The sequence below is a fragment of the Maniola jurtina genome, chromosome 18, assembly GCF_905333055.1.
Source record: "Maniola jurtina chromosome 18, ilManJurt1.1, whole genome shotgun sequence".
In the NCBI taxonomy this organism is placed as follows: Eukaryota; Metazoa; Arthropoda; class Insecta; order Lepidoptera; family Nymphalidae; genus Maniola; species Maniola jurtina.
This window is the reverse complement of record NC_060046.1, coordinates 5,868,315-6,112,107: the sequence shown is the minus strand read 5'-3', so window position 1 is coordinate 6,112,107 and position 243,793 is coordinate 5,868,315. Positions and strand designations below refer to the sequence as shown.

General features: G+C 35.8%; 3 protein-coding genes across 4 annotated transcripts; 2 read left to right on the top strand and 1 right to left on the bottom strand.

Annotated features, from left to right (window-relative positions):
• Nucleotides 1–253: 253 nt before the first annotated feature.
• On the bottom strand, nucleotides 254–168,776 carry LOC123874430 (elongation factor-like GTPase 1). Its single transcript, XM_045919756.1, has 11 exons — nucleotides 168,270–168,776; nucleotides 167,141–167,380; nucleotides 166,524–166,704; nucleotides 165,069–165,951; nucleotides 164,917–164,990; nucleotides 164,080–164,235; nucleotides 163,436–163,553; nucleotides 162,407–163,125; nucleotides 161,960–162,073; nucleotides 2,056–2,240; nucleotides 254–1,595 (listed from the first exon to the last, which is right to left on the bottom strand). The coding sequence occupies exons 1-11, from the start codon at nucleotides 168,615–168,617 to the stop codon at nucleotides 1,407–1,409; spliced, it is 3,207 nt and encodes a 1,068-aa protein (XP_045775712.1). The 5' UTR covers nucleotides 168,618–168,776; the 3' UTR covers nucleotides 254–1,406.
• Nucleotides 20,356–48,664, top strand: LOC123874435 (protein giant-lens). The gene is made up of 4 exons (XM_045919763.1): nucleotides 20,356–20,653; nucleotides 42,818–42,942; nucleotides 44,699–44,966; nucleotides 45,406–48,664. The coding sequence occupies exons 1-4, from the start codon at nucleotides 20,465–20,467 to the stop codon at nucleotides 45,652–45,654; spliced, it is 831 nt and encodes a 276-aa protein (XP_045775719.1). The 5' UTR covers nucleotides 20,356–20,464; the 3' UTR covers nucleotides 45,655–48,664.
• LOC123874433 (protein esc1) lies at nucleotides 60,881–178,389 on the top strand. 2 transcript variants are annotated; one of them, XR_006797916.1, is made up of 7 exons: nucleotides 60,881–61,690; nucleotides 156,745–156,855; nucleotides 157,438–157,578; nucleotides 158,167–158,329; nucleotides 159,008–159,106; nucleotides 160,377–161,015; nucleotides 178,379–178,389. XR_006797916.1 is itself a non-coding variant. In XM_045919761.1 (6 exons), the coding sequence occupies exons 1-6, from the start codon at nucleotides 60,881–60,883 to the stop codon at nucleotides 160,625–160,627; spliced, it is 1,575 nt and encodes a 524-aa protein (XP_045775717.1). In that variant the 3' UTR covers nucleotides 160,628–161,569. The 2 variants fall into 2 exon arrangements, 1 of the variants encoding a protein (XP_045775717.1); XM_045919761.1 differs by lacking the exon at nucleotides 178,379–178,389 and having other exon boundaries at nucleotides 160,377–161,569.
• Nucleotides 178,390–243,793: the final 65,404 nt, after the last annotated feature.

Genomic DNA, 243,793 nt, shown 5'->3' with positions numbered 1-243,793 from the left:
AGTGACGGAAAACTAAAATCCCACTTTAGTTCCCAGTACTGCAATGGGAGCAGAGTTTATAGAACTTCTAAGTTTTCAATGCTCTCACTGGGAGCTGGAATAGAATCACAATGAATTAAGCTGGAAATATATCAGTGACCGGTGGTAATCCACCATTATCATACACCAATACACTCATGGTACTCTCCTAGCGCCTGAGGAAACTTGTGTTGTATTTTCTAAGAAAAGGTAAACAAGAAATAAAACGTCAGGGTTTGTAACTATATAATTTAATATTTAAACAAAATACAAGCCAACAAGATGGTGATCTCAAGTATTTCAAGTTTATCGCACTTTGAATTACTTACCTGTTTGATCTATTTTTGAATGTATAAGTAGTTACTTATTATTTAATATTTATGTTTATAAGTAGGTACATAGGTAATTTTACGGCTAAAAGTAAGAAATACGAACATCGACTAAAATAAGTTATTTGCAATATCTAAATTATTCAACTTATAAGAGAACTTATAGGTTTCAGATTTTCTGAATGTCAACGCACGTAACGACTCGAAATAATATCTATTTCTGTAAATAAATTGAGGCATTGCGTGAAGGGTATATACACGAACGTACGCACCAACGTAATCTCCTACGTCAGAACAAAGTTATTAGGTCTATTTTGGCCTTAAGTAGTTTATAACTTTGTTTTTGAAGACAGTCTATCCCGAAGGCCTGAATACTTTGTAAAACGCGAGATACCGATGCCGCTAAGACTTTGAAATAGTTTTATCACGTAAAATTCGAGACCTCTTCATTTATACATTATCAAGATTGAGGTCATTAAATAGCAGTTTTCAATAAAAATCTTATTTGAACTCATAATCAGGCCTGTGTTGAAAACATTTCGGAATTGACGTCCCAAAAAGTTGTTGCGAGGAAATGATTTGAATATCATAGAAGTTCATTTCAATTATTCAGGACCCTTATTTTTTGTTTAAAGACTTGGTGTTGATGATACTTCTGAACAATAGTTCAACATTTTTCAATAATTCATCTCCAACAACAATAGTTCATCTCAGCTGATTGAAAAAACGCTTTTTTCAATCAGCTGAGCGTCTTTTCTTTAGCAGCTTAGGCTTTTATAAGATGCACGGAGGTGGTTCGGGTATCCGGATGATTTAATCATTTCATAGCTGCTTCTCCTTTACAACACCCTTCGTTTTCGGTAGGGCCGATGCGCACTGCGGGCTAGTCGTTAGCGCCTAACTTACTTGGCGACTGAAAGTATACTTAGGTAGATATACGGTATAGGGTAGGTGGACGCAGAGTCGATAGTGCGAAATGAGGTCATCATAGCTGCAAGAGAGCCGATAGTCTCCAACGTGCGCCCACGCCTTTGTGCTGAAATTCACAACCATCGATGACTATTTTTTCTTAGACAATGTCCTCTGCTTTTCGCCATGCTGCACTAGTTGTTTGTCCGTGGACAAGCCCTTCCTTGTTCTGACGGCGTCCATGTACGCCTTGGCTCTGTTCACGCCGTCCCATTTCTCACCCCAGTGCAGGTATTCCTCTTCTGTTCGTGGTCTCCAAAATGGATCGATATCGATTACCTGTAAAAATTAATAAGTCCTTTTAGATTGATCTTTAAAAGGAAATAAGTTGCTTCGATAGTGTATTAGCACATACAGGTATAATGTTGCCTTTACTAGCACGTTGTTTAAGCAACACGCAAACTTATTTCTAGTTAATTTATTTATTGTACGTCATAACTTAGAGAAAACTTGTATTTTGTCAATAATTTTTGAGGTATGAAAGGTTTAGATTCAAAACAGAGATTATAGCTCGTAGCTATTCATAGCTCGGGTATGCAATCAAATAGCCGCCCTGTAATCATTGATTGCAATCATGTCCATCAAAACTGCATTTTCTTTTTGTACCTTTTGCGCGCCGCGCTATGCCGTCGCTCATAGGAAGGGCACACTGGTTAACTGACTGGCTAAACGCTTATTGAGGCACTTTGAAGTGCTTTAGAAAAGCACATGCACGATTAAAAATGAAAGTATTACGTACCTCCCAATGACTGAACATCATCTGCGGAGCTGCGAGGCCGGACGTGTGCGTGCGCAGCTCGAGTGCGAACTTGAAGCTCTCCGCGACGGGCATCAGCGCGCGGACGCGGAACGACGCAGACCCGCTCTGCAGGTCGCTGCCGACCACCCGCCCGCCTCGCTTGCCCAGGGCTGCATACAGTTTACCTGAAAAAAAAAACCAAAAGTTTTACCTTTGATGGAGACATTTCTATACGGGAATTTAAGCCTAGGTAGCGAGTTAGGTAAATATCGAGCCTCGATAGCTCAACGGTTGAGGAGCGGTTGAGTTTTTCTGTCGCTTGGTATATTTTAATGTTGTAGTACATTTATATTTATGAACTCAGAATTTTCTCTTCTTTCATTTGGCATCCTACTCGATACAAAAGCAAAAAAAATATATTTTGGTTTTTTTTTTAAATAAAATGTAGCCTATGTCACCCGGACCTTTACGACGAATCGATTGACAAAATCATCAAATGATTGATTCATCAAAATCGGCCCAGTAGTATAGGTGCTACGGTCGAACACACAGAATCTGGATACAAACATACATACATAGACTGCTAAAATCATAACCCTTCCTTTTGGCTTCGGTGCAGTCGGGTAAAAAGGGCAGCTTAACAATAGGAAATATTCATTCTTTCAAAATGATCTATGTGGATGGAATGTGATCCGATGACCTAGCGTAGATGATCTGTAAAGTCATCGAATAAATGGTGACCTAATCTAGAACATTGATTACACGTAGTTGAGGTGACTTCATTTTAATCACTGACATTACTGATGTCATAATAATCTAGATTAAACTAGGTCTTTACCTATGTTTTAAATTAGGGGAATAGTCATGATTTAGTGACATATCGCTGGAATTGTGCTGAACGAGCCGAGCCATGTCTAAGAACCAACGAGTGTTGATCTTTAGTTGGCTTTCATGTGGTAGTTTTATCACACACGATAGTCTTTATTATAATCGGTTCGCTCAGAACAATAATTTACTTGGTCACAAGTCTTTATCTGAATTAGCTGACCACCTGTCTCATCTTCACTCGGGTGTTTCTGAAGATCTTTTTAGTGCCTGTCTACATTATAGGCAAAACCTGCATACATAAGTCTTCCATGTAATTCCATGTAATGTAAATTCTCAAGTTTCTAGATCCAGCGGTTTGATATGCCAGTCAGTCAGACATCATTTTATCTTTTTATTATTTGTAGAAGATTGTTTCACTAATGCGCCAGAAAATTCGTCAAATTGACTCAATAGTAGTTAAACACTAGCTACATATCGTAACAACGAGTTACGAGGTGTGTTATAAAGCATGTTTCCTGCCTTATTCTAAACGCATATTTAGTCGGAATCGCCAAAGTTCATTGGCTGAAACTGTACGCCGCACGGGTATCGAATATCGCATCACGATAACTTTACAAGAAGGAAACACGAAAAAAAACAAAGTCCATGAAAAAAGTTCGCCTCGTGATGCGATAACTTGACAAAATATTTAGTGAGCAGCCGCGTAGAAACATTCCTTGGCTTTTTAAAGAGATTCGTCGTGGCCATTTTAAGATGAAAGGGGGTCTTCCGGTCACGGGCGTGCATCCGGTCGAACTCATCACGTCCGCTGACACGCAGAGAGGCTCGGGAGAAGATTGTTTGACAAACAAATCAAGGGCTTTTGAGTTAGATTTGTGCTGATAAGACATGTAAGGGGCAGAGCAGAAGTTAAAGCAGATAAAAATGTCATACAAGCTCCCATATTAAGCGAACGTTTTGAGGTTTTTTTTAAACTTAAAGATTTGGCTGCAATCAGACCTGCTTGCAAATGATGATGCAGCCTAAGATGAAGCGTGCTTGCCTAGAAGTAGCCTATTCATTCTTGACTTAAACCCCCATTACCCATATTAAAAGTGGATTAACCCCTTGTATCCATATTAAAAGTGGATAGAAGTTGCTGATTTGACTAGTATGCTACATCCCTATAACTGTCGATTTCAATTAGGTAAATGATCTAGAGATTAAAATATTTATCAAAACAACCGGTTGTATATAAGAAACAGGCTATAAGGTGTAGTGTAGAGTTACAATCTCGTTCGTAGTTTAGGCACGCGTGCTTGTGGCGACTATAAAAACAAATGATTTCGGCTGGTAGCAATTTGTGAAGAATGTGTTACTAATCTTTAAAGAAGGGAATACACTGATACAACTTTCTAGTCATAATATGTATAAAAATTAAAAATTGTTACACGATTTGGCTTAGTTAACTGAAGTTGAAAAAACAAAACAAAATTTAAAAACTGCGCTAAATCTTTTATCATTAAAAATGTGCTACTAGAAATATCGAGGGTACTTAAATAGAAAATATCAGATGTATTATAGACGCAGGCGTTATTTTGCGGAAGTCCATGATATACAAGGAACCAAAAGCTTAATTTGCTATAATCCGCCAAATCAACGAAATCTGTATGGTACGCAGCACCACAAATTCCAACATCACTCGACGCGCGATTCGCCCCGACACCGGAGCATCCTCAGGAGATGTAGACCTTACAATGTAAAGTCCAACTCTAAAAATCAGCTCTTAACCGAGTGGCTGGTTTGATTAAGGAACGCATTCGGTAAAAGCGATTTTCTTTTCATAAAGTGTAGTCTAAGCCTAAATATAAAACAAAAAACTTTTTTCAAAATTAGTGTGGCGCTGTAGGACGCTGACGTAAGCGTTGCTGCAATTCGAGCCAAAGACGATTTCCTGTGGTTTCGTTGGTAAATAATAATTATAATTATTTATTGTATGAACTATTAAGGCTGCAGAGATGATCGCAGTTTTTAATGGCCTCGAGAAAGTTATAGTAAGTTTCCGATTACTATTCTTTAACTTTAACTTAACTTAACTTAGGTAAAGATTACCTTTACTTAGGTAAAGTTTTAAAATAAAAGGACAAAATCTATTTTGAGTCTTCATGTATGATGATTTGGTAAAAAATAAATAATGGTAAATGGTATTTGGTAAAAAAACAAATTTGATAAAAGAAAAAGTAGATCTTGAGCTACCAGAGGGAAATACATTTTCAGGATTTTAGTTATTGTTGCTGTAATACATGTAACTTGTTGTAAGTAAGGTAGGTATATATCAATAAGCTCTCAGCGACTCGACTTTTGTGATGGTGAGACGGATGTGTCCGGAACAGCAAGCCTAGTCCGTTATCAGCGGACAAGGACATATAGGTCACCCGGAACGCCTCAACGTCCTGCTCAAACATGGCTGTAATTAGTTATCTAACCAATTAGCAAACATACCTGAAAACGACCACCAAAGAAATTGTAACTTTACCTATAAACATAGCCGTAGCCCGGGGGGGGAGGGGGGGGGGGGGGGGTGGGGGGGCCCAAAACCCTCCCGAAATCCCAGACAAAGAGGTTGATCCCAGACGAAGACTAGTTCTCTTTTTTGTAAATATACAAAAAAAAACTGCGCCCGCTTCGCTCGCGCTTTTCTATTGTGTTCGTTGTTGCCCGCAACGTTGTTCGCGTTGATTTGGGTTTTATAAAACCCCGTGGGAACTGGTGCAATAGTAGAGCGAATATAGGTAGTCATTTCTTAAGCAAGAGATGGCGGATAAGATTTTCAGTTAGGTCACTTTTTAGGGTAACGTGGTCTGCGAGAATCTTAAATAACGATGAGTTGAATCTGGAACCTTTACTTGCGAAAGTATCTAATAAAGGTATAACCGTACAGTAGGTACAACTAAGTCTATTAAAAAAAATATAGGTATCACTTTTCCGTGGTTTAATTATAATAAGTATACGATTACCTATTGTAAATTGCAGTATATTACTATCAGCGAAATGTAACCCTTTTCCGGTAGGTACACCTATACCTACCTAGTTTATTTTCACTTACGTAATTTCTGCACGCGCGATTTCATCGTGCCAGGATATTAGTAATTTAATATTACACAGATTTACTATCACGGAAAATGAAACTGTTATGGCACAGGTTTAGGTATCTAGGAGTTGTTAGGCTTCCAGTAGCTAATAGAAACTTAGCAAATTTTATTAATAACATTACATACAATTACCTATATCCCAGACCCCAATCCATCTTTTAAAGACTGTTTCTTATTTTACTTTGCTCACATTCACATGAGCGAATTTTTTGAGCGGGCTCTACTTAATCTTTTAAGTTTTTTTTTATTTACTATAGGCAAGCGCTTAACCACAATCACACCAGATGGAAAGTGATGATGTGGTCTAAGATGGGACGCGTTTACCTAAAAGGTGCGTAGGTGGAAGTAGATAATATGAGAAGGTTAATAAACATTTTGTAGATCGCTTATAGATACTTATATTTTATAGTTTACCTCAAACAGTACAATACTGATATTTTATAAGTAATTTCATATGCAACTCAAAGATTAATGAATAATACATGATTTTGTGTGTAGGCGATATAAATGTAATACCATATAATAATTCTTAGGTAATATTATGTATGTGCTAATTTCATTCAGAAAATATACCTAGTACACTGTAATTAGCTCTGTAATTTATTATTTAGATATAAATGATATCCGTAGCTCTATTAGGTAACTAGGTAGGTAGCTAAAACTTTATACTCACTACTAGCTGATGCCCGTGGCTTCGTCCGCGTGGATTTAGGTTTTTCAAAATCCCGTGGGAACTTTGTTTTTCCGGGATAAAAAGTAGCCTATGTGCTAATCCAGGATATTATCTATCTCCATTTCAAATTTCAGCCAAATCTGTTCTGTGGTTTTTGTGTGAAAGAGTAACAAACATACACATTGCACACACACATACATACACACAAACTTTCGCCTTTATAATATTAGTGTGAAGTGTGATTAGGATAGGAGAAGCAAAATAGATAGCTATAAAAACAAATTCATCCTACGTCAAAGAAACATGTCGGTCTACAGTCCACTATTTATGCGACCTTCGGCTACTGGAATCGATTTACTGTGACGAGGATCAAATAATGTACGAACGTACCGCAAACATCCGTCGGCTGAGAAAAACATCTTATAATAAGCTTAGGAGCTCCGGCTGCTCGTAACGGACCGGCGAATCAATGCGACGAACGCGGAAGTATAACACAATTTAATGAAAATGCCGTACGATCGATATTTTCTATCGATGCGTTACAGTTTCTGAGGTACCGAGGTGGAAATGAGGCTAAAGCTCACTGTTTTGAGGAGAAAAGTATTTGCCTTGAAAAGGCGCTTCATAGCGATAATGCCGCCTAAAGTCCATTTTTTTTTCGCTGTTAAGTTCTTTGTAGTGGATAGTACAATAATACCTAATATTTTCATTTACTAGCTTGTAAAGTTATAGTAAATGAAAGCCTACGACATCCGCGTTTTAGATATTTTAAATGCCATAGGAATAGGTACTTTGTTTCCCCGGACAAAAACTACTTCTACGTCTAAATCACTCCTAGGATAGTTTTATATCTACCTGTCTGTTAAGTTTAATAAAATAAAAGCGATCCAATCAATTGCCGCATATCAATTCAAGGTTAAATATAGATTCTAGCAGCTAACCTAGAAAACGGCAAAAACTTGTACCAAAGCGACGATGCGGCGACAATTCCAGAAATATTTTCAGCTGAATGGGCCGAGATGAGGTGTTATTATCGAATCTCGTCGAGATCGGATTTCGTTTTTATGTTATTCGTTATCGTGACGGGAAACGATCGACGGGAAGGGAGAAAAACGTAATAGCTGCTTTTTGCCGTCGCTTCGCCGGTGACAAATTGCGCGCAATCCAAGTTTCCGATTTGACGGAATCAACCTGTTGACTTGACGCTGAGTTTTTCACATGATTTTTACACTATTTCACCGATCACCATAGGATCACCATAGAACACCTACGTGTCTAAAATCAAATACAGAGATTAAACTTTATTTCAAACTTGGATGCACTTACCCCTGCAAATCCGTTTATTAGGTATTACAGATATAATCGTGAAGAAATTTTTGAAACAAGGAGAATTAGGTAATTACGTATTAAAGAAAATTTCAAGCAAATGTAAGTAAGTAGGTACTTAAACAATAATATCTAAGCTTAGCTTTTCATATATTTTACAAAACACAATAATTGACGGTGCGGTTCGTAATAACGGCGAACAAAATTTTTACGACGTCAAATTCAAAACTGCCACGTAGATGAAAACAGTTGACATAATATGAGGCTGTGCTCAGAGTAACGACTTTTAACTTGACAGTAATTACCTACCACCTGTAAAACAGTTCTTTTATTCCCAAGTTCTGTTTTTTTATACATTCCTTCAACTTTCTTCTTGCCCGGGCTTCCCCTATCTAAGCGATGCATTCTTAACTCCCTAACCTACGGCCCTGCAAGGATCTGTATACCTGTATACTGTATACCTGTATACCTGTATACTGTATACCTGTATATCTGGATCTGTATCTGTATACCTACATGTACCTAGGCATAGTAAGTATTTGACAATAATATGTATTGCTCTTTTGAAAAGGCACCGCCTACTTATCTTAGCGACCTTTATAGCTTAAAGCTCAGCCAACTTAAGTACCTAGGTACTTAAGTAACATTGAAGGCATTTCTTCAAATCAATTTCATGCACTCTATTTATTTCACGTTATTTATAGGTCACCCATTGAATTTATTTTTAGAAAGAAGATAATCGTCTGAATCCACGAGGCTTGCAGTGGAATCTGTTTATGATTGGCGGTGATTATTGTTGGATAGTCTATTTCGGGTTGTCAATGTCGTCCCGCCTTGGAGGCTTTGGAGGTCGCACGTGGGTGACGGGGATCCTTGCACGTGGATCATACGACCACTGTGTCATGTGACTTCTGAAATTTAGGGATTCGTTTATTTATGTTTTACGTTTTGTTTTTATAAAGTTTACGCGATAGAAATTGAGATTGCATTTGGTAGGTAAACACAGACTATCACAAGTGTAAATTAAAAATTTATAACACCCCCGACAAGTCAAGGTTACAGTAACTAGTCCAAAGTATCTGAGTTTTCCAAAACATCATTTTCAAATAAATAATCATGTATCTAGGCAACGTCGATCTTGACAGCTTGACATTTGTCAATTGACATAATATTATGAACCTAACGGTTATCTAACCTTCTTTTCTACAAGAAAACTAGAAAAGAGCTGATAACTTTTAAACGGCTGAACCAATTTTTTTGGATTATGGCTAAGAACACTCTCGATTAAGTCACCTTTCAAACAAAAAAAGTAAATTAAAATCGGTTCATTCGTTTAGGCGCTACGATGCCACAGACAGATACACAGATACACAGATACTCAGATACACACGTCAAACTTATAACACCCCTCTTTTTGGGTCGGGGGTTAAAAAGGGGTGCTATCACTCGATATATCGGGATACGAGTCATCTCAAAAAGTTCAGAACAGAATAGTTTTGATCAATAGAAAGAGGGGTTTTGAAAAAAAAACTTAAGGGAACATGCACCTACGGTTTACGTACCTACGAAAGCAGATCAACTCAGTTTTATTAACACTAGACGATGCCCACGACTTCGCCCGTGAGAACTTTTAATATTCCGGGATGAAAAGTAACCATCTTTTCTACAGTCGTTAAACAGTTGAGCCGTGAAGAGATTACAGATAAATAAACACACTCGCAGATTTTATAGTATTAAATAAATAATATTATGCAGTAGGTATGTAGTTTTATAACTTTTTACTAAGTTTATTTACATATTAGGTATAGGTAGGTATATTTAACATACCTAGGTAGTGGTAGCTGCTTATTGGATAAGTACATGAATAAAAATTATAATATTTTTAAACGAACTTAAATTACTAAAATCATATTAGGTGACAGACTCTAAAACTTGGTTTTTAATAATAATCAATAAAAAGTACCGTAAACGTAGATTTATATTAGTTATGTTAATTACCAACACATTCAAATAAAGTTCATATGTTAAGTGATCGCTTCACCCTAAGTTCATAAATTTTGAGGACGTCCATAAGGATTGTGAATGTGGGAAACGACATGAATGGTTGAAAATTGACTGAATTTCAAGCGTGGCACCGCAGACTTACGATTAGCCAGCTACAAACAAGGAGGTAGTTTTTTAAATTCCTATACAAGTTAGCCTTTGACTGCGTTCTCACCTGATGGTAAGTGAATATACAGTCTAAGATGGTAGCGGGCTAACCTGGTAGAGGTATGGCAGTTTCATTAGTCTATAACCCTGGTCGGGTATTCTAATTAGGTACTATCTATTCTAAATTGCTTGGCTTTGCCGGTAAGGTGGTAACTAGCCACGGCCGTAGCCTACTACTACACCATACCAGAGACTCCCCCCGCAGGGAACTCTCACATATATGTACTCGTAAGACTACAGCGCTCATCACTTCGACAGGGAGGTCAAACAAGGAGTATAAATAATAATTTTTTTGTATATTTTATAATTTCGTACTAATTTTTTTATAAAATATAGGTACAATTACTAGTTGATGCTGCGGCTATGGATTTAGGTTTAAAGTTTAAACAAACACGTGGGAACTCCTTGGTTTTTCGGAATAAAAGGTAGCCTATGTCACTTTCCAAGTCTATAAACCACCCACCCACCATAACCCATGCAATCAATCACGCCGATTGACACTGGTCTGATCTGGTGGGAGACTTCGGCCGTGGTTAGTTATCACCCTACAGGCAAGCTTTGCCGCTAAGCGATTTCGCGTTCCGGTACGATACTGCGTAGAACCCGATCTACGGGTTTAATGAAACTTCCATACCCCTGCAAGTTAGCCCGCTTACATCGTAAATCGCATCATCACTTACCACCAAAAGAAAACGCAGTCTAGAGCTAACTTGTATAAAAATTAAAAAAAAATGTCTAGTGTCTACGCCATTGCTTACACGTGGCATCCTTACACGCTCCTATCGGTAAAGGATCTTATTGCTCTTTTATATCTCTGGCTTCCGCATTACGTGATACGTCGTTACATTTCACGTGGCATGAGGCCTTTACTTTCATAGAATACTTATGATCCTTTTGATATACTTAATTGATCATTTTCTTAATGACAAAGTTGCATGGAAGGAATCGGCTTTGCATTCAGCTGCCTACAAGATAGTAAGTATAATGATTTGTTACATTGATATAGCTACTGTATAATTGTAAAAGCTTACCTTTTGAAAACAATAGCTAACTTATTTCAGTAGGTAGACATGGAGTAGTCTTACCATAGAAGCCTTTAGGATTATTGAATTTAGTTTTAATTTTTTTTTAATTTAGTGGGCTTATGTTTTGTATCTAATTACTTCACAGAGTGGAAACGCAGTTTTCATACAAGAGACACATATGATAAGAAAGCTTGGGAATGAGGCTTTATTCTAATAGGTTTAAGGGATTTTGTGAAGTGGTGATAGTAAAACTAAAAAGAATACCCGGCTGAGTTTATTGTAGGCTCTTCTCAGACTGGGCGCGTTTGGAACCCTCGTAGCTTTAGTTTTAAGTTTACGTAATGAATTTATCACCATTACCTCACAAATTCAACAATTGACAATCTAAAAGTGGGTATGGTGGGTATAGCTACCACATATAGGTACCTAAGGGAAAATTCCCTGATCTGTGGTACCTACCTACTTACTACTTTGAATAGTACCATTATATATTCTGTGTTAATGCTTTGAATTTGAGTTTAGAACTAAAAAATATAATTAACGTATTCATATCTAGTACCTATCTAGTATCTACAGAATAAAAATTATTTATCTATCAGCGCGAAGGAAGAGTGGATATTGCGCTTTTTGAGATAGGTAAGCGCTTTTAAATAAATACCTGCAGGCTTTGAGGGATACACTTTGTTGAAGTGATTTACCTACATAAAATCACATTGCAAAAGAACCAATATATGGAGGTTTTAAGAGACTGCTTTTTACTTAACTATTTTTTTACTACTAAATAAAAATTGCCAAAGGATGTTATGAATATTTAAAAAGGTATAAAAGTCGTGTTAATGTTAAAATCATTAGTTAGGCCTTTTTTAATGCCGAGGGTTAATATTTTAAATGTAAATTAGCTCATAACTATAATCATAAAAAGTTATGTTCTATTGTAATTAATTACAACGGAAGGGCGCTTCTCCACTGAATACATAGTTGTAAGGTTCGTGCAAAGTTAATAAAAATACATAAGTCTGTAGTCTGTACACTTTTCTTTTTTTATGAATTCAGGTTTTTATGAATCCCGTGGGAATTCTTTGATTTTCCGGGATAAAAAATAGCCTATGTCACTTTCCAGGCCTTTAACTATACCCGTGCAATAAACGTCAATCTTTTGCTCCGTTGCGACGTGATTGAAGGACAAACCAATGAAACAACATACTAACACACTTTCGCATTTATAATAAGTAGGTACCTATCTATTGATAGTGATGGGTAGTGATAGGTCAGTCAAATCACCTTCGTATCTACCTACGTACCCAGGTTGTGCTTTATGCAGATCCAAACATTCTTTGATACAAAACAAGTTTATAATATGTAGAGTATATCCTTACTTATATGAGGACACTGGATACTGTGGTGGCACGCTTTCGTTTAGGCCTATGCCTAGCAACGGACGCAAATAAGCTGATGACTGATAGATCCATAATATCCATAATCCATAATAATAATATTATAAATGCGAAAGTGAGTCTGTCTGTCTGTCTGTCTGCGTCTGTCTGCTACGTTTGCACGGCCCAACCGCTGAACCGATTTTAATGAAATTTGGTACAGCCTTGGAATACATTCCGGGGAAGGACATAGGCTACTTTTCATCCCGGAAAATCAAAGAATTCCTACGGGATTTAAAAGACCGAAATCCACGCGGGCGAAGCCGCGGGCATCCGGCATCCAAGCATATTTAGTTGGTGATAATTTATTATTGTTTAAAATAGTTAAATGATCGACACAAAAGTATAAAGAGGCATTGGCAAACCGCGTAGAAGTCACTAGATCATTATTTAGGAGCTTGTCTGTCGCGTGCGCTTGGTGATTTAATTTTAGTTGAAGTTTTAACGAGCTATTAAGAAGTTTCGTTACCGACTAGGTAGGTACAAATGAGCCTAGTTTTCGTCATTAGCAAACATAGTATCATCGCGTGTCGGCCAGGCGTGGTACATCAAGATGACGTCAGAGAAAGTTCACGATTAGCCATAAAATATGACTTAATGTTTAAGCCTTTATTTATAGGATTAGGTAAACCATAAGGTCGCAATGGAGTTCTATTCGAATTGTGAAGTTGATTTAACGATTTCAGTAGCTACCCACTGGATATGCGTGCGAGTGACGTCAGCCGCCATTAAATTGACAAGTTTTTGTGGTTGCTGAAAATTCTTTGCATGCTCCGGTTCACTTCCTATCAACAAACTAATCCTAGCTAATTCACTCTGCTTTCGCACAAGTGGTTTACTTATTTATTACTAGAGGATACCCGCGACTTCGTCCGCGTAAATGTAGGTTTTTGAAGATCCCGTGGGAACTGTTTGGTTTTCCGGGATAAAAAGTTGTCTATGTCAGTAACATGGACGCAAGCTACCTCGGTACCAAATTTCATACAAATCCGTTGAGCGGATGGGTCTGTAGGAATGCCGCGGGAACTCTTTGATTTTTCGGGATAAAAAGTAGCTTATGCCCGTCCCCGGGATATACTCGTAAGCTAACTCTGTGCCAAATTTCGTCAGAATTGGTTAAACTGTTGGGCCGTGTGAAAAGGTAGCAGACAGACACACTTTCGCATTTATATTATTAAGTATGGATGACGTGCAGTTGTATAGCTATCTCACAGGGCAAATATAGGTTATATATTATAGCACCTATATTTTCCTCGTATAAATTCTACCATAACTTATTTAACTTTTTTAAAGTTATGAGCGATTACTTGGACAAACGAGAACTGCGCTATTGTTTTAAATACGATTCAGAGATTATATATGTATAGGTACATCTTTGTCATTGGATCTACAAAGAGCTCGAAAATACTATGAGTTTTATCATCACAAAATGATACTAAACAAAAAATAAAGAATTCCGACAAGTGAACTTGTTTGAAAAAAAAAACGAACGAAAAAAAGAAAATCTTAACTCTAAATCGATAAAATTTTATGGGCATAAAATTAATGGAGGAAGACGACTCCTAATCTATCGATTATCACTTTGGGCCAAACAAGAATAATAAAGATAGAACTTTTATTATCTGCGCCGGACCTATCTCCGAAACCTCACTCACCGGATATCTCACTTCCAAGTAAAGAACAAAACAAGCTTAATACCATGGAATAAGGGCATTCACAAAGGCGTCCGAGTGCGCGTGCCGATGGTTTAGCTCATGGCTTCTCAAAGTGTTGGAATCCCTCTGGATTCCAACACTATATCCATCAACACCATATATCGTAGAATAACGTAAACTTGGTTCCAAGTATGATTCATTGATGTTGTTCTAATAGACGCACACCCACTACTGGTTTCTTGTAAGGATCGCCACACGATTTTGTGCTGCATGTGTCCAGCGGCGATTCACTTGAGATCATCTGTCCACCCAATGGAGCGTCTCTCAATACGGCGCTTTCCTATGCAGGGAAGTCCTTTACATGAGTTCACAAGGAAGGCAGTCTTCAGAGCGGAATGGAGACGCATAATTGAGCGTGCTATATCACTGCAGTGATGACCACAACCGCTCTGCCAAAAGCCTATTGGCAGAGAAGAAGACGATGCCAAGCTACTTTCAAACTCATCCGAAATATCTGCCATTCTGATTTCAGTCTAATATCTACCTAGTCTATATTTAGGTACTAAACAATTACAATGAAATCATGAAACACTTATAAAACAGAAAGGGCAATCAATCGTGAAAGAAAATGCACTGTCCACTGAAATATTGCAATCAAATTTCACATACCCTGCAATATTAGATCTGGAAGGTACTTTCGGCATATTTTTCTTCCTATATCTATGGAAGGAAAAATGCTTTCATCTTGTAATTTAACATCTACATTGTACACAATTTTTTTAGTTGCGGCACTACAACCAATCTTACTTCTATACTGATATGATAAAAGAGGTAAAGTTTTTAAGTTTGGTATAGGAAGTAATCTCTGGAACTACTGAACCGATTTTGAAAATTCTTTAATAATATTAATAATATTAATTTATTTAGTATAATATTTTTTAGATGTACATACATACATATCCACAAAGAATTATTTATATTAATTTTATTTTCAAAAAAAATCCAGATCTCTGAGAAAATAATAAGTTACCCGTGGGAACCCGGAGCGGGTCGCTAGTAACAAACAAATAAGTTAGTCTTCCTTTCACTTTGAGAAGCTTTGGGTTAGACTATTTCTCACCTGATGGGGTTTAAAAAAACGCTGACCACTTGAGTTTCAAGTACCCCATTGTTTAACCCACCGTCCGGACAATGCTCTCGATTTTGTGAGCTCTTCCTTTATCTACCCTTGTTCAATCCATCGGTCCATTGAGGATCCCTTTTAAAGTGACTTCATATGCATAAACACGCATGGCACTTGAGAACTTTTTATAGAACCTTATTTGGTTTAATAATAAATACTTCTTGCAATCCAACAAGATAAAAATAATCTATTTTAATTAATGTTCGAGTTCCAATTTCCAGCAAACAACAAGACAGAAAACCATCTACTGTACCTAGTGCTCTGCAAAGTAAACTCAGTGATAGCCACCGAGGTAGGTAGGTTCTACATTTCTGCTTCACTGGGTGATATTAAAATATTTTTCATAGAAAGCCTTCAATGGACTAAAAAATGAGCCCGATGGCTATCATTCAGTATTAGACACTAAACTAGCCAATCACCCCGGGTAGGTATTCGATCTCGTAAATTGTGATCAGCTAGAAGATACCCACCTACCAATTATTGGCGTCACTCAGAAAAGCAGGTATTATTTAAATATTTTTATCGAATTATTGGAATGTCCTCTCCAAAACCAACACAAAAAAACACAAGTTTAATGTGTAAGGTTATCCGAGAGTTTTAATCTAAACAAACTAATGCCAAAATAAATAATTTAATTAGAGCGTGATTGCTATCACAACATCTAATTATTCAGTTTACAATCCAAATACCGAAAATATGCGATATCGCTCCGAATCTCAGAAGGAGACTGAACTAAAACCTTCGAAACACCCGTATTTAAGCAAGTTCAATCTTGTTGGCCTCCTAGCAACAGATTGTATGACATCGAATGAGCCAAATATCGATTTTATCAAACTACCTGCATTAGGTAAATTAATAATTTTATATTATTTTTGACAACTCAAATCAATTTTTAAAAATAACCTTACAGTTCGGCCGTCCTGAATTTAACACGTCCTCGTGTTTCTAATCAATCTTGTCATGTCAGTCGCGGGCTTCCTTGCCCTAAGTCAAATCGAAATCATGGGCTATCCTGCCCTCCGTCAAATCATTAAAACCTACCCTTGAACTGCCGAACTCTCAGTTTTAATATCAAGTCAACAATAAATCCAAATGACTAACTTCTCATTCGATGTATACAAAATCTGAACCACTCATTGCAAATTACTTTCCAATTTACAAAAGACTAAATTATTTAAAAAAAAACTAAAAATTTTAATCACCAAATCAAACTCAATAAAAATTTTAATCAAATGTGGGTTGTTTACAAAAAGATACCAAAGCGAAATTAAGACAACGTGAGACACATCCCACTTCTGAATTATTGGCGTCACTCAGAAAAGCAGGTATTATTTAAATATTTTTATCGAATTATTGGAATGTCCTCTCCAAAACCAACACAAAAAAACACAAGTTTAATGTGTAAGGTTATCCGAGAGTTTTAATCTAAACAAACTAATGCCAAAATAAATAATTTAATTAGAGCGTGATTGCTATCACAACATCTAATTATTCAGTTCACAATCCAAATACCGAAAATATGCGATATCGCTCCGAATCTCAGAAGGAGACTGAACTAAAACCTTCGAAACACCCGTATTTAAGCAAGTTCAATCTTGTTGGCCTCCTAGCAACAGATTGTATGACATCGAATGAGCCAAATATCGATTTTATCAAACTACCTGCATTAGGTAAATTAATAATTTTATATTATTTTTGACAACTCAAATCAATTTTTAAAAATAACCTTACACAATGCATATACTTCTGTGTTAGCTTTTATACAAAAAGTATGTTAGAATGCTGATAGGTAAATACGAGGGGGTACTAGGCACTAGGCAAGGTATGAATCGCGGTTGATATTCAATTACAATGCAAAACCTGTACGCAAGCTATTTATAAGTCAAAGAAATACATTTATGCATTTATAAAAATACTCATTAGGAATTTGAATAAAATAAACAATCAATTATGTTAATCGCATAACCACATATACCCCACTTCACATTCAATAGTTTTATATCTACCTAAGTCATTCATGAATAGATAGATATCTACTGTTGGTAGGTTCAGTACCTGCCTACATTGAGTGGGTAATTACTAATTTCTAATTTGGTAGTAGGTACTATAGGACTTTAGGTTTATCAAATAAGTACCTACCTACCTAAGTATAATAAGTAAATAGACAGTGACATAGTGGTAAGCGTTGTTGTCTCACGTGGGAAATAGATTCGATACCCGGCTGAAGTAGGGGCAGTTTGGGAATTTATAATTTCTAAATTCCCTTTGGTTCGGTCCGGTGAGAGGCTTCGGGCGTGGCTAGTTAGTTTTTTTTTGGCACAGCCTGCATTGGTAAGCTGGCATTCAAGTTCTAGAAGTTATACCTATCTAATACCTACTTCTTGTATAATTCTTGTACTTGTTGTAACTTAGAAACTGACACGTAAACTTCCGCTTAGAAAGGTTTTTGAAAATTCAACCCCTAAGAGGATAAAATAGGGATTTGAAAGTGTTGTCCACGCGAACAAAGTCGCGGAGCATAAGCTACTGCTAGTCTGCAATATAGGTTAATTGTTATGTATAACCAATACAATATTATGCTGTTTCAACACTATAATAGTATAATTATTACATAATATAACTATAGGCGACTGCCTGTCATACTATGCTACAATACATCAATCGCAATGAACAATTTTGTCAAAACTAAAAATCCCGAACGAAATGAGAGCCTTCGCGTTCTTGTAGAAAAAAAAACATGTAACCACGTGCCACGGCACATACATTCCCATACATACAAGTATAACCGACACGTATACCTGTAGGTACATATAGTACTATGGCGACTGTCCACTCATTCATAAGAAGCGGTTCATTCATGCGAGCGCGCGGACAGTGAATGGGAGCGAGCGAGATAGAAGATAGCATAAGGTCGCGTTACAAGTCAACAATATTATTTCCAATTCCCACACAGCGAAGCGATCGTTTTTAGAATAGGATCACAATATGTGATTCTGCTGAGCAAATTGACCAAGTGGTCAAATTGAATAAATATGCGAATTTATATGGATGTAGATACATAGATATAAAGATAGAAAACTTTATTGCACACAAAACATGAAACAACCAAGACAAAACAAAGAAATTAAAAATCTATATCTTACTTGACCCGCTCCGGTATCATGTAGGTGAATTTTCTGAAAATCCTTTCTTTATGGGGGTCTACGTTATAATTATTATTAGTATGTAAGTAGGTTAAACCTATCAAGTTTCTAGACTCAATGGTTTGAACTAATGTTTTGCCTTTTAAATATTAAGAAGCTTGCAATTATATTATGTTATTACGTTTTTATACTTTTTACATTACTTTTTCTTTTAATTTCCGCAGGGACCACAAGCGCTTGATGGTGCCTTCGGACGGGTCGACCTACCGTATTGGAACTTAAAGTCAATTCCATTGAACGTTGGACGGCTTGAGACTCGTTCCACGAAGCGTTTTGAAACAATAATTGTTGGTTGTTTGTAAAACTTACGTTAAGGTGAAGAGGGATTATCGTAGTTCATTGTTTTTTGAAGTAGGTCTGTAATAACAAAGGCTTTTTCCGGTTTCTTTACGTTGCATACGTGTAAAGAATGGTAGGTAGGTATAAGCTTTTGATATAAACTTTGAGTTATTCAACTAATCTTTATGTCAGATCAAGCGCATTTACAAAATCCACTCGAAACAAGACCGATGGGGATGATTAACTTTATTAAAATACGTCCATTAGAACTCGAGCTACCTAGATGGCAAACCCTAATATAAATTATTTTAAATAACGCGGTGAAAATTTATATAATTTATAAAAAAATACTAAAAAAACAATGAAGTACAGTAAGTTTAAGTTAGAATCAATATAAACGTATCTTTATACCCAAGCAACAAGATTGTGTAAAAAAACATCGTCGGTAGGAAGTCAACCCGAGCGCGACTCAATATTCTTGATACTTGTAAGGTTCCAATACCATTCATTGAATCTCATTGAAGACTAATAAAATATTTTATTTATGAAAGTATTTCAAGATGAGATATCACTAAGCATTACGTGATTTGCCAATTTTGAAAAGGGTATTTCGGGTTTACTTATAAGTATCCAAGAAGTATGCCTACATCTGAAAATATGCACAACATTTACAAATATATGAAAATAATAAAAAATTAATATGTGAGAATAACTTCATTTATTATTTAAGATTTCAATATGTAAGCAGTGTCTTAGTATCTTAGATTATATTGTTTTTATACTCAGGATCCTTTGCATACGTGACGTGTTATAAAAAAGGTTCATGTACTCGTACTATACTTACTTTTTAAAGTGAAAGTTTGTTTGTTGTTACACTGTACACAGAGCTTCCTAGCTTTAAAATTACCTTTTTAACAACTCACAATGTTATAAGCTAATCCAGCCAATAAAAGTTTTAAATACAAATTATTTCTTGTACAATGGTACGGCACCCTTCACGTCCGAGTCCGACTCGCACTTGGCGGGTTTTTAATACTCGGTAGTTATAGGTATGATGTCTCGGAAAATAAAGCTGGAAGCCCTGTTTTTCGGGCCCTATTTTGCACAGAAAGTTTTGTTATTAAAACTAATTTAAGTCAATATACGTTACGTAATTTTTGTCACGTTTATCTTATATTTGTTGTTGGGCCAAATAAAATGAAAAAGTTATCTTTAAGTTATGGTTAGTTATATTTCGATGGAATATAAAAAGCTTGAAAGTATCAAACCGTGTTGGTCGTCGTCGGAGGTGGTTTTACCGGGCGCGTAGGCCAAGTGGTACCTGCCTCGGCGCGCCCGCCGCCAGTCCGAGCCCGTTCGACCCGCAAACTACTCGTACACGACACGACAGCCGAACAGAGCCTTCGATAACACAAGTGTGACAACTTGACGACTCCCGATACCTCGATAGCTGACAGTGATCATGCAAGTGCTCACCACGGTACTGTTCGCGTGCGTGCTCGCGGCCGTGCGCGCCGTCATCCGGACCCCGCTCGAAGCGTTCCGGCCTTCCGGAGAGATCCACATCCGAAGGCCGGACAAGCTGCCACTTCTCCCGCACAGACGCTCCAACACGCCCAAAAGTGGACTCAAGGTCCTATACCAAACTGGAGTGAGTATTCACAAGCTTTTATCCTACCCTGTTTTGTAACTGTAACTCACTATTCAAAATTCGTGTCGTATAACTTTAAAGTTTAAACCATTTAACCTGACTACAGGTTAACCATATTGTCAGGACATTTATAGAAAACTTAAATTGTTATAAATTTTATGCTCCTAACTATAATTTATTAAATAAGATTAAAAATAAAATAACTTTAACAGCTTACAAAGTAAGGTATATTGAAACTCCCGAATCAAAACAAAATTCATATCGCCCATAAACTAGCTTCTTTAGAGCTTTCGCGTTTTGTATTACTTACAAGATATCGAAATATCACTTGGAACTTCGTTTTGCAACCCTCTTGTGACCTAATTATGAACGTGTTGATTGCGAAATTGGTATTATTCACAGGCCTATAACGGTCTTTTATTGATTAATAGCACTTAATTCGCCTTAACGGATGCAGAGCTTTCCGTAAAACCTACTTGTTAATCTGGTAAAATATGGTTCATAATAATTTTAATAAGCGGTTTCGAAATCGCCGGAAAGCCTCGTAAGCTTATCCACCACGGTTTAATTTACTCGTATTTATGTAGGTAAGTACCGCTTGCGAAATATCGGGCGACAATTTCTAGTAGGTATCAAGTTAAAATACTAGAAGGTGAGTATATCCTACCGCGAGATACATGAATTCATACATACCTACTTGTTGATATTATAAATGCGAAAATGACTCTGTTTGACTGTTAGCTTTTCAGGACCCATCCGTTTAACCGATTTTGATGTTTGGTAGGCACAGAGTTTCTTTGCCTATTGGACGACCGTATTATGTTAATTTCGATCCCACGTGGGTTTTAAAGCCCCACCCATTTGAACGATTTTTCGGATACAAAAAGCTTGCGTTGTGGACACTGACATAGGCTACATTTTATCCCGAAAAATCGAAGACTTCCCATGGGATTTTTAAAAGACCTTAATCCACGCGGACAAAGTCGCGGGCATTATCTTGAGTTCAATATATCTACAGTATAAATAACAGTAGAGGCCATGAAAGCAAAGCCGTGGACAAAATTTAATAATAACAACTTGACCCTGTCGGACTAGGGAATTGTATTTATTTACCTATTGTGTATTTCAAGTAAAGCTACTATTACTAAAAATATTCTTTCTGTTACATACATAATATTTGAATGTCCTATATATTACCTTTTCATATCGAGGTAGGTATGTATAAATTACCTTGAAATGAATTTGAAGTAAGTATATAATTGAATTCTATGAAGAATTAGAAGCGCATGGGAAACATTTTATTGGCGCAAAAGTTAGGTGCCTCGATGAATAATAAAACATAGGCAAGAAGGTATACTTATAATCTTATCTAAATTAAAGGTTGGAACTTCCAACCTTTGATTTAGATAGGAGTAAGGCGATATTGGATATAAGATACACTTCCAACTTGGAACTATATCTAATATCCAATATCGTGGAAACAAGTAGGTAAGAATGCAATAAGCATCCATGCTATGAACTATTGCTAGCTTTCAAAAAACCTAAAAAAATGATGAAGAATTTAGACAATAAATGACATAACTATAAACCTACTCCAGGTCAAGTTCCAGTTATATACCAGTCCATCACTTTATTAAGATCTAATAAAGACAGGAAAGACCATTGTCCACAAGACATTAGCCAACTGGCCAAGATACCCAACTCATTCCTACTTATTTCTCATGATTATTCGATGATTCTAATTAGTAGTACGTGGGCCCATACATAATCTCATAAGGCATTACAATCATAAGTCGTGACAAACGACACGAAGTAAGAGCCATTGAAATAAAAGAATTTGTATGAGTCTCAGGTCAAATTTAATATAGAATTCCGCTTAATCGTTTTGCAACTTCGATTCTTGTAAAACGGTGTTCGCAGAAGAAGGGAATTTAATTAATTATTATAAATCAGATATGTTTTTGATGGGCAAGTACTTACTAGTACGCGTAGGCAAGTTGACTATCAATAAACTATAAGTACCTAGGTATCTACTGCACTGATAGAATACGTATAAATACTCGTATTCCTAAATCTACCACAACTATGGATAATTATTGACATCATGAACAGAACTTAGGTATCAGCTCACAAGCACAAAAGGAGCTTTTCTGACTTCAAAATTTATAGTGCGTACCGGGTACCTTCAAGTCAAGAGTGAATAGGCATCTTCTAGGCAAGCGCGCTTCATCTTAGGCTGAATCATCACTTGAGGCAGGCTCTGATTGCAGCCAAGTCCTAGGCTATAAATTAAACAAAAATTTAAATCATGTCCTAAAATTGTACGTAGAATAGAAACATTAAACTAACAACTTTATTTTTAAAGTTTATCTATGTAAGAACAAAGGTAATAAAAATAGTTTATATTCGTCAACGTCCTACTAGGAACACATTCTTCAGTGACCTCTCGGAATTCTCAGGAATGTGGAGGAAATATTTGAAATTTCTCCCATCCGAGCCTTTTCCTGGATCATCCGACCACATGCTCTATGACGATCATGCAAACGCACGAGATATTAGTCATGTGTTTGTAAGTGCTTCTACGAAGGGAACCACCCGGCAATTAGCCCAATTAACACAAAAAAAATTACCGACATACGAACGCAGTGACTAATATCACATCCAGCAGGAAACGAACCGGAAAATTTAAAAACGATCGCACCTACATTCCGAATAAAAATACCATCAAAATAACTGCACATCACAACATAACCTGCCACTGATTTCCTCAGTGAAACTAATATCGACAGTAATTACATATGAGATAAATAAAAAATTCAAGTCACGGATGTCAAGTTTTGTAAGTCATATTTCTAAAACAACGTTAATCATATTATTATGCCTAATTTCAAAGTCGATTCAAGAAGATAATCGTCCCGACCTAGGCTCTGTGAGCTCTGTGCAAACGACAATAGATTCTGTTGGTTGCGTTACGCACGTTTTAAAATGATTCGTAAGATGTATGTGTTAAAAGTGGAAATGCGGGTTTGTTTTGAATGTTTTAAAATGCGTAATTTGAATGCCGTAGCGGTGCACGGCTGCGTAGGTGAATGCGTAACACTGGTAGCGGCAGGTGTTCATTCACTCATTCTTATCTTGACAGCTTCGATGACTTACGGTCGAGGCTTCGTCCCGGCGGAGTGTGTGCTATTTGCTTGAAAAAATACCTTTTTTTCTCTTTTTTTTTATGTCACTGGCTTTAAGCTCATTTGTAACGGTAACCGTCTTTTCGGTCGTACGTCTTAAGGAATGGAATTTAAAAGTTATCTTGTCGTTTATCCATTATTCTTTTATGCAAGAATATAATCTTGACAGATACGAGAAAGTCTAAGTAGGTATTTTTTTCGATTAATAAAAAAATTGGTATTGGCAGTAGGTATGCAACTTTTAGCTTAATCAATTTTTCAACAGTTAAATATTAACATTTTAGGATATTATGATAATGAAAGGTTGACTACCTTACATAATCTACCTAATCCAGTCACTGTAAAGAGAACCAATTCAATTAGGTGTTAAAATCAAATGAGAACGATAAATCGAAATGAAAGAATGATTCGTATTTACCTAATAAGTGAGAAACCAAACATAATTGCCAAAAATATTTAATTTAGAAGTCAGTGTTTCTAGATTCACCTGGGATAGAGATCATGCTAGGTCGCCGGATAAAGTTAAAACTGTTGACAATATAAAAAAAGACACATGAGTAAGTGACCGCAGACATGACCAGTCAAGAGTAAATTAAGGAAGGACATTGTAACAATGGTTGACGAAATACAACAATCCTCGCTCAAGTGCCGGCAGTGGTTGAAAACGAAAAGAATGGGCAAGCCGAAGACCGACAAATAAACAAAAGAAGCGCCCCTGAATGACTAAACCGCAGGAGGGCGCTGGTCAATGATCACCCTAAACAACTCTATAGGTATACTGAGAACAATTCGATCTTATTACATGTATTCAAAAGTCAGAAGGAAGTAGATACATCTGAAAAGGTGTCAATTGCATTATTCATACTGTTTGATCTTAATTTAAGGAAACTGGTATTTAATTTGACTCTTCTTGTAAATCTCATCCCATACATTTACTTCGTTTTTGATCGCCAGCTGAACTGGTAGGCAAACCGAAGACCGACAAATAAACAAAAGAAGCTCTCCTGAATGACTTAACCGCAGGAGAGTGCAGGTCAGTGATCACTCTAAAGACCTATATAGGTGTACTGAGAACAATTTGATCTTATTACATGTATTCAAAAGTCAAAAAAGAGTAGGTATTACATCTGAAAAGGTGTCAAAAGCTTCATCATACTGTTTGTATCAATATCGGAGGTCATAAAATATGACCATAATGTTTAGGATCATGGTCATTCGATAATCAGCTGATTGTTCATACTTACTGGAATTAAAGAAATCATAAATATCGAGATTTATTTTCCTTTACATACAAAATAAAGTTATACAATATGATTTTCTATATCGAAAAATATGCTGACCATTTAAATCATAGTCACAAGTGTAAATTAAAAATTTATAACACCCCCGACGATCCAAAGTATCTGAGTTTTCCAAAACATCATTTTCAAATAAATAATTATGTATTTAGGCAACGTCCATCTTGACAGCTTGACATTTGTCTATTGACATAATATTATGAACCTAACGGTTATCTAACCTTCTTTTCTACAAGAAAACTAGAAAAGAGCTGATAACTCTTAAACGGCTGAACCAATTTTTTTAGATTATAGCTAAGAACACTCTCGATCAAGCCACCTTTCAAACAAAAAAAACTAAATTAAAATCGGTTCATTCGTTTAGGCGCTACGATGCCACAGACAGATACACAGATACACAGACACACAGATACACAGATACACACGTCAAACTTATAACACCCCTCTTTTTGGGTCGGGGGTTAAAAATAATGTTCTATTACACAATCGAATGAAGTGACCTAAATTCCTCAAGTGCCCAGTCATATCTTACATAATTTATGTTTGATGCAAAGTGATTATCAAAACGGATAAAGTAATAAACGAGCTGTCAGCATCTCACTACAATGTCACCGGTGACAGACTGAATAGGATAATGTATGTGAGGATCACGATTGATTGCCTGCGATTTGGGCACAGCTTGTCTAAACCCAGGTTATATTTAGCCTAACGGGACCTAGGTACAATGACATGCTATTTTCTTATAACCCATATAGAGCGTAGATGTAGAATGTAGATGTATGTAATAAAGTTAAAGAATTTGTAGATCGTCCATTTTAAAAAACTACACAGAAGGATTTTTATTCGATCACATTAAGGAAGAAAACTATGTAGGTTGTCCGACCGAAAACGATTTTTCAAAAATCGAAATCGCTATCAAACACTATGTGATAAAAAGGTCTTTAGCTACTAACTATAAAATATGTAAAAAAAACATACTATATGGAATGCTATTATCTCATACATAGCCAAATTATGAGAGAACATCATAGATGTTATCAAGCATTCAACGGAAATCGAGAGCGGAGGGATTGTGGTGGTGCCAAGGGCAATCCATCATTATGGTTTAGTAATATTAATTTTATCAAACAGCGACCTCAAACGGAGGTTCGACGATTTGTCAGCAAACTGACATCAATGAATATTTTGAAGACGCCTTTTAGTGATCGCAATTATTGTTATAGTGCGTTTCATTGAATAAGTAGTACCTATGGCGTTGTTGGCTCCCCTGTCTGTTGGGTGGTCATTGGCACCATATTGGCATGAGAAGACGCAGATTTTTGTTTATTTTCATTTGATTTTCATTTCATTCATTCAGGAAAATCAAATGAAAACAAACAAAATCTACGTCTTATGCAAATATGGTGCCAATGACCACCCAACAGACAGGGGAACCAACATAACGCCATAGGTACTATTCGATGAAACGCACTATACCAATTGTTTAATATTATAAGTTTTAATCATTGAGCCCGTGTGATTTTTAAACTACATTTGACAGCATACAGACAAAAACATTAATATGTAAAACATGTTTACAGAAAGGAATCAAACTCCGTTTACATGGGAAGCACTTCAAATACACTCCTCTTACTAGGCGATCAGCTTGAAATGGTAAATTGATAGGAACACAACGGATATAATTACGAAGCAGCAGTTTTCCTACGTTTAATTAATCGTTGCGTTAAAGAAATCTTCATTTCCATTTCCAAGCGCCTCTTAGATATCCGATAGGAAGGTACGTGTAAGAAATGGAGACGGATGTAACGGGAGTTACATGCAACTACATTGACCGGATTCGTAGCGAAATTACGAAAAAAATAATCATTATTAACTAGAGGATGCCCGTGGCTTCACCCGCGTGGATTTCGATTTTTTAAATCCCGTAGGAACTTTTGAATTTCTGGGATATAAAGCAGCCTATGTCCTTCCCCGGGATGTATCCCAAGTCTGTACCAAATTTTATTAAAATCGGTTCAGTGTTTGTGGCGTAAAAACATAGCAGACAGATAGAGAGACAGACAGAAAGACAGACAGACAGACACACTTTCACATTTATAAATTATAGTATGGATTTAAAACCTTGCTGATGGTTTGTAGCAAAGTGGAGTAACAAAATAAAGCTTAATGTAATTGGGGGAGGAATCAAAATCCAAATGATAGAAGATTTAAATTAACCGTCATGTCTAACACAAGCTTACACGCTTGCTGACTGGAAGAGAAGAAGAATAAGTATAGTATATCTCAGGGTAAATAATATATTATCTTTTAAATGAGGGAGGAAATATGAAAAATATTGTTTAAAACTTATAGATTGAATTAGCAATCCTTGGGAAATACAAGGATTGCTAATTCAGACAATTTTCGAAAGAAGGAGAATGACCAAGAATTTTTTTGTACAGAGTAGAACATTACCACAATATGGTTTAGCTGTAATAGGTACCTATTTAGTCCCACTAATATTATAAATGCGAAAGTGTGCTTGTCCTTCAATTTCCTTCAATTAAGTCGACAGAGCAACGGATCGGACAGAGTTTTTTGCATGGATGTAGATCTAAGAGTTTAAGACTATACCCTCGAAATTTATTAAAAGCCTAAATTCACGCAAACGAAGCCGAGGGTAAAATAGTGACTATTTATATAAAACAGAAAATATGCTTATTTTGCGACAATCAAAATGCCTCTAAACAATGATTGTGCACAAAACGTTCCAAGAAACATTATTTTAACTCTACGGCGAAAATAAAGCAAACCTTTAGGCACCTTCACGATTTCATAGCCATCAAACACTGACAGATCCGATTGAAGCAATAAAATGGGTATGTAATGAGATAATTAAGCGTAAGGCTCCGCTAGTGACTTTTTCTTGTCAAATCATCGTCAATACTTTTTTGTCTTGCAATGTTCCTGCACACACTTGCTGCAATGACGAAACACAAATCGATTTTAAAATGGATTATAATTTAAGATAAAAAATATTATCTAAGACAATATGGTTAATTCTTATGCTTATTTTTTGGCTCAGGTTGTGTCTGTATTTCTTTACTGAACTAAAATGACAAGTTTAAATTAATTGCTATCTTTTTCACAACACTCACTGCGGAAAAGGGAAACACTGTGATTTAAATCTGTCAATTCAGTGAAGTTTGGTTTGGAGATAGTGTAGTGGAATTATTAGTTGCAATGCCATTTTAGTTTTATGATTACAAGACAACCCGCCACTTATAGGGGCTTCTTTCATGTTTTTCCATTCATGGTTCGTCCATTCTTCTTCCTCCAGACCTTATCCCATGCTACGTGGGGTCGGCACAAGATGTCTTTCTCTTCCACTCTCTTCTGTCGTCCATCAACGTATCATTTACCCCTTTTATACGCATATCCTTTTTCACGCAATCCATCCACCTTTTCTTTGGTCGTCCTCTTGTGTTTTTCCTTCCACATGCTTCATGGTTCATCAATTGTGATCATAAAATAAGGTATACCGACATTTTGTGGGGGGTTACGTCGTTAGTGTGCGCTTAAACTAACACTTCTCCACGGTTGGGTCGGGCAAATAGCGTGACTCGAGACACGAGTCACAGAGTGAATGTAAAAAGTGACCTCGAGAGGGAATCTCGGCAACAACGTCACTGGTAAAGGCGGGACTACAATGCTTGGAATGCTGTCCGAATTCACCGATCAAACGTTTATTATTATACGATAGTAGAGTTTTGAAATGTTATGAACTGTGGTTTTGTTTTGCTTTTGTTTTGCTATGTTCTATTATTTACAACTAGAGGATGCCCTCGGCTTCATACGCGTGGATTTAGGTTTTAAAAAATTAGGTTTGATTTTCCGGGACAAAAAGTCTGTTACAGGGACGCAAGCTACCTCGGTACCTTTCATATAAATCGGTTAAGCGGATGGTTATTAAGGAATCCCGTGGGAACTCTTTGATTTTCCGTGAAAAAAAGTAGCCTATGTCCGTCCCCGGGATATAAACTAACTCTGTACCAAATTTCGTCAGAATTGGTTATACTTTTGGGCCGTGTAAAGCTAGCAGACAGACAGACATACAGACGAACACACTTTCGCATTTATAATACTTACTAATAAATATTTATAATATTAGTATGGAAGTATGGATGTTATATTACATTTATTATCCACCATTGATAAATAGTGTGGCTGTAGATTTATCTGTGCGCACTTACACTTACAGTACAACCCTTAATCCAGTGGTCGAATGAGAACGTTTTTAGGCAGGTCAAAAGCAATCTATAGTTAATACCTAAAGATTCAGATTTTAACACTGCTCCAATTTTTATAGAAATCGGCTCACAATCCATTAGAACCTACATACATACATAGAACATACATTTGGATCTGAACATACAAAACTTAATCAAAAAAAATAATACGACAGCCCTGCCAAAAAACGAACTACAAGCAAATCCTAAATTTGAAAATGGCGCCATATTGCTTTTTTTCAAAATAATTATAGCCAGTGTCATTCGGGATGATGTAAGGATTCTAACGATACATCAAAATCTGTTCAGGCATTTAGAAGTTATGATGGAATAAAGAAACTCACATACATGAAGCCTGAAAATATTACACTCTTTTTTGGGCAATCATGTAACAAGCTATACATTTTCAAAAGATTTTCACATAATATTTTGCCCTATCATTGAAAGTAGCTCAGAGTCGTTAACTACTTCGAAATCACCAAAAGCTTTGATTTATGTTTTATCACTAAAGTTTAATCAAAAACTTAAATGGAACCTTTATGGACGTAGCATTAGAGTTGTAGAAAAAGGACCAATAAGAGCATCCGGAGAGTCAAAGCTGCACCTGCGTTACGCGACAAAAAAACTAAACACGATGCACCTCTTATTTCTTTATTTCTCCAAAGCCTTTTAATAATAAACGGATTTACTCAGTTATCTAGAAGTGACCTTTTTTTAAAAAGAGGATATTGCGTGGGTCGGTTGTTTTTCGGTAGCTGACTTTTTTATTGTAGACTGAAGCTTTAATCTGTAGGGGCATAAACCAATATCTATTGCTACCAATTATTGAAAAAAAAAACTAGTAAGGTATGTACATTGTACCTACTTGTTAAATGTTAAAATTTTCAAATAACCTGACTGCGGTTTCCACTGCATCAGGTCTGGTGTTTATTAAGTGGAATTATGTAATTGAAGATTTTTAAAATTTGAAAATGGCATCGTACAGCGATCATAACTTTCACATATGATTTTTTTTCTCAAAATTGAAGCCAGTGCCACTTGGGAAGATGTAAAGATTTTTAACAATATCCCATATATTTTTTGTTCAGGAATTTTAGAAGTTATGGTGGAATAAAGAAACTCAAATAGGTACATACTACATAGACCCTGAAAACATTACACTCCTTTTTTCGGGCAGTCGTGATAAAATAAGCAAGTCTTTCGTGGCAAACCTGCGGTATGATTCACTAAATCAGTGTTCAACGATGAAAGATAACCACCGAGCTCCATTTATTATTAATTCATTGAAGGTTTTCTACAAAAAATCATTTTATTATCACCCAGTGAAGCAGCAATGAGAACCAACCATCGTCACATGAGCTGGTTGGCCGTTGTTATATAGTTGAACACTGAGTTAGCGTTAATCAGCATGCTGTTGTGTTTCCAAAAGTGTACCTACATACGTAGCTAGATATATTACAAACAATATGGAATAATAATAGGTATAATTTGTCTCACAAAAAATAAAAATAAGAATGTTGCGTACTTGTACGTCGTTTCTCATAACCGTTCCCATTATCTATCCCTATATTTCAATATGAAAGCCCGCTGAACGGAGCATCTCCGTGTCTTCTTCATTGTGGGGCATCCGGACGTATTCAAGACGCACGTGTCCCTTTGAGATGCCCCCAGTTCCAAGATGCTCGAGTGTTCAGAGGGGATTGTCAATGAGAGCTTGATTCTTTGAAAGTGGATCGGGGTAATACAGATTGTATGAACCGTGTTTTGATAGAATTAATATGTCTACTAGCTTTTAAGCCTGGTTCTACGCGTGAATATTGGTACTAGGTATTATGATGTTTCTTCTGACCGAATTTCAGTGACGACGGTCAATCTATACGGAGACCAGCCAACGACGCAGGAGATTGTTATAGTGCTCAAGTCAGCTGTGCGCAAACACAGGCCCTACTTCACAACCTACTCTCTTTTCTCAATACGAATGGTATTTCGTAGACTCAAAAGCACGTGTAAAAAGCACGTATTACCTCTATTCCTTTCAACACACCTAGTTTCTTCTTTCACCAAAGTTTGCCAGGTGGAGATTGCTCTGTTGCATACTGTTTATAGTATTTAGTTTTTTTGTTTTTGTCTTGATTATTTCAAGTTTTGTGTGCAATAAAGTTTTCTATCTATCTATTCCTCATTCATAGAAATGTTATAAATGCAAAAGTGTGTCTCTCGGTCTGCTAGGTTTTAATGTTTCATCCTTGTAAGCAATTTTGATGAAATTTGGTACAAAATTACATCCTGGGGATGGACATGGGTTATTTTTATCCTGAAAAATCAAAGAGTTCCCACTGGATTTTTATAAATCTAAATCCACACAGACAAAATTAACGACATCAGCTAGTATTGTAAAACCTACCTACTTATTACATACGCGCATGATAATCTCTACATAGCATTTCACCGTCGGATGAGAAACCAACAAAATATACGTACATTTCAATTTTAGTCGCATCTTAGAATACCTAGATATTCTAGTATTACAATTACCTAGCAAGCCTTAGGTGATCTTATTGCGTAGCGATTTCTTCCAGACAACCTTCGGGTTATGAATAGAAGATATCAATTTTTCCGTAGTTTACTTACCAACACGTGTAACTTTTTTTTTAACTTGCAACTTGCAAAATTGATTGAGAGAAGTTTATTTATTTATTTATTCATAATGTATACCTACTGTCCTTACAGGGAGTCGTGCGTACTCTAAGCTAGCTTATATTTACTAAAAAATATTTATTAAACGCGCGTTAAGTTATTGCGCGCTCCCATGCGTTTTCCACACAAAAGTTTGATTGTCATTTGAATAATATACCAATAAAATTCAATGAAATATTGTAACAATTTCCGTATAAATATCCAATTTTAAAGTTATACGGGTTTAAAGATTTGTATTGTAAATCCTTGAGCCCGTGTCGTTTTTATTAAACTAACGGATCTGCAACCACCGACAAAATAATAGCTCCCAGAACGTGTCTACAAAATTTCATTGAGTTTAATTAGTTACGTATTCAAATGAGAGCTAAACTACATCTGTTTGGAGCGCGCTACGAATAAACTCCTCTTAACTAGCTCACTTACCCCGGTTTTACATATTATGTTGACTTACCTAACTATGCTTCAGACACAATATACGTATGTATGTATTATACATCTAACTTTCCTTATAAATCCTATTCTTCATCCTAATCTTTATTCTAAATCCACTAAGAAGTTTAGAAGTTCCAAGAAAACCTTGGTTTATTAGATAAAAAGCCTAATTTTTCTTTCTATTTTCAATCTCGTAGTTAATAGAATTTTTAAATGATTATTATCTATTCAAAAATACTATAAGGCTTTACTATAAGACAGTATAGTGAGAATATAATAATATAGTAGCTTAGTGAATGTATGTTATTGTTTACATAATAATACCATAAGTGTCGTTAGACACATGTCTGACAATGGAGCCATATATGGCGACTCTATAAAGCTACATTCACACTATATGTCTATACTAGTTCTCTCTTACGAAATCTTCCTAAACTTCGGCTAATAACATAAATCTATGCAGCCTTAAGAGCTTTTGACCTATTCGAAATAGTGAAAAGTGTAAAGTTTCAGCTAAACCTAAATTAGTTAGATAACGTCTTGCACCTCTTGCTAAGATAAACCATTTATTTTAAATTTCGATTTGAATCAACGAACTTAAAATAAACTTTACCAGTAATTCATTAAGTTAATTACCTATATACTAAGCGTCCTAATTTAAGACTGATTTTGACTTAAAGCCTCTGAAAAATACACTTAAACATGTGTCTACTTGTACCTATCAATTTCTCATTCTAATTCGTGTAAGTTGTGATGATGTGAACTGAGCTTTAGCGTGCGCGTGCGCAATGCATTCGGTGTTGCTTCCGGCCGCGTTGATGTCTTTTAGAGCACTACTGAATGCCTTATACGGCTACGGCCTACGATCGCATGGGCGGACTCAACGCGTACATTTGTATTGTGTTCCATGACAATAACAAACTAGTATTTTTGAACTAATATACATATTATGCCTGTGACTTTGTACTAATTTTTTAAGGTTCCATAATACACAAGGAAACATAGATAAACTATTAGAGTTATAAGATACAAATTTACAACATATAGAAACCTATTACGGGCTACCTACACAAGGTATTTTTTTAATTTTGAAAAAATAAATTTTCAAAGTAAGTAGTAGTTTCATGAGGTATGTAAATACATACCTCATGAGTATGAAAATGTGAATCGAAAAAAACAGTTTATTCCTTCGAGTGATACAAGTAGAAGAAAATAATCATTCGGTGTAGGAATTTCTAAGAACCTATAATTCTTTTATTCGTGTATGCGTATATTTTATACCTAATAAGTACAAATCTACGAATCATCCTTGCTTGTAGATAATATTTATCAATTAAGAGGTTTATAAGGCTAATATGGTTTGTATGGTTTGTGCCAGTGAGTTGTTTTTTTTACGAATTCTTGAAATCTATTGAACGAACTTGTTTGTCCTTCTGTTAAGGAACCCAGGTAAACATTCATTAAATAATGTTTTTAATGCAAAACCAAGTATCAGTAAGTAACTTCATAAATTGTAATATTATGCAGATCACTCACTTGCCGGGTTATTTATATTTCACTATAACATACACTATATTTACGTCGATTCCTGTAGAAAATTATCATTTATCGATCAAGAGATTCATAAGGCTAATAATAGTCCGTATTCCTATGCTAAAGTTATGCACGTTTGAAACCATATTATTAATATCTGAAGCAAGATTCATCTGCGGGTCAGTAAATAATACCTTTAAGGCGAATCATTGATATTTATATTTCAACCGCACGATTAAACAAAGTTTTAGGTCTGCCTAAGAAAAAACAAGCGAACTGTAAGCATAACCATCTTACAAATATTGTAAAGAAAGACTGCGCATTTTATGAGTTTGTGTGTGTGTGGTACTCTACGCCCTACAGAACCACCATCCTATTTGAAAAAAATCCTCCTCCATTTGAAACGTACGTACCTACATTATTCCAGATGGATATAAGCTAAGTATGTTGTTCAACATAGGCGAAGTCGGGGCAGGCTACTAGTATTTAACATAACCATAACTAGTGGTTGCTCAAGACTTCATCGTGAAATGTTCTAAATGATGGTGACCGCATTAATCTTTAACTGAAACATTAGAAGTTTTAAGCGAATGTACACGGACAAATGCAGATTTCAACTTCTAATAATCCGCTTATTTTCATTCAAAATCCGCAAAAATGAATTTTCTCACAAATTTTTCTAAAATGTTTTTTAATACGTCCTACTACCTACTAAAATCACACAAAGTAAATTATTATCAGGTAGCCAACCTGATTCGCCTTAGGAGAAAAAAAATGAGCGGTCTGTATAATCAAATAAACAACAAGACCTTTTAAAACTAATCATGCCATTATAATTAAATATAGGTCTCGGCAAATTTCACACTACTTTGTCTCGAGTGAAGGACCATTTCCTTTGCAATCATTTAATAAGCAACTTCAGAGACCTGTTTTTTTAATACAGCATACTGCATAATACATTTACCGCGATCACAATATAGTAATACTAGCGACCCGCCCCCGCTTCACACAGGTGCAATAAAACTAAACAAAAAGGATATACTATTAAACCACCAACAGATCAATCAATTATATCAAACGAGATCAATTCAGGTAAAGGTATACAAGTGAAGGTTACTGTAACTAGGAAAGAGTTGATAACTTTCAAACGGCTGAACCAATTTTCTTGGATTATCGCTAACAATACTCTCGATCAAGCCACCTTCCAAACAAAAACAAACTAAATTAAAATCGGTTCATTAGTTTAGGAGCTACGATGCCACAGACAGATACACAGATACACGTCACGTCAAACTTATAACACCCCTCTTTTTGGGTCGGGGGTTCCTACTACGCAGGTCTTTTCTCAAAATGAGAAAGGTTTGGTCCATAGTCCACCACGCTGGAGTACTTTATTAAAAATTTATATTTAACTGGCTTTGAAAACTCTTAGGCAGGTAGGTATAGGTCTACTCACGAAAATAGATATACCTACTAGACAGTTTGTTCTCTATTTTGACTCAACCAAGATATGAATCAGTCATTTTCCGTCATAAGACTGGTCCATTCACAGCACTATGCCTTCAAGGCATTCAAAGAGGATGTACACTAATTTGAAGAAAAAAAACACAAAACAAAAGGCTCACTTTTAAACGGGACGGATGTCGAACGTCGAAAGCCTGTAACTAATTACATTTGTAATAAATAATTTTTGGCCGCTGGCGATGCGTTATTAGGCGGATTAGTAATTTGGTTTTAGCTACCTGTGTTCCCGCTTAAAACAGTTTGACCACACTCGATTTTACACCTTAAGACTTGTAATTAAGATCTAAAACTATTTAAATGTATTTAAGATTGAGGCTTCCGTTCAACGCCCAAAGCCATCCCAAAGACGTGTAGTGTAATTAAGAGGGACTAATTGGAATACTGTAATTTATTGGGAAATACAATTTTGTTTGAGCTGTGATGGAGTGGTTGTTTATAACAATCGCAGGTTTTAATAACGGTCAAGCGCATGCGGCTTTAAATCTGCGGAAAAACTTAAAAGCTTAAGACTCGAATTGAAATTTTCTCAGCAGAATTCCAAAATTCTTCCCAAATTGGTGTCTTGAATTAAGTTTAGCGCTGAAGTCTTCTTTGACAAAGTTGGCTATGGTAGAAGAATATAAGAATTTTCAATACGGCTCTTCTAAGATTACATTTTTCAATCCACAAAATGAACTAAAACTTGGATTATTACGAGTAGGGAGCAATCACAAGATCACTGTCTTTAGTTCTTCTGTAGAGTAAGTATAGGAAGGAGAATGTGCTACCAGAAGCAAGCAGATAATAAGGTTGAAGTTTTTTGGAACTATTATCACCCAACTCGTGTTAGATACCTAAGCCGTGTTAGATGAAACTACCATTCCCTTCAAACTTATCTGTAGGTAATTCAAGAATAGACCCCATAGTTCTATGTCATTGTACCTGCCTACAGGTGTTTAGAACCATGAGGCTCCCAGAGCTTCTTTTTATCCGAAGCCCAAAAGGAGGCTTAGGCTGTTACTATACTTATGTTTGTATTTATGTCCATTGCTATTTACGCTCGTAACTATTTAACTGCTTAACCGATTTTGATATATGATACGTCATTACGCATTAGATTCGTCTTGATGGTGCAATTCGCAAATGTAGCAAGGTAGGTAGATACATAAAAAAAATCAAAATGGTGGATTTTATGCGCTTTAATGTGCGGACTGAAAAAGATGTAGTGCAATCACAGTAAAGGTTGAAAACTTTTAAATTACATACTTGGAAATTCTTAGTATAGGTACGTTGAATGCAAATTAGGTTCAAGGAAACGAAGGACGCCAGTCGCCATGTGGCAAGGACGCACCTGGAATATCATAATGGGTGTTTTTATAAAGGAAGCAATAAAGAAATATCTATGTGTATCTATTCAATGGTATTCTTCACACGGTCTGATATTGTAATCGAGACCATAAGGGAAATGACTACCTTACTTCTCTCGTCTCCTAGAAAATATGGTCAAACTTTCAAAGATTAAACTAATTATTATATGAAAAAGAATGCTGTAACTGCTGATGAAGTAAACCAGCATGCAGTCCTATTGCAACCGATAAGTGTTCACACTTAAAAGTAATGAAATGATAGCGATATCATCTTAAAGTTAAGTCCATTTAATTTATTCTGAATGGTGATACAAATTACCTTGCATTCAACCAGTAATATAACTTACGTAAGATCGATTGCATACAATTTGAGCCTACGTAAAAAGTTAAAAGAACTAGCAGAGGCGTGTGCCCACTTCTAAGGGCTAGGCGTACTTGGAAGGTTGTGGAAGGTCGTTCGGGCAGAGATTATTTCATTAGAGTGGGCGCGGCGAGCCACCTGTTCACACCGGATGCCCTCCCCGCGACCCGCCAACTGCCTTCTCAAGAGGAACATGAGTATCTTCATTAACATCACTTTCGAAATTAAACTCTCTTCCATCACATGAAAGATCATTTTCAAGTAAGCCTTTTCCACAAAGATAACTTTAAACACCAAAGATTTGATACCAAGATTAGTCCTGGGGCGAAATCGGCTGTTGCATTTTATTATCTGTAATGACGAAGGTAAGGACGAAACTACAAGAGGCCTAATCAAATTTCAGCTTTACAAAAAGATGAAATGACACGTCCCCTAAAACCGTCGGCCCCAGGCGTCAGTCTTGGACTTTCGAAAAATCATATCCAGGGCCGTAGCCAGACTGTTTAGGTATACTGACAGGCTGCAAGCCGAATTTTTTGAGCCAATGATTTTATTTAATTACTTATTTGTAGGAGTTATTATACAAAAGTGATCACATTGCATTTTTTATTTAAGTAATCACATAAAATACTACTACTTACGAGTAGTATTAATCTTGTACAAAATCATACAAATGTTTGCTTCTGATTGAGACGGAAAATTTTCATTTTGATTAATGTTTTTTAGTGTCGCGAATTTCTAATGAACAATAAAAAGCATGTACCTATATGCCAAAGATTTCAATTTTTTAAGTATATATACTTAAAAAAGTTACAAGTTCAGGCTAGCAAACAGGTCAGGCTCAAATACAGAGCAGGCTCAGCCTACTGTGGTGCACCCCCGCCTTCGGCCCTGGTCATTTACGATCATCATTAAAGACCTGGTCATTTTTGGTCATCTACCAAGTCTAACCTAAAAGCGATTTTCTGTCGGTAAAAAACCCTATAATTTATATGGAAGTTGTCATGCCTATGCGCATGCAGTCGCCGCAAACCGGCGACTTTCATATTTTAGATTCTAACTGTCGCTATCGACAGAGTTGCAAGGCGACTAGTCGTCCGTGCGTAATGGGTCTAAGGAGTTGCGTGAAAATTGCTTTTATCAATGCAAAACGGCAGAGACTCACGCGATTCCAATTTTCGGAGCTGAACGTAGTGTCATTAAGTACCGCAAATTTTATTAATTTGAATAACTATTATTTTTAAATTTTGTATTCGAAAATAAAACTAGATACGTATTTAGAAATTTTCTACTGCATAATATATAAAATACTTATACGCTTTAGATCACTAAACTTTGACCCCTAACAACCGTTCTAAATATCTAACTATTAAATAACTATAACATTAGTTAATATTAATATGAATACAAAGGATGTTTTAAATACTTAGCTTTTAATAAAAAAATAACTTTTTAATTTCATTAGGTTGTTTCTTTAATATTCAGTACGGATAGAAGATTTTATCGGTTTTATTACCGGCGTAATGTATTCAATATCACGCGTCAAAATTGCAACAATGACATTAAAGTTCAGGGTAGGGTTTGTTCCCGGGAATTCTCGTCCCGGGAATTCCCGGGAAATCGGTCGGTCTCGTACCCGGGAAATTCAGCTCGAGAAAAGTCGAGACATCGAGAAGTTTAAATAAACATTTTTACGCTTAGCTTTCTTTGTAAATGCGAGGCGGCAGCGGCATCCTTTGACAGCACGGCTCGTGTCTGTCGGTATCCTTTGTTTTTGCCGACAAACGCAAGCGCGACGCGGCCCCAGTTGTATTTTGTTCATTCGTGTTTCAACTCCCGCCGTGTTCGGATCGGTCGGATCATAAACCCAGCATAGTGAGTGTATTTACTATTTAGTGACGCACGAGTAATAGAATCGCAGAACAAACAGGTAAGTATTGTTATTATTTATTTAAATAGTTCAAGTGTTTGTTTTGTTTTGTAAGTACTTTTGTATTACCAAAATAATATTTTTGTTTAAAATGAATAGGTATGTTAAAGAAATAAAACTTTTGTTTTTAATCAAATAAGAGAATTGTTAGTGCATTAATATTTACCGATTTCATTAATTGCATTTGTATTGCAGATGTTGTAATAATCCCACAAAAGCCTAAAGTTCTAAACTAAACACATAATATTAAGACGTTGTTTTATGGCAATTTATCTACTACAAATAACACAAAACGTATCCAACTAATCCTACCAAACGTAGTATACAAAAGGACACAGCTATTTTTTCATCATCATCATCAGCCTAACCTAACCACATCAACCCCCTGCTGGGCATAGGCCTCCCCACTGTTGCGTCAGCTATTTTGTAGGTACTAAACTAAAATACTTACTAATTCTTGAACTGTTTGTTATAGATTTTACAACTAATGAACCAAAATAGAAACTTCCAAAGTTTGGAAATATTTCAAGAAAAATAAGGACGCCTCAAATGCGCAATGTCTAAAATGTCCTAAAACCATAGCCTGTAAAGGATCAAACACAAGCGGACTAGTGAGGCATTTAGCTCATGTACACAAAATTGATGTAAGATCCACCGAGGTTCAAATGGACACAGAAGAAGCATCTACCAGTTCGTCTAGTTCCGGGGTGACGGCACCAAAAAAATTAAGAAGTGATTTTGAAACTATGCACGTACAGCAAACACTGAAATTTGACGTTCAACCCAGAAAATCGTTAGGTGAAATTTTAGCTAAACTTTCAGCCCAAGATGGTTTTACTATAAGAGGCATTACTAAAAGTGAATTTATCCGTGAATCACTTGCTGCCAAGGGGTATAAACTTCCAAAGACCCAAACCGAAGTTATGAACCTAATATTGAAGTTTTATGATGAAAAGGAGAAAGAGATGATAAAAGAGCTTTCTCAGCTTTGCACATCAGGAAACCGGCTAAGTGTGACAATTGACGAGTGGACGAGCATACGAAACAGACGATATTTTAGCGTCTGTGTTCATACAGCAGAGGCAAAAGTTTACAATTTGGGGCTAGTTTACATACCCGGAAAATGCGGTGCCGCAGAGGTTAGAGAAATAGTAGAGGAGCGAGTAGAGGAGCGGAGGAGAGGAGAAGAAGTATGATTGTTTTTAGTTAGCAATTTTGTTTTGAGCTGATTTTTTATTGAGAACTTGTTTTTTTTGTTAAAAATTATGTTGATTTTTTTCATGTAAAATAAACACAGTTAAATTAAAGACTCTTTTTATTAATTAAACAAAAATTTAGACGTATTTTATTTTTTCTCGACAACCCGAGAAGACCCGAGAAATCAGGCTCGAGAAGTCTCGACACCCGAGAACTAAAAAACCTCGAGAAATCGGAAACCCTAGTTCAGGGTTGCCTCATTGAAAATACTGTTACAACTTGTAAAAAAAACTTTCCTTAGATAATTCGGAACCAAGTTTGGAAGAGCTTTGAAAAAACTGCTTCAAAGTAAGTCAACAATCCATACAATATTGTGTATACAGGTCCATGCGAGATTATTTTTTGTTTTGCTACACAAAAGGGCTATATCCGGCTTTTGAAAGATCCGTCCGAGGCCGTTTCCGCGAAATACATCGCAATACACAAGAAACGGGAAGTATATCCGGAACAACGAAAAAAATGTTTTTACGCTTCTAATTCTAATAGGGCTGTCGGGTATCCTAATGTTTATGGAAATTTGTTTTAACATAATAAGACTTGATCTAATGTTTATGTAAATTTAACATAATTGCTTGATTCATATTTAAATAATACGGCCATAACTATAGTAATAATTACTGTAACTAAAGAATACTCGCTAAGTTATATTTTTTGTTTTAATTTAACTGGCAGCATATTCTTCTCCTATTTATACCTAATAGCGCAAAGCAAGATTTCAAATAAGTATAGAAATGCGGCTTCAACAAACATTTTTCTTAGGAATGTGTTATGACTATTATGTGTTTTATAATGTGTTAGATATGATAATTATGTAAATAACAGTAGGAAGGTGGGTATGATTAAAATCAGCGATGCTAATGAACTTCTGTTTGTAGGTATTAAATATTTAGCGTAGAATGTCCGGCAGAACTAGGCTTGAGATGTGTTCGCGAAGAAAAAATGTTCCCACAGCTAACAGGTTGCCGAATGGCATGTCTTCCGGGCGGAAGTAAGCCGACCGATGCGATGGTCCTTTAGCCACAAAAAAAAAAGAGAATGGATTCGTAGCTGCACATGTCCCTACCTACATACATTGTTAGCCTCAACAATCATTATGATTAACATCTTTCGGACGTCGTTATAATGATCTCCCGTAATCCACTTCTGTTTTCTTCCTTCACAAAGGGCGGCAGGTGCGAACCGCTGTCGACAAACACATTTCGAATTTCCCACGATGTATACACAAGATGTTTCTGAAATGGTCGGTTGTAATTCTCGCCGTGCAAAATTTTACTTGCACGGATTCGTCAATCTTTCAATGCAAAACACCTGCACCTGTATTACGAAACACGTAATTGATAGATAGCACTGCGATTGTCGCAATTGGCCTTTATGGTAACTGTGCAGAATAGTCGGCCAGTAATAAAGAGATTGCAATCATGGCATTGATTGTATCAATGTTTTGTGATATAGCTGCTGATTGATGCGAGTTGAATTTTCAATGCACAAATCAATTTAATATGCAAGCTAATATTAGGAAGTTCCAGGTACAAAAAAACCATTGCATTGTTTGGCCACGCGATAGCAATAACGTGTCAAGTACAAGGATGTTATGTCATGATGTCACATTGTTATCGACACCGAGGAAATATACTCTGACATTTTAATGCAAAGTGATTTTGTTGAACAAAAGATGATTAAAAATTTACAAAATGAAAACCAACATGACGAAATAAGTAGTTACATCAAGAGGCGCATTTAAAAAAAAAGTTAATTAACTCTCAAGGTGATTGGTTAACTTGTACAAATATTGAGAAAAAAAATATTTGAAGGCTATTTTATTGAATTTTTGAGAATAAGAACCAAAACGTGTTAAAACGGCGTTGTAAATACCAAGGATTAAAATAACAACCGTCGAATTGGCAGCTACAGATTAATCCAATGCATTATCAAATTATTAGGAACTAGATGATGCCCGCGACTTCGTACGCGTGGATTTAGGGTTTTAGAAACACCGTGGGAACTTTTTGATTATCCGGGATAAAAAGTAGCGTAAGCTCGTACAACCCGAGGATGCAAGCTCTTTTTCTAGGCTAGACCAAATTTCGTCAGAATTGGTTAAACAAATGGGGCGTGAAAAGCTAGTAGACAAACAGACACACTTTCGCATTTATAATATTAGTAAATAGGTATCCTAAGTATGGATGTATTATACCAGTTATAATATTTATTTATCCGTCCCGTAAATAACCCCACATCGCATTGTAGTGGGTACAGCGGAAGGGATATTTGGTTATTATGATTGCATGAATGTGACTGATTGTTTATACAATGTATACAATTTTTAATTCCAGGTATCAGAGGAGGACTTGCCAGATTGCAGGGCGAGGCAGGTGTGCAGTAAGGTGGACCTTTACGACTCCACGCAGCCCTGGATAGAGAGGAAGTGTCGTTGTTTGGGACATAGGCCTTGTTCTAGGTAAGATAAATACCCACTGTTTTTACATTCATATGTTTTAAAGCTTTCAATGATTTAGGTGACGTTCAGAAATTCTGCTAGGATAAACCTAAATAACCAAAGTCTTGCAGCTGGGATAACCAACAAATTATTATTAGCTGTGCGGCAGATGAAACATTTATGCAATAAGGATTTTACATTATGCGCGTTACGAAACATGAAGGTATTCTGGCATTTTCCCGAAGGTTACTATCCATATAAACAGTTTGTGCATATTGAACAATAACACGTAGGAGTAGCATCCTTAGGTAGCAAGGTCTTATTGCCACGTGGGCAGACAACGGTGTGATATCAAAACAATTTGTTTAGCTGTTTAATTTGCATTTACCGGTGTGTTTTTTATTACTTAAAATAGCTTAAATAGTTCAGGTTCTTTACTTTAGCACTTATCCCAGTTTCCTCGATAAAATAATTTTAACTCATGGCTTTTGGCATCAATCAGGTAGGTAGGTGATACCATTAATTTGGTGTTCTTGCATGTGTTTTGGCTTGACTTAGTTGACGCTTGATCCAATCGGTGATTCGAATAATAATTGTCTTGCAAACTGACATCTCTGATCCCGGTCACGATTAAGATCCATGAGGAAGCCTCATACAAATTGAACAATAAACTTGGTGCCATAGTCTGCATTGCAGTGAAAATCTTGCATTTTATGGGAGTTATTTTAAAACAAGTTTAATCATTTGTTTTTCAATTAGAAAAAACAGTAGCATGCAAAATTTTCTTTATGTACTTTAGTACTAAATCCATTTTAGAGTGAAATGTGAAGTAACATTACAATAAAATACTAAAGGCACATTTAAACGCACTATGAAAATATGGAGACTATAAAAACAACAGTGCCTACGCACCGATTTGCCATATTTAGTCTGTGTAGAAGCTACTGTAAAGTGCTTAACTTTATCTACTGTTTAATAAATGCTTGCCTACTTAACTAAATTATTTTATTGCCGACCAACAGGATTGTTTGTAGATGCCATATTCGGAACTATACCTACCAACCTACCTAGTGCTACTTAGATCAACATTGTAGCGCAAAAACAATATGAAATACTAATAGGTGTACGTTTGGCAGTTAGTTTCCTTTAATGGAAAGAGTGAGATAGACAAAGACATGGATTTACATTTACATCGCTGGAGATAGTCAATAAGTGTCGGTTGGTATCTGGTATCGTGGGATTGGGTTTAATAGGTATAAAATTAATGACGCTGTTATTGCATAGACACTACGATGATGATATTTGATAGAATCACGAATATCGATTGTCACGATTAGTACCTCTGTTGTACCTCCACTATTATTCGTTAGTTTACTCGTATTTTAGGGTTCATCATACTTAACTTCTTCAGCCCTTGGTAGACCTACAAAGCTTGGTCAAAAGAAATTTCTTATCTTTTGACGAGAAATAATAAGATCACTATTGAACTTGACTTTTTTTAAATTATATTTGTACAAACTTAATACGTACTACATGTTACAAACTGATAATTAAATTAGGTGGACAAGAATGAAGGATCTCTGATAGAAATTTTTTCCAGCTTTTCTCGGAAATGAGTCAGGTGAAATTACAATAAGACTACGGTACAAAGAAACAATAATTCTACACCATGGTCCAAAAGATTAAAATAGGGCCAGTGGTACTGCTCTATGAGCCTATTTTTAAGTGAATTTAATTAAGTAACTTGTACCAATGAAAGCAATGTTTTTTATTCCAGTGATCTAGCGGACGACGACAACCACACGCTAGCGGACAAAACGACGCTGTACAAAACCTGCGAACCCGTGAAGAGGTTACCCAAATGCCGCTACTTCAAGGACGCGGCATGGATCATCTACTCCTTCCCCGATAGCAACGCGACGCAGCAGATCGTCAACTGCCACTGCCCCAAGCAATCCGTCACGTATTTGCTGAGGAAGTTACCGTACACGACACCTAGCGGCGAACCAGGCAACCAGTACCAGTTCGGGTGCTCGCCGCAAAGCGTAAGTTTGCTGTTAGTTTGTAGTTCAATTGAGTGCTGCTTGGTGGCGCTGTAACACAACTTGTAAAGAAAAATATTATTTTTCAAGTAAACTTTTGATCTGTTTTAAATGTAGATATTTCTAATTTATTTTTGAATTTGAAGTGAATTTTAATTTTCTATGATTGACCAAGCAATTGACTACAAGGTGGTTCATGTCTTTTGTTTTATATGTTTGGAATCAATCAACATTAATTAAATATTTCCTCTGTTCCGCTGTAATTTTGGTAAAAATAGATTTACTTAACAATTTTGAGTAGGTAGGTGTTAAACAGAATACGAATTCATTTACGGTATTATAATAATTCTGATTGAATTTTGTTTTTGTTTCTTGTTTATATAATTATTATTATCTTACTTTCAATTTTTTTTTGTTAAAATATTTTTTCTTCTTATTACAGAGGTTACGGTGTTCCCGAAAAGAACCATGCAAGCTTTTCAGCGCCAGGCGTCGTCACGAGCAAATAGACGAGGTGAACGCTAGCACCATCTGCCAATGCCCAAGGGACCACACCTGCCCTAAGCACCATACAGAACCAGGAGTACTACCAGGGGTCACCTATGTAGCTGAGGACATCCGTACGTACCACGGCTACTGCATGCCCGAACCTCCACCCGAAACCTACAGATTTGTAGGCGATAAAGACTGAGACTTCAAAGAATTTACCCTATTATGTGATCGCTTCAATTGTACCCAGAGTGTACAGGCGGCTTTCGAAGATTAGGCAGCTTTTATGATTTGCTCATTAGACATTACCTGTTTAGTACAAAAATTAATAATTATATTAGGACTTCCAAAATAAACTATGTAATTCATCCTTTAAAGGCTTAAACAACGACAACTGCGCGGCAGGATGTCATACCGAATGCGCGCGTACGAGTATGTACGCGTGTACGATTTGTAATACAAGGAACTGTATAAATAGCACGCCACATTGCAGCACTCTGCTACTAGATGTGTTACGCAGTGTGATTGCCTTCACACATTTTCTTGTAATACAGTGTGCTTAGTATGAGATTTTATAGCTCAGAGGCTCACCAACGTAAATAGAATTTGAGCATCGAAACTTTAGAGCCACAGTACAATAGATTTTAAATGCCTTGTTTTAACATTCAAGCTTATCCATACTCCAAATGGATTGTCAAATTAAAATTGGTGGTACGACGTAAAATCTCATACTAAGCAGACAACTTCTTACTATTAGTCGAACACGTTTCGTCGCGCATTGCGTGTTTTTCAGGCTTAATATAGTGCAACCAAGTCGCGAGCTAGACTGTGGAAAAATATTTTTAAGTAGGATTTTGAGGTACTGAGTGATAGTGTTTTTTTTATGTAGAATCAACGCTTTTAATTTGTGATTCGTTTTTTGATTCGTTTTGTATTATGACATAGACTTTTTTTTACTTTTATACCAATCCAAGCTGCATTTGACAAAGTTGATATACGAATAAAAAGCGTTGAAGTTAATTACTTGTATATATTTTGCAATGTAACGCTTGCTAATGCCCTGGTTTTCTAGGATAGCGGTTGCTTTATGCCGGCATCTACATCTGAGAGGTAGTATCTTGACAGTCGCTTCACGGTGTCAAAAATAGCTCTTTGACAGCCAAATTAATAATTATTAATAAATTAACCAATCCATAGTCTGTCGGTGAATTACTTAGCAACGTTGTTATTTGTCAAAAAATGTGGGATCTTTCATGACAAATAACAACGTTGGTAAGTAATTCAGCGAGAGATTACAGATAGATCGAATTTGTCAGAAACCACGCAAAATGTTTCTATTAAACCATTTTGTTTTAATAGAAACATTTCGGAAGAGATCATTCGATGCTATATTATTAAGACGTCTATTAGACGATAGGATCTGCATCAGCTGTTAATATTAACTTAATCATAACTGAGGGTTGAACAAAACTTCCAGATATTTGTCATGCAATTTCATGCAAACATTCGTATGACGGCAGGTTATCCGTCAGTCATGGCATGGACTGTGGCAAAACTGACAACAAAACAGCAGTTGGAACTGCAAATAGAGCCTAAGGTTGCCTTTTCACTGAAACGGAACGGAGCGGAGCGGACATGCATTTGGCAGATCAATCAGATTATTCATGAAAGACATGTTAATTTTATTACGCCATCAGTGTGTAATCTAATTGCTTTACTAAATACATTTCTGCTTTCACGTTCAATAGACAGGCACCTTTAGTCGACAGCTATGTAACGGTTCTGCTATCCTATAAAACTAGAGTTTAACATATTGTTTCTGTTATATTTGTAAATAATAATATTAGTGTTAAGTATCATTCCAAACGTTAGTTTAAATTATTATATTATTTTTCATATTTTAAATATTTACTTGCCATACTTGCGTAGTTGTTGCGTTTTTATTTGTCAAAGTATTTTTTTAAACGAAGCTTTTGTTCAGTATGTCTTCCATTCCAGTTAAGAGGGCAGTCATAATGTCATTGTTTTGTTTTTATTTATGATTGTGTAATTGTTATACGATAATGAATTGGTCGGAAGCCATATACCTACCTATAGATAAAACTTAAAGTATTTTAGGATAAGTTATTTTTGAAACCGTACTGCTTGCTTATTTGATTGAAGAAAACACGCTTTTTGCGATTTGATAAGTGTCGATGCCAATTTTTCTAGAATACAGATTAGACTAGATAAGCAACTGAAGTATTTTTTTTTTATTAATGGTGAGATGAGTAGCATCCCGACGAATGTGGTGTATGGCCTAATTTACTATACTTAAAAAAGTGGCTGTGACATACGGCAGACAGACAGACAGACATGACGAATCTATAAGGGTTCCGTTTTTTGCAATTTGGCTACCGAACCCTAAAAAGGACTGACCGAATGGCAAAGTTGAGATTTTCCATGTTCTGTAAGGTTTTCTCTACAAGCAGATCCCCACCGAAGCAGGGGCGGGTCATATTATAGTAAGTGAATAAATAAGATCACTACATACCCTATTATAATGAAAATGAAAATGAAAAAATATTAAAATCACCCGTCGTCGCACTTAATTTGCGTTTTTACGGGTTAATCCTAGAAAATACTTCACGGAATTTCATACGGTTTTCACTAATAAATAGAGGCATTATTTAAGTAGATTATTATGAAAGTAGACTATAATTTATGGACATTTTCCGAAAATACTTTTTATTTTATTTTATTCAGATACAAGTTAGCCCTTGACTGCAATCTCATCTGCACTACTTATGCTACCGGTATGATGATAAATTGTAGGTTAATTAAGTCGGGAAAAATCGTCACCCGTGCAAAACCGTGGCGGATCACTAGTTGTCAATAAATCATTTTATGTTGAGATAATAAGTGTTGCTAGTTAGCTTATTTAGTCGATATTTGTATTCTTCTTGATTACAAAGATAAAAATCTTATCTGTAAGTATGGAACTGAATTTTGTTAGTAAGATTTTACGTACGAAAAACTTACAGTACCTACTTACGATCGTATAGAGAAGCTTAAAGAATGGCACAAGTCATATTATCTGTACATGTATGTAAATATGAGAAATGTTGATGTTTGTAAAATCATACCGATGTAACGTCTTCCTTATTTGTTTCGTGTATAGCTATTACATAAGTTAAATTATTGACAGAAAACGAATAAATGTTTCAAAATTGTTCAAATTTTTATTTTAAACTACCTTATACCAGATATTTTAGAAAATACCAAGTTTGATTTGTAAGTGTAGTTGCTCCTATAGTCGTACCTACTCACGTTCTTAATCGACGTAAGCCCGATTAGTTTCAAGCCCATCCAGGGTCCTTTTTTCACAGCGACTCAGCTCAGGAGGGGCTCAGCTAGCAACGGGACGTCAACTAAGCACATAAGTACAGCCGGGAGTATCTATATTCACAATGCAACTCACTCACGATAGTTTTAACAAGTTTGATTTGTGAAAAAAAAACTTTTCACGAGATTTTCTTAGCGACTGTTGAACAGTTGATACTTTTATTCTAATCGGGCTTAGTATGTTAGCAAATTTTTTATGATGTGTCCAACAGTAAAGTCTTGAGGAAATTGCTCATGTTTTAAATTTTCCCCACCGGGAATAGAATCCTTTTCTTAACAAGTGTAAATTAAAAATTTATAACACCCCCGACAAGTGAAGGTTAAAGTAACTACAAAAGAACCGATAACTTTCAAACGGCTGAACCGATTTTCTTGGATTATATCTAAGAACACTCTCGATCAAGCCACCTTTCAAACAAAAAACTGAATTAAAATCGGTTCATTAGTTTAGGAGCTACGATGCCACAGACAGATACACAGGTACACACGTCAAACTTATAACACCGCCCTTTTTGGGTGGGGGGTTAAAAACATAATTAATTATATTGAATTTTCGCTTTGTTAAAAGAATTTTAATTCCATTTCTTCTCAGGAATTTCTTAAACAGCAGTAGGTGTCAAATTCCACACTAGCGACTCAATTGAACATATAAGTTGGTGGTACTGCCTACACCGACGTTCAACGCCTACTGAGAACTGATATTTCCTTCAGAATTCGTTTACATATCACCCGAACGAACAGTTTGGTTTAGCTCTAGGTCAGCTCCCACGGGTGGAAAGGTTAGAATAAATCTTAAGCGGAGAGCAGAAGTTCGAGGCAATAAACAACGAGGCTTCTCGTATTGCATTCCCATTCCCATAGGAAAAGTAATGCGAACAGTAACGTACTGACCACAAGCTTGAGGTTAAAGTGTAGAATACGAAACTAGAGCAATGGAAAATTGGTACAGAATTTATAGTGGAATTATTATATTCTTTTGTCTATTTTATACGTTAAAATACTAATATTTTTAATCTTTATCGATTTTCGATATTATACGTAGGAGCATCTAGTTGGCTATCTCAAGGTTCTAAAGTGGCGACCTCGCACCGGGAAGAGCGAGCAGGGAGATTCTCAAATACAGTCCGACAAGGCTCTTTTGGCACTCGAGTGAGGGCGCAGTTGTCGCTTTATGCCGACAAAGCGAACTATCAACAAGTGCACTTCTCTAGATGGCAGCTTTAGTTCCGATTTTGGCCACGCGCCAAAAGAGCCTTGTCGGACTGTAAGTGGGCAGACGACATCAAACAAGTCGCAGGGAGACGTTGGATTTAGACGGCGCAAGATCTTGGCGTGCGGAAGTCTCTACAAGAGACCTATCCCAGCAATCTATCGGCTGACAATAATTATGATAATCTAAGTTGCATAAGTTGATAAGCAGTTGACTGCTATCTCACTTGATGGTGGATGTAGTCATAGACAGAAGCGCACTTACCGGAGTCCTTAGGTATTCGTCATCGTTCAAGTGGAATTATACTTCAGTAAAGACATAGTTTCCTAGTGTGAGTAGCACTGCCTTCTATTTAGATGTAAAATGAATGAAATAAGGTTTTTAAAACTGAGCAGGAAACAAGCTATGCTAATAGAGTGTTAGGTCTCGTTAATTTTATGAAATTCTAGTTTAAAAACAACTTTTGTTAAGGGTTTGTAACTTTTTATCTAGGCTTTTATTACAGAATATGTCGAGAGGATGCACTATGCATAATATGTGTTAGGTGCCTAGTACACGTTAGCCCAACACACTCGGCGAATGCATTCGAATTTCAAACATGTCCAGTACACATACAAACTTACAAAGCCATTTAGCGTACACGTGGTGCATACATCGCTAGTTGTTTTGTCGACTGGTGTGCGTTTTGATAGACACTTTGAAGGATTTGGCGCAATTTGATAACACCGTTTAATTGGGGATCATTGGTGCATATGAATTATGAATGCAGCGCATACACGTAACATCAAACGCAGAAGTCGAATATTATGCGTTTAGCGTAGTCAGCGTATATTATGCATTGACTTTATAGACACTAAGGAACCTCTACCTTTACAAGTTGGCCGATACTCGCCAGACGCGTTGGTCCAACGTGAACGGGAAGCTTTATGATTCGCAATAATCGAATCAATTGCGTTGTGCTAACGCGGCCCTGCCTCTCGCGGTATCGACCGTGGCGAATCACAAATAACGTGACAAATGGCAGAAAAACTACACGGTTCCCGTTAATTCCTAGCGACAATGATTATTATGGGGGCACGAAAAAAATGCCTTTTCAGAACATAATCATATTTCTGAGCGGCGAAGACGAAGATTGTGCTAATTTGTCACTGCAATAAAGGTTCCTTTCAAGTGTTTTGTATAAGGACTCGTACAATGGTACGCGCGCATTTAGTATGTTTTCAGTCGTACCAGGTTGCTTACCACTGCGTTTTCTGTGGGTCTCAATTAGCCTTTACACATTATACAGATGATTGATTGAGTTTATTTAAACTTATATTATTCTTGTCTAATTTTTTGTGACACAGTGACATCTATTGTATCTAAAACAAATTAAAAAGGAATCTTACAGATTTTGAGTAGATTGTTTTACTGGGTCACACTAAGGTTACAAGTCCGTTAACAGTTGATACTTTTTGTAATACTTTTCAATCTATAATTTATTTTTATCACATAGGTCTGAAAAGGTAGTGCATTACATATAATACCTTTACCTTTCTTACATATAATAATAGCATATACAAAAATGCAACAATAATGTGCATGATCACTTACACAGTGTTTATAACAGGACTTATAAAGTGTTTACTAATTAATTACTGAAGTGACAGACTGCAGGCTCGTTGATGTTTTTAATAACGCGGGTCGCCAATAAGACTGTTTGCTTGGCTTTTGTTTTATATTCACAGGGACCTCAACCCTACCCGGGTGTCCGTAACAAGCGGTACCGTTAGGACACCACGATTGTTGGATTCGAGTGGTAATCATCACCATAATTTCAATAATTCGTGATTTTCGCGTCAGTTTGATGAAAAGTCTCATCTTAGCTAAAATCAACCTTATTCCTGATAGAATAACGCTCAGAACTAAATTAGCGATTGTAACATTTTGCAACTTTGTCCATTTCAAAATAGTAATTCACAGGAAGTCGACAAAAACGTAGAGCAAACCTTCACAGAACTTCGTTTATTTATGAATCCGAGAAATGCACGGATACAAAGTAAGAAACTGGAAAATGATGAGCACAAAGCGAATTGTGGCTGTGCTATCTCATGGAGACCTCTTTTTTAGGACATCTTAATGATATAGGTACAAGGTTAACATCTAAGTGCAACATTAAAAAAAAGAATGGCGCAATTAGGCAGTTCGTCTAGTTCAGTGAATCATTTTTGTAAAAGACGCCAAGATGAACAGCTATCATAGTAGAAGCAGCATTGAACCAAATAATTGGTTAAGAGAGAGCAGGTATACGTAGATACTTATCCGAATTAAATAAAGCTTTTGGAAAGTATCATTATCGAGCTTATTTGCATTGTAGTTACAGCTAGCAAATTGATCAAGTAAATGTCTTACAGTCATCGCAATATACATGGATGCTTTTATCAAGTTAAAGACGAATGGAATGTTGTTTTACTTAGCAATGAAAATCGAATTGATATAATGCTTCACTTCATGAAGGTAAATGATTGTGAATGTAATTTCGATTGCAATTTGCTTGTTCATCTTCTATTATTTGTAGCAAATGCCGTCTTTATTTTAATTCTATAGGATCGTTACTTGCCTCGTTTTGTGACTATGGTATTAGAGGATAAGGATTTGAAACAGGGCTACTTTTACTTTCCTAGTAATTTTTACATTTTAGCTCATTAAAATCACTCCTATGTAAATTTAATAATCTAATCTGTACAAGTAAATGTAATATTTAAAACTATTGAGCCTTACATTATAATAATTAATATCTTCGCGAAAAAACGTGTAAGTTGCAAAATCATAATACAAACTTATCTATCTTTCAGCGCGCGATGAGATTGTGGTTTTTACAAAGTAGGTAATCTTATGAAACACTAATGGCGCGACCACCCGGGAATCAATTTAGTTATTACAAGTTACCTAAAGTGCACATAAATTGGATTCCTTTTTTAGATATGACAGTAATCTTTATGTTCTAGCAATGCACGATCGTAACAAAAAAAAATCGATCAACCCAAAAAAAGATTGTTTATAAGTTTAAGTGAGATATTTAGGAGAGGTACAACTAGAGCTACTGGGGCTTATTTGCTATATGACATTAAAATTGTAACGTTGGCGTAACTTTGAGCTTACAGGCTCTAGTGCTATTTTCAACTTAACGTTACGAATAACTTAAATCTAGTAAAGAGATGTCATATAATGACGTTACCTCGAAAGTTACTGAAAGTTAATCTCCATCATGACTGACATTTCAGAGCTTATTATTCTGTTGTTTAGGTTAATAAACGACACACTATTCTGCCAAATTATTATGAAGATGTCAATCTACATAAAATTCTTCCAAGTCCAAGAAAACTTTAGGGCTCTAGGCAAATGTTATTTAGGACATTAAGTTTGTCAAAGTTAGTAGGCGCTAGTATATCGAAGTATTGACTAGTCTAGACATACGTAGGAGCAACAGAGCTTCGGGCATTGAACATTAAGTATTGTAAACAGCAGGCTCAAGAATTCAGTGATATTAGCACAAATACGTATGTGGTAAGCGTTTTAGTAAACGTTTCACGTAGATTCTGTTTTGTATGCACTCGGTAACAACTCTTTCCTGCTCTCACTTGCATTTGGCCGACATAATCGACCTTGAAAGTGGTCTTATACGATGAATAGCGTATCGAGATCCTTTTAGTCGTTCTGCTTTTATAATGCAAAAGGCTATAACTTTCATTGTTATATAGATCACAGAATCTGTAGTGGAAAATATAACGCTTTGGAAATACTACTTCGCTTACGATATTAGGTAAGTTTAGAGAATACTATATATCCCGTAGGCACCCCTTTGATTTTCCAAGACAAAAAGTAGCCTATGTGACTCTTAGCATTTCTAATTATACCCATGAAAAATCACGTATCCGAAGCTCCGTTGCGGCATGATTACAGCGCAAACCAACAAACAAACACACTTTCGCATTATAATATGGGTAGAGTTTATTTAAAGGAAACCGGCCAAGTGCGTGTCAGACTCGCGCACTGAGGGTTCCGTACTCGGGTATTTTTCCAACATTTTGCACGATAAATCAAAAACTATTACGCATAAAAATAAATAAAAATCTGTTTTAGAATGTACAGGTAAAGCCCTTTCGTATTATGATACCCCACTTGGTATAGTTATCTTACTTTCAAAATTAAAACAAATTTTAATTTTGTTTTTAAATGATGTAACCACAAATCAGGGTTTTCAGATTTATTCCTGTACTTGTGCTATAAGCACGATCTACGTATCTGCCAAACTTCATGATTCTAGGTCAACGGGAAGTACCCTATAGGTTTCTTGACAAACAGACAGACAGACAACAAAGTGATCCTATAAGGGTTCCGTTTTTCGTTTTGAGGTACGGAACCCTAAAAATGAAGTAGGTGTATGTGAAGCTTCATCAAGACTATTTGCATTCACCTTTTTATATTTGCTAAATGAAGTACGACGTTCAAACTTCAACACCTTTGCTTTCTACAACTAATTAAGTTATTGATTAGGCATCTCTTTCAATCTAGCGCGTAACATGTTACACATCACCACATTAGCTTAATCAAGATTGACATCAAGAGTAAACCTGGCGTCAATAAAAAAAAAACTATAAGATATTCGAATTAAAGAAAGCAAATTCTCTTTCGAGTTCGGTTTCATTGAAGCGCAGTGTACCTTCCTAACCATAGACTACTCCTACGAGAAGTGCCAAAAGTATATCTTAGGTTAGGTTTGGTATGCAAACTGCGTTCCTGTGTCGTCTCGTCATGACGCAGACGGCCCCGCTGGGTTTTAGTGGGTATTCTGGTTGCCAGCGAGTCCCACATACCCCCCCGGAAGCAGCGTGGTATCTGCTCTGCTTCCGGGAGGGATGCGTAAAAGCATTTCGCAGCTATAAAAAAAAGGTAAGCTCAAGCCACTTCTCTTCTATACTAATATTATAAAGAGGAAACCTTTGTATTTTTGTATGTTTGTATTGAATAGGCTCAAAAACTACTGGACCGATTTCAAAATTTCTTTTACCATTACTTAGAGGGATTCTTCCGAATCCGTATAGGCTATATTTTATCCCGGAAAATAGAAAAAATAAATGTCCACCCGTGCGAAGCCGGGGCGGGTCGCTAGTATGAATGTAGTATGAATAAGTATACGAAAATAAACTGACTGTTAGAAACTTTGCCGTTACATTCTACGAGTAGTCCCTTCAACGCCCACGCTCGCTTCAAGTCGTTTACGAGGAGCACAATCAATTACCATCTGATCCTATTTTAATCTTGAATACTTTATAGGGCTTTTAGCACAAGGTTTCTTTTTGTATTTTTTATGATTCGAGAGTTCGCGAGACTTTCGTAAATTGTATAGGAGCGTCGGATAACTAATAGCTGAGATTTGATAGAAACCTTAACACCTTAACCTTTTTCTATTCTTATAAATTGATACAAGTATTTTTGGTTTTGCACTTAAGCTAAAGGTCTGAATAAAGGGCATTAGATTTAAAGAAAAGTCCGTGGGAAAATCTTAAATATATTATAACAAGTGTAAATTAAATATTTATAACACCCCCGACAAGTGAAGGTTACAGTAACTAGAAAAGAGCTGATAACTTTCAAACGGCTGAACCGATTTTCTTGAATTCTAGCTAAGAACACTCTTGATCAAGCCACCTTTCAAACAAAAAAAAACTAAATTAAAATAGGTTCATTAGTTTAGGAGCTACGATGCCGCACACAGTTACACAAATACACCCATCAAACTTGTAACACCCCTTTTTTTTTAGGTCGGGGGTTAATAAATGAAGTTCTTTCATTATAATCATTTATACTGCATTAAGGATAAATCCTTTCCATAGAATGTTGATGATTTCCCGGTTGATTTGCCTCGGTCGGAGTTTTTCCTGGATCACACGCGTCACCGACGGAACTTATCATTACGCTATTGAGCGATAATTACGTAATATCTTTGTTTGTGAGTAAAAGAAACACGGAGATGAGGAGTAAAAGTGTTGCCGTCTGTTCGCACCATTATCCCGTCGCCATTATTAAGTCCTGTTACTTCTGAACCGTGTTACCTGGAGTATCACATGCGAAACTGGATACGGGCCTAATGGATATATAATCAGCTAAGTCATTAAACGCGGATATATAGGTGCGATATTTTATATCCACTGAATCGAACAAATCGTACGCAACAGTTATGCTTTTAAATACCTACGCAAATGCCGTTGTGTACTACAAAGGTATAATGCCTATTTACCCGTAGGTTCTTGACGCATCGTACTTATTTACTGTCTAAGGTAAAGTTAACTGCAATCTTCTTTTTGGGGTTCCGTACGGAACCCTTATAGGATCACTTTGTTGTCTGTCTGTCTGTCCGTCTGTCTGTCCGTCGTGTCTGTCAAGAAACCTATAGGGTACCTCCCGTCGACCTAGAATCATGAAATTTGGCAGGCAGGTAGGTATTATAGCACAAGTACAGGAATAAATCTGAAAACCGCGAATTTGTGTTTAAATCATTAAAAAAAAAATTAAAATGTGTTTCAATTTTCGAAATAAGATAACTATACCAAGTGGGGTATCATATGAAAGGGCTTTATCTGTACATCGTAAAACAGATTTTATTTTTATGTATAATAGTTTTTGATTTATCGTGCAAAATGTTAGAAAAAATACCCGAGTACGGAACCCTCAGTGCGCGAGTCTGACTCGCATTTGTTTAGGTCATACAGTAGTGTGAACTGTGTTTACAGATAGCTTGATGTCGAGTGATTACCAGCGCCTATTAACATTTGCAGCACAAGAGGAACCGTTAATGTGTTGCCGACCTTTCAGAAATTTGGTGATCCGATTCTTTGAATAAACCCCATGTTGAAATCTAGTGGGAGCACCGCACAACAGACTAACCTCTCAAAGTACGGAACCCAATTCAGTGGCGAAGAAGATGAAGTTTCAGCGCATAACTGACGCTATAAATCAACCACAGATATAAGAAAATATGATTCAATCGAAAGGTCGCAATTCGTTTCTCATGCAAATCAGTATAGAGTAAGATATAAATCCTTAATGGTATACAATCGGTTCCATATCAAGTTATGCGAAATGATGTTACTGCTGTAGATAGTCAATAAATTTAAATCTATTGTCAGATGCTTTCCACTTGGGATGTTAGGAATAGATAGATCGTACCTACGCATTTCGTGACAGTATCAACTATTCATTCAGTCGATTTGGTAGCGCCGGTTGATCTCTACATTCACGTCTTTTTTTTCAAGACATTTTCGTCTCTAACCGATCTTAGGAAAAGCAGCATCTCAATTTACTACGTTATCTTCGATGAAAAATATTCTATATCGATGGAGTATTTTTAAAGTTTCTATAGGTTCATTGATTTGAAAACTATTTTTCTATATTATTAACCCCCGATCCAAAAAGAGGGGTGTTATAAGTTTGATGTGTACCTATATGTGTATCTGCGTATCTGTCTGTGGCATCGTAGCTCCTAAACTAATGAACCGATTTTAATTTAGTTTTTTTTTTTGTTTGAAAGGTGGCTTGATCGAGAGTGTTCTTAGCTATAATACAAGAAAATCGGTTCAGCCGTTTGAAAGTTATCAGCTATTTTCTAGTTACTGTAGCCTTCACTTGTCGGGGGTGTTATAAATTTTTAATTTACACTTGTTAAACTTAATTTAGTAAATATTTTAAAACTCTCTTGTTTATTTCGATGCCAATTATTTACAAGAATAAACTGAAAGTGTATTATTGTCAACCTTCAAACGAGTAATGGTATAGAAGATAGGTATAGATCAAGGTATAGATACATACCATCTACTAACTAAAAGGTTAACTAATGGATTTTTAGTGCAATACAATAAGTTTCAATCGGATCTAGTTACTTAATGGAACAGAAAGTATGAAACACAAGTCATTAAAGCTTTACCGACTGGCAAAAAAATCTACCTACCTGTTTAGCTTTCAAATATCGTGATAATTGACTTTGGCTTTGTAAAATTGACGAAGTGATTTCTCACACTTTTCCTCTAACACTTGTAGGCATTATGAAAAATAGAATTTCTCTGCACGAATTTACTATGAAAATAACAGTCAAGTTGAACCTAGCCCAATAATTTTAATGGCACAATCCAGACAAAAAATTCTGTGCCTACCAGAGACAGCAGCTGGCCAAGCAGTAGCTTTATGGAGACGCTGTCTCATTCTGTCCTGAGGAGAGAAATCCCGAACGAATTGATCAATTCTTTGCTGCGATGAAAGGAGCTGCTATTTTTTTTGCCAAGTTACGTTAGATCTTTATCTACAAATCTGTGCTGCCTGCTAACTTTTCGCGGCCCATCTATTTAACTAATTTTGACGTTTGGTACAGAGATCGAATACCAGGGACAACATAAACACGGAGACAGGTCCCGGAAAATCAGAGAGTTCCCACGGGAACCTATAGGTAAATCAACGTGGATGAAGTGGCAGACATCAATTATTTGGACAACATAGAGATAGCTTGCATCCTGAAGACGAATATATGTTAATTCGGAAAATCAAGGAATTCCCAGGGGACTTTTAAAACCCTTATATCCACACGGGCGAAGTCTAGTTGTTATACCTACTTATTATATTTTAATGAGTTAAACGTATCTAAGGCTCGATTTTACATTCGTTAAAAAACTTTTGTCATCGTCACATTTTTAAATATGACGTTTTGACAGATTTTCTATATAAAAATTGTCAAACCTCAAAATATGTATTCTTCAGATAAAAGTTATTTGACGATTGATAAATCAGCCTTAAGTCGCATAAACTTTCAGTTTTCTTGCTTATTTCGATTTCTAGTTTGCCTATTGAATTATTATTATTCGTATTTATAGGATAGATTTACTCACTGATCGATGTAATCAATTTTGAACACTGAATGTACATCATTTCTTAAGTAGAACTAGAGTGTATTAGAATTTCCTCTGAATATCTACTTATGCATCATAATTTGTAACCGTGGAATCACTCGAATTATTCGCTTAACCAACTCAGTCATTACCTAGATGTTCTGTCACAGCCACGAGATACAACGTACGGGTAAGTATAAAGTTTTTACAAAATTGGCCATTACGCATTTGAGTACACTTACGGTTTGCTTCATTATGACTTTATTATTGACACCCGTTAGACTGCCCGGGTCGCAGATTCAATTTCCTTTAATAACTAAGTAAATAATAGCATATATTTAGAGCTGCGATGCCCTGGAGCGATAATTAACTACGACCGAATCTTCTGCTAGAGAAATCATCGTTAACTGACCAATTTAAAAATGACCTGCATTGACTGAATCGGTAATAGAATACTGGTGTGGGATTAATATTGTTCGTCGTTTGTCTTTTCGATTTCTTCACAAGTCTGATAACTAGCAGAATCGAGAGCTTAAGGAACAAATTAAGAGCCGGAAGCATAATAAGAAAAGGTTGTCTAAGAAAATTCGGTGAAAAGTCATGATTGACGCGCCTATCTTATCTTAGATATATTTTAGACAACAACAATTTGTTAGCATCCAATATTTTAATTTAGTTTGAATATCCAATATATTAGTTTAGCTGAAATTAACAAAATATTTTTTACGTTTTATATCTTTAAAAATATCACTTGTCTTGAAATTTTTGATATTTTTCAGACTTCCGGGACGATGTATCGATACATATTATGTATCATGTAACATTGCTATACTATTAAACTTTTATATTTAGAATATAAATTAATAAAAAATGTAGAGAAAGTGAAAAATCTTTAAGGAGAGAAAACGAAATGTATCACAGTGAAATCTTAAAACAGTATTGTTTGATACAATTTTGGGCATAATATGCAATAAATTCGCCGAAGAGAAAACAGAAATGAGATCATCATGCCAGATCTCTACCTAAGAAATAGTACCTACCTAGGCTACGTTCATGTAAGATCAGCGGGAATAAACCTAAATGGAACATAAATATAATTTTTTTTTTAATAAATGTATCTAATTCATGAGGTTTCAAAGAAAATCTAAATATAAATGCATAATCATACGAGTTAAGGTATCTATTTCAAAGTAGGCACTCTTAACACTTCGATAAAGATAAAGCTGCCGGAATCCGTGTTAATATAAATATAAAGGTTATAATAAATAGAGCGTGCAGAAGTGATCATCACGGCTTGCGGTGCTGTTTAATTTTCTCTCAATTTTAAGCTTCAGACGTGTTTTGGGACTCATCGTAAGCAATTTATCTATGCCTATATTTGAATAGCGGTTAATGTTGCAAAATAATTGTAAAATAGTGGTGATGAATTATTGTCCGTGATAAAAAAACTGTACATTAGATCAACAACCCTTGTATATGTAATAATAAATCGGCGGCTGAAAAGTCTTATTGAGTGTTACAAAGCTAGATTACTATGCATGGCGTCTTGGTATATTTAACTTTTATAAATAGGTATGTTAACCACGTAAGATTGGCTAATCATCGCTTATTAACAATAAATTATCTTCATAAATGAAAGTTCACTGGATATTCATAATATTATACACATTGGATACTATGATGCATACATTAGTAGCTGAGCTGCATAATATGCAGTTAAAATCACGTTCTAGCGAACCTCAAGCCTTTTCAAATTTATACGGCCGCATAGCTACAACTTTCCTCGCGCATATTATATCCCTGCAGGCTGCATCTGCATCTCGACCCTACGGCTTCGAGTGGATGAACGGTGGTGGGCCTGTGATCGCGTGCGCAGTCCCGCTCCGATCGTCACAGCGGCCGCACGCGCACGCCGCGCCATGACTCGCACACTGTTCGCTCTTTTAGCGCTCGCCGCCCTCGCACTAGCCTCCGCCGAATCGCCGCGACCCCGTCTCATCGACTTCAACCCCTGGTCCTGGCTACCCAACAACCGCAACAAATCCCCGTCCATCATGGACTACTTCTTTCCCCCATCCAGAACCCCTAAACAGTCCAACCTAGACCCACCCGCTGACCGACAACCCCCTACCCTACAGACGACATTAGACGACAACCCAACGTTGACAACCCTCCAAGAACGCGAACGTCCCACCACATTAGCCCGAAAATCCCATAACAAAATTAAAACCACCCCCGCAGTCCGACCAACCGCGTCTACACCCCCTAAAACGAAAAAATCGACCCACAAAATTGTAGCCACTGACACGACCATTGAAGCTAAATCAACTCAAACATCAAAAACAGAATCATTGCCGCCGACTACGAATATCGTAACCACTACGGTTAAACCGCCGAAGCGCTACACTATAAGGCCAGTGCGGACTACGGAGACTCCAACCGTACAGGATACAGAATCTACAATCAATACTAATAGCGACAGTACAGAGACTGTGGCAGGAATCGATACTTCAGGCACGACAGCTGATGTTACAAAGGATACTGCTCAAACGTTGACCACTGTTATTGAGACACGGCCTACCGATGGCACAGCTAGCACGGGAGAAGAGTCTACGACGCTGACAGATAGCACCGTGACGGAGCCGGCGGACAGCCGCGAGGGATATCTGCCATTGCGAGACAAACCACAGGAAAATCACGTCAAGATCAACGAGCAGACGAACAAAGAGGTCAGTAATCTGGTAGATTATCGAGCATCACTTTAATTCCGTTACAGTCTAGTAGGCAAAATATTTCCGTTTTCACCGGCAGATGCAGTTTAACCGTTCCTAAAATCTGTCGATTTTGAAAAGTAATTTAAGCAAGCACTTAGCATGAACAACTTGCTTTTTTAACCATATGCGTAAGTGTAACAGTGCGTGAACAGAGTTCATCCATTGTGCTCGTAGAGAAAGGTTGCATTAATCGATCCGAATTCCCACATTTACATTGCAAATTGTTGATGTGCATATTTATTAAATGTTAAAACGTGTTAGTTCCGACCAATGAAGTGGATATAATTGCAATTTGTTATTAGCCAAACGATTAATTTTTAATTAATTATTATTATTCATGATTAAAAGTTGTTTTTTTTTTTAAAACTATTTTGAGTTCTATAATAGCAGACTTGTTTCTTTTATGTAATTTAATATGGAATTTCCTATTCCAGTAAAAAAGCTAATGACTTCAAGAAGTTGATGAGTAATTACTCATTTCTTTTTACTTTAAAAAAAATCATTTACACCGTATCTAAAATTAATAAAAACTCATTGAAGTGTCGAATACAATTTATCATGCATAGTCTATTATTATTAAACAATACAAAAACTTCAATAGAATAGAATCCATTATATTGTGTGAAAAAAAGGAAGCAAGGGCCGAGTAAAATACAACATTCAGTCGTTAAGCCACTGCCTACTTTGTGCAAACACCATGCAGCGCTACAAGAAAAATTAATTTCACAGCTTGAAGGGAAAACTAAATTCATTCGATGTTTTTGTCTGTATACAATTATTTATATACAAGAGATGGCAATGATGTAAAACATGTGTTATACCATAACCAAGATTATGTTCAGTTAACACGCTATCCCGATGACTGACAAAAATGTTGGAATCGTATTTTTATCACAGTACTACCTTGGCTAGACCATACAACTAGGTCCAACCCTGCCATCAAAAAATTTTTGATGGCTGGGTTGGACAATGTTTGCAAAATTAAATCAGGTCTTCTCATCGTCAATACCACAATGGCTGAAGTCAAAAATCTTTAATATTGGAATCGTATTTTTATCATAGTACTACCTTGGCAAGACCATACAGCTAGGTCCAACCCAGCCATCAAAAAAATTTTGATGGCTGGGTTGGACAACGTTTGCAAAATTAAATCAGGTCTTCTCATCGTCAATACCACAATGGCTGAAGTCGAAAATCTTTAATGAGTGTGTCCTTCCCGTCCTCACTTATGGCACTGAAACGTGGACAAGGGGACATAAAACTTTATAGTCGCTCAGCGAGCTCTAAAAAAGCTGATGGATTGACGATATGTAGAGGGTGGCGAGAACTAACTGGATTAAAAAGGTTGAAAATTGGGTGTGCCAGCGCTCTTTGGGAAATGTGTATGTTCGGCAGAGGACGTCCGCTGGCTGAAATGATGATGATGTATTAACTATGAACTAACTAATAAAATAGTGTAAGATTACTAGACATGAAAAACATAAAAGAATTCGTAAGTAATTATTCAAATTCTAACATGCATGATTCGTCATCAACCTGCGTAGGTCTTTACAATAATATAGGTAGGTTACCACACAAGCACACACAATTCTCCGCTTTTCTATCCAGACAGAAAATTGTTTGAGTTCCTTTCAATACATAAACTAAACTGCCATTATCTGCCGTAGCCTAATCATCCCTAGACATGCAATACCTTAGCTTTCATTTATTTTATGAAAGAAAATCGGTCAAGTGCGAGCCGGATTCGCACACGAAGGGTTCCGTACAATAAGTAACACTTTTTAATTTTTATGGTGGCTATTTTGAAATTATTATTTTTATTGTTATCGCGTCAACAGGATACACTTTCTGTGAAAATTTCAACTTTCTCCCTATCAGGGTTCACGCGATATAGCCCGCTGCGCTGACGGACGGACAGTCGGACGGACGGACGGATAGCGGAGGCTTAGTAATAGGCGGTAATAGGGTCCCGTTGGCACCCTTCTGATACGGAACCCTAGACACCAGTTATCTTATTTATTTTAATCTAAGATTTAATACTTGGCATGACTGAAGATTAAAGTGAATGAAATCGTGTCGGATCCATTATTCTAATTTGTAATTTTCTTAAAGCGTGTTAATTACAATCAAGAAATGACCCGCTTGACTTGAATGACTTTTCTCAATTCGGAAAGTTCAGATTAAGCCGGTGGAAATTATGCAAAAAGAGTCTAATCACGTAGAAGGCGGTACTTTCTTCTCATTAGTTACTTGCGGTCACAAATGTGGTGCCCGCGAAACTTAGACTGAAAAAAAATATCGTTACTTTAGGTATAAGAACTGTATTAACACTTTCTATTCTATGGCAATTTAGCAAATGCCTACAACTTCCATATTAAAGATGCAATAAAATATATAGCAATTTTTTTATCTTTTTTTTCGTAAGTCTTTATAATTATACTTATCTATATATATAATATATACTATCAGCGGTTATCCATTTTTAACCCCCGACTTAAAAAGAGGGGTGTTATAAGTTTGACGTGTGTATCTGTGTATCTGCCTGTGGCATCGTAGCGCCTAAACGAATGAACCGATTTTAATTTAGTATTTTTTTTGTTTTAATGACATATTTTTCGTAGTAAGTACCTCTATATTTCAATTAATATGTGTTCAAATCTTATCAAAATAAGTCAATATCTAAGTTCAAATATTATTTTGAATCGTCAAAACACCTATTACGAATAGTTAAGGGACATAATCGTAACTTGAAATAAGTAATACTCTAACCACTAGAACGAAAATAGATCTGCATACCTATTAACTTAAGGAGGTATTATTTGTAGATGCTATAAACTTCGCAGGTGCTTGCTGTCAGATTGTTATACGAGGTAGGTAATTAGTTACCGATCTTTTTTTAAACCATGCTTTTTCTATGCCCTATAGCGTGTGTTTATACTATGTATGATAATTTTTAAGATAACTTCATCAAAATAGATTAAATATGTTGTGTAACTCAGTTACATCAATGAACCAACCCTATTGTTTTCGATGATACAAAAAGTCATCCCGCAAGTACGAGTAGTGCTAACACAAGTGTAAATTAAAAATTCATAACACCCCCGACAAGTGAAGGTTACAGTAACTTGAAAAGAGCTGATAACTTTCAAACGGCTGAACCGATTTTCTTGGATTATAGCTAAGAACACTCTCGATTAAGCCACATTTCAAACAAAAAAACTAAATTAAAATCGGTTCATTCGTTTAGGAGCTGTGATGCCACAGACAGATACACAGATACACACGTCAAACTTATAACACCCCTCTTTTTGGGTCGGGGGTTAACAAAATGAATCGTAACAATATAATCTTACGATTTGCTGAAGCCGAATCTAATACTAATCGTGGCTAATTAATCAGTACGCATTATAGGTAGAAAGCAGATAGCCGTATCTATCTAACGATTGGAAGAGAAAGGGGTATAGTACCTACCTTAGGTACAATCCGAGAACTAGGTTAGAATAGTCGTAAACAGAAACTATAGTGGAAAGTATTCAAGTAAAATAATACCACTATTGTTAGATGCGAGTTAATACAGCGATGCTTCCCAATAACAAGAATATGCTTGACGAAGCATATTGTGGAGATAGGGCGTAATGACCAAGAATTGTATTATGTTCTTTGCAAAAGTTTAGTTTAATAATAAATCACACTTCACACTATCACACTATCACATCACACTAATATTATAAAGGCGAAAGTTTGTGTGTATGTGTATGTAATACTAGACGGTTTTGGCTGTCATTTGGAACGGAGACAGATCCTGGATTATCCTGGATCAGCACATAGGCTACTTTTTATCCGAGAAAATCAAAGAGTTCCCACGGGATTTCGAAAAACCTAAATCCACGCGGGCAAAGTCACGGACATCGGCTAGTTTCAAATATTTTATTTTATTGAAAAGGTACACAAAACAGGTAAAATATTCAAAAACTAATACAAACGAGCAATTCAACAGGCCTGTCATCTACCGCTATATAACCACAGGAACCAAAGTAGAGTTGCCGGCTTTTGAAGAATTCGTATGTGCGTCTGTTTGTGATAAGCTGCTACATCAAGCAAGCACTGATGTAGATTAACAAATAATCAAAGTTTGTTTATGAGACTACAGATCTTATTTTTCTTTATTTTTAACCCCCGACACAAAAAGAGGGGTGTTATAAGTTTGATGTGTGTATCTATGTATCTGTCTGTGGCATCGTAGCTCCTAAACTAATAAACCGATTTTAATTTAGTTTTTTTTGTTTGAAAGGTGGCTCGATCGAGAGTGTTCTTAGCTATAATCCAAGAAAATCGGTTCAGCTGTTTGAAAGTTATCAGCTCTTTTGTAGTTACTGTAACCTTCACTGGTCGGGGGTGTTATAAATTTTTAATTTACACTTGTATAATTAAACGAATGAATGTTGGGTATATTTTGAACCTCCTGAACAATCGAAATCATGACTTCCGCTTGACCAACTTATAAACAGCAATAGGTTCAGAGTGCTTAATCAAATAAAGAAAAAGATTAAAGAATGTTAATAAGTACAAGTAGAACTGTAATGCTATTATTGTACTCAGATTATATAACTTATCAATTTACTATTTAATTTGATTCTCACACCCAACCAATTGGCTTTTATTTGGCTGATACACTTTTTCTTTATCAGTTCGAGTGACTATTGGGTAAGTCTATGAAACAAATAATTGATTAATCTCAAATCTGACAAAGATCTGTAATATAATATTATGAAGCTTTTTTAACGATGAAAGTGGAGTGCAACTCTACGCGAATTTATATTTCGTAACAATTTTAATGCTACAATTAATTTACAATTCACTTTCATTTCAGATTATGCTAAGATAATAAGGTTATAAAATAAAAACAACTCATTCAATTAAAGTTGTTTCGAAAATTGCTTCAGTTAACAACACATCTGATTGGAGTTAAACGTATTAATCTGTTTACGGATGAGTTAATTGTTTGAATAAATTAAAAATTATAACTAATAAACTTTATCGTGTTGAGTTTTTATTACACTTTTTACCAATTATTCAAAGGGTGTGCAATGTAATTAGGTACATGTTACGAATGACGTGGGAACTGCAAAAACAAGTTGTAGTTGTAATTATCTCTTCATTAAGTCTTATAAAGAAGTTACCGGTAAAGTTTAACCACCAATAAAAAGCAAAGTGGGTTGCACAAGTCGCATTCATACCTACCTTCATGATTGATGCTAAAGGTAAAATTAAGTTCCAAATCCTGACTTTTAAGTCTAAGTTCTAACCCTTTTGGCTGTGTTTTTGGTCAAACTTCACTAGTGCGTTTTTAACTTACGTTAGAGGCTTGCACCAGCTTAACTACCCAAACGTAGATCTGTGGGTATATCTTATGTTCGCTGGTTATAGCGTATACACCAAACCCTGTGGTGTACTTGCATCCTCCCTATGATTGTGACGCATACGGAACACGCGCAATTTTTGTAGGCGAAAAAAGCGTACCAGTGTAGTTAGACCACTTTTTATTTAACTGACCGTCGAAGTTTAACGGTATACGCAACGTAACTTTGACTGCTCGTCATGCAAATGGCTTTGTCTGAGTTCTTGCAAAACTTGATTCCGTAACATTTCTTTCATCAGCATCAACTCATAGGAAATCTGTATCATTACAAACGACACGCAAAGCAACAGAAACGAGAAATGCATTGCTGCAATGCTCTAATCATCTCAAATCACACGCATTCGCATGTAGATATGATAGAGGCAGGTTTCCGTGTGATGTGGTAATTTGTGCATCACTGTGCGACGACCGACATTGACTCTTCAATTCAAGGCCACCGCTATTGCAATCATTGGATAATATCACTCAGAGACTGTGAGCTCATACGTTCGTTAAACTTTTTATCCCCAACCTATAGATTATTATTGACTAGCCGATGCCCGCGACTTCGTCCGCGTGGATGAAGGTTTTTAAAACGTGTTTTATTTTCCGGGATAAAAGTTACCCTTGTCACTCTTCGGATCTGAAGCTAAACCTAAGTTTGTAACTTTGGATTAGAAATGACGTAGTGATGTTTCATTTCGTCCGTCAAAAGCCAAACTTTGGCTTTATCGTCTGGAGTGTGCGGATGTGGCTATCGAAACCAAACTTAATCTTCGCACGACTTGCATAAGTTTACCGCTGTTTGATTAAAGGTAGAAACATAGGAAAGCTTTGACCTAATCTTAGCAGTTTAGACATGTCGTATGAAGTATACGTGAGTAGATGGTGATGGGGCAGAGCCCAGTTATAAAGCTGTCAGTGACGCTAGTGGCCACCCGTCTCTTTGCAACATGTAACAGACACCCCCGACAAGTGAAGGTTACAGTAACTAGAAAAGAGCTGATAACTTTCAAACGGCTGAACCGATTTTCTTGGATTATAGCTAAGAACACTCTCGATCAAGCCACCTTTCAAACAAAAAAAAAACAAAATTAAAATCGGTTCATTAGTTTAGGAGCTACGATGCCACAGACAGATACACAGATACACACGTTGAACTTATAACACCCCTCTTTTTGGGTCGGGGGTTAAAAATGTATGTAAATAAATGACATAGATAACAATTTAGTTCCATGAACTTCAACTCTCCATCTACGACAGGCGCACTATTTATGCAGACTTGTCAGCTAAGTGTAAAGCTATCAGCGGTACTAGAAGTCAGCTGTCTACTAGCAACACAGACATAACAGACAGCCAAATGTATATACACGACATTGAAAACAGTTTAGCTCATTTGTCAACTCAACGAGTAGGTTGGTTTGGTATATCTCCGATCGGTCTAGGCTCTAGCTGTATGTATCACCCTCTTGACAGAATCAGCTATAAAATAGCTTCGATGTGTTCCCGCTGTGAGCCTAGGTGCCAGTTTTACGGTATGTGTCGTACATACTTGTTTATCAATGATCACTGGTCTGTGAAGTGTTTGCGGTTCTCTATATTTTGTCTTCGTTATCGCTGACAATAAATACTAGTCGATTATGATCAGGCAATAGGTTGATAGGTTATAAACAAGTAAATGTCTCCGATGGCAATAAAGAACCATGATCAAACACTTTGCTATGCCGTAAAGTTTGTTGTAAGTACCTATCTTCAAAATATAAAATACAGAAATATGTTTCAGATTAAACGTTATTCTTGTTGGAATATTACAAAGAACGATAAAATTACGATTTTAATAAATAAACTAATTATATTTAAAAAAATGGGTGAAATATTAATCTAATTTGATAGGCTTTAAACTTTACAAAACACATTACTACACTATAACTTTAAAAAATCTAAGAAGGATACGTGAGCATCATTAAAAAATATGACACGGACAATTCCCCGAGACTCAACAAACATGCATTTAATACGCTCGATCTATTAGGCTACAGGAGTTCAGAGTCCCGTTAAGTTAAAATTCTAATAATTTGTTATGGCACTTTACCGCATGGATGAAATATATGCCCTAAAGCTGAACGGTGCGGGAGACCTCTTACCTATACCATATATGATAATAAACAGTTATCCGGGCTCTGGAAAAGGATAGGCAGGTTAGTTTATGCAGAGATAACGTTTCTTGTACTTTTTCATCTCCGTTGCATAATAGAGGCTAACCACATATCCGTTACGATGACGGTAAACATCAGAAATGCATTATAATAAGTAACCACATTGTTAAGATATTAAAGATGGTTTCATGCGTAAATACTCATATTACAACTATAGCTTATGACCGGGACTTCATCCGCGTGGACTACGCAAATTTTAAACCCCTATTTTACCCCCTTAGGGGTTACAAAACTCCTTTCTTAGTGGATGTCTACGTCATAATAGCTATCTGCATGCTTTTCAGCCCGATCCATCTTTAGTAGTTTGAGCTGTGCCTTGATAGATTAGTCAGTCAATCAGTCAGCTTTTCCTTTTATACGAGTAGATTCAGAAGATACGGATTGCACAAAAAGGAGTCTATTCTATATAGTCTAATCTAAAAAAAGCGTTTTCTAAATGCTTAAGACAATATTACTTAATATTATCAATGCAAAAAGTGCGTCTCTCCGTCTGTTACCTTTTAGCAGCTCAGTCGTTAAAGCGCTTTGATGAAAGGCACAAAGATAGCTTGCAGGAATGAATGAATGAATATATGTACTTTTATTGTACATCACAAAATTAATACTAATAATTAGACAAGTGTAAATTAAAAATTTGTAACACCCCCGACAAGTGAAGGTTACAGTAACTAAAAAAGAGCTGATAACTTTCAAACGGCTGAACCAATTTTCTTGGATTATAGCTAAGAACACCTTCGATCAAGCCACCTTTCAAACAAAAAAAAAAACTAAATTAAAATCAGTTCACTAGTTTAGGAGCTACGATGCCACAGACAGATACACACGTCAAACTTATAACACCCCTCTTTTTGGGTCGGGGGTAAAAAAACACATACAAAGCAAGACAAAATTTGGGCAGGTACAATTTGACAGCCTTATCACTACCTAGCGATCTCTTCCAGGCAACCAAAATGGCGCAAAGAACATAGCTCTAGAATCTAGATGTTCGAGGTAGGTGGTGCAAGTAACTATATAGATTAATCCCGGAGACGGAAAAATAGGTACATATACATAAACTATAATTTTCACGCCGAAAAATCAATTAATTTCCACGGGATTTCCAAAACCTAAATCCAAGCGGACTAAGTAGGAGCATCATTCAGTACAATTTTATTTAAGAAATGCTTTTATACTCGTATATATAAGCGAATAAAGAAAATCTCTTGCAGGAATCAGCCGCAATGTTTCTTCAAAGCGTTCCACTTGTGCATTTTGAGGTCAGATTTCCATGGAATAGTAAATATAAGTATTAGCATGACAATAGTCATTGATAACGATGTGCCAAAGGCTCTCCATTATGTATTCACGGGCACCGGCTAGAATATTCTTAGACCTCTTGTATGGTACACTGAAACAACAAATAATAACGAATCCATTCACTTTATATTGAACTACAAAGCACATAAATTGATTCTCTGCGGTGGATATCAATTGTATCAATAATATTTATTGTACGAAAAAACGCTGACTCACCAAAACACATAAGCAATCGACGAAAGCGAAACCAACGGGTTAATTGTGGAAAGTGTACGGAATCAATTGCGTTTGTATCAATATGTATTGTGTACGTAAACAATATATGGAAACGGTAGTAGGTAATTTTATTAACTTAACGCCAGTTTTGCTTTTTAGGGGTCCGTGACCGAACGGAACCCTACTATCAAGGCTGAGATCTATAGAGCACACTTGGACTTTACTCAGACTTGTTTCAGTTAAAAAGAGACAGATTTATATCATCGATATAACGCTGTCTCGTTTTAACAGTGTCTTAAGTCAGAGCTAAGTCAAAGTGCACTCTTAGATATCAGCCTTAGTCTCCGCTGTCCATTCACCCGTCTGTCTGTTTGTCAGCTGGCTATATCCTATGAACCATAATAGATAGGGAGTTGAAATTTTCAAAGTGTATATTTCTATTGGCGTTTTAATAACAAATTTAAAATTGCTACCGTGTGAAGTAAAGAAAAATTAAAAAGTATGACTCTCACTTGACTGGTTTTCCAATTTTGCATTGTTCTACAAATATGGAAAAATTGTTACTTTTTAGGTAAATATTTAGGTATGCGGAAAACTTAACTGCTAGTGGTCGTACTTTACTGATTTGAATGCAATGTTGTCGTTCCGTGATACCATTATGTCAATCATCAAATTTATAATTCACATTCCGCGAGTCGTTTAATTCACTTCCACTAACACACCTTTTTGTCGTCTTCAACGCTTCAATAATCATAATCTGCAACTTCGTTAACATCCGATATGCCGATAGTTAAGATTGAATTATTAAAAGTATGTGTGAATGATTTATAATGAATACCTTGCTTGCATCTGATATCTCTTAATAATTAGCTTAGTGAATTAACGCGCAGTTAGTTTCAATGATAGATGATTATAATGCGAAGTATGAAGAGCTGTGTTATTTTATTGAAATAGTTGAACATATTTTCTTGCACGCATTTTTATATATTTAGACCGCTTTAGACTTAGGTTCCTTATATCTTGCCTTGTTTTTCAAGAAGCAGAAAAAAATTGACAAAAGAGCATACCGAGAAGGTCAAGAAAATCAAGCCCAGCTTTTAGTTTTTCTTCTTCTTTTACAACTTATTTGTGATAAGTATCAACTTGTTAAATAATTCCGTTCGTTCCGTTAAATAAGTGTGGTTTAAAAAAAATACGAATAGTAAAAATACAACACATACATAGCAATACATAGTTTACAGCTCCTATAATATAATTATGGTCTCTTAAATGCGTAGCGCTAAGAAGATGACTTGTTAGTGCAAGGTAGACTTTTGGATCCACGTGTATTTCAAGTAGATATACATCTTCATGAACTGTTAAATACATTTTTTAAGTAACAGAAATATAAGCCAATGTCCTGGTTCTTAGTTCTTGATAAGGCACGTCCTGTGCAATTAATTTTATCTTTTCAACGGAATCTGTTGCTTATGGCAGTAGAAAGTATAGAAGTATGTTAATTGACTGGGTTGCGTTGTTAGAAATCATTTTCACTCTCGGTATATCGCGAAAAATACTGCTACTTATGTATCTGGAGCAACGGGTAGACTGGGCAAACGTGGCTTATGAAGAGGTGGTATAATCATCAGTAGATTGTATATTTGATCGATTAATTTATTGCAAATTGGAGAATTTATTGCAAGTTGACAAAAGTTATCAATTTATACATCAAATAGTAGGTATGGCAAGAAATTTATGATTGACTCCAAATCTTGCATCTTTTTATGTACCTTATATACTTATAAGCCATTAGAGACTCTTCACTTAAATCTTCCTCTATTGACGGTTAATCACAAAAGATTTTAGGTGAAAGTTTGAATTATCTAGTCACAAGCCAATTTCGTATACTACATCTTTGACCTCACAATCAGTCTCGTCTCTTTTTATAAAAAAAGTTCCGTCATTTACGATGACTATGCTAAATTCTTTAACAAAGTGCGATAACTAACAATGTCTGTACTTACCACTACAATGGCTTACTGAACTTAAAAATATTTATCTCATTGAAGCTCTGTATCTATGATACCCATAGATATGTAATGATACCTATAGTTTTGTTAAAAATACGCTTCGTCAAGATTTATGCTGATCTTGTGCGAATTCAAAAGAGATAAGCACCACTCGCAATGGCACTTACGTAGCTCCGAAAATAGATTCTTTTATTCCACACTAGCGTATCAAAAGGGTTCATTTCTTTTGTCCAAATGGTTTGGCATTATTATCATCATATTAGCCTGTGGGCGTTTATGTTGGTCATATTGTCCTTCCTTAATCAGTGCTATTACACTTGGTCTTTATTCCTTCATTAATCCTTCATTAATTACATCGTAGGTTACTTTAAGATTTGTTTGAAATTATATTTCTTGTCCACAAATTGTAAAAGCATCACTACATTGTATTAGGCCTCGTTAAATATTGCAAGGTCATGCTGTCAGTTGCCAGTACATTAAGAATTTTGGCACGTCTACTCTACGTTTATTTTAGCAGATCACTTATTTAGAATGTATTTTCGGGGTGCGATTTCATGAGCTTCAAAAATGAATACGAATACAACTTAAAAGCAAAAAGCACTAGAGTAGCTATTACTTAAAAGCAAATATTTACTCGAGGAGTACTTTGAATATTTAGTAGATTCTTAGTGAGAAGATTTAGCTTTAGCCGAAATCAAATACAAAATCTTTAGAAGTTCACCCAAAGCTAGATACATGGTAAGAGGCTGAAAGAACAACCGTTTCGTATCTTGAATTCCTGAGATTAGTAAAATGAATTGTAAATGTTAACAGGGTACTTTAATCCCATACTGTTGTAGAATGGGTTGGATATATTCATCGTTTTTGCTATTTCAGTAACATACAATAGGCATTACTTACCAGACGCCTCGTCTCCTCTACTTAAAGCTACTTAAGTTTAAAAACAAAGAAAACCACCAACCCATCACGCATCGGCAAATGGCTTACCTGCAACAATAAATTCAATGTTAAGTATGTTATTACGTGAGTCGGAAAGGATACAAAAGAACAAGTTTATATTATAGCATCTTCGCATTAAGTATGCATACGTAATGTTTTGATAACATTGTTAGTTAGGCTTCGAGCGAAAGTTTACTGGTATACCTGACCTCTCTTCATTAAAATATGATCGAAAGTGAAATCAAATGAGCGTTGAAATGATTTTGATCGCCGCATAATAACATATGTTTTGGCATTGCTCTATGCCGTTAAATCTAATTTTAGGTACGTGATTTGAAAAATTAGAAAGAGGTAAGCGCAAGTTATAGTGATTCCGTAGGATATTGTGAAGTTATATTGCATGGTAAAGATTTTATAGACCTAATATTTCTTAGGCTTTTGGTTTAATGATTTGGAAACAAGGGACAAATACGGAGATAATGTCGCTAAGTCTGTTGTACCTACCTACACAACTTTAAAACTAATCTAAAATGAAACGACTAACTGTATTCATAACGCTTCCGAAAGAGAATAGCACTAGATTAAGGCTATCCTTGCCAACGATCCCCCGTCGATTTCCTACGTATGATATTATTGTTCTTATCTCTATCTGCCCTGGTTCGTGCATTCTCGGTTCCTAGATCGGTACATTTGTGATAACCAAATTTCAAATTGCTGTGATTGGCTGAATTTACCATGTTCTTGCTGCGACAGTGAGTTTGAGCCACTAGCGGAACAATGTTAGCCGGTCAGAAATGATTGCAATTAGTCAACCTGTTTGACGTCCGTGTTCTGTTTTCGATTACAAAAAAGAAAAAATTGTTGTTGCAATCATCAATTTTAGCAAATAGTGAAAGAGAGTCGGCCAATCAGAGGTCACAACTACCGTCACACTTTCTGTCACACTATGGCAGTAGGCATGCCGAGTAATGAAAACAATTTTTCATTCTGTCTAGGTCGAAGTAGGGTTGCCACCTGGCTCTTTTTGATTTACAGGCTACCACCATCAAAAATACGGGGTTTAGATTTGAAGAAATTTGAAAATTTGAAGTATTTGAAGAAATAGGCGGTGGTTCTCTCTGAAATGCATGGAAAGCCTATTTAGATATTTCAGTTTATTTGTAAGTTTTGTATTTTTTCTCTGTATGTTGCCGTGTCTTGATTGGTGAACTGTGTTTGCAATGTGGTTTGAAATAAAAGATTTATTTATTTAAATAGCTTTTAAAAACTCTTAGTGTTGTAAAGCAAAATGTTATACATTTCATGCATACAATCTTCTCATTTCAACTTAAAATTACATTTAATTTGTAATTCCACCTTCACAGTATCAATACTATGGCCGTAGCCAGGAATCGATTGCGGGAGAGGTTTTATTAGGGCCGGAACTGAATCCTGTCATGAGGAAAAAAACATTCGCTCAACTTTATGGGCTAATTACCTGGTTAGTGGAATTTCGCCTTTCAATTTGACAGTGAGATAAAATACAACAATAAAAAAGCGCGAGCGCAGTGAGCGTAAGTGTTTTTGGTTCAATACAGAAAAAATTAAAGTGAAAGGGAAACGAGTTTAGCCATAGCAAGATTTTATTTTTAAAGCTTCCTATCCATACTAATATTACGAATACGACAGTATATCTATTTGCCTATCTATTTGTTACCCTTTCACGGCCCATCTTCTTTACCAAAATTTTGGTACTTACTATTCAGAGGTAACTTGCATCCCAGACATTTTTTTTAGGCGGCTTTTTAGCCCGGAAAATCCCCCACGGAATTTTTAAAAATCTAAATTCATGCAAACGAAATTGCGGGGTTTACACCAAGTAATAGAAATTCAAAGCGCGAGTGATGTGAGCGCGAAATGTTTGATATATTTCCAAAAAAAAATTGGTAAGCAAATGCAAGAAATAGTGTAAGTATTATTTTAGGCTTAGGTTTTTGACGGCTTCCCAGGCGCAGTCGCCATTTCAAAATTTCTGGTCTGGTGGGAGGCTTCGGTCATGGCTAGTTATATGGTTAGTATGGCCCTAACGGCCAAGAAATTAGACTGCATCATCACTTACCACTAGAAAAGATTAAAGTCACGGGCTAACTTGTATAAAAAAAGGCTTACATCCTCAAACCAAGCCCCGCCGCCTTGGCTACGACCATGATCAATATCGAGTGGGTTTTGGCTACGCATTGCCGCAAAAGGAAAATATTCTTTCTACTGGACATAACGTCAGTGTTTGATTTCGCCAGCCAGCTCCTGCTGAATTTGTAAAAAACCGGCCAAGTGCGAGTCAGACCCACGCACCGAGGGTTCCGTATTCGGGTATTTTTTCCGACATTTTACTCGAGAAATCAAAAACTGTTATGCATTAAAAAAATATGCATAAAAATAAATAAAAATCTGTTTTAGAATGAACAGGTAAAGCCCTTTCATATGATAACCCACTTGATATATGTAGTTATCTTACTTTGAAAATTGAAAATACTAATATTTGTTCATGAACACATGACAGACGGATAGAAGGACAAATGGACAGGCGGACAGACGGAAAGACTGACAGACTGACAGACAACGAAGTGATCCTATAAGAGTTCTTTTTTGCTTTTGAGTTACGGAACCCTAAAAATATTTAGTTTTATTTGCCCCGTATTTTATTTTCATAATTACAGGTTTCTGTATCCTGAAATACGGGGTAACCAGTAAAATACGGGGCCTCTGGCAACCCTATTCGGAAAACACTGTCACATTCAAGTTAATGTCAAATATTTTGTTTTCAATTACAGAAAGCTGCATCAATCATTATTACAATATTTTCTTTGTTGTGATTGGCTGAATTTTTGAGTTTCAGCCAATAAACAGACTGTTTGCCAATTAAACGTCATAACAATATAAATGCCAGAAAGTTTAACCAAATAAAACAAACTTAATGAGAACCTAGTGAGAATGCAAACGGCACACAATTTATAATACATATTATGTTAGTCGTATATAATAGATATTATAGTAGTCGTTCACTTTGGTAATAGTCAGATTGTCATCAGTAAAATTGATATTGGTCGATGTATCGTAAATTATTGTTTCGGTGACAAATATTTTTATTATCTATTTATCTTTGAACAGAATGGAATAGAATAAAATGGAATGGAATACAATGATAAATTTTTATTCCTGTAAACTTTTAGGTAAACTTCAAAGTGTTTTTGGATGGTCAGAAAAATTTACCACTGGTTCGGAATGCCGTTCCTACGTTTTCTAGGGTTTCGTACCTCAAAATGAAAAACGGAACTCTTATAGGATCACTTTGTTGTCTATCTCTCTGTCTGTCGTGTGTGTCAAGAAAACCTCTAGGGTACTTCCCGTTGACTCAAAACCATGAAATTTGGCAGGTAACCTATATATTTTTATTGTATGGCAGCGCGCGGTTTTAAATTATAAATTGCACGTCCTGTCCTTTTCTGTAATACATTTTTTTCTCAATATCTACCGCTTTATCTCATAGCAAGAGTCCGTAAGACATAATACAGTGAAAATAGGCAAAATATACAATTTTTGCAGTTTCCACGTCAGTACCTGTCGAATTTTTCTAACAGTGTAACCAGCAGAGCTGAGTTTACCATCAAGTGTTGATATGTGGGTGTTCCATAGAAGCTTTGCATCTAACATTATACCGAGAAACACGGGGTTCTCCTTTATTTTCAACATATGATTATTTATCAATGAATTTATGTCATTTAAGGTCCTGGTATTGGGCAGTGTGAATTATTACATTTGGAAGTAAATTGTTAGCAATAAATCAGAGAGTGACCTGTGATATGGCATTACATATAGTATACATTGTCAAAAATTATAATATTAAAGCTGTGCGTATTGCGTGAGGAATAGGTTGCAAGAGAGTTGCAACTTGCAGGGTTTGATGCATGCGCTATTGCCAGCAAACATGAGACATATTTTTATCTACAGGCAACGTCTGAGTAGGTAACGCATACGTCTAACGCAAGTTGAAATGTACCAGTGTATTTAGTTAGACCTATCGACAAGTTTGGAGTTGGGTGCAGTCTAAATGTGGCCCGTGTGTTTAGACTGTCAGTTTCTGTCAGTTTCACATGTCGTCCCCCGCACTTCACCACCCCGCTTGCACAAATCGAGACAGCACGAAATTTTCAAGATTTCTGGGTGTAATTTCTGGTTTTCGTAGTTCCCACATAATTATAACAATATAAAATATATAACGATAATTTTTTTACTACATAATATTCATTAAATTTTCTAGGTCTGTGGTTTTTCCAAATTTCATTAAATTGCTTCGTTGTCTAGAAAAACGAGCACAAAGTTGGGCCTTTTTTTAAAGAAAAATACAAATCTTTGAGCCCCTGTAATTTTAAAACTACATATTTTTAGAAAAATCTAAAACACCACAGACACAGATATTAGTTTCTAGACTATGTCTGCAAAATTTCATGGACTTTGGTTGCTTAATATTCAAATGAAATGGGAACTACGATTGTATGGAGTAAGTGACGGAGACAGCCCTGTTAAGACCTGCCAATTTGATTTAGTTGAGAAATTGTGTATCACAGGATTAACTACAATAATGAAGATTCTCTATTCACGTAGGTTACGATTACAATTGGAAACTAAACCAACAAAAAATCGTGCTAGTTTACCTAGTTTTCTAGCTTCTTTGAGCATTTTTTTAATATGCAAAATTTAGGATAAAAACCTGTTCAAACAGGATCAAGTTTTAGCCGTTTTAGCTATGGATACGGAATCTCAAAAACGAATCAAGGTTTCGTAATCGGAAGTCGATCGCCATTGTGTGGCATGCATTTGGAATTCATCTGTATACAAATTACACGCGAAGTGTTGAAAGTGCTCACATCACGACCGGAGTGTAATTAAAATTCCGTTAGTAACAACATAACAAGAGTTTCGACTAATCTCGCGATAATCTTAAATGAATATCAAATTAAATTAGAGGTGGCGCTCACTCCTTGAATTATTAACCTTTTATAACAAAAATTGCAATCTATTTTGGACTTTACACAAGTTTAAAAATTCTATTAAAATTATGCTCCTGAAAAAAGCATATTATACAATCTAAGATTATGTAAATGATAAAAGCGTGTGGACCTGACCTGCAGCTCTTTCCAGCAATGCGCGGGACTGCAATTATTTTTATACATGACATAATATTGTATACCAAATCTTTGAAAAGAGCAGCCTCCGAGTTTCTTGCTGGTACTTCTGAGTAGGAAAGACTTTTTGAACCAGCGGTAGATGCCGACGATTCCAAACGATTCCAAAGCACTTGTAAAACTTTAATTTAATATATTTTTTTTAATTAATTAATTTAATTTATCTAACATTTATAAAACATTGTATACGCATTTATAACCTTAAGCTCCAGGGCATATATCTGCAGACTATGCCAGTAGTCTGTCAAGACTCCGATGCACATAATCTGCTATTGCCCCACTCTAATGCATAAATGTAGCATCCATCTAGGGAAACATTGTACACCCTGAGGAAGCCACTCTAATTCAAATCAGGAATGTTCTGCTGTATCTGGCGGCAACGAGTATTGACAAGGAACTGCAAGTAGTTTCAAGCACAATGGGTCGGAGACGGTCGAAGTACAGGGAACCCAATAATCTGCATAGCCCAAAGAACAAGAACTATAAACGTTAACACGCAATTTGCATAGTGTTTACTGTGTAAACATAGTTATTCATAGTCAACAAATTGAACAAGTGGATTAAAATTATAACAATGATGATGATGGGAAAAGAAATGTTAATTTTAATTGTCTTTTAGATGTAAAAACCAACAGGTTCATGTACCAAGGCACTCAATTATTCATTGCTGAGTGCTGAGTTTATTTGAAGTCTATTTAGTTCACCATTATTTCGAAAATATTTTCGCTTATTTAGAAAATCTTGTAACAGGAAGGAACAAGAATTAGCACTCTTAATAACGGTTTCATGCCCTACCATATGTACCGTACGTAATACTGGTAACATATCAAATATAGGTCAAAATAATAATAACCAGATCCTGGACAAGTGGCGATAAGATTGAAAACGCTAAGTCGTAGATTTATGCTATCAATCACTGCAATAATCTGTTATGAGATAACATAATGTGTCAGCTTTACATCCGCTAAATTGAATATCACGAAACACATTAACATCGTATTAGTCCACTGTTAAGATCTATATCTTAACTGTATGAAGGGCGCACCTTCATACTTTACCGTTAAGAAATAATATGACCCTTATTCAAAGGGTATAAAGTTCACTTTTATCACTCTATCTGCACTGTAGTCCCGATAATAATTAGTCTGGAGTAGATAGATAGGTACTAAGAATCTATAGGGAGGGTATTATTAAACGAAGTATTAAATTTAATGCAATATAACGGCACTTGCTAGATTTCTTGCAAGGAGGTGGGCGAATATGATCGTTTGGATTTAAGTGATAAAATAGGACCATTAACAACCATTAACGCATTGAATTGAAATAGGCACCTACTGCAATAAGCTTTAAAAGCTTTATAATTTTATAACACCTCTAGTTACTATTATATTTCTCATTTATGAGGGTCCTTTTACACATTCACATCCACATTGTGGCAGGAGTGCTCTTGGCCGTGACTTTCCAGATCTTTTCGCATACAGTTCACTAAGAGAACGCAGTTAAGTGGGGTCTCTCCGTCACTCGCTTCATACAAACGTAGTTCCAATTTCATTTGAATATTAAGCAACCAAAGCTCATGAAATTTTGCAGGCGTTTTAAAATTGGAACTACGATTGTATGGAGCAAGTGACGGAGAGAGCCCTGTTAAGAGTAAACCTGTCATCGACAAAAAATAAAATGACCAGTTTATGTATAAATCTGTAAAATATAAAAATTACAGTCTTGTAAACAAGTCACTTTCTTCTTTGCCGCAAAAATCACAAGCTTTAAAAGCAAGATAAACATCGGATTAAACGATTTCGAAAGCGTAGCGGGCGTGTTTGTAAACAGGACATCATGTCGAATATATCATATATCATATATTCGTACGTGCAAAAATGTTTCAAATGTCCCCTTTTACCGTTATCGGCAAAGTTACAACGTTAATGTTTTAACGTAACAGTAAAAGAGCTTAAATCTGATTAACCACAAACTAAGTAGAAAATGCAATTTAAAACTTTCGCAAAAATAATGGCACTGAAAATAATTTTAATATTGACTTTCTAGAACTCTTGCAGGACGATTAAATATATTTTCTGTTATCAAATTAACTGTTTTATAACGATTAGCCTTTTTTATTACTTAATTTAAAAAAATACATACATTACACTGATTTACAATTTTTTTTAATGATGCCACTTTTTGGCAACCCCATTATACTCTTGCCAAAAAGTTACAGCATTTAAAACTATAACTAAATCAGTAACTACAGTACTACTGCAACTGGCCCTGACAGACCGAAATAGAATAGTCAATATTTAAGACAAATGAAGACCATACAAACCATAAATTCTTAAGAGGGCTCTCTCCGTCACTCGTTTCCACTCGTTTCATACAATCGTAGTTTCAATTTCATTTGAATACTAAGCAACCTAAGTCCATGAAATTTTGCAGACATATTCTAGAAACTAATATCTATGTCTGTGGTTTTCCAGATTTCTGTTAAAATATTCGGTTTCAAAGTTACGCGGTCTTAAAATTTTCATACAAATCTTGGAGCCCCTGTAATTTTAAAACTACATATTTTTAGAAAAATCTAAAACACCACAGACACAGATATTAGTTTCTAGAATATGTCTGCAAAATTTCATGGACTTTGGTTGCTTAATATTCAAATGAAATTGGAACTACGATTGTATGAAACGAGTGGAAATGAGTGACGGAGAGAGCCCTGTTAAGTCTAGGTGACAAAATCTAAAGCACAGTTAACACCATAGCGATAATAGGACACTATGTCACTTAAATGAACGGTATTGAACAATCGATTAGAAAAACGGATAGGTACTTCAAAACATTTGCTACAGTAAAACAGATTATTCTATGTAGGTTTAAACATTTACCTAAACCAAGATCAGAGAGTTAGAAAAAGGTGTAAGTAAAAAAGTGTCTCATTTAAAAAACCTGTTATAACGAACAAGTTTATTAAAAAGTGTGCCGATTACGATATTATTACTGTTTGCACTCAAAAGTGTATCATCTGGCCTACCGTTGCGCAGTTTTCAACGGAATCATGTTCAATAAAGCACTATGCCAACTAGCGGTTACATTTTTTAAATATTGTTGTTAAATCCACGATTTTTTGTCAATGTTAAGCCAAAAATTAGTCACGATTTAAAGATGTTTTATTTCTATCTTATTGAACTTTGGATATTTGAAATCAGGCTGTGTTTTCGTAGTCACGCATAGCAAATAGACATGTTACACTTAGAAAGGAAGAGTTTGAACTAGGATCACGTACGCAGATAAAAAAATAAGATCACTTTTCGTTTCAAAGCTATAATGATAGCATCGGAGATCAATAGCTCGATCTTGTGCAACAAAAAGTTGATTGTAGGTATGTACTTAATCGGATGGATCGCCTCTCACTGACTGGCTAACTGTTCGTACCTGGCCATATTACCGGAGGTGGAATGAGTTGCTGTTATTGCGATTTTCTTATGTATTGGACGTATATGTCTAACGAGAATAATATGAACACGAGTAAGCGGCACGGATATGTACATATACGTAATTGCTGCAGTTGAAGAATTTAAGTTTCAATAGAATAGGAGCCTATGATCATCCGTTGCTAAGAAACGCCATTAACAGTATTCGGAGCATGCGAACGTGGGAAGGAGTCGTTCGAAAGCCATTTATAATTAAAATCTAAAGTGAGTGCGGAGTGAGAACAGATTGTCGATTATATTTCTTGGATTTTCTTTTAACCGCAAAATTAAGATTACAAGAGATCGCGGTAAAAACGATCCGAGGACCACTGTGACTCTAGATGTAATCTCGTATACGTGACGACTGTTCTTGTTTGCGTTGCGGTTAAAAAGTTGCGGTCGAAAGTTTTACCCCACATTGGACACGCATACGTATTACTTGACGGACAATTTCCCTGGTCTGCCGTAGGTCAAACTTTATCGATGTCACCGTGCTGCAATACGGAATGAATGCTAAGTTTGCCCGCAAATTCCAGCCCGTGTATGCTCTTCACGCTCCAAGCGAAATTTGCGCGTCACTGAGACGTGAAATCACGGTACTAAGACTACTAACAGTCTTATTATTATCTGTGAAGACGAAAACAAACATTACTAACAAGGTTTATGGGAGGTAACGTTACGGAACACAAACTTTACTTAACGGAATAATATAAGGCTCGTCTTGACGGGGGCACTGCCGTGCCCCCTGATCGAACAAGTGCAAAAGGTAATTAAGAGTTAATAATAAATTAGAGATTTTACCAATATAACATATTAGATTTCTTTTGTAATAGATAAAATATATATTTATTATATATTATATATATTTATTATTTATTATATATAGATAGATTTTGTAATAGATTGTTTTGTAAAGAAATAGATATGTTACATACGTCTCTAAAGTGAAGACAACACTACGACACTTGAACCACATTTGTTAAATTTTACACAAACAGATTAAATAAGAAAACTAGAAAAGAGCTGATAACTTTCAAACGGCTGAACCGATTTCCTTGGATTATAGCTAAGAACACTCTCGATCAAGCCACCTTTCAAACAAAAAACACTAAATTAAAATCGGTTCATTCGTTTAGGAGCTACGATGCCACAGACAAATACACAGATACACACGTCAAACTTATAACACCCCTCTTTTTGGGTCGTGGGTTAAAAATTACTTTTAATTCACAGTGGCAGTCAAAATCACGAATTTTATCTTTAAACATGAATAATATATATGATGAATTAAAAAAATGTAAGAACCATAACATGTAGGCTGTTACATATCTAAGATACAATCTTATGAACATGATGCACTTCAAGCTACTTACTTATATCAAGCATCTGTTTGTCACATCTCTGATAAACGACATCAAATCACGGGATTCAAGGAAATGCTCTCTAGTCTCTGCATACTCGTACATCGCATCTCTCATATGCTTATTAAGGAATTATGCGTTTCGATCAATCTTATCAAAAAGGAATCTCACAGGAAATATTTACGATGCCACATTAAAGTGCATATTACTTTCTCGTATTTTTTATTTTATATCTTAAACCACTTTCACGTTTTGAATATTTGGTCAAGCTGCGTGCAAACTCAATCTTATTTCTTGTAAACAAAATTTAATTTTCCGGTTAGTGAAATGCAGATTTATATTTCGATTTAGACCATTTTAAATTTTATATAATTATGTAATATTTAAAACTTTCATCATGGTTGGCACTTTAAACGTTAAAATATTAATAGGTTTGTTCTAAAGCAGCGGTCGGCAACCTTTTCGAAACAAATAAAAAATACACGTACCACGCACAATATAAAATGGCCGCACTTTTTACGTTACCGATGTTATATTTTTGTGTACCGATCGATATCGATTACAACTAAAATTCAAAAACACAAATATTAACTTTTACATGTTACCTACCAGTTTAGTTATAAAAAATGATTACTTATTTGTTGAGCCTATGGTGCTGAAACGTGGACACTGACAAATGGCCTTGTTCACAAATTCAAAGTTGCTCAGCGAGCTATGGAGAGGGCTATGTTAGGAGTTTCCCTGAGGGATAAGATCCGAATGAGGAGATCCGCAGGAGAACCAAGGTCACTGACATAGGCCAAACTATTAGCAAGCTGAAGTGGCAGTGGGCAGGCCATGCCTGTCGTAGAGGCGATGGCCGTTGGAGCCGGAAAGTCCTTGAGTGGAGACCGCGTTTAAGCAAACGTAGGGTGGGACGCCCTCCAGCACGATGGACCGACGATATGAAGCGGCTGGCGGGAAGTGGCTGGATGAGGAAGGCTGAGGACCGGGTGTGGTGGCGCTCTATAGGGAAGGCCTATGTCCAACAGTGGACGTCCACAGGCTGATGATGATGATGATATTTGTTGAGCCTCAATAGCTCAACCGGTAAAGGAGTGGACTGAAAAACCGAAAGGTCGACGGTTCAAACCCCGCCCGTTGCACTATTGTCGTACCTACTCCTAGCACAAGCCTGACGCTTAGTTTGAGAGGAAAAAAGGGGAACATTAGTCATTTAACATGGCTAATATTCTTTTTTTTTTTTTTTAAAAAAAAAGAAAGAAAGGGCAATCCTCTTGCCTTTGTTGAACCGTGGCCTAGGGGTCAAGGCGTCCGGGCGCGATTCAAAGGCAGACGCAGATTCGAATGCGGGTTCCGCATATTTGATATGTGTTTAAAAAATAATTAGAAATTTCCTAGAAGTGTAGGTAAAACACTAGGTATCATAAAAACTATAAATACGTTACTGAAATCACACAAGTGTAAATTAAAAAATAACACCCCCGATAAGTGAAGGTTACAGTAACTAGAAAAGAGCTGATAACTTTCAAACGGCTGAACCGATTTTGTTGGATTATAGCTAAGAACACTCTCGATCAAGGCACCTTTCAAACGAAAAATCTAAATTAAAATCGGTTCATTAGTTTAGGAGCTACGATGCCACAGACATACATACACATACATAGATACACATGTCAAACTTATAAAACCCCTCTTTTTGGATCAGGGGTTAAAAATAAAATAAAAATTCCTGCACAGCTAAGATTCCACGTGCCGCTACATCATTATAACAACCCTTTTTTGTTGCACTAAAGTGAAAACTGTGCCTAGATCATTTGCATTCGCTTTGTACGTCATCTAATGGATTATGGAAGGAAACTTTCAAGGTTGAATGTTCCCTAAAATAAGGCCAAGTGCCTACCAACTTGGACGTTGGTATTGTGAAAGGTGTTGTGAATTTTCACACTGGTTCGAGATGACATATATAATAAACGACAAACGTGTTTTATGTATTACGAATTTGATTTATAACCCAGCACATATCTATTGTCTATTCAGTTGTCTTAACTAAATGGATAGTCTTGAAGCAGATCTTTATTAGTACAAAGCATTGTAAAAAGGGCAGCACTACTTTTAGATCTATATTACAGTTCTGCCGATCAGCTTGGCTAGTCGACTGATCGGCAAAACTCATAGTACGACCATCTCTAATTAGAATTCCATGTTTGGAGTTTGATACACCTAAACTACTCATGCTGAGAGATCTCTGTACCTATAACGAAATTGGTTTTTACCATCATATTTAAAACACACGAAGTTCATCAATGTTTCTGAATACTACAATACCCTTTAGTCTATGACTTTGTAAATATGCAGAGCTATAATAGTCCTTAGTTTTCTTTGAATGGTGCAAAACGCTACAAACCTTCTGGTAAGTGTGAAATTCATCAGTTCTTCTGTTCCAAAGCGTCATTTATCTCTAACAAAAGGCGGCTCGTCCGCAAATATGAAAGGCGTTGTCTCACTGGATGTATTTACGCTTTATGTTGCAAGAGGAGTAAAAAGTACTATAATCGTCTCTACTGTCGGCGCCAGACTTAACTTCAAACCTCTATAATGCCTGGATTACACAATGACAGTGACTGGTTCCAGTGACTGGAAATTTCGTTGCCAGTCACTAGGTCTATGTAGAAGCATCGACCCATTAATCAGTTTGCTGACTATTTTTGACTACTATTGAAAAATAGAAAGAGTGGCTAGACTAGCAAGTCAGCTGGACTGATTAGCTAGTCTAGCCCCCGAGCCAAAAAAAAAAACGAAATCAAAATTTATTTATTTCATGTACAGAACAACTAATATCTCTTATACTAACTCTTATTCTGCGACTCTACAACCGCCGGTTTTGAATGCAGATTGCAATTGCGACGTCGGTACTGGAGAGGGTTGAAATTAGTATCCACTCGAGTCTAGTAGCAAGTAAGCGTTTGACTCGGTTACTGCCATCGTGTGATTCAGGTATAAAGCTCTACATGGTGGTCATCATGACATGTGACTTACTAGCCCACCAATAGGACCTTACCAGAGTTCGTTAATGGGTGAAAGTTACAATTTTGTAAACTCACTATTCGGTCAGACGGAAGAACGACCTTTAATGCATTTGATGTAAGCTCGCCACTGAACAATAAATAACAAAAGAAACAGATATTGAAATAGTCTTTTCATAGACCTTAATGAGTCGCTTGAAGCATAAAATCTATCGCACACTAGAGCGTGTCGCAAGAATCGCACGCGTTATATGCATTTTTTTATCTATCTAAAATATGCCACGGTATTAACTTATTTATCACCACTATAATATCATTTTACAAATCTAACAACTCTGACCATCAAAAGGTGTACAATCGAACCTATTTTGAATAAATGATTTTGAGTTTATGCCAATGACGTCAGTAATACGAGTCAACTGAAGCGGACGCACCGAATAAGACGAACGCGATTCGGTGCGGTGGACTTGTTCCACTGATGTCATTAGAATTTTCAGTAGGTACCGAAAAATGCATAAGTTCTGGCGGTATTGGTTTTAATCTGTAATAATTGACTTATGAGTATGTAGAAGTAGTTGATCAAACAATGTTTTGTTAAAATGGAACTCTAGAGACATGGCATCTACGATATATCGGTTACGAGTACATTTCAGTACTCAAAATCGACATAGCGTTGCGGTCGGTGCGTGTGGCTTTTACTGTAATCTGCAAACAGCTTCACTTGTAAGTCCCACATGGGTTATTAGGCACCGTCAGTAGCTTTGTATAAGTCCAAAGTGGCAGCCACCGGCCACAAAAGTCACTTTCACATCTTCACGAGTACCTTTAAGCTGTCAATAAAACACATTCACCGAATGTGATAATAACAGACTAATATGTCATTATTCGTCGTTTACTATTCGTCCAATTCATTATAAATAATTGAAATTGAAATTTCATTTTTTCCATTTGACTCTTACGTTTAGTGCAGTTGTATTGTTCGATGATTGTGTAACAATTCACGAGAGATTTACTGCAAGTAACTTACAGTTTAACTTTTTTAGAATTGAAAGTGAAATGGACGTACAGAGCCCGCATAGATTGTACATACATTTTTGCTGTAATCAGGTGCTTTATAAAGTGGATTGCACATAATACACCATTTCCACCGCAAATAATACATGAAAATGCGGACGACATCATCAGGACTTCCGCACGAGCTAAATAAACGCGGTGGACTTTATAACATTTCATTGGCGCGTGCGCAATACGTTTGCATTTTCAGTGCTGAACAAGTGTAAATTAAAAATTTGTAACACCCCCGACAAGTGAAGGTTACAGTAACTAGAAAAGACCTGATGACTTTGAAACGGCTGAACAGATTTTCTTGGATTATAGCTAAGAACACTCTCGATCAAGCCACCTTTCAAAGAAAAAAACTAAATAAAAATTTACGGACAGATACACAGATACACACGTCAAACTTATAACACCCCTCTTTTTGGGTCGGGGGTTAAAAATGCATTGCTGCGTAGTCTGTTGAATTTAGTAAAATGTTTTCTGTAGGAACTAGGAAACCACCCGTTTCAGTCTGGGCTTTAGCATAGGTAAGGTCGGCAACAAAGCCATCCATAGTCCATAGTCGCTTACACTGGCGGATGCAAAGCTGTGTCGTTGTTTGTACCTATTAGGAAAAGAGTCATGTAAATCATTCGCACGTAGGTATACAACAAACAATCACGTTGGTTGATCAACGTTGACCAAACCTGGTAATCTGCCATCTCATTAAGCCCTTACTTTATCGATAGAGCATCGTATAGCGCCTCAACTCATTAATACCGGTCATTCTAGCTACTAAGTAATGATAATTACTAACCTACAGCACAAAGTGCTATGCCTACGGTAGAAAATTATTGTAACCTATGTGCCCTTATAAGTACTAACTTCGATGTCATGCTTAACTAGGCAAAATTAATAAGCAATCGTTGCGTACAAAAACTGATTGCTTATCATAATTCTTAGTTAGTCATTATATATTAAAGATATTAATACAACGATAATCAAAGCTTGGTTTGAGTTAACTAATATAAAAGGGTCCTTACCTCATATTAAGAACACTCTTAATCATTTTTTAACATCGACAAAAAAATAGTTGCAAAGGTGTGGGCTGTGGCAGTTTATTTTATACTAGTCATTCTGATAGTCCACGGCGTCTTGAAGAGTTAACAGGGCTCTCTCCGTCACTTACTCCATACAATCGTAGTTCCAATTTCATTTGAATATTAAGCAACCTAAGTCCACGTTTTGCAGACATATTCTAGAAACTAATATCTGTGCCTGTAGTGTTTTAGATTTTTCTAAAAATATGTAGTTTTAAAATTACAGGGGCTCAAAGATTTGTATGTGAATTTTTAAGACCGCGTAACTTTGAAACCGAATATTTTAACGGAAATCTGGAAAACCACAGGCCCAGAACGCTTCTACAAAATTTCATTGAGTATGATTGGTTAGTATTCCAATGAGAGACGAACTACGTTTGTATGGAGCGAGTGACGGAGAGACCCCTCTTAAAAAGCCTAAACTGGTTTAATTCCTAATGGAAAAATGCTACAAAAACAACTAGAAGTAGTTGTCACGCCAAATGTGTTTATGTTACTTGGTTTTCGAAAAAAATGCAGTAATTCTAGTTCGAAAGTGTCACGCTAACTGTTGTGGTTATTAACAGGTAACAAGACAAATTCCTTATTGTATTGAGGATGAAAAACCGCAAATCTATGGCGGCATTTAGATCGAAAGCTATGACACTGCGAAATGCATTTTACGCACCTCCGTGTAATCGAGTACAGTCAGCCCCACATATACGTAGGCATATTAGTTATTATAACATTTTACCAGCATGCAACTTGAATAGAAAATTTTACCAGAAATGTATAAATAAAACTTTTGTTGTCTACCTTTCGTTTGTACTACCCTGTAAAGTTGAGCAATAGTTTTTAGCATTAATTCTTTTATTATCGTTTCTGCAGTTATTTTTATAAAACAAAAGTATGTAATTTATGAATTTCAGTTTATTTAAAAGTTAAAACAATAAAAAAATAATTCTTTATTTGGGCTTAGAACAACAAACTGTGATCACGAAATAGAGATGATGCCTTTTTGCCTATTATTGATAAATTTAAATTTTATAAATAAATAGACGATATCCACGACTTCGTCCGCTTAAATTTAGGTTTATAAAAAATCCCGTGGGAACTCTTTGATTTTCCGGGATAAAAAGTAGCCTTGCGCGGAATGTAAGCTAACTCTGTACCAAACATCGAAATCGGTTAAACTGTTAGGTCGTGAAAAGCAAGGAGACGGACAGACAGACAGACAGCCTTAAGCATTTATAATATTAGTATGGATAGCAAAATTATTTCAAATTGTAATGACATCTGACGCGGACTGTACCTCATATTCCGTTACCTTAAATTTCAAACCATACAATAGAGGTATTGAGAACTATCAATGTACAATTGGGACTAATATTTTTATTTTAGCGAAGGGCCCTGGATCACGTGGCAGCATTCACTTGACCGGAAACTCGTTGAATTTTAAATTGAAATACAGAAAAAACTTAAAGAGTTGGTTATAAGCACTTCACAGTTACATTTTATGAGATTAACTGTTAAAATTTTATAATTTAAGATGCAGGTGAAACAGACAGAGATATTAATATTTACAGTTTAGAAATGCTCAGCAAGCTAACTCAGCAGCTACATGAATCAATTTCTACATAGTGAGGGCGTTGCAAAATTATACTTTTTACGTTTCCTTACCTCAAGAGGAACCCTTATAGGATCACTTCGTTGTCTGTCTGTCGTGTCTGTCAAAAAACTTATAGGGTACTTATCATTGACCTAGAATCATGAAATTCGGTAGGTAGCTTGGTCTTATAGCACAAGTAGGTAAAGGGAAAAATTTGAAAACCGTGAATTGGTAGTTCCATCACGCCGATGGTTGAAGGTTTTTGGATCGTAAGGAAAGACAGACAAACAGGCATCGAAGCGATCCTATAAGGTTGTTTTTCCATTCTTCTTCTTCTATTTCGTTCTTTTGAGGTACGGAACCCTAAAAAATAGAGTTAATTTAAGGAAGCTCTCGTAGGGAATCAATTTAGCGTACAAATCCAAACAACTATGTCAGGAGGTTATAGCAATGCAAGCGAGCCCATCGCAACGTCCGTTACTCGCGGTTCACGCCGCGCCGTGAGATTATTCAAACCAATCACGGAGACCGGCGACTTTTCATCTCGACCTTATATGGATGTAACTGCGGGGAAAATAGTTATTGTATGGTACGCGGCGACATTACCCATCCGCTGTAACAAGCACTTCCACTATTATAATGACATGGAGATATTCGAGACGTGTATGTATTTAGAGAAAGATTGCCTCGAAGCTGAGGATGATATAGCGTAATGGTTTTCTTTGGTTGCTTATTTTTGCATTCAAATGACGCTCTACGTATGAATTGCATCACATCGTGCAATACTTGTTTTTTCTTTTTTTTTATCAAACTGCGGAAGGGTTTTGCAGTTTCACAGTATATGTATCACACTAATATTATAAAGGCGCGTGTGTGTGTGTGTATGTTTGTTACTACTTCACGCAAAAACTACTATACGGAATTGGCTGAAATTTGGAATGGAGATAGATATAATATCCTGGATTAGCACATAGGCGGGAGAGTTTTGCATTTTAACAGTATATGTATGTGTGAATAATTGCTGGCCGTTTTATCATCTGTTCACTTATTATTGCCAAACTACTTATTAGATTTTGTTAAATTAGGCGTCATTCGTGCTTTGTTTTAGCCTTCCGTATGTTACAGGCTATATTACAACGTCATTACAAGTCCAGTATGATGAGAAATACGCATAAAGCAAATCAAATTATTAAGAGACTAGCTGTGCCCGCGACTTCGTTCGCGTGGAATAGTGACTTTTCGCGCTTTATATAGCCACGGACGCTCAAGCGCGAGGCGCCGTGATTCTTTAAATTGACATAACTTTTTTATTTATGAACCGATTGACATGAAATAAACACTAAATCCTAAGTGAAGCTTACTACAATATATTAGTGAAAACCGTATCTAAATCGAATAAGCCGTTTCTGATATTAGCGTGCACAAACACACAGACAAACAGACAAACAGACAAACAGACAAAAAAATAATTAATTACAATTTCGGGTTCGGCATCGATATAATAACAACCCCTGCTACCTTTTTTTTATATATTTCTATTGTACAGACACCACTTTTCTACAATTTTATTATATGTATAGATAGTCGAGTTTTACATATAGAGTTTTTCAAGTGTGAATTACGTCATATCATGCAAAGCTTATATTAGTTCCGATTTATGTCTTTTTTATTGGTTTCGAAGAAATGAAGGCGTAGAGACATGTCAGTATTTAGATATGGGGAAGATTGATTACACGCTTTGTCCGATTTGGCACACTTTTAAATGCCTTTGCGTAAGAGTTGCGTAAAAACTGTGAAATTAAGGTTTTGATTGCTTTCTCTTTAATAAATCGATATAATGGTGAATCTGAAAAGGTTATATATGCAATAAATTTATTCTTATTCTTATTTTATTGACATTAAGTCATTAATTGTACCGCTTGTTGAGGTGCATATGTAAAAGAAGAGAGATCTGTCTGATCTGTCGTGGACGATTTTTACTTTATTGCGCAAGCGATTATTTCTGCTTGCTTCTGGATCAAAATCGTAGTTGGATGGATATTGAATAGAAGTAGGCACGTGTTATTTTGCGGAGTTAATAAGCAAGTTTATTTGGTTCTAGAAGATTATTGTATTAAGTTCCTTGTGCTAAATATGATGACAAAATGCTTAACAATTTCACTGAAATCTCTAACTCATCACTATTGAAACGCACATAACTATATGTATTACATTGATACACTCATTGTAGGTAATCATTTAGTAGGAAAACACGGTATCCTAGTTTGCAGCACTCATCGAAAATCAATTGATGTCACGCAATACGCATGATATGCGAGTCGAATCCGACATGTTGGACTCGGTCAGCGTTTACGACCTACGTAACTTGGACAGCCATAGCTAAAGCGTCCATGTTCTTTGAGTGATCTAAATATATAAAAGGGAAAGATGACTGACTGACTGATCTAACGCACAGCTCAAACTAGTGGAAGGATCGGGCTGAATTTGTCATGTAAGTAGATCAGCTAAGAAAGCATTTTTCAAAATTCAACCTCTAAAGGGGTAAAATAGGGGTTTGACAGTCGTGTAGTCCACGCGGGTGACTTGCATGCAAAAACTAGTTCTTTATGTGCAAGTATAGAGGATACAACAATATTTATCTTAAGAATATGCTTTATACAGTCATTTTTTAATCGAGCATATTTGTTTTCCTTGGTTGTTTGATTATATTGATTTGATTGTCTTCTGAAACAGAGGTAGTTCTATAAGAAGTTCTAAAAGAAGGCTCCAAACTCCTACAGATGTTTGTTAACATAGCTTACCGGAAATAAAGAATTTTGAATTTTGAATATTCTATGAAACTTAAATGTAAATATTGCATTTTTATGGTAAGATTTGAGAGAGAAGCAAAACTACGCGAAACACTTGATTTACCTAGATAAATGCTCTATGATGATTGATTGTATGATTTTTGAGATAAATCGATCAAAATAATAATTAATTAAGCAGGAAATGCAGTCTAAGAAAATTAATTTTCTTCGCTATTAAAGCCGATATCAGATGGCATGTTGCGGTGCATTTACATTAACAAGATTCTGACGAGAGGCGGATACAAGATTTGCTTATATATCCCGCGATAAAGATATTAGTAGGTGAGATTATAACGGCAACCGAGAGGTGAGGACATCAACCATCCGTGTCGGAAACTCTGAGATGTAGCGAAGACTATGAGCGCCATATTTCACTAAAATAACCACGACACCATTGCCAGAAGCATTTGGGAACAGTTTGCCGTTTATAAAAGCTGCTGGCTAGTTTCGAAGTTTAGTTTAAACCCCACACATAAGTGCCCTAGTTTGCTGACTAAACGGATTTTCAAAAAACTATAAAAATAATTTAATGATATATTCATTACTATTGTACTAGACGAAAGAGTTGCAAAGTCTGAATGCAATGGTGATGATTGGTTTGCTTATTCTTTCAAAGATGTTTATCAGGTTTTCTCCATGAGACCATCCAAAGGTACTTATACTTTTTACAGTTCAGAATTATACGTTATTAATTATACATAAAATCTGCGTACATACATAGAAAAAAAGAGAGAACCTCCTCCTTTTTGGAAGTTGGTCAAAAATAAAAAAATATACGCGTCGACTTGAGAATTTCTTCTTTTTTAGACCAGTGACCGTTTTGACTACGTATTTTTGCAGCGTTGAGTAGCATCGAGGATGTTAACATCGCCTAGAGTCCTAGTGAGATATGGCTCTAAAGAATCTAGTAATCCCTCAGAGATTTGTGGTTTATGCTATGAGAGGAATACAAACGCTAATAGCGGAGCCATTCCCATTGAAAATTCAAAGCTAACCACAGCCACTTCGCCGCGGAGCCAATCTATTCTCCATGCTTCCTGCGAGTACGCCACTAACATTGTTATCAGTATTAGGCACTTTGAATCTAATTAGGGTTAGATTTTACAAAGCTATTTCGTATAAATTACTTTAGGCGCCAGTCTCACAGGAAATGGTTTAAAGTCCCAAGTCCAGAGTTAACGACATGTTGAAAATCCACTAAGTGGACAGACGCATCAAAACGAGTCACAAGAAGCCGCTGGATCCAGGCGGCGCAGGACCTTGACATTTGGAAGCACCTAAAAGAGACCAATGTCCAGCGGTGGACATATATCGATTGATAATGATGATGATGATGATAAACGTTAAAAATATGCTTATTTGAAAGTCGCGGTCAACTCCTTCTATGATTAGGATTCATATTATTACTTAAATATGGAATGCAGTGAATGTGGAACTTGGAACTTTGGATTCAGAACTCTAGTATTGACTGTGGAATTGTCATCTCTATAAACTACTTTATTAATAGTACAAGAAATAACTTTCACGTGCTAGAAACTATTTACTATATTTTGCTTTTTATATTTCAGAATTAAATGTATGAGGAATTCCTAATACACGTAATCCAATAAAAAATAAAAACAAGCATCAATAAATCATGTTACCAAAATGACTATTCAAGAGGTTAAAACAAAATTTCAATAAAAATATTGTTTCAAAAAGTATAGAATATCACGACTAATGTGAAGATAATAATGTAGCTGTAAGCAATTAGCAATGTAAGTGAGGTGTAAAGATAGAGGCACAAAATATACAGTCTCAGCTCGACAAACACTTGTTAATCGTAGCAAATTGATGGCATATTTGCTACGCAATAACTGGGGCTTGCAAACATCAACCATCACGGAAGGTGAGACATTATAGCGTGAGAGACGGTTGCAACTTGCAAGGATGCATTACACTAAGTTATAGGCAAGAATATATATTTCGCTATGATGATTTAGTTAACTTTAATTGCTGGCAGAAATTTTCGGAGAAATTTAATCTATTCTAATGTCTATTCTATTCTATTTGTTAGTATGTTAATCGTTGTGTGTGCAATCTAAATACGATACATTAAATGCTAAAATGTTTGTTGATTATTTCCGTTTTGGAAGTCTGAACTCTAACTTATATGAAAGTAAAAAAAAAATCGGAACTATAACTGAGACTGACTAGAATGATTGTTACTTAAATACGCACAAGTGTAAATTAAAAATTTATAACACCCCCGACAAGTGAAGGTTACAGTAATAACTAGAAAAGAGCTTATAACTTTCAAACAGCTGAACCGATTTTTTTGGATTATAGCTAAGAACACTTTCGATCAAGCCACTTTTCAAACAATAAAAACTAAATTAAAATTGGTTCATTAGTTTAGGAGCTACGATGCCACAGACAGATACACAGATTCACAAGTAAAACTTATAACACCCCTCTTTTTAGGTCGGAGGTTAGTAAAATAATGATCGAAATTAAAGATATGTATGTATTTCATTTCGATTATGAATATTATAACTAAGACTTAACTATTGTTACACAATACTTTGCAAAACATTAATTTAGAAGAGACCACGCAAGACGTGAGATAGGCATGTTAGTCTCTTCCGGTAATATTTGTTTTTATTTGATTCGAAATATTAGTGCCGGCTCTAGGACTACCATAAACTAGTATCGCACGGCATTTGTCTCAATAGAGTAGAGCGGTTTCTAACAATACATAGTGAGATGTTTAGAAAAACTTTTTAACACACTCGTAATAAGAAAGTTGCTACAAAAAGTCATAAAAATTTCAGATATTAATACCGACCGATTAATACCACACAAGCTTTACGTTTTAATTGGAGGGGAAAGGGGATTATTAGTCATGATTAGCATGGCTAATATTCTTTAAAAAAAAACCCGACCAAAAGCACCTTATTCATAAACTTGTAGCATAGACAATGAAGGTGCAATCAAAATCGAATGCAAAATCCCACAACTCCACGACACAGAAGTTGAAGGCCCAATATACTTACTATTTAACTTTTTATCCAATCTTGATTCAAAGTTTTTGCGGCAAAGAATTATGAGAATGTTTGAATAATTGTTACTGCCCTCGAATTTGCATATGTTGTTCCGTGTTTACAAGACACATTACGTGAATATTCAATAATACGTGGGAAAATAATCGGAAAATAACGGGATTTCGAGAGTTATTTTCGAACAATGGCCAAGCGTTGAATCATTAATGTGATTGCATAATATGATATGTATGAAACATACTCGTATCAAGGAAACATTTTCTACATTGTATAAGTACAATAAAAAGGAAGAGAAAACCTGCACTTAGTGCAGGTTTGTACAATGACTGCATAAATTCGAATTCCGTACTAATCAGCACCTCGGACAGCTTAGAACACTGCCCTTGTAAACTGGAAGGCTATTGCCTGGTATACTGCGTCCGACAGTTATCATAGCGGATATATCATTCCATCCGCGTAGGAGTAAGCACGTATACAAATTATGAAACCAACTCCTTTCATTTGTGTTTCAACTCAACTTTGATAAATAAATGAAAAGCTGATCAACGCATTTCAGTCTGGGGGTGTAAATGTTTATGGGTCGTGGTAATCATTTAACATCGGTGGTGGTAAAGTAACATATCATTAAGTGGCACATGCTGTCCTACATTAAGGTGGAAGCGACGGGCGAAGGGTCCAGTTTAAGAAATTAGCTCTAGTATCGACTATTCTCACAAATTAGTCGATACTAGAGCCAATTTCTTAAACTGGACCTTTTCAAGTAAAGATTTTTATATTAACCTGTGAGGCTGATACTGCCATTGTCGCAATTATGCCATAAGCCTACGTTGTCGTATTAGTTTACAAATTGCAAAAAACCAAATTAAATTTGAATTTCGCGGACAGGCCCGTCTCATGCCCCTTAAATAAATAAATTAATTACATTTCAATTTCATCAGGTGGACACCTGTTGTTTTGCCGCTATCTATATAAAATTAATATTAACGTTCGTTTTTTTTTAAATTAAAATGCAGTAAAAAACTTAAAAAAAAAAACATTTATTGCAGTGACGTAAGCAGCAATATGCCAAATGCATATCAAAGAAAACCCAATACTTTCTCTGTTGAGAAGAAACTTGAGAGCCGAGACCAAGGGTTACTCGGCGGATACTCAATACATGTAGACCGTGAAGCAAGAGCAGTCGACAAAACGACGAGTCACGCCTAACTAAGCCACGCAATATTGAAAACATAAGAAAATAAACTAAACAAGAGTCTTTTGACAAGTTCTGCATCGTTAAGATGATGATTTTATGCTAGTTATAGTGTAACCAAAAACCTGAATATTATATTGAACATGTTGGTTTGTAACTTCTAAAAAGTATTGATAGATGCTCAGCAATTATTTATAGCTCTCATCTAACTTAGGCATCAATTCCACATTCAACTGTCTAAAACTCATTATTAATAACAATTTCACTTTAGGTACTCTATGCGATTGCCTTGATTTTTTAACCCCCGACCCAAAAAGTGGGGTGTTATAAGTTTGACGTGTGTATCTGTGTATTTTAATTTATTTTTTTGTTTGAAAGGTGGCTTGATCGAGAGTGTTCTTAGCTATAATCGAAGAAAATTGGTTTAGCCGTTTGAAAGTTATCAGCTCTTTTCTAGTTTTCTTATATAGAGGTTTTTGTGTCGGGGGTTTTTTTTAATTTTGAGTTTTATATACACAGTTTATTTGAAAATCGCCACATTTTTTTTACCGAGAGGCAGAATTTCAAAGTTGTAAAGGAGCCACAAGATAAGTCTTGTGGAAACAACAAAATGAAAACGATATGAAAGTAAATCGACTGTAATATATTCAGAAAGTAAAAGATGAGGATTGCAAATTGCGAGAGAACAATATTGGCAGATACTAGATACTATCAGTGACTGCAAAGTATATGCGAGCTACCTTAACTAATTCATAAGACTACTTGTTGAATGTAGGTTACCGGATTGATAATTCACATCCGATGGAGATTTGACCAGATGGTTTCTTTTAAAAGATTTAGCTAGATAGTGAAGAAAGGTGAGAAAAAATTATGATCTTGTGATTAGCTTCGTGTTTTTATTCCGAAGGTGTGGATAATAAATTCCTTGAATATCTCTCGGTTTAGAGGTTTTTTCTGCATTGCGGTTAGTATTTGCATTAAATTGTTATCAGCTGAAATGAGTTCAAGTTTTTTACGAAAATTCAATATTTGATAGAATAAGAAAATAGATTACTAGAAAAAAATTACTCGAATAAGCCTCTAAGTAAAATCACGATAGTATACGGTGTTAATTTGTTTAGTTACTAATATTTTGGAAAATGTGGAGCATAGATTGACTACAGAAACCACCAGTGATTTTATTGAATTATAACGAAAATCATAATTTTTGGTACCAACAAATAACAGAACGGAACATACCACTTCTAACGGTGGATTAGATGTTTTTTTGAATTGCCAACACTAACTCTTTAGAGGTGAGAATGTTCAAGTTATATGCTGTTATCTAGGATCTATACTTTCAATGGTTCCGATGTGGAAAATCTAAGCTTGAATCAAGAACACAGATCTTTGTTCTCACAGCACAATTCTCGGAAGATAATTACCGGAGTTTTGTTCTTTTAAAACGTGGTCTATCTAGTTTAAATCCATTTAAAAAAGGCTTTTCTAAATACCTACTGGTTTCTTTTTTTTGTTTTTTTTTTTGCTTAAGTTTTTTAAGTTTAGGTAAATTTATACTCACGTTTAAATACAGTAGATATCACAACCCATTCGACATCGTCATCATCTCGATCGATATACGTCTGAGAATGCCTGTAAGGTCACTTACAGGCATTTTCAGACTCCACGGTGTATTGCTTAGATATAATCACGTTGTTAGAGGTCCACACATCAACACTAGAGTACTTTCCGGTTTGGGGACACCACTATAGCTTGAAACACTTAATACCTAGATATTCTAATTCTAAGCTTTTAGATTTTTTTGACTATGTCCTTTTAGTATTTTATTCTGATAACTTTAGATAACACAGATTACTTAGGTATGCGGATTTAATTTACCGTTACCTCTATAAATGTCACTCACGTCCTAGTTTCAAACAATCAAAATAATCGGCCAATAGCTCCATATTGCAGATAATAATTTTTGTCGGTATATAAATTTACATAATCACTTTGATGAAAATTTGATAGCGGATACCCAGCCCCTGCTACTACGCTAAAAAAAGAATGCGCCTAATGCATTACTTTAGTGGTCTAAAACCATCTTCGCATTGTTGCCTTTCTAACGAAACCGGTTTGGGGCATATCGGTTGGATATTTTCAAAGTCCATAACGGACATAGGCAGACACTTTTTGTGTTGTATAACGTTAGGGTATTATAATTATTATACCTAAATGGAGAATAGTACAAATCAAGTCGTAACACGAGTCATAAAGAAGATATTAACTTTAACGAAGCCAGAAGCTATAGGTAAAGTCATAAGATTTATATGATTACTATGCCAATCTATTACCCGTATCATAGAATTGCCCAAAGGAATGCGATGATGATACCCTGTCATCTACATGTATAAAGGTAATTTCATCTGCAACTGCAAGAAAGCGCGGCGGGCGGTGATGCAGTGTTCCATTGACCCACAATGGCCGACCCACATGCTATGCCAGACTAGCTATTAACCTGCGACTTCTGCCATGTTACGTGACCTTTAATTATACACGACGGTGTGATAATAATAATAAGTAGAGTGCTTTAGTTTAATTGTGTACGTTTTATTAGTGTTATAATACTGGAGATTAAAAATATAAACCGATACTTTGAATCACCTCGGAGTTTGTCCGACTATCTGTGTCTTTCAGATGTAAACTATTAAACCTGAAAAGCAGTTATTTATAGAAACCTAAGTGTTTTTTACACACATGGCACTTTCCGAGCTTGAAAAATGAGTAGTTATCTTTTTAATTGATGATGTTTTGGGTGCAATTGTTTGTATGTTTGTGCTTTTAAACCGACTTTTAAAGGAGGAGGTTCTCAATTTGTCGGATTTTTTAAATTTTAATTTAAGCACCATGGACTAATTTTCATATCCTTACGTTTCTAAATAATTTTTAATTACATAATCCACTGTTTAACCGACAGGATTCGACCCTGCGTCTCCATGCCCGGAGTGCCTTTGAACACTAGGCCATATGTTTCAATTAAATTCAGCCATTTTAAATGTAAAATTCCGCGTTTTGGATCTTATTAGCAGTTTACCCTAAGAAAAGCAAGACTTTTAACAAGTTTGACGCAATAAAAGTAGGCATAGTGTTTGTTCCATGTTTGTGCCTCTTTGTTTGAAGCACCGTGTGAATGGTTTTTTAAGTGATTTATTGTGATCGAACTATTTCCAAGATCTTATTTTCAACACTAATTGTGTAGCGTTTCCCGGCCTTTATCTAAGTGGTCTGTTGCTCTTTTGTTTTTATTTGCATTTTTATATGTATTATAAATTCGAAAACGTGTCTATATGTAACCTTTTCGCGGCCCATCGATTTTAACGTTTGGTTCAGAGATTATGAGATAACGTTTGGTTTGTATCCCGGGGAAGGACATAGGAATTCAAAGAGTACAACCACGAGATTTTTAAAGAACCATTTGTTTAGCCATATTGGTACAGAGATAGTTTGTAACCCGAAGGCAATTTTTATCCCGGAAAATCAAAGAGTTCTTACGAGATTTTTAAGAAACCATACTCCACGCGGACGAAGTCTTACTTACTAGTAAATTCTATTATTTAGATTTTGGTAGGTGGATTCTTATTTCACTGATTTACACTTGATACAAAATATGTATTATTTTGCGACTGTAATGTATAAATACCTTTACATATTACGACAGCGCTAAATGCCAATGAACGACGAGCTCTGGTAATATGTTATTAAAGGATTGAAAATAGTAAAATGAATGTCATAGTAAAATTAAAAACCAAAAGCTGGTTTGCAAGCTCCTGATATACTGGTCTATATAGCATATTCTGATATGCTATAATAAATCATAGTTAGATGTGAATAGAGTTTATGTTGGTATGAAGTTATGTTAATTTTATCTATAGCACATTGGAGCGGGTTGAAGGGTTCACTGTACTAGGCACTTCTATGGCGTTCTCACAATCCTCTGTAATAGTGCATTTAAACGCAATCAGTTTTAGCAAAGACCATAATAGTTGGTAGTTCCCTTTAGAATTTGAAACTATTGACAGGAGAAATACCATTTGGTATTTAGATGCCTCGTTTTATCTCTTTTCTGAGGGTCATAATACCTTTCCATTAATCATATTTAGGGGTTTTCCTAAGAAGATATTGCGGTGAGCTCCCAGATCCTTCCGCACATAATCCAATAGTTAGATAGAAAGCACCATTTCTCTCAGAAAATGGCAAATGGGAATAAATAGATTAGATAGTATCTGTTAAATAGTTGAAAAACTCGTTTAGTTAAAAATAGTTTATACACTTTATATCTACTCTATTCAGGATTACAGGCTTCAGCGTACTTTTTGTAGTCTTGGATCCAATCAATGAGATATCTTTATAATGCTTCATCAGTCGAGGCATTTAGATAATGTATCATTCTTATAATCTCATATTACGTAAAGCGCTTTCTAGCGCAAAATCATTAAAGTTTTATTCATTTCGATTTCATTCTAACAGTGACATTTGAAATGATATTTATTGATGGTAATTAACAGCGGTAATATGATTGGGAGTTAATACAACCTATTGTGGAGATATTCGCTAACAAATAAAGACATTCGAAACGAGTAAAGAGTTGTTACTCTGTAAAATTACTCGCACGCAAGAGCCATGTTGGTATTTTCAAATGACCGGCCGTCTGCCGTCTACTTAGAAAAACCTGCCTCTTAGGTCAGGAATCACTAGTTGTCTGTGAAATAGTTTATAACCTCTTCGTAGACCAATGCAGTTTTAGCACCACATAACTATTTATAACATTTCACGATGTTGGAACATTTAAATATGTAAATCATTTTCATATTTAGTCAAAAATTGTTGGGGCGAGTCCATCTGTACCTAATGAGGTTAGTTTTGTTGTAAGTACACAATCTCTTAATTAATGCTTACTTATATTATTCATATAATTAGCTTATTCTCGCGACTTCGATCCGCGTGGGCTACACAAATTTCAAACCACTATTTTATCCCCTTAGCTTGAATATTGAAATATCCTTTCTTAGGTTTCTTTACGTTAAAGAAACCTAAGAAAGGTTAGTATTAGTACCTATAGCTTCATGCCGAATTTTAGCCCAATCTATCCAGTAGTTTGAGCTGTGCATTGATAGATCAGTCAATCAGTGAGTCAGATTTTCTTTTCATATACCTATTTAGATTCTAAATCTAGTGCTATCCGTTTCAACAGACTGCATTATGAAAGGCATATTAACATACATTTAGACCTGACATTTTAGTTAAGATATTGTGTACGGCAGAATTAGCGTTTAAAGATTTAAGCCGATGTTAATTTACCAAGACAACTATTTAGAAATCCCCTAGTATACCTTAAAAACAAACTTTTTCTCACAAACGTAATTGATGGTGAATGAACAACTGAATTGTGGTTAGAAAAGTAAAAGAAAGAAAATGGACTGAGTGATCAATTAGCCACCATTATAAATCGATTTGTCAATTTCTGCGGACATCTTCGAAGAAAGTGAAGAGTGTGGAATCCATTGTGGCCCTCCCTCAAAACATTAACGACTTAGCAGATTATGAAAACTTTCGATGTTACAATCTTTACTTTTCTATTGATACGTAAAACGTTGCGTAGGTGAATGCTATGCGATAAAAGAAACTATACTAATACTATTCTGTAAACTAAGAACTTTTTACTTTATAAAATCATATTTTCATTTTATGTGACCTAGAGATTTTATACCTATATAGGGAACTAAACTTGTAGTTTACACTGACTGCGAGTAAAGGGCTTTTGCTACTTTACCATTACCTCATCCTTAACTTAATTTAGTTGTGAATAAAAAAAAGATTAGGGGTAAGTCCGCACTGCGAGAATTGACATCATGATTTTTCTCGCAAGAATTCTGTGATTATGAAGGTAAATTAAGTACGTGCGACATTATACAATTACCATATGTCATAGAATTCTGTGTAAAAGATCGCGCGGCACACAATGTGGGCTTACACTAACAGGAGCATCCCTCATACAAACGAAGTCTGATTCTTATGAAGATCTGTAAATCTTTGAGCCCCTGTAATTTTCAAACTACTACATCATATTTTACAGAAATCTCACAAGCCACGAAACATTAGTTTCTAGAGGATGTCTGCGAAATTCCATTGACTTTGTTTGGTTAATACATAAGATCCAAACTTCGTTGGGCATGCCCCTTGTAAACGAAGCTTGATTCTATCGGTAGCGCTCGAGAGAAACTTCTCTTGAGCACTTAATAGAGCTCTACGAAAACCCTTTCGATACAGATCGGATTGTTTTCTGCCTCATTACATAAACCGTTACTCCTGTCTGGCAACTGGTAGTGCGTGAAGGCGTTAGTGCAAATATAATTATTATTGATGCTTCTGAGCATTGTATAGTCTGTGAAATTGAATCGGCTTTCATGCGTACGACCTCGATAAATGATCATTACTGTGATGACGTGCTATGATTATAAGTGGCCATGACAGGAGGAATGGTAATGACGTTTAAAGTAATAGCCAACGATAATAAGCTCTTGATATGATATCTATAACTAATTTATGATTTATGGCTTTATTTTGTCTATCTATTGTGACGGGTGAGAAATTGACAGCTGCACAGTGTTAGAATTATTATAATGCAAATGCGTTCCAGTGTTATTTATCATCGTGAAAGTGTGGTTTGTAGAAATCGGTGTAGGTATTAATAGTGATTGGGTATTTATAATGCACTACACTATATAAGTGACTTCGGACATCTAAATGTTTACTCACTATTAGTAAACACTGTTATGTCCGAACTCATACACTTTAAGCACCTACCAATTGCGACTAATGTTTTTAGGACTTTGTCTGTCTTTGCTCATAATATATTACTCGGTTTCGAGTCTTTGCCAAATTAACAGTCTGAGGCTCTGAACCCTAGTCTAAATTTTTAAGAGGAGTTCATTCGTAGCGCGCTCCAAACAAACGAAGTTTGGTACTCATTTGAATATTAACCAATCAAAATCAATGTAATTTCGTTTTCGAAAAAAATATCTGTGTCTGTGGTTATGCAGATTTCTGTATAAATGTGTAGTCTAAGATTAAAAGAGCTCAAAGATTTCCATACAAATCTTTAGTACCTAGAAAAGCTACGTTAGGTACGTAAGGTCTCTACAATGCTTTATAAGAATTATTTATATAGAAACCAATAAAAGTTCAACAGTGGTAAAACATTTGCGCTTTTATATGGAAAAATTGCGCGCTCACGATCTTCGAACATAGTTCAGATACGAAATTATAGGTGAAATCGTATAAATCGCTATACGCCGACCACGTTTCGTTACTTATTGTTGCGATGTAAAAAGCCTTTACGATTTTATGTTGCCCTTTCTCTGTTACTTTCTATTTTACCTTTTGCGGAGTAGATCTTTAAAGCTGAATCATCACCGTAGCTACTATTTATTTTAAGTAAATATATATTTAATTTATTCGTGTAAACATCGACCTATACTTACTTAGATAGCACTTAACACATTTTATTGTTTATTTTTTCTTCATAAGCATCTAGGTGTGCTTTTATATGTATGTATGTATCTATGTATGTATGTATGTATGTATGTACGTATGTATGCATTTATGTATGTAGTTAAACACGTTACCTCATCATCAACCTGTCACTGGCTCAATATTGAAGACGTATCTCCTCTCAGAATGAGAACGGTTTGACCATAGTCTACCACGCTGACCAAGCGAGCATTTGCAGACTTCACACACCTTTGAGAACATTATGGAGAACTTTCAAACATGCAAGTTTCCTCTCGATGTTCAAGTTATATTCAATTGCAAATAACTTCAGAAAGTTGTCCAGGATCGAACCCCGGACCTCTCTACTAGAAGGTAACCACTAAACTACCACCACTCGTAACCTCACTAAATTTTTTAAATGATTTATAATAATAATTGTCATTTTTAACCCCCGACCCAAAAAGAGGGGTGTTATAAGTTTGACGTGTGTATCTGTGTGTCTGTGTATCTGTGTATCTGTCTGTGGGACCGTAGCGCCTAAACGAATGAACCGATTTTAATTTAGTTTTTTTTGTTTGAAAGGTGGCTTGATCGAGAGTGTTCTTAGCTATAATCCAAAAAAAAATGGTTCAGCCGTTTAAAAGTTATCAGTTCTTTTCTAGTTTTCTTGTAGAAAAGAAGGTTAGATGGTTCATAATATTATTATGTCAATTGACAAATGTCAAGCTATCAAGATCGACGTTGCCTTGATACATAATTATTAATTTGAAAATTATGTTTTGGAAAACTCAGACACTTTGGATCGTAGGCGCGGAATAGTCCAAGAAAATCGGTTCAGCCGTTTGAAAGTTATCAGCTCTTTTCTAGTTATTGTAACCTTCACTTGTCGGGGGTGTTATAAATTTTTAATTTACACTTGTTAATCAATACTATTTTCCATATTTATTTTGCAAAATTCTCACGCGTTACTCGCCTTTGATATACGTTGAGATCCTAATCTAGCTAAAATGCTTAAGATAATAATGCAGTAATTAAGTGAATATAAAATGATCATAAAAATCATACAAAAACCCATAAAAGCACGTGAGATTTAAACGGTACTCTGCAAATTGCAGGCTGTTAAAGTAATGCAATACTTACAAGTTTAATATGTGTCTAATAGCATAATTTACTGTACACCTGTGACCTTCGCCTTACTTTGGTCTGTTTCTAGGATTGTTGTAATATTTTGAACGAACTCAATTGAAGTGACATAATTTAATTAAGTAGGTACAGAGTGGGTAAGCATGTCGATTAGTGCAGATTATGACTTTTTTACAACGAATATTGGGTCAGTGAGACGAGGCAAAATATGTTTGGCGTGGAGAGAAAAATTATATGGACTTAAAGATTAGTAAGTTCTTTAAGCCCGTGTAACTTTGAAATTACACATTTTTACAGAAATCTAGATAACTACAGGAACAGATATAAATTTGTAGAACGTGTCTACATTGAGTTTGATTAATCAAATGAGAACCAAACTACGTTAGTATGGAGAGCGCTGGGCAGTACGCTAGGGAAACTTCTTTTAAGTGCTCTTTGCGTTTTACGATCATAACAAAATCTAATGGTATATTTGTTTATGATGATGTTTAAGAGTCCTTCTGCTTTTACGAGCGATTGTGCAAAGGTTCTTATGTTAACATCAAAGTGCAAAAGGATGGGAACAATAATTTTACTGCTTGCGAAAAAAAGTTCGAGTATAGGTTCAAAGCAGTCATTAAACAAACCACAAAGTTCACTATGGGAACCTCAGAGGCAATATGAAGATACACAGAATTTCTATGGAATTCCTAGACATAATTCCTAACAAATGTACTTAAAGGGCAAGAGTGAGATGCTAGTGGGTTCTATCATGAACCATCACGTTATAAATTCCCGTTATAAGCAAAACTACTAAACATCAATAAAATAAAACAAATTATACGTGTATACATAAATATATAAATAAGTACTTGTAATATATGTATAAATATTACATACCTTGAGATGGGTGATCGACTAATGGTTAAGACGTTCGGTCTCTTATTCGGGAGGTTGGAAGTTCGATGCCGGTACTAAATACCACTTGCTTTAACGCGAGGAAAACTGCATGCCTATTTGCATGCATGCATGTTTTTCATACTGTTCTTGAAGGCATTTGAAATCCGCACTTGGCGGCTTGGTAGACTATGTCAAACCTTTCTCATTCTGAGAGGAGAACCGTGCTTAGTAGTGGACCGGTGATGGGTTGATTATGACGATGATAAAGTTTTAATCCATACTTTAATACTATAAATGCGAAAGTGTGTACCTGTCTGTCTGTCTGTCTGCTACCTTTTCACGGCCCAACAGTTTAACCGATTCTGACGAAATTTGGTACAGGGTTAGCTTATATCCCGGCTACTTTTTATCCCGGAAAATCAAAGATTTTCCACGGGATTCCTAAAAACCCATCCGCTTAACCGATTTGTATGAAATTCGGTACCGAGGTAGCTTGCGTCCCTGTTGACAAAGGCATTTTATCCCGGAAAATCAATCAGTTCCCATGGGAACTTTAAAAACCTAAATCCACGCGGACGAAGTCGCGGGCATCCTCTAGTTTATAAATATTACGTACGTAACTACTAATGCTGTTTTCCCCCCGTTTCCAAAGTACCGTAAAATTCTGGAAGGCTTAAGTAAATGCGGAATGTTGGAGCTTAAATTTTTAGCATAAAAATAAAACTGTAATTTGCAACCGTCGGAAATCTAGTCCGAATTCTTTCGCGTCGTGTTTGTCAAGCTGTACGAACTACGGAGGGTTTTATTTTGTGGCCGAGAATACTTTAAACGTAAACACACGTACGCCTACGTGCTACGCGGTCACTCTATTAGAGAACTTTAGAAAGCAAATATGCCCTTTTCTCAGCAATAATTTGGTCTTGGCATGGTGTAACCATTTGGGATGGTGTTATAGAGATTAAAGTTACCTATCTATATTGAAATTGTTTTTATGTTAATACTTGCTGTTGCCCGCGACTTCGTCCGCGTAAATTTCGATTTTTTGAAATTCCGTGAAAATTTTTCGATTTTCCAGGACAAAAAGTAGCCTATGTCTGCTTTCGCGAGCTATATCTGTATCGAACGGGTGATATCCGCGATTTTTTCGGTGGATTTATGTTTACAAAATCCCGACTGAACTTCGACTCTATGACTAGGTACATTAACAAGTAACTAGAAAAGAGCTGATAACTTTCAAACGGCTGAACCGATTTTCTTGGATTATAGCCAAGAACACTCTCGATCAAGCCACCTTTCAAACAAAAAAAAACTAAATTAAAATCGGTTCATTAGTTTAGGAGCTACGATGCCACAGACAGATACACACGTCAAACTATAACACCCCTCTTTTTGGGTCGGGGGTTAGAAAGCGAAGGTTTTGTTTTGACGGTGTTACGCTAAAGCTCCGTCAAGTTTCTTCAATTTGATCTTTATATTTTCGGAAATGGAGCACAGCTATCTCCTGCTTTTGGAACAAGTTATCCTTTGAGAAATTCCGTGTTTGAATTGCTCGCGATCAGTGTAATAGGTAAACAGAAGAGTTTCAAAGAAGGTACATAACAAGTATCCAATCCTATTAGGTAGTTAAATAGAAATCAAAGTAACTAAGTAACTGAAGAGGGATTAATGTTGGCTAGTTTTATTTTATTTATCAACTGACATTGAATAATCATGAAACAAAAAGAAAACTAATGATTGATCCTTTAATCCCCTGGCCAAGCTCGATATAAAAGCAACAATTTTTTACGCCTATTAAGCGAAATTGACACAGACCGCTGATCCCTTTAATAAGATCCCATTAAAATTATTACTCCATAGAACTAGTACATGAGATTTCTAATAATAAATTAAGCCCTGCAGTGTTATCTGATTGGTCTGTCTGTAATTTAATTAAGCTGTACCTGACGATGGTATCTCGTCGAACTTTATATAGACAGCTGTAAGATAGCACAGTGAGTAAAGAGGGGAAAAGCTACATTGTTTACTTACACGAACTCTGGAGGTGTTGCTGAGAAAAAGTTCTTTTAAATTGATATGTTTGAGGAATCCCAAGGAATTCACGGCATGCCTTTGTTTTTGTTAAATTCGATTGTTATGCTTTCTGTGTGGTGATTTTAATAAGGCGGAATATTTTATAGTTTACACCTGTACCATTTTTAATTCCATTACAAGTTAGCCTTTGAGTGCAATCTCATCTGGTGGTAAGTGGTGATGCAGTCTAAGATGAAAGGGGCCTAATTTGCAAGGGGTATGGCAGTTTTTTTAAACGTTAGGTACCTACGCGTTATTGGTATCTACATGCCTTCGTAACAGCTAAATAGTTCTCGGCAGGGCTTTGCCGGTAGGGTGGTAACTAGACATGACCGTATAGCCTCCCATCAGACCACTCCTAAATAAACCTGTATAACTAATTTGAAGATACGAGCTTTAATCAATTCCCAGCACTGTAACTATGAGCAGCTAGGGAGGTAAAAAAGTAGTTATTTAATATGTATAGCGCGTAATCTAAAGCTATTTATCGCCAGGCCATTATAAAATACCTAATAACAATTAATAGTCTAGAAAAAAACGCAAAATTATCGCAAAGTTACAATTTTATAATGTGAAAGACGCGCCACATATAGCGAGCAAAAACTTGAAAGATCTCATATAATGTTATAATAGGAAAAATAAAACAGGATATAAATAGAAACACACTTTTATAAAGCAATAAAACCTGAAGCTACATGCTTCAATAAAAATAACATGTTATCAATTAATTATCATCATTCTATGAAAGATTATTTTTGAAAAATGTGTTTAAACGAATTTATAAAATACCTATATTATTATTTGGTATTATTTTGTCAGATTCAAGAATTCGTAAAATTGTCTAAGTCGTTAACATTTGGAAGGGCTCAAGTCCTGAAATCACACTAATATTATAAAGGAGAAAGTTTGTATGTGTATGTGTGTGTGTGTGTGTGTATGTGTGTGTGTGTGTGTGTGTGTGTGTGTGTGTGTGTGTATGTTTGTTACTCCTTCACGCAAAAACTACTGGACGGATTGGGCTGAAATTTAGAATGGAGATAGATTATACCCTGGATTAGCACATAGGCTACTTTTTATCCCGGAAAATCAAAAACCTACATCCACGCGAACGAAGTCGCGGGTATCAGCTAGTATGTAATAAGTGCCCCGCGTGCTCTAATCACTAGACAGCAGACTATTTCAAGTCTTAAACATTTCAACGTGGCTCGTGCTTACAGCTTTGTTTCTCTAATGTTTAGTTACTACTAAACATTAGAGAAACAAAGTTACTATTAGCGCTGCAAAACAAAATTGGCTGCCTCACTAGACATGGTCAAAGGAAACAGGGGCGTAGATCGGTCGTAATGGAGGGGACAGATTTTCTCATGGCCAGTTAATGGCAGTTGTAGATTGCACGGAACTATCAATTTTGTTAAAAATAAACATTTCTTTAGCGATGCGGAAGCTACGCGCCGCGTTATTCCAGGCGTATTAGACGGCCGCAATCATAAGCAACAGAGCAATTTTCTAGCCCCATGTACCTATTTCGTGTAAAGATACTGCGGAAGTATCCATAGGCCGTACTATGGTGATTTTTCGTAAAACAAAGGTATCTTTATTGGTTTCTTCTATCTAACGCAACACATCTAAATGTACAGTAAACTTTTTATACATCGCACAGTATTGTTCATCTGATCTTTGAAAAGAGCAACCGCCGAGTTTCTTTCTAGTTTTTTTAAAGTAGGAAGGGCATTCCGATTGTTGAATTCATTTGACGATTCAATAGGGCTAGTGAAAGTATATTTGAATAAAAAAATCTTTTTATTTCTATAAAAAATGTAGCTTGTTTAGCTAAAGACCATTATTGAAGGAAAAATACAGTTTTTGTTTGTGTTTTTCAATTGCTGTAGAACTTATAAAAAGATTACGTAAGATGGGTGTTTATTGGAAAGAGAAAATAATGTATCGTTTTATTGACTACCTTTTTAGTGTCATGACCTTAATCTGTTACTACAGCCAGCATATTGTGGGATTCTGCCTATTTAAAGTTATGACCACAGAATTTTAGAAGGCAATAGAAATGGTATCTACTGTCTTTAATATCGGGACACCGTATCACTGATGTTGCGATTAATTACAAAAATAATTCGAAAGAATTCATCTATAGCATCCAAGGTAACTGACCTTTAACATTTGAATGTAGTGTTACATATTGTTACAGTTTGAGCATTGATACAGTCAGTACAGCGCAAGCTCCTCGTTATATTTTTAGCAGCTAGCATCATAACCTGTACACGTTCTTTTACACGTTTACACGTCCGAATGTTACGGTACGATACAATTTTAAGTCAGCCGCCATCTTTACGCTATGCAAATACTATATCTGTACGCACTCTGATATTTCACTACACATCTCACGCTCCTTTTACACTTCTATATTTGCCCATGAATTCTGTGATTAAAACTTACAACTTGATGCCGAAACTAATAAGCATAATTTAGTAGGTACTCTTGGTTGTAAAACGTCCAATTTATTGTTGAAACTTATTTCTAAAATGCATTTTATGCCTATATTTTTGCCTATAATTTTACTTAGGTAGTAATGGGCGTTGGGTTATTAAACGATTGTATTTATTATGAGAAAGTAGTATTTTATTTGCAATCTTTGCCAAGTATTAAGGAAAAGCTTAGCCACAGATAATTATCAATTAATAACAGAATAGTAGTTAGCGTCATGAACGAAACGAAATGAAATTAAATTTAGTTTTTATAGCTGAACCTGCTTAGAGTTTAAAGATTGGTCGTGATAATGTCTTCTGTATTTTTAATGGGAAATGTAACGCGAATTTTAACAATATCTGCTTTGTTCTCTTTTTTGTCGGATAGAAGCAGGTGATGTTTAAGAGTTACTTTGCAGGTCCATGATACACAAATAATTATGCAATTGTGCAATTGTTTATTTTATTTATCGTTACTTCTTACTTCTTAACAAGTGTTAATTAAAAATTTATAACACCCCCGACAAGTGAAGGTTACAGTAATAACTAGAAAAGAGCCGATAACTTTCAAACGGCTGAACCGATTTTCTTGGATTATAGCTAAGAACTAAGGTTTTCTCTACAAGCAGATCCCCACCGAAGCAGGGGCGGGTCATGTAGTAAGTAAATAATGAAATAAGATCACTACATGCCTAATATGAAATATTAACAAGCCACCTTTCAAACAAAAAATAACTAAATTAAAATCGGTTCATTAGTTTAGGAGCTACAATGCCACAGACAGATACACAGATACACACGTCAAACTTATAACACCCCTCTTTTTGTGTCGGGGGTTAAAAAGTTTAGCAAGGACGAAGTGGACATCATCTAGTTAGTATACATATAACTGAACATACTCCTGTACTTCAACTGTACACATATTTTGAATCGCAAAATCGTGACAATGGTAGATATTTTGCATCTAAGTATGTATTACACTTACGTAATATCTAGAATTAAATAACCATTTCCAATATTAATAGATCGCGGAACTACTCCATTAGAATACAAACTGTCGTTAGCTATTCTAACAACGTAACAATGGGCATCCTTAGTAAATAACAATAATTTGCATCCATTACTTCCTGTGGGAATGTAGCTCATGTAGGTATATGTTTAGTTAAATATAGGAGGAAATGTTTTCTTTTCAATGGATGAAGTTTTGAAGTATTATGTGACTACGGTTACACTTAATACATAGTCTAACCTTTAAATTAGGTAAGGTTCAATAGCGCTCAACGCTTTAGCAAGCACTAGGCAGACGTCTCAAAAATCTCCTAAAATACGATTTAGGTACATACTTCTAATTCTTAAATTAGTTTTTTGAAGCCTTGAAAAAGATCAAAATTTCTCAAATATTACGATAAATCACCTTTAATTCACGCTTCTTCAAACAAAACGGCACGTTTTCCGGAAATTATAAATTCTCAACTGGTCCAATTGACAAAAGTTGGCACGATCTGACGATAGGTGAGTTAATTCATCATTATTAAATTTGAAAAGTCTTAAAATATCCAAGAAGAATTTATTTGTTTTAACGCAACACACGCGCAACTTTATTCTTAAAAAACCTTCGAGCACTAATTATCACAAGAATAATTGTAATATTCCTTCATCTATCCATAGCTAATAAAGAACTCTAGATACAAAACCAGTCAAGCAAAAACAGATTGTAATTCTTTATCATAAATACTAATGTTCAATAAACTACATTGACATACCACAATCTACAGCCTATTGTAGGTCTATCTAGCGTTTGTACGTAAATCTGGACAATCTGTGATTTACTTGGTATCGCTCAACTTGTTACGCACGATTGATTATTACGCACGTTATGTACCGAGACCAGTTCTGAGTATCAAGATCTTGAGCGCGCGGATGAGATAACAGGTATCATGGAGCTCTATTAATAAAATTATTATACGAAATTATAGTACTGGTCACCGTTCATCCGTTGACGTTACATAAAACCTATATATCTCCAGTTTAGATCTTCGAAAAGCTTCGGTTGAGTAATATGGTCATGCACCAAACAGGGCGCATTAAAGAAAGGCATCTATTAAATTTATAGGATTAACGACCGCCGCTAAAGCAATAAAAGCAAAATTACAGAGAAAATCCAAATTGCTTTATAGCAGAAAACGCTAAAATACTTTCTAACAATAAGTAAGTACCGCCAAGATATACTGAACATTATTGAGCTTTCAATGAGAGAAATTCCAAGGAAAGAGCGCTCAGGGATGCTAAAGTAAAACGATACTAAATATCTTTAGAATACTTCGTTGTATGAACAATTTACATGGACAGCGAGGATGCAAGTAAAATACGAGTACAAATTCTGCAACATTTATAATGGCTATAAATCTATTTGCGAAGCTTAAGCGCGCTATAGGATCGAGGATCGATCTTTAAAGAATGGAGAATGTACACAAAAATGGAATAATGTTTTACAATCACGAGCTCGGCTCAAAAGCGTGTCACATAGTTTCCAAAGAGTTTACAGTTGTTATACAATATATAAACACGATCAACATTTAACATAGAGGAGAACAATACCTTGAACAAAAAAGTGTCTAACTAAATGAGTGTCACGGCGAACATTATGACAGAGACCCAGACTCATTAACGGGATAAGCTTTATGAGCTCATTCCAGAGCGACTAACAGATATACGGCTTCAATGAGTTGAAAGCAAAAAGCTAAATGGCCGAGCTAGCTCCGCTGATGCACATTGCCTTTTACTTAATAGGCTGGGTATAAATTTTCTGATGGAAACCTTTTGACTAAAATTAGGTACCCGTATATTCAAAGTTTTTTACTCGTATTAGATGTTATATTATTCAGGCAAGGGAATAAAATAGGAGCATTTGCTGCCTGTTCCCAGCGCTGCAGGCCAATTACGTACCGTCAGTGTATTCATTACACGGGAGATGGCGAGTTAAATGTGAAGGTATACCTGGTACTTTGTGAGCGTGACGTACGATCGGTTCCGCCTTATCGGACCATCGGACCCTGTACTCCGCACGTGCCTTTGCATACTTAGATGAAGCAGCGTCGATAGTTGATATCGAAAAGTATATTGCTGCACGCACTATACCGCAAGGAAAGATATCAAACGGAATGCACTGACTTGTGGCAGATATGTATCTATCTTTATTCGCCAAGTTGCCATTCTAAATATTCGATGCTTGATGTAAGTAAATAAAATTTAAAGATGTAGGGTATTGAAAATTTTATAGTAAAATATAGGTATAATTTGAAATGTGGAGTGGATCTGTAGGTTTTAGCGACAACTTTATGGGGAAGGAATATTAGTCACTATATTTTCTTAAAACTTGCTCCAGCATAAGCCATAAAGTAGATTTCTCAAGAATATCAATGAATTATAGTCTTACTGGACCATTTGTGAACCAAAGTGCAACGTTACCTTATCTTCTCTCCCACGCATTGAACTGCTAATGTGGTGGAATTGTTTTCAAATGAAGCAGTGTTTATTCATTTTATTTATTGTAATGATAGGTATTAGAGGGTGGTGTGGCATTTAATAAAACGTGATAAAAATTATTGATATCTGAAAAAGTGGCTAAAGTTTGAAAATCCGAGTTTGCTCACCTTTTTCTACTCTATTGTAAGACTTGTAGCCTAGCAAAATTAGACCGATTTTTTAATTTTTGACGTGACGGTTTTTGTTTAGGAAACGTTTTTATTTTTTAGTTAGGAAAATACGATTGAAAAATGAGCCCCTAGAGTAATAAGTTGAATACCTGGAACCTGCTGGGACGCAGAAAAAGAAAGACAGGCATTTGTAGTGCTATTTTCGCCGGCATCCAACAATGAAAAAAGGTTAAAAATGTTGTACATGTCCTCTTGATAAAACACTAGCAGAGCGTAACATTCTGGAGCTACGTCATTAATTTTCACGCCGTATTCGATGCTCGTTAGGCTCTTTCTGAGGTAGCGCAACAAATCCGTCGAGGACAGTTTACATGGCAATCCGCAACCCGAGCCACGGTAGGTGCAAGTATTATACACATAGGCGTACCTATCGAGTTTCAAAATCACGACTGAGCCTACAACGCCCATATAAATCTAGCTGCCAATGACGGCCGTAATTACTTATTGGAAGACATGAAGATGGAAGCTCAGTAACCCGTTCACAAGACTTTTTCAAGTTCAAGCGGGCAGGGAGCAGACAGCTTACAGCTAGTACGTTATATGATCTGCCAATACGTTCAAGTATTAAAGGAATTTATTGGAAGGATTATTGAGGGCGCCTCGGGCCTTCAAAAGGCTATGGGCGCCCGTGGTCACTAACATGGTTACCACGAAGTGTTGCTGGCAATGGGATCACGTTTATAGAAGTTATACGAGTACTTTTTGATACGAGTTTTTGTTAATGAATAGTATAGTTATGCCTGGATTGGTGAGAAAATATGAACTTAATCACATCTGATATTTACCTAAACGTTTATAAACAGCTTATTAACTCATGTTAACTTAAAAAATTTCACCAAAGCTTCAAGTACAGACTTCAGTGCAGATTGAATTTTTTCATAACACAGTACAAAACACAGTTTAGGGACGAGTGGTCTGGCTATGACAAGGCATATTAATCGAGTCAATTCGGTAACTGGATGGATGACCGACTTTGAAAGTCCGAATTTGGACCTTTTCGTTGCCTCCATTCCTTAGAGAATACGTTAAACTGTCGGTCCTGGTTACCATCACTAACACATCTGACAATTAGTTGATAACTGTAAAAACGAGAGTTGAAACCGTGTTCTCTTAGTTGTATTTTATGCGGAAGGATCTGGGAACCCGCCGCAATACTATACCAAGAAAACCCCTACCGTTATGTGATTAATGCAAAGGGTCAAGACGATAAGCAATGAGGAATACGACGCAGAGAGGTACAACACAGTGGCAGCACTACTGTCAGTACTGTTGGTATTCATTCGAGCCACTTAACCCAATGTTTACATTCGAACAACTGAAGAGGAACTGTTGGCGGTAACATTGTATAAAACGACACTAACAAGAGCACCATCATGCAAGTGCTCATAAATGTCAAGTGTGTGCTTGCTTCGAGACGTCGCTTCGGATGAGTGGGCCCAGATAGCGTACCGTGAATGCAACACGTCACGACTATGGTGCGCCACACGAACCACAATAGGACGACGCTTTGAATTTTACATGGTGGCCCTTCGTCGTAGCTATAATTGGAATTTAATTTAATGACTCAACTGTATGCAGTTTTACTTATTTATGACTTCATAAATTGCTAGTAAGAATCTTAGGTTCGTTTTTTTTTTTTTTGAAAAATTATAACATTAATGCTTGACACATTTTCATTTCAACTTGATAAACTTGAAAACCAAATCAATGCAGGAAACACAAGTGTAAATTAAAAATTTATAACACCCTCGACAAGTGAAGGTTACAGTAACTAGAAAAGAGCTGATAACTTTCAAACGGCTGAACCGATTTTTTTTGGATTATAGCTAAGAACACTCTCGATCAAGTCACCTTTCAAACAAAAAAACTAAATTAAAATCGGTTTATTAGTTTAGGAGCTACGATGCCACAGACAGATACACAGATACACAGGTCAAACTTATAACACCCCTCTTTTTGGGTCGGGGGATAACTAAATACAATTGCAAGCATTACTAAATACACCTTCATTTCGCCTCGTACACTTAAAGCAGCCATTCTTTGCAGCTAAGGAATAGAAATTTCCAATAATATAAGTTGACTTCGTAACGTTAAGTGTTAAGAGTAAAAGAGAATTAGCCGTTACTAAATTATATGAATTACAAAACACAATAAGACAATGACAGGTCGTAACTAGGTATAATTAAATATTTTGCATACACCAGCTGCATATTCATATTATGTATTATGTTGAGAATAGATCTAAAGGGTGTAATTAGAATGGTAGCAAAAACGAAGACTGGTGATAGTACTGATTAGTACATACTGATGATTACTGATAAGGTACTTACCACAAAAAACGCGAAGAAAGTATTTAAAAAAAACCTGTGTTTTTTTTAAATTTTGCGATTACAAACAAAACATTTGACTAAAGCTAGAGGTCAACGAACGTTGCGTAGTTAGGTGGCGTGGGGTCTGGTGCTATATATTGCGGGTTTGAAAAATACTAAATCACTAAAACTACAAGTATAAGGCAAATGATTATTGGTATTGAATTGTGTTTAGGTAGTATAATAAAAGCACTATGTTTTTGCTAACTTTCTAGTTAGACTCTGTATAGAAGGCTAATTGAACATAATAACGCAATAAGAACTCGAGTCCAGATATTTTACAACATGCTATTAGTAAATAATTATAATTATAAGCGGACAGTTAATTTTTAGGGTTCTGTACCCTACCCGAATTGTGTCAACGGGACCCTATTATTAAGCCTCCGCTGTCCGTCCGACCGTTCATTAATTGTTTATTTATCAGCGGGCTGTATCTCGTAAACCGTAATAAGCAGGGAGATGAAATTATCACAGAAGTTATTGCCGCTATAACAACAAATTATAATAAAAATTTCAAAATAGCCGCCATAAAAATTAAAAAAAACAAAAAGTGTTATTTCTTGTAAGATGGTACGGAACCCTTCGTGTGTGAGTCCGACTCGCACTAGGCAAAATTTTTATTATTATTGTTTCATACGTAGTTTTATGTGTACGAACGCCCCTACAATAAAATAAATCTCTTAATTTGGATCCAATTAAAATGTATTTAGCTAAAGATTATTTTACTTTACTACATTATATAACAGACTTATTATATTCATGAACTAGTGTTTTGCTCGGTGCGCGAGCTGCTAAAGCAGCTCGCGTGACGTGGGTATGTTAACTTTATTATATTTAGTAACCCAATTTATTTATTAAGATACACAATTCACCACAAAAACCCACAAAACGACACCCATATCAATTTTTTTCTTAAAAAATGCATGTCCGCCATCTTGGATTTCAAAATAAATGTCGTTATCATAATCAGTACGCTAGAAAACTCTGAAAACGACATCCATATCATTTTTTGTAAAAACGGGGTAGTTGAGGTTAATAAAGTAGGGTGCGTGGGTGCGCGGACCACTAAAGTGGTCCGCGAGCATGCAGAGTTTGTTCCACCGAGTAGACCTTTGGACCCTGATTATCTTTTGCCAAGAAACCACTCTTCCATCTTTTATAGCCTCCGAGATAGCGAAACGACGAAATTTGTACGGCGGCCATCTTGTTTTTCCAAAATTTTCCGCTTTTTTTATTAATCGTTTACTACTTTCTTCAAAGGTTGTGAGTTTTAACAAAATCGGTTGGAAAACAAAAGAGTTGCAAAAATCACGTCGGTCGCCATCTTGTTTTTCTGAAATGTCATAATTTTTCCCTACTCGCCTCCCCCACCCGAACACATCTCCCGAACATCATTGTATCGTTTATTGTTTCTTTCTAGGAGAATAAAACATAAAATATTCGCCATACAAAATGTATGGAAAAATAAATTCCGCCATTTTGAATTTTTTTTCTATTCATCGAGTAGACCTTTGGATCCTGATCCTCTTTTGCCGAGAAACCGCACCTCCATCTTTTATACCCTCCGAGCTGGACGCCGGCGAAATTTGTATGGCGGCCATCTTTTCTTCGCCATTTTGAATTTTTTTTCAGCTTTTTGGCAATTGGATGACGTCATGAATGACATTTGGTCGAGCACCCCCCACCTATCTTCAATACCTTGAGCGGACCCTTCACCCGTCTCCGACATCCTCGATCATCAGCTATTTCCAAATTTTTCCTCGATTTTTTTTTTGTTTTCTATACGAAACCATCAGTGGAAAAAAAAAATTTCATACAAAATTTTACAGGAGGAGTTTTTGGGGAGAATCTCGAAAATCTCCCCAAATGTGGCAACACTGTTTACATATTTCGATACTGCTGGTTGAGTCACACAATCGATTGATATATGTCGACTTTCCAAAATGTTGCCAACTGCCTCAAAAACGTGGTCAAAATTTCGAAAAATAAAAAAAAATACAAAATGGCCGCCAACTCGTTTCACAGAAAGATTTTACACGGTTTCATAATTTTCCTATTAACTACAGGATATACCGCGCCCGATGACGTTTCAATCTTTCCTCTCGCTCGCACCCACGCGAAAGGGGATACCGTGAAAAAGACCGTGTCGAAAATCACTTTTACTTTGATAAATTCCAGTGTTGCCAGTCTCCGGCAACAAAAATACCCAAATGTCATTTGTACGAGCAAAACACGTAATCGCTCATACTCGGATTTTTCAAAAAGCCCGTATTTCGATTTTTTACAATTTCCCGAAAATCTTGAAATTTCCCCAAAAAATGGGGTAATTTTTTTCCTCCAATCTATACCTCGAGCCTATACGTACAACCGCTTGATAGAAGCCGAATCGCTCCGATGTTGTCAACTTTGAGATATTTAACTTTTAAAATTGCGTTTTTTCGTACCTCGAACAAAACGGCCGCCATGACAGCCGCCATCTTGAATTTTTTAAAACCACTCCCGTTCTGTCAAAATACAGGATAGTCGTGGGAGAAACCAAGAAAAATAATTATCCTCGATTACCCCGTTTCGGATCTGTGGCGCCGCGGTTCGGGGTCGAAAAATGAAAATTTTGAAAACGCTACGGCTCGGCCGCCATCTTGTTTTTCCAATTTTTTCCACATTTTCTGTTATTCATTTACTACTTTCTTCAAAGTTTGCAAAATTCAACAAAATCGGTTGGAAAACAACGGAGCTGCAAAAATCACATCGGCCGCCATCTTGTTTTTCTGAAATGTCATAATTTTTCCCCAGAGGGTTCCCGAATCCGAACACATCTCCCCTACATCACTATATCATTTTCCTTCTCTTTCTAGGAGAACAATTATGTCAATGAGTGAGTGAGTCAGTGGTAATCGAGCTATATATAGTATAACTAGTGTTTTGCTCGGTGCGCGAGCTGCTAAAGCAGCTCACGTGACGTGGTTATGTTAACTTTATTATATTTAACCAAATTTATTTATTCACCACAAAAACCCACAAAACGACACCCATATCAATTTTTTTCTTAAAAAGAGCATGTCCGCCATCTTGGATTTCAAAATAAATGTCGTTATCAAAATCAGCACCCTGGAAAACTCTGAAAACGACATCCATATCATTTTTTGTAAAAACGGGGTAGCTGAGGTTAATAAAGTAGGGTGCGTGGGTGCGCGGACCACTAAAGTGGTCCGCGAGCATGCAGAGTTTGTTTCACCGAGTAGACCTTCGGACCCTGATCATCTTTTGCCAAGAAACCACTCTTCCATCTTTTATAGCCTCCGAGATAAACACCGACGAAATTTGTACGGCGGCCATCTTGTTTTTCCAAAATTTTCCACTTTTTCTATTAATCGTTTACTACATTCTTTAAAGATTGCGAGTTTCAACGAAATCGGTGGGAAAACAAAAGAGTTGCAAAAATCACGTCGGTCGCCATCTTGTTTTTCTGAAATGTCATAATTTTTCCCTACTCGCCTCCCCCACCCGAACACATCTCCCCTACATTATCGTATCGTTATCCGTCTCTTTCTAGGAGAATGAGGCATTCAATATTCGCCATACAAAATGTATGGAAAAATAAATTCCGCCATTTTGATTTTTTTTTCTATTCATCGAGTAAACCTTTGGATCCTGATCCTCTTTTGCCAAGAAACCGCACCTCCATCTTTTATACCCTCCGAGCTGGACGCCGGCGAAATTTGTATGGCGGCCATCTTTTCTTCGCCATTTTGAATTTTTTTTCAGCTTTTTGGCAATTGGATGATGTCATGAATGACATTTGGTCGAGCACCCCCCACCTATCTTCAATACCTTGAGCGGACCCTTCACCCGTCTCCGACATCCTCGATCAGCAGCTATTTCCAAATTTTTCCTCGATTTTTTTTTTGTTTTCTATACGAAACCATCAGTGGAAAAAAAAATTTCATACAAAATTTTACAGGAGGAGTTTTTGGGGAGAATCTCGAAAATCTCCCCAAATGTGGCAACACTGTTTACATATTTCGATACTGCTGGTTGAGTCACACAATCGATTCATACATACTGACTTTCCAAAATGTTGCCAACTGCCTCAAAAACGTGGTCAAAATTTCGAAAAATAAAAAAAAATACAAAATGGCCGTCAACTCGTTTCACAGAAAGATTTTACACGGTTTCATAATTTTCCTATTAACTACAGGATATACCGCGCCCGATGACGTTTCAATCTTTCCTCTCACTCGCACCCACACGAAAGGGGATACCGTGAAAAAGACCGTGTCGAAAATCACTTTTACTTTGATAAATTCCAGTGTTGCCAGTCTCCGGTGACAAAAATACCCAAATATCATTTGTACGAGCAAAACACGTAATCGCTCATACTCGGATTTTGCTAAAAGTGCGTATTTCGATTTTTTACAATTTCCCGAAAATCTTGAAATTTCCCTAAAAGTGGGGTAATTTTTTTCCTCCAATCTATACCCCGAGTCTATACGTACAATCGCTTCATAGAAACCGAATCGCTCCGATGTTGCCAACTTTGAGATATTTAACTTTTAAAATTGCGTTTTTTCGTACCTCGAACAAAACGGCCTCCACGACAGCCGCCATCTTGAATTTTTAAAAACCACTCCCGTTCTGTCAAAATACAGGATAATCGTAGGCGAAACCAGAAAAAATAATAATCCTCGATTACCCCGTTCCGGATCTGTGGCGCCGCGGTTCGGGGTCGAAAAATGAAAATTTTGAAAACGCTACGGCTCGGCCGCCATCTTGTTTTTCCAATTTTTTCTACATTTTCTGTTAATCATTTACTACTTTCTACAAAGTTTGCAAAATTCAACAAAATCGATTGGAAAACAACGGAGCTGCAAAAATCACATCGGCCGCCATCTTGTTTTTCTGAAATGTCATAATTTTTCCCCAGTCGAATCCCCCATCCGAACACAACTCCCCTACATCATTATATCATTTTCCGTCTCTTTCTAGGAGAACAATTATGTCAATGAGTCAGTGAGTCAGTGAGTGGTAATCGAGCTATATATAGTATAACTAGTGTTTTGCTCGGTGCGCGAGCTGCTAAAGCAGCTCACGTGACGTGGTTAGGTTTATGAGTTGTATTGAACCGATTTTTTTTATTAAGATACACAAATTACCCCGAAAACCCCATAAAACGACACCTATATCAATTTTTTTCTTATAAAGTGCACGCCCGCCATCTTGGATTTCAAAATAAATGTCGTTATCAAAATCAGCGCTCTGGAAAACTCTGAAAACGACATCCATATTATTTTTTGTAGATTAGGATTATAATTTAGTAGGGTGCGTGGGTGCGCGGACCACTAAAGTGGTCCGCGAGCATGCAGAGTTTGTTCCACTGAGTAGACCTTCGGACCCTGATCATCTTTTTCCAAGAAACCACTCTTCCATCTTTTATAGCCTCCGAGATAGACATCGACGAAATTTATACGGCGGCCATCTTGTTTTTCCAAAATTTTCCACTTTTCCTATTAATCGTTTACTACATTCTTCAAAGATTGCGAGTTTCAACGAAATCGGTTGGAAAACAAAAGAGTTGCAAAAATCACGTCGGCCGCCATCTTGTTTTTCTGAAATATCATAATTTTTCCCTACTCATATCGTGCACCCGAACATATCTCCCCTACATTATCGTATCGTTATCCGTCTCTTTCTAGGAGAATGAGGCATTCAATAGTCACCATACAAAATGTATGGAAAATTAAATTCCGCCATTTTGAATTTTTTTTCTATTCATCGAGTAAACCTTTGGATCCTGATCCTCTTTTGCCAAGAAACCGCACCTCCATCTTTTATACCCTCCGAGCTGGACGCCGGCGAAATTTGTATGGCGGCCATCTTTTTTTCGCCATTTTGAATTTTTTTTCAGCTTTTTGGCAATTGGATGACGTCATGAATGACATTTGCTCGAGCACCCCCCGCCTATCTTCAATACCTTAAGCGGGCCCTCCACCCGTCTCCGAAACCCTCAATCATCAGCTCTCTCCATAATTTTGGCTTACTAACTTTTTGTTTTCTATACGACACCATCAGTGAAAAAAAAAATTTTCATACAAAATTTTACAGGAGTTTCTTAGTTGAAAATCTCGAAAATCTCCCCAAAAGTGGCAACACCGGTTGCATATCTCCATACTGCCAGCCTAGATACACAATCGATTCATACATATTGACTTTCCAAAATGTTGCCAACTACCTCAAAAACGTGATCAAAATTTCGAAAAGTTAAAAAAAATACAAAATGGCCGCCAACTTGTTTCACAGAAAGATTTTACACGGTTTCATATTTTTCCTATTAACTACAGGATATACCGCTCCCGATGACGTTTCAATCTTTCCTCTCGCTCGCACCCACGCGAAAGGGGATACCGTGAAAAAGACCGTGTCGAAAATCACTTTTACTTTGATAAATTCCAGTGTTGCCAGTCTCCGGTGACAAAAATACCCAAATGTCATTTGTATGATCAAAACACATAATCGCTCATACTCGGATTTTGCGAAAAGTCCGTATTTCGATTTTTTTCAATTTCCCTAAAATCTTGAAATTTCCCGAAAAATGGGGTAATTTTTCCCCACCAATCTATACCTCAAGTTCATACGTACAATCGCTTCATAGAAGCCAAACCGCTCCGATGTTGCCAACTTTGACATATTCGAATTTTAAAATTGCGTTTTTTCGTACCTCGAACAAAACGGCCGCCATGACAGCCGCCATCTTGAATTTTTAAAAACCACTCCCGTTCTATCAAAATACAGGATAATCGTGAGCGAATCACGAAAAAATAATTATCCTCGACTACCCCGTTTGGGATCTGTGACGCCGCGGTTAGGGGTCGAAAAATGAAAATTTTGAAAACGCTCCAGCTCAGCCGCCATTTTGTTTTTCCAATTTTTTCTACTTTTTTTATTAATCTTTAACCAACTTCTTTAAAGATTGCAAAATTCAACGAAATCGGTTGGAAAACAACGGAGCTGCAAAAATCACACCGGCCGCCATCTTGTTTTTCTGAAATGTCATAATTTTTCCCCAGAGGGTTCCCGAAACCGAACACAACTCCCCTACATCACTATATCATTTTCCGTCTCCTTCTAGGAGAACAATTATGTCAATGAGTGAGTGAGTCAGTGAGTGGTAATCGAGCTATATATAGTATAACTAGTGTTTTGCTCGGTGCGCGAGCTGCTAAAGCAGCTCACGTGACGTGGTTATGTTAACTTTATTATATTTAACCAAATTTATTTATTCACCACAAAAACCCACAAAACGACACCCATATCAATTTTTTTCTTAAAAAGTGCATGTCCGCCATCTTGGATTTCAAAATAATTGTCGTTATCAAAATCAGCACGCCGGAAAACTCTGAAAACGACATCCATATCATTTTTTGTAAAAACGGGGTAGTTGAGGTTAATAAAGTAGGGGTGCGTGGGTGCGCGGACCACTAAAGTGGTCCGCGAGCATGCAGAATTTGTTCCACCGAGTAGACCTTCGGATCCTGATCATCTTTTGCCGAGAAACCACTCTTCCATCTTTTATACCCTCCGAGATAGACACCGACGAAGTTTGTGTGGCGGCCATCTTGTTTTTCCAAATTTTTCCACTATTTCCATTAATCGTTTACTACTTTCTTCCAAGATTGCGAGTTTCAACGAAATCGGTCGAAAAACAATAGAGTTGCAAAAATCATATAGGCCGCCATCTTGTTTTTCTGAAATATCATAATTTTCCCCTACTCATATCGCGCATCTGAACATATCTCCCATACATCAATGTATCGTTTTCTGTCTCTTTCTAGGAGAATGAGGCATTCAATATTCGCCATACAAAATGTATGGAAAAAAAAATTCCGCCATTTTGGATTTTTTTTCTATTCATCGAGTAGACCTTCGGATCTTGATCATCTCTTGCCAAGAAACCTCACTTCCATCTTTTATACCCTCCGAGCTGGACACCAGCGAAATTTGTATGGCGGCCATCTTTTCTTCGCCATTTTGAATTTTTTTTCAGCTTTTTGGCAATTGGATGACGTCATGAATGACATTTGCTCGAGCACTCCCCGCCTATCTTCAATACCTTAAGCGGGCCCTCCACCCGTCTCCGAAACCCTCAATCATCAGCTCTCTCCATAATTTTGGCTTACTAACTTTTTGTTTTCTATACGACACCATCAGTGAAAAAAAAAATTTTCATACAAAATTTTACAGGAGTTTCTTAGTTGAAAATCTCGTAAATCTCCCCAAAAGTGGCAACACTGTTTCTATATTTCGATATTGCCGGCTGAGTCACACAATCGATTCATACATATTGACTTTCCAAAATGTTGCCAACTGCCTCAAAAACGTGATCAAAATTTCGAAAAGTTAAAAAAAATACAAAATGGCCGCCAACTTGTTTCACAGAAAGATTTTACACGGTTTCATATTTTTCCTATTAACTACAGGATATACCGCTCCCGATGACGTTTCAATCTTTCCTCTCGCTCGCACCCACGCGAAAGGGGATACCGTGAAAAAGACCGTGTCGAAAATCACTTTTACTTTGATAAATTCCAGTGTTGCCAGTCTCCGGTGACAAAAATACCCAAATGTCATTTGTACGAGCAAAACACGTAATCGCTCATACTCGGATTTTGCGAAAAGTCCGTATTTCGATTTTTTACAGTTTCCCGAAAATCTTGAAATTTCCCGAAAAATGGGGTAATTTTTTTCCTCCAATCTATACCTCGAGCCTATACGTACAATCGCTACATAGAAGCCGAATCGCTCCGATGTTGCCAACTTTCAGATATTTAACTTTTAAAATTGCGTTTTTTCGTACCTCTAACAAAACGGCCGCCACGACAGCCGCCATCTTGAATTTTTAAAAATCACTCCCGTTCTGTCAAAATACAGGATAATCGTGGGCGAAATCAAAAAAAATAATTATCCTCGATTACCCCGTCTCGGATCTGCGGCGCCGCGGTTCGGGGTCGAAAAATGAAAATTTTGAAAATGCTCCAGCTCGGCCGCCATTTTGTTTTTCCAATTTTTTCCACTTTTTTTATTTATCGTTTACTACTTTCTTCAAAGATTGCAAAACTCAACGAAATCGGTTGGAAAACAACGGAGCTGCAAAAATGACGACGGCCGCCATCTTGTTTTTCCGAAATGTCATAATTTTTCCCCAGTTGACTCCCCCACCTGAACACATCTCCCCTACATCATTATATCATTTTCCGTCTCTTTCTAGGAGAACAATTATGTCAATGAGTGAGTCAGTGAGTGGTAATTGAGCTATATATAGTATAACTAGTGTTTCGCTCGGTGCGCGAGCTGCTAAAGCAGCTCGCGTGACGTGGTTGGGTTAACTTTATTATACTAAACCAAATTTATTTATTAAGATACACAATTCACCCCAAAAAACCCACAAAACGACACCCATATAAATTTTTTCTTAAAAAGTGCATGTCCATCATCTTGGATTTTAAAATAAATGTCGTTATCAAAATTAGCACCCTGGAAAACCCTGAAAACGACATCCATATTATTTTTTGTAAAAACGGGGTAGTTAGGGTTAATAAAGTAGGGTGCGTGGGTGCGCGGACCACTAAAGTGGTCCGCGAGCATGCAGAGATTATTTCACCGATAGACATTCAGATCCTGATCATCTTTTGCCAATAAACCACTCTTCCATCTTTTATAGCCTCCGAGATAGACACCGACGAAATTTGTACGGCGGCCATCTTGTTTTTCCAAAAAATTCCACTTTTTCTATCAATCGTTTACTACTTTCTTCAAAGATTGTGAGTTTCAACGAAATCGGTTGGAAAACAAAAGAGTTGCAAAAATCACGTCGGTCGCCATCTTGTTTTTCTGAAATGTCATAATTTTTCCCTACTTGCTTCCACCAGCCAAACACATCTGTCCTACATTATCGTATCGTTTTCCGTCTCTTTCTAGGAGAATGAGACATTCAATATTCGCCATACATTTTCTATGGGGAAAAAAAATCCGCCATTTTGAATTTTTTTTCTATTCATCGAGTAGACCTTCGGACCCTGATCATCTCTTGCCAAGAAACCACACTTCCATCTTTTATACCCTCCGAGCTGGACACCGGCGAAATTTGTATGGCGGCCATCTTTTCTTCGCCATTTTGAATTTTTTTCCAGCTTTTTGGCAATTGGATGACGTCATGAATGACATTTGCTCGAGCACCCCCCGCCTATCTTCAATACCTTAAGCGGGCCCTTCACCCGTCTCCGAAACCCTCAATCATCAGCTCTCTCCATAATTTTGGCTTACTAAGTTTTTGTTTTCTATCTGACACCATCAGTAAAAAAAAAAATTTCATACAAAATTTTACAGGAGTTTCTTAGTTGAAAATCTCGAAAATCTCTGCAAAAGTGGCAGCACCGGTTGCATATCTCCATACTGCCAGCCGAGATACACAATCGATTCATACATACTGACTTTCCAAAATGTTGCCAACTGCCTCAAAAACGTGGTCAAAATATCGAAAAATAAAAAAAAATACAAAATGGCCGCCAACTCGTTTCACAGAAAGATTTTACACGGTTTCATAATTTTCCTATTAACTACAGGATATACCGCGCCCGATGACGTTTCAATCTTTCCTCTCGCTCGCACCCACACGAAAGGGGATACCGTGAAAAAGACCGTGTCGAAAATCACTTTTACTTTGATAAATTCCAGTGTTGCCAGTCTCCGGTGACAAAAATACCCAAATGTCATTTGTACGAGCAAAACACGTAATCACTCATACTCGGATTTTGCTAAAAGTGCGTATTTCGATTTTTTACAATTTCCCGAAAATCTTGAAATTTCCCTAAAAATGGGGTAATTTTTTTCCTCCAATCTATACCTCGAGCCTATACGTATAATCGCTTGATAGAAGCCGAATCGCTCCGATGTTGCCAACTTTGAGATATTTAACTTTTAAAATTGCGTTTTTTCGTACCTCGAACAAAACGGCCGCCATGACAGTCGCCATCTTGAATTTTTAAAAACCACTCCCGTTCTGTCAAAATACAGGATAATCGTCGGCGAAACCAAAAAAAAAATATTATCCTCGATTACCCCGTCTCGGATCTGTGGCGCCGCGGTTCGGGGTCGAAAAATCAAAATTTTCAAAACGCTGCGGCTGGGCCGCCATCTTGTTTTTCCAATTTTTTCTACATTTTCTATTAACCGTTTACGACTTTCTTTAAAGATTGCAAAACTCAACGAAATCGGTTGGAAAACAACGGAGCTGCAAAAATCACCTCGGCCGCCATCTTGTTTTTCTGAAATGTCATAATTTTTCCCCAGAGGGTTCTGCGCGAGCTGCTAAAGCAGCTCGCGTGACGTGGTAAGGTAGACTTTATTATATAAAACTAAATTTATTTATTAACCCCGATTAATTCACCCCGAAAAAACCCATAAAATGACAGGCATTTCTATTTTTTGTAGAAAATATAAATCCGCCATCTTGGATTTAAAAATGAATGTCATTATCAAAATCAGCACCCTGGAAAACCCTGAAAACGACATCCATATCATTTTTTGTAAAAACGGGGTAGTTGAGGTTAATAAAGTAGGTTGCGTGGGTGCGCGGACCACTAAAGTGGTCCGCGAGCATGCAGGGTTTGTTCCACCGAGTAGACCTTCGGACCCTGATCATCTCTTGCCAAGATACCACTCTTCCATCTTTTATAGCCTCCGAGATAGACACCGACGAAATTTGTACGGCGGCCATCTTGTTTTTCCAAAATTTTCCACTTTTTCTATTAATCGTTTACTACATTCTTCTAAGATTGCGAGTTTCAACGAAATCGGTTGGAAAACAAAAGAGTTGCAAAAATCACGGCGGTCGCCATCTTGTTTTTCTGAAATGTCATAATTTCTCCCTACTCGCCTCCCCCACCCGAACACATCTCCCCTACATTATCGTATCGTTTTCCGTCTCTTTCTAGGAGAATGAGACATTCAATATTCGCCATACAAAATGTATGGGAAAATAAATTCCGCCATTTTGATTTTTTTTTCTATTCATCGAGTAGACCTTCGGATCCTGATCACCTTTTGCCAAGAAACCACACTTTCATCTTTTATACCCTCCGAGCTGGACACCGGCAAAATTTGTATGGCGGCCATCTTTTCTTCGCCATTTTGAATTTTTTTTCAGCTTTTTGGCAATTGGATGACGTCATAAATGACATTTGGTCGAGCACCCCCCACCTATCTTCAATACCTTGAGCGGACCCTTCACCCGTCTCCGACATCCTCAATCATCAGCTATTTCCAAATTTTTCCTCGATTTTTTTTTTGTTTTCTATACGAAACCATCAGTGAAAAAAAATTTTTCATACAAAATTTTACAGGAGGAGTTTTTGGGGAGAATCTCGAAAATCTCCCCAAATGTGGCAACACTGTTTACACATTTCGATACTGCTGGTTGAGTCACACAATCGATTGATACATGTCGACTTTCCAAAATGTTGCCAACTGCCTCAAAAACGTGATCAAAATTTTGGAAAATTTGAAGAAAATACAAAATGGCCACCAACTTTTTTTGCAGAAGCAAATTAGATAATTTTACAACTTTCCCATTAACTACAGGATATACCGCTCCCGATGACGTTGCAATCTCTCCTCTCGCTCGCACCCACGCGAAACGATCGCCCCTGAAAAAAGACAATGTCGAAAATCACTTTTTTTTTGATAAATTCCAGTGTTGCCAGTCTCCGGCAACAAAAATACGCAAATGTCATTTGTACGAGCAAAACACATAATCGCTCATACTCGGATTTTGCGAAAAGTCCGTATTTCGATTTATTACATTTTCGCAAAAATCTTGAAATTTCCCGAAAAATGGGGTAATTTTTCCCCACCAATCTATACCTCAAGTTCATACGTACAATCGCTTCATAGAAGCCGAACCGCTCCGATGTTGCCAACTTTGACATATTCGAATTTTAAAATTGCGTTTTTTCGTACCTCGAACAAAACGGCCGCCATGACAGCCGCCATCTTGAATTTTTAAAAACCACTCCCTTTCTGTCAAAATACAGGATAATCGTGGGCGAAACCAAAAAAAATAATTATCCTCGATTACTCCGTTTGGGATCTGTGGCGCCGCGGTTAGGGGTCGAAAAATGAAAATTTTGAAAACACTCCAGCTCAGCCGCCATTTTGTTTTTCCAATTTTTTCTACTTTTTTTATTAATCTTTAACGAACTTCTTTAAAGATTGCAAAATTCAACGAAATCGGTTGGAAAACAACGGAGCTGCAAAAATCACGTCGGCCGCCATCTTGTTTTTCCGAAAAGTCATAATTTTTCCCCAGAGGGTTCCCGAATCCAAACACATCTCCCCTACATCACTATATCATTTTCCTTCTCTTTCTAGGAGAACAATTATGTCAATGAGTCAGTGAGTCAGTCAGTGGTAATCGAGCTATATATAGTATAACTAGTTTTTGCTCGGTGCGCGAGCTGCTAAAGCAGCTCACGTGACGTGGTAAGGTTAACTTTATTATATAAAACCAAATTGATTTATTAAGATACATAATTCACCCCGAAAACCCCCATAAAATGACAGGCATTTCTATCTTTTGTAGAAAATGTAAGTCCGCCATCTTGGATTTGAAAATAAATGTCATTATCAAAATCAGCACCCTGGAAAACCCTGAAAACGATATCCATATTATTTTTTTGTAAATTAGGATAATAATTTAGTAGGGTGCGTGGGTGCGCGGACCACTAAAGTGGTCCGCGAGCATGCAGAGTTTGTTTCACCGAGTAGACCTTCGGACCCTGATCATCTTTTGCCAAGAAACCACTCTTCCATCTTTTATAGCCTCCGAGATAGACACCTACGAAATTTGTACGGCGGCCATCTTGTTTTTCCAAAATTTTCCACTTTTTCTATTAATCGTTTACTACATTCTTCAAAGATTGCGAGTTTCAACGAAATCGGTTGGAAAACAAAAGAGTTGCAAAAATCATATAGGCCGCCATCTTGTTTTTCTGAAATGTCATAATTTTTCCCTACTCATATTGCGCACCAAAACATATCTCCCCTACATTATCGTATCGTTATCCGTCTCTTTCTAGGAGAATGAGGCATTCAATATTCGCCATACAAAATGTATGGAAAAATAAATTCCGCCATTTTGATTTTTTTTTCTATTCATCGAGTAAACCTTTGGATCCTGATCCTCTTTTGCCAAGAAACCGCACCTCCATCTTTTATACCCTCCGAGCTGGACGCCGGCGAAATTTGTATGGCGGCCATCTTTTCTTCGCCATTTTGAATTTTTTTTCAGCTTTTTGGCAATTGGATGATGTCATGAATGACATTTGGTCGAGCACCCCCCACCTATCTTCAATACCTTGAGCGGACCCTTCACCCGTCTCCGACATCCTCGATCATCAGCTATTTCCAAATTTTTCCTCGATTTTTTTTTTGTTTTCTATACGAAACCATCAGTGGAAAAAAAAATTTCATACAAAATTTTACAGGAGGAGTTTTTGGGGAGAATCTCGAAAATCTCCCCAAATGTGGCAACACTGTTTACATATTTCGATACTGCTGGTTGAGTCACACAATCGATTCATACATACTGACTTTCCAAAATGTTGCCAACTGCCTCAAAAACGTGGTCAAAATTTCGAAAAATAAAAAAAAATACAAAATGGCCGCCAACTCGTTTCACAGAAAGATTTTACACGGTTTCATAATTTTCCTATTAACTACAGGATATACCGCGCCCGATGACGTTTCAATCTTTCCTCTCGCTCGCACCCACGCGAAAGGGGATACCGTGAAAAAGACCGTGTCGAAAATCACTTTTACTTTGATAAATTCCAGTGTTGCCAGTCTCCGGCAACAAAAATACCCAAATGTCATTTGTACGAGCAAAACACGTAATCGCTCATACTCGGATTTTTCAAAAAGCCCGTATTTCGATTTTTTACAATTTCCCGAAAATCTTGAAATTTCCCTGAAAAATGGGGTAATTTTTTTCCTCCAATCTATACCTCGAGCCTATACGTACAATCGCTTCATAGAAGCCGAATCGCTCCGATGTTGCCAACTTTGAGATATTTAACTTTTAAAATTGCGTTTTTTCATACCTCTAACATAACGGCCGCCATGACAGCCGCCATCTTGAATTTTTAAAAATCACTCCCATTCTGTCAAAATACAGGATAATTGTGGGCGAAACACGAAAAAATAATTATCCTCGACTACCCCGTCTCGGATCTGTGGCGCCGCGGTTCGGGGTCGAAAAATCAAAATTTTCAAAACGCTGCGGCTCGGCCGCCATCTTGTTTTTCCAATTTTTTCTACATTTTCTATTAACCGTTTACTACTTTCTTCAAAGTTTGCAAAATTCAACGAAATCGGTTGGAAAACAACGGAGGTGCAAAAATCACATCGGCCGCCATCTTGTTTTTCTGAAATGTCATAATTTTTCCCCAGAGGGTTCCCGAATCCAAACACAACTCCCCTACATCATTATATCATTTTCCGTCTCTTTCTAGGAGAACAATTATGTCAATGAGTCAGTGAGTCAGTGAGTGGTAATCGAGCTATATATAGTATAACTAGTGTTTTGCTCGGTGCGCGAGCTGCTAAAGCAGCTCGCGTGACGTGGTTGGGTTAACTTTATTATACTAAACCAAATTTATTTATTAAGATTCAAAATTCACCCCAAAAACACCATAAAACGACACCCATATCGATTTTTTTCTTAAAAAATGCATGACCGCCATCTTGGATTTCAAAATAAATGTCGTTATCAAAATCAGCACCCTGGGAAACTCTGAAAACGACATCCATATCATTTTTTATAAAAACCGGGTAGTTGAGGTTAATAAAGTAGGGTGCGTGGGTGCGCGGACCACTAAAGTGGTCCGCGAGCATGCAGAGTTTGTTCCATTGAGTAGACCTCCGGACCCTGATCATCTTTTGCCAAGAAACCACTCTTCCATCTTTTATAGCCTCCGAGATAGACACCGACGAAATTTGTACGGCGGCCATCTTGTTTTTCCAAAATTTTCCACTTTTTCTATTAATCGTTTACTACATTCTTCAAAGATTGCGAGTTTCAACGAAATCGGTTGGAAAACAAAAGAGTTCAAAAATCATATAGGCCGCCATCTTGTTTTTCTGAAATGTCATAATTTTCCCCTACTCATATCACGCATTTAAACATATCTCCCATACATCAATGTATCGTTTTCTGTCTCTTTCTAGGAGAATGTGACATTCAATATTCGCCATACATTTTCTATGGGGAAAAAAAATCCGCCATTTTGAATTTTTTTTCTATTCATCGAGTAGACCTTCGGACCCTGATCATCTCTTGCCAAGAAACCACACTTCCATCTTTTATACCCTCCGAGCTGGACACCGGCGAAATTTGTATGGCGGCCATCTTTTCTTCGCCATTTTGAATTTTTTTTCAGCTTTTTGGCAATTGGATGACGTCATGAATGACATTTGGTCGAGCACCCCCCACCTATCTTCAATACCTTGAGCGGACCCTTCACCCGTCTCCGACATCCTCGATCATCAGCTATTTTCAAATTTTTCCTCGATTTTTTTTTTGTTTTCTATACGAAACCATCAGTGAAAAAAAAATTTTTCATACAAAATTTTACAGGAGGAGTTTTTGGGGAGAATCTCGAAAATCTCCCCAAATGTGGCAACACTGTTCACATATTTCGATACTGCTGGTTGAGTCACACAATCGATTCATACATGTCGACTTTCCAAAATGTTGCCAACTGCCTCAAAAACGTGATCAAAATTTCGAAAAATTAAAAAAAATACAAAATGGCCGCCAACTCGTTTCACAGAAAGATTTTACACGGTTTCATAATTTTCCTATTAACTACAGGATGTACCGCTCCCGATGACGTTTCAATCTTTCCTCTCGCTTGCACCCACGCGAAAGGGGATACCGTGAAAAAGACCGTGTCGAAAATCACTTTTACTTTGATAAATTCCAGTGTTGCCAGTCTCCGGCAACAAAAATACCCAAATTTCATTTGTACGAGCAAAACACTTAATCGCTCATACTCGGATTTTGCGAAAAGTCCGTATTTCGATTTTTTACATTTTCGCAAAAATCTTGAAATTTCCCGAAAAATGGGGTAATTTTTCCCCACCAATCTATACATCGAGTCTATACGTACAATCGCTTCATAGAAACCGAATCGCTCCAATGTTGCCAACTTTGAGATATTTAACTTTTAAAATTGCGTTTTTTCGTACCTCGAACAAAACGGCCGCCATGACAGCCGCCATCTTGAATTTTGAAAAACCACTCCCGTTCTGTCAAAATACAGGATAATCGTGGGCGAATACAAAAAAAATAATTATCCTCGATTACCCCGTCTCGGATCTGTGGCACCGCGGTTCGGGGTCGAAAAATCAAAATTTTCAAAACGCTGCGGCTCGGCCGCCATCTTGTTTTTTCAATTTTTTCGACATTTCCCATTAATCGTTTCCTACTTTCTTCAAAGTTTCCAAAATTCGACGAAATCGGTTGGAAAACAACGGAGCTGCAAAAATCACGTCGGCCGCCATCTTGTTTTTCTAAAATGTCATAATTTTTCCCCAGAGGGTTCCCGAAACCGAACACAACTCCCCTACATCACTATATCATTTTCCGTCTCTTTCTAGGAGAACAATTATGTCAATGAGTCAGTCAGTCAGTGGTAATTGAGCTATATATAGTATAACTAGTGTTTTGCTCGGTGCGCGAGCTGCTAAAGCAGCTCGCGTGACGTGGTTGGGTTAACTTTATTATACTAAACCAAATTTATTTATTTAGATACAAAATTCACCGCGAAAACACCATAAAACGACACCCATAACGATTTTTTTCTTAAAAAATGCATGTCCGCCATCTTGGATTTCAAAATAAATGTCATTATCATAATCAGCACCCTACAAAACCCTGAAAACGACATTCACATTATTATTTGTAAAAACAGGGTAGTTGAGGTTAATAAAGTAGGGTGCGTGGGTGCGCGGACCACTAAAGTGGCCCGCGAGCATGCAGAATTTATTCCGCCGAGTAGACCTTTGGACCCTGATCATCTTTTGCCAAGAAACCACTCATCCATCTTTTATAGCCTCCGAGATAGACACCGACGAAATTTGTACGGCGGCCATCTTGTTTTTCCAAAATTTTCCATTTTTTCTATTAATCGTTTACTACTTTCTTCAAAGATTGCGAGTTTCAACGAAATCGGTTGGAAAACAAAAGAGTTGCAAAAATCACGTCGGTCGCCATCTTGTTTTTCTGAAATGTCATAATTTTTCCCTACTCGCCTCCCCCACCCAAACATATCTCCCCTACATTATTGTATCGTTTTCCGTATCTTTCTAGGACAATGAGACATTCAATATTCGCCATACAAAATGTATGGAAAAATAAATTCCGCCATTTTGAATTTTTTTTCTATTCATCGAGTAGACCTTCGGATCCTGATCCTCTTTCGCCAAGAAACCACACTTCCATCTTTTATACCCTCCGAGCTGGACACCGGCGAAATTTGTATGGCGGCCATCTTTTCTTCGCCATTTTGATTTTTTTTTCAGCTTTTTGGCAATTGCATGACGTCATGAATGACATTTGCTCGAGCACCCCCCACCTATCTTCAATACCTTAAGCGGGCCCTCCACCCGTCTCCGAAACCCTCAATCATCAGCTCTCTCCATAATTTTGGCTTACTAACTTTTTGTTTTCTATACGACACCATCAGTGAAAAAAAAATTTTTCATACAAAATTTTACAGGAATTTCTTAGTTGAAAATATCGAAAATCTCCCCAAAAGTGGCAACACCAGTTGTATATCTCCATACTGCCAGCCGAGATACACAATCGATTCATACATACTGACTTTCCAAAATGTTGCCAACTGCCTCAAAAACGTGGTCAAAATTTCGAAAAATAAAAAAAAATACAAAATGGCCGCCAACTCGTTTCACAGAAAGATTTTACACGGTTTCATAATTTTCCTATTAACTACAGGATATACCGCGCCCAATGACGTTTCAATCTTTCCTCTCGCTCGCACCCACACGAAAGGGGATACCGTGAAAAAGACCGTGTCGAAAATCACTTTTACTTTGATAAATTCCAGTGTTGCCAGTCTCCGGTGACAAAAATACCCAAATGTCATTTGTACGAGCAAAATACGTAATCACTCATACTCGGATTTTGCTAAAAGTGCGTATTTCGATTTTTTACAATTTCCCGAAAATCTTGAATTTTCCCTAAAAATGGGGTAATTATTTCACACCGATCTATACCTCCAGTCTATACGTACAACCGCTACATAGAATCTGAACCGCTCCGATGTTGCCAACTTTGAGATATTCGAATTTTAAAATTGCGTTTTTTCGTACCTCTAACAAAACGGCCGCCACGACAGCCGCCATCTTGAATTTTTAAAAATCACTCCCGTTCTGTCAAAATACAGGATAATCGTGGGCGAAATCAAAAAAAATAATTATCCTCTATTACCCCGTTTCGGATCTGTGGCGCCGCGGTTCGGGGTCGAAAAATCAAAATTTTGAAAACGCTACGGCTCGGCCGCCATTTTGTTTTTTCAATTTTTTCTACTTTTTTTATTAATTTTTAACCAATTTCTTGAAAGTTTGCAAAATTCTACGAAATCGGTTGGAAAACAACGGAGCTGCAAAAATTACCTCGGCCGCCATCTTGTTTTTCTGAAATGTCATAATTTTTCCCCAGAGGGTTCCCGAATCCGAACACATCTCCCCTACATCACTATATCATTTTCCGTCTCTTTCTAGGAGAACAATTATGTCAATGAGTGAGTGAGTGAGTGAGTGGTAATCGAGCTATATATAGTACTAGTGTTTTGCTCGGTGCGCGAGCTGCTAAAGCAGCTCGCGTGACGTGGTTAGGTTTATGAGTTGTATTAAACCGATTTTTTTTATTAAGATACACAAATTACCCCGAAAACCCCATAAAACGACACTTATATCAATTTTTTTCTTAAAAAGTGCACGCCCGCCATCTTGGATTTAAAAATAAATGTCGTTATCAAAATCAGCACCCTGGAAAACTCTGAAAACAACATCCATATCATTTTTTGTAAAAACGGGGTAGTTGAGGTTAATAAAGTAGGGTGCGTGGGTGCGCGGACCACTAAAGTGGTCCGCGAGCATGCAGAGTTTGTTTCACCGAGTAGACCTTCGGACCCTGATCATCTTTTGCCAAGAAACCACTCTTCCATCTTTTATAGCCTCCGAGATAGACACCGACGAAATTTTTACGGCGGCCATCTTGTTTTTCCAAAATTTTCCACTTTTTCTATTAATCGTTTACTACATTCTTCAAAGATTGCGAGTTTCAACGAAATCGGTTGGAAAACAAAAGAGTCGCAAAAATCACGTCGGTCGCCATCTTGTTTTTCTGAAATTTCATAATTTTCCCCTACTCATATCGCGCATCCGAACATATCTCCCATACATCAATGTATCGTTTTCCGTCTCTTTCTAGGAGAATGAGACATTCATAATCGCCATACAAAATGTATGTAAAAATAAATTCCGCCATTTTGAATTTTTTTCTATTAATCGAGTAGACCTTCGGACCCTGATCATCTCTTGCCAAGAAACCACACTTCCATCTTTTATACCCTCCGAGCTGGACGCCGGCAAAATTTGTATGGCGGCCATCTTTTTTTCGCCATTTTGAATTTTTTTTCAGCTTTTTGGCAATTGGATGACGTCATGAATGACATTTGGTCGAGCACCCCCCACCTATCTTCAATACCTTGAGCGGACCCATCACCCGTCTCCGACATCCTCGATCATCAGCTATTTCCAAATTTTTCCTCGATTTTTTTTTTGTTTTCTATACGAAACCATCAGTGGGAAAAAAAATTTCATACAAAATTTTACAGGAGGAGTTTTTGGGGAGAATCTCGAAAATCTCCCCAAATGTGGCAACACTGTTTACATATTTCGATACTGCTGGTTGAGTCACACAATCGATTGATACATGTCGACTTTCCAAAATGTTGCCAACTGCCTCAAAAACGTGATCAAAATTTCGAAAAATTAAAAAAAATACAAAATGGCCGCCAACTCGTTTCACAGAAAGATTTTACACGGTTTCATAATTTTCCTATTAACTACAGGATATACCGCGCCCGATGACGTTTCAATCTTTCCTCTCGCTCGCACCCACGCGAAAGGGGATACCGTGAAAAAGACCGTGTCGAAAATCACTTTTACTTTGATAAATTCCAGTGTTGCCAGTCTCCGGTGACAAAAATACCCAAATGTCATTTGTACGAGCAAAACACGTAATCGCTCATACTTGAGTTTTGCTAAAAGTGCGTATTTCGATTTTTTACAATTTCCCGAAAATCTTGAAATTTCCCTAAAAATGGGGTAATTTTTTCCCACCGATCTATACCTCGAATCTATACGTACAACCGCTTCATAGAAGTCGAATCGCTCCGATGTTGCCAACTTTGAGATATATAACTTTTAAAATTGCATTTTTTCGTACCTCGAACAAAACGGCCGCCATGACAGCCGCCATCTTGAATTTTTTAAAACCACTCCCGTTCTGTCAAAATACAGGATAAACGTGGGCGAAACACGAAAAAATAGTTATCCTCGACTACCCCGTCTTGGATCTGTGGCGCCGCGGTTCGGGGTCGAAAATTCAAAATTTTCAAAACGCTACGGTTCGGCCGCCATCTTGTTTTTCCAATTTTTTTCACATTTTCTATTAACCGTTTACTACTTTCTTCAAAGATTGCAAAATTCAACGAAATCGGTTGGAAAACAACGGAGCTGCAAAAATCACGTCGGCCGCCATCTTGTTTTTCCGAAATGTCATAATTTTTCCCCAGAGGGTTCCCGAAACCGAACACAACTCCCCTACATCATTATATCATTTTCCGTCTCTTTCTAGGAGAACAATTATGTCAATGAGTCAGTCAGTGAGTGGTAATCGAGCTATATATAGTATAACTAGTGTTTTGCTTGGTGCGCGAGCTGCTAAAGCAGCTCGCGTGACGTGGTTATGTTGACTTTATTATATTTAACCAAATTTATTTATTAAGATACACAATTCACCACAAAAACACATAAAACCCACACCCATATCAATTTTTTCTTAAAAAGTGCATGTCCACCAGCTTGGATCTAAAAATGAATGTCATTATCAAAATCAGCACCCTGGAAAACTCTGAAAACGACATCCATATCATTTTTTGTAAAAACGGGGTAGTTGAGGTTAATAAAGTAGGGTGCGTGGGTGTGCGGACCACTAAAGTGGTCCGCGAGCATGTAGAGTTTGTTTCACTGAGTAGACCTCCGGATCCTGATCATATTTTGCCAAGAAACCACTCTTCCATCTTTTATAGCCTCCGAGATAGACACCGACGAAATTTGTACGGCGGCCATCTTGTTTTTCCAAAATTTTCCACTTTTTCTATTAATCATTTACTACTTTCTTCAAAGATTGCGAGTTTCAACGAAATCGGTTGGAAAACAAAAGAGTTGCAAAAATCATATAGGCCGCCATCTTGTTTTTCTGAAATGTCATAATTTTTCCGTACTCGCCTCCCCCACCCGAACACATCTCCCTTACATTATTGTATCGTTTTCCGTCTCTTTCTAGGAGAATGAGACATTCAATATTCGCCATACATTTTCTATGGGAAAATAAATTCCGCCATTTTGAATTTTTTTTCTATTCATCAAGTAGACCTTCGGACCCTGATCATCTCATGCCAAGAAACCACACTTCCATCTTTTATACCCTCCGAGCTGGACACCGGCGAAATTTGTATGGCGGCCATCTTTTCTTCGCCATTTTGAATTTTTTTTCAGTTTTTTGGCAATTGGATGACGTCATGAATGACATTTGCTCGAGCACCCCCCACCTATCTTCAATACCTTGAGCGGACCCTTCACCCGTCTCCAATATCCTCAATCATCAGCTCTCTCCATAATTTTGGCTTACTAAGTTTTTGTTTTCTATATAACACCATCAGTGAAAAAAAAATTTTTCATACAAAATTTTACAGGAGTTTCTTAGTTGAAAATCTCGTAAATCTCCCCAAAAGTGGCAACACTGTTTCTATATTTCGATATTGCCGGCTGAGTCACACAATCGATTCATACATATTGACTTTCCAAAATGTTGCCAACTGCCTCAAAAACGTGATCAAAATTTCGAAAAATTAAAAAAAATACAAAATGGCCGCCAACTCGTTTCACACAAAGATTTTACACGGTTTCATAATTTTCCTATTAACTACAGGATATACCGCTCCCGATGACGTTTCAATCTTTCCTCTCGCTCGCACCCACACGAAAGGGGATACCGTGAAAAAGACCGTGTCGAAAATCACTTTTACTTTGATAAATTCCAGTGTTGCCAGTCTCCGGCGACAAAAATACCCAAATGTCATTTGTACGAGCAAAACACATAATCGCTCATACTCGTATTTTGCGAAAAGTCCGTATTTCGATTTTTTACAATTTCCCGAAAATCTTGAAATTTCCCTAAAAATGGGGTAATTTTTTCCCACCGATCTATACCCCGAGCCTACACGTACAATCGCTTCATAGAAGCCGAATCACTCCGATGTTGCCAACTTTGAGATATTTAACTTTTAAAATTGCATTTTTTCGTACCTCGAACAAAACAGCCGCCACGACAGCCGCCATCTTGAATTTTTAAAAACCACTCCCGTTCTGTTAAAATACAGGATAGTCGTGGGCGAAATCAAAAAAAATAATTATTCTCGATTACCCCGTTTCGGATCTGTGGCGCCGCGGTTCGGGGTCGAAAAATGAAAATTTTGAAAACGCTACGGCTCGGCCGCCATCTTGTTTTTCCAATTTTTTCCTTATTTTCTGTTATTCATTAACTACTTTCTTCAAAGTTTGCAAAATTCAACAAAATCGGTTGGAAAACAACGGAGCTGCAAAAATCACATCGGCCGCCATCTTGTTTTTCTGAAATGTCATAATTTTTCCCCAGAGGGTTCCCGAATCCGAACACATCTCCCCTACATCACTATATCATTTTCCTTCTCTTTCTAGGAGAACAATTATGTCAATGAGTCAGTCAGTGAGTCAGTGGTAATCGAGCTATATATAGTATAACTAGTGTTTTGCTCGGTGCGCGAGCTGCTAAAGCAGCTCACGTGACGTGGTAAGGTTAACTTTATTATATAAAACCAAATTGATTTATAAAGATACATAATTCACCCCGAAAAACCCCATAAAATGACAGGCATTTCTATTTTTTGTAGAAAATGTAAGTCCGCCATCTTGGATTTGAAAATAAATGTCATTATCAAAATCAGCACCCTGGAAAACCCTGAAAACGATATCCATATTATTTTTTGTAAATTAGGATAATAATTTAGTAGGGTGCGTGGGTGCGCGGACCACTAAAGTGGTCCGCGAGCATGCAGAGTTTGTTTCACCGAGTAGACCTTCGGACCCTGATCATCTTTTGCCAAGAAACCACTCTTCCATCTTTTATAGCCTCCGAGATAGACACCGACGAAATTTGTACGGCGGCCATCTTGTTTTTCCAAAACTTTCCACTTTTTCTATTAATCGTTTACTACATTCTTTAAAGATTGCGAGTTTCAACGAAATCGGTTGGAAAACAAAAGAGTTGCAAAAATCATATAGGCCGCCATCTTGTTTTTCTGAAATGTCATGATTTTTCCCTACTCATATCGCGCACCAAAACATATCTCCCCTACATTATCGTATCGTTATCCGTCTCTTTCTAGGAGAATGAGGCATTCAATATTCACCATACAAAATGTATGGAAAATTAAATTCCGCCATTTTGAATTTTTTTTCTATTCATCGAGTAAACCTTTGGATCCTGATCCTCTTTTGCCAAGAAACCGCACCTCCATCTTTTATACCCTCCGAGCTGGACGCCGGCGAAAATTGTATGGCAGCCATCTTTTTTTCGCCATTTTGAATTTTTTTTCAGCTTTTTGGCAATTGGATGATGTCATGAATGACATTTGCTCGAGCACCCCCCACCTATCTTCAATACCTTAAGCGGACCCTTCACCCGTCTCCGAAATCCTCAATCATCAGCTGTCTCCATAATTTTGGCTTACTAAGTTTTTGTTTTCTATACGACACCATCAGTGAAAAAAAAAATTTTCATACAAAATTTTACAGGAGTTTCTTAGTTGAAAATCTCAAAAATCTCCCCAAAAGTGGCAACACCAGTTGCATATTTCGATACTGCCAGCCGAGATACACAATCGATTCATACATATTGACTTTCCAAAATGTTGCCAACTGCCTCAAAAACGTGATCAAAATTTCGAAAAGTTAAAAAAAATACAAAATGGCCGCCAACTCGTTTCACAGAAAGATTTTACACGGTTTCATAATTTTCCTATTAACTACAGGATATACCGCTCCCGATGACGTTTCAATCTTTCCTCTCGCTCGCACCCATGCGAAAGGGGATACCGTGAAAAAGACCGTGTCGAAAATCACTTTTACTTTGATAAATTCCAGTGTTGCCAGTCTCCAGCGACAAAAATACCCAAATGTCATTTGTACGAGCAAAACACGTAATCGCTCATACTCGGATTTTGCGAAAAGTCCGTATTTCGATTTTTTACAATTTCCCGAAAATCTTGAAATTTCCCTAAAAATGGGGTAATTATTTCCCACCGATCTATACCCCGAGTCTATACGTACAACCGCTTCATAGAAGCCGAATCGCTCCGATGTTGCCAACTTTGAGATATTTAACTTTTAAAATTGCGATTTTGCGTACCTCTAACATAACGGCCGCCACGACAGGCGCCATCTTGAATTTTTAAAAACCACTCCCGTTCTGTCAAAATACAGGATAATCGTAGGCGAATCACGAAAAAATAATTATCCTCGACTACCCCGTTTTGGATCTGTGGCGCCGCGGTTCGGGGTCGAAAAATGAAAATTTTCAAAACGCTGCGGCTCGGCCGCCATCTTGTTTTTTCAATTTTTTCTACATTTTCTGTTAACCGTTTACTACATTCTTTAATAGTTGCGAGTTTGAACGGAGTCCCTTAAAAAACAAAGGAGCTGCAAAAATCACGACGGCCGCCATCTTGTTTTTCTAAAATGTCATAATTTTTCCCCAGAGGGTTTCCGAATCCGAACACATCTCCCCTACATCACTATATCATTTTCCGTCTCTTTCTAGGAGAACAATTATGTCAATGAGTGAGTCAGTGAGTGGTAATCGAGCTATATATAGTATAATAACTAGTGTTTTGCTCGGTGCGCGAGCTGCTAAAGCAGCTCGCGTGACGTGGTTAGGTTTCACTATATTGTATTAAACCGAATTTATTTATTAAGATACACAATTCACCACAAAAACCCACAAAACGACACCCATATCAGTTTTTTTCTTAAAAAGTGCATGTTCGCCATCTTGGATTTGAAAATGAATGTCGTTATCAAAATCAGCACCCTGGAAAGCCCTGAAAACGACATCCATAACATTTTTTGTAAAAACGGGGTAGTTGAGGTTAATAAGGTAGGGTGCGTGGGTGCGCGGACCACTAAAGTGGTCCGCGAGCATGCAGAGTTTATTCCACTGAGTAGACCTTCGGACCCTGATCATATTTTGCCAAGAAACCACTCTTCCATCTTTTATAGCCTCCGAGATAGACACCGACGAAATTTGTACGGCGGCCATCTTGTTTTTCCAAAATTTTCCACTTTTTCTATTAATCGTTTACTACATTCTTCAAAGATTGCGAGTTTCAACGAAATCGGTTGAAAAACAAAAGAGTTGCAAAAATCACGTCGGCCGCCATCTTGTTTTTCTGAAATGTCATAATTTTCCCCTACTCATATCGCGCATCCAAACATATCTTCCATACATCAATGTATCGTTTTCCGTCTCTTTCTAGGAGAATGAGACATTCAATATTCGCCATACATTTTCTATGGGAAAAAAAATCCGCCATTTTGAATTTTTTTTCTATTCATCGAGTAGACCTTTGGACCCTGATCATTTCTTGCCAAGAAACCTCACTTCTATCTTTTATACCCTCCGAGCTGGACACCGGCGAAATATGTATGGCGGCTATCTTTTCTTCGCCATTTTGAATTTTTTTTCAGCTTTTTGGCAATTGGATGACGTCATGAATGACATTTGGTCGAGCACCCCCTACCTATCTTCAATACCTTGAGCGGACCCATCACCCGTCTCCGACATCCTCGATCATCAGCTATTTCCAAATTTTTCCTCGATTTTTTTTTTGTTTTCTATACGAAACCATCAGTGAAAAAAAAAATTTCATACAAAATTTTACAGGAGGAGTTTTTGGGGAAAATCTCGAAAATCTCCCCAAATGTGGCAACACTGTTTACATATTTCGATACTGCCGGTTGAGTCACACAATCGATTCATACATGTCGACTTTCCAAAATGTTGCCAACTGCCTCAAAAACGTGATCAAAATTTCGAAAAATTAAAAAAAATACAAAATGGCCGCCAACTCGTTTCACAGAAAGATTTTACACGGTTTCATAATTTTCCTATTAACTACGGGATATACCGCTCCCGATGACGTTTCAATATTTCCTCTCGCTCGCACCCACGCGAAAAGGGATACCGTGAAAAAGACCGTGTCGAAAATCACTTTATCTTTGATAAATTCCAGTGTTGCCAGTCTCCGGCGACAAAAATACACAAATGTCATTTGTACAATCAAAACACATAATCGCTCATACTCGGATTTTGCTAAAAGTGCGTATTTCGATTTTTTACAATTTCCCGAAAATCTTGAAATTTCCCTAAAAATGGGGTGATTTTTTCCCACCGATCTATACCTCGAGTCTATACGTACAACCGCTTCATAGAAGCCGAATCGCTCCGATGTTGCCAACTTTGAGATATTTAACTTTTAAAATTGCGTTTTTTCGTACCTCGAACAAAACGGCCGCCATGACAGCCGCCATCTTGAATTTTTAAAAACCACTCCCGTTCTGTCAAAATACAGGATAATCGTGGGCGAAACACGAAAAAATAGTTATCCTCGACTACCCCGTCTTGGATCTGTGGCGCCGCGGTTCGGGGTCGAAAATTCAAAATTTTCAAAACGCTACGGCTCGGCCGCCATTTTGTTTTTCCATTTTTTTTCACATTTTCTATTAACCGTTTACTACTTTCTTTAAAGATTGTAAAATTCGATAAAATCGATTGGAAAACAACGGAGCTGCAAAAATCACATCGGCCGCCATCTTGTTTTTCCGAAATGTCATAATTTTTCCCCAGTCGAATCCCCCATCCGAACACAACTCCCCTTCATCACTATATCATTTTCCGTCTCTTTCTAGGAGAACAATTATGTCAATGAGTCAGTGAGTCAGTGGTAATCGAGCTATATATAGTATAATAATGTCCATTATCGACATGTTTGACTACAGTAACGTCTGGTGGAAAGTTATGCTGTAGATTACTATCTATCCCGGAAATACAGTCTCACGTGATTTTTAAAAACATAAATCCTAGCGGGCGAAGTCACTGACATTAGCCAGTCAAAGATAAAGCAATGACCTAATGTCATAACCATTCATTGATTCTGTCGCAAGTGAAACGGCATCATTAGAGGGATCCTTACCAGTCGACTACAAGAAATCGTGACTTCGACTAAGGGCCCGTTACACAGACACTTCTATTGCCAATTAAGGTGTATTTTTACCAAGAACCGAGGTAACTGGATAGATACTTTATTACATTAGCTGTATAATAGTGAGCTTTGATATTTTTATACTAGGTATACTGAAATTCTCACGACCGTTGTTCACAAAACGTTTGCTCTTACAACTAATTATAATTAGTCACAAAAAAAATCTCCCAACGCTCATTGCCTGCCTTTTTGTATCAGAAAATGTAACATAAATTCTTTCCATTTTTTTTCCCCCAGTATAATCTGTTTTCTGAACCGGCGCGTTGGTAGTCTTGATATGTCATCCAAATTAGTTGGTCTACATGACCTATATTATATTTCGACCTACAATGATAGTAGGATGGTTGGTAATAAACCTAGTTATCAACTTAAATACCAATATGAAAAAAGTTACGAGTTTTAGAAGCTTCTTTGAAAACCATAAATGCAATAACTAATTATTCTAAGCTCCAAATAGGTATATCTGTACTTTTTTTGTTTTACTTGGAAATTGTACCTACTGAATTTTATGTGGTGAACTACATTTAAAAACTCCAAATTGACATATTTATATTTAAGAGGTTTATTTTTAAAATGATATTAGAGTATTAGAGTAAAGATATTAAAGTAGATATAAGAGTAATTTAACTACCAAGAAAGAGTTCTTGGTAGTTAAATTACTCTTATAATACTTCCCATTTTTTTCATTATAGCCTTTTATACCTACTTAACCGGGCTAATTTGGTAAAATATGAGTTCGAGTGCTTATTTGCGGCCATTTTGGCATTCTGATAGAACTCAAAATTTAAAAACCCCCCAACACAAAAACCTCTATAAGAACAGCTCTTTCATTCGGCTGAACCGATTTTCTTCGATTGTTGCTAAGAACACTCTCGATTAAGCCACCTTTCAAACAAAGAAACTTAATTAAAATCGGTTTATTCGTTTAGGAGCTACGATGCCACAGACAGATACACAGATACACACGTCAAACTTATAACGCCCCTCTTTTTGGGTCGGGGGTTAAAAATATAAGAAATCGAGCTATTTGACTGCCGCCAAGCTGGTCATACATTATAACTGCCCGTGCGTTTCCACTCTGAATGTTAATCCAGTTTCACATAGTAAATCAAATATACATATATCCAAAAGTTCACTACTACTAAACCCACGTACTAATTTAGATACAAGCACTCTAACTAAAGTTTCTCGGTTTAATTAGTTCCATGCAGTATCGAATTCAAATACAATTGTCACCAGCTCTGTTTGCAATTGCAGTTGCGAGCTTCGTAATTGCACTAAAATTTCATTACTGCGAATTGTTTATGAGACTAGCAGGTGGGATTGGCTCTGTATTGGATTAGACTAATGATATTTTAATTCGCCAAACATTTGTCACGTATTTACTTGTACAAAGATATAGGTATTTACAGCGATGTTTATGTAAATTCATGTCTTTGGGTACATTTTATTCCTCAGATATTTAATAAGCTTGCAAATTAATATCTTAAAAAAATCAGAGACATGGCAATAGTATTTTACAATGAAAAGCAAAGAATACTTTAAAAAATAACAATATCAGGCATGTTTGACCTGACTAATATCCCCTTTTCACCCCCCTTTCGCCTATTAGATGCGGAAACGGACATAACCGGCATAAGCGGTCAGTGGAAATCTCTACGAGACGAAACAGATAATCAAGTTTCAGCTATTTAGTCTGGACTTTTGCCTTTACGCGTATAAATTAACGAATACTCGGTACTACGTCCGCGTGGGAGTCAATTTACATACTTGATAAGCTGATGTAGGTATAAATAAACGACGGTTCGCTGGGAAATATCTTCACGAACCTTTGAAAGATCACTTACTTGGAAGGTGTCTTATTAAATTCGCCTTCTTTGGTGTAAAATAGGCGAATGCGGTGTCGGCAAAAGCTAAGGATGAGAAAATGTTCAATTCCTTAAAATGTATCCCTGAGTTTTAGGGCCTGCGCACATTAGAGAACGGGAATTTTGTTATCCTGAAAGCATAGCTACCCTATACTAGTGCCAGAAACTTAGAAACGTATGGGTATAGTGCCATACCACTTCCGAGTCAGCAGCGCTAGCCTGCATCATAACTTACTATGTCGTGAGATTACAGTCATCAAGTAAATAAAACTCTGTCATTGTTAGATCACACTAATATTATAAAGGCGAAAGTTTGTATGTGTGTGTGTGTGTGTGTGTGTGTGTATGTTTGTTACTCCTTCACGCAAAAACTACTGGACGGATTTGGCTGAAATTCGGAATGGAGATAGATAATATCCTGAATTAGCACATAGGCTACTTTTTATCCCGGAAAACCAAAGAGTTCCCACGGGATTTCGAAAAACCTAAATCCACGCGGACGAAGTCGCGGGCGTCAGCTAGTATCTCATAAAGAGATAAGTGCTTCCCTGTCCACTTTTTCGCACCTTTTCTCTTTTGTTACAAATTTCTGGTATAAATAAAAATAAATAAATAAAACCATAGTTTTTTTTTTGGCATTAGGGCTCCGCCAATTATAGAGTTAAGCTGTGGAAACCTTACACAATTTATCTACGTTGTTTAATCGTATTTCCAAATCTTTAACTTATATTACTTTTAGTGCCTACACGTCCTACTCGTAGCTCTTGCATAAGTTAGTGAGATGTAAATTTTCCTAGAACCTGTTCTTTCTCTGCAACAATTCTCGCGTAGGAGGGCGCACTCATGAATAAAACATCATAGGTATAATATAACAATGGTTTCCGGAATTGCTATATTTCTGCATATTTTCGACCTTCGATGACCTCCCTGGCGCAGTGGTCTTATTAGTGGGAGGGCCCGGGTTCGATTCCCCTCAGGGGTTTGGAATTTTATTATTTCTAAATCTCTGGTCTAATCTGGTGGGAGGCTTTGGCCGTGGCTAGTTACCACCATACCGGCACAGCCGTGTCGCCAAGCGATTTAGCATTCCGATACGATGCCGTGTAGAAACCAAAGGAGTATGGGTTTAATAAAAAATATCTGAAAAAAAAAATATTACTATGTACTTATTATAAATGCGAAAGTGTGTCTCTCTGCTAGCTGTGTCAGTCGGGACATCCGTTAAACCAATTTTTATGAAAGGTACAGAGTTAGGTTACATCCCGGGGATGGACATAGGCTACTTTTTATCGCGAAAAAATAAAAATTTCCCATGGGAAAATGAGAAATTCATACAGCATAATCCGTTTAACCGATTTTGACGTGGTACAAAACATAGTCACTCTACTTTTATTCCTTGAAAAATTACATAATATTTCATAGGAAAACGGAAAATTTAAAAAACATTCGTTCTCTCGTAGGTACCTACTAAGGTATCGATTATGCTTTTGCGACTCAGTCGAACTACGAACAAAAAGTTCAATGCCGACTTCAGTAACGAACTTCTGTTTCTTCTTATGTGAAAGCGGATATCATAAAGGAGGTTTTAATGTCGATCTAAATGACATTCGCTTTATTATGCCCATTAAAATTCACCACAACTTAGCTAATGGTTACAGATCTAAATCCCATAGAGCCTTATTAAAAGACGGAATCAATAAAATTGAAGCAAACGCAACAGATAATCCTGTTTATGATCTCCGTATGTATGTAGAGCATAAAATATTTATGAACTTGGAAGCAGTCCGGAACGGAAGCCTGAAGTATTGAATTACTCTACCGCTATTCATAGAAACCTGTTGGATGTACTCGTATGTACTAACTGTAAGCCCGATAAGGAAAATATTAATATGTAATGCAAGTAAACCCGGTGATCAACTCGTTATCTTAATAAATTTATGACAAATAGGCAAATTGCTTTGGAACGTAAAGGGAAACCAGTCTTTATTCCACTGACAGATCGGACAGGGTTGACGTGGAGATAATAACGAGCTTCCGCTTATTTTACGCACTTGTGACTTAATGGCACTTTTCACTTTAAACAGTTTGTTATACTATTGACATTAATCTTATGAAAAGTTTCTCTAGCGCGCTAGGACTTGCCATATAAACGTAATTTAGTTCTTTCTGATTTGAATACTAACCAAACTCAATGCAATGTAGAATGTTATCTACATTCTACAAGAAACAAATACCAATCTGTGTAAGGGAAATTTCTCAGGGCCTGTTTCACAACCGACAGATAAACTCTATTTAACGAATAATTGGACATCATAGCAGTTTTTGTATTGTATCTGTCAAAATGTCTTTATTCTTCAGATAGTTTATTTGGTGGTTGTGAATGAAACTCTAAAGAATCTATCTCCAATCAAATTGTAAGTAGGTAGGAAGATATCGAATCCACTTCTAAGAGTCTAGAGTTCTGAGTAGGTATATAGTTGGATTTCTGTCCTTCCTGTTCCTTTTATTAGATATCCTATTTATTCAAGTAGGTAACTCCTTACTTATACGTCTACTCACGTATATACGTCTACTCTACTGGTTTATTTTTGTAGAAATGCAACTCATCGCATAGATTACCTATAGAGAAGGCAGATCTCTGCATTGACTTATTTCGCCAAGGTTTCCTTTCTTACAGCGATAAGATTGCAACCTTTTCATGCTACCAAATATATTTGTTATTTCCCATATATTGTGTTACTATTGGGCAATAAACAAATCATTAACTATACCTACTAGATATTATATTGTTTTGGCATCACCATCAGAATCATCATCAGTAGAAGTCACGTCTTTCCCACAACTTTCGTTTTTCACCAAAGTACTTACGGTATTACGCACGCATTCACGAAATAAGCTATTACTAATCGATTCACTATTCGAGTAACAATTCATCGATCAATAGTTTCCACTCGACGATACCAAGTTCCGTTACCCATAATTGTGCAATAAACAACCGGTTAATACGTCGAATTGTACATAAATCAGTTAGCATCGGAAGTGATTACGCGGTTACCTCGGGACCCTGAACTTGCGTTGAGGTAGATCGCGGCGGGCAACGAACGCGGGAACAACCAAGGGCACTTCGTTTGTTACTACGCGGTGTTTCATAAGAGACCTTGCTCCATGAATTATAACTTATAACAGTAGCTATCACTTTGGAGTCTTCTTTATAGCTTCATTGAAGCAAAAGGTTTACATAAGTATTATTGCGATTGTAGAAAAAAAGGGTTTCGCAAATGTGTTTCTTTGCATTCATGATATCATAATAATAGAATTTTCTTGATATTGCCATCTCTATTACTTTTCCATAGTCCCCTACTATAATTTAAGAGCTCGGTACAACATAGCTTTACAACATAGCATACAACATAGCAAACATAGCTTTATCCTTCTAAACCATCACTAGCTCTTTTTGATGTCCCTTTATAATTTATACAGTCTGGAATTCTGGATCCTCTGGGTTCAACTTTTTTCAAACTTATCTAACCTTCACCTTCATAATAATATGCTTAGTTAAAAAAATAAAAAGTATCACATATATCAAAACAAACAAAGCGAAGAGTTTATGAAACAATTAATAAAACCGCTGAACTCGTTTTTGATTACGATGTCGAGATAATTATCGTGTTGACTGATGATAGCTAGCACGTACCACACAAACATGATGTTTACATACGAGTCACGATGGCTGCAGGCTTCTAAACACAGCCACCTACCATTTACATTCTGCTACATTATAGTCCATGCACGATTTTCAATTTAGAATATACTAGCGACCAGCCCCAGCTTCACACGGGTGCAAAATAAATACCAATGTGGTGTCAGTGTAGTTATTTTGATGAACCAAAGAATAAGACAGCATTTTTAACCCCCGACCCAAAAAGAAGGGTGTTATAAGTTTGACGTGTGTATCTGTGTATCAGTCTGTGGCATCGTAGCTCCTAAACTCATGAACCGATTTAAATTTAGTTTTTTTTTGTTTGAAAGGTGGCTTGATCGAGAGTGTTCTTAGCTATAATCCAAGACAATCGGTTCAGCCGTTTGAAAGTTATCAGCTCTTTTCTAGTTACTGTAACCTTCACTTGTCGGGGGTGTTATAAATTTTTAATTTACACTTGTCAATGAAAGCTCTCAGTCGGCTTGAATGCTTCCGATATCTTGAATTATTATCATATTTCAACAAATTAACACAAAACAATATTGAACTATATATGTATAAAACCTTTCTCTTTATTACTCTATATCTATTGATGAAAACGCATTAAAACCCGTTGTGAATTTTAAAAGATCTAAGCATACAGAGGAACAGACAGCAGGAGTTTGTTTTACACCCTGAAATTACACTATAAAATTCTTTTAATAAGAAAAACGCAGGTAAAAATAGTATCACTAACAAAATAAACTAGTTCCAAACGATAATGCTAATCATTTCACGTTACAAAGAAAAGATGCAAACAACTTTATCTCTGCAAAGCAACTGCGAAATTCTACGTTTCAAAAAGATTATAATTTGCGAACGTTGAAGAAGCATTCACAAAGAACTGCTCTAAATCCAATCTAAAAAGTATACCGCTAAGATACAAAAAGTTTTCCCTAACGGCGTAAATCTAACATCTTCCTGCAGACAACTTAAGATCTATGAGCGTGTATTTTGATTCATTTATTTTGCACTGCAAGAAAAATAAAACAAACAGTAAGCACTGTAAATAGATATTTAATAGTATAGAGACACCAAATACAGAATTAACAATCGCTATTATTTAGCCACACGGAGCAATGAACCTTATTATCGAGATCATTTATTGCAGGTTGCACGAAGTTCAGATCATGTCAAGATCGCGAACCGAAGATTAAAACTTTTTAGGTAAACATATCGGTTGATCTGGCTTCATACCGATTCTGACCTTGCTTTACGTAACGGGTCTAAAGAAGTTTGAATCGATTTACAGAGTTTTAGAGCCAGAACAAAAACATGTAATTGACAACACGATGCGCTACGATTCGGATTAACAAATCGAGTAAAAGGCGTTACGATTAAATTGTTCTATCGAAAAGAGCCTAGCTTCGATCGTTCAACTTGGACGTGACGTCCGGTGGTTTATTTGAGAAAAAATACATACCGCGGGCGGCAGGATACAACCTTGTACTCTCTCTAGATCGATCTTAACTTTTCCTTTATCAAAAGTCGTATCAGCCGACACAGAGTCAAGAACTTCGTTAAAAGTAACGGTACAACTAACTCTGCGACGTAACCAAAACGTTCTGCTTGTTAAGTTCGATTAGTGAAATGAATGAACGAATTAATTAGAAGAAACTGATCAGAATAAGGAAAAAAGGTATGAAATACCTTCTTTTCCTTATTTTACAGTACAACACAAAGTGAAAGCCGCAAGAAAAATCCTAAGAGATTAGACAGTAAAATTATCTATAGGGACCAGTCTATTTAAAAGCAAGAGTTGAATCAGAACGGTCGACGATTCTACAAAAAAGTGAGATCAAACGAAGCGATTACAAACAAGAAATAGTAACGAATCTGACTTCGGGTGCTTTATTCAATAACAAACACGATGTTCTATAGGTAACGGTTACAAATAATTGTTCACGACTTTTTCAAGTTATTGGGCCGTACTTTTTACAAAGGCTTGGAAATTGTTTTATTTAAATCTATTTTGAAACTAGATTAGAGGATATTAACGGCCAAAATTAATTATTATCAATCTCCGTAATCTCTCAATAATTTACTACTTAGCAACGTTGTTAATTTCAAGACAAGTGTAAATTAAAAATTTATAACACCCCCGACAAGTGAAGGTTACAGTAATAACTAGAAAAAAGCTGATAACTTTCAAACGGCTGAACTGATTTTCTTGGATTATAGCTAAGAACACTCTCGATCAAGCCACCTTTCTAACAAAAAAAAAACTAAATTAAAATCGGTTCATTACTTTAGGAGCTATGATGCCACAGACGGATACACAAACACACAGATACACACGTCAACGTACGTAGGTAGTTATAGATAAATAACCACGTTGCTAAGTAACCTATCGACATTCGACATATTACAGATAGGTCATAGGTTTGATTATATAAACGACCATATAAATTACAAGCAGTAATAAATATGCGATTTGTAACAATCAATCGAATTGCAGGTGTTCCATTTGACAGAAGTTGTAGCTCATTTGCATATTTTAAACCTCATAGTTTAACTATTATGATAATTACTACTGATAAAGCGAACAAAACATTAATGTACACTCACACTGATATGAGCAAGTAAGATAAAAAAATCATTCGATCTTACGTCAGTTTATGGCTCAACAGATCTGATTTCTTGATCAACTGAGACGATATTTATCAAATACGAATGACACAGCAGGTGAACTAAATAATTGCTTACAGAATAAATGATTACAAGTGTAACGGTTAATCTGAATCGCCACCGTAGCCATTCCATACTCTTCGCAGAATCTGGGATATAAGAGCGGTTTCAGATTAGCGTTTTCTCGCTCATACGAGCTTGTACGCGCGTGTACATGCAAATCTTGTACGAGCTTACACGCGCTTATACATAATATAAGCTCGTATTGTCGCGAGCTCCGAAAGACGTCAATTCATGTTACTACTGACTGATCCACTGGTTCGAGCGAACACGCCAGAATGAGCGCATGCTCGCGCCTTCGGTTTATTGAAGCACGAAATGTAACGCGCGTGTAAACGCATATGCCAAAACGAGCGTAAATCGCGCAGAAAATAAACGATAGTCTGAAACCACCTTAAGTATCGATCATTTTTGCAAAATCTTATATTTCTTGTGCTTCAATTGGTGATATTTATAGAAAAAAAATCATGACAAATTGTAACCGAAAAAAAATTGTTTCCGAAACGAGTCATCTAAAACGAGTTAAATGTTTCTTAATGCAGAGTATCCTCTATCTGAGCAAGTATCTGATTTCTGGCATTTGTCCATACAATAAATATCAAAAATTAGTCACTCAGCTTTTAGGGCAAGGTTTCACAATGAATCTAAATTACTGTTACGGTTTGAATCAAAAACTGTACGTAGATAATAAAATACACTAAGAAAATTTTGAGATAACAATAATTTTTATGAACCGGCAATAATTCAATTAAAAGCTAATAATGCACTTCATTTAAAGCGCGTATTCAATAGCACAAAATCTCATGAAAGATGAACGGGAAGTGACGACGACCTCGCAACTTTTCTCATCATTGTTGATATAATTATACAAGACATGAATTAACGCTTTCGATGGCCCTATACATATTTGCACGAACATAAAGAACGCCGACGATCGTAATATACTGATTTTTTTTTTCAATGCGAGAGCTCGTAGGAAATTTGTAGAGGTGGCTTTGATATACGCTGAAAACGTCATCATTATAATCGTATCTCATTGTCGGCCCACTACTGAACACGAGTCTCTTTTCGGAATGAGAGAGGTCAGATTGAAAATATTCTTCTTTTCTCTCCCTACATGTAATAAGTATCATAATGAATATAAAAAGGAATTGGTAGGATACTCTGCCGTGATCTAATTATTATGGGAGACAAGCGTGTTTGAATTTTTTTTTTTGGAAAAATGCTAGAATAAGACATAACCAAGATAATTTAGCTAATCTTGTTGGATTGGTTGGTGAATAAGGACCCTTCACAGATCCTTCATTTGTCCTAACTCATAACATATGACGAGTTGTTACAAGGTGAGATAACTATGGCTATTCAAAAATTGTGCACCCGTCACGAATGAGCTGGGTGGTCTACTTAATCATAATATTATCTAATACTAGAGGATGCCCGCGACTTCGTCCGCGTGGATTAAGATTTTTAAAGATCCCGTGGGAACTGTTTGATTTTCCGGGACAAAAAGTAGCCCATGTCCGTCCCCGGGATATAAGCTAACCCTGTACCAAACGTCAGAATCGGTTAAACTGTTGGGCCGTGAAAAGGTAGCAGACAGACAGACAGACAGACACACTTTCGCATTTATAATATTAAGTATGGATTAAAACGCAGAAAAAGTAGCATTCCAACTTTTAGCTTTTATCAATCACCTCCTCAATATTTCCTGCGGGCTCTCGGGTCATTTAGCCTAAGAGCATTCATCATTGCAATGTATTCGCTTATCATTTGAAATGTCATTGCTTTCAGACGGTGCCTTTGCCCGCGGGATCTACTTCAGTGCTCGCAAAGCCTACGAAGTACCATTACTATCCTCACAATCAACACATCTATCTACTCCCGGAATGCGCTATTCAACAGGTAATGAAATTTCTCTATTCAAAGAAATATTTTATTCACGTACAGAATGTATAGCGTAAGCACTCCTTAAATAGAATACCAACGTTCATCACAAAAGCTTTTATAATCATAATATAATTTTACTCTTTTGCTAGCGACTTGCTTTGTCTGCGAGGTTTTTTCCCTTGAATAAAATCTAAATTTTGTATTTATGTTACTTTTAAAATGCTTAAACCAGTTAGTGGCAGATTTATTGGTTAGTTAGCATGCTATAAATAAATAATAAACTACTTACTATTTTCAAATAATACAATAGAATAGGATAGATTTTGATTCAAATAAACTTTTACAAGTGCTTTTGAATCGTTAAAATAATTTAACACTGGTTCGGAATGCCGTTCCTACCGAGAAGAACCAGCAAGAAACTCGACAACTCGACGGTTGCTCTTTTCCAGATTGTCCAGGGTGGTGTATAAATTTAAGAAATTAATAACAGTAAGAGATATAAAAGCGTTTTCCGTAAACAAAAGTACAGAGCAGTGGTAATCAGACACAGACTAATATTTGGTTGCACTTTATACATAACCTTGCTTAACCTTTCAGGTGTGCAACGCGGTGTACGTGCGGTTGAATTATACGCAACCATTATGCGCGTGCCCAGCTCGATATAGAGATCCTTGCTCCGCCAGTTTGAATGCGGACGACCTGCATACCACGCGACTTACCACGGATTCCAAAAAGAAGGTGAGATAGAACTTGAAACCTAACGGCGTAACTTCTCAGCCGCCCTAAAAGGCGTCATTCCGTAACAGAGGAAGTCTGGAATTTTAATTAATTGGTGAGGCGGCATCGTCAATAGATAGAATTGCGAACGCAAGATATGTAACGGGTAATTTGTTCATTATTGACGTGTCATTTACTTAGCTTGAGAAAACTAGTCCAGGTTGGGAATTCGCGCTAAATAAATAGATGTTAAATAAAAGAAAGATTCCGTGCAAGGAATGCAACTGGTAATTATAGAATTTAAACGAACCTGTATTGAAACCACAAAAGAAAACCACATCAAAATCAGTTTTAGAAAGAAAAGGTAACAGGCTAGACCACACAAATCTTACCCCAAACAAAATACTCGTTACATCTCAGTTCTGTCGTGGGTAAAACAACATTAAATCTAATATACTAAAAGGGTCCCTTAGGGATGTTGCATAGACCTGACATGAATAATGATCCAATATTATAACTTTTATAAACGGGCAGGGACCAAAGTTTGTACTAGATAAGGGGTCCGTGATTTATAAGGTCTGTAGACAATAAATCTCAATTACATTGCAGTACGCAAAGAAGGCGGTGACACTGGTGAAGACATGTGAAGCTGTATCGGAGATGCGAGAATGCCGCGCGCCGAGGGACTGGTCGCTTTTAGCATTGCAAAACATTAGGACCGGCAAATCACACTACTTAGTGATATGCAGATGTCCAGATACACATATACTAGGTACGTGATAAACGATTTTTTTTAAAGAATGTTAGCCATGTTATTCATGGTTAATATTATTCCCTTTTCCCCTCCAACTAAGCGTAAAGCTTGTGCTAGTAAGTACGACAATAGTGCAACGCGTGGGATTTGAAACGCCGAACTTTCGGAATTCGGTCATTAAACCGTTGAGCTATTGAGGCTCTAAATTCATTACAATTGTAAGACTTCATAGTTGGCATCACGTCAAGTTTCTACTCGTAACTTTAGAAAACATTTTATTTTAATTTATTTTTCTGCAAGTAATAAGTACTTTCTTTATTTACAAGTTCTGAAAAAACTGTAAGTAAATGTAGTGAAATTTTTGCAAATCACTTAATCTCAAACAAGCTTCCGTTTTATTTCGAAAAAAGTTAAAAGACAGTAATCTCAGAAATTCTGTAATTTCATTGCTATGTGCGGACAATTTTATTTTTTTGCTACAATTTCAACATTTTGCAATCCCAAGTAAAGAACGGAGATAAAATAATAAATTGCCTTGTACAGTAATAATTCTCAAATCTTGTACTACTTGTTTTATTAGAGCGCTGCAAAAAGAGTTACGAGATAAAACTTTCAAGACAAAATGTAACTGTAGTGCTCTTTCGACAAAAGATATACTGTTCGTGTTTGAAGATAAAAGATTATTTAATCTTACAGAGGGGCCTATGTCTCACGACCAGCCGACGTACGCGTCTGTACCGGGAATAAGAGTCTACGGCATGATGTGCGTGCGACCGACCGCAAGTTATCATTCCGGTGAGTCACAGGCACAGTATTCTAAATAAGGTAATAGAAATGATATCAGCCAGTTAGGATTGTTACATGCTACGATCTCTATACTTGTGATTGGCTGAATTTGTGGTTACAACAGTGCATTTTAGCCAATAGTGTGAGAGTATTAGCCAATCAGAGATGATGACAATCGTAACACTGCGCCTGTCAAACTATGTGATTGCGATCGTCACTGTAGTTGTCAAACTTGAGTGGTAAGGGCTCTGCTGTCTTTAGTATCAGGACAACGTGTCGCCAATTAGCAACTGACTCACTACAGAAATGATTCAAAAACGCATATATCTCTAGCAAATAGTTCAGCTGTAACTCTATTCAATCTGTATTTATCATAACGCGCACTGATGTTTTTCTGGACATTTACGACGCCAACAAGCTCTGTTTTTACCCGACTACGGCAAAGCTGAAAGGAAGGGTTATGATTTTAGCAGTCTGTGTATTTATCACTTCTATTTTTATTCTGAACTCTGTGGACACAGGCCACATTACTATCTCCTTTTTAGAAACGTTCATATCGCTTGCATTAATACACGGTATTTTATGAAACCTGCAGCGGTGATTTACGAACGTATTAGCGAATAAAGCGAAGGGGTTTAGTGCTTTATTGCTCAGCTTAGAGCAAAGGCCAACTTATCTAAAAGGATTGTCGTAAAGTTGAAAATAGGCATTCACTACGCTACGTTTAGAAGATTTCTTACTTATCCATACATTTCTTTTTCATCATGAATATTAGATACTTTCTTGTGTTGGTAAACTTTATTAAGTTCAAATCAATACTGAATAGACGTAAAAAAAGTTTCGATTCACTCACTGACTGTCTCATCAACGCCCAGCCTAAACTCTTACACCTAGAAAGGTGAAATTTTGCCAGAGGTTCCCTTTATAACGTAGACAATAATAATGACATCACACTACTAATATTACAAAGGCGAAAGTTTGTGTGTATATTTGTTACACTTTCACGCAAAAACTACTGGATGGATACTGAAAAGAATAGAAATATAATATTATACCCTGGATTGACACAGGCTGCTTTTTATCTCGGAAAATCAATGAGTTCCTATGGGATTTAAAAAAAAAATTATTGCACATTGTACCCATGTTGTACCATATCGATTTGTCTGTTTCGGCCGATTATTTATTATATCAAATTAAGCCTTTGATTCCTTGTATTGTAAAATTATATTCATAATCACTTGTTTTATTATTTTATTAAGGTTACACTTCTTAATTTCAGGTTACAGCTCAAACAGATTTCCCGCTGGTGTCCAGAGCACTACAACAAGCACATACAAGGTGGACTATTCTCAACCCCACTCGTACGACAAACCAGTCTACAACCGATACCAGTCGCATAGTTATTTAGATTCAAACTACTACAATAGGAGATCTAGAGCCGCACGCGTGAGGCGAACGACTTCAGAATACCCGCCTTTCCCATGGTATAAAGTAAAAGAATTGGCACGATCATTACATTGGATCAATTAAGAAGAAACTAATGTTATTGTTAGTAAAAAGTAGGTTGGGTTCAAGATGGCCGTAGTGTTACCGCCTCGTTGAGCTCAACGAAAACTTGCAACAGTATTTAAGACGATATTTAATTTCAATACGCTTTAGCTTTCTTATACCAGTTATAATAGTTGGTTAGATAATTTTTTTGTAGTATTGAAACAATTACTCAGCCTGGGAAATACTCGATTTGCATTTCGTGGTTAGACTGTAATGAAGATTATGTACCTTTATTTTCTCAACAGTATGTTTTAATTCATAGTCTAGTACACATTGGTCCAACGCGTTCAGCCAATGCATTCGGCTAAAGTGTACTGAGTCACTTAGACCCAATTCACACAACATTTTCATGATCCATTGATATGTTGTTTATACTGCTAAAAAAACGTACACAGTTTTAACAACGTAAACGGTTTTATACTCAATGTATGCGCCACTACGTATTCGATACGATTTTACCCTGCAAAAAAACGTGCGGCGTTAATTCCGTGTGAACGGGTAGTTAGCGTATATTTATAGGGAAGCGCTGACAGGATTGGCTACTTATTCATTCTTGACATCATTCGCAAGTAACGTTTAACATGATGGCCGGCACTCGCCGAACGCACTGGGCCAATGTGAATTGGAGCCATAAGACGTATTCTAATAGTATTATTTAATACTAAGTAATGATTATCTGCCAGGAAAAGACAGCCATAGATTTAAGTAAAAATGAACATCATTGATTTAGTCATCGCCAATGTAAATGGTGATTTTTTTGGTGAATTATTTAAGTAATACTTAAATATATTTAAGAGTACACAAAACAATGTGATACAAGTTCAGTGGTTTTTGTGTATTTCGATGCATTTATAGGATTTTAAGTCTTAGTTTAATATACTATTTATATTGAAACCATACTTAGACGAATCGCTGTGTAAATAGTAGTGTTAATTACAATATTTGTAATTAAAAACAAATAAAAACTAATTGAAAACTAAAATTATGTTGTTTTACTTGAAAAAAAAAACACGGGCGTTGCCGTGCACCCACAGCTATGCATGCCGACGTCATTTGTCACTGTCACTTACCTTAATGCTCTTCATACATATAAGCTACAAAGCAGTGCACAAGCATCGCCTTCCACATGTTAAGCTTACGAGTATCTTTATAATTGGCTACAACGACACTTGCTTAAACAGTGTCTTCAATGCCAATAGAATTGTAACACCCAATCCTAGCATTTCAACTATGCCATCATTTTGGCAATACAGGGACTGGAAAATGCTTCTTGAGTCGTTATAATAAGATACAATTTTATTTACCACTAACCTAATACTTTTTGGTCGACCACAATATCACAGGAGTACATCGCAGCCATCAACCTTTGAGGCTGAGCTTGGAACGCTTTTCTACAGCCCTCCTTAACTGCTGACATTATTTGACCTGTTCAAAACAAAAAAATATTTTTATTAAAATAAACTTTTACAAATTTTTGGACTCCAAAAATAGTTTATATTTATTTATTTATGCAAAATATCACGTCAACCTGTTGCTCCATTGCGACGTGTATGAAGGACAAACTAACAAACTAACTCTTTCGCATTTATAATATGGGTAGTGATTCATCATCACCATGAAACCATCGACGGTTCACTACTGAGCACGAGTCTCCTGTCAGCATGAAAGAGTTTAGCCATAGTCTACCACGCTAGCCAAGTGCGGATAGGCAGATTTCACACACCTTTATGGAGTAGATACATTGTTTTTCAAAGTTACCTGACAAGGGTCCATAAATGTAAGCCATATCTTCTTCTCCTTTATCTAAGGTCCATTCCTCTACACAAAATGCGACGCCCATCATCGGCTCCTCACACAACGGTCCCGCGAGCGAAGCCAATTGGAACCCATTTACAAAACTACTCTCATATTCAAACCTAAGGTCTTCCTTTAACTCTTTTTCGTGGTGAAGGTACTTTGTCTTATAATCAGACGTTTGATTCAAAAGCAAATTTGGACCACAATTCCTAGGACCCACAGACCAAATTTGTTTTACAACATCCTTCCATTCGGGCCCTACTTTGGAAGATATACTTTGCAATTCTGTTTTGAATGTCTCTATAAGTTTCAACATCCTATCTGAGAGTCGATGTTTTCCGTTTACTTGCATTTCTTCAAATTTGCTTTCTAATTGATCGTTTTTAGACATTCCTTGTAAAGTTTTTATGTGCTGCGATATCGCTTTTAGTAGATCGGAAGACTTGTCTAATAATAAGGTTATTTCATTTGGCAAAGGTCTAGCTCTTATTTTTATTGTACTCTGTTTATTAATAGTCTGTATTGTTATCAATGGATCTTTTTCTTCTTCGTTTGCTTTATCGATAATTTGCGAGTCAATTTCTTCGTTAGCCATATCTAGCTTTGGCGGTTCTATTATCGTTTCTCTAAATGGCACTATTGGTTCCGAGGCTGATATTGGTATTTTTGCGTACAAATTCCTAGAAGGAAAAATATATTTTTTGTCTGCTTGTTCAAAGAGTACATGTCGAAAAGTTTATTATATACAAGTAGAGAAATATACAAGTAGAAGGTACGAATGACGTGAACACATTTTTATTTATAGTCTTTTGACATAGCGGTGCTCACACCACGTCATTTGTGTAACGTTCGATAAGATATCGTTAAGATATTATGGTCTATGGCGTACATGATACAGACCTATTGCTACTTGGCTAGGCTTTCCTACTTCTAAAGATTTATGTATTTATCATTTACATTTATACAACAGTGAGGTGATATTGTACTTACTTGAGATCCTCAAGACATCTTTGCAAATGAACTTCTCCAGCTGTTACCAAAACGTGTTCACCTGTTTCTTGTAATAATACTTGAACACATGAATCTGACTGATTTAGCAGTCGAAGACCTGTAGAAAAGTAAGCGTTGACTTTAGGTGGAAATTGATCAAGGAATCTGATCGGAATCTATACGAGCCATACTTTTAAAAAATGGCCAGTTGAGCGATCGTTCGAAAGCGCACGTACGTGCTCAGGATTTAGTCGAAAATTATAATATGTAAAATAAACAAGGTAAACCATCGTCCGTTGTATTATTATTTAGAAGCTTCAGTTTTTTCAGTATGGTATGTTGTATGCGCCATGGTACCTAACATGTCTTGTCTGTAACTTATTTCACACTAGCTAATGCTCGGCATACGTTCTAATGTGACTCGTGCGCCATCTGTCGATGTACCACGATCATTATACGTCAAAACCTTTCCTAGTTCCAATAACAGCGGTACATTTTCAACTCAAACGATGCGAAAATGCTCAGGCAACTAATGGATAGACAGACATTAATTTTTATATAGCTACAATAAGTATTTTTCTGTATATTTTAGATTGTCTGTTTCGATTTAGAACGTGATTTTATAAATTAAAAAGGAAACCTACCTTTGACTAATTGAGGTAGTTGTGAGGGATATGTGGGTTCTACAGCGACCCTTAAAATTGGCACGGCGGCGAACTGAATCTCACTGAATGCTGGACATGCTATTGTACTGCTCAAAGTTGCCGTTTTTAATATGTGGTCTTCTAGACCACCAATACCTGCAATGCAAACAGTTAATGTATTTCACAACATAGATTAACTTTATTTGAATCAATTATTCAACTGCTACATAATCTGGAACCAATTTTTTAAAGTTCCGTACCTCAAACGGAAACCCTTATAGAATCACTTTGTTGTCTGTCTGTCTGTCCGTCTGTGTGTCTGTCAAGAAAACCTATAGGGTTCTTCCCGTTGACGTAGACTCATGAAAGGATAGAATCATTATATCACACAAAAAAAATTTAATTCACTAAATCACATATAGATGGCGCAGACCGTTATTACATAACTTTTAGAGGTCTAAAAGGTCATAAGGGTGTTAGGCATATCTTGTACGATGGTACGGAACTTTTCGTGTGCGAGTCCGGCTCGCACTAGACCGATTTTTCTTGATTAAGCTGTATGCTTTTTAACTTGTAACTTTAAACAACATAAGTTTGAAAATGTCATTTTAAAAGTGGAAGTCCCATCGAAATTGGTTTTCAACGTTTACAAACGTATAAGTGGCTTTGTATAATAATGTAGGTATTTGGGTAAGGTGCTCATACATTTTAAATAAAACTTAGCAAACTGCAAAAGTCCCTTCTAGATTAAGTGATTTCTACATGATATGCACAAAAAGTAATTAAAGTAATAGTCCAAAAATATTTTTCATCTTTATCTTCCGCAAAATACTTTACCTATAATATTGCCAGCAACTGCTTCGTCAATTTCCTCAAGTTCTCTACCCATTAGTATATACAGTGATTTTACCCTGCAAACAAAACAAATTCATACAATTAAAATTATGATTTCATTGCTATTATCTCATCATCTACATGTCAAAACTTACTCTGTACATGTGATATGCTCATCACTTTGCAAATCTTTCAATTTCTTGTTAGGATCTATTTGAAAGTCTTTTTTAATAAGCACTTGGGAGGGATCGTGTTTTGGACCAAGGACATACAGTGTATCACCTTTCTTAACTCTACCACTAAATATTCTAGCAAAAGCTATAAATGCAGTTTGGTTATCATCTTCGTTTTCTTTTTCATTTTCTGCATATTTTTCTGCATTAGTTAAATCCTTTGCAGGTTCTTTTTTTTCTTTCATAGGAACTGTTTCAAAGTTCACATTATTCTTAAGTTCTTCACGCATTTGCCTGGCCCTTTCTCTTCTAAGAGCCATCTCTTCAGGTGTTAGCGTTTTAGGCTTGTTTTCAGGCAACGCGCTTTTATCAACACTTAACATTTTAGATATAAAAATAATCACATTTCTATCTTTACTACTATCACAGGCTAGGAAGTCTTCTTTCAATTTTTTCGTTTCTTCAGGGTAAGATTCAAAATCTCGAATGCGCGAGCACATTAATTTTTCAACTTTTTCTGGCAAAATTTCCTTAGGTGAAGGAAGTTTAGTACACACCATGTCTAATACTGTGTTAGATAAAGGAAGCCACTGCATCATGAGTGACTGCAATTGTATTCGGCTGTCTGTGTGCCTCAAATCTCTAGTTGTCAATTTAATACCAAGCTTTTCACAGATCACTGGCACTTTTTCTTTATCGTTCCTTAAAATAATTGTTTCATAAATATTCCAAAGATTATCAAATATAACTTGTACAAAAAGGGGCTTTTTAGCTTTCTCTTGGGCACCTTTCATAAAGCGTTTTGTTTTTGAATTTAAATAGAAATCACCCCACAAAACTTTTCTTAATAACTCTTCTTTCACACCTGAAAAAGATAGATTCATTCTAATTCAACAATACTAATTGAGAAACAATGATATGTACTTATAAAAAACCCTCGTCATCACACTGAACAAGTGACTTCAGCATTGCATCTTATCAGCAGCTTAGGGTGAGCTCGCACTGCAAAATTCTACCACACGATTATACCCGCAGATTGTTGTGAGCTTTATACAATTTCCATATCAAAGAATCGTGTGGTGGAATTTTGCAGTGCAGGGTTAATCTTTACAGATTTCTATGTAAGAACTGTATGAAGAAGGTCACATTAATATAAACAAGTATAAACAGTTCTGTACAGGGAATGCCTTTATAAATATGCTGTTGTAAATTATAATAATTAACTGGTGACCGGAGTCCAACCTCTTTACCACAACAGTTGTGATCATCACATTGATGCAATCACAATAATATTGTAATTGGCTGAGTTTATGTATTCTTGCTGTAACTATGCATTTTAGCAAATAGTGAGAGACTGTTAGCCAATCAGAGGTGATCGTAATTGTCACAGTGCAGCTGTCAATCTGCAGAGCTAGTACAGCTGTAATATCAACTCACCAAGTTTGTCAGAGAAAAGCTTAGCAAATGTGTGAACTGTAAAACCCCATCCATCAATAGCACTTGCAAATACCACATTGCCTTGTTCTGGAGAAAAATATAACTGTGAATCATCTGCATCTTCCAAAGCTGAGGTCCAGTCATAGAAATTGTTATCTTCTTTAGGCCTTGGCTTTTCTGGCTGCAAATTTTGGACCAATTAATAAATAAATAATGATAAACTATTCATGGATGACTAAAAGTATTTAATAAAAGAAAAGATAAATGAAGACCAAATAGTCACATGACTAAACCAAACGCTATTTATACATACATACTTCCTTCTATAAATCTGAAAATGTTTGTCTGTTTTCATGGCTTATTTGTTTAACTAATTTTGACAAAATTTGTCAAAGCTTTAAACTGCTTTTTTATTTCATAACTAGACTACATGAAGCTTTAATTTTTCTTAATCCTGTCCTCTTTGATTATCCAAAATAAAAAAGTAAGCTAAATCTATCTCCATATGCAAGCAATCTTTGTACTAAATTTTGTCAAAATCTACTAAGGGTGTACCACTAAAAGGTGACCAACCTTTGCATTTATAATATTACCATAATGCTTAATAATAATATTACCTGTTTATCAATCAAAGTTTCCTCATTCTCCAACACCTCAGAGGCGAACAGCTCACCCATAACAGCATTCACTTGTTCCATCACTTGAGTTATGTGAACATAGGCATCTAAAGCTGTCATCTTCATCTCCACAATGAGGCGGTCAATTTTGTTCAGTACTAGAACTGCCCGGATATTTTCAGAGTATGCCTGTTTTAATGCAAGCCTTGTTTGCGGGCATACACCTTCTACAACATCCACCTAAGTAATTTTAAAAAGAAAAATGCTTTAAATCAGACTTATTTATTTATTTAAACAAGTTTATTGCTTAATACTATGACAAAGAATGAAATACAGGATACATTTACAAACAAAGGGCGACCTTATCACTATAGTGATCTCTTCCAGGCTGACTTACTCATCACACTAATATTATAAAGGCGAAAGTTTGTATGTGTGTGTGTGTGTGTGTGTGTGTGTGTGTGTGTGTGTGTGTGTGTGTTACTCCTTCACGCAAAAACCACTGGACGGATTTGGCTGAAATTCAGAATGTAGATAGATAATATCCTGGATTAGCACATAGGCTAATTTTTATCCCGGAAAATCAAAGAGTTCCCACGGGATTTCGAAAAACCTAAATCCACGCGGACGAAGTCGCGGGCGTCAGGTAGTATGTTAATAAAATAAACAAAGACAAAATCAAAATTCTTGGAAAAATTGGTTCCAATTGCAGAATCAATTTTGAACAAAACTATCATAAGTAGGTTTCACCAGTTTGTACAACTAGTTCTATCTTGCAAAGAAAATATTACTAACTACTACATGACTAAGGGTCCTGAACAGGTCTGAAAATAGTTAGACACAGTTTGATAAAACCTACATAAGCAGTGGCTAGTTTTGTACTTGAAACTAAAAATAAGACTGATAATTATTTGCTGATTGTATTAATTTCATTTCTTTGGTTTCTTTGCAGATACCTAGATACACAGATAGTTTGTTGCAAATAAGTATTTACATCTTCAACAAGTCAACAAGTCTTAGTTGCAAACAAGCATACAAATTTTGCTTTCTTGAAGCTTATCTCCTCCCTATTTATAAAATTACAGTATTTAACTGTAGTACATAATTTGTTTGTATGAAGTATACTTACTACAACAATAGCCCCGTCACATAACCTAACCGCGGTAGACACCTCACTTGAAAAATCAATGTGCCCTGGAGAGTCTATGAGGTTCACAAGATATTCCTCCTTGTTTAAAGCATGATACAAGGCAATACTGCTGCTTTTCATGGTTATTCCCCTCTCCTGTTCGTCTGGCCTGCTGTCCATGTAACGAAGCTTTCCCGACATTCTTTGCGATATGATGCCATTGCTAGATATCAAAGAGTCTGCCAAAGTAGTTTTTCCGTGGTCCACGTGGGCCACGATGCAGATATTACGAATTTTTGTTGGTTTGTTTTGAAGTTCCAATATCTTCGTCGAGTCTACGAGCCTCATTTTTATGTTTTTGGTCAAACTTTCGCACGGACACTTTTTAAATAGATTATTGTGAGTAACTTTTTGGTTTTTAGATATAAATCAATACGATTATAGTAAGAAATTATCAAGAATTTATTGCACAATGTGAGCGAAATCCGAAAATAATGACAATGTTATGTTGACTTGACAACGTCAATTTGACAGATGACAGCTTTATTCGTGACATTTTCGTTTAGGAATTTACATTACAGAAAGTTATATTTTAAGTTACAGCCAAGGTGGGTAACATTGGTACAAGAGTGGTGGGTTTTAAGTTTCATTGAAAAGTATTATTTACATAGAGTTGGTTTACTACCCCGCTCTAGTGTATCTAGTGCTCTAATTAGTATAATAATATCACGTAGGTAGGTAAGTACCTAATTCAAATTTATAGGCTACTAGCTGATACCCGCGACTTCGTTCGCGTGGATGTAGGTTTTTTAAAATTCCCGTGGGAACTCTTTGATTTTCCGGGATAAAAAGTAGCCTATGTGCTAATCCAGGGTATAATCTGTGGCCATTCTAAATTTCAGCCCAATCCGTCCAGTAGTTTTTGCGTGAAGAAGTAACAAACATACACACACACACACACACACATACAAACTTTCTCCTTTATAATATTAGTGTGACTAGCTGATGCTCGCGACTTTGTCCGCGTGGATTTACGTTTTTCAAAATCCCGCGGGAACTCTTTGATTTTCTTGACACGAATTTCTTGTTAAATTATATTAGTTGAGTTAAAAAAATAATTATTCAACTTGTGATTGTATTGTAAGGCTTACATAGTACTACCTACCTCCTTACTGCCCCTTGTTTTTGTACTGTACTTCATGTTTGGAAGTTTGATTTATGAGCAAATTATCACAACAGCAGCTGCAGCTGTAAGAACGTCCTTCGTTCTAAAAACCTAAGCTAAACTTATATTATTATGCAGGATATCTACCTCGGCTCCTACCTACCTACCTACTCATTGTATTAAAAATCTGAAAGTGTGTTTCTGCCTCTATTATTTTCATACTTTACAGAAGAAAGGGGAAAATATAACAGATAAGTAGGTACTACCTACCCTTTTTTTGTTTTCAGAACTCTACCGTACACACATTCATTGTCATAAAATGTGAACACATTTGTGTTATCCAGTTAACACTCGATTGAATCCACGTTTATTATACATACCTACCTACTTTCCTTTCTATTCCAACGACGCGATTTATCCCTACTTAGTTACTAAGATAATATTTATGGCGAAAATGATTTTAATTCATGGGAAGAAAACGTCAAACCTACCTCAAGATCCATCATCTACCGTCTCTCATAAACCGTAACAGGTAGAGAGATGAAGTTGATGAACTGATGCGTGGCGGCAGCGCGAGTGCAGCGCTGCAGTCGCGTTTTTAGGGTTCCGTACCCACATGGTATTCCGTACCCACAAAACGGAGCCCTATTAATGCCACTCTGCTGTCTGTCTGTCTGTCTGTCCGTCTGTCTGTTTGCGTGTCACAGGTCTCTAGCTCGTAGACAAAATTAGATACAAATCTGAAATTTTGGTATTTGGTGTAAAACGTTGACTCTGTACTAAGTGGGATATCATAATATGAAAGGGCTTTCTGTGCCTGTACATTCTAAAACTGATTTAAGTTTTTGATATATCGTACAAAATGTCAGGAAAAATACGGAATCCTTAGTGCGCGAGGCTGACTCGCACTTGGCCGGGTTTTTCTTCAAAATGTCCATTTTCTTGAGCCCCATCCGACTATGATACTTCAGTAGATCAGTATGTAGCTAAGAGATTGCTTGCAAACTAGATTTTGTATAACACTCGTATTTTAAATCAGAGCACGTCCTGAATGCAATTTATTTTACGAAGCGGACCCTTTTCAGATGAGTGTTATAAATGCAAAGAGTGTATTATGAGTGTTTATTCACTGTCATTCATTTACTGTGAGAACAACAACCAATGAATGCCATTCAATGGCAACTTAATGAAATCAACCTTGAATGAATTTTACTTATTTAAAAAATTGCAACCAAATCCGTCCAGTAGTTTTTGCGTGAAAGAGTAACAAACTTCCATCCATACATATTTACAAACGTTCGTGTTTATAATATTAGTAAAGCATGCATTTCATTAAAAAAAAAGTCGGTTTACTGACGATAGTTGAACGTGACAACAAAGGCCGATTGTGCTTCTTTGTCGCTCGTTCCGCGCTCTCGCTTGCACTTCAAGCCTTACATGGAACGCCTCAGAGCGAGGTAACGCCGCATGAGTCATGTTTTTTCGTGCGTGCAGCCAGCTCTATCGAATTATAAGACGTTGTCACGTCAAAAATAGCTATTTACATCGTTACTTGACTAATGACATTTCCCCTAGAGTACTTGCACCACTTACTCTAATATCTTAGAGGCTATGTCCACCATTTTGATTTTGATCGCCTGAAAGAGATCGCTAGGCTAGCGATAAGGCCACTCAGTTGTACCTACCTACATTTTAAATTTTTTTGTGTGTTTTTCTCATAATTTTTTTGTAATAGTTTTGTGGTGTATACAATAAAAGTACCCATACCAACGTATATTCATTCATTCATTTATCTATTCATATTTTTCATTGAAATCACGTCATGAAGTCAGTTACCAAAAGCAAAACAAGTGAACATGCACATGGAATTATGTATAGGCTCATGTATGTACGCCTTAATCTGTGGTGTGCTAAATCTACCCGCATTGCGGTGACCGGATGTCCATCCATCGTGCCCACGTACCCTCGTGTCAATAATTCATCACATTGGACAATGTGGGATCAAACTGGCCGATATTGCTACTGCATAAACTTGCGCTATTCTCTTAACACTTCAAACTCGTTTTTAGCAAGCATGATAAAAAATGCCAATTTGTGCAGTGGTTTTTTGGATTCTCAAATTAAATATAAGTAGATAGTACCTACTTATAAAAAAATTACTTAATACGAATTTTATTGCGGTTAGAATAATAACTTTGTGTAATAATAATAATTGGCATGTTGCTGACACAATCCTGAAGTTTTTACTAATCCCAGCTTGCCCAACTCGCCTAAAGGAATTTTCAGTTCAATTATGAAGGCTTGATATTAAATTGTAATCTATCGAAAAACCGAAAATCTATTTCCGAAGTGTTGGAAAAATTTTACTCTATTCTTACGCTATTATCACACCAATGCATTTCGCATGCAAAAGCGAAACGTCGACTCAACCCACATCAATGGCAGGCGTTAACACTTTGGTTACAGCTAGTTCCAAGACATACTAGATCGTAAGAGATAGTGCTGACATCCATATAACCTACATTTGCTTTTGTTAGTAGTGATAGATTACGTCTCTATGTAACACGATTCAGACTCTATCACATAATCTAATCCAGCTCTTTCTTAATTAGCCGAAATAGCTTGAAAACTTTGCCACAGTGTCAGCAATTTCTTAAAATTGAGAGCTGGCAACATTCCAGACATAAACAACTTCGTGCAAGCTGTTTAATTTAACGGCTCGGTGCTCGGGTTTTATGTCATATCCCGTCTTCACGAGAACTTGTAGAAATATTCCATAAGCAAACAATATGTTTCCCCTACACACAATATTTTGTGGATCGCCGCATGTTGAATTTAAGTGTGCATAGATATACAATCACATACTAGAAGTCCTGTATGTACCTATTAGGGCGCTCGCTTCCAGCAAGTAGGTAATTTTACTGAAAAAGTTATTTATTCGAAGTAATTGTTTAAAAATAAATATAAAGAAAATTGGAAGAATAAACAATAACATTTTTTTCCAGAAAATTCCTACCATTGTAAATATTATTTACAATATCTTTGAGGCATCGAGCTCTTATCAATATTTTTCAATCAACGACCCCTTAATCTTGTTTTCTTTGTTTATTAAATCATAAAGTGTTTCCGCTAAAATTGAAATGTTTTCCTTATACCTAACTGGTTGCGAAAAAAAAAACATTCCATTTAGTCAATGTTTTTACGCTGAAAATAAAATAATATATTTACTTACTTAATTTATCTATACTATCTATACTAATATTATAAAGAGATAAGATTTGTTTGTTTGAATTGATAAACTCTGTATCTACTAAGTAGATGGTGAAAGAATTATAAGTCGGTTACTTATAATTCTTTCACCACTAGAAAGCTATTTTATCTAGAAGTATACGCTGTACATTATAACTATAGTACATCAAATCAACGAATCATCAAGTAAACGAAAAGAGACAAACATCATTAATTATCCTGAGAATCCACATTTGAGGTACTTAGCCTCTTCCAGTTCGACAATTTTTGATATATTCCACTTAGGTAAGTATACCTACTTATTAAGATTTCTTCAGTAATTTCCTTCATGTGTGGGTGAAATAATTAACAAAATTATAAAAATTATTTACGATATTCACTACTGCTGTGGCTAAGCTAGTTAACACCTTACCGGCAGACCTTTTATTTTTTCAGTATGATTTAGCGCTCTGGTACGATGTCGTGTCGAATCTGACAAGGGCGTAGGTGCCATATCCCTTCCAAGTTAGCAGGCTTCCATCTTAGACTGCATCATAACTTACCACCAGATGTGTTCGCAATCAAGGGCTAATGGAATCATTGGAAAAAAACAACATCACGGCCCGTCTCGACTCGCCATCGCGTGATTAATTGTTTCGCTTTTAATTGGTCGCTGGCCTACTTTATATTTATTTTGCATAGTGTAAAGTTTTAAAATTATTCCAAGAATCATGATTTTTTGTAGTTTCAAATACGCACATACAATTTTGGAATTCAAATTTGTTCTCGGAATTGCTCCTTCGTGGAATTATGTTTACGGCTTTAATCAAAGCAATAACTTAATTCGGCGTTCGGGTTTCAGGACAGACCGTAAACCATAATTAATACATAAACGACGAGCCTCTTCTATTAGGTAGGCATCTAATTCTAGAGGGTTACAACCCTCTAGAATTAGATGCCTTATTAGATAAATCTGAGACAGCTAAAGTTGATTAACACTCTAAAGTCTAACAGTCCCAACAATGGTGATCTTTTATCTCATTATACTTATATCTTGTATTGTAAATTCTGTCGCGGCTGAGCTTCGTTTTCAATAAATTAAATAAAATTAGGTACTAAATCTTTATTGACAAAAATATATAGTACAGGAGTCTTACCAATGATCTCTACAAAAGGAAACCTGAATATCAGAGCAAGTGTGTTGGCAGCACTTTTTTTGATTTTATAGACTACCGCTTGGCTGCTATCAAACCTGCTGGCAAGTGATGATTCAACGATTTTATATTATGTACTCAAGATTCTAAGTTTCTAAATATTTTACGCGCAGGATTCGGACCAATAAGGGAACTGTAGCCTAGAGACAGGCGCAAACGAGTGGCAGCGCGCAAAACCTTTGCCCGGAATACAAGTCAGCGTGAGAACTACATCGAAGTCGTCGGTACCTATGCGTTATATTGGTTACAGTTTTATTATTCCTCTTAAACCAATGGTTTATCTATCACCGCCAATAGGTACCTACTCGCCAATGATGATATGTGGCTGTGAAGGACGTTGTCGCAAGATAATAAATATGCAGTTAGGTACAAATTGGCAAAGAGGCAAAGAAATTTTTACGAGACATTTCACCGCGTTTAATAGCCTCATCGGGTGACAGAAGGGCTGGCTCATTTTTTGCGCAACGGATCAGCCTGGCTGTCCAACGCGGAAATGCAGCCAGTATTCTTGGCACCATTCCACGCGGGCATGATTTGTACAGTAATTAGATAAGGCTAGCTTTAAGTTTTATTGTAATAAAAAAAAAATATTTTATTCCGTGAATAAGAATAAATTTATTCCAAAAGCCAAAAAAAAAAAAAAGTTAGGTACATAATGTCCATTATACATAAATCATTGTCCATCCGCGAACCCATATTGTTATTAGGTAACAAAAAGGCCCGCGGGCTTCGTTACAGCGACAAAGCTTGACAGATGACGTGACAAATCCATCTCCCAGAATAAATTCACATTGAATGAAAGTTTTTTCGCAAAACATATTGGCCCCCAATTCCTTTGTGGATGGGCAATATAAATAAATCTTTCAAAAGAAAGTGGTTATAAATCTAAATGGAAGCGCATTTTTCGCATCGATAGGTACTGCACACACTTGCGACTTGCTGCGGTTTCACTTTTATCGCTGATCAATCAGTCATCGCAAATGTTTTTGCTGCCCAATATTAGTATACCTACTTTAGTTTTCCTTAGCATAAAAATCACAGAAACCTCAAAAAAAATGCGTAAGCGACGCGATTACTTAGATCTTCTAGAGTTAGGTTTTTCACTGGTACCATTATATTTTCATTTCAGTTCTCGGTAACAATGTTCTATGGGCAGTATATAGTGCGCCTCTTACGCGTTTCAGTGAGTAGCTAGCTATTGTGTACCATTTACCTAAGTCAGTTAAGGAAAAAGGCATAGTAACGCTAGTAGCAGTTCTTGAAAGTATTTCTACTTTTAGCAACTCAGTTTTCACAGAATATGTATTTTTGGAAGCTTTGGTACCTACCTAGGTAAGGCCGAAAAATTTAGTTATTTGTATTCACACTGCAGGCAGTCCATGGTAATAAACTACGAGTAGATATGCCACTATGCCTCCAGAACAGAACGACGAATTTATTTAAAAATAAAAACAAATAGAGAAAATATTGAGTGTATGCGTTTGGCTTTAGGATTCGCGATTTATTTGTATACTATCGGATTAGTGCGAATGGATTTAAAATATTGATACCATTTTTTTATTAGATTGAACGTCTCTGTAATGCATTGATATTGATCCTCAGGCAGTAAAATGATTGGCACATACTGGCAAAAATCACACTTTTCTATTTTGTAGGCTATATATCCACAAGTAAGTACCACATGTTTTGGAATTTTGTGAACTGTATATTGATACCCGGAACTTCGCCCGCGTGGATATGGGTTTTTGAATCTGCAGGCACTCTTTGATTTTCCGGAACAAAATATATTAATTAAAGCTACCTCCATTCCTAATTTCAGCCAAATTGGTTTAGTCATTGTCATTTGAAGGAGAGAAGGAACGATTGAGATATTAGGATCAGACTTGAGATGGGTAGTTATTAACCTCCCAACCAAAAAGAGGGGTGTTATTAGTTATGAGTTTGACGTGTGTATCTGTGTATCTGTCTGTGGCATCGTAACTCCTTAACGAATGAACCGATTTTTATTTAGTTTTTTGTGTTTGAAAGGCTTGATCGAGTGTATGTTCTTAGTTATAATCGAAGAAAATCGGTTCAGCCGTTTGAAAGTTATCAGCTTTTTTTTATTACTGTAACCTTCACTTGTCGGGGGTGTTATAAATTTTTAATTTATACTTGTTTTAAAATTTTAAATTCAGTCCGAGTTGAACGTTTAATAAAATACGGTGCATGACATTCAATGCAGATTATTTTATTTTATTACGACGTTAAACTTGAATATTATTATTTTATTGAAAGCCTGTTGCGTTGATTTTATTTGTTTTAAATCGTTTTTTGTGTATAAAATGGGATTATCATATTTAAATCCTTTTGTATGACATGTTGTAATCTGTATAAGTACTAAGTTATATTTTATGCATTCACATTTTATTATATCCCTCGTAACCGTGCTGTAGTTAGTTTTACCGAGGTTTTGCCTCGCTCACTGTCAAAAATCACTAGTAGAGGCATCTCAATGGACAGTGCGAGCAAAACAAGTAAGTTCAATCTAAAATTTTATTGCAATAGAGCACTGTGCGTAGGTCATAGATTAAGGAAGAAGGAATGACTTACAACTTATTTGAAGGAAGGTAATAAATAATAATAAAATATCTTTATTTTCAAACAGTTTTAACAATGTCGTTTGCTTGTGGTCTCCACACTAGGTAACCTGTATTGTGGGGACCGTGTAAGACTTCCTAGAAGATTTCACTGAGGACTAGGAGAGTTCCTTTTGCGTACATAATATTTTATAAGTTTACCTTATAAGTTATATAATTTTATATATTATTTTAGATACGAAATTACAAATATATATAATGAGGTAGGTGTAATAAATAAATAAATATATATATATATATATATTTGTTACTACATGTTACATATTATTTAAGCTTGGTTATAAAACATAAATATTTTCATAAAATGTTCTATTACATATTTGCGGTAAATATTTGTTCTGATTCGTTATATGTAAATGTTTTTAATAGGTTTGTGATAGTGTCAGTTGTCTGTTTTATTGTGAGGTGTTTGAGGTTACAAGATTTTGCAATAAAGTTGTAAATTTTAGCTTCAATAAAAGGTGTAAAACGTTTAGCAAAAGCTGTTTTTGCGACTGGGAGATTGACTTTAACTATTCTTTTTCTGAAAATTTTGTCTATATTTGGTGATTGGAGTAGCTGTTTGTGTCTTAGTATTGCTGTTTTTAGTATGAAAAGTTGGCGGACAGATAGCACTCCACTGTCTTTATAAAGTAAAGTAGTGGAGTACCTGAAAGGTTTTTTTAGCATTACTTTTAAGACTGAACGTTGCGCTCTCTCTAATTCTATTAAAATTGTCTTAGCTGCACTTCCCCAGGACAGAATGCAATAATTGAGTAAAGACTGACATAATGATAAATATATTAATTTCAATGTTGCAATGTTCGCTACGTCACGTAATTTTTTCATTATACCAGTAACTTTTCGCACTCGTCCTGAGAGTGAAGCGACGTGGGATTTAAAAGAGAGGTTGTGATCCACTTGGATCCCAAGATACTTAATGTCATTGACCATGCCGATTTCTTCACAATTGCATTGAGGCTTTATAGACGCATTTGCACTTATCATGTCGCACCTGTGAATCTTAAGGCCATAGGTTTTGTTTGGAGCGGATATAGCAGTTTTGTGAAAGCAAAGGTATTTTGTTTTGGCTGTGTTCAACGTCAGCAAATTGCTATTGAGCCATTTTGATAGCACTGAGATTCCCTGTTGAGCATTTTGGTATGTTTCCTCCCACGTCAGGCCATGGAATATTAGGGCCGTGTCATCGGCATAACAAATGATGTCAGCGTTTTTGAGTGGTAAGTTATGTATGTCATTTACGTATAATATAAATAGAGTTGGTCCAATTATGCTACCTTGTGGAACACCAAAATTAATATTCAGCATGTAACTTTTCATATTTGACACTTTCGTACACTGCTTTCTATTGGACAAATAACTTCTGAACCACTGAAGTGGTGTGCCTCTGATACCAGTGCATTCAAGTTTCCTAAGTAGTACCGCAGTGGAGACGGTGTCAAAGGCCTTAGCAAGGTCTAGAAATAGACCTATACAACCTTTCTGCTGATTCAGGTGGGTTGACACTATAGATGTCAGAAGGTAGACTGCGTCTTCCGCTGATTTATTTTGTCTGAAGCCAAATTGCCTCTCCGATAAAATGTTATGAGTCTCTAGATAAGACACAAGTCTCCTATTAACTATTTTTTCCAGCAACTTAGAAAAGGTTCCAAGTAAGGATATGGGACGGTAGTTTTCGGGCTTGTCTTTCGGACCTGCTTTATATATCAGACTTATCACAGCTATTTTCCACTGTTCGGGAAATACTCCTGTACTCAGGCTTAAATTAAACATAGCAGTTAGTGGTTGAAGTATTTCTTTTCCTATTTGTTTGATAAGTTCGTTGTCTATTTCGTCAATTCCTGAAGACTTCCCCTTCTGGAGTTGCATAATAAGTGCTTCCACTTCGTAATGGTCCGTTGGTTTCATAAAAAAGGAATTACGTGTAGAACGACTTAATTTTACGTTAGCTGCTATCGATTCTTCAGTTTCGCCGATGTTGTATAGAATATGGTTTGCTAGATTTTGACCTAATGTCGAAAAATAGCTATTACATGAATTTAAAGATTGCGCCTGTTGGTTGATTCCAAGTAGTTCGTCTACTTTAGGGCAAGAATTATTAAGATGGCATATGTCCTTTATTGTTTTCCAAAGTTTTTTGGAATTCTTGTAGCTTTCCTCTAGTTGTTTTTTTTCGTATTCATGTTTGAGTTTCCGTAGAAGGTTGTTACAAAAGTTACGATATCTCTTGTATGTAATTTTTAATATATCATTTTCTATATCTGCTCTATACTGCATGTGTAACTTGTCACGGTGTCTCATGCACTTAAGTAGACCATGGGTTATCCAAGGCTTTAGATTGTACTTCGAACGAGCCAGGACAACTATTTTTGTATGTCGGTTGATAATATTTTGTAATCGAGACATAAAAGAGTTCACTGCTACATTCACATCTTTGTATTCATTAATGATAGATGACCAGTCTTCATTTTCCAGGTCCAACTTGATAGCTTCAATATTTCGTTTCAGCCTCTTGCGTGGTAACCTTTCAGATTTCAGTTTTAGAGAAAGTCCAGTAATGGCTATGTCATGGTCAGTTATATCCGAAATGCAGACTACGCCAGTTGCCTTTCCAGTTGATCGTATCATGATGTGGTCAAGACAGGAGTCGTCTCTAGTTGGTAAAGTTATGCTCGGCAGTAGTCCATACTCGGCGTTTAGGCAGAGATATTCGGTGCAACTGCTATTTTTTGTAGGTGGAATTATATTTATATTTATATCTCCACATACAATTAAATTAGAGTACTGTTTTAAATCATGAAGTAGATTATCCAGTGATAGAAGAAAAGGATCAATATTTCTTTCAGAAGGAGAGCGATAGATACCAACTATTGTTATCAATTTTTTTATTTGAATTAAAATGCAGTCCGAGTCATGCAGACTGGGTTCTTTTAAAGTAGCACTATGGGAGTTATCCACATATATGACTATGCCTCCATTTTGATTTCTAATTTTGGTGGTTTTGTAAGATGAATACCCTGGTATTTGCGGAATAATCGAGCTTTCATTGAGCCAGCATTCACAAAGAACAATAATGTCGATTTTTGAACTGAGACGTTTAAACGTTAAATAAAAATTGTCAAAATTTTTATCTAAGCTTCTTATGTTAAAGGTAAGCACTTTAAAGTTATAATCTGCAGGAAATATGTTTTTACACAGTTCTGGAGTTTTTATAGAAAGACAATCAATTTGCATTGTGTCTATGTCACTGCCTAGGTCATCTGGATTCATATTATAATGTGCATGTGTTTATGTCCTGAAGGTAATTTTAGAAATGTTTTAGGTAAACCTCCAGTTAAGTGGTAACTTAATGATGTAATATAAGTATGTGATAGTATTTGTTTAGAATGCATAAAATAAAATATTAACTGAGTATTTGAAGTATTATACTTAAATGTAAGTCTTTGGGTATTATAGCCGTATATGTAGATATGTATGTAGGGGTGCCCTATATGTAACTTATTATTAACATTAGTAATATTAAATAGCGAAGTAACTGACAATCTTATACTAATTGTATCTTTGAGTAACACTGATATAATACTAAAAACATAAAGTAATAAGACATTCAATAATAATTTCATAAAATTAAAAAACCAGAATTTAACGACAAACCTAATTATTCTAATATTATCCAGTACATTTAATGTTATAAGAAACATCATTAGTTTAGGTTTTGCCAGAAAATACAATTTTCCAAACAATAAGAGGTACGAGTATCGTGCAAGAGTAGCAATGACAAACCTACACCAATAATAATAATTGTTATTATTTAAATTATTGACTGTTATTTTGTTATACAATGACAAGATGTGTTGCTTTTTACAGTAATTTGTATATATATTATAACAAAGATTACTTTTCTTCCGCAGTGATCTGAAATGACATGTAGAAACATAAGGATACCCGCACACTACATGAAAATTGTACCTATAAAAAAGTTTATAATAATTTTGTATTATTGGATGTTGTTTTGGTTTTATTGATAAGTCGTTCCAGATCTTCATGAGTGCGGATAGCACTAGCAGATTTTCCTTCGCGTGCTCGTACGTAGATAGTCCCGTTATTGCACCAGCAGAATTCGTATCCCAATTGTTTTGTTTGTATGCGGCACTCTCGAAATAACAGTCTGTTTCTCTGCGTAAGCCGCTCGTTTATAAAGACTTTCTGTGCCGGTCCGGGTAGGTTCAAGTCGGTACTAGTGATATTTCGGCGTGATTTGGATGCTTTGAGAAATTCGTCCCTCTTAGACCTCCGCAGTAAACGTACGACGATCGGACGAGGATACTTTCTCGCGTTTCCCGTGGCGTTCACAGCCGACAAAACACGCGGGCCCGCCCGTGAGGTCCAGTCTATATCTTGGTCTGAAACTTCCACACCGATTTTCTTCGCTAAAAGCAAGGCTAAATGGGTTGCATTCTCATTGGGACATTCGGGGATGCCACAGATTTCAATTTCATTTTTGAGATGATTTTGTGCTTGGGTGTTAATTTCCTGCTGTAGTTCGCCAATGGTGCATTTCAGAACGTCTATTTCTTCGTTGCGGCGCTCGAGTGCACAGATTCTCGTTTCATTTGAGGCTACCGAAGACGTCAAGGTGTCGAGTCTCTCATTGCAACGGTTTAATGATGCTGTGGCTTCCTCTAATCTATTCTTAAGAGAAGAAATCTCTCCCGTGAGTAGCCTCACTGCTGATAATAAGCTTTGTACCTCGGATGTATCAGAGACATTAGTAATCTCGGTTGCCTGCTCTGATCTCTTACGAAGCGTGATATTTTGGTCATCGACGCTTAATTTAACGTAGCTTGAATTATTGTCAACACCCTTCCTTTCTTGTGCGCTGCATTCAGGGCATAGCCAATTTTTTATACGGTCGGGTGTCAATGAGTTTATGTTGATGCAACCGTTGCAAAAACGCCTTTTGCAAACTGGAGCAATACATCCAATAGACGATCCTTCTTTGATGCTCTTTAAACACCCAGCGCATTTCATTTTTAAAACAGATAAGTAGGTACCCGATAGGTAGAAATTCGCACCGATCAACAGCTGTGAGCGCGATGTTATTGACCTTTGCACGGCGCGGCGCGGCCCCGCGGCTGCGTCGGATGCGCAGAGTGACCGTTACTATTTCGCAAATAATAATTTAACAATATTTTCAAACTATTTTACACTGTTTTATGGGTTAAAACACACTTTTTAGAAGAAATAACTTTATCACTGTTTTCACTAGATGCTATGTGTTATTTTGATGTATGGTTCACTTTTGTACGAATACTTTAACTTGAGTAATAGGTAAATATAACACGGAGCAATTTCATTACGATGTTACCTGCGCCTAGTCCGGGCGCGAACTCCATAGGTCATAAGGTCATACATAAGTCCGGCTGTGATCTGTTTTATACTCAGAATACGCCTCATGTTCTGATTGGACTATTTCGCGTTCTTGTGCCCATTTTTTATTAGGGTTCCGTAGTCCGTACCCAAAGGGTTAAAAACGGAGGCGTACTTGAACCGTTTTTAAAATTCATTGTCACTTTATGATTCATTGCTGCACAATCTTTAATTTTATGACAAGAACTGAGGCATAAATTAAGCCTAAATTCAGTCAAATACTGACTAGGCTGTATAGACTGAATTTACTGAAGTGTCTGTGTGAGTGCGACTGCTACTGGCTATTGCGCGTTGCACTGAAAATATCTTATAATACGTAGTTTCTATTTTGTGAATGAAGAGGATAATTAATTATTATCAATCTAAATACTTATAGGTAGGTAAGTATACTTAAAAAGAAAAGTCCTGACTCACTGAAGTACTCATCAACGCCCAGTCAAAACTCTTGGACCTAGAAAGCTGAAATTTTGTACAGAGGTTCTCTTTAATAAGTAGAAAAGGAATAAGGGCGGTTGCTAATTATGTATAATATTAGTTTGTCTATTCTGTATTAATTTTATTTAATTTTATCAATAGCTTAATAATAATATGCTCGTACCTGCTTACGAAACTCAATAAAGAACTACATAAATTGCCTTCAAATTCACGTTCAGTATTGCATGAGAATATTCTCGAAATTTCAAAGATCAAAGTTGGCATACTTTGTTCAGGACTCATCGACCCGAGGGATATGTTCGTCAAGCAAAGAGCCACTTTATCAATGCAAAGGATGCACGATGCTTGTATGAAACTCTGACAATATTAAATCAAATCTGAACCGAGTTTAGGTTGAGGAGAAATTTTGCTCTAGGTATCTACTTACTTATAGGAATTTATAAATATTTTTTAAGTTTCTTCAGTTTCTAAGTCTTACCTGACTAGAAACATTTTCATTTAATAAATTCTTTATTTTCGGGATGCGTGCGCTAGCGGAGTTGTATTCTCTATTCCCTCACTTCCATTGGGACTACAATCCGACACGATCGGAGATAGATTAGCAGAACCAACGACTTTCCGTGCTCTCCGAGGCATGGAGGTGAGTTACTGCCAATTTCCTAATACCGGGCAAGTAGTAACTGAGAATTTCTTAAGAGAAGAACTCAATACCCAACTATTTTTGGCCCGAATCGGAAATCGAACCCGGGACCTCGACATCCCCAGTTGAACTTGCTAACCACTGGACTAACGGGGTAGTTAAATATATAGTCACACACAGCTACATAAACTTACAACCTCATAGACGGCTATTATTATTATTCCACGAAACAAATACGTGTAGATATTATACTTCATTTACATTTTTTTATTTTTTTTTATTGAGAGATAGACAAAACCAATGATGCTGTCTAGGTTTGAGCGCGCTTGCCTAGAAGATGCCTAGATCCACTCAATGCCTTGAAAGTATTTAAGGTGACAAAAAACACGTACTAAGGGCTTAGCGATACATGAAACATAACGATATCGTTCGATTTTGATACGCTTGAAATCGTTTTCCATTAATTAATTTGATATGCTCATAGGTGAAAGTAAAAAGGTATCCCGATATCATTTACATCAGAATATTAATATTTTTAAATAGGTTCATGAAATGTGTGCGATTTCAAAAGCTTTACATTTTGTCTTTATAGATCACTAAAGGATGCCCGCGACTTCATCCGCGTGAATTTAGGTTTTTAAAGATCCCGTGGGAACTGTTTGATTTTCCGGGATAAAAAGTTGCCTATTTCAATAACAGGGACGCAAGCTACTTCAGTACCCATACAAATCGGTTAAGTGGGAACTCTTTGATTTTTCGGGTAAAAAGTAGCCTATGTCCATCCCCGGGATATAAGCTAACCCTGCGTCAGAATCGGTTAGTCTGAGGGGCCGTGAAAAGGTAGCAGACAGACAGACTTTCGCATTTATAATATTAGTAAGTATGGATTGCGAAGCCAGTAGCTACGTCACGAGGCTTTTGGCAAAGGAAACTTGTAGGTACTACGTTCCAATTTCGATGAGTGAAATAAAACAGGTCACCCAATTCTGATTGCTTTCATAACCTCATAATAGAGTTTGGAACAGTACGCAGTCCCAGAGCAACTGAAGGTTTTCGCTCATCACAAACATGACCCAAGCAGATCTCATTGCATATGGAAAAGGATCCATATTTTAGCAATGATATTATTATATTATATCGTTGGTTTGCAAAGAGCAACCGCTGAGTTTCTTGCTGGTTTTTCTTGATAGGAAAAGCATTCCGAACTAGTGGTAGATGCATTTGACGACTCGAAAGTAGGTACTTGTAGAACTTTATTTGAATAAAATAACTATTCTATGATAGTCTCTTGGTTTTATGGAAACTAACCGCACCAAAAGTCTCCGTCAGACCCGATATCATTAAATTCATGAACTACATATAAAAAAATTGTATAATTGAAAACTGCCTTCCACTTTTAAGGCTACACACTATTGCGCCAAATCGATATTTTTAATATGTAGTGAGTGGCAACCTTTACCATTATATTGGATTTCAAAGAGCCCCTGCTCGACATAAGGTCCGCTATTGCCATTTAATTTAAACATTGAATATTTTCCGATATTTGTGGCGTTGGAAAATAAATGAATTATACGCTACTCCTTTCATTTCTAAAGAACTTTCCAATAAACTGAAAGAGTATAAATTATGAAAACTCTCATAAAGGACAAAAATCAAATGGCAATCTATTTTTCTGCTTGTCCTTTGAGGACCGAACCTTTTCGAGAAGAAAATAAGTAACGTTAGGAAAGTTTAATATAATCCATACTTAATATTAATATTTAAAATGCGAAAGTGTGTCTGTCTGTCTGCTAGCTTTTCAATAGTTTAACCGATTTTGGTGAAAAGTACAGAGCTAGCTTATATCCCGGGGAAGGACATAGGCAGTTTTTTATCCCAGAAAATCAAAGAGTTCCCACGGGATTCTTAAAGGCCCAAATTTGGTACAGAGGTAGCTTGCTTCCCGGAAATTGACAAAAACAACTTTTTATTCCTGAAAAGCGAAGAGTTCACATGGGATTTTTGAAAACATTGATCTACGCGGATAAATTCGCTGGCATCATCTAGTAACCTAATGAAAATAATAATAATATATTTTTGAAAGTAGAAGTAAGTAATTTTAGTTTTCTTTACAAAGGAAATGGGTGGGGATAAAATAACTTCACGCGCTTTAACTTTAAGGCGAACCATTAAAAATGCTAGTTTTACTCAAGTACTTAACTACACAGTTAAGAAAATTGCTAAACTTTAGAAAACCAACGTTAACGCCCCTAATGAATATGCATGGAGAAGATAGGTGTGAGAGGATTTCTTTATTAAGACCATTAAGAATTAAACAAACAGTATACTTAATTAAAAGAGCTCCCGGTTCTTTTAATTATGTTGTAAACGCATTTTAAAAATGCAATTTCTAACAAGACTTTACATAAAAATTCTTGATAGATTTTTTAGATTTGTAATTCCTTGCTGAGGGGCGTGTGACCAACTTTGACAGTCTACATTATTATTTTTAGCCTTTAGCTTTCTTCTGGACCTTGAAGCGTATTTAGCTGTCAATCCTACAATAATGATGATATTTCATGTGAAGCATTTAATGTGATTTAATTTAAATCCCGCTTCTTATTTCCAACATCAAAAAAGAAATTATTTAGTATTTATTCTGGCTGAAGACGGAAGTGTTATTATAATGTTTATAATCACGTTTATAGAATTCTAGCAAACCCCGCGCGATAAGTTGAAAAATTCTTATAAGATGAAGTTTCCTTTTCTATTTTGCAAAGTTATTACTTTCCACTTTTCGAAATACTGGAACTGCACATTAAGATACCTAATATCAATAGCATGCGTTATGCGACTCGCGCGCCACTTATTGTATACTAGAGGATGCCCGCGACTTCAACCGCGTGGATGTCGGTTTTTGAAGATCCCGTGGAAACTGTTTGATTTTCCGGGATAAAAAGTTGCCTATGTCAATTACAGGGACGCAAGCTACCTCGGTACCAAGTTTCATACAAATCGGTTAAGCGGATGGGTTTTTGGGAATCCCGTGGGAACTCTTCGATTTTTCGGGATAAAAAGTCCATGTCCGTCCCCGGGATATAAGCTAATCCTGTACCTTTCGTCAGAATCCGTTAAACTGTTGGGCCGTGAAAAGGTAACAGACAGACAGACAGACAGAGAGACAGACACACTTTCGCATTTATAATATTAGTATGGATAGTACGGATATGGATTTCTGGTACCATGCCAGGAACCTTCACGGAAGTGTCGACTACAACTGTACAAAGTTTCAATTTAGATGATGTACAATTTGGTTACTAAAGCGTGTTCTAGTTTATCCGATTACATAATTAGCTGAATTCAATACGAAATGTTCTCTTCTGTTTGCCGTAAGTTTCGAAGTTCGTTTGTAAAATACTATTTTTAATACGAGCTCTACGGAATAATAAACAAGTGGTAAAGTGGGGGAAGCAACTTTTCCTAGGAAAATACTCATACCATTATTCCCGGCACGTCTGGCCCGCAATTAGCCCAGACGTAGATAGTGCTGTGTTGCCATAATACCGCGGTTTTTCCGACGGCTTAATGCAGTAGGCGTGACGCCATGTCAAGTGCTTTTTTCGCAGCTGAATGTAGTAGTGTAGTGTAAATAGATGCTTCAATTTCTACACTACATTTATTATCTGTTAGCCTAGTCTGTCTTCATATTTGTTAGCCTAGTCTGTTATTCACTACACATACCTAAGAGGGGTCTCTCCGTCACTCCCTCCATACAAACGTAGTTCCAATTTCATTTGAATATTAAGCAACCAAAGTCCATGAAAATTTTGCAGACATATTCTAGAAATTAATATCTATGCCTGTGGTTTTCCAGATTTCTGTTAAAATATTCGTTTTCAAAATTACGCGGTCTTAAAAATTCACATACAAATCTTTGAGCCCCTGTAATTTTAAAACCACATATTTTTAGAAAAATCTAAAACACGACAGGCACAGATATTAGTTTCTAGAATATGTCTACAACATTTCATAGACTTTGGTTGCTTAATATTCAAATGAAATTGGAACTACGATTGTATGGAGCAAGTGACGGAGAGAGCCCTGTTAAATGTCAGAGAAAAGGATTTTTCTAAAATAACTCTCGCGCCCATGCTAATTAATACAAAACCGGAATAGTTGTGTAATCGGAAGACAAAAAGTTGGAAATCTTCTTTTGAATATTCTGGGTATAAAAATTGGTACGAATCTAAATTCGTCTCTTTGAGGACTATAATTAGAGTGGCTACAATTTCACATTCCTGTAAAAAATATTTTGAAATGGTATATTTTTCGATTGCAAAATATACGGCACTGGAAGCCATTTGCTCGGGAAACATAATTTCCGAAATATCAACTTAGCTTCCTAAGGTCATCAATTTCGCTTTACCGTTCAATGGCTTTTGAGGGTCCAAATATTGTTCCGAATTTATGTGTTAGCATGGAAAATATCTCGATATGATTTCAATTCCCTTTCTCAATCTTATAGGATTGCGAGTTAAGTGGACCGCTATACTAAATATATATGTATTTTAAAACAACAATTCTTGTTTAAATCTTATTTCTCACTATCTAAATATATCATGCAAAATGATACAATGAAAACTTAAATGTTTGTTATTCCTTTACGCCACAATGGCTGAAATGCTTTGACTGAAAGGAATATAGCTTATACCCTGAATTAACAGAATATTATAAGCTCTCGGAGACCCAAGAGCTGGCACTTACCTTGGGCAAAGAATTAGTTTGGCCATCAAAAGGGGTAATGCTGCCAGCATCTTGGGTTCAATGCCTCGCTGCGGTGGTCTCAATGAGGATTTACTTAATTTAATTAATTTATTTATTTAAGTTAAGTTTATTTTAAGTAGAGAATTGTCAATAATTGTATTATTAAACCTAATTCTTTGGCTGAAATTTATAAACCTTATACCATGAATTAACACATAAACAATTTTTTGTCCCGGAATATCAAAGAGTTCCCGCGGGATTTTTAAAAAACCTATGTTGCGAAGTTGCATGCATCATCTAGTTAGGGATATTAATATGTATATGAATGCCTTACCTTTATTGAAATTTAAGCTTCTACTGTAACTTTCATCTTTTTATATTTCCAACTTAAATTAATTTTTTTTTAACTTACAGCTACTTATTAAATAAACTCTTGCTACCGTTATGGATGATAAATTTTTAATTCCGGAACAGTTTTAGTTCGTTAGTTGGTAGAGAGCTTTTAGTTGCTGGAAATGTTGGCAACAGTTAAGTTTGCGTTCAGTTGAACGGCAGTTCAGTGGAATTGAAAGGGATTCCATGGTTATATTTTACCAGAATGACGGGAATAGTTACAGTGAACAAAAGCCGATTTTGCATCCGTAATTATGCGGATAGCGTTTTGGGATTGAAACGAATAGGTACGTGCTTATTAACCCCCAACCCAAAAAGAGGGGTGTTATAAGTTTGACGAGTGTATCTGTATATCTGTCTGTGGCATCATAGCTGATTTTATTTTAGTTTTTTTTGTTTGAAACATGGCTTGGTCGAGGGTGTTCTTAGCTATAATTCAAGAAAATCGGTTCAGCTGTTTGAAAGTTGTCAGCTCTTTTCTAGTTACTGTAACCTTTACTTGTCGGGGGTGTTATAAATTTTTAATTTTCACTTGTATCTTGTGTGTGGAATATAAGGTAGCTTAGTAGCTTCTATTTTAAGTTTACGTATTACTTAGTAAGTAGAGCTGTGATAGCCTAGTGGTTGAAACATCGGCCTCCTGGTATGGTCGCCCAGGCTTGAATCCCAGTCATGTACCTCTAACTTTTCGAGGTTATGACCGGAGCGTTTTAGGCATTTAAGTGCCACTTGCTTTAATGGTGAAGGAAAAATGAGGGAACCAGCTTACATGAGAGTGCTCCATAATGCCCTCAAAAGTGTTAATCAGGTGGTAACCTATGGCCAAACCTTTCTCATTCCGGGAGGATGCTTGTGCCCGTGCTCAGTAGTAAGCCGGTGTCGGGTTTCTGATGTCGATGATTACGTAAGTTTAGTTGTTATAGTCAACAGTTGAAAATCACAAATCACATAATTTGGTATTCGAATGGACATATCTTAAAGCACTATGTTACCTGAATGAAAATATGCCACACTGAAAGGACGTTACGCGTGTACTATGAAGTATGTTGTAGATTGTAATTTTTGTCACACAATTAATGTACCTACCTACTGTATCAAACACTTCACAGTTAATCGTATAACAGCGACAGCAATGGCATGACTCCGAGAGCTCCGAAAAACTAGGACTGGATAGAACAAAACCGAAACATTACCAGAACATTCTGTCCTGTCGTTCCAGAGTGTGTGGCTCCATATAAAGTGAGTTATGAAAACTTTCGTCTACCAGATGAAAGCTTTTTGTCCCTAGTGTGTTTGAGCTGCAAGAGAGCGGCTCCTAGCGACGCTTACATAGGTGTAAACTGTACACGTCTGTGAAATGCCTTCATAGAGTTTCTTGTATTACAACTTCCACGAGCTGAGTTGAACAAGTTCCCATCGTGTCGCAATTTGTTTGTGTCCTAGCCTTTAGAGACACAAAGGGGAAATTTGTACAGGATAAGTTTCGCGCTATTGTAACTGCTATGTTCTAAAGAGAGAAAAAGAAACAGTTTACAAGCTACTCGAAAAGCGAATAGCCAGACTCGGTGTAAAAAGTGAAAGTTGTGAATTCTTAAGCGAACTTTAAACTCATGTTTGTAGAGTCACTTTTGCAGTGCAGTCAAGAATTCGAGGTAGGCTAATAAAAGGCCAATATCGTAGGTTTTGGCGGACACAGCGTGATCTCGATTTTTTAACAATTGAGACTGCAATTTGTACCCATTGTATTTTTATTTCAGGAAGGTAAAATAGCTTGTATTTGTTTAGAAAAGGATGCTGTTGTGGTTGTTGCAAATTCATGTTAAATACCTAATTTTTTAGATAATTTTAACGGGACTTTTTAGTTACACATAGTATTTGATATATAAGCGTCCTTAGTTATAATCATAGTCATAGTCATTTAATATTCATAATATACATTATACGTCAATTACAATACAATTTTTTTAATAGTCCATGTTACAATAATTTTTCTTAAAAATTTAAAATATGTATAACAAATACAAAATTTGTGGATCGACGTGATTTTTTGAATGGATATAGTTAAAGACCTGGAAAGTGGTTTTCATCCCAGAAAATAAACAGTTCCCACGGGGGTTTTAAGGACCTAAATCCACGCAGATGAGGTTGCGGTCATAAACCATTTGTAAGTTGCTCTAAACAACTTGTACCTACCTACCAGTAGGGTAAAATTGGGAGTTGTAGCTCACGTCTCTAGATAAAGCGCGGCGCGTCTAGCGGTGTAGCTGCACCGCGCCGCGCATCGTATAGACGTGAGCTACAACTTCCAATTTCACGATCGATGTTAAATATAATCAGTAACAAGAGAATGATCAGGTTGTCACAAACTCCTCGAAGATGATTCAATGGTGATATTATTCTTGGATAGCCTACTTATCGCTATTGACATCTCATTTTAGCATTATTTGGATTTATATAAGTAATCGTTTATTTTAAATCGTTCAACAAATTACTTTTAATGTGTCAATTTCAGATAAATCCTAATGACTCAGCTTTATAAGGTTATTTATGAAAATCAGACGGTTTTAGTTATACATTAATCAGCTGATGGTATCAAGTCAACATACTTATTATTTATTCTTAATACGCGTGCGGAAACTTTAAGACCTTGATAATAAATGTTGGATTTCTTTGAGATCGTTGATATCAGAATACCATCGTATTCCTTATAGTTTAATATATGTACATCATGCAGCCCACACAAATTCCATTTTACAATAACAACGTCAACTAAATCATTAACTTTTAATATCATTTTTATTTGTTTATAATTATGATGATTACTTTGAGTTTTTGAAAAGGAATGACTTTCTTAGACCATGTACATGAATAAACTAAAGTCGTATTAATCAACAACTAATAAAAATATTGACTATACTTTGCTAGTCATACTTATATTACTAATCAACCCTTAACAAAAGGAAAGTAAATAAAAACTACTAGATATATATATATATTTTTTTTTTTAGAAAATTTTATTATCGAGACACCATTTTCTTAAAACAAGCACGTTTTTTAATGCACATATTGAAGGATGGTATAAACAACTAAACACATCACTGTTCGTTTCGTATTGTTCATACAAACTTAATAAGCTAGGGCAAGATTTATCTTCCAAATTATAAACACTATCGCAACCAAACATTTTCGATATCCACTGCACTTTTTCTACACCTTTAGCATAAACACGTTTATTATTTAAATAATTATTCATGTTTACATAATCTTTGTAGTTTAAGTATGAAATAAAACCTTCTTTCCAATGTATTCCTCTGTTTTTTTCTATCCAACAAACTTGTTTTCTTTCCGTTTTCGTTAAATTATAAAATGGGTATGGTGGCTTGATTAAATAAGTCTGGATATGGTTATTACACAATATAGCTATTTCTTTTACTATAAACTCATTGGAATCCGTCTTGAATCCTTGTACATCAATGATGACACTCATGACAACTTGCGAACAATATTACTTAAGGGTTTATATTCAAAGAGGCGATCGTTTATTATAAGACAATATGCTGATGTTTTATCCGGGATATCTTGCGAACTTTCAATTTCCAAACGTACGTCTACAGGTCCTGTCTTTAAATTCTCGTTTTGTCTTGAACAGTCAATTACAAACAGTGGTGCCTTTTCTTTAAATGTGATCAGATCAAACAACGGGTCAACAGGAAGATTATAATAAGACTGACGAAATTGAGTGTACATTTCGTATAATATACTGTATTTATTTTCATCAAATTTCAAATTAAGTGAATCGTATGGGTAATAGTGTGAATTTAAAAACAGTGTTACATTTGTTAATTTGCAATGATCAAATATAGAACTATCATTAGTCTTACTGTTTTTCCTATTAGTTTGTAGACCAAAAATAACATATCGAGGCTTTTCAAGTTGAGAAGTAGTTTTAATTGACCACGAATGTTTTGTAGTTTTAGGAAGTAAAGGATATTCATATAAATCCCAATTTCTGAATGCTATTTGAATAGGTTTGTCTTTTTCTAAATACTTAAGTAGTGAGAGTCTTTCACGATCCGAAACTTTTATATGCGGCACACGCCACTGAATTGTTCGTACTTCTATATCTATATTATCATCCTTGTGAATTGTTACACTATTTAAATTACTATTACTTCTATTCAGAATAAGTTCATGTTTACAGTTTATAATAATTTTATTATAATCCTCGGCAAATCCCATTATTTTATTCAATGGTATAACAGCATTAAAATATCCCTCTGTCATTTTAAAACCATCCATTTGCCAACCCCACAATGCTGCGACTTTGCTATCCCCCTCATTCATCGATATGTATGATTTTAATGTTGTGGTTATTCCAGGGTTTCTTACGCGATCTATTTCAATACCGTTCATTTCATACCTTATGTCTTGAAATAGAAACATAACAGGGTTATTAGTAAAATTTACAGGTTTCTTTATTTCTTTCCCCGATTGATCTTTTCCAGTCACTGTGGCAAAGCCTTCAACATAAATTGAACTATTACATGGTAATATGTATATGTCTTGCTGATGTATTGGAATGCGAATTTCATCATTTTCTTTAAAGCTGTTATTGTATGGATTGTACGTGTGGATCTCATAACTTTCGATAGAATTATCGAATACTGGGGTGTTATTAATATTTAGAATATTCATACTTTGAATCCGAGTGATCGGAGAAAATCTTTGTTTCTTTTTGTTACAATATTACGATTTGCTTTAATACGTGTACGCGCTTTAGTAGCAGGCAAATGATTGATTCTTTTCACCTCATATCCAAGTGTTTTATTAAACACTATCATTTTGCTCTACGTAAATGAAGTCTCAGTTGGATATTTTCTTCTCTAAAATCAATATTGTTACCGTTTTCGTCAATGATTTTAACAGTTATGGATGATATATTACTCTTATTAACAGGAAGATAAATAATATTTTTTGGAATTTCTATATATCGATATCCTGGAGGAACGTTAGGAATAAATTCATGAATAATATGTGATGCAAACCCATTATTAAATGATCCGAATATAAGATCACATTCGATCCTGATGACAGACAAGGGAAGAATGTTAACTGGATTAACAGACTCATGCCATTTATTTGCTTCAAGTTTTACATTTGGGAAACCAAGTAAGCGTCCTAAACTGTTTTCTACGTCAAAATGTACAGTTTTGGAACAAAAAAGCGAGCATGTTAAAGTATTATTATTTGGTTTTATTTCAATTTCACAGTTGTCTAACTTACTCGCAAGATATTCTCTTATGTCATATAAATCATAAGTACCATATGGAATTTTTAAATATTTACATTCATCACCATATGCAAATATGTTATTGCTATGATTTATGTTTGGTATTGAGTTCAGAGCAGAAAAATATAATAAACCGCATTCATATTCACCATCGAGAATAAGAGGAGGTTGAAAAAATGATTCCAACACAGATTTGTGCCCGGTAATAGTGATTGTTACAGACATGATCGTAAACTAAATATTTACTGATTTCACTGAACTATTTATACATTTTATTTTGTGTATTCCAAAAACTTCTTAAAAACTTTATACATAGATGACCGCAGTTATAAGGATGACTACCTTGAAAATTTTTGTAATTATAACTCATACCAGTTCCTAAATATTGAATTAACTCTTTAGGTGGTTTTAAATTTCCATAGCTGTCAAAGTATTGAATTTCATTATTTACTTTTGCATAGGCTACCCAATGAGAGCCAGGATTATTGGAGCTATCCAAATTAACTATACCACATTCTTTTCGAAAAGGATGTTTTGGCATCTCATCTCTCATAAACACCCCTCGAAAGTAAGGAATGTCTTGCGAATGGTTGATGATGTCGATATTGGTGAGCGCTCGTTTGGGTAGCCTTTCTCTTAGTTTTTTTCATTTGAAATGTAAATTCCTAAACTACCTCTATGCGGTTTGATATGTAAACCTTTGCCTATATGGAGGGTTTCCATTTTTTCATGATGCCTCTTTAATTCTGTAAAACGTTTTTTAGCGTCTTTCAAATCATTTATAACTTTAGCGATTCCTGCAGCACCACCAGCTAAGCTACCCGCAGCAGATAATCCGGCAAAAATAGGTATCAAAGGAAGTACTCCACCAGTTTTTGGAATTGGTATAATTCGAGGAAGTTTTATTGACGAGTCTTTAGTCAATTCTTTAGCCGCTGCTATGGCTAATTCTATAGCCATTTTCTTACATTTGGGTTTCATTTTTTGCACATGCTTTTTTGCATGAGCAACAACATGTTTAAAGTGTTTTTTCAAACCAGTGCCTGAAGCGGATTTTTTTGGCGACACTGTTTTAGAATTGTTGGCTTTACTAGTCAGTCCCGACCCGGTATACAATTTAGCTATCATAGCTTTATTAACTAAATTTGCTGCTATCTTTTCTCCCAAAGTTGCATCAGATGCTAAAGCACGTTGCTTAGCCCTTTTCATCAATATTTTATCAGCCTTATGACGATCACTTAATGAAGTTGACAAGTCGTATGCAATATCGTGTTGTTTACAATATTCATCCAATTTATTTACACCTTGATCTCCCCGTGCAAGCCTTTTATACAATTTTGTACCAGCACCACAGTAATTATATCCAGGTAGATGAAGTTCAAATGGTAAATGATTTATAAACCAATTAAGAATACTGCTCTCTTTCATTACTTTTATTACAATGAATGTAAAATAACTATACTATCACTTAAATAACAATAAATAAATTGGGAACTGGTTAGTTATAAAATATTTGTTCTATCTATCCAACTATTTTCACTCGATGGAAATCCTAACCACTTTACAAATATCTTGTTTCCTTTTCTTTTTAAAACTTTTTCAATAAGATAGACATTAGGATTTTCTGTTTTTTGAAGTTCTTCTGCATAAAATGAGCCCAAAATTGGCTGATGTTTAGCATCTTCTATAAGGTAAGTAACAGGATTCGTTTTCTGTACTTTTTTAATACGGAATATTTCGGTGGACCAATTAGGAGTGTAACCTTTTTCAAAAACACCTTTATACTTACTAATCCGCACAAAATCTCCAACTTTTAAATTTCTCTTCTTAAGGATTTTTAACTGTTTTCCTACATTAAATCTTTGAAGTATAAGTTTCTTATTATTTTCATTAACTGCGTTAGGGGATAAACCGATCGTTCTATGTTTAGAGGTGTTATAATTTTCAACTATTTCTTCTAGCACACCTTTAGTCCAAGTATAGTTTCCTTGGAAACTGAATTGTTTATACATTTTATTTTTTAAAGTTCTTATAAGTCTTTCAACTATAGAAGCTTTTTTAGTGGAATATGTAGAATAATGATTGATGTTAAACTTTTTGACTATCTTTTTAAAATTTTCGTTGTAAAACTCAGTTCCAAAATCTGTTTGAAGGTTTTTTGGAATACGTCCTTTCTTTAATATAGATTCAAACGCTTTAGAGACCTGATCTTTATTTTTAAACTTTAGTGGAAATGCCCAAGCATATTTTGAGAATGTATCAATTACAACTAAAATATATTTATAACCTGAATTTTGTTTCGAAAGAGATTTCATATCAATCAAGTCAGCTTGCCATAAATCGTCTATATCTCTCATGACAACATGTCGACGAGGGAAGTTTACTCTTGCATTTTTATGTATTTCATTTACGACGCTGTTTTTGCTCATGTTTTACTTTACTAGCCTCGGTGATTTCGATCAAATTACTTACTTTAATATTTATTTCTGTAATAAACTGATTAATTGATGATATTTTTTTTGAAAGATTCTCTGCCAAAACATCAACGTATTCTTTTGTAACACAATCGTTAGAATCTACCGGCTGCGCAAGATTTTTTACTCTTTTATGCTGAGCATCCAAATTATTGTTTGTACACTTCAAAGCGCATTCTAATAACACTCCTTTCATTCTTCGCATCTTATTAACATGATGTCCAAACTTATCAACTTTCATGTTCAACCTGCTTATCAATACTGAACACGCTCCATAAATGTGCTTTCTTTTATTCTTTTATTATACCCGCTTCTTTTAACTCTTCAATAATCGAAAGAATTTCATTATCATGATTAGTGTTGCCAGCGTCTCTGGACGCAATAATCAATCTTAATCTTTCAATTAACTCATTAGGATCATCCCAATAGATGAGATCAGTATCAGTTTTGTATTTCTTTAAAACTGGTAGCCTACCACCGTACTTTAATTTGTTTGTTTCACACATATCCTTTTCATAAAATAATGGTTTGATGATTTGAGAATATTTTTTTCCTTTGTCACCTTTAATTTGATTAGCAGGATTGTAATCCCTTTTATGAGCACTAGTACTAATTAAGATATCTTTATATGTGATTTTATCACTTTCAGTTACTTTATTCAAGTTTGGTTTATTTCTTAATAAAAGTTCTATTAAACCAGCAGTTAGTTCATAACTTTTATCATCAATAGTAATAAAAGTTAATTTGTTTGAAGACATATCATCTACAGTTGAAAATTTGACGGGGGTATTTCCTATCATCAATTTTTTGTTAATGCGACGTATACCAAATGGTATAGATACATTGCTTTGCTCGCCAAACAGATCATTGTCTGCCAGTGTTTCGGAAATGTTGACTTCATCATTTAGAAATTCCAAAGGTTCAGACATTTCCTCTTGTTTTTTCGGATTTTCTTCAAAGTTATTATCGTTGTGAGTAATTTCAATATCACCATCTTGTTTTGAGTTTATATTTGGAATTTCAGGCGATTGATTATTTTCAACACTTGCGTTGTTACAATTAGTTTCGTGATAAGATTTGTTTGTAGCATATTTATTTAGTGTAACAATTGCTTTCAAAGGATCAGACAGTGGTTTAAATATTTTTTTCCGCCTCAGTTCTAACTCTTCATCTTCATCACGTAATCTTTTTACTTTACTTTTAATAGCCTTTACTGATTTAATTAACTCTTTTTTCAAACTTGTTTCCATTTCTTTTTTTAATTATTTTACACAACCATTGAACTATGTAGTAAAAATTAAAATGAAACTAATTTTAAATTACAATCTGTTTAAATAATTTCATTCAAAATTTTACAAAAACGTCGAAAGATTTTCTATATCTACCGTTATTTAATTCACAATCTTTGTTAATTATTAAACATGTGTATGGATCTTTCCATATATCTGAACATAATTTTTTGAAGTCTGACCAAGTCATGTCAGAATTGACATGTTCGTTATAGATGTGTTTCAAATTTATATCATCTTGTTTAAAAATTATTAAAAAATTTACGTTATCTCGAATTAATTGTTTTGGTATCTTAGAATATGTTTGAGTCAAATAAAAACAGTCGATGTTCTTATGTCTACCCATTGAAAAATAATCTCGGATATTTACTTGGTTCTCGCAAGTAACATCATCAAAAATAAATACAGAATTTTTCAAGGCTTCAGTAGGAGGAATAACCTCTTTATCATCTTTGAAGGTAAAGAGCTTAACAGCTGGAACCATGCTTAAAACTTTATTCAAAAAACAATATTTTGGTTGAAATGTTGTTTTAGAATATAGGTAAACATTTTGAAACTTGAGACCATTTTGATGTAGTAATAAGCTTAACATTGTGTTTGTTTTGCCACAATTTGACGGTCCACATATTATACAGCGAATCGTATCGGGCAATAGCAAACTATGCCTTTTTTGGATTGATGACGCTTCTATATTTAAATTGTTAATTTCCAATGTTACTGGATGTTTGATCAACTTCATTGTGTTTTCTGTTAAAAAAGATAAAATCCTGTTATAAAGTCTTCACATTATATTCTATATAATTTTATAACTAAAATGTAACATAATGTTAATAACCAATTTAAAGAAATGACACCATACACGTGTAAACTCGGAATGCGTTGCTGTGTCACTAAAGATTTGTTTTCACTTTGCTCAAATTACCCATTTGAGAATACAAGATTATATAAGATTTTACTATCGATGCATGTTCATTCCTGTTACAGCTCTCGGGAAAAACTTGGAATGTGATGCTGTGTCACTAAAGCATTATGTTTTCGTTTTGCTCAAATTACATCGTTTTAGATCGCAAGACAGTATTAGATTAATTATTATTTATTAAAGCTTCATTCCTGCTACAGCTCCCGAAGAAAACAGTAGCCGCGCTCATAATTTTATCATAATAAATATCGAGTATTTTACTTGGTAAGTTATTATAATTATTTTATAACAATGTGCTGACTTTTAATAAAGCATGTATTTTTTTTACCGTTATTTATTAATTATTTTTCTTTTTGTTTCAGAATTATGTCGACTCCTATCTTACCCAACGAAAATCTAACAAATCCTTTTTACTACGCACAAGATGTAAACGGGTTCGCGGAAACTGAATTTCAGAGACTTTGCGAGGATTTAGCTCAAAAACAAGCAGCAGAACCAGTTCAAGCATCTAGTAAGGAGATGAAAAAAAAGAAAAAATGCAGTTTATCACTATTGAAGCCTGTTTCACCCCCGACTTCTACATCAACATCCTATGTTATTCGCAAAGCAACTGGAAGACGGCTTCATTTAATAAAAATAAATATTTATGGACTAAATGGAGGAGAACAAGATGAAAATATAAATGGTGATACTCCTAGTGTTAGTGCACAGTATGTAGTCAAGGATAATTACGATGAAGTTATGGATGCTACAGAAAATTTGATAGGTAAAATAATGTCAAAAATTACTCACTCCATATAAATGTGAACTATTGTTGAAATGTAATTTGCTTATTTTTAAATATCATCATATTTTTTGTTTATAAAAATAGTGTTTTTTAGAGTAAGGAGCTGTAGCATGAATTCATTATTTATGAAATAAACGTAGTTAAAAGAATAAAATTGTTTTTTTAAATTTTAAACTATTAATTGAAAACATTATGATTGTACTAAGTACCTAATAATATTAACGTATTCCATGTAAATATTAGGTAGTACAATCAAGTTTTTTCAAATATTTCAAGGGTTCGATTCCCTTCAATGTAAAGGTTTTTTTTAATTTTGCTTAATGTTTGCTTACTGCATTTTCATTTCTTGACCAAGGTGATAAGGATATAATGTTGAAATTGAAGGTCTATATAAACAAACGAAAAGGTCAGTAAGCAAACATTATCACCTGCTATGATATCACTATAACTCAAGTTATTGATCTCGATAAATATAAAAATAAAAAACTAAAAGGTAAAATAATAAAATGACAGTGATGATGAGTAGTAAATATTTATTTCAATATTTGCATGCATACATGAACAATCAAAATTGCACAGTAATGAATAACATAAAATCTTGTACAAATTAACAACTAAAAAATTGTACTGTAGTGCCCCCACGGCAACGTTTTAAATTGCTTCTTTAAAATTTGTCTTTTATCATCTTCACTATTTAAAACTAACTTATTAATTTTTTGGGTATATACATTATGATTTTTAGATCTAATAACACACATATTCTTTCTGACTGATTGATTGTAGTATAACACATTTTTGTATTTATCTATATCCAACCTTTTGGTAACAGATGTTGTCACTCCTTTTGCCTTTTTAATAGACATTTTTTGTGATTCAATACAATACAATTTTGCTCGTAAGCCAACAAATTCAACAATAACATCTCCACCCATCTCATCTTTAAAAAACCCCGGAATTTTCATATTTGCTTGAGGGATATTGTAAACATTTTTATCGCTAAAATTGCTGGTATCGAAAAACTTAATATTCTTTTTCATGTCTGAATAAAAATCATCAGTATATATGCGATATAGTAAGCTATCAGTATCAGTATAACAAAGTTCAATATTTTCTTTATATAATGGTTTCATTATAGAATAGTGAAAGTTATATAAATGTGTTTTAGCTAACTCTAAAACAGTAAACCCCACATAAATTGGTCTATCCAAAATTAATTTCGTTTGTTCTAATTGGATTGCAACCAAATTATCTGTAAATATCGACAAACATTTAAAGTTAGGCGCACTTACATACTTTTCTGCTCCAATAATCCTGTTTGTCTTATTATTCTTATCTGTCCATGTATTAACAAGTTTTACATTTACTTGTTTTCTTTTATTTTCTATGGTTTTACCAAAAATAGCATTATTTTGTTTTTTGAAAAAGTCTTTTTCAAATTCAGACTCTGCTTTTTGCCTCAAAGAGGTATTCAATTCAATATATGGTTTCAAAAATTCTTTTTGTTCAAATGATAGAATTCTATGAATTTTTAACAATTTTAGACCGTTTTTAAGACATTCTTTTAAATGGATGTAGTGAATAACATAGGAACATTTGTCGTATAAATTTGCAATAAGCTTGGCATTTCTATGACCAAAAGGTGTGAATTTTTCAGCAGCAAATGGTAAATCTGAGTGAGCGTCATGTATTTCAGATGGATAACTAAGATCTACTTCAAGTATATAACCAATGTTACTATCAACAGTAATAGAATCAATTTCAAAAGTCTCAATTTGGTCTTTGTTCAAAAATTTAAAATTACTTGTAGGAAGTTTCATCATCATTGCATAACCATACAGGTTCACACAGTCTAAATATACCAAAAAGCTACTTGATTTGTTGATATCATAGTCAGACATATATTTATTGTTAGCTTTAGCATACCTTAAAGAACACTGAGCTAGACCACCTCGTATACCTTTTTCAATCATTTGATACATCTCCACATCAGTTATAAGGTCTAATTTTACATTGGTATGCAAAAGCATTGCATCCCAACTTAAAGAAGGTGAAGAAACATAATAGCACGGATCTAAGCAATAGGTTGCTAAGCTAATTTTTCTGAATTTTTCAAAACTATCTGCTAGTAATAGTACATCACATTTTAAATATAAATCTGTATATTCGCCTAAATTTTTTATTTTAAAAGTTTTCCAAACTTTCAATGCATGTTTATAATCTTCTTCCGAAATAAGTTCTGAAGTAAGTTTATTAAAAAAATGTTTTCGTTTTGGTAACTCAGTTTCATCGTAACGTTTTAAAGAGTCTATATAATCATAGCAGTACACACCCTTTCTGCAAATCAAATCAAATAAATACTGATCACTGTAATACCTACGCAAGTTTACGAAGTCATCTTGATGTAAAGATCTAGCTAATTTATCTAAGCTACAACTGAGAAAATTAAAAGAATCGATGAATTTCAGCTGAGCAGCAGTTTTTGAATCAATTGATATAAATTTTGTGAAAGATATGTATTTTTCTTTATTTTTTGGAATAATATTTATACGACCATTAATACTCGCTAACTCTTTAATAAAAAGATGGCAATCGTAATTACTTAAATTATGAAATATAATAGGTATAAAAGGACATTTCTTTGCACTCAAGTTGCAAATGTTGTGAGCCGCGCCTCTATATTCCCCTGTAAAATGATCGTGATCTGCTACAATTTTATCTGTGGATGTAAATTTTTGTTTACATATACAGCAAACTTTTGCATTATGAAAACATTTCTTTTCAGTTTCAGTAAGTAGTTTCATGGGATTATTTTCTAACAAAATTGCATGTAATCGTTTGACATCATTTGAAATTGTTTCTACAAATTTTTGAGCACAGTTAGCTCCTATGTATGAAACCAGTTCATTAAGTTCAGGTTTAGATTCACAACAAATATAGTACGCGAAAGATGTGGCTTCATGAACCTGTATGGTTTCAGTATGCCCAGATTTACTTTTATCAGAATATTCTCTTAATAAACTTTCAAAATCACCATAAATCACAATTGGTATTCTTTGAGTTCTTTCATAATTATCAAAATATAATTTACTATTTTTCTCTGGAAGAACAGTTTTAATTCTAGCACAATTATGTTTGCATAATTTTTCTTCTGAATTGAAATAAATGAAGCACTCCTCACATAAAAAAATTTTAGACTTATTTTTAGTAAGTTGACTATGAACCAACCGTTCAAAGTTTCTTATCAAACAAAAATGTCTTTTATTGTTTTTAGTAATGTAAAGCAAATTAACATGAACAAGTTTACGCTTGCTGGTTTTGTACAGAGGTCCGTTAATATCACCATTTTTTTCTAAACTGTATATATTAACACTTATGTCAGAATTATTTTTTTCAAATAATGTGATATCCTCAAAAGATGGTGGAAACGACATACCATCTGTTTTTAAAACTTTTGAATAATGAGGATATGAAGATACTCTATTACAGTTTTTATCGGTGGGATACATATGTGCTAATATACTCCACAGAAAACACTTATCATCACTATTTTTAATATTTACACAAGATCTAGTTTTCAGAATTTTTATTGGTAGTGGAATATAGGAGCCTGTCCTTAAAGGATTATATTTATTAATGTTTACTTCTAAATTATTCAAAGAGTCAAAAGACCAGCCTGATTCTGAATGTTCAAACTCTGATAATTTGTTAAGCAGGCTTTTTACACACTCTAAATATATATTTTTTATGTTTGTGGATTGAAAAATTTGTACATATTTAGTATTAAACGACTTTAAAGATTTTTCATTATTTTTTGGCAAAGTAAAAGTCGCAAATAGTTCAAAATTTATTTTAAGAGCATTATGTTTCTCAAGACTTCTTTTTACTAAATTACATATCGTATTTACAACTTCAGATAAAAATTGCTCAGGTAACAAAAATTTTTTTGATGGACATACACGATAGCTTAGTATTCTGTTCTTAAAAGCAGTTCCAATTATTTGAACATTATCGAATTCTGTGCGAAGTAAACAATTAGACTTATGTATATAACTTTTCTTATGTGAAAAGTATTTTGGCACTGTTATATTACAAATATCACAAAAAGTCATTATGAGATTATACTAAGTAGTTATTATTTGAAGTTAGTAAAATGCAGTTAAAATTTTCATGCTGGGTATAGTGTAGGTTTAACCCCTTTAAAATCTTCCTTAGCAGCAGCGACCAAGCGATTCGTTGCCTGCCAAATTTCTGAGTTGGTATCCATACATGACTTATAAGTAAAAAGGGCGTGACGCCATCGATTACCCGGGCTTATCTTTGATGCTTCAGCAGCGTTATAGATGCGGAGTTCTAAGTAATAATCGCCTTCCGTTATTAATTTCTCTGGTTTTCGCTGGGTAGAATACCCTGATGCTATTTTTTTGGTGATAAAATTTTTAAGTGGTTCAAGCTTTTGCACCACTTCTTCTTCGTACTGAAAAGACAAAAATAATATTTTTAGTTATTAAAAAATATTAACTCAGTTAATAAAATGTTTATTAATAAATAGGTTTCCATCAATAAATTCAACAACCCAGAGTTGAGTTGCGAAACCTCCCCTAAAGCTAACAATTTATTTGATCCAGCTCAAGAATCGAACTTGAGACCTTAGGCTCCATATTCAAACGTGCTAAGCTAATATTAACTAATAATTAAATAATTAAATATAATGATGTAAAAAAACCATTAATATCTTCTTAAAGGGTTTAGTTGATGCTTATATTCAGTCAGAATTCTAATATTTCTTGAAAACAATTGTAATAATATTATATTTACAGTAAAAATAAAGTGTAATAACTCACCTCAGACTCCCATGAAGGACGTGCAGCCTTGACAGGCTTTTTTTGAAGCGCTTTCTTACGCTTTACAGGTGGTTCCGGTTCAGATTCTGAATCTGACTGTCGCTTTTTCGATTTCTTCAATTTATTGAGTGATTTACTCTTTGAAGTTGAATTTGAAGTTATAGGTAATTCGTCATCCGAATTAAAAGGATTATTACTAAAGTTCGAAGCCCTGTTATAGAAAAAACATTTTTTTAATGTTGTTACATCATACTATTAACTAGTTCTGAAACAATTAAAGATTTTTTGGTGAAATGAAATTTAAACATGTATGTACTTAATGTAACTTTTTAAAATACTATTAGGTAAGAAGTTAATATTAAAAAAAATATTATTTCTCTGTAGATGCAACAACTCTTTCATTAAAATATGTAAAAAATAAAAAAATACATACATACTGAAGCTAAACAACTGCTTTTTGAATTTAAAAAATGATTTTTTAAGTGAATTAAGTAAACGTTTGCTCGTTGAAGTGCTCACAAAAGAAATGCGTAGTGAAAACAGTGCTTACAGAATTTAGGTTCTTCTAATAGTCAATCAATAAAGTCAAAAGTTCATAGTATTTGCATAGAATAATGACTCTTAAACATAAAAGTAATTAGAATGACATTCAAAGATCTCATTATTACACACATACATAAGATGCCGCATGCATGTTTAGGATTCCCTATTAGGAAGCAAACTGCAAATATGCAATCCTGCAATACGAGTCATTAGACACCGAAAAAGAATCACTTTTAGTTAACACATGATGTATCCCGACTATACCTACTTTGATATTATTTTTTAACACTCATGGCGTCTGTTCTGTATTTCTACATTAGATAAGTATGCATATTATGCACTATGTAGGTAATGTTTACAGCAATTGAAATAGTGTAATGCCAAAATACAATATAATATTTCATTAGTTACTTACCAAAAGCGGATCGATTAATAATAATTTTATAAAAATTATCGCCCATTTAGAGAATAAAAAGTACTTATACTTACTTATATGAAATATGATTTTATCGGCAAAAATAGTTAGGTAGAAAAGTGTTAATGTAAGTATTTTATGGAATAGTAGGTCTATCAACCGAACTCGATCTACTCTATGAGTCATGATAGCATAGTGATTAAGACGTCCGCTGCCTCCGGTTATAAGTCGGGCAGGGGTTCGATCCCGGGCATGCACCTCTGATTCGGACACTTGCTTTAGTGGGATACCATAACACTAGAATGAATGAATGAATTGGATGAACCTTAATACTACAACACTTGAATTTTAACCTTCTATTATAAGAGTGTGGTTAGTAATTATTATTGATACTTATATACCGACATACTTACCTGTTCCGGCATAGCATGCTTTCCATCCTAAACTGACACACCACTTACCATGTTTTGAATACTTGAATAAATGAATGAATGAATGATTGAACGATCGTCTTTGAACCATTATACCGCAACACTTGAATTTTCGGTAAGGGAGTGTGGTTACTAATTATACTTATATTAATAAACTGACAAACGTACCTGTTCCGGTTTAGTATGCTTCCATCTTAAACTGACACACCACTTACCATGAGTTGAATACTTGAATAAATGAATGAATGAATGATTGAATGATTGATCGATTGTCTTTGAACCTTTATACCGCAACACTTGAATGTTCGGTAAGGGAGTGTGGTCACTAATTATACTTATATTAATAAACTGACAAACGTACCTGTTCTGGTTTAGTATGCTTCCATCTTAAACTGACACACCACTTACCATGAGTTGAATACTTGAATAAATGAATAAATGAATGATTGAATAATTGAACGATCGTGTTTGAACCTTTATACCGCAACACTTGAATTTTTACTTTACGATAAAGGAGTGTGGTTACTAATTACTTATATTAATAAACTGACATACCTGTTCCGCTTTAACTTGCTCCCATCATAAACTGAACCTCCGCTTAACATAAATTTGAGATGAGTGCTACATTAATTGCATTAGGTAGGTTCTTGAGGGTTCCAGTACAAAATATAAATTATTCTAAATAATCTAATCGATGCTTAAGAATAGAATTTGTATAAAATATTCCAACTCAGTATCGTAAGTAGTTGCATCAGTTGAGAATGTGCTAAATCAACCATTGAATCATCTTTCTACATGAGTTAGTAACAATAACCTGATCATTCTCTTGTAACTGATATCTATTGTGAAAATATTGTGTGTTCTAGCTTAAGTCTTATAGATCCGGCGCGCGCTGGCGCGCCGCGTCATCTAGAGACTTGAGCTAGAACACACAATATTACCCTACTCCTACCTAACCTTGATTACTTTTTGAGCTAAGTACCTAAACGGTAACCTAAATTAAGCTTTAAGCTAGAAGCTGCCATTCACGCCTGTCGTGCCTTCACGCCAATTGATTTTTCCAAGGCCGAAAAGCTATCTACATTAAAGAACATTATAAATCAAAGAACCACTAAGAACTTCTGTACTAGCCAAACATAGTTTCAGTTAGTTGTTGCTTACATAGAACAATGATTGTTTACGTTTCCCCTTTGCTATCGCGGGAATAAATTGACCATAATTCCCCTTGTTACAGATATACGAATTTGAGCCTGATTAATTCGTCCGTATGATGCGCTGTTTCTCGAGTGAATGGTCAGTTAGCTTCCAAGGAGGAAGTAATAATGGGAGCTGATTTACTATTATATTCGCATAATAGCATGTTAACTCATAGATCATAGAATAATGATTAGGTTGAAATTCTCTGTTTCATGGTTGGTGTAGCATATATTATGTTATACGTTAGTATTTAACAGTGTTTAGATATCACTACCTCAAACACTTCACTACCCATATTATAATTGTTGTTGGTTTCTCCATCAATCATGTCGGAACAGTGCAACGGATTGACGTGATTTTTTTGCATGATTATTATAGTTAAAAACCTGCAGAGTAACACAAATTACTTTTTATCCCGGATAATCAAAATCCACACGAAGTTGCGAGCCTGTTATTATATAATATATTTATGTGTTATCTTATTCGGGATTGTATAACAATATAATATTACGCTCTATTATCGGTACCCAGTCAGTGTGGTTTTACAGTGACGCTTTCGCCAGCGCGGTTGGTAATCGTCGCGGGCCACGAGCTTTGCGTCTCTTGGATCGTTACATAGTCGCGCTGATGGCCCGCGCTGACGGCTATTCGGCCACCGCGCTTACCACCCGCGTGCTTACCACCCGCGTGGACGGTCAGTGTCACTGTAAAACCAGCCTCAAACAGGACTGTTGTGCTAGCGTCTAGTTTTGCTTTATACTTTGCCATTTTACCTGCTACTCGCTATACACTTCAATTAGAAAAAGCAAAAAGTAATTTTTCCATAACTTAGTCTTTGAATTGAAAAGATTTTAGGTTTGCACTCATGAATGGCATTCTATAACGAGTTTTACGTTACAACGTTAAGAAAAAGTTTTTGAGTAACAATTTTTTATATAGGTACTTAATTCATTTTTCCTCTACAGTACATACCTATTCTTTCGTTCTAAATAATATCTAACGCAACAACAACAAATACTTACCCTGCAACTTTTTGCGTAAAGGAAACAACATTATACCGAGGCAACAAACAATGTTCACGTTTAAAAAAACAACGGAAGCCTACATTAGCATCAACACTTTCCTGGTTTGTTTTCACTGAACGTCTACAACAGCAAAGTGTTAAAAAGCCTAGATAAACGTTGTGTTGGTATATTTAAAGGCCATGTCTCTCTCAGGGCAAAATATACCTACTAAGATTTGTAGAAAGTTCAAGCGTGGATTGTCTAGTTGTAAATTTGCATACAAAAAGCGATAACGTTTTTCTTCCCATAAATGCAGTCAAATTTTGTAAATTAATTGTTTCAGACTTTAGACGGGTACTGTAGAATATTCCCAATGTATCTCTAGGATCTGTTTATTATTCTGGCTTAGATTTATACAGGAAACTAGCCAATGCCCGCGACTTCGCCCGCGTGGATTTAGGTTTTTGAAATCCCGTGGGAACTCTTTGATTTTCCGGGATAAAAGTAGCCTATGTGCTAATCCAGGATATTATCTATCTCCATTCCAAATTTCAGCCAAATCCATCCAGTAGTTTTTGCGTGAAGGAGTAACAAACATACACACACACACACACACACACACATACAAACTTTCGCCTTTATAATATTAGTGTGATTACAATCTGACCAAATCACTTCAATCAAATCATCCCCCAAGATTAACTATTTGCATAATCTTATGTTATTAGATATTAACTGTGCCTATCACAAGCTTAGACTTTAGTATAATGTTTGTCTAAAGTTGTTATAAGTCACAGATATTAATCACGAATCGGGTTTGATTGGCTTTAAGGTTTGTTCCAGCTGAAATTGAGATGAATAGCGCAGTGCTTTGCTCATTCCAATTACTGAAATTGAGTTTATGTTGACATGAAAATTAACTACCAATAAACTTATCTACCTACTAGCTGATACCCGCGACTTCGTTCGCGTGGATGTAGGTTTTTTAAAATTCCCGTGGGAACTCTTTGATTTTCCGGGATAAAAAGTAGCCTATGTGCTAATCCAGGGTATAATCTATCTCCATTTTAAACAGCCCAATCCGTCCAGTAGTTTTTGCGTGAAGGAGTAACAAACATACACACACACACACACATACAAACTTTCTCCTTTATAATATTAGTGTGATAGTGTGATGTGACTAAATAGCTCTACGTATATATATAAACGTATATAACGTATACGTACGTTTATATGACGTTAAAAATAAGTCGATACTATGTATTTAAGAGGAAAACCTATGCGAATGACATTGACGATTTCCCCTTCAAACTAGCAATTTTGACATGTCATGACCCTCTATTGACAATTAATCAAGCAGACATTTCAATCTGCGAAATTTACGCGGACTTTTAGTATTTTGACGTAGGAGGGTAAAAGATCCAGTAAATGAATGACTACCCTGACTTTGACCTAAAATTAAGATATATGAGAATCGTTCTATATATAATTTTTATATTTTTTTTTATCTGTGTCTATACACAGTAGGTATACACTATTAAATTATTTAAATATCAAAAACGCAAAAAAATGCGTGGTATTAATTATTATAAATTATTTTATTTAACAAAAGGATAAATTGCCAGTAAATGAACTGGGAATTTCAGTGAATGAACAAACTCTATCTAGTGCATAAACTCTCGATTCCTATTAATAAATTCTTAAGTATATTTTCGGCTTGGAATTTAAAAAAAATGTCAGATTTTCAGTTTTTGACTTATTGTATATTTTTTTCTACATTTTGCGCGATAAATCAAAAACTCTTTTACATAATAATAATAAATAAAACCTGTTTTAGAATGTATAATAGAGCCCTTTCATATGATATTATCCCCTTTGGTATAGTTATCTTAGTTTGAAAGTCACCTAAATTTTCTGGAAAACAGTCCAAATGACTACAGAGAAAATGAAACTTAACGCTCTTGTTGCATCCAAGTCGCTGGAAGTGCAACATCAGCTACTGAATGTGTTAAGAGTAGTGAGAATAATATACCGTAACACAAGTGTCTGATGTTATCAGATTTGTTCCTTTGAGCCACATGTTCTGATGCTTTTTAGACAATCTAAGATCTCTCATTAAGTGATCCAAATAATTTTGATTGAATGGTCTAAGTTGAGATGTAAAAAAGTCACTACATCGTCACTACCTTCTGAAAGTTCTTGAAATGGTAGATTAGAGGTACTGGGTTGGGGCTGAGGTACAGATTTATCACCAGAAGTCAGAATCGTTCAAATTGCAGACTGCAAGTTACAATAGAGCCGCTTGGAACAATTTTTTTTGCTGTTTCTTCTGGTAATATTCACAACGCAGAAATAATAATCATCATGGTGTTTAGATGGTTCGCGCCAAATTATAAAATTTTTTTTTAGTAAAAGTAGTTAACTATTCTTATTTGCTCATAAACGCAACGAGGAAATACAGCTTCCACATATAAAAATTGGAGTCCAGGCCTTGCTGTTAGCTGCTAATGGGTTCTCAAAGTAGCCCGAGTATGCTTGTTTTACTGGGCACAAAAGGAAAGAATGAAAGGAGCTTACCCAGTACATCTTAAAAGATCCGTTATAGATACATGCATCCTGCCATGCCTTACCTATGCCAGCCAAACATGGGTCCAGACAAAGAATATAAAAAGAAATAGTGACTTGCTAAAGGGCGATGGCAAGGTGCATAAATTAAGCAAAAAATATTCAAAGTGAGAATTGAAGACATAAGAAAAAAGACAAAGCCTACAGACACCTTGAGACATGCCCTAAAACTGAAATGCAAATGGTCATATTGTATCGATTTTTACAGATGAAAGAAGAACAGGTAGGTAGACCGAAGACGCGTTGGTCTAATGCTATTGTGCAAATCGCGAGAGAAAATTAGCTTGATAGTACCAAAGACAGAGAGAAATGGGGATACCCAAGAGGGATCCATATCCAAGAAAGAAGAATACCAGAATAAATATAAAAAAAATTCAAAAGAAAAATAAAACCGACTTCAAAATCACAAACACTAAAAAGTAAAAAATAATTTAAGTTATTGTGGTTTTTGAAGTCGGTTTTATTTTTCTTTTGAAAATTTTTTATTTCAAAATTTTTAGTGGCCCCACTGTACTATAATAATGTGCCATGCCCAGCTAAAACCCTACTGTTTACTAAGCAATTACACTGATCGCGAGCAATTTGCTCTTATCCATTGAGGAGTTCTGTTCTCCATGTCAGAAGATATTCATCTGAACTTCATCAAATTTATATGGGACCACCTGCAAAGTATACCTAGCTTTTCAAAAAAAAAAAAATCCAAATCGGTCCAGGCGTCTTTGAGCAATCGGTGAACATACATTAAAAAAAAAATTGAATTTGCTCTTATCCATTGAGGAGTTCTGTTCTCCATCTTCAAAGATATTCATCAGATCTTTACCTTTATATGGGACCACTTGCAAAGTATACCCTATCAAACAAAAAAAAATCCAAATCGGTCCAGGCGTCTTTGAGTAATCGGGGAACATACATAAAAAAAAAGATACCGACGAATTCAGAACCTCTTCCTTTTTTTAAAGTCGGTTAAAAATATACTAAGATTTACTAACATGGTGTTATACCACAGAGTAGCAAACAGAGGCAAAATTTATAACTATTTTGGTAGGGTTGGCACTGGAGGATACAATTTAATTAACAATAGTTATTTGTTCAACAAGATGGTAAAGTTTGTTTTTGTTGTGATTGCCTAGTTTAAATATCGATCTTTAAATATCGATCGATAGATCTAAATATCGATTTTGAACGAAATCAGTCAATTTAGAAAGAATTATAAATGGTGCCAACTTTTTTAAATTTTGGTTACAGTTTCCTATTTTGTGATCCCAGGGAGCTCTAAATATCGATTTTGAACGAAATCGGTCAATTAACAAAGAATTTCAAAATGGCGTCGACTTTTTTAAATTTTGGTAACAGTTTCTTATTTCGTGATCCCAGGGAGCTCTAAATATCGATTTTGAACGAAATCGGTCAATTAACAAAGAATTTCAAAATGGCGTCAACTTTTTTAAATTTTGGTAACAGTTTCTTATTTCGTGATCCCAGGGAGCTCTAAATATCGATTTTGAACGAAATCGGTCAATTAACAAAGAATTTCAAAATGGCGTCGACTTTTTTAAATTTTGGTAACAGTTTCTTATTTCGTGATCCCAGGGAGCTCTAAATATCGATTTTGAACGAAATCGGTCAATTTACAAAGAATTTCAAAATGGCGTCGACTTTTTTAAATTTTGGTAACAGTTTCTTATTTTGTGATCCCAGGGAGCTCTAAATATCGATTTTGAACGAAATCGGTCAATTAACAAAGAATTTCAAAATGGCGTCGATTTTTTTAAATTTGGTAACAATATCCTGTTTTGTGATCCTAGGGATCCTCAGATATTGATTTTGAACAAAATCTATGACAGTTCAAGAAAATAGATTTTAAACACTATTTAAATTATTATCATTAACATTAAATTAAATGAAAACACGACGCGCGACGTGTACTGCAGCCCCTGAGCTTGAGCACAGGCCGAGCCGGTATAAACCGATTTCTCTCCGTACGCGACGTAGCGCCTGTGCTCACGCACACACGCGCCTCAAGCTTGTAGTAGTGTACCTATCGTAGCGCGCTTGTATGAAGCTTTGACTCTGTTCGCTACTCATGTGGTTATACAACGCAATACCACACTAACAAACACTCGTACAAACATACAGACAAGTATATACTCACACACACTCACACACACACATGGACGCACGCACACGCACTTTTGAACGGTTTGAACGGAACACGGTTTTGAAATTGAAATTGAAAAAAGTGTAAGAATTTGTAAGAAAATATTTAAAAAAGGTATATCAGCCGGTTTTTTATTCCAGCTCTTAATACATGTAATAACGTCCAATCTGTTCATTTACTTGAGCCTTTACCCTAGTACCTAATTATATCGACCGCCCCATATCAAAACAAAGTAAAAGTCATTTTTCCGAAAATCGTTTTATGTCATAAGCCTAACTTTCATAGTATGTCCCGTTGTATTGTAAGGACACCCACATTAAAGTAAAATTAAAAGCTAGTAAGTCGCTTTGACCATTTTAAAACATAGTAAGTCTATGAACTGGCTAGGTTTTTTATAGATTAATGCGCCTTACTAAGTTTTTCAAAGGAATTAGATTAAATAAAATAAATATCACCCATTATCTAAATACCATGTCAAAACAGTAATACTTAATGATGCATTAAAACTTAAAAGTAAGATAGGAAAAGTCAATGACCTCTACATGTCAACTGTTAAATATGGTTTGCAAGGGAAATACTTTGCATACTTACATAATGTTTTTAGGGTTGCATATCTCAAAAGGAAACACGGGACCCTTATAGGATCACTTTGTTGTCTGTCTTTCTGTCCGTCTGTCCGTCTGTCGTGTCTGTCAAGAAAACCGATAGGGTATTTCCCGTTAACCTAGAATTATGGGCAGGTAGATAGGTCTCAACTCTCATAGCCCAAGTAAAGGAATAAATCCGAGAACAAATTTCGTGATACTAGATCAACGGGAAGTACTGTATAGGTTTTCTTGACGGACGGACGGACAAATGGACAGACAACAAAGTGATCCTTTAAGAGCTCCGTTTTTCATTTTGAGGTACGGAACCCTAAAAAAGAAAGTGATGCACATCTAATGAATAAATGTGTAGGCCAGTCTTCACACTAAAATATTTAAACCCCTTTAATTTAAAAACTGTCATAGCCTAGTGGTTAGAACGTCCGCCTCCTAATCGAAGGTCGGGGGTTCGATCCTGGAATCACGCACTACTAACTTTTCAGTTATGTGCGTTTTAAGCAATTTAATATTGTATATCAAATCTTTGAAAAGAGCAACCGCCGAGTTTCTTGTTGAAGACTACGGCCTAAACTTCTCTTGAATTTAAACCACTTACTAGGTTTTGATCTGAGAAAGAAATTTGACATTAATTGACAAAATTGAGAGACCTAAGCTTGTATAAGAACACAGAAGTGTCATAATTCGTGTTCACTTTGCCTAACGTCTCTCGGAGAGCAGAGAGAGATTTAAACTGTTTCTTATAATCATTGGCCATATTTCAAATGCGAAAGTGTGTTTGTTGGTTTAATATTCAATCACGCTGCAACGGAGCAACCAGTCGACGTGGTTTTTTGCATGGATACATTTAAAGACCTTGAGAGTGACATCTCTCTCCGCATCGTATTCTTTATTGCTGAGGGTTGTGACCTCTTTCCATTATTCCTACATCTAATGGTAGGTTTTCTTGGGATGCGATGAGTTCAAAGAGCCTACGGAACTCGACTAGAAAAACGAGATTTTGACTCTTAGGTTTAACGGTTATGAATTAGTTATTATTATCAGTGATAAAATTGATTAGGGCTGCCAGGTAAAATGACATTTATCTCGGAAAATCAAAGAGTTTCCACGAGATTTTTTCCAAGTTTTCGCTACTAAGTACATATATTATGAAGAGGAAAGGTTTGTTTGTTTGTTATCGATAAACTCTGAAACTACTGAACTACTTGCACTAAAGACATAATCATCAACATCAACCGACAGACGTCCACAGTGAACATAGGTCTTTAATAGGGTCTTCCACATGCTACGGGTTTGCGCCGCCTGAATCTTTGCGCTTGCGCTTGACGACAATCATGCTTTAAAGAAAGCAATGATGAGGTCCAAGTTGGAGCACGCTTACCTGGAAGATGCCTATTCACTCTTGGCTTGCAGGTATCTATGGTATATATGGCAGGAAACACGGCCGCAGAAATGGCGTTCCAACCTTTAGGCTCTCCCCATTGCCCGCAGCATGAATCTGAGCTTCCTTATGATGGTTATATTATGTACATATAATATCTCATAAGAAATCTCTAACACACAATCCAGCTAAGTAGGTCCAATTTCAAAAAAAGCTAGCTAGCCGACAAATCTAACTCAGTTAGGCAGCCTTCGGGAACCTTCGAGATGTCTCTCGTCCAAAATTCCTCAATGCTTGAAGACCAGTCTTTGAATAGTGCATGATGTCAGTGATGAAAAATGGATCCGAAATATAGGTCTTTTTTTGTACACAGGAAATGCCTGACGCATACCCCTCCGTCATGTGGGACTTACACCAAACTTGCACTACTACGAAATCCATTTCGGAACACGGCGCCCGAAACGAGGCGCGCTATCTCCTAAAAAACATAGGTATAATACCTATTTAGAACACTTACTATCTGTCATCATAATCTATGACAACCTCCGAGTATTTACCTGGTAAAACCGTAACTTTCGAATAAATTTTAGTATATAAGCAGGCTTCATTTAGAAATGAAAAAATCCCTATTTTATTTTTCAACGATTATAAACACAACTTTCATTCAAAAATAATAAGCTTAAATTCATTTTAAATAATATTTTGCGACGAAATGACGCGCACAGTCCTTCCGCCATGACAGTCCAGTGGACACTGAATTCCATAGAGCGCCTGCAAGAAAATAAATAGCACAGGAAGTTTTTTGGTTAGTTTTAGATTATTTAAGAAACGAAAAACATTTAGTATAAAACTAACAGTTAAAATTGATTGCTAAACCTAAACATATCATTTTCTGGAGGTTGGCTTCAAAGTATCAAGATGTTAAAGAAAACTTTTACAGAACAAGTTGCGAACAGCAATGTTTTCAACTTGGTTTTTTTTTTTATTGGGATAATGTATACTAAATAAAAAGAGGCCCTTATAATCTTCACAAACTGAAGTTTTTAATTGCATGTATTTAATAGCTGTTAATGCTTTAGAAAAATAAACAATTTACTTCAAAGTACAGCATTTTTGCGATTTGTCAAATAGCAATTACCTTAAAGTGAAGACTTAAATCTTCGACACTGGGGTCACATTTGTAGAGCGCTATCTCTTCTGCTCTCTTGCGTTTTGTCTTACTCATCACTGAGCACGAATTTTATACGCCATTCACAATAATTTATCACAATATATTATAATGAGGCAAGTCAGATTAATTATTTTCAAGATTTCATATACTTACTTATGGATTTCGATGGAATAATATTATTGGCCAAGAATTATACATCTATAGATGGCCTATCTATACATAGTTTTATAATAATAGAGATAATACGTACTACTATAAGATTTATTCATTTACAAAGGTTAACTTATTTTCGTACCAATTAAGTATGTACCTACCAACAATAATATGAAATCCCAACGTTCGGTCCGTGTTTACGGACTTGTTAACAGTTTATGCAAACATTAATTTCGCATGAAACCATTTAAAATAAGCGTGACCCAATTTTCAGGTACACACTTATTATTATCAAGGCAGTTTATTTCGTGTGAACGAAATACGTACCTAAGTAAATAATAATTATGCCTGCCGGGCCTGGATCATTTCTAAAGACTTTTTCTAGAAAGCCGCTCTACACAATTTTATATAAAAATATAGAACACTAAAAATCTTAAAGTCGTAATTAAGAATGTTAATAGGCATGCAAAATTACTTGAAACTTTGTCGCAGTAAAGTTTTTATATTCCTACAGATACACTAGTTTTTGTTTTATTTAAAAATACCAAAAAATACCAAGTATTTATGACATGATTTAACATACATTCAAAGTTCGCATAAAGAAGAAGCTCTTAAAATTACCTTAGCAAGTTAACAAAAATTTTACTCCCTCAATATAAAAAGATAAAATAATAACAACTTGGATAAAATATTCTACCTTTGTGAACACATACAAAATCAGATAGAAAAAGAGTATAACAGCAGGATAAAAAAATAGTACGTTGAAGTGCTTACATTGTATTATATGTAAAACTTATCTTATTATATAACAGTTTAAATCTCCTAAATTACAAATATACGTCCAATCGTGATTGAGTTGATATTTTCACGGTCACTTTTGACGAAGCTCATCACGTATTTATTCATCAAAGGAATCGGGCTTTTTACTCGACTGCGGCGAATCACAAAGGAGGGTTATTTAGCGGTAGCTACTGTACTGTGCAGTACTAAATTATATATTCTAAACTACTCGTATGTTAGGATCGCACTTGCATCAGTCAGTATGAGCCCACGTTGTTCACTATGATGAATTATTGACACGTGAATTCTAGTGAAGTGAGCGCCGGACGCCGCTACCCGCAATGCGGGCAGATTTACCACACCACTGATAAAAGCTTTATCCATGCATCGGGATGTAAATTATTCTACAGTGACTACCTTTTGGTCTCGTGGCTAGCCTATTTGACTGCGGGGAAATAAGGTGCTGGGTTCGACTACTTATTTGGGCCAAAGAAAAAAAGTGTATAGTTTCGGATTGAGTATACTGCGTAGTATAAGCGTCACTCAGAAAAGCAGATATCAGTTAAATATTTTTATCGAATTATTGGAATGTCCTCCCAAAACCTACACAAAAACATAGGTTTAATGTGTACAGAGTCCACGTCTAGATGACGTTAGAAATCGGGGACCTCGTCTTCGCCGGAGAAAAAAAGAAGGAAGTCAAGTTTGTTCCGATATCAATTTGCCCATCCACTTTTGATATGGGTACCTTTCAGTCAAGAGTGATTAGGCATCTTCTAGGCAAGCGCACTCGATCTTAGGCTGCCTCATCTTGCCAGCAGGACAGATCTGATTGTGACTAGCCTATAAATTGAAAAAAAAGTTGAATTATGTCATGCGGACGAAATTGTGATTAAAAGTTAGTAGTAAATATAGGTGTTAAATGAGATGAAAGCGTAAAGGATAAAATTCTAAGAAGCATAGATCAAACTCAATTATATGTTTAAATAATAATCCTTGACTAAATGCTTTTCAAAATTAGCTCAATTTAACAAACCAAAACTTAGTTCATAATTAATGTTTTAGAGTTAGAAGCGTAATTTTCAGCAAATTATTTGAAACGTCTGTGCTTGAAGTTTCTGTTAAGTAGTATTTTAATTGCCCGCCACATTTTACTTGAGAATGAAAACTTAAATAATATCTTGAAGCGTAAAGGTAATCGGAGTTTAAAGATTGTGCAAAGGAACAGTCTAGTAGAATTAAAAAGTATTAGTTCATATTGTGTAGGTTGTGAAACAGTAATGTGTTTGTCATCATAATTTATCTTTTGACTGTTATTATTGATTTTATGGTTCCGTATCTTTAGAGAGAAAAAGAAATACTTATAGGATCACTTCGCTGTCTGTCTTGCTGTCTGTCGTGTCTGTCAAGATCCGTCAAAGGTATCAAAACCTATAGGGTACTTCCCATTTACCTAGACACTGTTTGGCAGGTAGCAATGTGTTATAGCACAATAATAGATACGGAAATACGAAAACAAAATGAATTTCGTTGCATCACAAATAAAAATAATAACTGTTATTTTTTTACGATGGTTGAGAAGCCTTTGTGTGTGAGTCTGATTCGGACTTGACCGGTTTTTTTGGTAGATAATTTTGCAATCCATTAAATAGTAATGTTAATATTAAATAGTTTTGTGCATAGTATCATATTGTATATTGTGTGTACAAATAAGTATTATTTGTGTAAGCCTGTAAGTTATTTTTAAGATGTACCTATGACTTTTTGAAAATAAATAAATTTGAAATTTTGATTTTTTTTTATTTAGTTACCTGCATAAAGTTGTATGTACAGTTATATAGTTAGATATACTACGAAGTTGGAAGTGGCGATTTCGAGCGCATTAGGAGTGTGGTCCAAATGACAAGAGTTGCTGTTGTAGTTTATAGTATTGTCATATGCTTTTATTAATTTGACTTGTTGGTATTTTGTTATTCCGTCGAAATTATAACGGACCAATTAATGATGCCCACGACTTCGTCCGCGTAGATTTAGGTTTGTGGGAACTGTTTGATTTGCCGGGATAATAAGTTGCCTATGTCAACTTCCGGGATGCAAGCTACTTCTGTACCAAATTTCATATAAATCAGTTAATTAGATCAGGATGGGCCTTTAAGAATCCCGTGGGAACTCTTTGTTTTTCCCGGGATGTAAGCTAAGCTCTGTATCAAACTTCATCAAAATCGGTTAAACTGTTTGAACATGAAAAGCTAACAGACAGTCAGATACACTTTCGCATTTGTAATATTATAGGACATTAGTATGGACTTTGACACAGAGCTAGGGATTAGCTTAGATTATTAGTTTTGCTGCTACTTCTAGTTCTAGTTTTTTCAGGTCATCAGGTAGGAAAAAACCTTTTGATAGACAAATTGACCCTATTTAACAACAAATTGGTTGTAAAATCAAAATAATTGTGAAAAACTTGTAACACTTTTTGTAGAAACTTTCCCATCAGCTATAAAAGCAACGAACCAATGGCATCAACAGATTTAAAACGACACATAAAAGAGCTTGTAAAATTTTATTCGATTTAAACTGTAATTCGATTTGATTTATAAAGCCCACTTGCTCTTGGACCAGTGATCGGAGCCCTAGCGCTGGTCAGCATTTCTATTGACTTTCCAACTAGTGCCTTGATTGAGTCTGAGCTGGCTAATTGAATTTCAGTGTTTTGACCGGATTTTTCGTACCTACCGTTCATTGGCAGTACACTAATTGTTTTTTTTAAATTCTAAGTTCTAAGTATAGAAGGTTCATTAATAATTTAAAATTATAACACAAATTTTATGATTCGACCCGGTGTTCACCAACGTGAAGTGGAGAATTGTTCACCAGACTAATTAGGTTACAGATGTATGAAGAAAAAATATCAAGTCATCTATCGATGGTAATCTGATTGATCGGCTAATTATTACATTTCCACCCATCTACACTTTGGAATATATCGGGCCTAAACATTATTATAGCCCTTTTATTATTTAAGAAATAAATGTGCATCGAATGATAATTGAGATCCTCTTCCTTATTATGAAATCAGTAGGTAGGTATACTAAAGCAAACCTAAAACCTTTTTGATTCTGAAACCCGTACTCACTAATGGGTTGATCACGATGATGACGACCATCTTTGTCACTCCCCATGCAGGTAAGATTATGGTCAAGTATGAATATTGTACCCACTAGTAAAATAGGATCTTCATAGTTCATGTAAAGCTCCGGCTACACGCTCCGTCTTACCTGCACAAGACAGTTTGCGCAGTTAAGTGCGTGTGTGTGTACGGCAAGACGGTATTCCGCGCAGTTTCAAAAGCTGCTAAAGATTGGACTGCGAAGTCCTCGTTCTTGCCCAAGCAAGACGGAGCGTGTAGCCGGAGCTAAGACTGACTTCTATTTTTCAGAGTGCCAAAGATTTAAGACATTTTTCACACAGATTTTTCTTCGCATATAATTAGTGGAAGCTGCCAAAATTTTGCCGCATTGGCAGTGATTTTTTAAATTGCATACTGGCAGTAGTCCAGCCCATCAACAATTTAGTGCAAATGTCAATTTAGTAGAGGATAATTGGTTTCATTCTGCTATTGATATTGGGTTTTAAGCTGGTAGATTTGGTCGTATCCAATTGTATTATTGGAGGCTTTTACATATCGTTTGAATATGTGGTAAATGTTTTAACTGCTTGAATTTCGTCAGTGCCTTTTTTAATTGGAAATTAGAAAACATTTTGGTAAGCACGAACCACGATCGAGTAGGTACTTTTTGCATCCAGTACCTACCAGTACCAGAGTCAATTTTTTTTTGTATCTTTTCTGCATAGATGTGTTGTGAAAAGAAAATAATGACAGATTGACATATCGCTTTCTACAGGTCATTATAATGCTGGGTCTAAGAACTTCAGATTTTGCATAGGTATAGGTTATTTTTATAATGTTGAAAGATTAAAGGAATAAAAACGGGATCCACGCGAATGAATGTGTAGAAAAAAGGTAGTCTTTTATAGAGTTGAGAGTTGTATTACAAAATATGATGAACTGATTTAGATTCTCTCCCTGAAGCTGAATCAATTGTACAATTTACTTTCAGACAAGTTAATAACTTTGTAAAAGCGATGTTTCAGTGACCAGGAAATTGAATACGGTGACTTTCAGCCAAGATCGAAATTATTCCAAAGTTTGCCTGTAAACAAACTCCAACGTACTGAATGTTACCTAATGAATTGTTTGTTAAGTAGCAAATTGAGTTATGTACTTAAATTTTTCAAGTTCAGTTGGTTTGGGTATTTCAAAACACATAGGTAACAAACTGAAATGTAAACAAAAACAAAAAGATATTACAGTATTGTGAAAAAAAATCGATTAATGTTAAATTAAACGTTCAATTTCCGATTTCGAAATGAAAATGTAATTTAAGATGAAATCGGGCAAATCTTTTGTTGATAAGGGGTATGGCAGTTTTTTCTAACCCCCCAACTCGGTTATAATACCTATATTTCTACGGTTAAGGATTATATAAACGGATAGGATAGCTCTACAATAAAACCAAGCGAATATTTTAAAACTCCGGCGAACTATGCAAGCGTTTCAGTGGAGTTCGTTAGTAAAGAGCTTTTAGTTGTAGGGAGTGCTGGCTGTAGTTGTAGTTCGTGCGGCTGAAAGGTCGTTCACGGGAATTGAAACGGATTCTACGGTGGATTGTTTGGGGTGTTACGAAAATTATAGTTTGAGAACACAGCGCCGAGTTCGAAACTGTACAGTATGTTTAATATGAGATTTTACATCTCATTGTCGCTGATAGAATTCAAGAACCGAAACACAATTACATTCGTGTAAAATTGACCTAAAGTCCTTGATTTAAAGTAAAAAATTCAGTACCACCGATTTTAATTTCATAATGTTTCCTGTGTTTGGATGAATTTAAGCTATAAAACAAGGATGTTATGGTCCATTTTGCTTTGATACTGAATATTTCGTTACTAGAATTATTCTAATAATAACGTTGGTAAGATGTAAAATCTTTTACTAGAGTTCTACTAGTAATTATCGTGAAATGACCAAATGAATACAAGAATGAATTAATGAATATACTTTTTTTGTACACCATAAAATCAATACAGAAAAACACATACTTAGGAAAACGACATATAGGCTGCTATGTACAATTTGGCAGCCTTATCGCTACCTAGCGATCTCTTATAGACAACCAAAATGGTGCAAATGACATAGCCGTAGATATTAGAGGTAGGTGGTGCAAGTACCTATATACATCAATGTATAATATTACAAGTGTAAATTAAAAATTTATAACACCCCCGACAAGTGAAGGTTACAGTAACTAGAAAAGAGCTGGTAACTTCCAAACGGCTGAACCGATTTTCTTGGATTATATGTAGCTAAGAACACTCTCGATCAAGCCACCTTTCAAACAAAAAAAACTAAATTAAAATCGGTTCATTAGTTTAGGAGCTACGATGCCACAGACAGATACACAGGTACACATGTCAAACTTATAACACCCCTCTTTTTGGGTCGGGAGTTAAAAATAAATAAATCCGTAGATATATGTAAATAATTTAATAATATAAAACTTGTTGTAGGTACATGAACGTGGTGGTGGAACCATATGAGACAGAGAACAGCTTCGCTTCGCGCGGGTATCTATTCAAAAAAAGTAGATACACGAGTAGGTATTTTAGTGTAAGAGTAATGCTGATGACATCATAATATAAAAAAAAAGACTATGGCGGCATATCCAGGGCGGGCGTTACACATTTTTACGTATTGAAATAGTGCATATCTCTCGTAGCTTTTGCAATGCTTTGTCAATGAAAATACCACAGGAAATGGGGAATACGTATATGTACGACGTACGTATTCTCTAATTCCCTTGCCCATTGATTGTCCTTGGGCTGCAAAATGCACTACATTGATCCGAATCCGACTATGTGTTCAGACGTACAAGTATCGTACCTACCAATAATGCAGTCAACAACTATTCATCATACGGAACCCGTTTCAAACTCAAACTCAAAATCATTTCGTTTCAAAGTATGTACTATTGTACTCCTTTAGATGATAGAATTGTTAGATTAGTAAGATGATTTAGTGGTGATAATTAATTACGTATACTTAAACTAAAGCTTCGAGGGTTCCAAACGCGCTCAGATCTAAGAAGAGCCCACAACAAACTTAGTTGTGTATTCTTTATATTATCACCACTTTACAAAATCACTTACTAGAACTTATTAGAACTATCAAAGCTGTTAAGCAACTCATTTCCAAGCTTTCTTATCATTTAAATAATCCTTTACCTTCACGCGTGGTCACCAAATATCACCAAACGTACAATAAGTACAATTTTATTCTTTACGGCTTTGCCAATTCTTACCAGTAGAAGAAACACGCTAACCTGAGCCAATTTTAAAAATATCGTTTTCTAAATTGACTCTCCCGACTCCGTAAGAGAAAGAAACTACTTTCTACTAGATTTCACAGACATTACATTACGTTACAAGTCGTAGAATGTAGTTAATGTACCATATCATTTTAACGGTATTGAAAAGATCTGGCCGTTTTATTAAAAGGGCCTAGTACACATTGGCCCAACGCACTCGGCCAATGCATTTGCTAAAGTTTTACAGGGCACTTGGCGTATTCTGTTTAACTATTGGCCTGTAGGCTGTAACCATTAACATTAACCCATCACTGGCCCACTATTGAGTAAGGGTGTCCTCATAGAATGAGAAGGGTTTTGACCATTGTCCACCAACACGTTGCAGCGTTGGCCAAATGCGGATTGACAGGCTTCACACACCTTTGAGAACATTATGGAGAATCCTCGGATATTTAGGTTTCCTAATGTTGTCCTTCACCTTCAATTAGTGATATTTAGTTACTTAAAATGAACATACCTAACGCCGAAAAGTTAGAGATGCGTGCTCTGAATCGAATCCCAGACTTTCGGAATACGAGATCAATGTCTAAAGCACTAAACTATGTATAACCGCTTTTTAATACCTAAGTACCTACTGACTTGTAATACAGGAGCCAACCTATTTGTATGTGCCGCAAGCGCCAAGCTCACCGACTTCTGCCAAGGATCTCGATTTACAGCACATTCTATAATAATAGGTAGGTACTAATTACTCTATATAAGTATTGTAGGTTTATTTTTGTGTTTCTTGGTGGATTTACTTTTAAAGGTGCCCACGCACTCGAACTGAACTGCAACTGAACTGCAGCTTTGAGTGCGTGGGCACCTTAACGTTTGTTCTCAAGCCATTAAAGGTCCCTGTTACAGTGTCTCGGCGAGTAAATATAGGCCTTTGTGCCATATGTGTGTTTTGCAATTGTGCTACTTTCAAGTAAGCAATTCGGAACGGTGCAAGTCCTTTGTAAAAGCTCAGGGATCTTATAAATATGCAAAAGGTTGTAATCTGTGCGTATAGTATAAAAATCACATCAATTTAATTGCTGAGTTGCGGTGTGATTGAAGGACAAGCCAACAAACAGACACTTTCGCATTTATAATATGGGTAGTTATATTAAAGGTATTATGTTTGATTAATGATTATTCTGATGGTGGTTTCTATAAAAATAAAGCTACATAATTTTCTACCCCACTTTGAAACAGAAAAGGTAAAATAATTGGCCGCATAGAATTAAAATCTAATTTTCAAAGGTTTATAAATCAACCTTTCGGGGTGTTCAGAAGTCAGACTGAAAAGGGCCCCTTCGTTTAGGTAATAATTATTATTGTCTCTGAGAGTAATTACTGCTTTGTTATCGTAGACAAACAAGTTTCTGAATTATTTCTTGTGGTGTATGTAGGTGGCGGACTGAGTGCGTAATTTTTTTTAGTTTTTTCTTATTGGGTTTCCGTACCCGAAGCGTACCATCGAGACCCTCTGCTGTCCGTCCGTCTGTTTGTCAGCGGTCTGTGCATATCTCAAAAACCGTAATAGGTACAGAATTGAAATTTTCACAAAGTGTGTATTTCTATTACCGTTGAAACAACTAATAATAAAAAGCCAAGATAGCGAATTTCAAAATGGCCACCATATAATTTTTTTAAAGTATATACCTAGTGTTATAAATCACGATGGTATGGAACTCTTGGTATGCGGGTCCAACTCGAACTTGGCCGGTGTTATTTTTACTGTAAACGTTATGCTAAAACTTTTAGCCTAATTTAACCATTGCAAATCATGTCCATGTGGATTGGTTCCAAGAAAACTGGTTACTTTTTGAATTAGATGTAAAGAATAACGAAAATGTAAGAATAATATTTTTTTCCGTTAAAAATGAAAAAGGTTCCGCTAGAGGCCCTACAAAAACAAGATTTTAAGAGCAACCTTTGGACTCGGGGGTTTGTTTTTTTATAATAAATAAACCATATTGGATATTATAATCTTACTCATCTGAAAATATTGGGTCCAAAAATTTCACTCAAAATAGAATTTTACGAGAAAAATATAAGTTCGAAATATTTCCTCTCCATAGGTTAGTACATGGTTAGTACTGGTAGGTAAAATGGTGTAGAAAAATTGTATGACTATTAATAATGTTCAAGTATTTTATATTTCACTACCTCACTACCCATAATATTATAAATCCGAAAGAGTGTCTGTTTGTTGGTCCTTCAATCACGTGGCAACAGAGCAACGACAGGTTGACGTGACTATTTGCATGGAGTTAAAGAACTGAAATGTGACATATTTTTATGCCGGAAAATCAAAGTTCCCACGGGATTTTTAAAAACCTAAATCCACGCGGACGAAGTCGCGGGCTCTATAATCCGCTAGTTACCTCTATTTAATAGAAAAGTAAAAAGTATCTTAATTTAGCCTTCACATACCTAGTGAAAATATTGAACTTTCCGTTACCTACCTTTATAATTAAGTAGATACCTATCATGAATGAGCCGTGATAGAAAAAGCACTAAACTGAGAGAGTGCAAGTTTTGCAGTAATTTACTTCAGTCAGACGTTCAGATAAAAGACAAATCTTTGTAATAGGCACGTACAATCAAGTCTTTCACCTTTGGGAGTCAATAGATACGTGACTGAGCTGTATTGCTAGCGTAGACTGGACTTATATACGGTCGCGTGTTCTGTTTGTATGTAATGAAAATGTACTGAGTAAAAGGCGAACAAAGTGGATTTTGCTGTACGATACTTTACTGTGACATCAAAATAAAGTCCAATCCAGCTTGAAAGTATAATATTTACATTGCTGGAATAAACAGGTGTGGTTTTTGCTGTTTCACACATAAAAATGCGTATTTTAGGTATTCAAGGCGTATTTGAGCGCGTATAGCTAATGCGTCTTTAATTTCAAATCTATTTTAGGAATTACAGGGCTAGCAACATCGTCTTTAGATAAACTAATAACTCAAAATTTTAAAAACCCCCGACACAAAAACCTCTGTTAGAAAACTAGAAAAGAGCTGATAACTTTCAAACGACTAAACCGATTTTCTTCGATTGTAGCTATCACTCTCGATCAAGCCACCTTTCAAACAAAAAAATAAATAAATTAAAATCGGTTCATTCGTTTAGGAGCTACGATGCCACAGACAGATACACAGACACACGTCCAACTTATAACACCCCTCTTTTTGGGTCGGGGGCTAAAAAAGCCAGGGCATTTCGCTAGGTGTAAATACTATTAAAATTTTCTTTTTTTTTTAATTTGTCTTATGATTGTTGTTGTGACTCAAAACCCTGGCAACCTTAAAAGTCGTTTGAAAAAGTAAATTATGAATAGTGAAAGCCAAATTTGTAAGCTTTTGTGGTTATATTTTGAAATTTAATAAACTAGGTAATAGAATTTCAAGAATTTGTTCCTTTGAAAAGAAAAAAGAAAATTCTTTATAAATTATTTCTTAATGTTTATTTATTACCCACAAGACTACCATTATTTTGATTACATTTTTGTCATAGCTCAGTTGGATGTAAAAGAGGATAGATATACCTATCTAGAATCATAATCATTATTATCAACCCATAGCCGGCTCACTACTGAGCACGGGTCTTCCCTCAATGAAATGGTTGAATCAATGGAATTAAAAGATTGACCTACAACTATTATTACAACTATTATTTTGTAAAGCTATCTTGAATTTTTTGAGCCTTGACGTAATCGAAACCAATATAGGTCACTCCGCACACGTAAGGTGGAGAGTACCACAACAGTTTCGGAAATACTAAATGGCGATATGCAATGCATTTAGAAATCTCTAGAGGTAGATATTGTCAAAACTGGCAAAATCTAAAGCTTCCACTTCCTAATGCCATGAAAGCTTCACTCAAAAGGTTTCAAACCATAGGTACAACTTTCATTAATTAATAGCACTCATAGACTAATAATTCATTGCTTTTAATTAAACGGAATTCACAATTTTAGTGGCATGAAATTAGATTGATGACATTAATTTCACTATCAATTGCATGTGTAAACGTCTAATTCATAATGACACTAATTTTGTAATGTAAATTGCGCTTTGGTATTTAGCCTTCCCTTAGCTGACTATTATAATTATACAAGTGTAAATTAAAAATTTATAACACCCCCGACAAGTGAAGGTTACAGAAACTAGAAAAGAGCTGATAACTTTCAAACGGCTGAACCGATTTTCTTGGGTTATACCTAAGAACACTCGATCAAGCCTCCTTTCAAACAAAAAAAACTAAATTAAAATCGGTTCATTAATTTAGGAGCTACGATGCCACAGACAGATACACAGATACACACGTCAAACTTATAACACCCCTCTTTTTGGGTCGGGGGTTAAAAATAGCTGTTCAATAAGTTCGAGCCCTCTTCACGGGCGCTGTCGAGTGATACTCCATCAAAGCGGGTTTCCCTGCATCACCGCCACGTCAAATAGCTGTATAAAGTCACGCGGGCTCCTATTACCTTTCGCTTTCACTATTATAAGTGTAATTGGAATTAACCTCGATTTTGCTCGTTATTAAGCTTCCATACTTACCTCAAAAAGAAAAAAGGGACCTTTATAGGATCACTCGCTTCGTTGTCTGTCTGTCGTGTCGCATAAAAAAATTAAAATGTGCTCATGAATAAATATAATTAGTTTACTTAAACCACGTGTAGATTGCGCTGTTTGTCATTAACTTGCAGTGTTGCACTTAAAATTGTTATATGATGTACGATGTTACGGAACCCTTCATCCGACACGCACTTGACTGTGTTGGTTTTTTAACTACTACACTCAAAAATCATGCGTTTATTTTGGTACCTACAATAATTGTCAGTGTTTAATAAATTACTAAAGTGGCGATGGTCCAAACTTCGATATCGGAATCTCTAACTTGTTCTAGTTATGTTACCGTCTACATTTACTATAGCTAAGTATAATTGGTAGGTGCCAGGTAGTATAGATAAGTATTATTTTACAAAAATAATCACCTGCAAATTTTTATAAAGATCGGCTAGTAGCTGTTCAACAAGTTCAAACACTCTCTACGCACACTTTTTAGTTTTCCTTGATCAAAGCAAGCATCACCGTTACGCCAAATAGCTTAAATTCACGAGGGTTCCTGTCGTTTTCACTGTTATACCTATAATTGGTATATATCTCTAGATTTTACTGTATATTTTTTGATACTTACCTACCGATGCTGGTTTTTAAATTTCTAAAGGTAGATAGCTGTTCAAAATAACTGTTCAATAAGTTCAAGCCCTCTCTACGCGCACTGTGTAGTGTTACTTGATCAAAGCGAGTTTCACTGCATAACCGTTATGTCAAATAGCTGTATAAATTCAAGAGTCTATTACCGTCCGCTTCCGACTGTAATTAAAATAGCGAAAGGTTTTACTACTTGTTTCTTTTACATCTCGATAGGAAGGGCATTTCGAACCAGTGTAGTAGTAGATTCACTTGGTGATTCAGAAGCATTCTGTAAAAGAATTATTGGAATAAAGACCTATTCTATTCAAGTCTTAGTTTAAGTGTATTGCTTCTGTATTTGTAAAGGCTACGTTTTGAAATCACACTACTTTTATTTGTAAATATTCGTTCGGGTCACATAGAGTCAAAATTACTTCCGTTAGTAGTTAAATTTTTACCTCGAAGTAAGACTAGCCTTTATAAAATAGCTGTTCAATAAGTTCAAGCCCTCTCTACGCGCACTGTCTAGTGTTACTTGATCAAAGCGAGTTCCACTGCATCACTGTTACGTCAAATAGCTGTATAAATTCAAGAGTCTATTACCGTCCGCTTCCGACTGTAAATTGAAATAGCGAGAGGTTTTGCTACTTGTTTCTTTTACATCTCGGTAGGAAGGGCATTTCAAACCAGTGGTAGAATTCACTTGATGATTCAAAAGCACTTTGTGAAAGTTATTGGAAAAAAGAGCTACTTTATTCATTTCTCAGTTTAAATAAATAGCTTCTCACTTTGTAAAGACTATTAAAATTACGCTACTTTTATTTGTAAAGATTTGTCCGTGTCGCAATTATTTTCGTTAGTTTTTAGTTTTTAGGGTTCCGTGCCTCAAAAAGGAAAAAGGAATCATTACAGGATAACTTTTCTGTCGGTTTGTCAGTCCGTCTGTCGTGTCTGTCAAGAAAACCTAGAGTGTACTTCCCGTTGACCTAGAATCATGTTTGGGAGATAGGTAGTTCTTATAGCACAAAAAATTCAAAAATTGTGAATTTGTGGTTACATCACGCTCTTTACCTCTAGGCTCTAAGAAAGACTCGCTCTTATAAAATAGCTCTTCAATAAGTTCAAGCTCTCTCTACGCGCACTGTCGAGTGTTACTTAATCAAAGCAAGTTTTACTGTATTACCGTTACGCCAAATAACTGTATAAATTAAACCGTCCGTTTCCGGCAGTAACTGAAATAGAAACCCAGCCAACCGAATAGGAGGCCAACATCTCAACCACTATAGGCTGTCACCACTTCTAGTATTCTATTCAATAAGTTGAAGTCTTGTTCAATTAATTATTTCATGTCAAATTAATCGCAGTACCGTAAGTTTATTATGTCCCATGATTTTCTTGCAATTATATTGATAAAAAGTTATAAACAGAATAAATCCTCCAGCAGTGATTAAAAAGCTAAGAGGATTAAACTTGGTCTCAGACGTGAGGTCTCTCCTCCTTAGCTTCTATGCCATCTTAAACTAACCGATGCAATGATGCAAGCAGCTTATGCATCGATTCTATCGAAACAGAAACTTAATCCTTTGAAAGTCAGTGGTCAGACTTCAGATTGTTTAGATAGGGTATTTAAAACTTATTTTGATAATAAAATATTAGTTTTTCCTGCAACTTCATTCGCGTTATTTATAGCCTATGGCACTCGGGGATTAATGTAGCTATCGATCAATGAAAGAATTTTTATGACCGGATTATTAGTGCATACACTCCAGTTCAAAACTTACAAAGTTTGGCTAGATGACGCCCGCAATGGTCCGCGTGGATCCGCGTGGATTTAGATGTTAAAATTCCCTGGGAACTTTTTCATTTTCTGAGATAAAAAGTAGCATATATCCGGGACGCAAGCTAGGTCTCTATGCCAAGCCGGTTTTAAGCAAACAAGGGGTGATGGTAGGTGGAAGAAATCCATGTCCAGAAATGGACATCGGATGACGGATGACGACAACGACATAAAAGTGTATAGAGAAATTATATCAAACACAATAAAATTTATGATCAAAAGTTTTTATCATTGTTCACTTCATACGTCATGTTAATGGGTTGGTGAAGCATTAATGGACACATAAACAATTCATAGTACGGAAGGTTTTGACCCAATTTCCCTCGACTATACAATATTATAATGTTACTTAATACAATTAATAATACCCCTAGACCCCTTTCGGTGTTGAAACGCGTTAGTTTTGACGGCCGTTTTTGCGTCATCATGCGTAAGATCGCATCGTTAGCAAAATATGTAACAAAATACCCCCTTTTTTATAATTTTTATTTATTTTTATATCCATACTAATATTAAAGATGCGAAAGCGTGTCCGTTCGTCTGTCTGTCCATTTTTCAATGCAAATTCTGCGAGAGAAATGGAGTTTTGAATTGTACATTGCTCTGATAGTGCTTATTGCAGTCGCAGAGTGTGAGTTTAATTTTAAAGAAAAAATAATACAAGTAATATGTCTTGTTTAAACGAAAATATCTCTTATAGGAATAAGTGCCTCCCTGTCTACTCATTACTTATCTTTTTCTTTTTATTGTTGCTAATTTTTTGATTTTTGATTTCGTGTATAAGTACATACAACAAAACAGTGAATTAACAAAATAATTTGTCATCTAAGTAATTAGCATTATTTGATGTCAGTATCGATGAAAAAAGCTCGTTGTAATTAGCATATCGGCGCAGAGGTCCGTTCTAATCTCATAATAAGATTACCGGGAAATAGATTGATGCGCCCGGTAAGCTCATTATGAGTCCCTTGTTACCGTATTAATGACCACACTATTATCATATGTATGAAAATAATATATTGTGAAAACGTTAGCGTGCTATAAACTATTATTTAACTAGATGATACCCGCCCCGCGCCATTATCCGCGTGGAAAAAGCCTTTTTAATCCCGCGGGAACTCTTTGATTTGAGTAGCCTATGTTTTAAGTCAGGGTATAAGCTATCTGCATTCCAAATTTCAGCCAAATTCCTCCTGTAGTTTTTGCGTGAAAGGGTAACAAACAAACACACACACACACACACACACACACACACACACACACACACACACACACACACACACACATAAAAACTCCAGGCTCCAGATACTCTACATATTTGCACAATGCCTTCAGGGAGTGTATAAATACCTAAGTGTAAAAATGTACCAACAACAAAAAAAAGCATTTCTGTCACCATAAGAGGCCATTAACCGCGGTGAAAGGCTAACTTGTCATCAAGTAATAATATTTAGATAGTGAAAACTGTTTTATTATAATTGGCTCACTTCCTAAGTTTTTCCTTTGGACGCTAAAGCCATTGCTAAGCTACCACTGGATCGTAACATCAAGTGGCTTAGCGTCCCCTGGGGTTATTTCAACCACAGATAAAAATTCTGAGGATAATGACGTTAAAGGTCCCCAAGTTCAAAGAGTAAGTAGTACATTTTTGTGAAATGATGATTGAAAGTGAAGTTTGAATTGTTTTACAAAAATTTTTTTTTAACCATTCTGATTAAAAATAAATAATTAAATACGTCTTTACAGCGGTAACAGGTTTCTATAAAGGTGCTTTTCAACTTTACAGCAGCTTTTATAGTTAACACAGACAGACGGACAGTCAAACTGGATGAAGCTATAAAGGATCCTTGTTTTACTAAGGAATCCTAAAAAAGAAAAAGAATAATGGTTTTCGTATTTTTTCATTTTATATGTACATAATTGAATTTTTTCAGCAACGAAATGGTACGCTGAAAAGGTACGGATTTTGTTATAATCCGCTTATCAGAGAGTATTAAAACGAGTATGTCGTAACATAAAATTTGTATGATACTTGAATTGCAAAAATGTAACGCTTAAAAGGATGATCGCACTGTAAAACTGGTACCTACCTACTTAAGTGCCGGACGTGTCGCATTGATCAGGGCTCAGGGATTTTTGATAAAGTGCTGCTTGAGGCAATTTCGGCATAATATGATTGACTCGTCGATGAGAATGCTAATGATCTGCTTGTAAACAAAGAAAACAAGGTACAAAAATTAAAAAAAAAACATTTAAAAAATTGGTTGTCTGTAAAGTCGGTTTACTGACGATAGTTGAACGTGACAACAAAGGCCGATTGTGCTTCTTTGTCGCTCGTTCCGCGCTCTCGCTTGCACTTCAAGCCTTACATGGAACGCCTCAGAGCAAGGTAACGCCGCATGAGTCATGTTTTTTCGTGCGTGCAGCCGGCTCTATCGAATTATAAGACGTTATCACGTCAAAAAATTGAATGATCTGCTCGTGTTAAATTTTTAGTTTTTTTGTATTATTTTAAATATGATGTATGAAAAATCCAGATATATCAATTAACTACTTAATTATTATACTAGCTGATGCCCGCTCCAAGACTACTTTCGCCTGAATTTATGTATTCCTATGGGGACACTTTCATTTTTTTGTATAATGTAGTCTATATCGCACTCTAGGTCTTTATCAATGCAAAAATTCAAGTCGATCTGTTGCTCCGTTGCGACATGAGTGAAAGAGAAATAAACAAACATACTCACGCATTTATAATTTGGGTAGTGATTCTGAATACTATATCTATAGCTGTTAACGCCCTTGTTAAATTGCTACGTGGCTTGCGGGTCGTCTCTCGTATGCGATCACCGTTATTCGGTGCCTGTTGATTATGAGGGCTGGCATCTCGATGCCGCCATTCATATTTTCACTAACTATAAACGCGGCAGTGGGCTCAACGCATAGTACCTACTATAATGTGCGGTCAGCCTTATTAGGTACGTTTTGTAATGTTGTGATAAGTGTTTAATAAAAACAAACGCTCGTAATAAGCTGTTTGTGAGATATTTCGGCACGTTTGTGTCCATGCTATCATTACCTTTGTATTGTTATCATTATCTGAACAGTTATAGTAGGTGTTGTGTGTAATTGTATGTTTCATGTGATAGAACATAATAGATGGGAATTATACTGTTGAAGATGGACACCGAATATTTAGTCGATTCGCTAATATGCACTGTTAGTTCATGTCAGTAACTGGACGATAGCCTTATCGATTTTTGAGGTCCGAATTTGAACTTAAACAGTAGGTAGTGCCTTGAGCACCTGATAATAATGAATTATTTGTTAATTACTTTATTACAATGCCCGTGACTTTGACTGCGTGTATTTAGGTTTTTTAAAGATCTCGTGGGAAATCTTTAATTTTCAAAAAAAAAGTAGGTTTTATCCGTATACGCCAAGTGTGGAATGCAAAATATTTATATACCAAACGTAAAAAAGATAATTGATCTAGGTAAAGTGAAAACTAAGGCAAAGGATTAATATGGGATATTCACGCATGTGCATCCACCGGTTTTGGTAGTCAATAGATATTATGGTTATGCATAAAAAGGTAAATGTGAACTATGCGTCGTTTTTAACAAAAACTATAACACTATCTTTGCTGAAAACTTAAATAATATAATCTCTTCTAACTTCTATAACTTTTGCGTTTAAAGCTTTTAACCGCACATTTACCTTTATTTTTATTTTACTATGTGATTAGAAAAACATCAGGGTTTTCTCTGCAGATTCATACCTATAATTTGTGTCCACATATAAATTCAATTCTATTATAATAAGTTTTCTTTGATCATAAAATATATTTCACCTTAGTTAATCTCGAGCTAAAATCAAAAGAAGAGTTTCATCTCGATGAACAGAGTTGATACAAAATATAATATTCAAAAACATAAATTCTTAATCTGCTGCATTTTAACCTCAGTCAAAAGGCCAAAGGATCTTTTGTAATGAGCAAAGCATGAATATTCATGGGGCTCCGCTCTTGCTCCACGCTATTTGTCATTTGCATAATACTCATTGCTCAGTTGCTCAGTGCCTGAGATCCTCTTTTGGTTACTTTGTCTATTTTATATTTTCCATATTGTTTATTAGCGATCGTCTTGCTTCTGTTGTCTTTGTAAACTTACAGCTTTGTTTAAACCAACTTTTTAACCGACCGACCACTGAAAAGGATATGGTTCTCAATTCGGTCCGTTTTTTAATGTATTACACCGATTTCTCCGAGATTTCTGGACCAATTTCCATTATTACTTTTTAAATTAACAGAAGAAGTTTGCGAGGTCCAAAAGTAGATCTAATTTTAAGTCTGTCTTCAGAATATAAGCTATACAGTACACTAGTTCTATTACAGTACTATTTAATACCGTAAATTAAATAGTAAACGAAACGTTAGATTAATGTTAACAAGTTATAGAATATCTAGTTATTAACGCCAACAGTACAATGTTTTGTAGTAGGTAAAACTTGTACAATAAGTAAGACTCAAGTAATTGGTTTCATTAACTGTAAAAGAGAATGTCAAACAACAAAAAACGCCGAAGGTCTATTCCTTGTTAAAATTTGTTCTTTTCTTTTCTCCGAGTCTTTTTAACAGGGTAACATAACACGTCCGTGTTAAAGTGTCCTCCTTAATTAGGGCGTGTTGATAGTAATCGGAAAACTTGCAAGAAACGTGAAGAGGACAGAAGGGGAGTGCTGACCCCTTCTTGCCTCGCCTTGAGTGTTGGATCGAGACAAGTTCTCATCGTTATTTATTAAGTTAACTGGCGCTATTAGAAAGCAATGGAACAATAATTATTATACAGATCCTGTTTCTTTAGCAAAATTAAACTTAATTTTTTTTATGCATAGTATTGGATTCCATACTACTAACCTAACTCTATAGTACTAACCTAACCCTATAGTACTAACCTAACCCTGTTACTAACCTAACCCTTATAGTTTCGCCATGTCTATCTGTCTGTCAGTCCGTCCTTCTGCGGCCTAACTCAGAGACTATTAATTAGTAATAGTATTAAAATGTACCTACTTGAATTCGTATTTTCATTGAATCTATGGAACCCTGACGATAAAATGCTTTTTATGAAATCAATTTATTTTCGTTCAATGGAGTTATTTGATTTTTTAACAGCCTATAGATATATTGTATATATTGTGTCTGGTGTAATCACAACATGAAATACTAAGTGATTCACTACGGCTTCGCATGTGTTTCGCAGGCTTCGTGTGAAAATGTATTTATACATCAGGTGAACCGCCAGCTCATTTGCACGCTATTTTTATTTGAAAAAAAATAACAAAATGTCCTAAATGGCGAAAAAATCGTATTCAAATATAGATTAGAATACGTGCAAATATAGTGCAAACGTGCAAAAAATCGTATTCAAATATTGATTAGAATATGTTCAAAAATAGATTAGAATACGTACGATAATAATAAGAACAAAGTGATCCTATAAGGGTTTTTCCTTTTGAGGTACGGAACCCTAAAAATTACAAAATGTCCTAAATGGCGAAAAAAATTGTATTCAAATCTATTGACTTAGATGTTTATGTTAAAAACGGCTTGATACAGACAAATGTTCTCGTAGATTGCAATTTGCTTTATACTGTGAAGAAATTACTGCCTTTTCATTTTCATTATGTTAGCTTAATGTTCAGTTTTGTCTTCGTGATTAATTTAAGAAGACAAAGATACCCAATTTTTGTAAAAGCTTTGCTTAGTTTTGCAAATACGGCTAAATTGACAAGGCCTGTGTAATTTAGTCTGAAATTGAGTCTCTGTTAGGTTAAACTTTCGTGAAGTTACATATTGAACTTTCTTAAGAGTTCAGTAGAATCGTGATGAAATAAATAGAAATCTTATTCATTTGAGTATATAGATTTAAATTCATTAATAGGGCGCTATTTTGGATTTTAGCATTTGAAATATAGAGTGTGATAATATATAATTGTATATAATATGTTTATGTACGTAAAGCTATACCTCACTGATTTGGCGACTTCGTAGAGTTAAGTTTTTAAAAATCTCGTAGTCCAACTTCTTGATTTTTCTGTGAGAAGTAGCCTATGTCAGTTTAGAGGTCTTTAGTTATAGCCATGCAAACCATCACGTCAATCTGTTATTGAAAGACAATCCAACAAACCAAGAAACAAACACATTTTCGCAATATTAGTTGTATTGACGAAAGTTTAATAGCTTTTTAATGTCTAGACTTGTAATAAGTTTTGGTCACCCATAAAATTGATCTACGATTTTTAACTTCCAGTCAATCTAAATGTTACTAAGGCTCAGAATTTTAAAATGTACATAAGCGTAAATATACCTCTTAGTTCTATGATTTGCAAACGACATTCGACCTTAGAATGGTAATGCAATTTCATAGTCGATGTTCCCAACTAAAACTATTTTTCACACTTAGTATTCTGGTAAGACACGATTACCAATGAATATTGTGGAGAATACCATTGTAAAGAATATGCATGTCAAATAAAAACAAAATTTATCATTGCAGCTCTGTGGGTTCTCGCGTTAGTCTCTGAATAAGGTATTCATGTCGTGCGGGCTAGACGTGGTGCCTTTGCATCTGTTTTACATACACAGACCTTTACTGAAGGACAGGTATAAGTGAGTGGCGACATAAGTTTATACTGGGAATTAGAAGGTACTTATAGGGCAAAGAGGTAGGGAATTAAGTTCTCTTTGCTTCGTATTCGTATTTCTGAATAGCGTAACTCGTAACCTTCCATTATCGTAACATATCAAATGGTTTTCTTGGGATAATAATGCCGCGAGCTCCCTGATTTTTCCGCATCCTATTTGATTAAGGATTGACCTACACTTCTAAAGTGGATTAGAGCCCGAATATTCTTGACAAACTAAGATTTATGTTTTAGGTACAGTTGAAATTGGCATAGAAAAGGCTCAAAGGATGCATGACACGCCTTGTGCAGTCAGCGTTCGTCATCATCGTCATCATTAGCAATCAATATACGTCCACGGCTGGATATAGGTCTCTTATATATCTTCTACACTCCATGGTTTTGCTTGAATTCAGAGGCTCTCTGCGACTTGTTTGATGTCGTCTATCCACCTAGTAGGACTAACCAACGCTTGCATGAGCTATTAAACAGACAAACTAAAACAATTTCAAAATAGTAGAAATAGAAATATTTGCCGATTGTGCTACTAGATACATAATAGAAATACTCATTAATTCAATATAGAGCTTTGTGAGCTTCGATAAATTATAATTTATTGAAGGAGCGGGGTGAGAACACAGACTAATAGAAGGCGAAGGCCTTCCTCTAGCGGTCGATTTTAGAATACCGATAAAGTATATATATACCTACTACTTATCAATAGTTATTTGACACAAACACTAGACGAGACTACCATGGAACCGACCAAACCGCGACCTCAAGACCGACACTAGATAGATGCCATCCTAACCGCCTGCAGAATAGTTGAAGCATAGAATAATGAGTAAATAGTCCAGGTAGCCCAAACTACCTGAAAGCAAAGAGACTCAGCGTCAAGAGTCATATTCCTACAGACTGGCAGGTCGAGGGAGACCACAATTGAATCAGGCATAGTTAGACTATTTTCTGAAAAACGTTCGATTTGACTTGATCGCGGCTTGGAAAGTTTTTCAGAAAATAAGTACCTACATTATAGAGTGAGTACGAATAGAGAAAAGTTTGTGAGCCCTGAAATTGTATGGCATAATTGGACTATCCATGGTGACTTTGGGAGATAACAGGTAACAAATATGTAAAAAAATCTTACGTCAAAGTAAAAGGCTATTTTTTAAATATTTTCTCCAGAATAGAATTAGAAATCGGGTCATGCATTGCCAGACGCTTAGTGTCATGGCAACCCCCTGCCAGACGCTCATAAAGTTTAGCCACCATGTTACAAACTTCGCTTATCGTTCCTCCCGGTGTTGGTGACAATACGCAGAGAAACTTTCAGCTTTTATAAAATAACGGAGATCTGGCTACCGTAGTATCTAGGCATTAGAACATAAACGTTTCAGCTCGCACTACGTTCGTATTTGCATATTTTACCTTTCCTTAAGTGTTAAAGGAACTTCAAACGCGGAATCTACTAAACAAATTGTCGGGGCCTATTTGAAATGTTTAACCAGAGAGCTGTTATATTTCTAGAGCAGCAATGTCACGCAAAATAGAGTCATCTGTTGTAGAAGTTTCACTGGTCCTGTTTTTGCTTTGGCAGTGGAGTGGGAGGGGCGGACCGCTCTTGGACTCAGGTTAATAAAATCCCAAATATATTCCGTAAGTAAAAGAACCACTTCGGTTTTGGAGACCCCTGAAAAAAAATCAAAGAGTGAAAATTTTAGAAAATACCACATGATCGTTTCTGTAGACTTAAATAAAATAAATGCATGCTATGGAAAGTTGCGTGCCCGAAATGGAAACCCAAATATATGTACTTCTAAAACTATATTTTGACAACTGTTTGTTTCCCTAAAATTAAAATAGATCCTTACATACATATTTATTTAAGGCGCTTATCACCTAATACAATGAGAAAGTGGTCCGTGAGGCGATTTTTAGACGTCTGGTTGCTGCTCTATTGTCCAACTCGATGTATGCAACCGTACCTTTGACGTTTATATAAAGCTTAGCAGCGGCATTTCCCTTTGAGAGGCGTTCCTACGCTCAACGTATGTACGTACTAGTATACATAACGTGCCACATTAGTTTGTTTTTCTGCTTTGCTAATATTTATTTTTGCTCGTAAGCTTCGGTAAAAATGGCGTAATGGACAGAAAATAGTGAGAAAATGTCTTGAAACAGTTAGCAAAAAGTGTTACAAGTTAATGCTTCTCCAATTCTCTAGCTATACCTACTCCAATATAAATAACCAACAGTTTCTAAATCCCATCAGTTATGGTGGTCAGGTCCCTTGCAGAATCAGGATTGAGAAGTTGGAATCCAAATTTTTATGAGACAATGTTACAAAGTTTCTCTGCCAATTAAAAAAAAATTAGCACAAATCTGTTCAGAAATCTTGGAGATATCGGTACATAGGTAGAAAAACACAACTCCTCTTTTGAAAGTCGCTGAAAAAGTAGTTAATACACTCCAAATAACCATAATATGAGCTTAACATGATGTAGTTATGTCGAAATTACAGACAGACACTTTAATTTTATTTATTAGTATATAGACTAGCTTTTATTCGCGACTTAGTCTGCGATATATACCTATCTATATTATAATTATTAACCTTTGTTTTAAATTCTGCATAAAGTAGCTTTCTAATGGAGAAAAATTATTATTAAATTCGTTCGGTTCGTTAGTTTCAGAGTTTATCGATTACCTACAAATAAACATTAAATCTTTCGTCCCTATAATATAGTACCTATTACCTATCTAAGATGAATGTTATTAAAAAGGAAAAAAACCGTTCATAAATAAATGTAATTGGTTTCTTGTATTGAACATTAAAAAAGTTTTATAAATCTCAGCTTATAATAATTGTATTTTTCTCAGACGTCGACATCAAAACAACCCAATAAATACTAGAAAGTTTAAATGTGTTCGGAAGAACTAAGTGCTTTACTCGGAGTCTTCGCTTGTGAAATAAATCAAAAGCGAGCTTCCAATTAGCGTCGTGTTTCAAATAATTAATTATTACGGAAAGTGTTCGCATTTTGTTGGGACTTGTTAAAGTCGTACTTTGTAGTTAAGATCATGTTTAAGTGAATGCCATTTTCAAACTGGTATCTGATCTGAGCCAATTTGAATCGTAGGTAATCATCTTAAAATAGTGATAATCATAATACTTACCTGTACAACTTTCGTGAAAGTTTGTTCGGTGAATGCCCAACTAGCCATAGCTGTAACCAGTCAGTCAATCAGTGGCCATGTAACCGTCGAGTCGTCGCCCATGGTTGCCACGAGGTTATGACTAAAGACTCCGAATAGGTTCGACAGTAGTCGGGCTTCCACCGATCAATTTGAAATTTTTCTTAAATGGGGAAACTTATTTAAGCTTTATTTTTTACTTTACTCGTATACAAGTTAGCCCTTGACAATCAAGTATTCTAAGTATTTTTACTAATTCATACACGGGTGTCTGAAAGGAAACAAAGGGTGGGAGAGAGCTAATCTCTTCAGACGAAGTCTTCGTATAATAATGATAGATCTTCACTTAAGATAAGTTCGTTTAATCATCAATATGCTTCGTCTTCGAGATTAGAATACTTGTACAATTAGATATATGACATTTCTAAAAAAAAAATCATAATAATCATTATAATTTCACCCGGTGGTACCTAAAGGAAGGTAGTCTAAGATGGGTGTAGGATAACCTGGATGGGCTATGGGAGGTAACGCTAAATGTCTTGGCGGCACGGCTTTGCTGGTATCGTGGTAACTTACCATGGCCGTAGCCTCCCACCAGACCAGAGACCATTTAGATAATATAAATACCTAACTACTAAGTACTAGTTCCCGTGGGAACTGTTTGGTTTTCCTGGATAACAATTTGTCTATATAACATGGACGCAAGCTACCTCGGTACCTTTCATACAAATCGATTGAGTCGACGGGTCTTTAGGAATCCCGCGGGAACTCTTTGATTTTCTGGTATAAAAAGTAGCCTATGTCCGTTCCCGGAATATAAGATAACGCTGTACTAAATTTTGTCAGAATCGGTTAAACTGTTGGGCCGTGAAAAGGTAGCAGACAGAAAGACAGACAGATGGAGAGACAGACACACTTTCGTATTTATTATATTAGTATGGATTGATTCATGAGAATTTTTTTAAACCGCAACACAAGTCTAAAAGTAAACAGATTTTTTAAAGTTCACCCAATATTTTGATCAATTTAGATCCCCATAGTCACGAAGAAATCTTAAAATTAAAAGATACTACTGAATTTACAATACCAGAAAATTTATTAAGGAAATTAGTTCTCGGAAAACTGTTGTACAACGATTTGTACGAATGTCAACTGTGGCTTACGGTTCAAGTTTCCTTGAATTAACCCTGTAAGAGTGATATGGGGTAAAATTGACTCATGCAGGGTAAGTTGCTTAGTGTTAATTTACTTAATGAATTGAATACCTATATACCTATTTAAATAAACAAACTGTTTAGAAAAGCCACAGAAGTTCACCAACGTAAAATTGCAAACATATTAATCTGGAGGCTGAGCATCTCGATAACACGGACGTCAAAAAATCGGTCAAGTAGTGTCAGACTAGCACAGAAAGGGTTTCGTACCACCCTAGAAGAAATAACACTTTTAATATTTGTTTAATTTTAATGGCTACAATTTTGAAATTTTTAGTATTTGTTGCAATTGAAATATACCTATGGGTCACGATAATACAAACCCTATAAAGGAGACTCAAAAGAAAGGTCCCAAACATGCTCAATATTATCAACCGCTACGGATGTATTAGCTCGTAGCGTGTCACCGTTTTGTTCGTCAGCTACTTACTCACTTGTTTTATATTATGTCTTTGCTATCGAACAAGACACAAGTATTCAAAGTTGAATTTCTCTAAATAATGACATTATCTTTCAAAATACGCGGATGCGAAAGAGCTATTATTTAGCCGTATCTTTTCTTTGTCTGTTTCATGCAAAATGAGCTTTCAAGTGTTATAGGTATAACCTTTTTTTTATTATTTTAGTACCTACAATATAATAGTTACGGCGTTACAGTATGATTGAAGGGTGTTTCTCTTTCTTTGCGTCGCATTGCTGAGGATGGCGAAATCTTTTCCGAAAATCACAATAAAAATAATTATAATTTGTTTAATTTCTCTACTGAACTTGAAACTCCTTTATACGCGCTGGCGATTGTGTATGTGTAAATTTTCAAGGTCGCGTCACCGACATGGTGATGATAATTTATAAATTATGATCTTTTAATTTTTGAAAATAAAAAATAATCATACTTTTAAATTGTCATTTCTTTCGGCAGTCAGTTGGGATTTTTTTTGAAAGCCACCGTTGGTTGAACAAATGGTTATACTAGAATATCACCTGACGCGACTTATTTCATCAAGTTACTTCTTCAAATATTAGCTAAGGATCCCAGATTATTGGCAAAATTACTATGAAAGGAACGCAATCTTAATATGATTTCGTTTGTGGTTTATTTTTGATCCATTCTTTTTACCACGTTTCCATTAGTAACTTCACTCGCGCAGGGTTACACAAATGTTGGTAACGAGGAAAATAAAATGATTTGTGGGTAAACGAGTGAAATAAAAGAGTGTGGTCGGAAGCGGGCTCAGTGCCAAGGGCGTTTTTGGAAAACGTTTTTACTTGGAAGCAACGGTTTCGCTTGAACTTACATTGCAAACGCGTAAAATGAAATAGTTTTTGGTGAATATCTTCCTTGGGCTTTATAATATTATTATAAATATGAAGTTTATTGTATCTTACTTTACTTACTTCGTATCATACTTTTACATACATGCCTGAAAATAATCTTGTTAATTTACTTAAGTTCATCACCATATTATTTAATGCGACGAATTATACTTAGATAGGTTCTTAAACAGGGGGGGTTTATTACCACAACAAAACTACAATAACAACACAATATCATGAAATAAATTGCTCATAAGCGACTTTATCACTTGAAACAATCTCTTTAGACAACCTCACTGGCATTTCTTTAATGACGTCACTAATATTGCTAAACTGTAACAAAAGTATAAATAAAGCAACAAAGGTTCCATACACGACTATGCATATTTAATTTAAGTGGCTCTTCCAAGCGACCAAGTATTCAAGGCTGAAGTTCTTTAAATAATGACATCATTTTTCAAGAGACGCTGATGCGAAAGAGCTATTTAGCCGTATCTTTTCTTTGGCTGTTTCATGCAAAATGGGCTTCCAAGAATAGATCCTTTTCGTTTAAATAAATAATACTACGGCGTCGTAGTATGATTGAAGACTTTCTCTCTCTTCATACACCTTATCTTCGTTCTTTTAATGATGGCTGTTGTCATCAGAGCAAGCCTATCACGCATTAAAAAAATCTCATTGTTGAAAGTGGTGACCCTTTTCCAGAACTCACGTGATAGAACGTCACGTCATTATTTTAATCGTAGGTAGGTATTTATGCCGAAGTGGCCACTCATTCGTGGACATCATTTTGAAAATCTATTTTGCTGAGTGACACGATACAGACGTGCATTTCAAGAATACAATGAAGCTTGTCTCAGTAGAGTTTGCGTTATTTAACGTCAAATAGTACTTACCATAAAAAAGTTCTCCCCTAGCGAATTACAGTAGAGTACTTTGTTCTACTGTTGATTTTAGTTTGCCAAAAGTGATGTTCCAGGCTTTGATTGTTTAGGAAAAATATGCTATAATATCACAAAAGGAAAAATAACGGAATGTTTTTCTAAACGAGTTACAAAAATAACAAAATATTTTGACTGCCCTGTGTAAACAGTGCTTCAATAACTTCGATTTGAGATCAGTTTTCGCGTCAGTAAATTGGATAAATTGGATAGCCTTCACTCAAAGGTTTCTCCGAATCGATCCCACATTTCAAACAGTAATGTAGAGAGGGACTAATTGTTTTACGACTTTTTGTTTTAAGACTTTTTCTCTCAGCAAGATACACTATTACCGTGACGATGCAATTTATAATTTGGCTGAATAATTTAAGCTGTTAATAATTTTAAAGCGCTGCTCGAACTTTTTGTCGTGGCATATTTTTTTAGGCGAGATGTTGTAGATGTGCTTGTCCACACTCCACAGTGCTTAAATCTTACTGCAAAATCTGGCTGATAAATATCATTAAAAGATAATAACTATTATAAAAACATAGGAGTCATGACTTACGATCCTGAGGGCTGAGAGGACTACGGGAAGAGAAAGAGTAAGCGCGTCCCATCTTAGACCACATCATCACTTTCCATCAGGTGTGATTGTGGTCAAGCGCTTGCCTATAGTGAATAAAAAAAAAAAAAAGAGTCGTAGCAAGCATAAACAAACTTTAAAGGGCTATTACTTGTCAC

Excerpts from the sequence above, each read along its gene's own strand:
- LOC123874435 (XM_045919763.1), top strand. The coding sequence starts at position 20,465 with ATGCAAGTGCTCACCACGGTACTGTTCGCGTGCGTGCTCGCGGCCGTG. Across the intron at positions 20,654-42,817 it reads AGGTCCTATACCAAACTGGA|GTATCAGAGGAGGACTTGCC; the intron begins GTGAGTATTCAC and ends TTTTAATTCCAG. Across the intron at positions 42,943-44,698 it reads GGACATAGGCCTTGTTCTAG|TGATCTAGCGGACGACGACA; the intron begins GTAAGATAAATA and ends TTTTTATTCCAG.
- LOC123874430 (XM_045919756.1), bottom strand. The coding sequence starts at position 168,617 with ATGAGGCTCGTAGACTCGACGAAGATATTGGAACTTCAAAACAAACCA. Across the intron at positions 163,126-163,435 it reads AGATGTCTTGAGGATCTCAA|GAATTTGTACGCAAAAATAC; the intron begins GTAAGTACAATA and ends TTTTCCTTCTAG. Across the intron at positions 1,596-2,055 it reads TGATGTTCAGTCATTGGGAG|GTAATCGATATCGATCCATT; the intron begins GTACGTAATACT and ends TAATTTTTACAG.
- LOC123874433 (XM_045919761.1), top strand. The coding sequence starts at position 60,881 with ATGACTCGCACACTGTTCGCTCTTTTAGCGCTCGCCGCCCTCGCACTA. Across the intron at positions 157,579-158,166 it reads CCACGGATTCCAAAAAGAAG|TACGCAAAGAAGGCGGTGAC; the intron begins GTGAGATAGAAC and ends ATTACATTGCAG. Across the intron at positions 159,107-160,376 it reads GACCGCAAGTTATCATTCCG|GTTACAGCTCAAACAGATTT; the intron begins GTGAGTCACAGG and ends TCTTAATTTCAG.